This window comes from Elephas maximus, chromosome 10 (genome assembly GCF_024166365.1).
Source record: "Elephas maximus indicus isolate mEleMax1 chromosome 10, mEleMax1 primary haplotype, whole genome shotgun sequence".
NCBI classification, from domain to species: domain Eukaryota; kingdom Metazoa; phylum Chordata; class Mammalia; order Proboscidea; family Elephantidae; genus Elephas; species Elephas maximus.
The window spans coordinates 20,967,267-21,206,275 of record NC_064828.1 but is presented as its reverse complement, the minus strand read 5'-3'; the positions used below and the strand labels follow the sequence as shown (position 1 = coordinate 21,206,275).

General features: G+C 37.9%; 2 protein-coding genes across 4 annotated transcripts; both read right to left on the bottom strand.

The window, feature by feature from the left end:
- Positions 1-17,116: 17,116 nt before the first annotated feature.
- DPH6 (diphthamine biosynthesis 6) lies at positions 17,117-209,111 on the bottom strand. Of its 2 annotated transcripts, XM_049898980.1 has the most exons (9): positions 209,027-209,111; positions 198,625-198,719; positions 195,843-196,036; positions 110,028-110,101; positions 103,004-103,122; positions 52,916-52,977; positions 26,283-26,377; positions 20,958-21,045; positions 17,117-19,734 (listed from the first exon to the last, which is right to left on the bottom strand). In XM_049898980.1, exons 1-9 carry the CDS (start codon positions 209,047-209,049, stop codon positions 19,681-19,683), a joined length of 804 nt encoding a protein of 267 aa, XP_049754937.1. In that variant the 5' UTR covers positions 209,050-209,111; the 3' UTR covers positions 17,117-19,680. The 2 variants fall into 2 exon arrangements, with proteins under 2 accessions (XP_049754937.1, XP_049754938.1); XM_049898981.1 differs by lacking the exons at positions 17,117-19,734; positions 20,958-21,045; positions 26,283-26,377; ... (1 more) ...; positions 103,004-103,122; positions 110,028-110,101 and adding an exon at positions 180,766-181,420.
- On the bottom strand, positions 73,441-75,770 carry LOC126084397 (uncharacterized). Of its 2 annotated transcripts, none has more exons than XM_049898983.1 (2): positions 74,951-75,770; positions 73,441-74,794 (listed from the first exon to the last, which is right to left on the bottom strand). In XM_049898983.1, the coding sequence occupies exons 1-2, from the start codon at positions 75,229-75,231 to the stop codon at positions 74,473-74,475; spliced, it is 603 nt and encodes a 200-aa protein (XP_049754940.1). In that variant the 5' UTR covers positions 75,232-75,770; the 3' UTR covers positions 73,441-74,472. The 2 variants fall into 2 exon arrangements, with proteins under 2 accessions (XP_049754940.1, XP_049754939.1); XM_049898982.1 differs by having other exon boundaries at positions 73,441-75,145; positions 75,185-75,770.
- Positions 209,112-239,009: the final 29,898 nt, after the last annotated feature.

Sequence of the window (239,009 nt, the reverse complement as noted above, 5' to 3'; positions counted from 1 at the left end):
TAGTGACCATATGTACAACAGAAGGAAACACTGCCTGGTCCTGCAGTGTCCTCACAATCCTTGTTATGTTTAAGCCCACTCATTGAGGGTCTTCCTCTTTTTCACTGACCCTCTACTTTATCCATCATGATGTCCTTCTCCAGGGACTGGTCCCTCCTTATAACATGTCCGAAGTAAGTGAGATGAAGTCTCATTATTCTTGTTTCTAAGAAGCATTCTGACTGTACTTCTTCCAAGACAGGTATGTTTGTTCTTCTGGCAGTCCATGGTATATTCAATATTCTTCACCAACACCACAATTCAAATACATCAATTTTTCTTCATTCGTACTTATTCACTGTCCAGCTTTCATGCACATATGAGGCGATTGAAGATATACCATGGCTTGGGTCAGGTGCACTTTAGTTCTCAAAGTGACATCTTTGCTTTTTAACACTTTAAAGAGTTCTTTTACAGCAGCTCTGCCCAATGCAATACGTCCTTTGATTTTTTAACTGCTGCTTCCATGGGTGTTGATTGTGGATCCAAGTAAAACGAAATCCTTGACAACTTCAATCTTTGATCTGTTTATCATGATGTTGCTTATTGGTCCAGTTGTGAAGATTTTGGTTTTCTTTAGGTTGAGGTATAATCTATGCTGGGAGCCCTGGTGGTGCGGTGGTTAAGAGCTTGACTGCTACCCAAAAGGTCAGCAGTTCAAATCCACCAGCTACTCCTTGGAAAGTCTATGGGGTGATTCTCCTCTGTTTGCAGGGTCACTATGAGTCGGAATCAACTTGAAAGCAGTGGGTTTTTTTGTTGTTGTTATTGTTGTTAATCCATACTGAGGGCTGTAATATTTGATTTTTATCAGGAGGTGCTTCAAGTCCTCTTTGCTTTCAGCAAGCAAGGTTGTATCATCTGCATACCGCAGGTTCTTAATGAGATTTCCTCCAATCCTGATGCCACATTCTTCTTCATATAGTCCAGCTTCTTGGATTATTTGCTCAGCATACAGATTGAATATGTATGGTGAAAGGACACAACCCTGATACACACCTTTCCTGACTTTAAATCATGCAGTATCCCCTTGGTCTGTTCCAACAATTGCCTCTTGGTCTATGTACAGGTTCCTCATGAGCAAAATTAAGTGTTCTGGAACTCCCATTCTTTGCAATGGTATCCACAATTTGTTATGATCCACACAGTTGAATGCCTTTGCATAGTCAATAATACGGGTAAACAGTATATTAGTGTAAAACCAAAACCAAATCCACTGCCATCGAGTTGATTCCGGTTCACAGCGACCCTATACGACAGAGTAGAACTGCCCCCCATAGAGTTTCCAAGTAGTGCCTGGTGGATTCGAATTGTCGACCTTTTGGTTAGCAACCATAGCACTTAACCACTGTGTCACCAGGGCTTCTGTATATTATGGTAGTTAAATAAAATACATTTTTTCTTTAGATTTTCAAAGTGGAATTTGTGTTTTTTTCAACAGGGTTTTTATATCAAAACTTAGTGCTTCTTATATCTGGGGTCTTAAAAGCCTGTGAGTGGCCACCTGGGTTACTCCACTGGTCTCAAGCCTTTGGGAGCAAGGAAGAATGAAGAAAACTAAAGACATAAGGGAAAGATTCTTCCAAAGGACTAATGGATCACATCTACCACAGCCTCCACCATACTGAGTCCAGTACAACTAGATGGTTCCTGGCTACCACCACTGGCTGCTCTGATAGGGATGATAATAGAGGGTCCTGGACAGAGCTGGAGAAAAATGTAGAACAAAATTCTAACTCAAAAAGAAAGACTAGACTTGCTGGCCTGACAGAGACTGGAGAAACCCTGAGAGTATGGCCCCCGGACACTCTTTCAGCTCAGTAATGAGGCCACTCCTGAGGTTCGCTCTTTAGCCAAAGACTGAACTGGCCCACAGAACAAAACAAGACTAAAGGGGTGCACCAGCCCTGGGGCAGGGACTGGAAGGCAGGAGGGAACAGGAAAGCTGGTAATAGTGAACCCAGGGTTGAAAAGGGAGAGTGTTGACATGTTGGGGGGTTGTTAACCAATGTCATAGAACTATGTGTGTACTATTTGATGAGAAACTAGTTTGTTCTGTAAACCTTCATCTAAAGCTCAATTAAAAAAAAAACTTAGTGCTTCTTAAAATATTGGTTTTGAATGCTTTTCTGTACAAGTAACCAATGAATTAGAGATTTATAAAAAGTCAAAGATGATTAATTCATGCTGCCAGGTCTGTTTTAGTCAATAATCCTAAATGAAGGTTCAGTAATTTATGGCTTGTTGTTGTTTGTTAGTTAACATTGAATTGATTCTGACTCATGGCAATCCCACGTGTGCAGGGCAGAAATGCCGTGTAGTTTTCAAAGCTGTGGCCTTTTGGGAGCGGATCACCAGACCTGTGTTCTGTGGCGCTTCTGGGTGACTCAAACCAACCTTCCAACTAGTAATCGAGTGCTTAAACATTTGCGCCACCCAGGGACTCCATATAACATCTTTATCACATCTAAAAAGATAATTCCTTAATATCATCAACTATTTCGCCAATATTCACATTAAAATGTAATGAAAAACAAGAAAACGTAAGATACCATTCTGAGCAAATAGTTCAACAAATGGCCTAAGCAAAACCTGCACCTAATCTGTTTATGTGGCTTAATTTAAAAAATTAAGTAAATGTTATTTTCATCCGAATTACTATCAAATCAAAGCTCTTAAGTATCCACTGTTATTTAATTTAAAATCTCCATTAAACACGGAAGATGCAGTACCCACTAATGAGTAATGGGCAGTGTGTGCCCTTGGCGAGTTAGCCCCCTGGCTTTCGGTATTTACACGTGCACACAAGCTAAAAAGGGTGATATTACTTCTATGCACATCACATAGAAGCCCATGACGTCTTCCCGTTACACGGCTGCCTCATTATACACTGACTCATCTTCCAGTAACTGCTTTAGCTATCGAAAGAATGAACAGATAGGACTCTAGTCTATTGTAAAGATAACTTTTAAATATATCATTCCTTTTCTGAGAAATTTAAAGGGTGGGAGAATCAATTCAACTTCATTTTACTAATACTTATTGGACGCCTACTAAATGCTAGGCGCTGTGATGTTTTAACAGTCAAGAAGAGAGAAATGATCTCCCTTCTGATTGAGTTATAATCTAATCTGGTAGGAAAACTGTGAAAACGTGCGAAAGCAATGCCCAAATAAATCTAATTCTAAAATCAGGAAATGTTACATATAAAACAAAATTTGTCTAATATGTTTTACATGTGGAAAAATAGGACTTTACTAGGAGAAAAAATGAGGAGAGGATGGAAACTGCATAGAGGAGGCCACTCAACTAACGTTAGTGACACTAAACCGACCAAAGACATATGTAACTTTGCCCTGGATAAGGGGACTCTTCATGTTTCATAACAGCTAGCTGTGTTTAAGGCAGGTAAAACAACTTGTAATTAAAGATGAAGTAGTCAATTAAGATATGTTTGAAACATCAAGTCTATGTTTTACCATAAGATGGCTTTCTATTTCAGAAGTTTATGATTACCACTGATGATAAAGAGAAGGCAGACTGGAAAGAAAAAAGGACTGGAAGAACATATACTAAGTTCAAAGAGGAAATGTAAACTGCCGATCCTAAATCCATTGAAAAATGTTCTCTGCCTTTAGAAAAATGTTTGTTCCAAGCTGAAAGCTCCAATTTATGCAATGGAACTGACCCTTGGCTGATAATTAGGCTTCGGTCAAAAGTCTAAATCAGAAATTCAAAATATACAGAAAATACTTGACCTGAATAAGAAAAGAAAGTCTCCAGTTAAGTGAAAGCTAAATGTTTGAAGTTTCTCGGGAAAGACTCAATTACCATCCCCCCATTCTTTTAGGAAACATAATTCAGGAGAGAGTTAAAAGGAAGTTATAAAAATGCTAGATTCCTTTATATTATCTCATTAGACAGCTTTGTAGGCAAACAAAGGACCTAATGATAAATATCAAATTGAATCAACAAAAAGAATCAATTAGAAAGTATATAATACAATACACTGTATAACATTCCTATACATGTGGATCGGGGCCTAAATTACAAACAAAATAAAAAGCTGTTCTGAACTTGATTCAATTACAAGGAAGATGGAAAATTATTTATTTATACATGATGTCATAGTGCGGGAACGTGAAAAAATACAAGCAGATGAATTTCTCTAACCTATATTTTATTTCAAACTGAATCCGAACTATTTTTGGTCCTAATCCAGTTGAATTACTTTTAAAACAGCACCGTATCTTATTTCTAAAGTGATTTTTAACCTTTTGTCTTTATTAAAACTATTAGAAAAGAGTAATTTTTGAAAGGAAAATGTTTTTGTATGGTTGACTTGGTCAATGGCCCATTCACTTAAACACACACAAGCATCAATAGAGATTATCAAGTATGCTGCTGCAAAACATCGGATTAGAGCAGAATTTCCTCCCAAGGTAGAACCCTCGGTGTAACACAGTGTCCCACCTACTGCTAACACCCACTGTTAAAACATTATCCCTCCAATGACAATTCATAAAGGTTCTACGTTTAGCTAATTTCTAATTTTGAGACTCATTTTTTGCATTGTTTACATTAGTTAATTGCATTGTTTGCATTAATTTTTCTTCAGACTTTTACCCCCTTCTCTTCTGTCCACTACTTTACTGCTACTTCAACTCCTCATTCCACTATATTGAAAAGACCCTGCCTCATAATAAAAGCATTGCATTGAAAAACAAACATCCTTCTGCTTAATCACAAAACTCCTGTATTTGCCCTAGGAATATATCCTGGAGAAATAAGTGCTGTCACACGAGTAGACATATGCTCACCCATGTTCACTGCAGCATTATTAACAATGGCAAAAAGATGGAAACAATTGAAGTGTCCATCAACAGATGAATGGACAAATTACGGTACATACATAAAATGGACTCTCTGCAATGATAAAGAATGGTGATAAACCCACAAAACATCTCACAACATGGATGAATCCAGAGGGCATTCTGCTGAGTGAAATAAGTCAATCCCAAAAGGAAAAATATTATATGAGACCACTATTATAAAATTCAAAAAAAGGTTTATACACAGAAAAAAACAATTTTTGGTGGTTACAAGGACGGGGAGGGGTCGGGAGGTGAAAATACTAACTAGATAGTAGACAAGGTTAACTTTGGTGAAAGGAACGACAACACACGATATAGGGGAAGTCAGCACAACTTGACCAAGGCAAAGTCATAGAAGCTTCCTAGACACATTCAAACACCTTGAGGGACTGAGTTACTGGGTCTGAAGGCTGGGGACCACGGTCTTGGGGAACATCTAGGTCAACTGGCATAACAGCTCATAAAGAAAATGTTCTACATCCTAATTTGGGGTCTTAAAAGTTTGTGAGCGATCATCTAAAATACATCTACTGGTCCCATCACATTTGAAGGAAAGGAGAATGAAGAAAACCAAAGTAATAAGGAAAATATCAGTCTAAAGGGCTAATGGACCACAAGAACCACAGCCTCCATGAACCTGAGCCCAGAAGAATCATATGGTGCCCAGCTACCACTACTGACTGCTCTGACAAGGATCACAATAGAGGGTTCTGGACAGAGTGGGAGAAAAATATAGAGCAAAATTCAAATTCACACAAAAAAGACCAGATTTACTGGTGTGACAGAGACTGGAGGAACCCCAAGACTATGGCCCTGGACACCCTAACTCAGAACTGAAGCCACTCTCAAAGTCCACCGTTCAGTCCAAGATTAGACAGGCCTATAAAACAAATAATAACACAGGTCAGGAATGGGCTTCTGAGTTTAATCAAGTATACGAGACCAAATGGGCAACACCTGACCAAAAACAAAGATGAGAAGGCAGGAAGGGACAGGAAACCTGGAAGAATGGACACGGGGAACCCAGGCTACAAAGGGAAAGGGGGAGAGTGCTGACACATTGCAGAGTTTGCAACCAAGACCACAAAAGAATTTGTGTATAAATTTTTGAATGTGAAATGGATTTGCACTGTAAACCTGCACCTAAAACAGAATAAAATTAAAAAAAAGAAAAAACTAAGAATCTGTATTTGCAACAAATGAAATTATGCATATAATTTCTTTATATGCATATAAAGAAACTTTAGCATATAAGTACAGATTATAAATAACACATCTAGATAACGCTTACTTAATTTAACACATATAAAAGAATTTTTAGAAGCAAATCTAGAATTCCTTGTCAAGAAACCATCTTCTAAGTTTCTTCTTGTTCTTTTTCAGATGCATAAATCTTAGACATGTACAATCATAATATAGACAAAATCGTGCTTTTGTCATTCAAAGCTATGTTAAGCGCTTGGCTGCTAACCAAAAGGTTGGTGGTTCGAGTCCACACAGAGGCACCTGAAAGAAAATTCTGGTGACCTACTTCTGAAAAATCAGTCATTGAAAACCTTATGGAGCACAGTTCCACTCTGCTACACATGAGGTCACCATCAGTCAAAAGCACCTCGATGGGAGGCTGTGGATGGTGCAAATGGCTAAACATTTGACTACTAACTGAAAGGCTGTGGTTCAAATCCACCCAGAAGCACCTTAGAAGAAAGGCCTGGCTGGTGATCTACTTCTGAAAATGTACAGTCACTCAAAAGTCTGTGGAGCACAATGCCGCTCTGAAACATACTGGGGTCACCAAGAGTCAGAATGGATTCGATGGCGACTGGTGAATTAGTAATTATCTCAACAGCAGTGGGTTTTATTTTTGGTTTTATAAGTAATATTTTCAAGGGCTGCATAATATTTCACTGAGATGATACCCTGTAACTTAGCTATTGGCATTAAAAAGAAAAAGGCAATGGAATCCACTGGTAAACGCTTAGAGAAGTGTCTGGTATACAGTAAGCTGGTATACAAACATTAGCGCTGGCTCTCATTATCATCATCATTACTGTTATCGTTGCTTTATCACTGCAATTATAACTGTTCTTTAGGTACTAGAAAAGAATAAAACTTCAATGAAACTAGATGTATAAATATTCAAACTGAATTGCTGTATATATTCTTGTGAAATCCTAGAGAATCAACTAAAAAGGTAATAGAAATAACATTTTGTAAGGAAGTTTTATAAAATGAATTTATAAAAAATAAAAAACTTTATGGAGACACTGAATTCTTAGAAAACATAATAGAAGCAAGCCATAATTAAAGCCAGCATTTACTGAACATTTGGTAAGTGCCAGGCACTGTTGTAAGTACCTTAAGTTTATTTACGAGTTTAATTTTCAAAAGCACCTTATAAGGTATATGTTACCATGTTTCATGAAGTCTAAGACAACATAAGTTGTAACACATATCATAATTTCAAAGGTGTCAAAATATGAAAAAAAAAGTATGGCTTAGAATCAGTAAAATACAGTATTATTTTACAGATGAGGAAACTGAGGCAAGAGAGGTTAGGACACTCTCCTGAGCTCGCTCAACATTAAGTGAAAGGCAGCCTGGTTTGCTTTCGAAATACATCTTGGTATACATAAGTAAAACCATTTTTATCAATTAGCCTTGTATCCAGAGACCTTGCTAAATGCAGTATTAATTCCAAGAATGTATGTGTAAGTTTCGTTTTGTATTTTCTGTTTATACAGTCATCATCTGCAAATAATGATAGTTTGTGTTCTACCTTTCCCTAACTTAGTTATTTATTTTTCTTGACTTTCCCACTGTGCCACTAGTTATATAGAAGTGGTGATTTCAGGGACCCTTACCTTTTCCTTAAACTCAAGATACTATCAGATTGAATCTGGTGATAATTCATCTCGACCAAGTTGGGTTATTCCGTGTGTTGACACAGTGAACTCATTGATCGATTTTCAGATGCTAAAAACCAGACTTGCATCCATCGAATAACCCAATTTGGTCATAATTCAATTTGACGGAATTTGGTGAATGATTTTTAAATCTATGTTTACATGGAAGGTTGACTTACAATTTCCCTTTTTCTTACTATCATTATCGGGTTTAATTATCTCCAAGTATATATATATTTTTTCATTGCACCAATTTTCACAATAGCTGAAATGCAGAAACAACCTAAATGTCCATCAACAGATGAATAAACAAAATGTGGTGTAAATATATATAACAATGGAATATTGTTGTTGGCAGGTGTCATTGAGTTGGTTCCTACTCATAGTGACTCCATATATAGCAGAATGAAACACTGCCTGGTCCTGTGCCATCCTCACAATCGTTGTTATGCTTGAGCCCATTTTTGCAGCCACTGTGTCAATCCATCTCATTGAGGGCCTTCCTGAAGTATATTTTCTTAAAAGTTAGAAACATGAGTCCAATGTACAGATTGAACATGCATCAAATAGCAGTAAAGATTTAATTAATCCTTATTGGGTAAAGCTGGTTCCGAGAGAATCTGAGAAAAAATACATACATAATGAAAGAACGTCAGGGTAAGATCGATGGACAGATACGCAACTGGTAAATGTCCCACAGGGCAATAACATCATAACTTTGGGGGTTATTTCTTCTATCTATCTAACAAAATCATTCACATTCCTACCAAACAAAAATCTATTAGTAACTGACTTCATAGAGTCTGGGCCTTAATAAGTGAATAGTAAGTCAAAGAAACGGTTTCTCTGCTTGCCTGCTAACGGAAAGGTTGGAGGCTTGCGTTCACCCAGAGATGCCTTGGGAGAAATTCCTGGTGATCTTCTGAAAAGTCAGCCATTGAAAACCCTATGGGGCATGGAGTTGTCATGAGCCAGAATAGATTCGAGGGTCACCAGTTAGGTCAAACAAAGTTTCATTCTCCAGAGACTTAAATAATCTTAGGGAGCGCCTGTTCCACAATGCTCCAGAATAACACTCAAAGGACGCACAATCACCCTTTCCAAAACATTTTCAACAAAAATGTTGGTTATACTCACCAAAATCTAGGCTACGCAAGCCTCATGGCTTCCCTCTTGCCTTCTGGAAACGTTTTTATAAAATTGGCATTTTGCACCTTAAATCCTTGGTAAAATTTACACATGAAGACATCTAGGCCTGGAACTGTGTAAGGTTTTTAATAAAAGACTTAATTGCTTTAATAACTATGGATCTATTAAGATTTGCCATATTTTTTCTGGTGTCAAAGTTTTTTTTTTTTTTTTTTAAGGGATTTTTCCATTTCATCTAGGTTTTCAAGTTTATTGACTTAACGTGTGACTTAGTCATCTAGTGCTGCCATAACAGAAATACCATGAGTGGATGGCTTTAACAAAGAGAAATTTATTTCCTCACAGTCTAGTAGTCCAAATTCAGGGCGTCCGCTCCAGGGAAAGGCTTTCTCTCTCTGTTGGCTACGGAGGAAGGTCCTTGTCCTCAATCTTCCCCTGGTTGAGGAGCTTCTCAGGTGCACAAGGACCCTGTGTCCAAAGGACATGCTCTGCTCCTGGTGCTGCTTTCCTAGTGGCATGAGGTCCCCAACTCTCTCCTTGCTTCCCTTTCATCTGTGTGCAGGCCACACCCCAGGAAAACTCCCTTTACACTGGATCAGGGAGGTGACCTGAGTAATGGTGGTGTTACAATTCCACCCTAATCCTCTTAACATAAAATTACAATCACACAATGGAGGACAACCACACAATACAGGGAATCACGGCCTAACCAAGTTGACACATGAATTTTGGGGGGGGCACAATTCAATCCACAACAATGTGGTTATAGAGCAATATTCTTTTTTTTTTTTTTTTAACATCTGAAGGAGTCATGACCTCTGTTTTTAAATTTCTGGTATTGCATATTCGTGCCTTCTCTCTTTTTATCTTGGTCAGTGTTGTCAGGGATTGATAGATTTTAGTCATTTCCAAGAATCAATCCCTGGCTTTGGTGACCTCTCTATTATATGTTTACTATTTAATCAATTTCTTTTTATCCTTACATTTTCTTCTGGGTATCTTTTGGCAAAAATTGCTATTTTTTTTTTTTTAACTTTTAAAGATGATTGCTCATTGATTTTCAGCCTTTCTTCTTATGTAACGTATATATTTGAAGGTAAATTTCACTAGCAGTACTCCTTTAATGTTATTTCTTTTCTCATGTTTTGACATGTCAGATTTTTCAATATTATTTGGTTAAATTTTTTATTAGTTTCCTTTGGTATTTACTTATTGTATTGTAGATTATTTAAAAATTTATTGCTTAACTTCTACAGACTTGAAGAACGTTAACTATCTTTCTTGTGACTGATTGATAGCTTAATCTTATTGTGGTATGAAGGTATTTCCTGTTAATTTCAATTCTTTAAACTTTGTAGACTTGTTTTATGGCTCTGGATTAAAAAAAAAAAAACCCCAATGCCATCAAGTCAATTCCGACTCATAGTGACCCTGTAGGACAGAGTAGAACTGCCCAATAGCTTCCAAGGAGCATCTGGTGGATTCAAACTGCCAACCTTTTGGTTAGCAGCTATAGCACTTAACCACTACACCACCAGGGTTTCCTGGATAGGGTCATTTTTTAAAGTAACTTCTAGTTTGCTTGAAAAGAATATGTGTTCTGCAGTTGTTGGGTGTAGTGTTTCTCTATGCCCATTGGGTCAAGTTTGCTATTTGTGCTGTTTTAATGTATTCCTAAAGACTTTTTTTTGTTTTTGGCCTGTTTTTTCTATCAATACTTGAGAGAGGTACGTGAAAATCTCTCACAATGACTATAGAATTGTCAATTTCCTCCCTATTGCTCTGCCAATTTTTGTTACACATGTTTTGAGGCTATAGTATTAAAGCATACAAATTTAAAATTGTTACATTTTCCTGGTGAATTGTTTCTTATAACATTATGAAGTGCACTTTATAGTAATGCTTTTCATCTTAAAGCATGTTTTGTCTTTTATTAAAAGTTACATAAGTTCTTTTGCCTAGTGTTTGCATGGCACATGTTTTCCCATCCTTTTACTTTCAAACTTTCTATACCCTATTTTTAGCTGCACCTCTTCCAAAGTGTTTGATTTTTTTTATGCATGCTTATGTTCTTTGATATTCCTTGTCTTTTAACTGGAATGTTTAAAGCATTTATACTTAATGCAATTAGCAATATATGTGTTTAAATCTATAATCACACCATATGATTTCTGTTTGTGCTACCTGTTGTTTCTTTCACTCTTTTATCTTGCCTTTTTAAAAATTGTTTTCTATATTATTACATTTCCGCCTTCATTAGATTGCATGTTATACCCATTCATATTATTTTAGTGGATATCCTAGAGTTTATGTTTTCTTGATTTATAAAAGCTTATTATTAATCTAAGCATTTGGTTAGCAGTCAAGCTTTTAGACCCTGTGCCACCATGGTGCCTGCCTTCCTAGTAAGGAATACAAAGTCTTTAACCATTTAACTTCATTTCCCTATCCCCTGACTTACATGAAGTGTTATTTTATATGCTGTGTATACTTTAAACTTTAAGAGATATTACACTGTTGTTACGCAGACAATATTCATTTAGATTTTTCCATGTTTACCCATCTCATTGCTCTTAGATCCTTCCTGCATCTCTGACCTTCATCTGGGATTATTTTTCTCCCTTAACATTGCTTTGTATCTTTTGATGTGGGTCTGCTAGTATGAGTTTTCTGTTTTTGTTTGAAAATTTCTTAACTTCACTTTTATTTTTCCCAATATTTTATTAAGAAAAATTTTAAACATATAGAAAAGCTGAAACAATTTGACAATGACCACCAATATATCCACCACCTAAAGTCTACAATTATCATTTTGCTCTATTTGTTTTATCATGTAACTATCTACTCATACATTCACCATTGATACAGTTTATATTTTTGATGTATTTCAAACTAAGTTGCAAACAGTATGGTTTATTCCTAAATACTTCATTATGCATGTTATTAACTAGAGTCCATATTTTGTATATATCTTGAGGAAAAATTTACATACAGGAAAATGGATACACCATACTTGTACCATTCAGTGAGTTTTGACAAATGTATTATTATAATCCCTGAAAGTTCCCTCACTTTTATTCTTGAAGGATCTTCTTCTGGGTATAGAATTCTAGGATGGCAGGCATTTTCATTTAGCATTTAAAATATATGATTCCATTCTTTTTGCTCTAATTTTTCCACAGAAAAGCTAGGTTTCACTCTAGCCAACTTTGGCTGTTTACAATCTTCTTTTCTTTGTCCTTTATTTTCAACAATTTTACCATGATGTGCTCAGATATGGATCTCTTTTTTGTTTGAGATTCACAAAACTTCTTGACTCTGTAACTTGGTGTGTCTCATTGATTCTGGAAAGTTCTCAGTCATTATCTTTTTTTTTTTTCCATCTTATTTAAAAACAGATTTTATTTTTGTTGTTGTTGTTGATAATATACACAGAACACATACCAATTCAACAATTTATACATGCACAATTCAGTGACATTGATTACATTCTCTAAATTGTGCAACATTTTCACTCTCCTTTTCCAAATTGCTCCTCCCCCATTAATATAAACTCACTGCCCTCTAGGGTTCCTATCTAATGTTTTGAGTTCCTATTCTCAATTTGTGCCCATATAGATAGATCTTAAAAGAGCACAATGCACAAAGCAGACATTCTTTACTAGTTAAGCTAAACTATTGTTTGGTTTTAAGAAGACTTTAGAATTTGAGGTTTAAGGTTTAAAGGTCATTTTAGAGCAATAGTTTTGGGGGTTCACCCAGCCCATATGGCTCCAGAAAGTCTGGGTACATTTTAGTGAGAGATTCTATGGAAGAATCTGAATCAAAGGGCAGAAACTGCAGAACAGAATTTCAGCCATTGTATTTTTAAATATTGCATCTTTCCCATTATCCCTCTCTTCTCTTTCTGACACTAATTCCCTGTATTTTCAACCTTTTTACTGTTTCTATGTGTCCTATTTCTAATGTATATTTTTTATGTTTCTCTCCATGCTTCATTCTGAATATTTTCTTTTAGCCTATCTTCCAGTTCACTAAATCACTGGCTGGGTTTACACACTCCTGATGACTCTTAGCCCTTTCCCCTTCCCCAAACACTAATAGCTCAGTACTACCATCTGGCTTGAGTCCAAAAGGATTAATTTTTTTACTCTCAATCTGGGGTTAAATCTTTCACCACATGAATCACAGAATTCCCAGATCATACTTATCCCTTAAGATGCAATCCCCATGTCAGTGGGCAGTATGACAACTCTCCCAACATCCCTTCATCCTATATATTTTATTTATTTGTTTGTCTGTCTCACTCCATTGGAAGTAAGCTCGATGCAGGCAATATTTTTTGGCTGTTCAATTCACTGTATCTCCAGTGTCCAAACACCGCCAGTCTAATAGTAAACCAAAAACCAAACGCACTGGCATCGAGTCGATTCCGACTCACAGCGACTCTATAGGACAGAGTAAAACTAAACCCATAGAGTTTCCAAGGAGCACCTGGTGGATCTGAACTGCTGATCTTTTGGTTAGCAGCCGTAGCTCTTAACCACTATGCCACCACAGTTTCCAGGCTAATAGTAGTACACACTTAATAAATACCTGTTAAATGAATAAATAGTATGCAATGGAAACTTTATGAAAACACTAATCAGAAACTTTATTTCTTAAAACAATGACAGCATCAATAATAACAACAAAAGGTGCAAAGTATACTATAACAATTAAATGAGTTAAAAAATAGTCAATTAGAATTTGAAAGCAGAGAAGGAAATCAATTGATTGGTTATTTTTGTTATTACTCTCCCCTAAGGGATAAGTCTCCCACAGTTTAGGGTACGAGAACACTCCTCCTCTGCCCAGTTTGTTTCCTGACTTCTGGATACAGGTGTATGCTGTTACTACTACTGACGTCCATGCACTAGGGACAGAAATGAGTCAAGAAGCCTTCTAAATTTATACGTATTTGACTCTTGATTTAATAACCTGCCCCAGTGACCACTTGCAGCATCAGTGGTCAAGTGGTACCTAAGTCCCAAGAACAATCCTAGCCCAAGTCATATTATTTAGGTTTTATAACAATAGGTTTTAAACTCTAAGTGCCTTGCTCCTTCTTATCAAATCTGTTTTTCTGCTCTTTAGCCTGATGGCAAAGGTGGACAAAAAATAAGGTAGTGCTGAACCAAAAGTTGGTGAGTAAAAGTCATCATTTATCCCCTTCCTCTGCCCCATTTGGGGTCCTGGTGGTGCAGTGGTTAAGCGTTTGGCTGCTAACCAAAAGGTCGGCAGTTTGAATCCATCAGCTACTCCTCAGAAACCGAAACCCTATGGTGCAGTTCTACTCTGTCCTACAGGGTTGCTATGAACCAGAATCAACTTGATGGCAAAGGGTGTTGTCCCATTTGTTGGGGAATGTTTTTGAGGTGGCATAGAGATAGTGGAGCCCTGGTGGGGCAGTGGTTAAGAGCTTGGCTACTATCTGAAAAGGTCTGCGGTTCGAATTCAAAAGCCGCTCCTTGGAAAACCTATGGGGCAATACTACTCTGTCCTGTAGGGTTGCTATGAGTCAGAACTGACTCGACAGCAATGTCTTTTTTTTTGGTTGTAGAGATAGTAGGAGTCCTTGGGTGGCTCAAATGGTTAAATCAACTAATACCCGAAAGGGTGCCAGTTCAAACCCACCCACAGGCACCGAGGAAGAAAAGCCTGGTGCTCTGCTTCTGCAAGTTCACAGCCTTGATAACCCTGTGGAGCGCAGTTCTGTTCTGCACACATGGGGTTGCCATGAGAAGAAACTGACTCGACGGCACCTGGTTTGGCTTTGGTTAATAGAGACAGTGGCAGCCATATCTCCATGGAGGAGACTGCTGAATTTATGCAGGTAGCTCTGCGCAGTTAGAGCAAATTTCGGTGCAGGACATACTAAGGAGGCCAGCCATCACAGAACTTTTAGGCATCTTTGATTCATATACTATTCCTAGGAGTCTCTGTTAAGATTTTGTACTTTAGGGTTAACTAGATTTCAACTTTGACTTGTGGATACTGCTTTCATGTGAGTTCTATGGAAAGTTTTTAAGGGCCCTAATATGTCTCTTGTCACCTAGGCTGCTAAAACCTTCTAGAATAAAATTTATTTAGCACTAGAAACTCATTATCCTCTCTGTTAATTTTCTTTATCAAATATTTTTCAAATTAAAAAATGAGTTACAGATACGTAAAGAATTAAGCTTCCTGTGTTTTCCTCTTTCCAGTCTTCCCCCTCAAAGAAACCAATATTATCAGTCTTATGATTGTAAGAGCCCTGGTGGCACAGTGGTTAAGTGCTACAGCTGCTAACCAAAAGGCTGGCAGTTCAAATCTACTAGGCACTCCTTGGAAACCCTATGGGACCATTCTAGTCTGTCCTATAGGGTCACTATGAGTCAGAATTGACTCTATGGCAATGGGTTTTTGTGATTATATGCCCCATCTCTTACTATTCTCATTTAAACATGAATAAATATGTAAAGTCCCTGCTTCTATCACTAGTTTTTAGAAAAAGAGGAGCATAAAATATACATTAGGGTCATAACTTTAGTTCAGATTAGCCAAACGAGGGATAACTTTCACTGTAATTACTGATAATTACTTCAACTTAAAGTTGGAATTTTTCTGTAATTTGCCCATATTTATAGTGAACCCCATGTAGACCCACACAGTTCTTAAAACAAGGCAGATGCTTATAGGTATTTGTCAAATTGAACAGAAAAATAAAAGTACAAGGATAGTTTAATGTTATAAAGTTTCTCAAAATATTTGATATTTCTGAAATAAAGCAAAATAATCTGCAAGAGCAAAGAATGGACTCTGAGACCAATGGTATTGCTCAACATTTACAACTTTTAAGAATGTGAGCTTTTATAATTATATAAAAAATACACATAATTGTCCCATGAAATTATTTCCATAAAAAACAAAATTAAGGACTAAGTGATAATACCAACAGCAACAACAACAAAACCAAACCCGTTGCTGTCGATTTGATTCTGATTCATAGCAACCTTATCGGACAGAGTCGAACTGCCCCACAGGGTTCCAAGGCGCGCCTGGTGCATTCCAACTGCCAAACTTTTGGTTAGCAGCTATAGCTCTTAACCACTATGCCACCAGGGTTTCCAAGTGATAACAGGGTACATGAAAAAAAATAAAAAAAACCGACGGCCGTTGAGCCAATTCTGACTCATAGTGACTCTACAGGACAGAGCAGAACTGCCCCATAGGGTTTCCAAAGAGTGCCTGGTGGATTCAAACTGCTTACCTTTTGATTAGTAGCTGAACTCTTAACCACTATGCCACCAGGGCTCATAGGGTACGTTAGTACTCATGAAATTATATCAACAAAATTAAAAATTAAGCACTAAGTGATAGCAGGGTACATCAGTAAAACTGGGGCTAAGTTTCTGTGAACCCTGTCCCATTAAAAATACAATGGCTTTGTCAACAATCTGAAATATGATTTCCCATAAGCTGTTTGAAAATCAGCTACTTAAGGCAGAACAGCTTCTGAATAGTTAAAAGTAAAAATCTTGATTCCTCTGTAAAAGGTTATACATTTTAATATGATCTTTTGGTTGATTTATGTAAAGCTTTGTATTTTTCATTTTCTCAAGCTTGTCATTGTAGTGATATATGGTATATTTTAGCATCAATTTTGCCATAAGCAATGAAGTCAGGGCCCCTAAGAAATTTTAATATATTTCCCCATTTTTAACCCAGAGCTTTCCATTATTCAGCTATTTTGTTTGGGATTCCATGTTTAGTTGATATCAGTTTTATACTCAGAAATAAATTAAGATTTTACTTAAAGGTAAAATTCAAATAGATCAATTATTTAATAGAAAAGTTTAAGGGTTATCATATATAAAATGAAAAATCTCAGTGATAACTAAAAATTTATACTAACAACCTCTCTAAAAGCTGCATTTTATATTCTAGTTTGGTTGGTGCATTTTTCTCTAATGAGATAGAAAAATAAGCAAGTGACTGTCATTAAATGATATGCCAAATGAAATGGATGTACATGTCTATTAAAAGAGTCTGTAAAAAGAAAAAATAATGGACAGTAACAAATAATCAGTTAAATTCAAAAATTTTTATTTGAACTAACAGCTGTTACAAAGGGTATGAAGATGAAAAAGAAACAATCTCAGTCCTCAAGAAATTTACAACTTAGAAGAAATAATAAGACATGCCCTCAAACAACTCTAATATAAAGGTGAATAAATATAGTAGTCACAAGAAAGAGAGAAACAAAGGGCTAAGGCAATTCACCTGTATGTGGCTAAATGTATGAGAGTATTTGAGGTCAGTCTTGCATCATGGGCAGGATGCAAACAGTTAAAGGACGGGAAGAAAAAAGGAAGGCAGATAAAATACAACAAGCAAAGGCAAACAAATGTAGTAGCTGAGGGTATTAAAAAAATAAATTAAAACAAAAAACCAAACTCATTGCTGTTGAGTCGATTCCGACTCATACTGACTCTATAGGACAGAGTAGAACTGCCCCCAAAGGGTTTCCAAGGAGTGGCTGGTGGATTCGAACTGCTGACCTTCTGGTTAGCACTCAATCTCTTAACTACTGTGCCACCAGGGCCTAGTAAGAGGGTATTTAATGGTTCAGTATTACTGGAGCAAAGGATACATGCAGGGGAGTTACTGGAACAAGACTGAAAAAGGATGTTAAAGGAACATGTCAGGTGGCCTTCAAGCCACTGTTAAATATTTTTATTTTGAAGAAAATTTAGCAGTATTGTGGGGTTTTGTGCAGGAAGCTGAAAACCAGAAAGAAACTTAATATGTCAGTGGAATCGAACAGAGAGAGAATGAAAGTAAGGAGGCCACTTAAAGAAGCTGTATCTTGCCTAAACTCTTGGGCAAGATATAACTTTAGCGAGGGCATGAGGATGGAATGGTGTGAGAGCCATCTAGCACTAGAACATGAAGGATTAGGTAACCAATTGAATGTCGACGGTAATTGAGAGACAGCTGTCAGGGATGACGCCAATATTCTGTGCCTCAGTTACTCAGGGGGAAAACAGCTGGGTTAAATAACAAAAATGGGGAAAAGTACAACTGGAGGGGATAATGAGTTCAAGGTCTGTACATATTAAAACTGAGATGTACTGGCTAGTCAGAAATAAGCATGTAGAGCTAAGGAGAAAGAAGAGGGATTAGTAGATTGGCTGGAAACAGTGATTTGTGGATCATCTGCACAGAGGCAGTAACTAAAATTGTGGGAAAATTCCAGAAAGAAAAACATTGGGAAAAAAAAGGAACCATAAATAGAACTTGAGGCATATGTACATGTGGAAGGTAAGAAGAGAAGATACTGAACAAGAGAGAAGAAACCTTGAGAGAAGTAGAAAAAAGTCAGAATAGTACAGTGGTATGTAAGTATCACGGGGGAAAATTTCAAGAAGGAGATGGTGGCCAATATTATCAAAGAAAAAGATTATGAGGATGCAATATGACCAACAGAATTCCATCAATGTAAAGTGAGATCAAACTGGACTGAGAATATGTTATAGAGCAAATGGAAACTGAAGCAATTTGGGGAAGAGATACAGATTTCAGAGCAGTATTCAAGGTTGTTCAGTCTAGGCATCACTGTTATTTGGGGAGGACTCCTAATCTGTGTTTGAAATGGCAATGTAGTTTTGTGGGTTAGTGTTTGTTAGTTTTGTTCTTTAGCATCTATTCATTTTTCTTTTGGTAACCAAACTTTGTTTTTCCTCTGGAGAATCATTTTCTCTACTACCTGGGTAGGCTCAGGGTTATGGCTGGTGACTTGGCCAGCACTCTGCGGTGGACCCTGTGACTGACTTATGGAGGGACATGGTAATTAATCCAAAGTCACTGAGGTGCAATAGGATTTCTGGGAAAAAAAACTATTTCCCTCTGGATTCACACCAAGAGGGTATAAAACTTCTGGTTGCTGCAATAAGCTTGCTACCTTACAGCCTGTTATTTGCTACAAAAACAGTTCTGAGGTAACATTTACCATATTAAGTTATAACATTGAAGATAAAAGAAAGTTATTTTAACATCAGCACAATACTAAAAAATTGCATTTTGTTATCAACTATAAAACAATGAGTCGATATTTTTCCTGATTAACCGATAATGAATACATTCAAAACAAAAATGATACATCACTTTGGTGACACCCACTAGAAGAAGCTTGATTGGCTAAATGAAGTGATTGCCTTCTCGTCTTCATTTTCAAATGCCTCTGCATCATGATATTAGGGGCAGAGATGGGAAAAAGAAAGAGGGAAGGAGGAAAAGAAACCACTGTGACGAAAGTGAAAAAAGGCTGCAGAAATGAGTGTTGGATATGAGGTAAAAAAAAAAAAAAATGCATGTATCACATCGATCATAATTCATATATCACATAGTTTTTTTTATAGATGAGGAGGATGTATTAACAAAAGACAGAGAAAGAGTGAATTCTAGGAAGCCAGCAGTACTAATAATGAACAAGACACATTTCCCCAATGAACCCATGGTTCCATTAACTTCATCTGATGAAGGTATACATTTGTAAATAACCAAAAGCAAAAAAAAAAACAAAACAAAACAACTGTAGTAAGAAGAATCTGGCCAAAATAATTGAGAAAATGTCATGGGATGCTTTCAAATAGAAATGGTAGCTTAGTCAATCACGTGCAAAACGCTTTTCAAGAATTATGTACATAATTAGACGTTCTGTTGTTGTCAGGCGCCGGGAACACCTAAAAAAAAGAAAAAAGAAGGAAAATACACTCATATTTATTCAGTGTCAGTAAATATCTCACCTTCAGGAAGTAACACTGTTTTCTGCAATAGGTCAAATGGACTGTGAAGACCAATGAAATATCAAAACGACAAAGTGGATAGTGAGCTATTCAGGTAGAGCTGAACATAAACACGATGGCAGAAGCATCTAAACAAGAACTCAGTGGTTCTGATATTCTGTGAATGTACACAGGCAGCAAAAGTTGTAGAGACCTAGAAGTAAGGCATTCCTTTCAGTGGGTCTGAAAGACTTTTGGGCAACGTAACTTCATTCTCTTGAGGGTTACCAGCTCTTCAACAAAAGATTGCCAATACTCATTTTCCAGCCCAATTCAATGACCTATTTTCAATCTTGTCCATCCTAAATTTTATGGAGAATTGACACCAATAACTAGTCTCTATTTCTGAAAACTCTCCCATCCTGGCCTGAGATTTCTGGCCTTCTTACTCTTTTTGTACTTCACTGATCCTGTTGATTATTCAGATGACCTGCCACATAACTGTGGATGTGCCTCGAGATTTGGCGATATAATACAAAAGACGCACAGGGTTTACTGCAATCTTTTTTCTGTCACTACTCTCATTTCCTCCCATAACTTCAGCTAACATTTTCTATGGTGATAAATATAACGCAAATATGACAAGGAACCGATCTTTCAATCTAATCTAATCCACATCTTTACCTATTCCACAAGACATCTTTAAATCAACATTCTGCTGTACCTTGACGATTGGTGTATTTAAAATAAAGCTCTGCATGTTTCTTCCCCATCTTCCATCTTTCATTTCTGTTTTTTGAAAAGCTTTTATTTCTCCTCCCTTCTTAAACTTTGTACAATGAAGATCCAATTCATCCTCAAGTCTTTCTCCTAATGTTTATGTACAATAAGCCTTACCCTGAGTTTACTAGATGATTTAATACTTGTCTATATATTGTCCTGTCTTCTCATCGTTTGATTTCCATTTCCAACTGAACTGCAACATCTTCAGAACTGTGCTATCTTTTGTACTCAAAACTATTCAAGTATGTAAAATTCTTTTTTATTGACTGAGGATCTGGAAAAAAAAATTCGTAATAATTTTTTTACCCTTTGATCCGGTGCTAAAGAATTATATATAAGAGCCAACGCACACATCTCTATTTTCTCCTGAAATGACCGTGCATCTCAGGGCTACTTGCCTTGTCCTCCAAGTGCATTTCCAAAAAGCGCAGATAGGCTACGGGTGCAAACGCATCGGCTGAATGTGTGACTACTTCAGAGGAATCCCTGAAACACAAACGTTTTATAATGCGCTCATCTACTATCTTAATTGTGGCAAATCACTGCTGCTACCAACTGGAAGAGGCCAATGAATTCTCATTTTGTATCTATTTCCACTGATATACGATGTATAGAGATTAGTATCTATTTTTAAGAATCCAACACTTAAGAAAGGATTGAGAACACAAAGCTTTCAAGAAAAAAGTAACACGGCTTTCTCCCTTTACAAGGACACATAGTTCACTTTTGGGTTCACTCAAAGCTCTTCTAGCAATCTTGAGATTTAAACTTCTATTCAATTTCATTTTCACAAAGTTGCTTGGTATGGGATAGACATTAAACAATAGTGCTTTATCGTCATGACTGTTTTCATTTTCAAAAAAGTAATTCGCTCTGTGTTTCACACAAAGTCTCAATTAGCCCTCACAAAAGCAATACTGGTGATGGTTTTTAGCTCTAGATGAACTCTTGATAGTGCAGTTTCATTGCCATTAAGACTGATCGTCTGACACAGTAATTACTACAGTCAGGTAAAATGGTATGAACTGCTTGCTGGTACCATATGGATACATGTAGATTAACTTCTATCAAAGGTACCCTGTAAAGCACATATGAGTAACTAACATTATGTGTGAAGTTCTAATAACTAACTGCTTTTTACTGTTGTTTATTAAGAAAGTGATAATGTTTTGCATCTCAACTGAAGTTTTAAAAAAATAGAAGTCCCGCATATCTCTTTAATGCTTCAGGAATTTGTTACATTGTTTTTATGAATTTATTGTAAGCATTTTAACAGTAGTAATACAACAAATTAAAAAAAAATTGCATCAAGTTTGTAATGCAAAGTTAATTAGCGCCAATAGAAGGGACTTCAAAATACTTACCTCCAAAATGTTAAATTTTCATGGACAAAATCTTACTTTCCACTTGAAAGATTTCAGATAAAGTGTTTGATTAAAAAAAAATCATTCATGAATCTGTAGTATCAAATATGTGTCTCATTAATGCTCAGGACAAGTAACACGAAGAATGGCTTCTATGAGCTGAAATAGCAAAGCAACTGATGATAGAAAAAGAATCGTTAAAGAGGATCCTTATGGGAAGGTATAACCTGACTTCACAGGCTGCCTTTCAGCCACCGTGAGGCAGCAAAAAGATGCCACAGGTACAGTGAGGAGGAGGAAGAGGAAGGGAGAAGGAGGCCCTCCTACCTGCCCTTCTGGCCGCAGCCCCTCTGGTCTTCTTAGCCCTAGTTTTATTTCTCCATTTCCTTTAGAGTTATCAGCTCTGTTCCTATTTGATTTAGCAACCAGAATCAAACCTCAACTCCTGTTTACCATCTCACACTTACATCAAATTTCAATCACTCTGTTCCTGACCCTGCCTTAGAAACTGACCCTGTTCCTTAATTACACCTAAACTAAGGAGCTTGGTTTTGATATCCTTGACAATGGAGTGCACCTCAACTATAATTAACCCTAACCAACACTACCCTCAGTAGAAAGGGTTATAAGCCCTCTCTTCTCATGACAGTTATCCCCACTAGAAATAGAAGGCTGACAGCAAACAGCTCCCTTAATTGATGTAATCAGTGCAGTCTGAATTGATACTGTTATCCAGAGAAAATATACAGCAGTCTGAGCACCAAATGAAGAAGAATGTAATTTTTATGGATTTTATTAAATCCATAATGTCTAATGGACTATCGTCATTCCATTCACTTGTACAAAGCCAGAGTCAACTGGGAGAGACTAGATCTCAACTGAACAGCTTAGAGTCTCAGAATAATGCTACTACTGCTCTCCTTTTTGCTTCCATAAATTATCACCTGAAACAACTTTCCATGATCACTGGTCTCCATTTGCTTCATGGATCTCACTCTCCCTAAAATCTCGAGGTGGGGTCTACTGAAATATCCTTAGATTAACTCAGACAATTAAGGACAATTGTGCCCCAGGGAAAATGCTTTCCCATTGGCTGTCCTCCTCTCTTTCCCCATTAATGCAGTGATCAGTGCCATCACTAGCTCCCGAACGCCTGAGGCTTCTCCACAGCTAAGAACTTGCCCTGTTCCCTTCCATTGCTGCATTTGGCTCACTCCTACTTACAACTTCAAATGGGCAGTTGATCAAGTCCAAGCCTCTCCTACCCAATGCCAGACTCCTGAAGTGTCAGGTCAGGCCCTATCCCTCATTTCAAAAGAGAAAAACGGCATAATCTCTTCAGATCAGCCATGATCTTTGTTCCTACCTCTCCAATAAAAAGATAACTGTGCCAGTCTGGGGCTGAGGCACTGTTTACCTCTCTTGCTCAAACATATGATCCCGCATTCACCAAAATGTATACATACAATCACCATAGACTCACACTTATCCCCATTAAACACACACACACAAAACCAAAGCCATTGTCATCCAGTGGATTTTGACTCACAGTGACCCTAAAGGAGAGAGTAGAACAGCCCCATAGGGTTTCCAAGGCTGTAATCTTTACAGAAGCAGGTTACCACATCTTTCTCCCGTGGAGTGGTTGGTGGGTTCAAACTGCCGACCTTTCTGGGAGCAGCCGAGTGCTTTAACCACAGGGCCAAAAGGGATCCTTCTTATCCTCATAACCTCATAGGCATCCTAAATGTCCTTTCTGTGAAGCCTTCCCTGACATATTTAGACAGTGCTAGTTATCTCCTTTAGGTGCATTAGTAGGCGTTTATAGCCCTTTCATAACACATCCACTAGATCATGTGTGTGTGTGCCTGTCTTCCTTCTTAGACAGGCATACGAAGTTTGTTCAGCTTTGTCTGCCTGCGCCTGCTCACCGACCCCTCGTCCCAGTACATAGCGCACTGCCTGGTACTCATTAGATGTTGGCTGAATAAATAAGTGACCAGATAGTTAAACTTTGCTATGTAACCTCACATTTACACACATATGTAAAGTAGAACTATCACACATCCATACTGATTTTTCAATTACCTACCTTTACATGAATACATACTTTCTCATACGTGCACACTCCACATACAAGCACGTTAACATATGCACGCTTACTCATGCCAGTGACACCTACATCCATTTTCCATTGTCCTCACCTACTTGTATTTTCTACCTTTTAAGGCACAACAATACAGAGCACCACAACATGGCACTCAGCAGTGAGGAGGAAACAAGCAAGTACTTTACCTTACCTCCCTTCTAACAGCTGTCCTGTAAAAAAAAAAAAAAAAAAACAGCTGTCCTGTATCACCTGGGAATTCATTTCATCTCATTGACTATGTCCCTTGTATTTAAAAATTTGTACACAGTGACCTTCGTTTTTATTATGGTAGAGATGCAAGGGATATACTTAGCATCAGAATTAGATTGGTGGTTAACTAATAATGAATAAGGTGGGAATGAAAAGACAGGGCTTCCTCTGTGCTCTCCAGTACACACCCACATGTTATCACTTATCACAGACTGCTGATGTGCCTGTCAGTCTCTCCTGGACGTGGAAACTCCTACAGAGCAGGCAGCAGCTTGCAGAGTTCTACCCACATAACTGGCCTCAATAAATGATTACTCAGCTGGACTGAACTGAACAGCTCATTTTGGCACTGGAAGGTTTTAATACACCTTCCCTAGCACTCCTCTCTTAACAGCACGATGAGTTTCCTCGTGTCATTGTCCAGGTGTGGCCTCAGTTTCCTTGTCCGCAAAATGAAGAGGCTGAAAAAGATTCATTTTGCAGGTCTACAGTACTAGGCTAAACAGGCCTTTTGGTTATGGAGCATAATGCAGTGCATGTCTTAGAATACTGCGTTGTGAATTAAGACTCCGGATGTTCTAGTACCTCAAGTCTCCAGGCAAATGGGAAAATTACTATGCTTTGAAATTTTCTTTCTCTTATTGTTGTACTTTTTTCCCCGTAATTTGGTGAGTCCCATATTAACAAGCGAATATATTGCAAGTTTCCCGTTATACTATAATTTCACCCTAGCGTGCAAATTATTTATTGAACAGCCAAACAATATTACTTCATAGAAGTAATGGCTCATGCATACTTCATCATGAATCACTTTGGGATCATCTGGGCCAGAAGTAAAATTTCCCACCTAGAAACTTATTATTATGACTCTTTTTATTTACCACCTTGTACGGCAACAAACAACAGCAACATAACTATTGACAGATGTGTTTTCATCCCACCCCTTTGAAAGCTGGAACTATCTTTGACATTGGTGATGCCCAGTGGAATGCTCTGGGCATAATAGGTACTTGATAAATATTTGCCAAATATATCATTATTGTAAGATTATTATTAATGATAAGAAAGTTAGAGTGACATGAAGGAAACAAGACTGCGTGAACACTGTTAATATGGTAAGGAAAATGACTTGCTTATGTTTCACTGGATAAATGTATATTTTAGGAAATCCACTTAAGGTTGTCTTAATTTTCTTATACCACCCCTTCTCCCATTATTAATATGTACAAAGAAGTTGGCTCATAGTGTTGAAAATATAGGAGCTGCCCATTCAAGACAGATTTCAATCTCTCATCAGATAAGGTTTTTGAAATCAAGTATAATTCTGACGATCTTTTCCAAGAAGCAGAAAAGCTTAGGAAAAGCAGATAAAGTGCTCTCTTAGCATACAAGAAGAGCTACATAAATTAGAGCACGGGTAATAACGTAACGAACTGAAGAAAAGTTCCTGTTTTTCCCCACACTAATTTTAACAATTTATGGCAAAGAAATTACACCAGTCACCATAAACTGAATTCATTTGAAACTAAGTTTATATGTAAAAAATAACCCCAAATAATTGAAGAGAAATGTTGAGTGTTACCATTCTAAGGGGTTAAAGCCAAGGAAAAGGAAAAAGAGGACGGATGTAATGGAACCCACAGGCTACTGATGTGGCAGTTTATCAAATGTAGCTGTAATGAAAGATAAATAATACAGGCAATTCACACTTCATGAAAGGATAAAAGTGTCAGTGTGTAGGCACCAGTTTTACTGCAGGCCATAATCAGCAAGTAAACCAAAGTGCAATGTCTAAAAAGTTTACAGCCTTCTACGAAGGCCTCCTCTTGTCAGGTATTGATTTAGGTATTCGGACGACTTCACCAGTATTAAACAAATTGAGTGTTTGTGAACTGAGAGGACGTGTTCTATTTCTCCCAACAAAAGTTGCCTCAAGGTTAATGTTAAGTTGCTTCCATCACTTAAGTTTAAGGAACAGGAAGAATGAAACGGTATCTTACACAATTATTTTCTTCTTAAATAGAGGGCAATCCAAAGTGAACGTTTCATATTCTCCACCTTCTCCACAAACTTGGACTCCGTACTTCTCAGACAGCTGAAAAAAGGGGAAAAAAGGAACAGGGAACTTAGACACCAAGAATGCTCACTTAACTTGCATTAGTTTGTCCTGAAAAAAATATCCATTCAGGAAGTTTTAATTCCAAAACTGACTGCAAGCTATAGGAAAATCACTTTATCTATCCGTTTAAAAGATGTGTTCAAAGCCATTTCAAAAATGGTATCATAAGGCACAGGATTTTTAATAATCCCAAGACTCTTATAAAAAGCTGAAAGGGACCAACATTTTTGTATATAATGAGAAGGCTATGAATTACAGGAATAACACTAGCTTTAGATTCAGAGGCAGGCTAAAGAGGAAAGGAACTAAGTCATTACATAGTAAACGGGAATGTATGTAGCCAAATTATGTCCCTCCCCTTTTTGACCCATTTACGGGGGGGAAAAATATGTTTTGTTTAGGGAGTTTCTCAGCAACACAGAAAAAGCAACTCAAGGCCTTTCCCGTGAACAAAAAGAAGTCACAGAGTCACAGATATAGTTACTATGCACGAGGTCATTACTATTATGAGGCTTGCAAAAGTACTGAGAGCTAGTGAAGTTCCAATGCTGTAGACGAGCCTTCCCCATTTCCCATGGCCGTTGAGTCAATTCCCACTCATAGTGACACTATAGACAGGGCAGAACTGCCATGTAGGGTTTCCAAGGCTGTAAATCTTTATGGAAGTGGACTGCCACATCTTTCTCCTGTGGAGCAGCTGGTGGGTTTGAATCACCAACCTTTTGGTTTGCAGCCAAGCATTTAACCACTGCACCACCAGCGTCCCTCCAGACAAGCTATAAAAAAACCAAAAAAAACTAAACTCGTTGCCGTCAAGTCAATTCCTACTCACAGCAACTCGACAGGACAGAGCAGAACTGCCCCAAAGAGTTTCCAAGGAGCACCTGGTGGATTCGAACTGCTGACCTTTTTGATTAGAAGTCATAGTACTTAACCACTACGCCACCAGGGTTTCCAGACAAAAGGTCTAATTCCAGGCTTTCCAAAACCCAAAAACCAAGCCCATTGCCATTGAGTCGATTCCGACTCATAGCAACCCTATAGGACAGGGTAGAACTGCCCCATAGAGGTTTCAAGGAGCGCCTGGTGGATTCGAACTGGTGACCTTTTGGTTAGCAGCCGCAGTACTTAACCACTACACCACCAAGGTTTAATTCCAGGCTTTAGGAAGGTCTAATTCCAAGAAAGGTTGGGGTTGCCTTGTAAAGTTGTTTGATCAAAACTGAAATTAAAAAAAAACAAACAAAAGCAAGCAGTCAAAAACTCCCTTATTTGCATTTGATATAAGCTATATTATTCAAATAATCTAGATACTGAAAGTAAACAATCCATTTGATTCTTCCATGCCTGGAAATTTGTGCCAGGGGAGCATTTTCCCTGGGTGTGTCATAGATAAGACTCTTTCTGCTTCCCTGTTGACGCTTTATCTCTATGATTCCATCTCTTCAATTCCGAATTTCACAGCTCTTCCTGCTTTCAGCCTCTCCTAGCCCAAAGTCCTCCTAGCCCAAAGGAAGAGTGATTTCTTTGACGTTCTATTACTCTGTTATTGTCAGTCCTGGGACTATAGCCTAAGTCCTTTAGTTTACCTGCATGGTTATGTATTTACTTACGTGATTATTTTTGTAGTTGTGTTACCATTCAGAATCCAAGCATGCATCTATGAGAATTCTACGGCTCCCCACAAGAATCAGTAGTAAAGTGAATAGCACTATAAGTAAACCAAAAAAAAAAAAAAAAAAAACAAACCAAACCCAGTCCCGTTGAGTCGATTCTGACTCATAGCGGCCCTATAGGACAGAGTAGAACTGCCCCATAGAGTTTCCAAGGAGTGCCTGGCAGATTCGAACTGTCAACCTTTTGGTTAGCAGCTGTAGCACTTAACCACGATGCCACCAGGGCACTATAAGTAGATTCCATTAAAGCCAAACAGCAAGAAAAGTAAGGGAAAGAAAACTAGGTGGCATTTTCTATAGAAGCTCAGAAGAGCAAGGTAGGTAAATTTTCATACTGTTGGGTCATGAAGTAGAGAATCAGCAAAGCAGAATTATGGGAGTTGCTCCTTACAGGAGCAGAAAAAGAGAACAGATTACCATACTAAACCAGATTAAATTAATATCTGTTTTGCAATAAAAAATGTAGGGATATTAACAGGATACAGATTTCCAGGGTGTTTCCTTGTACTGCCAGCTAGCTAATGCCTGTCCCTTTCTGTTCTCTGCTGATCTCCTATTTTTTAGTCTTCTCATTTCAATAACTTTCCACCAAGTGAACTGTTATGGATTGAACTGTGCTCCCACAAAATACGTGTCAATTTAGCTAGGTCATGATTTCCAGTATTGTGTGTTTGTTTTCATTTTGTGATCTGATGTAATTATCCTCCACTTTGTGATTTGTTGTAGATCCTAACTTCTGCCTGTGGTTATATCTCATTTGTGAATAGGTTATTTTTTTTATATTAATGAGGCAGAATTATGGTATGTTAATAAGGATTAGGTTATGTTTGTTATGTTAATGAAGCAGGAGTAGAGCATATTTTGAGTCAACCTCTTTTGAGATATAAAGAGATTAAACATGCAAGTCAGCAAGCAGACAAGGGGGAAGGGAGATGCCAAGCCACATGAAGATCACCCAGGAGCAGACGCTCAGGAGAGACAACGAGCTTCCTCCAGAGCCACTAGACAGAGAAAGACTTCCCCTAGAAATGGTACCCTAAATTTGGATTCCTAGCCTCCTAAATGCTGAGAGAATAAACTTCTGTTTGTTAAAGCCACCCACTTGTGGTATAAATAACTAAGACATGAGCCTTCTAATTTCACTTTAATGGCCAGTTTCTTTTTATGGGGAGTATACCTTCTTTTTTTTATACCTTATCAAGGAGCTCTGGTGGTACAGCGGTTAAGAGCTATGGCTCTTAACCAAAAGGTCGGCAGTTCGAATCCACTAGCCACTCCTTGGAAAACCTATGGGGCAGTTTTACTTTGTCCCATTAGGTCACTGTGAGTTGGAATCTACTTGATGGCAATGGGTTTGGGTTTTGGTATACCTTATCAAAGGAGCCCTGGTAGCACGGTGGTTAAGCACTTGGCTGCTTAAACAAAAAGTCAGTTTGAGCTCACCGGCTGCTTGGAAACCCTATGGGGTAGCTCTACTCTCTCCTATAGGGTTGCTAAGAGTCAGAATCGACTCAATGGCAGCGGGTTTGATTTGGTTTGGGTATACTTTATCAATTATTAGCTTCCTTATATTACAAAATATTGTTTCATTGAAGCTTTATGTAATTTCTGCAATCCACCACCAAAGATTAATAATTTTTTTAAAAATTCAGATCGGCATGTTCTTATACTGAAATGGCTCTATCAGTCCCTAGTAAAAATAATGTAGGTTGTTATGTTAAACAAACATATTGCCATCATAAAAATAATAATATATTCAAGACAGAATTCACTAAATTCTTGATGTACAGTCCAGTGATATTTTCAATTCATATAAAACAGTCCCCCAACATACATTCAAACAGTTCTTCAACAAATATTTATTGAACAGTGATTATTAGCCAGACCTTGCTGGATGATGAAGATTTAACAATAAGATAATATCCCCAGTCTCTTGAAAAAAAAAAAAAACTAAAAAACAAACCCATTGGCATCGAGTTGATTCTGACTCATAGCCACCCTACAGGACAAAGTAGAACTGCCCCATAGGGTTTCCAAGGAGCAGGTGGTGGATTTGAACTGCTGACCTTTTGGCCTGTAGTCAAGCTCTCAAACAAGTGCCACCAGGGCTCCAAATTCACTCCATTTTACTTTCCAACACTACAAAATAATGATGAAATAATTACATTGCCTGAATAGATGATTATGCATGATCTCTTCTCTTTCCTCCTATTACTCGTTCGTTAGCATGAACACATAGATTCCAAGTCAAGAAGTTTGGATAAAAAGTCAGGGGGTTTCTATGGCTGAGAAACAAAGAAATCTGATTATGAATACTTAGGATGTTTTTTGCAGTCCCTCTAAACTCTACTATTCAAGCTGTAATGGACGTAAGCATTCAGAGAAAAATCCATCTTTACTGGCTGTGATGGAGTTCACTGTGTCCTCTACAAGTATGTATTGGAGTCCTGGCCCCTGTAACTGTGGATGTGATCCTATTTGGAAATAGGGGTTTCTTTTGTTATGTTAAGGAGGCCACACCAGAGTTGGGTAGGTCCTAAAACTAATCAGTTTTGAGATAAAAAAAGAGCAAAAGAGACACAGAAGCCCATACAGGAGGAGACAACAAACACTGTGTGAGGATCCATCTACAAGCAAGGGAATGACAAGGATTACTAGTGGACACCAGAAACCAGGAGAGGTGCCCACAGAAAGAAAAGAATGGCAGAGGACCTGATTTAGTCTTTGAGCCTCTAGAACTGTGAGAAAATAAATTTCTGTTCTTTAAAGCTGCCCATGTGTTGTTATTTCTATTATGGCAGCACTAGGAAACTACAACATGGCTGTTTGTTAGCTAATTCCAAGGCCTTTGGATGTCTTGAGAGACCCCTGTCAAGAAACAAAGCATACACTAGCCTTTTGCCAGACACTTCCTTGAATGAATATTCTGCTAAAACACAGCAAAATTTTTGTAGCACAAAAGCATGTGATAAAAAGGGCCAGTTAGGTAGGTGAAGAATTCAGATGTATACATTCTAGAGACATATTTTTTTTGTAGAACCTTCAATTTCCTTTTCTAAAACCTGTAGGTCAGTCTCAGTAATGTCTACACTGCTCACAGAAAAGCAGAAACTTTATTTCTAACATGTCTCAGGCCTGTCTCTGGATTTAACTCAAACCTGGCATTAATCATTCCAAATAGTTTCTATAGTAGGGTCACTATCAGTCAGAATCAACTTGATGGCAATGGGTTTGGTGTTTTTTTTTTTTTATTTTTCTTCAGTAAGTTCTTTTATCAGCATCATAGTCATTAAAAAATACTAAATAGCTCATATGTGGCTCTTATTTCGGAAGTCTATCAGTTTCTAAATTTCTTAGACTCTCTCAAAGTGTGTTCCTAGCAGCATCTAGCATACAGTACTCAAGGACTGACTGGCTATCCTCCCCATGGTCCAAAACCCTTGCATGCTCCCAGAAAAGGGCCCGACTGACATGCACTGACAGGCCTAATATGAACCAGGAACACGAGCCACTCCTGAACAGAATTAGCAAGTAAAAGGGAGGAGAAAGTACTGACTTCTTTTTAGAGAAATAGAATATAGGACAAAAACATGGGAGATGGTAGAGAGTAGGGAAAAATAAACAGAAACACCCTTCCCTACTACAAATCCTCTATTTTTGGAGATCCTAAAATGCTGAATAAAATTCACACCTGATAGTGTTTTTAGTATCTCATTAGCCACCAAACCAGTGATGTCACTAATGCTATTGTTTCACAACTATCTAAATTGTTCTATGTTCTCTTTTAGATAAAATTGTTAGAGAAGGTGAACACTGGTTTGCAGGTAACTATATACTGTTAAGATAAGCTTTGTAACAAATATTTTGAAGATGTGGCTGACTTAGGTCATTTCATAGCTTTATAAGAATGCCTTAGAGTCTGAGCATTTTAAAAGTAAATTTATAGAAAATGTAAGAAAATTACTCAAACAAGTCATTTTTATGGCATACTGATTTACATAAACACGTTGTTGTTAGATGCTATCGAGTTGGTTCAGACTCAGAGTGGCTTTACGTACAACAGAATGTAACACTGTCAGGTCCTGCACCATCCTCACAATTGTTATGCTTGAGCCCATTGTTGCAGCCACTGTGTCAATCATCTTGTTGAGGGTCTTCCTCTTTTTCAGTGATCCTCTACTTTACCAAGCATGGTGTCCTTCGCCAGGGACTGGTGTCTCCTGATAACATGTCCAAAGTACCTAAGACGAAGTCTTACCACCCTTGATTTCAAGAAGCATTCTGGCTGTACTTCTTCCAAGGCAGATTTTTTTTTTTTTTTTAAATTGTGCTTTAAGTGAAAGTTTACAAATCAAGTCAGTCTCTCTTACAAAATTATATATATTAAAAAAAAACCAAATCCATATACACCTTGCTAAAAAAAAATCCTAATTGCTCTTCCCCTAATGAGACAGCTCTCTCCTTTCCCCTATTCTCTCTTTTTGTGTCCATTCCACCAGCTTCTAACCCACCTACCCTCTCATCTCCCCTCCAGATAGGAGATGCCAACATAGTCTCAAGTGTCTACTTGATCCAAGAAGGTCATTCTTCACTAGCATCTTTTTCTATCCCATTGTCCAGTCCAATCTGGAGGTTCTCATCCTCCAGTAATTCCAGGAAGGCACTTTCATTTAGAAGATCCCTTGATTCTTTATTTTGAGAGCTTGTTGAGGTGATCATGGTCTGTTTCTTTATGTGACTTGATATTGACTGCTGTTTCTGAGCCATCTATAAGTTATTGTATTAGTTTATCTTATGTTTGCTTACTGTATCATAGGTCCTTGCTTTGTTTTGTTTTGATATGCCCAAATGGGTTGCTTGAGTGAGCTAGCTTGATTATTTTCACCTTTGGAGCTCTGACGTCCTGTCCCCAGATGCCTAGAGCTGTTATCAGGTATATCAGTCTAGGAGTCCATTCACTTTTCTTGTATGGTCTCAGCTCAGGTGTTCAGGTAGCTGACCATAAAGTGTATGGTATAGGCTCTGTCCTACAGTCTTAGAGGGGCAGGGGTGATTGGTGTAGGTACCGGTATCTGATTGCAGTAGGGGGTCACACTCTGACATCCCCCAAGTGTCTCTGAGGAAAGTGTGTCCCTGTTCCCTAGAGCGTATAGGTAGGCGGGTTCTGCAGATGGACCATGGGCACCCAATGTTTTTGGTTGTAAGGACTGGGAGGTACTGGTTATCCTAGGACCCTGGTTGCAGTGTCTGGGTAACCTGAGTGAAGCCACCAGTTCTTAGGCCCCTGATGTGGGTAGGTGAAGACCCTATTTAATAGGCAAAGCAGTGCCGAACATCAAACACCCACCTCTCTACTGCACAGCTGAAACAGTTGTAGTCTGCCAACAAGGGCCTATTCTCCTGAAATAGAACCACACAGGTCCATGCAGGGGGGAAAGGCGCTCAAAGTCCATAGATCATTTATGCCTGGACAGGAGCCGGTTCTGTCCTGAGCTCCCCTGGTTAGTGGAGCTGGCAAATTATCTTTTCCCCCAATTGCAGACTTATTTCTTCTCCAGGGCCTGGAGGATGGCTCCAGGTGCTCAACAGGGCCTATCTCAGGCCCAAGGAAATGAACAGCCACTGAAGCCTGAAGCTGGCTTGCGGGTGGGGGGTGTGGTAAAATGTACGCAAGTACTTAGCTTTTGCTGAATGCACCGCTCTTCTCTGGTTCCAGAGGTATGAGTAGGCCATGTGGCTGGCTGCTTCTCCCTGAGGAAACTGCAGCCGGGGGGTAGTACCATCCCACCGCAGCTGCTCCCGGGAATGGTGCCTGAGGGCTCCCTGTGATTCAGGTCCAGTAACTCCTCTCTGCTTCTGAACAGTTTCTTCCTCCCCCTGCCCCTCACTTCATTTTCTAACCTTCCCTTTGATGTCCAGGGATCCTATCTTGTCAAAATATACTTGTTTCACTTGTTTTTTTGGGTCTTTGTTGTAAGAGGGCTCATTGGAAGCGTCTGTCTATTCCATCATCTTGGCCTCGCCTGCTTCCAAGGCAGATTTGTTCGTTCTTCTGGCAGACTGTGGTATATTCAATGTTCTTCACCAAAACCATAATAAAGGCTTCAATTCTTCTTCAGTCTTCCTTATTCATTGTCCAGCTTTCACATGCATATGAGGCAACTGAAAACACCGTGGCTTGGGTCAGGCACACCTTAGTCCCCAAAGTGACATCTTTGCTTTTTAACACTTTAAAGAGGTCTTTTGCAGCATGTATGCCCAATACAATACATTGTCTGATTTCCTGACTGCTGCTTCCATGGGTGTTCATTGTGAATCCAAGTAAAACTAAATCCTTGACAACTTCAATCTTTTCTGTTTATCATGACGCTGCTTATCGGTCCAGTTGTGAAGATTTTTATTTTCTTTATGTTGAGGTGCAATCCATACTGAAGGCTGTAGTCTTTACTGATCTTCATCAGTAACTGCTTCAAGTCCTCTTCAATTTCAGCAAGCAAGGTTGTCTCATCCGCATATCGCAGGTTGTTAATATGTCTTCCTCCAATCCTGATGCCATGTTCTTTTTCATATGGTCCAGCTTCTCAGATTATTTGCTTAACACACAGATGAATAAGTATGGTGAAAGGATACAACCCTGACACACAGCGTTTCTGACTTTAAACCACTCAGTATCCCCTTGTTCTGTATGAACTACTGCCTCTTGGTGTATATACACGTTCCTCATGATTAATAATTAAGTGTTCTGGAATTCTTATTGTTCACAGTGACATTCATATTTATAATAATTCCATTTGAATGCTGATTATTGAATTGAAAAGGTTAGGGGCTTTATTATTTCCCTATTTAAATTTTTAGCCCTTTAAAAATTCAAAAAACTAAAGTTCTGAGAATTTCTTGTTAAATAAAGATTTTTCATCTTTTAAACCAGTCTCATTTATCTGTTATTAATCTTACAACTGAAAAACAACACAAAAACTATGGCCTAACCAAATTGATACATATTTTGGGGGGGCACAATACAATCCATGGCATTCTACTCTTTGGCTCCCCAAAATTAATGTCTTTGCCACATGCAAAACACATTCACCCCATCATATCATCCCAAAAGTAATCATCTAAATCAAATATATGTGAGACTAGGAATATTCCATCCTTGGGCAAAATTCGTATTCATCTGTGAATGTGTGAAATCTAGAATCGTGGTAGAACAGGCACAAGGCAGACAAATGGGAGAAACTGGAGAGAAAGAAGAGATGTCAGGCACCAGGAAGTCCAAAACCCAGCAGAACAACTGACATTATAGGCTCGAAAATAATCCTCTGTTATCTGACAGCATCTAGGCAGTAGCCTAGCACTCTAAACTCTGGGTGTTAGCCATGCTTTCCGGATTCTTAGTGGAGACCCCTTCGCCCTGGGTTTCAGCTCCAACTTTCAGGCCCACTGGAAAGGCAACTCTGATCCCGGAGACCACGAACCCACCCTTAGAAACTGTTGAGGCCTTGGCCCCACCCGCTGCGACAAAGGCAGCTCTGCTTCCCTTGTTCCTTCCAACAGTTCTGCTGATCTCTGATTTGCTCCAGGGATGACTTCTTTCTTTTCTTGAAGGACAACATATGTAGCTCCTTTGACCTGTTTCCAGTCTGTAGAATTCCAAGAGACAAACAGCTTTCTCTCCTTTCTTCCTTTCTCTGTTCCCTTCAGTCTAAGCTTATGGGTTTTCTGCTGTGGTAGTTGGTTAGGTCCATCAGTCACAGGCTTAATCTCTTTAACAAATGTTTGTGTAGCCACATCCTTGTGAAAATTCTAGATCATATGTCCTTAGTTTGTACAAGAGAATTTTCCAGATCTTTAAGTTTTGTTTTTATTGTGCGTGGTTCATTTTTAGGGCCACCTTTTTCCTCTCACATTTTACTATAAGCCAAAGGAAAAACCATGTGGCTCCTTTAAGGTCTTGCTTAGAAATCTCCTCAACTAAATATCGAAGTTCACCACTTACAAGATCTACTTTCCACCAAACATTTGAACAAAATTCAGACAAGTTCTTTGCCACTGCATTAAAAACATCGCCCTTCCTCTATTTTCCAATTACATGTTCATCATTTTATTTTAAAGCCTCACCAGACGCACATTTAAAGTCCACATTTCTAGCAACATTCTGTTGCAGGAGCCATATATATTCTCTAAGATGAAAGACTTTGTCTGTAGTTCACACTTCCATCCAAGCCCTCTCCAGAATTGCCTTTGATGTCCATAACCTACCAACAGTCTCTTCAAGGCAATCTAGGCTTTTACTATTAAAAAAAAAAAAAAACCCAGTGCGCTTTTACTATTAGGAACCTTAAAACTCTTCCAGCCTCTACCCATTACCCAGTTCCAAAACCAATTCCACATTTTAGGTATCTGTTAAAGCAGCGCCTCACCCCAACCACAAAATTTCATCTTAGTTATCTAGTGCTGCTGTAACAGAAATATGACAAGTAGGTGGCTCTAACAAGTAGGAATTTATTCTCTCACAGTTTAGGAGGCAAGAGGTCCAAATTCAGGGCATCAGCTCTAGGGAAATGCTTTCTCTCTGTCAGCTCTGGGGGAAGGCTCTTATCTCAACATCTGTGGGCCTGGCATTCCTTGGAGATCTCCATGGCGCTTGGTATCAATCTTCCCCTGGGTCTGGGAGATTCTCAGTGCAGGGACCCAGGATACAAAGCACATGCTCCATTCCCAGCTCTTCTTTCTTGGTGATGGTGAGGTCCCTCCTTCTCTCTGCTTGCTTCTCTTTTTTCCTCTTGTTAAAATAAAAGGTGCGATTCAAGCAAGGGTATGACTTGAGTAAGGCGGTGAGGGCATGACTTCAATAAGGCTGTGACCTGAGTCACGCCCTTTAGTAAGGGCGTGACTCAGGATACATCCAACCTTAATCCTGCCTCAATAACAGAGAGATTTAGGATTTACAACACATAAAATGGAGGATAATTATACAATATCAAAATGGAGGGCAATTACATTGGATCACAAAATGGAAGAGAATACTGGGAATCAGGGCCTAGCCAAGATGAAGCATATTTTGGGGGGACACAATTCAGCCCATGACAAAAATAAAAAAATAAATCAAAATACACTTTACTCTCCACCTCCATCCAGAGAAAACCATGGGTTTATGAAAACTACCAAGATTTCATTTTATAAATGGTATGTTTAACACGCAAAATAATTTTACGCTGCATATATCCATTCATGGAGCCCTGGTGGTGCAGTGGTTAAGAGCTCGGCTGCTAACCAAAAGGTTGGCAGTTTGAATCCACCAGTCACTCCTTACAAATCCTGCAGGGCAGGTCTACTCTGTCTTATAGGGCCGCTATGAGTTGGGTAAGTTTTAAGCAGAAAACTGAACTAATGGTATTTGCATTTTACAAGAATCCTTCTGGTTACAGACTGGAGACTGAGCTGGAGGGGAACAAGTCTAGAAGCAGAAAGAACTGAGAAGTTACTGGAAGAATCTAGGCAACAGGTTAAAGTTTTCAGAGCTGGTAAGATAACAGAGGGAAGATATTTTGAGAGAGATTTTGAGACTGAGTAAGTTGATTGACTAAATGAGGGAGTGAGGGAAATTAAAAAAATTAACAAAAATTCCCAGCTTTCTGCATTGGGAAAATGGATGATGGTATGTTGTTTACTGGTATAGAGATCTCAGCAAGATCAGCAGTTTGCTTGAAGAACCCAAGCCTTCTCCTTTTTAAACTTTATGTGGTATGTGACACCATTAATGCTTCAAATTTTTGTAATTATCTTCCTTAGCCTTCCATAATATCATATTTTCAAAGCTACCTCTGTGTTTCTCTGACTCCCTTCCCTCCTACTTCTCCTGAATTATAAATATCCCTTATGTTTCTCTACAACGGTTCTTCTCTCTCAATTTATTCCCACTGATAGCTCATGCACTCCATGGCTTCAAACATCACCTTTACACTATTCTGCTGCTGCTAATATTAATACTACTATTACTACTAATTAAAGACTAAATGCTTTATGCCTTAAGGATTGGGAAAACAATATAATTATTTCATTTAAGCCTCAAAACAACTTTTAAGAATAAAAAAAGCATACTTTCTGAAATCAGACTTAAGCTCAAATTCTAGTTCTGATATTTCCCAGCTGTGTGACTTTGGAAAAATCACCCTCTCAGTGATCCCTCATCTGTAAAATGTAAAATTCAATAGTCTCAACCTCATAGATTTGTTGGAGGATTAAATAAAACAATTCATGAAACGCACTTAGCACAGTATATTTACTGAGCACTTAATAAATACAGGCTTAACTGTAGATCAAGCCCGTATTGTCCCTGAGTGTTGCAAAAGGTTAATGTGCTTGGCTGCTAAACGAAAGGTTTGAGTTTACTCAGAGGTGCCTTGGAAGAAGCCTTGGCTATCTACTTCTGGAAATTAGCCACTGAAAACCCTGTGGAGCAGGGTTCTAGTCTGAACGTACATGGGGCCGCCATGAGTTGGGGTGGACTCCACGGCAGCTCATGAAAACAAACTAACAAAAACACACATATTATAGTGATGCATAGTGAAAGCAGCATTGCATAACTGGTAAAAGCACTGACTGGCTTTAGAGACAGTCTATGGTTCAAATCCTGGCTCTGTCACTTTCTAGTTGTGTGATCTTGGGGTACATATATTCATTGAGGCTCAGACTGCTGATCTGTAAAACAGAGATGACAACAGAACCTACTTCATAAGAGAGCTATTTCCAGGAATAAAACTGTACAAGAGGAATGCCTAATGTACTGTCCAGTACATGACATATACTCAATAAAATGCCTTTGCCATGAGATCAGAAGAATTGGGTGGTGCCTGGCCACCATTACTGAATATTTTACTCAAAGATTCTATAGATGAATCCTGATCAAAAGGGGGAAAATGCAGAACAGAATTTCAAATTCTCATGGACTCCAGACTTCCCAGAGCCATGAAGGTTGGATGAATCTCTGAAACTACCGCCCTGAGGTAATCTTTAAATCTTAATCCAAAAATATTCCCTGAAGTCTTCTTAAAATCAAACAATAGTTTAGCTTAACTGGTAAAAAATGTCTGCCTTGAGCATTATGCTCTTTTAAGAACTATCTATATTGGACTAAATTGATAATAGCAACTCAAAAGATTAGATAGGAATTTTAGGGGGCCATGAATTTATGTTAACGGAGAAAGAACAATTCAGAAAAGGAGGGTGAGAATGGTTACACAACTCGAAGAATGTAATCAGTGTCACTAAATGGTACACGTAGAAACTGCTGAATTGATGTATGTTTTCCTGTGTATATTTTCTCAACAACAAAATAAATAAAAAAATTTATTAATTTTATTTATTTCCCATTCCAGAGGTGAAAACTAAATTGATTTGCAAAGGTCACAAAGCTTAGAACTAAACGTAACCAGGATTTAAAGTCGAGAGTCCTAATTCTTTTACAACATGCTGATAGATAACAAACCTTGATCTTTATCTTGAACATCTCAATTGTGCTTCAATCTCATAGTTTAAAAACATATGCCTTTTGGTTTATGTGTTATAATCTAAAATTCAGTATCTTTCAGACTAAGCTCATCAAGTTCTTTCTCATCCCTGTTCTCCTCTGCAGAAATAGATGCTTTCAGTCTCTCCAACATTTATGTGTGGACTAATCTTTGATCTTTCCTTCTCTCAGCTTCTGGCAATTTGGTGGCAATTTCTTTTCCATTTGTCCATCAAAATCTTTTATTCAGTTTTGTCCTCTCTGTCCATTCCTACTATCAGCAGCTTCATACTCTGAGCTCTTGCAGCTGTTTCTTATAAACAGCATCTTAGACTTTTTCATTTCCAATTTCTTCTCCTCCCAGTTCATGAATACTTTTGCCAGACTAAATTTCCTGAAATATCTTTTAATAATATAAATCTCTTTTCAATATCTTGTTATTTCCTACTCCAACTCACCTGGCCTGTCTCTCAAGGCCCTTCATGACTGGGATGCACGTTCCCACCACACCTGTTTCTTACTAACCAAACGACACCAACTCTGAGTTTCATTTAGACTAAGGTCCTCACTGACCCTGCGGGTCTTCATGCCAAGAAATTTTCATCCATGTTGATTCACTTTATTGCCACCAGCCATGTAAATTTCACCCATTCTCCAATCAAGCTTAAATGCTAACCCTTGCATGATATTGTCCTTAGCTACTTTAGGGCATATAGCCTTCTGCCATCTTTTAGCTCCCAACTGCATTCAAAGTAAGTAGCAGTTGGCTTTATCTGATCCAATTATCAGGGTCCCCCTCCCACTTGCTAGACTCTAAAGTCCATCAAAAGCGCTAAGTCTCTGACTTATTTTGTACTCCTCATAGTAGCTGACACAGAACTAGGCACCTAAAAAGTCCTCACATATATTTATTATCCAATTCTATTAGTACCACATGGCAGTAAAACTAAGAGCTCATCTACAATACACACTCAGAGAGATGTGAAGGACTTGTTCAAAATCATATATTGGAATAGCCACTAACTATGGAGGACCTTTGCCACTTCCCTTTAAATATAACCACCAAGGGATAGTATTGCAGAGTCAAACTCCCTAAAGCACATCTTTAAGAATTTGACTTCTTCCCTCTTAAACCTTTAGTTACTCAATGTTTAGATCATTAAGTTTTTTTTATATCATTCAGAGCCTCTCACTATATTAGGGCTTCAAACTCCTTTTCAGCTTCATCTCATAGCACTCAAATTACACTCCAATCAAATGAGGGGAACCTCCAAAAATACCCCATGTTTTTCGTGCCTCAGGAATTAGTATAAACTATTCTCTTCCCCTGTTAACTGCCCAGCCAGTTAAAAATTCTATCTATCCTTCATGTCTATTATGGCCGCCAATTATCTCTGAGGTTATGCTGAACTCTCTCAACAACATGCATTTTTTTTCTTTGAAATTCCATGATACATATTTTGTACTTTATTAGAGGACACTGCAATGCACCATCGGACACTTTCACCAAAAATTCCACATATCTTTCTAACTCAGTATGTTCAAAGTTCAAAATCTCCCATCAAAGATGTTCTGCCTCCTCTTAGATTCCAAAGTCAAAGGTGTTTTCTTCCGTAAAGTTGGCCTCGCAGGCATCAAGCCTTACTAAATTCTTGTCTCTCACCCACAGATCAAATCAGTTTTGGTGAAATTCTCTTTCCCTTTTCTTTTTATTTAAGTGACAGGTAATTGGGATTTACAAATTGAGCTTGTGTCAAGCCCATAGGGAAGACAAGTTAACTTATAAAAGACTGGGCCTAAACTCTTATGAGGTAGGGAGTAATTAGAAAAGGAAGCCTGTATTTTTACACCCCTCTTGTGATACAAAGAGCCCTGGTGCGCAGTGGTTAAGAGCCACAGCAGCTAGCTAACCAAAAGGTCGGCAGTTTGAATCCACCAGCTGCTCCTTAGAAACCCTACAGGGCAGTTCTGCTCTGTTCTATATAGGGTCACTATGAGTTGGAATCAACTTGACGGGACCAGGTTTGTTTATATATGATTGAGACAAATGAAGAAAAGACAGGTAAATCTGCATATTCTAGAGCAGGAAGTCAATAAATAATGCTAAAGTTGGGGGGAAAAAATGAAGTAGTAATAGAAATGCGCTATTTAGAAACATGAAAATAAATATCAAAATAATCAGGTATAAGACATGGTGAAATGGGAGAAAGAAAAGACCGAGAAGTTGGTTTTGTACCAAGGTTTGCAGCACCAGTGAACAATCTGAACTTTCAAAACGTTTTGAAATATCACAAAAATTAGAATACTTTTTAAAAAATGGTTGCCATTTTAAATTTAATTATTAGAATACTGCTAATAAACATTTAAAGAACAGTCCTAGACCTTTAAAAATTTGATTCACTTTTTGTATTAAAATTTACCTCCTTTTTTTGAATAATGAGAAATGGTCCTGGGTTAAAAAAAAAAAAAAAGCACAAAAGATAAAATGGATTTAGAATCCACTGTTAACCTATCAGATGATAATTTTAGGAAGCTGCAGAAGTTTAAGAAGTAATGGTTAAAATTATTCCATAATTAATTTAGAATAATAAACATACACGCCTTAAAGCTGTTGTATTCTTTGACCCAGAAATTACATTCCTAGGAATTTAATCATAAAAAAAACCCAGAAATGTGCATGAAAATTTATTAGGATAATTATAACATTATTTATAATAATTTAGCCAATATTTTCAACAAAGGTAACTCATTTAAGAATTTAACAATGCATCCATATGTAGAATATGAATATGATAGACTATTTTTTTTTTATATAGCCATTAATTAATGTATTTTCAAGATACATTGTTATTATGTGAGAAAATGAACATGGCATAATGTTAGGAGAAAAAAGAAGACAAAACTGTGTGTATAGCTGAACCTAATTATGTAATAACATATATACAACTAAGTGAACTTGTGTATAAACACACTCCCCAGGACATAAACCAGCAGGGAATATACCACTATTTTACTGGTGTTCATTCTGGGGCACAACAGCTATGATGGAGCTCTGGTGACATAGTAGTTAAGATCTATGATGCTAACCAGAGGTCGGCAGTTCATATCCACTAGCTGATCCTTGGAAACCCCAAGGGGCAGTTCTAATCTACCCCACAGGGTCGCTGTGAGTTGGAATGGACTTGACAGCAACAGTATCTCCCAAATTTTTGGCAGTGGCCAGGTATTTTTATATCCTGTTTTTGTAATTAATCCTTAGCTGCCTTTTCCCCCACACACTTAGGCCACCATTCTAATGTGTTTAATTTGTATCTTTTGTTTATGGTCCTGCAAATGTATTGTTATTTTATGTGCCTGTTTTTTTTTTTTTTTAATTTATTTAGATGTTGTTGTTCCCCCCGACCCCCCGCACTGTTGCTGCTATTTGTATATCTAAAACAAGCATACTTCGTTTTATTGCACCTCACAGATACCATGTTTTTTATGAATTGAAAGTTTGTGGCAACCCGGAGTCGAGCAAGACTGTTGGTGCCATTTTTCGAACAGCTTGTACTCACCTGGTGTCTCTGTGTCCCATATTGGTAGTTCTTGCAATATTTCAAACTTTTTCAGTATTATTATATCTGTTATGGTGATCTGTGATCAGTGGCCTTTGATGCTATTACTGTAATTGTTTTGAGGCATCACATACCTTGCCCATATAAGACGGTGAACTTAATCATTAAATGTTGCGTATGTTCTGACTGCTCCACCGCTGACTGGCCGTTCCCCCATCTCTCTCCCTCTCCCCAGGATTCTCTATTTCATGAGACTCAACAATACTGAAATTAGGCCAATTAAGAACCCTACAATGTCCTCTAAGTGTTCAAGTGAAAGGAAGAGTCGCATATCTCTTGCTTTAAATCAAAAGCTAGAAATGATTAAGCTTAGTGAGGAAGTCATGTCGAAAGCACAGACAGGCTGAAAGCTAAGACTTTTGTGTCAAACAGTTAGTCAAGTTGTGAATGCAAAGGAAAAGTTCTTGAAGGAAATTAAAAGGGCTACTCCAGTGAACACCCCCGAATGATAAGAAAGCGAAACAGCCTGATTGCTGATATGAGACAGTTTTAGTGGTCTGGATAGAAGATCAAACCAGCCACGACATTCCCTTAAGCCAAAGCCTAATCCACAGCAAGGCCCTAACTCTCTTCAATTCTGTGACGGCTGAGAGAGGCGAGGAAGCTGCAGAAGGAAAGTCTGAAGGTAGCAGAGGTTGGTTCATGAGGTTTATGGAAAGAAGCCGTCTCTATAACATAAAAGTGCAAGATGAGGCAGCAAGTGCTGCCACAGAAGCTGCGGCCAGTAATCAGAAGATGTGGTTAACGTACCTGATCGAAGTGGCCACACTAAACGACAGGGCTTCAACACAGACAAGACCGCCCTAGGCTGGAAGGAGCTGCCGTCTGGGACTTCACAGCTAGGGAGGAGAAGTCAACGCCTGGCTTCGAAGCTTCAAAGGGCAGGCTGACTATCGTTAGCAGTTAATGCAGCCGGTGACTTTAAGTTGAAGCCAATGCTCATTTACCATTCTGAAAATCTTAGGACCCTTGAGAATTATGCTAAGTCTAGTCTGCCTGTGCAGGATACGGAACAACAAAGCCTGGATGACAGCACATCAGTTTACAACATGGTTTACTGAATATTTTAAGCCCACTGTTGAGACCTACTGTTCAGGAAATAAGATTGCTTTCAAAATATTCCTGCTCATTGACAATGCAGCTGGTCATCCAAGAGCTCTGATGGAGATGTTCAAGGAGATTAATGTTGTTTCATGCCTGATAACACAACATCCATTCTATAGCCCACAGATCAAGGAGTAATTTTGACTTGCAAGTCTTATTTCTTAAGAAACATTTTGTAAGGCTATAATGTTATGGCTGCCATAGACAGTGATTTCTCTGATATATCTGGGAAAAGTAAGTAGAAATCTTCTAGAAAGGATTCACCATTCTAGATGCCATTAAGAACATTCGTGATTCATGGAAGGAGGTCAAAATATCAACATTAACAGGAGCATGGAACAAGTTGATTTCAACTCTCCTGGATGATTGTGAGCGGTTCAAAGCTTCAGTGGAGGAAATAACTGCCATAAGTGGTGGAAATGGCAAGAGAACTAGAATTACAGGTGCAGCCTGAAGATGTGACTGAATTGCTGCCATCTCATGACAAAATTTTAATGGATGAGTTGTTGCTTCTTAGGGATGAACAGAGAAAGTGGTGTCTGAGATGGAATCTATTCCTGGGGAAGATGCTGTGAACGTTGTTGAAACGACAACAAAGGATTTAGAATATTACATAAACTTAGCTGATAAAGAAGGAGCAGGGTTTGAGAGGATTGACTCCAGTTTTGAAAGAAGTTCTACTGTGGGTAAAACGTTATGAAACAGCATCACATGCTACAGAGAAATCATTCGTGAAAGGAAGAGTCACTCAAAAAAGCAAAATTCACTGTTGTCTTATTTTAAGAAATTGCCACAAACACCACAGCCTTCAGTAACCACCACCCTGGTCACTCAGCAGCCATCAACATCGAGGCAAAACCCTCCATCAGCAAAAAGATATGACTCACTGAAGGCCAGATGATGGTCAGTATTTTTTTAGCAACAAAGTATTTTTTAATATGGTATGTACATGTTTTTTAGACGTGATGCTATTGCACACTTAACAGGCTACAGTATAAACATAACTTTCATATGTATTGGGAAACCAAAAAATTCATGTGACTCACTTTATTGCAATATCTGCTTTATTGGGATGGTCTGGAACTGAACCCACAATACCTCCGAGGTATGCCTATATGTTTTTCTAACTGCAGACTTACACTTCATGATTTGTACCTACCACATTTTAACTATTGCAGAGATAAACATCCATATTACCTCCAATAATCTCAATACCTGGGTAGTGCAAACAGTTAAGCACTCGACTACTAGTTGAAAGGTGGACAGTTCAAAACCACACAGGGGTGCCTGGGAAGACAGGCTTGGTGACCAGTTTTTAAAAGATCACAGCCTTGAAAACCCACACCTGTCAACAAATGGTGTTATCTAGCTTTCTATTTTTTTGCCAAATGAACTGACACAAAGCAACAGCTCACTGTTGATTCAATTTGTCCTTCTCTGATTACTAATCAGTTCAAGTATTTCCTTACATCCACGTAAGATGTTTTGAGGCATTCTGTACCGGTTAGTGGTTGTCCAAAGCCTTTGCCTAATTTTATGTAAGGATTATCATTTTACATGTTGGCAATGCCAGTTAATAATTTCTTGACAGTTTTGACATTATTCCCATTATAGTATCTGGTCAGTTGTCTATACATCTTTAAAGAAGAAAAGTTTCAGAATTTTTCAACAAATGTGGTGAACTTAAAACAGTAAGCATTACTAACATTTATTGAGCACATAAAATGTGCCAGATACAAAGCTAAGCACCTTATTATAACATTCAATTGTTATAATTTCCATTATATACATGCGGAACTAACTAGACCAAGGTCTCGGGTAAGCAGTAGAGCCAGGGTTCACACCTGGGCATCTGGGTACACCTCTACTGATCACTGTCCCACACTGCCCCTTATCCTGTATGATCTGAATAAACTACGAAGACTACTCTTGCTTGCCCAAAAGTATCACCTTTTCTCCACATCCCTGCCAATAACCTGTCTACAGTGCTCAGAAGTAAATATTAATTTCTGCAAAAATAAAATTGAAAAATTCACTTAGTTTAAAAAATTTAACTCTTGGATATAGTGGCATATTAAAGCATTAGTATATTAGCTAAATCTGTTTACTACTATTAACAAATCACGTCCAAATCCCTGAAGCACAGGGCCCCACGTTACACAAGGGGTGCATAAGGGCTCAACAAAATGGGTTCCTCTACTTAACCCTCCTTCTCCTACCCTCCCAGTTCAAGATTTACCTGTTTTCTCCCTTTCTTTTGTACTCCTTGACTATTCATGATAATTGTGTCAACAAGTTGAAAAATGGATATGTGATTGATCTTTCATCTCAGTTAATGAGGTTAATCACATTATTTATAAAAATTGTTAGCTGTAGGCATCCCCTTAATATCTGATTTGTCTTAGGCAATGATGAAGATGATAGGGCTCTAGGTAATTAAAAAGAAAATTCCTACCACCTAAATGCAGAAAGGAGATAAAAGTTTGACAGACGACGGGTGACTCATTCTGTATGTATACACAAACTCTCAGACAACTGTTTGAGGCTCTAAGTGCACGCACACACACACGCACGCACACACACACGCACTCACACACAAAGCAACAGAGGGGAAAAAAAATCTAGGTAGTATGAATTAAAACCCAGGTTGTGCTAGATAACTGTTATGAATGAGGTGAGAAACAAATTGCTAAATGCACAAAATTTCTCGAGCATTTCCTTTATGGAGAGCTCACGTACACATGGATTAGACTATGTAGAAGTTGGAGAAAAGATTAAAGGAAAAGACATTCTGACTATTTTGTATGATTAAAGGAAAAGACATTCTGACTATTTTGTATAATTTTCTGTAACTTTCAGGAAATAGAATTCCTATTCAAAATGTACAACTATCCACTAATATTCTTCCATCTCTTTTAGGGATTTTTTAAAATCATCCTGAGAATCTACTTGTCAAAACCAGCACAGACAACCAAAGTCAAGTCCTAGAGTAAAATCTCTTCAAGCACTGCTTTCCTCTACTCCTCTAATCCCAATTACATGTATGATAAACTTCCATCCTTTGCATTCTTATACTCCTTTCTTCATTTTTTCATCCTGTTCTCCATTCTGGATATTTAGTTTACTAACTGCCTATTCAGCTATGGAAACTCTGGTGGCGTAGTGGTTAAGAATTCGGCTGCTAACCAAAAGGTCAGCAGTTCGAATCCACCAGGCGCTCCTTGGAAACTCTATGGGGCAGTTCTACTCTGTCCTATAGGGTGGCTATGAGTTGGAATTGACTCAACGGCAATGGGTTTGGTTTTTGTTTTGGTATTTGGCTATATCTAAACTACTGGCAAACCCATTCATAGTGTCTTAATTTAAGATATTATATTTTTTCAGTTCTAGCATTTCCATTTAGTTCTTTTTATAGATTCCAATTCTTCCCAAAATATTCCATCTTCTCATCCAATTTATTGGACATATTATCCATAATTATTTTAAATTCTGTGTCTGATAATTTAACTATCTGGATATACTCTGGGACTGTTTCTATTGTCTGTTTTTCTCTTAGTTTTCAGTTATGTCACCCACTTTCCTGATATGCTTGGTAATTTTTGATTATTGAAAATGGTGTGAAAAATTGAAAAATGTTTTAGAGATAATGGAGGCTTCGGATTATTTTCTCTTTCTCTACGGGGGAATTCCTTTTGTTTGTTTCTCACAGATAGTAAGAGTAGGATGAAAAAAAAATTTAGGATGAGATCACCTTAATTCAGATGAGACTGAACTGATTCAAAGCTGCATATGAGTATTTGCAAGGGCTGGGCTATTTCTGATTTTCTTTTACTCCCAAGGTATAAGCCATTTAGGTGTCCCAGCTGAAAACTCGGAATGCTAACCAGGTCTTTGGTAGGTGCTCTTTGGTGGGCCAACTTTTGTTTTCTGAACCTTATGAAACTACTGAAAGCCCTGCTCAGCCTTTCAGCTGGAATTTTCTACTTCACTTCTTACCACATCTGTGTCATTTTTAAATCAGCAAATGCCTTGAAAGAAAAAGAGACAATGCCTTGGGGTTCTCTTCTCTCTGGAATTCTGGTCCCTCAATTTACTTCTGCTTTAGTAGTTCTTTAATGTTTTCAAGTAATTATTTTTGTTTTAATTTCAAACACTTTTTCTTATTGTTTGCATTGGGAAAGTTGGTCTGGTGCAACTTGTCTCACCATAGCTGAAAATGCAAGTCTTCAATATCCATTAAAATGTAAAACATATATGCCTTTGACCCAGCATTTCTACTTCTAGGATTTTATCCTACAGATAAACTCATACATAGCCCTAGAAATATATGTACAAAAATGTTCATTCCTGCATCATTTATAACACCAGAAAACGTTAACGAAATGTTTATCAATAAAGATGGGTTCAATATATTATAGCATATCTTTGTGTGAAACACAATGAAGTTATGGAAACAAATGACCTGGATTTATGTGTGCTAAAATGGGAGATGGAGAATAATGTGTACAGTATGCTTGAATTTAGGTAAAAATGGATCCAAAATTGCATGTTTGCATATGCGAAAAATGTTTCTGAAGAGATACACTACAACAGAAAGAAGTGGTTGCTCTGAGAAAGGCAGAAAAACCAGGAGTTAGAGTCAGTGGAAGATTTTTCATCATTGTATAGGGTTTTAACCTACTTTTTATATATTATATGCCTTAGTTTTATATAAACACTAAGAGAAAAATATAATAAAGCATAATAACTGCTACATACGTAGGACAGAGAGGAAAGTGGCAGCTCAAAGGAGGCTTATTTAGCAATTAGAGGTTACGTTAATGAGTCAGGATACAATCTACAGGATTAGGTTGCATATTGAGTCATCTCTCTTGAGATATAAAACAGAGAAGTAAGCAGAGAGACAGGGACCTCCTATTACCAAGAAAGAAGAGCCGGGAGCAGAGTGTGTGCTTTGGATCACTGCACTGAGAAGCTCCTAAACCAGGGGAAGACTGGTAACCAGGACCTTCCCTCAGAGCTAGCAGAGACAGAAAAGACCTCCCCTAGATCTGGCACCCTGAATTTGGACTTCCAGCCTCCTAAGCTATGAGAGAATAAATTTCTGTTTATTAAAGCCATCCACTTGTGGTATTTCTGTTATAGCAACACTACATAACTAAGACAGAGAAAGAGCCCCTGAAAAACTTATAAGGAGGGTGTAATGTGATCACATTTTCATTTCATATATACCATGATGGTGGTGCTATGGACAATGGATGGACAAGGGGCAAGACAGGGAGATGATAGGGACTTGAGCTAGAAGACAAGAAGCTAGAGAAGACAGGGATTTGAGGTAGAGCTACAATAACCCAGGATTTTATTCTAATTGCAATGAGAAGCTATTTAAATTTTAAGCAAAGGAATAATATGATTTGATTTACAATTAAAAAAAATATCACTTTGGCATCTGTGTAAGTGAGGAGGCCAGTTAGGAATTGATGTAATAGCCTAGTACAAGCGATGGTCTAGTGATAGCAGTGGAGACAGTGAGAAGTGCTTGGAATCGGAATATATTCTGGAGCAGGTAAGACTTGTTAAAGGGTTGCATACGGTGTGAGAGGGAAAGAGAAGTGTATAACAATTTTGGATTTTATCCTGTAGGCAATGGGGACTCATTTAAAGTCTTGAAGTAAGTGACACAATTAAAGTATAATATATATTAGACCAATTATCTTGAGGCAGTAAGCAAAATTGGTTCTTTAGGAAATAAAACAGAAGGTAGAGGCAAATCTGAAGGTGTCAGTAATACTCTAGGCTTGAAGTAACAGGTACCTGAATTAAGAAGATGGCAAAAGGCAATGGATATAAAAGCCACAATCCAGTTTGTAGAGGTTTAGTTTGTGGTGCTTTTGGGTACTGGAGCTTAGCAGAGAAATCAGGGCTAGAAAGATTTGGAAGTCATCAGAATTGAACCAGTAATTAAAACCATGGGAGTGACTGAGATCATGCACAATAAGTGTATAGAGTGAAAAGATAACCTAGACTAGGAACCGGCAAAAGAGACTAAGAAAGAGTGACAAGAACGAAAGAACTGCATATGAATGTCAATGTGGGCGTTTTAAGAAGGGAGGAGTATTTAAAACTCTGACAAATAGGGAGTAAAAGCTGTCTATTGGGGATGGTACAATGAAGACTCTGGGCGATCTTAGTCAGAGCTGAAGCCATTTGGAGGTGGAGGCAGAAGTCAGGCTCCAGGTACACGAAGGATCTGAGACATGAAGAAGCACAGATAAGGAATACAGGGAACTATTTAAACATTTTTCAGTTTCGAAGCGAAGAAGAAAGAGAGGCAGCTACGAAAAGAGCTAGAGTGGAGAGAGGGATTGTTTAGGTTGGGGAGGCTTGGACATGTTTCAACACTGATGTGAAACAGACAATAAAGAGAGAGGCTGAAGATACTGGAGGGGGTGGGATGATTAAAGTCCCTGAAAAGGCAGGTGGGGATGGGATCTAGAGCAAAGGAGGGGGATTATCCATAGACAAGAGAAAGGACACTTCTCCCATTGTTACAGAAAGAAAGATAGGTGTGGGCACATCTAAGGTTGTAGGTGTGGTGCTGGGGGAGGAAAGATTTATAGCATGATGCCTTCTATTTCTTTTTGTGAAGAAGAAAAGTCGTCCACTCCAAGTGAGGGGAAAGGTGAAGTGATTTGAGATTTGAGGGGAGCAGAGAAGTAATGAAATAGCCTTAACAGAGAACGCAGAAAGAGTTTTTCAAGGGAGATATATTGCCAGGCCATGTTGAGGAGCTAGCTGATGTTGAATCATATCATTTCTGCACTTTTGTGTTTAAATATTCTCATAACCAACATCCTGGCAATCCTCAAAGTCTTACTTGCTTTTCTTAAAAAGAATTTTTACACACATGATATTTGAACTCCTAATTCCAAATTTTAGAGGCAGCTTAGAAGAAGCTCTTTTGCCAAAATCAGTCTCTTGTTTCCGAAGTTCTTTCTTTTACTTCCCATAAATTTAATTTAACTACTTATCTACATTGTTTTGGCAGAAGTTAAATTTGGTCAATGAATAAGGAAGACCAAAAAAGAATTGATGGCTTTGAATTAACATGTTGGCAAAGAATATTGAATGAATGTATCACGGACTGCCAGAAGAATGAAGTCTCTCCTGGAAGAAATACAGCCAGAGTGCTCCCTTGGATGCGAGGATGGAGAGACTTGGACATGTGATCAGGAGGGAACAATCCCTGGACAAGGACATCATGCTCAGTAAAGCAGAGGGTCAATGAAAAAGAGGAAGACCCTCAACTAGGTGGACTGACACAGTGGCTGTAACGATGGTCTCAAACATAGCAATTATTGTGAGGATGGCACAGGCCTGGGCAGTGTTTTGTTCTGTGGTACATGGGGTCGCCATGAGTCAGAACTGAACTCATGGCACCTAACATCTAATAACAAATCTAGTTAGAGGGTAGTGACTAGATGTGAATGTAGATATAGTGGTGGCCGTGGAACAAAGAACTGGAGAGATAAGTCCTAACAGAGGGTAATGGAAAGCAGCTCTACCCTATAAAAAAAAAAAATGAGATCAAATTATCTAGAAACCAAATATAATCTGTCACAGTTACAAAATCATTTCATTTTTCTTTTTAATCTTATCTGCCTGGCACATTTAATAATGCTTAATGAAAGAAGGAATTAATATTTCAAGTGTTCCTAGGCATTTGGTATATATTGACAAATTATAATATAATCAATTAGACATAATCCTGAAAGAAAATGTGAAACCCATAAAGTTAGTGAGAACTGTAACTTTTAACAGTTTATATCATAGCGATGACATTAACAATGCCTGGAGACAATGTTGATGAATTAAGAGTATGGGACAGGGAAATGATGACTTAGAAGAATTCAGTTCTTTCATAGAAGTAGGCTGATTTTCTTTTTTCCATCATGACTGTGGAAATTAAACTTTAGTAATATACTATTCTAGTTTATGAGGCATTGCCATACTAATCATAGTATTTGCCTCCAAAATCTGACAATATACAATACAGTTATTAGAAAAGACCAAATGAAAATAACTGAATCTTTCTTTAAGGTTTAGAACACTTCAGGATTTGACAATGATAAGGGTTAAACATTGTAACCTGAATCCTTGGAACAGTCAGCGTCTTTACTATTCTGTAGATTAACTTCCTGATTGGTAAAAGAGAGGAGGTTAGATTAGATCATCTCTAAAAGAAGTTTCCACTCATGTTTCTGACAACAAAGCATCTGGTCAGAGACCAGCAGAGAACTCCAGCAGTATGGTACTTTTCCAATGGCACATAATGTCCGTTTGATTGAAAGTAAACTTTCTGACAGAACAATTTCCTTTTAGGTATAGCTTATTCACTCTCACATTCAAGTAACAAGGCTGGTAATAATCTTCATAACATAAAATGTATTCTCATATCCATTAGAACTTTAATTTTTTCCACAAAAATATATTATGACAGTAGCTGATTTTTTTCTAAAATAAAGTTCATTTTATTATCATCATGTCAAGGCACTATTTTTTTCCTCCTTTGGATGCCTATATTGTGAGAACTGGAGTAAATTCTTACCTCTAAGAGATAAGGCTCCATTTGATCCAGGGTTTTTCCAAGATGCTTATCTGGATCTAAACCTGTCAAGAAAGGTTAATTTTTTTTTTTTTAAAGATAAGTACCAGATTGGAAGTTTAAAGACACAGTCCCCTCCTCTTGCCCCCTCCTCACCGAAACCTGTCTGCGTGTATGTTTTAAATTGCTTTGATCCTAAAGTAAAATGTCCTTTACTAATTACCCTTGGGTGACTGATTTTCTTGCTTCTGAAAAATAAGATTCATTCCAACTATACTGTGTCAACTATCAGACACATTGTTTTGGTTCTTTTCTCCTTTTTGAGGAATTATGATTTAAAAAAAAGCAACAAAGATAAAAAATTTGAATTCTTGGCCTTAAAATTATTGTTGTTATTTTACTCATGGATAATGGTATAAATTTCCCAATTCATCCCTATGTTATCTGTACTTGACCTTTCTTACTTAGTGAGTAAGTGAAGGGAATACTAGAATGGCAGACTGTTATGCCTACATAATTAATTCATTGAACAGTAGCATATGGGAAACAAAGAACTGTATCGGCAAATTAAATGACACTTCATTTTGATGACCATTCATGCAACAATCTGTTTTCCAAGTAAAGACAGAAACAAACAGTCCTGAAAAATCATTGTTGTGTCAATAGCACAGGCGTGGCCTCTGATAGTTACACTCAATTGATATAAGAGTAGAATTTATGCAGATCATGGGGCGCAGGTACACAAATGTGTGGCAATAAAAACTCTTCCTGCACATTGAGACTCAGGGGACAAAAAAGTGCTGAAGTGGACAAAGAAATAAATGAGTTCATTTTAGGTATCTGCTTTCATATATATGAAATTGCCTTAGCCTCATAAACCAAAAAAAAAGAAAAACAACCCATTGCCATCGAGTCGATTCTGACTCATAGTGACCCTACAGGACAGAGTAGAACTGCCCCATATGGTTTCCAAGGAGCGCCTGGTGGATTCAAACTGCTGACATTTTGGTTAGCAGTTGAGGTCTTAACCACGATACCAGCACGGTTTCCTAGCCTCATATAAAGTTATTTTTATTTGTTACTGGTTTAAACCATTCAGTTTATAAATGACACAAACGAAATAATATTTTTCTGCTTCTAGTTGGCTGCCCTTTTTGGTAACATGATATTATAACAATGTATCTGAGTAATAAAAACAAAGTGAAGATTCAGGGTTCTTGTCAGTGAGTATTAAAGGAGATCGAACCCTAGGCAAAACAACTTAGACTAGTAGAGCTAGCTAGGTTAGATGAGTCAACTCCTCCTTTGGTGATCTTATTCTTTCTCATGTTATGTTCCCTAAAATTAAAGTTTCAACTGACAGAGTGAACATGTATGTGAACTGTTTGATTTTGTCCAGTTCCTCTATTCCTGTAAACAGCTTTGGAATTCAATCTTTAAAAATGAATACATTAATGAAATACTTCAAAACAAACACCCATTTAACACCACCCACATTTAACAAGCATTAACATCTTGTCATATTTCCTCCAAAACTCTTTCTATAAGAAATAAAATATCACAGACACAATAGAATCCACAGCGTATCTAACTCTAATCGATGTATCTCTCTCTCTCTACATATATATATCTAAACTTTATTAGATCTTGTCAAATTACTCTGCAAAAAAGTATTACCAACTTATAATGCCAACATCGGGGAATTAGAATTCCCATTTTACCTACGCTAAAAATAATTTGTTGCTGTTAGATTTTTTAATCTTTGTCAATCTGATAGATACGAAATTGTTCTGCATACTTGTTTTAATTTCCATTTCTCTGATTACAATAAGAATAAGCATTTTTCAGATTTTACTGCCATTCATTCAGGTTTGCACTTCTGGGAAATGCTTATTAATACCATTTGCCTAATTTTAATGTTGAATTTTGTCTCTCATTTCATGATTTTAGGTTCTTGATATATTCTGAGTAATAACCTTCATTGTCAGTATTGTGTCTTCCCTAATCAGTGGCTTGTCTTTATACTCTTTCTTGGGGGGTGACAAGGTACGGGTCTTTTGATAAATATGAGTTTTTAATTTTATACTAGTCAAAATTATTATTATTTTTCTTTGCTTCTTAATAAATCCTTTCTAGCCCCAAGGTCATAATGTTAGTCCCTACATTTTCTTTTCAAAGTTTTAAAATTTTGCTGTTCACATTTACATCTTTAATTCGCCTGGAATTTACTCTCAGTTATTATATATGGTAGTGTTGCAATTTTGTCTCTCATTTACGGATAACCAAGACTATTTATGAAATCCCTTCCCTACTGAGGTACCTGCCATGTCTGCCAAAAGCAAAGCTTCCATATGTGTATCAGTCTGTGTGATGCCACCTGCAATTTACTATAATAAACTTAAGTATTTGTTGTTGTTGTTAGCTGCCTTTGACGAGGCTCTGACTCATGGCGATCTTCCACAGAACAGAAGAAACGGTGCCCGGTCCTGTGCCACCCTGACGATCTTCCACAGAACAGAAGAAACGGTGCCCGGTCCTGTGCCACCCTGACGATCTTCCACAGAACAGAAGAAACGGTGCCCGGTCCTGTGCCACCCTGACGATCTTCCACAGAACAGAAGAAACGGTGCCCGGTCCTGTGCCACCCTGACGATCTTCCACAGAACAGAAGAAACGGTGCCCGGTCCTGTGCCACCCTGACGATCTTCCACAGAACAGAAGAAACGGTGCCCGGTCCTGTGCCACCCTGACGATCTTCCACAGAACAGAAGAAACGGTGCCCGGTCCTGTGCCACCCTGACGATCACTGGTATGCTTGAGTCCGTTGTGGTGGCTATCGTGTCACATCAATTCATCTCACTGAGGACGGCCCTTGTTTTTGCTGACTATCAACCATGATAAACCCGGGTGGTATAGTGGTTAAGAGTTCAGCTGCTAACCAAGAGGTTGGCTGATTGAATCCACCAGGTGCTCCCTGGAAACCCTATGAGGCAGTTCGACTCTGTCCTATGGGGTCTCTGTGAGTTTGAATCGACTCAATGGCAGTGGGTATTAATCTATACCCTAGAGGTGGTTAAAAAAAGTTGGCTACAAAAGGACTCTAATCAGAACTCATAACTCCAGGAGCTACAACTTCTGGTGCTACAATTGTCTTTATCTTTTTTTACTACTTAGATCATCAGTAGAAAGTTTGCTAATTAACATAGTGACTGTTACAACTAAATTTTCCTTGGGAAATTAATTCCAAAAAAAAAAAAAAAACCTTATGTAGTACTTACTATGTTCAAGGTGGAGCCCTGGTGGTGCAGTGGTTACAAGCTTGGCTGCTAACTAAAAGGTTGGCAGTTCAAATCCACCAGCTCTTCCTTGGCAACTCTATAGGGCAGTTCTACTTCGTCCTATAGGGTCACCGTGAGTCAAAATCGACTCGAGGGCAAAAGGTTTTATGTGCAAGGTACTGTTATTAAGTGCTTTACAAATATTCAGTAATTGAGCTCTCATAATAATCCACTGATACTATCAGTGTGGCAATTTAACAGATGGGCAAATGGAGGCACAGGGAGATTAACTGACTAGGTCATCCACTACCAAGAGCTAGAATCAGGACTCAAACTCAGGCAGCCTGGCTGTAGAGTCAATGCTTTAAATTACCATGCCATGTTGCATCTCTTTACTGGGTTAAGAAAGTTTCCCTCCATACCTCATTTGTTAAGATTTCCTGGTTCTTTTTTTTTTAAAGCATGAGCAGACATCGTTACATACACTTTGTCCAAATTTACTGAGATGTGTTTTCCAACATTTTCAGTGATTTTAGACATTAAATCCATTGCCATCAAGTCGAATCCCACTCAGAGTGACCCTAAAGGACGGAGCAGAACTGCCCCATAGGGTTTCCAAGGCTGTAATCTTCATGGAAGCAGACTGCCACATCTTTCTCCCATGGAGTCACTAGTGGTTTTTAAACTGCAGACCCTTCTGTTAGCATCTGAGCGCTTAACCACTGTGTACCAGGGCTCCTCCTTTTATCAAATTTTCCTAAATTTAAAACTTTTGCCATTCTGATAGAGAAAAAATGATATTTATCTCACTAGTAGTTTTATTTGCCTATCTTTAATTTTGTATGATTAAGGTTTACTCTCTTTTTCATCCAGAAATTTATGGCCAGGTTTTTAACTTTTTTCCTGTCAACTGCCTATTTGTATCCTTTAGCAATTTTTCTAAAAGATTAATTATTTCTTCTTATTAATATGGAAACATTTCTAAACCAAGGCCAAGGTCATTAGTTTTTGGTTTAGAAAATTATCATGTGTGCTTTTTCTAGAGTTTGCCATTTGTTTTACGAATTTGCTTTAGGACAGCATATTTTATTGGTGATTGTTCTATTTTTGGTAGATCTTGGAAGATATCTGGCAATTTTGGGAGTCTCATCAAAGTGTCCCCCACCCCCACCCCTTTCCAATGCCCTGAATTTTACTCTTCCCATGTCATTCCATCTTTCTTGGTATTTATTTAATATTTTATTTATTTCTAGCTTTTTGATTTGAATGTTTCATTTACATGTACATATATATTATAAGTAGAAGAATTTAAGTATCCTTTGAGGGACATCTCAGATTTTAAAGGTAGTACTTTCATTGTCTACCCCTTTTCTGTCAGTTTGTTGTACTGTGGTGGCTTGCATGTTGCTGTGATGCTGGAAGCTATGCTACTGGTATTTCAAAGAACAGCATGGTCATCCATGGTGGACAAGTTTCAGTGGGGTTTCCAGATTAAGACAGACTAGGAAGAAGGACCTGGTGATCTATTTCTAAAAAAATCGACCAAGGAAAATCTTATGAATAGCAACAGAACATTGTCTGATATAGTGCCGGAAGATGAGTCCCTCAGGTTGGAAGGCACTCCAAAGATGACTGGGGAAGAGAAGAGCTGCCTCCTCAAAGAAGAGTCGACCTTAATGATGCAGATGGAGTGAAGTTTTCAGGACCTTTATTTGTTGATGTGGCACGACTCGAAATGAAAAGAAACAGCTGTAAAAACCCATTAAAAATTAAAACATAGTATGTATGAAGTATGAATCTAAGAAAACTGGAAGTTGTCAAAAATGAAGTGGAATGGATAAAGATGGATATACTAGGCATTACTGAGCTCAGCTTTCAATCGACAATCATATTGTCTACTATGCCGAGAATGACAAAATGATGAGGAATGGCATCACATTCATCATCAAAAGGACCAGTTAATATGACTATAACTCAAATTAGGCCCCAACCACTAACAACAAAGATGAAGAAATAGAAGATTTTTACTGACATTTGTATGCTGAAATTGATCAAATATACAATCAAGATGTACTGATAATTACCAGTGATTAAAATTCAAAAATTAGAAACAAATAAGAAGGATCAGTAGTTGGAAAATACAGCCTTTGTGATAAAAAAGACGCTAGAGACCACATGCTAGAATTTTGCAGGACCATGACTTATTCATTTCAAATACCATTTTCAACAGCGTAAACGGTGATTATACAAGTGGACCTAGCTGGATGGAATACACAGGAATCAAATTGACTGCATCTGTAGAAAAGTAGAAAAAGAGGCTGGAGAAGCTGAATATCACTAGAACAAGGCCAGGGACTGACCGTGGAATAGACCATCAATTGCTAATATGCAAGTTCAAGTTGAAGCTGAGGAAAATTAAAACAAGTCCACAAGAGCCAAAGTACGGCCTTGGAGTATATCCCCCTTGAATTGAGGCCACCACAAGAACAGATCTGATGCATTGAATCCTAATGACTGAAGATCAGACGAGTTGTGGGATGACATCAAGAACATCATACATGAAGAATGCAAAAGGTCATTAAAAAGGCAGGAAAGAAAGAAAAGACCAAAATGGCTGCTAGAAGAGACTCTGAAACTTGCTCTTGAATGTGCAGTAGCTAAACCAAATGGAAGAAATGATGAAGCAAAATAGCTGAACAGAAGATTTCAAAAGGCAGCTCAAGAAGATAAAGTAAAGTATTATAATAAAATGTGCAAAGACTTGGAGTTAGAAAACCAAAAAGGGAAACACGCTTGGGATTTCTAAAGCTGAAAGAACTGAAGAAAAAATTCAAGTTTCGAGTTGCAATACTGAAGAATTCTATGGGGAAAATATTAAATGATGCAGGAACCATCAAAAGAAGGTAGAATGAATATACAGAGTCACCGTACCAAAAGGAACTGGTCGACATTCAACCATTTCAGGAGGTGGCATGTGATCAAGAACCAATGGTATTGAAAGAAGTACAAGATGCACTGAAGGCATTTGCCAAAAACAAGGTTTCGGGAATTGGCGGAATATCAACTGACATGTTTCAACCAACGGATACAGTGCTGGAAGTGCTCACTTGTATATGCTGAGAAATTTGGAAGACTGCTACCTGGCCAACTGCCTGGAAGAGATCCATATTTGTCCTTATTTCATTCCAAAGAAAGATGATCCAACAGAATACAGACATTATCAAACAATATCACTAATACCACACGTAAATAAAATTTTGCTGAAGATAATTAAAAAATAGTTGCAGCAGTACATCAACAAGGAACTGTCAGAAATACAAGCCAGGTTCAGAAGAGGACATGGAATGAAGGATATCATTGCTGATGTCTTATTGGATTCTGGATAAAAGCAGAGAATACCAGAAAGATGTTTACTAGTGTTTTATTGACTACGTAAAGGCATTCGTCTGTGTGGATCGTAACAAATTATGTATAACAATGTGAAGAATGGGAATTCCAGAACATTTACGTGTGCTCATAAAGAACCTGTACATAGATCAAGAGCCAGTCATTCAAACAGAACAAAGGGGATACTGCATAGTTTAAAATCAGGAAAGTTGTGCATCCGGGTTTTATCCTTTCACCATACTTATTAAATCTGTTTGCTGAGCAAATGATCCGAGAAGCTGGACTATATGAAGAACGGGGCATCGGGATTGGAGGAAGACTCATTAACAACCTGCATTATGCAGATAACACAACCTTGCTTGCTGACAGTGAAGACGACTTGAAACACTGATGAAGATCAAAGACTACAGCCTTCATTATGGGTTACACCTCAACATAAAGAAAACAAAAATCCTCACAATTGGACCAAAAAGCAACATCATGATAAAAGGAGAAAAGATTGAAGTTGTCAAGGATTTCATTTTTCTTGGATCCACAATCAACACCCATGGAAGCAACAGTCAAGAAATCAAATGACGCATTGCATTGGGCAAATCTGATGCTAAGGTTGTCTTTAACGTGTTAAAAACAAAGATGTTTCTTGGAGGACTAAGGTTTGCCTGACCCAAGCCATGATATTTTCAATCGCCTCGTATGCATGCAAAAGCTGGACAACAAATAAGGAAGACTGAAAATGAATGATGCCTTTGAATTATGCTGTTAGCAAGGAATACTGAATATACCATGGACTGCCAGAAGAACAAACAAATCTGTCTTGGAAGAAGTACAGCCAGAATGTTCATTAAAAGTATCGTTAGACTGTCTAACGTACTTTGGACATGTTATCAAGATGGACCAGGCCCTGGGGAAGGACATCATGCTTGTTAGAGGGTCAGCAAAAAAAGAGAAAGACCCTCAATGACATGGATTGACAAATGGCTGCAATAATGGACTCAAACATAGCTACGATTTTGAGAATGGTGCAGCACTGGGCAATATTTTGTTCTGTTGCACACAGGGTCACTATGAGTCAGAATTGACTTGACAGTTCCTAACAACTACTTTTATTGTCATAGAGTTTTCAGTATTTTTTCTTTTATTGAGTTATACAGGGTTGTACTTGTAAGTTTCAAAATACGCTTATTTAGTTTTACAACTTTTTTGCTGATTCCCAATTTATTTGATTCAAAGCTTCTACAGCCTTATTAGCATTTGGTCCTCATGACCCATCAGTTTCTAACTGAAGTGGTAAGATCTCCCATTATGATTATGGTTTTGATCATTTCTTCTCATGATTCTGTCAGTTTTACTTTATATATGTAAGAGTTATGTTGTTAAGTACATACAAATTCATAAGTTTAAAGCTTCTTGGTGGGATTTTTTTTTTTTTTTTTATTAAGACAAAGTGTCAGTTTCATCTCCATCGAGGATTTTTGTCGTAAACAATGCCAGTTTTCTTTTGTTTATATTTTTCTGGTATATATTTTCTCATCATTTATTCTCAAGTTTTTTGTGTACTTTTGTTTTGAATGCCCCTTGCAAATTGCATACATTGATTTGTTTGTTTTATCCCATCTTACAAATACATTTTAAATATACTTTTACATTTATTTTCATTACTTATCTGTATAAACCTGTTTCAATAATCTTAGTGTGGATTTTCTGTTACAACCTATTTCATATTTTTTTCTTTTCTGTTTTCTACATCATACTGGATTGAAAAAGATTACTGTTTGCTTGTTTCCTTCTGCTGATTTGAAGGTGTAAGTTGAATTTTTACTCTTTCAGTAATCACTTGTAATTTTTTAAAATACATTCAAAACCATAATTTCCAAGTCTAAAGTTATTAAGCATCTTTAGCCCCCTTCTGACCAAGAAAAAAGAGCATGTTTTAACTAGCCACTAAAGAAGCTCTCCCACATTGCTATTATTGTATAGAATTTTAATTCCATTATTTTCAGAAAATAAATAATAATTAAGATTACCAACATATTTTACAATTTCTATTCTCATCAATGTTTCTCATTTGTTTCTACTGGACACAATCTATTTCTTACTCAGTCCATGCTTTATTCTTTCACTGAAGATCTATGAGTGGTAAACTCTCCTAGTTTTTATATATCTGTAAAACTTCTATTTCACTCACACCATTACATAATTTAGTTGTAATATAGTATTTCTCCTGGCCTTTTTCATTCCTGATGAGAATTATGCTGTCAGTCTCACACCTGTTCCCATATAAGGAATCTTTATTTTCTCTATACTAGATTGCACACCCACCACCTGTCTGCTAGTGTGTAGTAATACAGTGGCTTGTGTGTTGCTGTAATACTGGAAACCGTGCCACCAGTATTTCAGATACCAGCATGGTCATCCATGGTTGACAAGTTTCTGCAGTTTCCAGACTAAGACAGATTAGGAAGAGAGGCCTGGTGATCTACTTCTGAAAATTAGCCAGTGAAAACTCTACGGACCACCACGGAACACTGTCAGATACAGCGCTGGAAGATGAGCCCCTAGGCTGGAAGGCAGTGAAAAGACAGCAGCCACAGCTCTGGCCTGAAGATAACCAACAATCGTGAAGAGGGTGGAGGACTGAGCAACGTCGCATTCTGTTGTCCATGAGGTAGTGACGAGTCAGAGCCGACTCAACGGCAAATCACAACGAAGGCTGTACAAATTTCAACTTACCTGAGATACACTGTAATTTTAATACGACATGCTTATTTGTATTTATTCTGTATAGGACCTACTATGCACTTTAAATCTAAAGGATCGAGCCTTTCTTTAAATCTAGAAAATGTTCAGCCATTATATGTGTGATTATTGTTTTTCTGCCTCTTCCTCTATTTTTTTTTCCTAGAACACATATGACACAAATACTACAATTTCTCAGTCTATCCTCCATATTTCCTAACTGCTCTTGCAATTTTTTTCCCCCTCTATTTCCTTGTTGCCTTTGGGTGAATTACTTTCTACTTCACTAGCTCTCTTTTGGATTTGGCTTATCTAGAATTTATTCTGCCAACTGTGTGTTTTTTTTTTTTTAATGTTTCATTTCCAAACTTCTATTCAGTTATTTTTCACATCATCCTGCTGTTTCAGTCTGACTGAATTTTTTTTTTCTTCTAATTTGGTTGCTTAAAAAAATTGGATGTTATGCTTTTCTTTATCTCTCTAAGGTTCTTCCTCATGTGGAATGCTTTTAGTCTGTTTCCTCAGAGGATACGATCTTTCAACTGCCTTTGCCTGTTCCTGTTTCCTGTATGACAGGCCCAAGCTCCAGTGCTGCCTACTACTTTATATGTCCTTTCATTTCTAGTTCACAGAGATGTTTACAATGTCTTCTGATGTCTTTCAAAATTTTTCCTTCATATATTCCTCTACCATTGCTATGGATTTGGGATGGAAATTTGGAACACTCAAAGCATGAATGTGTAAGTCTGTTTTTAGCCTCCCAGTTCCTTGATTCTCATATACACTGGTCACAGAACACATACTCAGCACTTGGTAACTAGGGTACACATTGTTAAAATCATTTTAAAAGTCTCTGAAGCCCGAATCTAAGAATTCATGTTTTACATTATAAATGAGGGTCTGGGAGTAAATACATGCCTGTATAAAAGGCATGAAAGAGAACTTAAGAGCATATGGTTTTGCAGAGTTAGGCAATAAAAGATCAAACTGGTGGTCCTTCTGCTTTTCTTGCAGTCTTTTTTATTCATTATAGATTCATCAGGCCCCAGTTCTAAACTGATAAATTATAGAAAACAGCTTTTATATCTTATTTCAGAGATGGCTGCATTTCTGTGGTGGATAAAATAATCTGACTTGTCTTTACACAGGAAAGTCAGCAAAATGTGTAAATCTAAGCCACATTGGGCACGACTTCTCCACATGAATCTCCAACCATCACACAGGTACACCTTGGCAAAAATAAGTTGTTTATTTCAAGATTTTTCTGTATTGATAAAATAAGTTTTCAATTTAGCTATTCCTGGCTTAAGCACTGAAAATTCTATGAAGCTGAAACAAGTATGTCAAAATTTAAAATATTAAGATTTTAAACTACTTTCCTGAAATGCACTATAGGCCATTTCGCTACTGTAGAAATTTATTTTAAAACTATAAAGTAACTAAAATAAAAGAGCCACATTTCTTTTCTCTCCCAGCTAATGATGAAATAAACTGCAGGTGTGGGGTTTTACAGGTTTTGTAATGGGGTCTGCGCCAAGTTTAGCGAGGGTGGTACAAGCTACTATGATTCATGGGTCTGATGCTTTCAACGTTTCACATAAAGCAGACCAATCAGTAATAACATTTCACATACACAAAACAACAGATGATTTCAGTGGACATATATAAGCAAGAGAAGGGCAGGACCTGAGAAATAAACAACTTTTTAACATTTTAAAATTAACGAAGGATGTATTTGGTAATTTAGGTAGACTTTTTGGCATGAATAATGACTTAGGAGTTATCTAATAATATAATATTATACATAATATAATTTAAACTGACTGTAATTCTTTTCCCAAAGAAGTCCAAGTTTGAATAATGAACCTGCTTGTCTAGAATCATTATTAACAGCCTACATGTTCTTCTGAATGTATCTTTCTGCTTTAAGTCAAATCAAAACCAAACCGAACTCAGTGCCATCGAGTCAATTCTGACTCACAGTGACCCTATAGGACAGAGTAGAACTGCCCCACAGAGTTTCCAAGGAGTGCCTGGCGGATTCAAACTGCCGACCCTTGGGTTAACAACACAACATAAAACACATATTCAAGTGAGGCTAAGATGTTCCTCTGTACTTGATTATAAAGACTATCTAGGTCTTTTTCTCCTGATGCCTTGCTAGTTACTCCATCCGAGTGCAGTCTGCCTTTGCTTCTATTTTTCTGTTCATTAGGAAGTGACAGGTCATTGGGGACCTCATGATCACTGGCCATATGAAATGCATTTCAGATTGTTTTTATAAAATATTTTCTTGGATAAGATCCAGAGATCCCTGCAATTCAAGCCACTGCCCTTGAGACAGCAACGGCCTAAAATGATCTTAATCTCTGAGATCTTTTCTAAATGGGCTGAGGCTATTATTATATGTGGGACGATATTGGTCAGGGATGTAGTGGGAAAAGGATTCATTCTACCCCAGAATATATTCGGATACAGAACTTTTCTTGACAATTTTTTTTAACGCTTTGAATATTGATTCCATAAATATTAAACTACTTGCAAATGAAAACTCCTTGTACTTTATTTTTATAAATATAATGAATGATTCAATACTTAATTTCTTATACCTCCATATATATATATATATATATATATATATATATATATATATATATATATATATATATATTTTTTTTATAAGTTTCCTCACTTAAAAACATCTTAGTATTGTATGGAGCCCTGAGGGTGTAGTGGTTAAGAGGTCAGGCTGCTGACCAAAAGGTTAGCACTTCAAACCCATCAGTTGCTTCTTGGAAACGCTATGGAGCAGTTCCACTCTGTCTACTCTGTCCCTGTGAGTCCAAATTGACATGATGGCAACAGGTTATGGGATAGTATTGTATGTACACACTTTATAACATTTGTTTTCATTTCTCTTAATGGAAAAAGACAATTAGTAAAATAAGTTTAAAAACAGAGCACTTTAACATGAAAAAAATCTAATCTATAATTATGAAGTTCTAATGTTTTAGTTTCGACCTCACATACTTTGGTTTTGGTACTTTCTAACTAGATGATGCACACTGAGAATTTTTCCATTCAAGATTCTTTTTATAATTGAGAATGGAAGGTCAGTGTCAGATTAACATGAATAATGTATTTACTGTTGAACTTACTTTTTTAATTTTTATGTTTTACGTGGTTCATAAAGAAACATTTAAAATAATAAGATATGCTTGAGTTAAAGCTTAGACAACATAAATAACCCTCAGTTTAATTTACTTGTGTTACCAAGAAGAATCCACTTATATTTCTGAGCACACTCAAGACTGATGCTAATATACATTTGCTCTCAAATGATTCTTTTACACAGAATCCTTTTAAAGTCTAAGAATATATAACAATGCCTCAGTAATTTTAAATCCATTTTATACATTCATTCTATTTTCAATTTTTTAAACAGTAGCCACTTAATGGGAAAATGCAGCCAGTCCAATATGCACCATTTTCTCTCTCTTTAAATAAACCCTAGTATCTAGATCCAATACAATTACAGTATAATGTGAAAATCTCCCTCCTAATCTTTGTAATGTCATCATTCCTATTTTACTTTATATAAAGCAGCATTGCTTCAAAGTCCTTCAAGGGGCTGTGAAAAGCCTATGAAAAAGCCACAATGGTTCATGGGCTTTTTGAACGCAATTCAACTTTATCTAAAAACTTTAATTTATCCTAGACCTTGAAAAAGATGTTTCTTTTTCAGTTTCATTCAATTTAGTTGTCTCTTTTCCAGTGAAGCCTGGGCCATGAATGGACATAAATTGTGCTATACCAGAACCCTAGCAGTCAGTTCAATTTACCTCCTGAACTAGTCAGCTGTGGCATGCGAATTTCAACGGTATCTATCTCCCTTACGAAAACCTTTATAATCACTGAGATGGTTACATTTATTAATGCTGATATAAATATCAATAACAAGAAATACCAATATTAATAACGAAGATGATTATAATCCATAGGACCCAGGATGATATTATATTTAGAGTACAGTCGACTCAAATACATGTATAAATCACCTTAAGTTACTAACAAGCTATTCTCCAAAGTGCAGAAAAAAATTTACTGTAAATCCTGACACCAAACCATTTAATTATGTTTTATAGACATTCCTTGATGGAAGCTGGGTGGATGAATAAACCCACAACAAGACCTAGGCACTGGATAACTCTATGCAGAATGAAGAAATTAATTAGGAGGAAGAATCATAATTTGCAGAGCTGACATCTATTTTACTTTACTTGCATGTATCAATGGGAAGCAATTACAATTCAATTAAAATATTCAATTTTATTACTTTACTGGCTGACCTTGAAGTTAATGCCTGTTTTATTTAATTGCATCATCTATGAATAAATGTTAACCCCACAATGTTATGCCCCATTATTTTCAAGGCATTTTTCAACTTCTCAACTGAATTATACCAGTCAATTTATTATCTACTGTCATGAAAGCAAGCGGAGGTTTATTTCTTCAAGACAGCCCAATATATGATGAGAGAAACATCACAAAATGTTTGATAATGCTATTTATAACAAAGTCAAGCAAAATGAATTGTGTTCTCATCTCAACTTTGGTAGCCTAGACTTTTACTGTAAAATCAGTAGGTGATATTAGAAAAGGTATAATCACTCTGAGAAGCAATTTCTAGTCTGCCTGTAAGTCTTGTTAAATCCATTTCAGATAGAAACTGATTACCCTAGGTATCTTCAAAAGTAAAAAAACAAACAAACAAAAAAACCTGATAATCTTTTTCTGTTACTAACAGGCTCACCGACCACCAGAACAAGTAGGTTCCATTTTCAAGACTTAAATGCTTTCATTGGTAAATATAACTTTTATTTGTTCCCAGACTCAAGCTGAGCCCACCATTATTCTATAATTGCGCATTTTGATAATAACATGATGAAATTTGTGTTAAAAAAGAAAAACAAATAAGGAAGGATCCTGGTTACGTAATCTCTAAAGAAAAAATAACCACACATATTTGAAAGTGACTGTCTGGGAACTTATTTCAAGTTTCAGATCTTCCATTTCTACAATTACAGCACTAAAACGCTTACTCATCTTAAAGGTTGCATTAGGACTTACCTCAGCATGTAGCTTCTTTCTAAAACCTTAAAATTGGTATTTTACTTTGAGTGTAAGTAATATTAAGTAGCCCCAGATACGTTATAAATTCACTTTTAAGATCTATAAACCTGTTGCCACTGAGTTGATTTCGACTCATAGTGATCCTAGAGGACAGAGTAGAACTGCCCCATAGGGTACCAAGGAACAGCTGGTGGATTTGAACTGCCAACCCTTTGGTTAGCAGTTGAGATCGTAACCACTGCACCACGAGGGCTCCTTTAAGATCTAAAGCATCCATGAAATGAATGACCAATAAATCATATTAAGTATAATTAAGCCGTTAAAGATAATCAATACCTGCTGGTGATAGCTCATGGTCTCTTTTCTACCTTTAAAAACACTACACAGTTTTTAAATATAGAGAATTAAAAAGTGAAAGATACGTGTAGAACAAAGAGAAAATTTTTTAAAAAAGGAGGATTTAAAGTATTTATTTTAGAAACATCTTCCTAATCTTTACTATCAGTTTTCAACATGATGGTAGTGGAAAGAAGCTCGACACAAGTATAGTGTGTTTGAAGAGGTGAAAGTTGAGGCTAAAAAATGGACAAAGGTAAGGTCCTATAGGGCTTTGTATTCTACTTTAAGGAGTTTCTACTTGAAAGTAAGGTCAGAAAGAAGACACAGAAATTCTAAGCAGAGGAATGACATAATCTAAGTTGTCTTTTAGAAAGACCAGTGTAGTTGTGGGCTAGCTCCTTGAAAGGGAACAAGGTTGGAGTATGAAGGTGAGTAAAGAGGTTCCTCCAGTAGTCGAGGTGAGAGGCGATGTATGAGACAAGGCATTGGGATGGAAGGAAGAGAACAGATTTGAAAACAGTATGTGGTAGAAAAGATATATAGGACTTGCTTATGAACTCGGTGTGGAGACTAGAGGAAAGGGAAAAGGCAAAATCATTTTCAGATTTTGAGCTCTGAGTAAATTTAAAGATGGTGACATCACTTACTTCATATTTAGAACACTTGAACAGAAGAGTTTGGGAAGAAAAGTAAAGGGTGAATTTAATTTTAGACATGTGTGAGTTTCCTGTGAATCACCTGGGAAGATATATCCAATTGGCTGTTAAGTATGTCAGGTTAGAGTCTAGGAAAGAGGTCTAGACTGCAGATACTAATACAGAAATAGATGCCCTGAGATGAAATCATCCAAGGAGAATATTTAAAGTGAGAAGAGAAAATACAAGAAAGTCTTAAGAAATACCAAACTTTAATGGACACTGTAGTCAGAATGAAATGCCCAAAATGCAAGTCTGATTGGATTTCCTTCTATTTTAAAATCCTTCAATTGTACTTCTTGGCGAGATAAGCACAGGCATCTAATTTTCTCTCTTTCTTCCCTGCCTATTCCAAGCTGCACTGAAAAGATTACTGAGCAAAGAAAGAAGAAAATATCAGGATTGAAAGTGGGAAAGAATACTATTCACATACCCAGAACCTCAATTAAATTCTGCTACAGTGAAGATGGAATCATATTCAAAGGACATGCTGTACTATGACTTTTCTCCCATGAAAGAATAACTTGCTATAAAAGGAAGTACGGGGGACTCTGAGAACCCTGATTACAACCCAAACCTCTGAGTTGAGAACGGAAGAGTGAGATGCAATTCCCCTAATGCCACAGGGAATTACTTGAGTCTTTTTGCACTGACTCTGGCTCCCTTTCTTCACTTACTTTTCTTCTTCCCCTACACTTCATTCCATTTCTGGCTCTCTCTTTCTCATTCTTGGAATCCTCTTCACACTTCTGTTTCCTTTTTTTTTTTTTTTTTTTGGTTGACTTATTTACATTATTTTGTTACAGCACTAGGACTTGCTCATACAGCGGTATTCATCTATTTTGGCATACCTCAACTTTCCTAGTCAGTTCTTGCGTCTGATTATCCAACAGCCTAGATTAGTTTGTTCGCAAGTTCAGCACACTTTGGATGACTTACTCTTTTGGTGGGTTCCAGGCTTCAAAACTTTCCAGCGTGGACTGTGGCTTCCTCAGCTTATTGGTCTTAGACCAAATCTCACAGTCTTTGTGGGTGAGACATGGCATTTGCCCTTCTGATCTTGTTGACCTTGCATTGGGAGATGCAATCCTTCACCTGGTTCTTATGTAAGTTTACACTGTCCTTGACCTATGTATATTTATGCAAATTTTACTTGTATTTTTAACACTAATATAACACGTAAATTTAATATGCATACTTTCTAAGCACCTCATTATTGAGATTTTTTTACATTTCTAAGAAGTTTTCTCCTTTCTACTTGAGTGAGGATTGCATGAAAGATCATATTTTCCCCTCTAGATTTATCCTATTTAGCAAAGGCTATCAGATAAACTTGTTGTAAGTTGCTGTCGAATTGATTCCGGCTTATGGCGACCACATACGTTATAGAGTAGAACTGCGCCATAGGGTTTTCTTGACTGTAATCTTAACAGAAAGGTGCCTTTGTGGTGCAACTGGCTAAGCACTTGGCTGCTAACCAAAAGGTTGGTGGTTTAAAACCACCCAGCTACTTCGTGGGAGAAAGACCTGGCTTTCGTAAAGATGATCATCAAGAAAATACTATAGTGCAATTTTACACTGTGACATAGGCCGTGATGAGTTGGAATCTACACGAGGACACCTAACAACAACAATAATCTTAATGGAAGCAGATCTTAAGGACTTTTCTTCCACGGTTCCGCTCTGTGGGTTTGAACCACCAACCTTTAGGTTACCAATAAAGTATAAACCATTTGCGTCACTCAGGGATCTTTAAGGAGACTTAACTCTATTTTTATTGAGGTGGCTTTCATAATACATGGACGCTGATCATTACCATCGTGAGGTTTATGTTACCTACCTGAAAGAGAATTTGTCAGAGGACAAGACCTACAACCTTTATAATATATCCTTGCTTCAAGCAGCTTTAATACATAAATGCTGAGCCCTCAGCTACGATAAGTCATTTTGCAGCCACGCCAAATATGGAATAATACTGGTACTGAGGTACTACACATAAATATCTTCTTGAATAGTATAGTCTTTGAATAGTCTGACTACTACATAGATAAACAGAAAAAAGATTCTGTGGACTTACCTTTTCCGAAGATGTTTTCAGTTAATTATATATTACCATCAAAGTTGTTTGAGTGCATGCCGCCTGACACGGCTGTAAATATTACTACAGAGGGCTATCTTTTATAATAGCATGGGTTTAAGAAAGATTCTATTTTATTTCTTTGTGAATATTGCATTCTATGTTTTTTGTTTTTACTTTTAAAGAGTAGTGGGAATTGGAGTTACTGGTTAAGATAAAGGGAGAAAGAAAGGTTTTAGAATTATAAAACCAAAAAACCTACTGCTGTCGAGTTGATTTTGCCTCATGGTGACTCTGCAGGACAGAGCAGAACTGCCCCACAGGGTTTCTAAGGAGCGGCTGGTGGATTTGAACTGCAGACCTTTTGGTTAGCAGCCAAGCTCTTAACCAATGTGCCACCAATATTTCTTGGAAGGTAATATAAGTATTTATCTACAAAATAGCTTTGGGATGGACTAGAACCTTAATTTCTTAAAAAATTCACAGAACATATCAATGCCAACATCAAATAGGTATAGCCCTAACTTATTTTAGAATATGCCCTACCACGTGAAAGAAAAGACTTGCCACCAATAAAATGAACTAAATCAGCACTGATTTACTCTGCTGTTATAATCTGTTACCCCCCTTACACACTACCCTACTCAGAGACAGCTGTGTGATCGGTAATATTTGAATTTAAAATTTAAGATTTTATCATATATATTCATAATTTAATATTTAAACCTCGATTTTTTCCTTAAATTGAAAATGGTAATTAGATAATTTACAACACATTTTAGAATTTTAAAAAGTCTTAACTTCTCATATTTCAATACTTGAGTTATAAGTTCAAAAATCTAAGCTGAAGTACTTTGTATAAAGGTAGAAATGTATTCTAATCACAAGTAACTATACTTGGAAGCACATTACAAAAAAAAGAAAAACCCGTTACCATCGAGTGGATTCTGACTCATAGTGACCCTATAGGACTCTATAGGGTTTCCAAGGGTTTCTTTATGGGGAGCCCTGGTTGCTAACCAAAAAGTCAGCAGTTTGAATCTACCAGCTGTTTCTTGGAAACCCTATGGGGTTGTTCTACTCTGTCCTGTAGGATCACTATTATTTGGAACCCAGTCAATGGCAACAGGTTCGGTTTCTTTTGGCTTTTAATCTTTATGGATGCAGCTGCCACATCTTTCTCCTGTGGAGCGCTGGTGGGTTCGAACTGCTGACCTTTGGTTAGCAGCCGAGTGCTTAGTCACTGCACCACCTGCGTTCCTTGAAAGCATATTAAGTAATCTTTTTTATTTTAACAAAATAATCATTTGAACAAAGTTCAGATGTAAAAAAAACGTTATGTTAACTATAGAGTATGAAAGAATAATGCAAATTGCTTTCAACTTTTACTGTTCAACATTCTTTTCTAGGAAGGCTATCACAATAAATGATTTTAATTATGTCCATTATTAGCCAAATGATTGACAGAAGAGCACAATGAGTAGAAGCAATAATTAATATGCCTTGTCTTGGCTTATTTGGGCAGCTATAAAAGAAGAAACAAATTACTGTAACATAGGGGGATTACCACAGGTGACTTTGCAGAGGAGTGGAACCTGGCAATGTGAAAGGCTGCACAATTAAAGCTCATGTTCTAATTAGTACGGGCATCTCTTGATATTAACTCAAAAAATGAGACTAAAAAGTATATGCTGAAAATACAAAAGAAAAAAAAAGTTTAGCAGCTCTCAGGCTCAAGTTAACAGTTTCAAAACCATTAAGGCTTCTTGGAAGACAGATAAGGCCACTGGCTATGAGAGATACATGCACTGTGTCATTACTTTACAGGTCAAAAAAAAAAAAAAAAAATCTGTGGGTGGTAAAAAAACAAAACAAAAACAAAAAACTGAAACAATTCTATAGAGATACCTATGAGCATGTTGAAAGTATCTAGAACATCTTTTAACAATTTATTTTTGCTGAATTAAATACCAAAAAGTATTGTCAGGGAAGGGGGAATGTGAAAAATGAAAAGACAAAAGGTAACACGAGGACTAGACAGCCGATTCAAGTGGTCTTACTAACTCTGAGCTTCCCCTCATCAGGCAATGAGAGCCCCAAGTAAGAGGATGAGAAGTAGCACTGAAGTTTTAGTTTTTTTTTTTTTTTTGCATCGACCTTTGCTGTACAGGCTAGCGGGGAAACGACTCTTCCAAGGGCACTTTCTGAGGGAATCAGTGGGGCAGTAGCAGAGAGCAATCTCCTAGGAAGCAATAAGAGAGCAACTTGAGAAATTCCACAGCAATAAATCACCATGCCCAGATGGTATTCATCTGAGAGTTTCTGAAGGAAATAAAGTGTGAAATGGCTGAGCTACAGACGAGGGCACGCAATGTATCTAGAAAACCAGCAACTCTTTCCAAATATTACGGTTTTGCTAATATGAAGCTTTTCTTTAGGAAAGGAAAAAAAGAAAAATCAAATTAAGATTTATAAAATCACAGAGCAGAGGTTCTCCCGGTGATAATGGGGAAACTGATAGAGTCTAATTAAGAATAGCTTCCTTCAACATCAGGATAAGGTTAACCTGTGAAGGTCAAATCACCCAGTGAGTCTATAAAGAGAACACTGTTTCTCTCCATCCTATTAAACTTATCTGGAAATGTCAATAAAATACTAGATAGAAGTAAACCAGTAAATGTAATTTATTTGGGAATTACATGAAGCTTTTAACAAGGTCACATGAGACTATCGGGGAAAATAAATAAGCGCAGTCTTTGGGAGGAGAGGCCACAAGAGAAACTTCTGTCATTAATTTTAAAAAACTTGCTAAGTAATGAAAACAGTTTCAGGGACAATTTCTCTTTTCTTCCCTAACACTGGATTACTTCTTCCAGTAAAACAAAAAAGGAATACCACTATGGATAAGATGCAGAATAACAGTAGAGAAAGGAGAAGCACTCCCAAATGTAGAAGGAAACAAGACACGAATAGGCAACAGCAAAGTTTAAGACTGTAACACATTTTTACCAATCAAATGGAACCTAAAAGCCACAACTGAGTTTAAGTTTCTTATCGCTGTGCTCTGTATATGCATCAGCATTTCATGAAATCACGTGAAAAAGTAGTGAGTTTGATTTCTGTGTATTTGAATAAGGGCTGTCTCCTTCAAAGTGGTCACCCGTGGATGCTACATACTTATTCTAATAGCGTATATTTGCCCTTGATCAAACCATTTCTAAAATTTTTTCTACAGAACTACCTTCAAAAGCAGTGGCATATTATCCAAATCTTTGAGGGTGAAGCCAGAGGCCATTAGAGAAGATGGACTGTTGCCCAAAAATGCACCCTTAGTAGAGAGACCAACTCTACGACCTCTACTGTGTCAGCACGAAAGAGCAGTATTGTGCAGGGGAAGAGAAAGACCATGCGGTATAGACATGAACAAACGTGGCCACGGGGAACACGCAAAGGCCTGGGGCAACCACCTATGCCACCATTTGAGAGCTCCAAACATTAGGAAGTGCCAGATCCAAGCCAAGACCGGTGTCACTGTATACCAACCACTTGCTCGTAAAATAGCCCTCTGATGTTATGCAAAATGCCAGCAGCCTTTCAAATCCTGTGGATTGCTATAAAAACCCCCGTTCTCCTCAGCCCGGTAACCTTCTACCTGCTCTGCAGGCTAAATAGCTCCTTTAAATAGTCTTTATGTGGCACTACCTCTTGTCCTTTCGCTGTTATGGTCACTCTCCACTCACTGCATTACAGTTGTTTATATGTCTCATTCTAATGCAATCTTTTCCCTCTGTTTATAAAAAACAATTTCTGCTCTTAGTAGGAAAAAAAAAAGAAAAAGAACATTTACATTGACCGTAACCCTGTCTGTAGCTCTCTGCTGCTAACACACTGGCGTCTCCATTCTCAGGGCTATTTCTATGGTATCTTTTCCACATACTTGAGATTTAATGGTTGGTTTTGCCTGTTTCCTGAATGACTGTAGCTGTAACCCTCATAAACGAAGGTGCCCATCACAATGTAGCTGTAACCCTCATAAACTAAGGTGTCCATAACACTGTAGCTGTAACCCTCATAAACTAAGGCGTCCATAACAATGTAGCTGTAACCCTCATAATCTAAGGCGTCCATAACAATGAAGCTGTAACCCTTATAAACTAAGGCGTCCATAACAATGTAGCTGTAACCCTCATAAACTAAGGTGTCCATAACAATGTAGCTGTAACCCTCATAATCTAAGGTGTCCATTACAATGTAGCTGTAACCCTCATAAACTAAGGCGTCCATAACACTGTAGCTGTAACCCTCATAATCTAAGGTGTCCATAACACTGTAGCTGTAACCCTCATAAACGAAGGCGTCCGTAACAATGTAGCTGTAACCCTCATAAATGAAGGTGTCCATCACAATGTAGCTGTAACCCTCATAAACGAAGGCGTCCATCACAATGTAGCTGTAACCCTCATAAACGAAGGTGTCCATAACAATGTAGCTGTAATCCTCATAAATTAAGGCATCCATAACAATGTAGCTGTAACCCTCATAAACGAACGTGTCCATAACAATGTAGCTGTAACCCTCATAAACGAAGGTGTCCATCACAATGTAGCTGTAACCCTCATAAACGAAGGTGCCCATCACAATGTAGCTGTAACCCTCATAAACGAAGGCGTCCATAACAAACACAATATTCCATGTTACCACTGAGTGCGACCTCCAATCTCATTGCTGCTTTGCTGGCCACAATGTGCCACTGGCAAATATTAATCTTAGTGCCACAGAACCTTTAAGACTTTTATCTTGAGCGCTATTGTTCAGTTATGTCTCTTCCATCTTATATTGTGAATCGGTTTTAGGGACTTTACACTTACCCCTATTATTTCTGACTTGGTCATATTTAGTCACTAGTTCAGATTGGTTACTGTGAATCAGAATTCTGACTCTATCCTTCAAAGTACTACTGATCCAACAACCACTTGAGTTAACTGCAAACGCAACCAGCACGGCATTCATGTGCTCATTCAAATGATTGTCTAAAAGAGTAAAAAGGGTAGGGTAAAGAAAGAAGGATGTGACATGTCAGTAGAGGCCTCCCTACATTTTGGTACAGATCTCTTATTACCTGTACAATAGGTTTACTTGTTTAACTAATTATGAATTAATTACCAAGTCATTGTTTTATCTTACATTCTTTATAAACCCCAGTTCCACCCAAAATCTGGTGTCTTTATACAAGAGATATGTTTCTGAGAAACTATAGGTAAATTAAATCACATTTTAAATTCAAACAGGATTCAATATTGAAAAGAATTCTGTAATAAAAAAATATCCCTAATATGAATAATATTTTGATAATTATGTATCCTAAAGTACAATGCTGTCAGTGATAATACCCATACTCCTACAAGGAAGAACAGTTAATACCACTATCATTCAACTTTATGCACCAACCACTAATACCAAAGATGAATAAATTGAAGATTTTTACCAACTTCTGCAGTCTGAAATCGATCAAACACGCAATCAAGATGCACTGATAATTACTGGTGATTGGAATGTGAAACTTGGACACAAAGAAGGATAAGTAGCTGGAAAATATGGCCTTGGTGACAGAAATAATGTCGGAGATCACATGATAGAATTTTCCAAGACCGATGGACTACTAACTGGGAATACCTTTTTTTTCAACAACATAAATGGTGACTATACAGGGGGACCTAGCCAGAAAGAATACACAGGAATCAAATCAACTGCATCTGTGGAAAGAGACGACAGAGCAGCTCAAAGCCATCTGTCGGAAAGAGGCCAGGGGCTGACTGCGGAACAAATAATCAACTGCTCATACGCAAGTTCAAGTTGAAGCTGGAGAAGATTAAAACAAGTCCACGAGAGCCAAGGTATGCCCTTGAGTATATCACACCTGAATTTAGAGACCATCTCAGGAATAGATTTGATGCACTGAACACTAATGACCAAAGACAGGATAAGTTGTGGGATGACATCAAGGACATAATACATGAAGAAAGCAAAAGATCATTAAAAAGACAGGAAGGAAAGAAAAGATTACAATGGATTCCAGAAGAGACTCTGAAACTTGTTCTTGAACACTGAGTAGCTAAAGTGAACAGAAAAAAATGATGACATAAAAGAGATGAAGAGAAGATTTCAAAGGGCAGCTCAAGAAGACAAAGTAAATAATGAAATGTGCAAAGACTTGGAGTTCAAAAACCGAAAGGGAAGAACATGCTCAGCATTTCTCAAGCTGAAAGCACTGAATAAAAAAATTCAAGCTTCAGGTTGTAATACTGAAGGATTCTACAGCCAAAATATTGAACGAAGTAGGAAACATCAAAAGAAGATGGATGGAATACACAGCGTCACTGTACCAAAAAGAACTGGATGATGTTCAACCATATCAGGAGGTAGCATATGATCAAAAACAGATTGTATTGAAAGAAGAAGTCCAAGGTGCACTGAAAGCATTTGCCAAAAACAAGGCCCCAGGAATTGACTGAATACCAACTGAGATGTTTCAACCAATGGATGCAATGCTGGAAGTGGTCACTTGTCTATGCTAAGAAATTTGGAAGATAGCTCTCTGGCCAACCGACTGGAAGAGATCCATACTTGTGCCCATTTCAAAAAAAGGTGATCCAACAGAACGTAGAAACTATCAAACAGTATCAATAATATCACATGTAAGTAAAATTTTGCTGAAGATAATTAAAAAACTGCTGCAGCAGTACAGTGGCAGTGAACTGCCAGAAGTTCAAGCTGGATTCAAAAGAGGATGTAGAACCAGGGATATCGTTGCTGATGTCAGCTGGATCTTGGCTGAAAGCAGAGAATACCAGAAAGATGTTTACCTGTGTTTTATTGACTATGTAAAGACATTCGACTGTGTGGATCATAACAAATTATGGATAACTCTGGAAGAATAGCAATGAATTCCAGCACACTTAACTGTGTTCATGCAGAACCTGTATGTAGACTGAGAGGCAGTCATTTCAAACAAAACAAGGGAATACTGCATCAGGGTTGTATGCTTTCACCATACTTATTTAATTTGTATACCGAGTAAATAATTCAAGAAGATGTATTAAATAAAGAAGAACAGGGCATCAGGACTGGAGGAAGACTCATTAACAACCTGTGATATGCAGACAACACAACCTTGCTTGCTGAAAGTGAAGAGGACTTGAAGCACTTACTGATGATGGTCAAAGTCTTCAGTATGCATTATACCTCAACATAAAGAAAACCAAAACCCTCACAACTTGACCAAGGAGCAACATCATGATAAACAGAGAAAATATTAAAATTGTCAAGGATTTCATTTTACTTGTATCCACAATCAAAGTCCATGGAAGCAGCAGTCAAGAAATCAAATGACATATTGTACTGGGCAAATCTGCTGGAAAAACCTCTTTAAAGAGTTAAAAAGGCAACATGTCACTTTAAGGACTAAGGTGTGCCTGACCCAAGCCAGGGTATTTTCAGTCGCTTTTTTTAATATGGATGCGAATGCTGGACAATGAATAAGGCAGACTGAGAGAAATGATGCCTCTGAATCATAGTGTTGGCGAAGAATATTGAATATACCATGAGCTACCAGAGGAAAGAACAAATTCATCTTGGAAGAAGTATAGTCAGGACGCTCTGTAGAAGGGAGGATGGTGAGACTTCCTCTCACATACTTTGGGCGTGTTATCAGGAGGGACCAGTCCCTGGAGAAGGGCATCATGCTTGGTAGAGTATAGGCTCAGAGAAAAAGAGGAAGACCCTTGGTGAGATGGACTGACATAGTGGCTGCAACAAGGTGAGGATGGCACAGGACCAGGCAGTGTTTCGTTCTGTCGTACACGGGTTGCTATGAGTCGGAACAGACTTGATGGCACCTAATAACCACCACGACAATGCTGTTTTATCTTAATTGCATATTGTTGTACAGTTTTTATGAGCTAGGAGTGCGAAAGTCAAAACAGTGACTGAATGGGAGCTCAACTGTAGGAGATCATACACAGGGGGCTAAACCTAATCTATTACACAAAAGAGTAAAAGATTAATTTCCTAACACAGATCTGGGTTGTGGAGAAAGGTTAACCTTCTTGATTTGTAAAAAAGTTATGTGCATTGAATTGACAGGGAAATTATTAAAAAAAAGATATTTAATTGTTCCAACATATATTGTTTAAGTGTATATTGAACCTTTTTACTGAGAGTAAACAGAACGAAGGGAGACTAAGGACAGGAGTAGTTCGAAGCCAAGCCAATGCTGATAAATTAGAGGCACAGATCTAATAACTGCATACCATCACCAGCATTCACTTTTCCTGACTGGAGTCTGTTTTTTTAATGCGTTCACTGACACAGGGTTTTAAAAGTACCTATGATTACTGACCTAAAAGATAAGTAGGTAACCTGTGCTGTAATTTTTTTGCCACTTGATATGTTAAGCAATCTTCATACTGAAAAAAAACTGCAATTACTGAAGCACAGTTGAATGGCCCCAGAACACACTGGCTCCATTAAATTTGTTTACATCTAATTACTCTTGCCAGAGCCAGGTGAGAAATTCATTGTGATAAGATCTTTCTTTACCCTGTAGCCAAAAAAAGAAAAGGGGGGGGGGGGAGAAATTAAATGAAATAAAATCAGTGATTTTCAATCTAATTACTATCTAAAACTATTCGGGGTATTTCCTCTTTAAGACCTTATAAAGCTGGCTTTGTGCACTAACCATTATATTTGTAATTTCAACTGCTTAAATTTTAATACAAATAGCTCATCCTTGAAAAATTAGTGTAAATCACCACCAATGTCAACTATGAATGTACTTCCTGTATCTTTCAAGTTAAACATTTTAAGATAAACTAGAATTATTGCTATTTAGAAACAGCGATTCAGCTCGTTTCCTAAAACATATGACTATATCTGATCTATAATATCTTTAAAGAAGTAAATAAAAATGTGAGAATTAACAAGTGCAGTACAGGAAACAAAAAGCCCCAGGCTGAACCACATTTTAGAAACCGATTCTGATGAACCTGTCCAAAAAAAAAAAATCCCTAGTTATAGTTCCTTTGAACACCATAAGCTTTAACTTTCTTCGCTATATTCCATCGGTTTCATAAGACACTCCCAGTGATTTTTAAAGGTGGAGAAAAGAAAGAGAGGTGTGCTGGATTTATGTGGCAACACAGTTACACAACACCTAAGATTCTCCTTATTCAAACAGGAAAATGAAACAACAAATGAAGGACATGTGAAAAGCTTAACCACTCAGTTTACTTGTTCACATACATTGCTATTGTTATTAGGTGCCATTGAGTCAATTTCCACTCCTAGCAACCACATGTGACAAAGCAGAAATGCCCCATAGGGTTTTTTTTTTTTTGACTTTTTAAAAATTTTATTGTTTTTTTTTTAGGTGAAAGTTTACAGAGCAAATTAGTTTCTCATTCAAAAATTTATACACAAATTGTTTTGTGACATTGCTTGCAATCCCCACAATGAGTCAGCACTCTCCCCTTTCCACCCCAGGTTCCCAGTGTTCATTCGTCTAGTTTTACTGTCGCTTCCTGCCTTCTGTTGCTTTGGACAGGAGTTGCCCATTTGGTCTCATACACTTGATTGATCTAAGAGGCACATTCCTCACATGTATTATACCATTTGTTTTACATGTTGTTGTTAGGTGCCATCTAGTTGGTTCCGACTCATAGTAACCCCGTGTACAACAGAATGAAACACTGCCCAGGCCTGTGCCATCTTCACAATCTTTGTTATGCTTGAGCCCATTGTTGCAGCCACTGTGTCAATCATTCTTGTTGAGGGTCTTCCTCTTTTTCCCTGACTCTCTACTTTACCAAGCATGATGTCCTTCTCCAGGGACTGATCCCTCCTGACAACATGTCCAAAGTATGTAAGGCCCATCATATGCATGTGAAAGCTGGACAATGAATAAGGAAGACTGGAGAAGAAATGACGCCTTTGAATTGTGGTGCTGACGAAGAATATTGAATATACCATGGACTGCCAAAAGAACGAACAAATCTGTCTTAGAAGAAGTAAAACCAGAATTCTCCTGAGAACCCATAGGGTTTTATAATTGGCTGTAATCTTTACAGGAGCAGATCGCCAGGTCTGTCTCCTGTGAAGCCACTGAATGCATTGGAACACCAGTTTTTCAGTTAACAGCGGAGTGCTTAACCACTGTGCCCACACAGAGACTCTAAAAATGGAAGCCCTAAGGTTAAATAAATTTTCTAGATTATAAGGCTAAGAAGTGGCAAAATCAGGCCTTGAAATGACATACTTTGGCTTTGAGTCTAACACTTTTGCCTGAAAGATCAAGTTAAACCACAATAAAATAAAGAACTACTCCTTATGCTAAGGTGCATAAATGCAGTGTGCCATAGGCAATAAAGGCCCAGATTAACACGGCCTACTTTCCTGGAAAAACAATTCTGTTAAAAGAATTAGTGAAAAAATAGACAAAATAATGGAATAAAACGGAGATGAGCAATTTAATATCAAGCAGACATGGAAAAAAATCTATGGAGTAATACACTAGATTACTGTAATAAGCAGAAAGTGGTCCTTAATCTTGGCTGCCTTTTAGAATCAGCTGGCAAGCTTTTAACAAATACCAATACCTATGCCCCACCCCAGAAAAATCAAATCAAATCAAAGTATCTGGGAGTGGGGCTTACATGAAAGTACTTTTGCAAAGGCTCCTTAGGGGATTCTAATATGCAGCCATGGTTGGGAACCAATTATACAGAGTAATGTCAACAGGTGGGCCAGCAAATATGGACAAGAGTCCTCTAGTGAAGCACAAAGTGTAGCAGTATAAGAAAATTACAGGATTGCAGGAGAAGGAAATAAACCAATAAAAAAACCCATAGGATGTTTGGAGGACTGGTGGTGCAGTGGTTAAGAGCTCGGCTGCTAACCAGAAGGTCGCCCCTTAGAAACCCTCTGGGGCAATTCTACTCTGTCTTACAGGGTTGCTATGAGTCGGAATTAACTTGATGGCAATGGGTTTGGTTTTGGTTTTGGTTTTATATGATGTTTCACCGAAGAGTACTCAACTGATTTACACTCCTTAAAGAGGTGCCAGGCTTCCGGACAGTGTTTGCTGCAATGGGATTTTCCGTCACCACTGACTATCCTCTTGGGTAGGAATCTGTAACAGAGCTGTTAGGCCACGCATAGGTACTACCAGAAATCAATCCAATGAATACAACAGGAAAAAGAAAAAGGAGCCTGATTTTAGCGGCGGGGATGGGGAAAGCTTGCTGAATTAAACTGAAAGCGTTTTCTGCATCCTGGGAAGGAGGGAAGAGATGCTTCCACAGAAAATGTTGACTTATTAGCACGCGCATGTGCGCACGCGCACAGACACACACAGACACACACACACAGACACACACACACAGACACACTCCAAGCAAGCAGGTAAAAAGTTATTTGTAGAAGGGGAAAACTCTATCTACCAGCATGTGTTAGCTTTCATGTGTTAAGGCAAAAGAAACATAATCTGGGCTTGGAAAAGAAAAAATATTTTGAAATACAATTCCTGAGCCAGGGACTTGGTATGTTCCATCTGAATGACTTATGAAGATAACAAAGGGGTCAAGAGCAGAGAAATTCTGACATAAACTAACTAGTGGTAAACATCAAAATCCAGTCAGATACTCAGTCATGTCAAAGAAGTTTTGCAAATTCAACTATTAAATGCAAGTGCCAGAATCCATTTTTGAAAGAGGAGGATACGTGGGGTCTCCACGAGTTGGAATCAACTTGACAGCAAGCGGTTTTATTCAGTCATGAATTAACTTCTAACGCTTTACTCTTATCCTAGGTTCCAAGTTTCTGTAAAATTTGCTCAGAAAGCCCTAATTGTATAAAACATAAAAATATTTTCTCTGCAGTACCACATATATAATGTGGTATAAAGTGAATGAGACAGTGAGATAACCCCAAAGATTGGATTTTCAATAATAATAACAGCGACAACAATATGGGTTCAAACTTCAGGGTCTTGAAAATGGGGAGGGGAAGGGATGGATTGGAAAAAAGTAAATGGTGATAGTGACTGACATAAACACCAATACGTACAGGCAAAGGATTCAAATTCCTTTAATCTAAGTTAGAAATAAGAACTGCACTGCGTGAAGACAACTTTTCAAAGGAGGAGGATCAGTGGAATTCTCCCAGGCAGAACGGCAAGCCTCCAGGCTTTAAAATCTCCTTGAAGACACCCAGCTAACAATGAAAGTGCCGAACTAGACTGAGAAACCCATTCAGGCACTCTAGACCAAGGCCGGTGAACATTTTCTATAAAGGACCAGACTAAATATTCTAGACATTGTAGGGCTGACTGTCTGGGTCATACTACTCATTTCTGCCATTTTAGCATGAAAGCAGCCAGACAATATGTAAACAAATGAGCACGGCTGTGCCCCAATACACCTTTATTTACATACATAGGTGGTGAGACAGATTTGGCCTGTGGGCAGTAGTTTATGACTTCTACTCCAGACTAGAAGTTCAGTACCTTAGCTTCACATTGGAATCACCTGAAATGATATAAAAGACCGCTGGGTGTCTGGGTCGCACCCCCAGGTATTCTGATTTAATTGGTCTGGGGTGCAGTTTGGGCACTGGGATTTTTAAAAGCTCCACAGGTGACTCTGACGTACAACAAAGGCTGAAAACCATTGTTCATTCTGGTAATGGTTAATATGCTGGGCCGCTACCTGAAAAACTGGAGGTTTGAGTCCACACAGAGCCACGTTGGAACAAAGGCCTGGTGATCTGCTTCTGAAAAATCAGCCATCGAAAACCCCATGGAAACCTGTACACCCATGTTCACTGCAGCACTTTTACCAATAACCGAAAGGGAGAAACAACTGAAAGGTCCATCAGCAGATAAATGGGTAAACAAAATGTGGTAACACATACGATGTAATATTACACAGCCATACAGAGCAATGAAGTTCCGATACATGTCATGACATGGATAAACCCTGAAAACACACTGAGTGAAAAAGGCAGTCACAAAGGTACAAATACTGTATGATCTTGCTTACATGAAATAAACAAATATATAGAAGCCAAATATTATTAATGGTTACCAGGGGTGGCATGGAGGGAGAAAAGGGGAGTTTCTGTCTGGAGGGCACTGAGTTTATGTTAATGGTGGTGGAATATTTTGGAAAAGGATAGCCATAATGGTGCCGCAACATGAGAAATGTAATCAATATCACTGGATTATAAATGTGGAACTTGTACTAGCAAAGGTTTTAGTGTGTATGTTTTCACCACATTAAAAAAAAAAAAAAAAAAATTAAAACCCTATGAGTACCATTCTACCCTGACACCCATAGGGTCTCCATGAGTTGGAATCAACTTGACGGCAAGTGGTTTTATTCAGTCATGAATTAACTTCTAATGCTTTATTTTTATCCTAGGTTCCAAGTTTCGGTAAAATTTGCTCAGAAAGCCCTAACTCTATAAAAACATAAAAATATTTTCTCTACAGTGCCACATATATAATGTGGTATAAAGTGAATGAGACAGTGAGATAACCCCAAAGACTGGATTTTCAAATCAGACAAATCGTAGACCTTACCCAGTATCAATCGTTACTGATAATTTCAAAAATAGAACAAAAAAGCACAGCAAATCAGGGAGAGGTCCAGGACCACCATAATAGCTCTCCAAGTCCTTCCTTTCCACACTGGATGTAGTTGGCCCAGATTAATATGTAAAGTTGGAATTACAGTACCATTCTCCATTTCTTCCCAACAAAAACTACTTTTCTAAGGAGGCTGGGTGGTGCAACAGTTAAGAACTTGGCAGCTAACCAAAAGGTTGGCAGTTTGAACCTACGCAGCGGCTCTGCAGGAGAAAGATCTGGCAACCTGCTCTCATAAAGATTACAGCCTAGAAAATCCTATGGGACAGTTCTACTCTGTCCTATTGGGTCACTGTGAATCAGAACTGACTCAAGGGCAACGGGTTTGGTGTTTTTTGGGAGATAGTGTCCAGAGAAGAAGAAAGGACACTACCTCCCCCAAAACACCAAACCCATTGCCCTTGAGTCAATTCTGATTCACAGAGTGGTGGGTTTTTTTAGTGTCCAGAGATTACTGCTCAGTAAATTGTGGATTTCATCTGGTTTCTGGACCTAACTATATCCCAGATATCACAATACAGGTTTTAACGGTCATTGGTTTCCAGGCACTATTATGCAACATGTTCATGTCAGGGGTTCCTTTATCTGTCCAAACCCTATCAGCTGTAACATGGGAAAGAGAAATCCCCTTTATCTGTGGTACTGGGTCATTAGAGAACAAATATAACAGCCACACTGTCTAATAATGCCTTATCACAATTTAGGGTCACCACAGTGTTCCCACAAGTGGGTAGACCTCTGAAAGTAGCAACTTCCATAGTGATTATAATATCCAGTAGACTTTCCTGGATAAGGGTAGAGGCCCTCTTCCCACAGTTTGTTGACTAGTATGCCATTCCATTAATTAATCAATTAGTCAATTTATTTAAAGCTTTGTTGTCCCTCCAGGGCCATTTCCGAATACATCACTCTTCTAGAAAGAGCACCGTCTACTGTCTGTATTTAGATTATCAAGCTCTTTCATCATGATGAGCTTTCAAGAACACCATTTTGGTCTGACACAGTACCAAGGACAGTACCTAAAATCCCTGCAGAACGTCTAGCACAGCAGGGACAGTCCCAGTAAAGCCACCATGTGTGTGGTTACCTTGGCACAGTAGTGAAATTTGTGCAACAGGAAAAAGGTTTGCACACAAAAATAACATGTCCCACGAGACTGTCAATTATTACCTTATGCCTCCTCAAATACAGGTCTGCCTGGGTGTGTCGAAGATCTCCCATAAATGCACTTTGCACATCTCCAGAGAGGAGTTATCAGTGGTATCAGTTCACTGCATCACACCCCAAATCCATCACCCTCAAAGGTGGTCTAGTTCTACTTCCAGTTTCCTTCAATGAATTCTATTCACCTTCACACATTCTGCATACACTACGCATAGATCAAGCTATAATAGCAAGCAGTAAAAATAACACTTTCCGTTATGTCTTAGCAACATATTGTTTTAATTTATGCCCACAAAGACTGCAAAAGATCTGCAGTTCAGAGTCCTCTATTCTATATAATTCATAGTCATCTAAAAATAAGCAGAATGGTAGATATAACCTATAAACCAAGAACTGAGTGATACCTGTAGTGAACTACCCCTACATTGAGGCATCAAGTGGTACTCTGTCATTCATCACTCCAAATTATCTACATGGAATCTTCAAGTAGTGCTGTTTTCCTTTTCTGGAGAAAACAGGTCCAGATTTTTCTTGTAACATCAGAAGTATTTTGCACTGGATCTGAGATACCGAAGTATTATTCTCTAGCTCTGAGGCTCTAGTATGGAAGTCACATGACTGGACTTCTCTACAGAATTGTAATCCACTTAGAAGTGCCTTTCCTTCTCCTATGATCCTCTTATTTCTATTAATTACTTGTTTTGAATCATACTCTTCCCCTATGGTTGAGCTTTCTGGACTGTGGAAAACCTAAAAGGCCAGTAAAATCAGCAGCTTTATTACCACTTCAGCTTGGACCCACACCCAGGCAGATGTTGCAGGATTTGACAGGCTATTTGGTAATGGGGCTACATTTACAGATAGGCCCTGTCATGAGCTGAATTACCCGTACCCATTGCTATCGAGTTGATTCTGACTCATAGTGACCCTACAGGACAAAGCAGAACTGCCCCGTAGAGTTTCCAAGGAGCGCCTGGCAGTTTTAAACTGCCAACCCTTTGGTCAACCACCACAGCATTTAGCCACTACGCCACCAGGATTTGAGTTTAATTGTGTCCCCCAAAAATATGTGTATCAATTTGGTGAGGCCATGATTCCCAGTATTGTGTGACTGTCCACCATTTTGTCATCTGGTGTGATTTTCCTATGTATCGTAAATCCTCTCTGTGATGTTAATGAGAAGGGATTAGTGGTAGTTATGTTAATGGGGTAGGACTCAATCTACAAGATTAGACTGTGTCTTAAACCAGTCTCTTTTGAAATATAAAAGAGAGAAACGAGCAGAGAGACATGGGGACCTCATACCACCAAGAAAGATGCACCAGGAGCACAGAACATCCTTTGGACCAGGGATCCCTGCTCTAAGAAGCTCTTCAGCCAAGAGAAGATTGATGACAAGGACCTTCCCCCAGAGCGAACAGAGAAAGAAAGTTTTCCCCTGGAGTTGGCATCCTCAGTTCAGACTTCCAGCCTACCAGACTGTGAGAGAATAAACTTCTGTTTGTTGAACCCACCCACTTGTGGTATTTCCATTACAGCAGTCCTAGATAACTAACAGACCCTAATTTGCCTACATGGGGTGAAATTACAATGAACCCTAAGAGCCTTAAATAACACACACTGTCAAATTTAATGGCACTGACACTGCATCTTGTGTACCGATATCTCTTTCCTTTGTACATATAAATTTAAACTCAAGCCTGGGACTACTTGGTCAGGCAAAACAAAAGACAAATTTTGTGAAAAGGGAGATTGTGTACTCGTATCCTCTCCCATCACCTCATTCCTACTTCCCCATCCTAGAAACCTCTCCAGTAGAGTTCCAGCATTACTTACCTGATCTAAAACTTTTCTTAACCCGGTGTTTTAATAAACTAGTTCTTTAATTGCTCATTCTAATTTTTGATGGCAGCACGCTCTGAGAGTAATAAAAAAATGTAGCATGTCCATGAAATATATTTCTGGTCCATTTTTTGGGCAATGTACACTGATCAGAAAATACCAAGCTTGGACAAAATGATACAGAATTGGCTGTTCAAATCATTAATTATACTTTCCAATGTTGCTTTTTTAACAGCGAAATAAGGCTTAGAGAAGGATAGACATAAATCTCAGTTAACACCCATTTGTAGTCTTCTGGAGCTACTGGAATAAGCCTAATATAATCCACTTGCCAGCTATGTGCCAGTGCTTACCCTTGGGGGAATCTTATCAATTGCTTTAGAATAAAATTCAATTTTAAATGTAAAATGTGTTAATTTTTGATAAATCTGCATAGGCATGTAACCACAACTATAACATATAAACACATTTCTACCACTCCAAAACCCCCATGTGTCTGTCAGTTTGTCGTACTGTGGGGGCTTGTGTGTTGCTGTGATGCTGGAAGCTATGCCACCAGTATTCAGATACCAGCAGGGTCGCCCATGGAGGACAGGTTTCAGCTGAGCTTCCAGACTCAGACAGACTAGGAAGGACCCGGCAGTCTACTTCTGAAAAGCATTAGCCAGTGAAATCCTTATGAATAGCAGCAGAACATTGTCTGATATAGTGCTGGAAGATGAGTCCCCCAGGTTGGAAGGCACTCAAAAGATGACTGGGGAAGAGCTGCCTCCTCAGAGTAGAGTTGACATTAATGAAGTGGATGGAGTAAAAAGCTTTTGGGGCCTTCATTTGCTGATGTGGCACGACTCAAAATGAGAAGAAACAGCTGCAAACATCCATTAATAACTGGAACCTGGAATGTACGAAGTATGAATCTAGGAAAATTAGAAATCATCAAAAATGAAATGGAACGCATAAACATCAATATCCTAGGCATTAGTGAGCTGAAATGGACTGGTATCGGCCATTTTGGAGCAGACAAGCATATAGTCTACTATGCTGGGAATGACAACTTGAAGAGGAATGGTGTTGAATTCATCGTTAAAAAGAACGTTTCAAGATCTATCCTGAAGTACAATGCTGTCAGTGACAGCATAATATCCATACTCCTACAGGGAAGACCAGTTAATGCAACTATTATTCAAATTTACACACCAACTGCTAGGGCCAAAGATGAAGAAATAGAAGATTTTTATCAGCTGCTGCAGTTTGAAATTGATCAAACATGCAACCAAGACGCATTGATAATTACTGGCGATTGGAATGCGAAAGTTGGAAACAAAGAAGAAGGATCAGTAGTTGGAAAATATGGCCTTGGTGACAGAAACAATGCCGGAGATCGAATGATAGAATTTTGCAACACCAACGACTTCTTCATTGCAAATACCTTCTTTCACCAACATAAATGGCGACTATACACAGGGACCTCGCCAGATGGAATGCACAGAAATCAAATTAACTATATCTGTGGAAAGAGATGATGGAAAAGCTCAATATCATCAGTCAGAACAAGACCAGGGGCTGACTGTGGAACAGACCATCAATTGCTCATATGCAAGTTCAAGCTGAAACTGAAGAAAATCAGAGCAAGTCCACGAGAGCCAAAATATGACCTTGAGTATATCCCACCTGAATTTAGAGACGATCTCAAGAATAGATTTGACGCATTGAACACTAGTGACCGAGGATCAGACAAGTTGTGGAATGACATCAAGGACATCATCCATGAAGAAAGCAAGAGGTCACTGAAAAGACAGGAAAGAAAGAAAAGACCAAGCTGGATATCAGAGGAGACTCTGAAACTTGCTCTTGAGCATCGAGCAGCTAAAGCAAAAGGAGGAATTGATGAAGTAAAAGAACTGAACAGAAGATTTCAAAGGGCCTCTCAAGAAGACAAAATAAAGTATTATGATGACATGTGCAAAGAGCTGGAGATGGAAAACTAAAAGGGAAGAACTCACTCGGCGTTTCTCAAGCTGAAAGAACTGAAGAAAAAATTCAAGCCTCGGGGTGCAATAGTGAAGGATTCTATGGGAAAAATAATAAATGATGCAGGAAGCATCAAAAGAAGATGGAAGGAATACACACAGTCATTATACCAAAATGAATTAGTCGATATTCAACCATTTCAAGAGGCGGCATATGATCGGGAACCGATGGTACGGAAGGAAGAAGTCCAAGCTGCTCTGAAGGCATTGGCGAAAAACAAGGCTCCAGGAATTGATGGAATAACAACTGAGATGTTTCAACAAACAGATGCAGCGCTGGAGGTGCTCACTCGTCTATGCCAAGAAATATGGAAGACAGCTTCCTGGCCAACTGACTGGAAGAGATCCATATTTATGCCTATTCCCAAGAAAGGTGATCCAACCAAACGTGGAAATCATAGAACAATATCATTAATATCACACGCAAGGAAAATTCTACTGAAGATCGTTAAAAATGGCTGCAGCAATGTATCAACAGAGAACTGCCAGAAATTCAGGCCGGTTTCAGAAGAGGACGTGGAACCAGGGATATCACTGCTGATGTCAGATGGATCCTGGCTGAAAGCAGAGAATACCAGAAGGGTGTTTACCTGTGTTTTATTGATTATGCAAAGGCATTCGACTGTGTGGATCATAAACTCTGGATAACACTGCAAAGAATGGGAATTCCCGAACACTTGATTGTGCTCACGAGGAAACTTTACATAGATCAAGAGGCAGTTGTTCGGACAGAACAAGGGGATACTGATTGGTTTAAAGTCAGGAAAGGTGTGCGTCAGGGTTGTATTCTTGTACCATACCTATTTAATCTGTATGCTGAACAAATAATCCGAGAACCTGGACTATATGAAGAAGAACGGGGCATCAAGATTGGAGGAAGACTCATTAATGAACTGCGTTATGCAGATGACACAACCTTGCTTGCTGAAAGTGAAGAGGACTTGAAGCACTTACTAATGAAGATCAAAGACCACAGCCTTCGGTATGGATTACACCTCAACATAAAGAAAACAAAAATCCTCACAACTGGAGCAATGAGCAACATCATGATAAACGGAGAAAAGATTGAAGTTGTCAAGGATTTCATTTTACCTGGATCCAAAATCAACAGCCATGGAAGCAGCAGTCAAGAAATCAAAAGACGCATTGCATTGGGCAAATCTGCTGCAAAGGACCTCTTCAAAGTGTTGAAGAACAAAGATGTCACCCTGAAGACTAAGGTGCGCCTGACCCAAGCCATGGTATTTTTAATCGTATCATATGCATGTGAAAGCTGGACAATGAATAAGGAAGACCGAAGAAGAGTTGACGCCTTTGAATTGTGGTGTTGGTGAAGAATATTGAATACACCATGGACTGCCAGAAGAATGAACAAATCTGTCTTGGAAGAAGTACAACCAGAATGCTCCTTAGAAGCAAGGATGGCGAGACTGCGTCTTACATACTCTGAACATGTTGTCAGGTGGGATCAATCCCTGGAGAAGGACATCATGCTTTTCAGGTGTACATGAACTGTTCACCCAAGTAGACCATATTCTGGACCATAAAACAAATCACATTATATATAATCATATTGAAATGATACAGGGTCAGTGGAAAAGAGGAAGACCCTGAACGAGGTGGATTGACACAGTGGCTGCAACAATGAGCTCAAGCATAACGATTTTAAGGATGGCGCAGGACTAGGCAGTGTTTCGTTCTGTTGTGTATAGGGTCGCTACGAGTCAGAACCGACTCGACAGCACCTAACAACAACAACAACAACACCCCAAAAATTGATGACAGAACTTGCAGTCTATCTCATTCCTGCTTTTCAATCTTTTCCTAATCCCCAGCTTCTGGCAACCACTAACCTACCTTCTCTCACTGTACTTTCCTCTTTTAAAAGTATCATAAATGTAATCATAAAACGTGTATCCCAATAGTTTTGATGTGTTGCAGTTTTATTTTCATCCAATTCAAATAGTTTCTAATTCCGTTGTAATTTCTTCTTAGACCAACATATTTTGAAGTGTATCAATTAACTCCGTAAAATGTGGGGGACTTTCCAGGTTTCTGTTACTGATTTTTACTTTAATTCTCCTGTGGCCAAAGAAAATACTTTGTATCATTTCAATATGATTATATATAATGTGATTTGTTTTATGGTCCAGAATATGGTCTACTTGGGTGAACAGTTCATGTACACCTGAAAAGAACGTGTATTTTGTTGTTGATAAGTGGAGTGTTTTACAAATGGCAAGTAGGACAAGTGGGTTGGTAGTAATGTTCAAACTTCCTATATCCTTAATAATCTTCTGTCTACTTGGTTTAGTCATCATTGACAAAGAAATATTGAAAGTTCAAAGTTCCAAGTATAACTGCTGCTTTGTCTATTTCTCCTTGTATCAGTTTTGCATTACATATTTTGAAGCTCTGTTACTGGTGCATAAACCTTTATATTGTTATATGCTCTTCATAATTTGATCCCTTTACCATTTTGAGATGTTCCTCTTTATCCCTGGTAATATTCCTTAGTAGGAATGTTAAAGAATAAATATGCTTTATCTGATGTTAATATACTGTATTTGTGCTCAAATAGCGTGCACCTTCTATGTTCTTCTGTCAAACATGCCCTGCCCCTCACGAGGTATTTTCATAAGCACTGCTATGCCAATTTTTTTTTCACATGTTGCTGTAAAAAATTAGCATAGTATGCTCATAAAAATAACTCACAGGGGAGAGGGACAGTTGGCAAACAAATGTAGAAGGTGTGCATTACTTGTGTAAAAATACAGTAACCATTTCACCTTTCTTTTAATTAGTGTTGTCATGGAATATATTTTTCAATCTCTTTCACCTTCAAACTATTTATATCTTTATAATTAAAGTGGGATTCTTGTAGACAATGGTACAATTGGGTCTTTTTTTTTTTTTTTTAATCCAATCTGAAAATTTCTTCAATTGGCGGTGTTTAGCCACATTTAACGTAATTATTGAAATTGTTAGCCATATATATTTAACATTACTGAAATTGATGTATTTAAATATACCACCTTGCATTTTGTTTTCTATTTGCCCCATCTGTTCTGTGTTCCTTTTTTATTCTTTTTTAATATCTGACTTACTCTCCACTAAGGACTTCTTTAAAGTGTTAAAAAGGAAAGATGTCAACTTGAAGAATACCCAAGCCACGGTATCTTCAATGGCATCATATGTGTGTGTAAGCTGGACAATGAATAAGGAAGACCGAAGAATTGGCACCTCTGAATTGTGGTGTGCGGCGAAGAATATTGACTATACCATGGACTGCCAACAGAACGAACAAATCTGTCTTGGAAGGAGTACTGCCAGAATGCTCCTTAGAAGCAAGGAGGGCGAGACTGCATCTTAAGTACCTTGGACATGTTGTCAGGTGGGATCAGTCCCTGGAGAAAGACATCATACTTGGTAAAGTACAGGGTCAGGGGAAAAGAGGAAGACCCTCAATAATAAGGTAGATTGACATAGTGGCTGCAACAATGGGCTCAAGCATAACAACGGTTGTAAGGATGGCGCAGGACCAAGCAGTGCTTCCTTCTGTTGCGCATACGGTCGCTATGAGTCGGAACTGACTCAACGGCACCTAACAACAACAACAGCAACACTGGCTTATTAATTATATTCCCATGTTTTACTTTCTGTTCTTGTTGTTAGCTGCTTGCAAAGTGGCTCTGACTCATGGTGAGCCTATGTGTAACAGAATGAAATGTTACCCAGTCCTGCACCATTTTCATGATCATTGGTAGGTTTGAGTCCATTGTTGTGGCCAATGTTTTAGTCCATCTCATTGAGGGTTTTCCTCACCTTCACAGGCCCTCCACTTTACCAAACATGATGTTCCTCCCCAAGTGATTGGTCACTCTTGATGACATGTCCAAAGTAACTGAGTCAAAGTCTTGGACAGTATGCTTTGATCCACAGGGTTTTTACTGTCTAATTTTCAGAAGCAGATCAACAGGCCTTTCCTCCTAGCTTCTCTTAATCTGGAAGCTCTGCTGAAACCTGTCCACCATGGGTGACCCTTGCCAGTATTAAAATTACCGGTTGCACAGCTTCCAGCATCATAGCTACACATTATGATCACGGTACAACAAACTGACAAAATGACTCACTTTTTAGTGTTTGTTTTATCGTTTACGTTATACTTAAGTTATCACAGTCTGCCTTTAAATAATATTGTAATACATCACGTATAATGTAAGAATCTTAATATTATATTTTCATTTCCCCTTTGGTCATTTCCTCTATTATAATTATATATATTACTTTCCATGTGTTTTAAACCCTGTAATACACTACTGTTTTTGCTTTAAATAATCTGATTTATATCTTACAGAGATTCAAAAATTGAGAAAAACATATTTTACCTTTATCATTTACCATTTACATTGTTCTTTATCCCTTTGTATAGATCCAAAAATCCATCAAACATATTTTCCTCTGACTGAACATCTTCCTTCAATATTACTTATAGTACAGGGCTGCAGATGATGAATTTGCTCAACTTTTGTACATCTGAAAGTATCTTTATTTGACCTTCATTTCTGAAAATTATTCTTACTGGGTATAGAATTCTTGGTTGACATTTATTGTCTTTCAGTACTTTAAAGATGTCACTTCACTGTCTTCTGGTTTGCATAGTTTCTGAAGAAAAATCTGTAGTTATTCTTATCTTGTGCCTCTACAAGGTGAATCCGTTTTGGCTGGCTGCTGTTAAGATTTTTTCTTTACCACCGGTTTTCAGCAATTTGATTATAATGGGCTTTATAGTTTTCTTCATGTTCTTCTTCTTGAGGTTCACTGAAATCTTGGATCTATAGATTTACTTGTCATTAAACTGGGGAAAATTTTCACCATGATTTTTTTCGAATATTCTCCCCCATCTCGTTCCTGGGACTCTAATTACACCTAGGTTAGGCTACTTGATATTGTCCCATAGCTCACTGATGTTGTGTTAAGTATTTTCAGTCTCCCCCCTCCGACCATGGCTCATTTTTGATAGCTTCTAAGTCTTCAAGTTCACTTGCCTGCTCTCCTGCAGTGCCTAATCGCCGTGTATTGTTCATTTTGGATATTTCATTTTTAGAGTTGCATTTGGGTCTTTTTTATATCTTTCATTTCTCTTTTTATCATAATCATATTTTCTGCTACTTTTCTTTAAGCAACTAAGCATATTTATGAGAGATGTTTTAACTTCCTTACCTCCTAATTTTAAATCTGGGTCTATTTCAATTGATTAATTTTCTCCTCATGTTCTTACTTCTTCGTGTGCCTAGTAATTTGGATGTAGGACATTGTGGATTTTTTTTTACTGTGTATTGGATTTATGGTTTTGGATTTTGCTTTGGGATGGGTAATTTGGAAACAGTTTGATTCTTCTAAGGCTTGCTTTTAAGATTCATTAGATCAGGTTCAGAGCAGCCTTTAGTATAGGACTCATTACTATTAAGGTGATACGTTTTTAAGAATTTTACCCATTACCTTATGTATTTTGAGATGTTTTCATTGGTGGAAACACAAACTATCTCAAGTCCTGCATAAACTTTGGAAATTGTTCGGTCTACTTCTTTGTGATGGCTCTTTACCCAACCTGAGGTAGTTTCCTCTCACGCATGTGCACATTAGTACTCAGCCAAAGATTGGAGGGAATCTTTCTGCAGGTCTCCAGAGACCTCCATGCAACTACTTTCTCTGTGGTATTCTGCCCCACAAACTCTAGGCCCTTGGCCTCTTAGATATGTAGGGGTGCTCTTACAGAAGTACAAGTGGATGGCTTTATCAAACAGAAATTTATTCTCTCACAGTTTAGAAGGCTAGAAGTCCAAATTCAGAGTGCCAGCTCCAGGGGAAGGCTTTCTCTCTCTGTCAGCTCTGGAGGAATGTTCTTGTCATCAATCTTCCCTTGGTCTGGGAGCTTCTCAACATAAGGACCCTGGGTCCAAAGGATGCTCTCTGCTCCTGGTGCTTCTTTTTTGGTGGTATGAGGTACCTCTCCTCTCTGCTGGCTTTTCTCTTTTGTATCTCAGAAAGAGACTGGCTCAAGACACAACCTAGCCCTGTAGGTTGAGTGCTGCCTTATTAATATAACTGCCTCGAATCCTGCCTCAGTAACATCATAGAGATAGGATTTACACATAGGAAAATCACATCACATGACAAAATGGTGGACAATCACACAATACTGGAAATTATGGCCTAATCAAGTTGATATTTTTTGAGGATACAATTCAATCCATGACAGCCCCCCTGAACTTTGATCTCTGTCCCCTATAATTTAATGAAATTACCTGGACTCTCAGTTCTCTCTCTCTCTCTGTGGAAATTACCTTCAGGCAGTTAGCCAGGGTAACAGTAGCACTCTCACTTGTTTCCCTTCTCTTAGGGAACTGCCTTTACCAAAACCCTCTTTTAATACTTGCTTCAGGTTTCCGCTCAAATTGAGATTTCTTTATGGAGACTTTATGAATAAGGGCCAACAGGATTCCTGCAAGAGGAATATGGCTTTGCTTAAATCCCAAAAGCCCTGTTTGTCTCTCAGCTTCTTGCTTACTGTTGGAGTACGTGAGTGCTATGAACTCAATCTTCACAGTTTAAGGACTGTCCCAGGTTGTTCCAGCCCATATAATTCTCAGGAATTCCTAAGACTGGGCTAGCCCTTGAATTTTGGTTGAATTCTTCAGCCAGTCTCTATCTTTTGTATGAGTAACTACAGTCCTTAACTCTTTCTGAGTTTCTTCCTCTGAAGAGGCAATTCTCATGAGTTCATTAATATAATGCACTACCTTGATCTTAATGTTTTCAAGCTCAAGTCTCACTTCACTGGATTACGATGATAAATTTAAATATCTCAGTTGGCATATGGTGCATGTATGTTGTATTCCATCCCATGAGAATACAAAGTGTACCTCGCTGGGCTCCAAAATTGAATTTGAGAAGAAGGCAGTAGCCAGGGCTATAATGGCATCTAGTTTCCCCTGTCCTTTTGCAGTTTCTGTGCAGTCTTTTCATATCAGGTACAGTTACAGCAATCAGACGAACCTCCTTGTATAATCCTTGACAGCGGATTGTTAAACCCCAGGAACTTATGTACTAGCCAGGCAGGACTGTTAAAACTGGACAGTGACCTATCGACCACTTGGAATTCTCTATTGCTTAATGTTTACTAGTAAAGAGGGCTTGGGAAATTCAAAGGTTCCCAATTAACATGGCCAAAACTAGATGTAGGGCCAGACTCAGTACGTATTCTTGGTGAAAAGAGTAAGAAGAACATACTTTATTCACACACAATATCCATGTCAATTATACATTATATGTACAATTATACATTCAGGTAGAGGTCAAATAACTACAGAATAATCAACCCACCCAGAGGCACCTTGGAAGACAGAGTTCTACTCTGCACACATGGGTTCTTCATGAGTCAGAACTGACTCGACAGCCACACACACACATACACACACAAATACAAACACACATGCACCCTGAGTCCTATTCTACTTTGGTTTTCTCCACCACATACTCTCCATATGCCACAAGTTTCAACTATCTCCCATAGGGATTGGTATTCATTGAACATAGTACCTGCCAATCCTAAGAAGTTCTGTATTCTATCCCCATTGTTGTATATGGCTTAAGAGTCCCTGCTGGGGGCTAGGCAAGTAGATCTGACTACTCAGTCTGTATTTTCCAGATTCTATGGCTGCACGGAGGGAATAAATTCAGTCCCCTCTTAAAGAATTTTCCATTTCAGATCATGATCCTCAAAATTGGATTTGAATTCCTCTGGAATAGAATAAATAGTGAATTTACTATGGCAACTTAAAAGGTGGTGCCAGGATGCCTCTCCCATTCTTTAAAGCTTAATAATGGTTTCTACATTCCTTAGTGGAAATTCCATCAATTTCCTATTTTTTCACTCTATTTTTCAAAAGTCATCTAAAAACTCTACTCAGTCCAGCCAGTTATCTGTCATCTTCCTGTCTTTTCATTTCTCACCTTTGGGACCCCTTTCTTTTGGGTGGCTTAGAACTTTATTCTGTTATGCAGCACTATGCATGGTAAGCCAACAGATCTGTTACTGCCCCTGAATATTCTCTTGACATCCCAAGAGTAAGGTTACATTTGGTGACCTACCCTCATCACATCATCATTTGTGCCAATGGCATTAAATTATGTGTCTCCTTCTGGTCATCATAAAGCTAGCCTACGGTTGCTTGTACTTGTACCATTCCTGTTCTTGCTTTGGGAGAAGTATTCCATTTGTGGTTTGGGAAGGAGGTGAGGCAGTTACCTCCTCAGTGTAAGATTGCCAAATTCCAGCCTTAACCTACTATTGGAGGCTAGTTGTCATACCATTCAGAAACATCCAAAAGGAACTATCGTATCATCTAGAAGTATTTGCTCAGTGTAAGTAATCCTTTCATTCAACCATGTCTAGAATAGAAAATAGAGATGTGGCTCCCTGACGTCAATTCTAAGAATCTGTATCAATAATTACACCTCAAGCTTCTTCTGGTATTTTCCTATAAAGTTCCCTAACTCTTACACAGAATATTCTTAGCAATCAGTAGTCACCAGACCTTGGTCTTCAACTATCTGTCTGGTTTTCCTAATGGCCAATAGTCTTAATTTTGTTACTTTGAAAGCAAATATATCTTTCAAGAAGCAGATTTTCCTGTGACGCATAAAACTGGTCTCACTGTTTTTTCTCCCACTACCATCTTTTTTATGAGTCAGAATCAACTCGATGGCACTGGGTGGTGGGTTACCATCTTTTTCATTTTTTTTTTAAGGGTCTTGCTTTTTCCAGGTGCTAACAGTAGTCAAGATCTCATCGTGTTTTTCCATCCCCTTCTTTTTCTTGTGTCAAAATGCATTATATCTTATATCTGTGGGTTGGAAAGACAATCCTTTTGACTAAGCCAATCTGCAATAACAAAGATTGGCTTGTCCATTCAGACTCATACAATCAGAGACTTTACTTACTATCGAGCTTTACTAATAATTTCAAAAGATTGAAACAATCAACAGAAACAAGGGAAGAAGAGAGATGCCCAGGATCATCAGGGCAGCTCTCCAGGGCCTTCTTTGCCATGCTGAACACGCTCTGTCTAATCCAGGTTATCATGTGAGGTCCCTCAACAATGCATGCAGTTCTCATTAGTTACACAGAAGATAGCTATCTCAGTGATGAGCCATCTCCATTTCATATTCAGATAGCCACATATCTTATGCGACCTGTTCCAGGGAACCATGTTCCCAAATCCAAAGATTCCAGGCTTGTTTGCTAAAAGCAATAGTAGCAACCAGATACATCCTACTAAAAGCAGTCCAAAGATAAGAACTGTCACCTCCTAATAAATACCATTAGTATTTTGTTTTGTTTGTTTTTGACAGGACGTCTGTCAATGTATTTGTAAGAAGATTATGTGAGTTCTTCCTTCTATTTAGATTGAGTGAAATTTGTCAAGTTGTATGCTTACTATTTGTGTACCTTTTTATATTTTGATAAAAAGTTACTTAAAAAGAAAACAAAACATGGGGCAAGTCTATATATCTATTGACAAGGCAAAAAAAATCTTCAAGATGTATTGTTGAGTGAAAAAAAGCAAGTTGTAGATCAATACACAGTGTAAGACACCATTCATGTAATAATTAAAAATCCACAAAACAATCATGGTATTTCTAATTGTACATATATAAATAAAAAAAAGTAATCCAGAAAGATGATCAGTGTACCTTTGGTGTGTATCTCCGGGAAGGCAGTGGCTGGGGAGGAGGGAGGACAGAAAACAAATGGAATCTTTCCCTTATCTATGAAGACTGAATGTTATATAACAATGCAACATGAACACAATTAAAAACAAACCTCTCTAAAAGATTTAACGCTTCTTAAAATACAATGAGCAAATAACTCTTTAAATAAGACTAAAATCCAGTAGAAATTCCTTTAAACATTAAGTCATTAATGTAAAGATTTCATGAGTTCATTGACGCCTGTAAAACACCAATGTTATGTAATATAATTATCAGAAATATATTTTTATGCAACCGTGTAGAACTAAACCTTTCCTATTCTAAGATCATTCTGTGGTCTAATCGGCCACAAAACTTAAAGAACCCCTTCCCCTCAAGGAAAGGTCCTACTGTCCTCTTTTTTACTTAAATCATTTTTTGAAAAATTTAAAAAGGGGGTGGTGGGGGGGGGTTGGAGACCTGCACTGCCTCATGTATAAGTAATGTGCCACTCAATAAACTTTTATTTAACACTGTTCTCGAAAATTACTTTCATCTTTGTGCACCTATACGTAATCAATAGAAATCATTCACTATAATTGTTAAAATCACATGTACACTTTTGTCATTGAGATACCAAGGACAAATTAGCTCAGTTTTATGTTGCTGTGTTGTTGTTAGATGCCAATTCATAGAAACCCTATGTACAGCAGAATGAAACACTGCCTGATCCTGCACCATCCTCCCAATCCTTGCTATGTTTGAGACCATTGTTGCAGCAACTCTGTCAATCCATCTTGTTGAGGGTCTTCCTCTTTTTCACTCACCCTCTACTTCCCTAGCATGGTATTCTTCTCCTGGGATTGGTTGCTCCTATTAACATATCCAAAGTATGTAAGACAAAGTCTCGCCATCCTCCCTTATAAGGGGAATTCTGGCTGTACTACTTCCAAGACAGATTTGTTCGTTCTTCTGGCACTCCACAGTATATTCACTATTCTTCACCAACGCCACAACTCAAACATATCAATTCTTCTTTGATCTTCCTTATGCACTCTCCAGCTTTTGCATGCATATGAGGCCACTGAAAATACCATGGCTTGGGTGAGGTGGCACCTTAGTCCTCAAAGTGACATCTTGGCTTTTTAACTCTTTAAAGAGGTCTCAGGCAGCAGATTTGCCCAATTCATCCTTTGATTTCTTGACTGCTGCTCCCATGGTTGTTTACTGTAGATCCAAGTAAAATGAAACCCTTGATAATGTCAATATTTTCTCTGTTTATCATGCTTATTGGTCCAGTTGTGAGGATTTTTGTTCTCTTTATGTGGAGGTGTAATCCTTACCGAAGGCTGTAATCTTTGATCTTCATGAATAAGTGCTTCAAATTCTCTTTGCTTTCAGCAAGCAAGGTTGTGTTATCTGCATATCACAGGTTGTTAATGAGTCTTCCTCCAGTCCTGATGCCACCTTCTTCTTCATATAGTCCAGCTTCTTGGATTATATACTCAGCATACAAATTGAATAAGTATGACGAAAGGATAGAATTCAGATGCACACCTTTCCTGATTTTAAACCACAAAATATCCCCTTGTTCTGTTCGAATGACTATCCCTTGGTCTATGCACAGGTTCCTCACGAGCATAATTAAGTGTCCTGGAATTCCCAGTCTTCGCAATGTTATCCATCATTTGGTATGATCCACACAGTTGAATGCTTTTGCATAATCAATAAAACACAGGTAAACATCTTTCTGGTATTTTCTGCTTTCAGCTGAGAGCCATCTGACATCGGCAATGGTATCTTTCATTAAGATTTATACTGTACAAAAAGTTTAATATGGCTAATCTTTTTTAAGTTTTTCTTTTAGTTTAAAAAGTTTTACTTAATTGCTTAAATAAAAAATAACATTAAAATAATTTCTACATATAGTTACAATGGATGGTACAGCTTGAAAAAAGTCTCTTGTAAAACATGATATACCCATAGTGTTCTAAGAACATGGAAAACCTTTTAAAGTCTTCTAATCATTAGTAAAATCAGAGGAACTAAAAGACCGCAGTATAAACATATTCACTTGAGTCAGCCACTTTTATGGAATGAATGCCTGTGAGAGCCTTGGCGTGAGTTGACCTGGTTCCGAGAGGAGATCTAGAAGTGGAGGTACTGCTTTCAGGATGAACAGACTGGGAACATTTTGCTGCAGTAGCTTGAGGAATGGTTTGCACTGTGACCAAATGATGCTTTTCCACACCACTGAGATCACGGCAGGAAAAACTCCCATTATAGTTAAACCACTACTATTTCTATTTTTTGAAGCAAAATCACATCTCCCTGTGATTCTCAGTGTAATTGTTCTTCCAGCTGTCTGTTGTACAGATGTCACAACTCTTGGCACATACACTTCTTCTTGTACAGCAGAAGAAATGATGTGAAGAAAATCTCTAACCCCCACAGAGGCACACACAAATAAAGGGGCGTGCAATATCGGTTACACATAATTATAAAGATGGCCAAAAACCAAAACCAAACCCACTGCCGTTGAGTTGATTCTGACTCATAGTGACACTACAGGACAGAGCAGAACTGCCCCGTAGGGTTTCCAAGGAGAGGCTGGTGGATTCAAACTGCCGACCTTTTGGTTAGCAGCCAATCTCTTAACCACTGCACCACCAGAGCTCCATAAAGGTAACAGTAAAGTTAAATTCTATGGCTCTGTCTTTCCAAAAAGGTAAATTGCCTCTCAGGTCCTATACCATCTCATTTTCTGACAGTAAAACGGATACCATATGTTGCTTCCATTAAGGTGTCACATACATTCATTACAGTACTATGCAATCTTAGAAAATCCAAAAGAGAGATTGAGAGTGACAGACACATAGGGAAAGCATACAGATTCACATAGAAATTCATATGACAAGTAATATGTTGTGAGAGCTTTAATCATGAGTTACTAAGTAACCTTTCCTCAAAAATGAGAACACAATTACACTTCAATCTTTCTAACAGCTAAGGAGAACAACTGCTGATCCTCTAAATACGGGTTTCTACTAAAGGCCATACCTCAACTTCAGCTGGTCTAGAAAAGAGGAGAAATATTATGGGATCTACACTGTTTGCCTTTCTTTTAATACTGCTTAAAGTGTGAACTTACCTATAAAGTCTTCCACAGCTTGAGACCTCATTTTGTCAGAGATCAGGGAGATAAACACTCTCAAATTAGTTACACGATTTAGATTTTGAGAAACCTGAGGACCCAGGGCATTTTCTGTAACAGGTTCATGAAATAAATGTATTGGGCTCAAATTCTGTGATTTCTTGAAAATGAATATAATCATAAAAATTCAAAACAAATTAAATTTGTCCATACGTAATATCCATATTTGAATCAGATTACCATTTGTCTGCTATGTCTGTGATAACAGACCAAATGACAATTTCTCAAACATGGTCTTCTCACCCTCCCCGCTTTGCTCTCTTTATTTCTGATTTTCTGATACCGTAAACAAAAGCAAGTTTTTTATTGAAGTACTATTCAAAATAGGTTAAAAAAAAATTGAGGAAAATATTATGCTTTGCCAATACAGATTTTAAAAAGCATCCAAAAAAAAAGTTAGTCTATATTTTCTGTTTCCTAGGCCTGAATTCCAAATCCTGTAAGAGAACTTCAAATGAAGGACCATAATACAATATCAGTTTTTGAGTCAGTTATATGTTAAAAAAAAAAAAAAAAAAGATAAATGGTTCACTATTAACCCTTTATAAATGGTCAAAGACCCATTTTAAACTCCCCTTTATACATGACGCTTACTCAGTTTCTTCAGCTTTTAACTCCACATAGATTTTCCATTTTTATATCCTAAATCATCCTTCCTTTTTTGTTGTAACTGCTTATTAGTGAACTGAGATTATCTGTGTGGTTAACAGAGAGTCCCTTGAAAGTCTGGCTACGTACCAAAAGCTGCTACTTTGATGATCACTGCTTGAATGTTAGACGATATCATCTCTCGAAGCAAATCTTCCTGGTTTCTCTGCCAAAGGTAAGCTAGAGGCTGGAGGTTAAGCCTTTTACACCTACAAAAAAAAAAAAAAAAAAAACAGATGATATCTTAATTTTCTATGCTTGAATCTACATCAATTACTTTTATTTTAAACATACTGCATCTCTCAAGGATCATAGCATTTAAAATACTTTAAAAAACATGTTTTGCATAATGAAGTTTATATATACAGCATAAACATATTTAATTTCCACATGCTATGCATAAACAGATAAAAATGAAATCTCCAGATTAAAAATACCATTTTTAGTAGGATTCTAAGTTTAGAAATCTATGCAAAAGAGCTTCCAAATACTAATGATTATTCTCATTTTTAGGACGTCGTTGGGTATCAAAATTGGGAAGCGAATGTAAAATAGGCAAATTCATTCTAATAAGATAAACATAACATTGGTTAAATTTATAATATTTATGGTTATCTGAACTATTCTTATCTACTAACAGTGAAATATTTTTCAGAATTTGGCTCTGAGCAAAGAGAACAAAATTAAAACAAAAAGTACAATTTATTGAGTACCTATTATGTTGCAGGGATTTTACTAGATACTTTATATTCCTGGCGCAATAGAAAGGACATGGATTTTTGAGTCAAGGCAAATCTGGGTTTGAAATCTGTTTCTGCTACTCACTAGCTGTAAAGCTTTGGCAAGTTAAATAAGTCCTTGTCTTTAGTTTTTTGGTCCAAAATAAAAATATTTCCTACCAAAGTTCTTGAGAAGATCAAAAGAAGAGTGAAGTCATCCTTTAACCCTCCTTTCCCCACATTCCACATCCAATTTGGCACAATACAGAATCCTATCACTCTTCAACAACACCACTGCTAACACTCTGACCTGAGCCACCATCATCTCTGGAGTCGATACCCCCCCTAACTTCTTTTCCTGCTCCCATCCCTGACGCTTTAAAACCCACTTTCAGTACAGAGCCAACATGATGCTTTTAAAACATAAAAGGGACCATGGGATCCCCTCTGCTCGAAATCCTCCAGTGGCTCCCCATCGCTCCAAGTTAAAGTCCTTGCCATGGATATTCATGAATCTTGCCCTGGTTACCTCTCAGACTTCAGACTTCATCGACCTCTCTCTCTCACTTCAATCTACCACCCCTGGTCTACTCACTCTTGCCTAATGTACTAGGCACGCTCCCTACCTTTCTCACTTGCTTCATGCCTTGTCTCAAATGTCAGTTTCTCAGGGAAGACTATTACTAATTAATCAAATAAAACTAAAATAGATAAAGAATGTACTAAAATGCCTGGATTAAATAGATATTCAATAAATGGCAGTCAAACTCAAGTGACTTGCCCTAGTCAAACAGGAAATGGCTAAGATCAGATTTCAAACCAAGAACTTGACTCTAAAAGCCATCATCCCTAGTAGATTGCCTGGCTGACCACTAAGGCCAACATTGATCTCACTCTCTCTCTCTCCTACAGAATCCCAATAATTACTAAATGTACCACATGTTTGGTCTTTTACACATTGTTTTTGTTAGGTGCAGTCCAGTCAGTTACAACTCATAGAAATCCTATGTACAAAAGACAAAATGCTGCCCAGTCCTGCACCATGCTCACAATCATTGCTATGCTTGAGCCCACTGTTGGAGCCACTGTGTCAATCCATCTTAAGGGTCTTCCTCTTTTTCACTGACCCTCTGCTTTAACAAGCATGATGTCCTTCTCCAGGGACTGGTCCTTCCTTATAACATGTCCAAAGTACATAAGATGAAGTACAGCATTCTTCGCCAACACCATAATTCAAAGTCATCAATTCTTCTTTGTTCTTATTCATTGTACAGCTTTCACATGCATATGAGGTGACTGAAAACACCATAGCTTGGGTCAGGCGCACCTTAGTCTTCAAAGTGATATCTTTGCTTTTTAATACTTTAAAGAGGTCTTTGTCAGCAGATTTGCTCAGTACATGGGTGTCAGTAAGTGCTTCAAGTTCTCTTCACTCCCAGCAACCAAGGTTGTGCCATCTGTATATCACAGGTTGTTAATGAGCCTTCCACCAATCCTAATGCTGCTTCTTTTTCATATAGTCCAGCTTCTCGGATAATTTTGTTCAGTACACAGATTGAAAAAGTGTGGTGAAAGGATACAACCTGGCACACACCTTTTCTGACTTTAAACCGTGCAGTATTCCTTTGTTCTGTTCACATGACTGCTTCTTGGTCTATGTACAGGATCTTCATGAGCACGACAAAGTGTTCTGGAATTTTCATTATTCTCAATGATACCTATAATTTGTTACGACCCACACGGTTTAATGGTTTACACAGTCAATAAAATACAGGTGAACATCTTTCTGGTATTCTCTGCTTTCAGCCAAAATCCATCTGACATCAGCAATGACAGTCTTCATCCCACACCCTCTTCCAGCTTGAATTTCTGGCCGATACTTGTTGATGCACTGCTGCAACCATTTTGAATTATGCCCGTCAAAATTTCACTGCATGCGATATAAATGATGTTGTTGATAATTTCCACTTTCCATTGGATCGCCTTTCTTTGGAATGGGCACAAATATGGATCTCCTCCAGTCAGTTGACCAGGTAGCTGTCTTCCAAATGTCTTGGTGTCGGTGAGTGAGCACTTGCAGCATTGCACTTGTTTGTTGAAACATCTCAATTGGTATTCCGTCAATTCCTGGTGCCTCGTTTTTTTGCCAATGTCTTCAGTGCAGCTTGGACTTCTTCCTCAGTACCATTGGTTCTTGATCATACATATGCCACCCCCTGAAATGGCTGATGCTGACCGATTCTTTTTGGTACAGCGACTCTGTATATTCCTCCCATCTTCTTTCAATGCTTCCTGTGTCCTTCAGTATTTTCCCCGTAGAGTCCTTCAATATAGAAACTTGAGGCTTGAATTATTTCTTCAGTTCTTTCAGCTTGAGAAATGCTGAGTGTGTTCTTCCCTTTTGGTTTTCTATCTCCAAGTCTTTGCACATGTTATTATAATACTTTACTTTTCTTCTTGAGCTGCCCTTTGAAATCTTTTCAGCTCTTTTATTTCATCATTTCTTCTGTTTGCTTTAACTGCACTAAGTTCAAGAGCAAGTTTCAAAGTCTCTTCTGACATCCATTTCGTTCTTTCTTTTCTGACTTTTTAATGACCTTTTACTTTCTTTATGTATGATGTCCTTGATGTTATCCCACAACTCCTCTAGTCCTTGGTTATTAGTGTTCAATGCATCAAATCTATTCTTGAGATGGTCTTGAAATTCAGGTGGGATAAACTCAGGTTTGTATCCTTGGCTCTTGTGGACTTGTTTTAATTTTCTTCAGCTTCAACTTGAACTTGCATATTAGCAATTGATGGTGTGTTCTGCAGTCAGCCCCTGGCCTTGTTCTGACTGATGATATTGAACTTCTCTGTGGTCGCTTTCCACAAATGTAGTCGATTTGATTCCTGTGTATTCCATCTAGTAAAGTCCATGTGTATAGTTGCCATTTATGTTGGCAAAAAAAATATTTTCAATGAATAAGTTGTTGGTCTTCCAGAATTCTATCATGCAATCTCTGGCATCATTTCTATTACCAAAGCCATGTTTTCCAACTACTGAATCTTCTTTGTTTTCAACTTTTACATTCCAATCGTCAGCAATTATCAATGCATCTTGATTGCATTTATGATCAATTTCAAACTACATAAGTTGGTAAAATTCTTCTATTTCTTCATTTTTGGCATAAGTGGTTTGTGCATAAATTTGAATAATAGTTGTGTTAACTGGTTTTCCTTGTAGGCATATAGATATTATCTTATCATTGACAGCGCTGTACCTCAGGATAGATCTTGAATTTTTTTTTTTTTTGCGCCAAGAATACGACGCAGCAATTTGTCAGCCCTGGCACATTAAATTATATGATTGTCTGATTCAAAATGTCCAATGCCAGCCCATTTCAGCTCACTAATGCCTAGGATATTGATCTTTCATTTCATTTTTAATAACTTCCAATTTTCCTTGCTTCATACTTCATACGTTCCTTCCACTTCCGATTACTAATGGATGTCTGCGGCTGTTTCTTCTCATTTTGAGCCATGCCACATCAACAAATGAAGTTTCTGAAATATAATTCCACCCACGTCTACTTTGAGAGGAGGCAGCACTTGCCTTCCAACCTGAGGGGCTCTTCTTCCAGCACTATATCAGATAATCTTCCATTGCTATCTAAAAGGTTCTCACTGGGTGATTTTTTTTTTTTGGAGCTAGATCATCAGGTCCTTTTTCCTAGTCTGTCTTAGTCTAAAAGCTCCACTGAAACCTGTCCACCATGGGTGACCCTGCTGGTATCTGAAATACTGGTGGTATAGCTTCTAGCATCAGAGCAACACAAAAGATACTAGAGCATGACCAACTGACAGAGAAGTGGTGGCCTTTACGCACACACGGTCTTAAAGATATCACTATTTGTTTTTACTGTACATATACACGGACTTCCAAAGAAGCTAAACCCTTCCTCACTACAGAGATTGTTTTATATAATTTTTCTATGCACATTCCAGATCACCTAAAGCAATGCTGAGACAGTTTATGAATACAAACACAATAAAACTTAAACTACCCATGTGACATGTACATTACAATTCTTGCTGTCCTCTCGCTACTGTTTAATGCCTACTAATTACACTAGCCTTGCTACCCTTTTGTTAGCTACTAAAATTTTTTAATTGAAAAAATAAAACTTTATTCCTGCTTGCGCCTACTGCAAAATCCTTAGTTCTTGCTTTGAGATACACTAATCATCATAATCTTTTGACTAATTAATTTAAACTCTAGTCAAAAATTTTTACCTATTTAAATTCCTCATACCATAGCTCAAAAACATTTCCTCTGTAAAGCAGTGCTGCATTTGATCTTGTGATGTCTATTAAACTCTTCATATTTTGAAAATATAATGATGATACACAAATCACAAATTGGGGTAGGCTAATTCAAAACTGAGTTTGGAGACTAACTGACTCCCAGTAACATGTCTTTTTAAAAATTTCAAGGATAGTATTATTGCAGATATGGTCTATGGTATAGAACTTGGGTATCTCAACCCTTAGACTGAGTTTTGAGGAAACCCTTGCCTACACACATGGCTTTGCCGTGGGCCTCCTTCATGCAGACATAAGACAACCTCCTAATCAGGAGCACATACCCATTTGTTTTTTTTTAACTTTCACAGATGTCAGTCCTATCTTCATTTTGGCTATCTATTAAACCACATGGGTTTGAATTTATTCCAAAATATAGATCTGTAAACTAAATAATTTTCAGAGAATACAACCTAAAATTCATTGGCATTCCAAACTTGATGAGAATAATATTATGTCTAATGTATAGCTTAAGGGGCATGGAGGCCATCCCAAGTGTAGATAAGTTGTGCTCAAATGGAAGCAGCACAAGGGAAGCAGAGGTTTTACAAAACACACATGCTTGATCTCCTGCCCCACTTCCAACTTCCATTCTCCAGAGATTCTGATATACCCCTAACTGTGAAACCATTATGCTTCCCTTCACTTGACTGTAATTTAATCTGCCTTCCCTTCAATTGGTTTTAATGTTCTGTATATTTTAACTGGAAACCCTGGTGGCGCAGCGGTTAAGTGCTACGGCTGCTAACCAAAGGGTCAGCAGTTCAAATCTGCCAGGCACTCCTTGGAAACTCTATGGCGCAGTTCTACTCTGTCCTATAGGATCGCTATGAGTCGGAATCAACTCAACAGCAACGGGTTTGGTTTTTTTGGTTTATATTTTAACTGCCTTAAGTCCATTCTGGAATGTATCAGAAAATAAATACAAATAACATAAAACATATTTTCAAGTTCATTAATACACGTTTTTAATGACACAGTCAATATAACACTTCTTTGCTAATAATATGAAACTACTACATAAATACGACCCTCACCTCAATTCCATTTATCTTCTGAATGGAAAATATAACTTATTTCCAAGTCAAGTTGTGCTCAAGATTAATTTTGGAGGCCACAGTTTTTTTTTTTTTTTTTGCTAATATAATTATGTGGAAAATCTCTAATGAATGTATTTTATTTGTCCCAATGATAAGCTAAAAATGAAAAATAAATTAATTCAGGTGGTGTTTTTCTAAGTCAACATTAAACAATCACTATTATCATTTGTTCTTATGATTTCAGAATGCGTCAACAGAATTTACCATTTTGGTATTTGTAGATACAGATTAATTTTTTTATTAGTGTTACATCCCACGGAGGGAAGATGGTGGAACAACAATTTAAAAATTCCTTGAAAGTTGAATGGCTATCTATAGAAGTATTTCAAACTAATGAATATTTTTGGCCAACATCTGAATTCTATGAACCAAACAGATTCATTCCTTCAATAAGCCTTTTTTATTTCCTTTAAAATATTAGTACTTTCCTTATCTGTAGTACAAATGATGATGAATTAAAAGAGATTAATAAGGTATATAAAATCAAATAAGAAAATACTTAAGATATTTTTTAGTTTTCAAATTTTATCTCAATTTTTTATTATAAATATATTTTTTCCTTACAGTAAGTTAGCAGCCCTGGTGGTACAGTGGTTAAGAAGAGCTCAGCTGCTAACCAAAAGGTCGGCAGTTCAAATCTGCCGGTCACTCCTTGGAAACCCTATGGGGCAGTTCTACTCTGTCCTGTACGGTCACCATGAGTTGGAATCGAGGCGATGGCAACGGGTTTTTTGGTTATATTAAGTTAAGGAACTCTCACGTATAATCTAAGGGCGGGAAAAAAGTAAATGTGAGGCTTTTGTTACTTTGGCAAATACATAAATTTGGTTCCATTGGGCATGCAGAATATCACATTTACTTATTGTTTGGATAAAATTACTCATTTTCCTTTGCGCATGTTCTTAAAATACATATATGTTCAAGATACAGAACAAATTAGTGTTCTCTTACACATTTTCTACTCGAACACGTTGATAGTCAGAAAGTATAGCACCTACTGATATTCCCTCTACTTCTTCTTTTTCCTGAAAATAAAGAAAAAATACACAACTTAAAAAAATAAACATACAGTATTGCATCATGCTTTGAAAACTATAAATGAACTGTGTCTCATTTAGGAAGTCTTCTTGAAGCAGAGTAATTTACTTAAAATACAATGAGTATTCAAGAAAAAAAGCGTGTGTTAAGTCATTCTCCTAGCTATGAGGAAAATAATTATTCATTAATCTTTTTACTTAAAAGCTCAAAGAAATAGAGGTCATTTTCCACAGAGAAAGCACTAACAAACTTACTGATGTCTGATAGAAATTTTCTGTGAAATTTCTATTTAAGAACAATATTTTTTCAGCTTACATTAGTCATTCAAACAGAACAAGGGGATACTGCATGGTTTAAAATCAGAAAAGGTGTGCGTCAGGGCTGTATCCTTTCACCATACTTATTCAATCTGTATGCTGAGCAAATAATCCAAGAAGCTGGACTATATGAAGAAGAATGCAGCATAAGGACCAGAGGAAGACTCATTAACAACCTGCATTATGCAGATGACACAACCTTGCTTGCTCAGAGTGAAGAGGACTTGAAGTACTTATTGATGAAGATCAAAGACTAGAGCCTTCAGTATGGATTACATCTCAACATAAAGAAAGCAAAAATCCTCACAACTAGACCAATAAGCAATGTCATGATAAACAGAGAAAAGATTGAAGTTGTCAAAGATTTCATTTTACTTAGATCTACAATAAACACCCATGGAAGCAGCAGTCAAGAAATGAAAGGGCAGCATTGCACTGGGCCAATCTACTACAAAAAGACCTTTTTAAAAAGTGTTAAAATGCCAAGGTGTCACTTTGAGGACTAAGGTACACCTGACCCAAGCCATGGTATTTTCAATTGCCTCGTATGCATAGGAAAGCTGGACAATGAATAAGGAAGACTGAAGAATTGATGCCTTTAAATTATGGTGTTGATGAAGAATATTGAATATACCATGGACTGCCAGAAGAACAAACAAATCTGTCTTGGAAGAAGTGCAGCCAGAATACTTCTTAGAAGCAAGGATGGCAAGACCTCATCTCAAAAATTTTGGACATGTTATCTGGAGAGACAAATCTCTGGAGAAGGACATCATGCTTGGCAAAGTCAAGGGTGAGCGGAAAAGAGGAACACCCTCAATGAGATAGATTAAATCAGTGGCTGCAACAATGTGCTCAAACACAGCAACAATTGTGAGGACGGTGCAGGACACCTCCTTGCTGTACGTGGGGTCTCTGAGTCAGACCCAACCTAACGGCACCTAACAACAATAACAACGAATAACTTTTTTTTTTCAATTAAACAATATGATGATTTTTATCTGAAATTTATTAAAAGATGAAAAAGAGATGGTAGAAGCATTGCCTAGAAAACAATATAGCACAGTGGATACAGAATTCTACAGTAGGAAAGAAGGCATACGTTATTATCAACAGTTACTAGTAAGAACATCCAGCAGTATACGCAGCAGAGTCCCATAGGGACGAGGACTTTTCTATCCAGCATACCTACTAATGACCTGGTAAAAAGAAAAAAAACCAAACCCACTGCTGTCAAGTAGATTCCAACTCATAGTGACCCTATAGGACAGAGTAGAACTGCCCCATAGAGTTTCCAAGGAGCACCTGGTGGATTCGAACTGCTGACCTTTTGGTTAGCAGCCGTAGCACTTAACCACTACACCACCAGGGTTTCCAATGACCTGGTAGAGAATGTAAATTCAGGTTTGGCTGAGTTTGTGGATGACACAAAGCCAGGATGGATTAAAGGAAAAGAAGATCAATCAAGTACATGGATGGATATGGACAACTTGGGGATTTGGAAGGAGAGGTCTAAGATGAGATTTAATGTAAAGAAGTGTAAGACAATACACCTAGGGCAGGGTAACACAGAATACAGGTATAAACAAGGGGACTGTTATCTCGGAAGCAGATATGAAGAAAGTGATTGGGGGGTCATTACTAATAAGAAACTGAATAGAAATTTCTCAAACAGGAATAAAAGAAAATCCATCTGAGCATGTGGAGGTACAGAAGAAACTGCTTTAGAGAAATGACTTCGTTATTAATACACTGGTCTTTCCAAACTTGGAAACCTCTCATCACTTTCATCATGCCTACAAAAGGAAACAATAGTGTTTCACATCAAACAAAAGCAATGCTTCAAGTAAAACTGAAATAACCCCATGTGTCCTAAAAGGATGCCATAATAAATAAGCAAAAATGCACAAGAATCACTCATGTCTTTGGAGATAAAGTCAATTTAAAATTTTCCCTCTAAAATCTGATCAAACCTCCCAAAAATAAAATGATTCTATCAGATAAGATTCCAGGAAAAGAGCTATTTCCTTTACTTTCTTATTTCAGCAACTTTGTGAGAACATTTTGGTTGTAACCTTTTTCTAACCTTCCTACCCATTTTCTTTTCATAAAAGTCACTGTACTCGTTAGAAAAAGTCAAGGCATAGTGTTAGTCTTTAAATGCCAATAGGGAAGAGACCACAGAATAGTCAAAAGACTTGTCAGAAGATCAAAATTTTAGTTATATTCCTATCCCATGTAATTGCTTATCTGAAGCTCTCACACAAGAAAATATGAAGTACTGTGTGTATGTGACCTGTGTATGTCTCTACAGATCATGAAAACAAAGAAAAGAACCACTGATGTTTTTCATTCTAAGCTAAGTCTAATCACTGTTAAAATAATAATTCGCATTTATTATCCATTTAATACATTGCTAATGTGCTATGATTCTCTTTAATGCTCACTATTCTTTATAACCCTGAGATAATTACTATTTAATTCTTTTTAGTCTACGTGCATTCTCTGAAATTCTCTTTACCTCCATGTTGTATTTTCTGTGTGATGCCACCTAGAGCATCAGCTCCGGGTTAGGTTAAAGCGTCAGCTCCGGGTTAGGTTAAAGCGTCAGCTCCGGGTTAGGTTAAAGCGTCAGCTCCGGGTTAGGTTAAAGCGTCAGCTCCGGAATCACAGACCTAGTTGCACTCTGACTGGCCTTCAGCACTAGGCCTATACCTTGACCATTAGCTTTATTTGCTCAACAAGCATGACTACAACCGCCAGTTAGCAATCCAGCCCTACCACCTACTATATCCCTGATTTTGAACAAGTCATTGAATTCCTCCAGGCCTGCTTCCCCATCTGTAGGGTGGTGATAATAATCACTCTTGTTTTAAGGTTACTGTGAGGATTGAGTAAAATAACTCAAGTAAATAACAGTGTCCAGGACTTCCTAAGAACTCAATAAATATTTTCTCCTTTCACTATCATACTTTTATTATTACCACTACTTTACTGTTACTACTATTTACTGCTACTCTTCCTCCTCCTCCTCCTGGATAAAGGCCTCATTACTTTGACAGACAAAGCCCTTCATTCCTGAACCATAACCTCTGGTCCATTATCTCTTCTCAATAGTAGCCTACTAACCCTTGGCAACTCTCACTCTAGTTACCACAAACTTCTCCAAAATAGCAAGTTCTGAATAATCAGAGATAGGTAAGACTTCTGTTGAATGCTTAATCATTCTGAACATAAATACTCATTGGAAGAAAGAAAAACAGACCTTTAAAATATAAAGATCTATCACATAGTCCATCTGCCCCTTCACACTTCAGACCCTGACCCATATCATTTTGGGGGAAGAAAAGTCAGTAAATTAACAATAGTGGCAAAATTACAGCAATGGTCAGCTGAGAAACCAAGAGAGAACAGCTACTAGATAAAAGATATCACACTGAGGCAGCATAAAGACATAAGCAAACAAATCACATTATGCCACAGTTGAAATAAAGATGGGTGTGCTGCAAAATATACTGAATATCTAACCAACTCCCTGTGCTCTAATTTTATGCCCACTAAGCAGCCTTCAGACTATAGTTTTGGTTGCCTTATTTTCCAACCCTGAAAGATTATGCAAATCCATCAAAACAAGCATTTTTATCTAGTTAACACAAGTGGTCTGCTTTATAAATTAATGAATTGGCATTCTGATTTAGACATTAGCCTAAATGAGTTTGGTTTGTATTAGTCTATACCAGAGAGACTGATAACTTCTTGGTACACAAACTGAAGTCTTTAGCATGGACAGCTACAACACAGTACCCACCAACGTAATATTAGCAAATATGAGCAGCCACATAACCAACCTCTCCCAATGACACTGCTAGTTGCTGTGTTATCATTCTTTAATTTTTACACTTAATATTAAAACAGACTACCAAAATGCTCTACATGCCTATACTATATACAAGTTTCATAAATAATATTAGCCCTACCCTTGAGAAGTTCAGGCATTAAAACTAAGTAATAAGGAAAGTGACATCAAACCAAAGAGTTGGAGAATGTTTCACAGAGTAGGTGACTGAAGGTCCTAATCTTTGAGGACATACCTGATTTGGCTTTGTTGAGAAAGGAAAGAAAGATGGGTGGGGGAACAACTCAGCAGGTGAAGAAATTAATCCAAGGCAACAAAATTAAGTGCTCAGTATATTAAGGGAATAGCTGGAATTGAGAGCACACATCAAGGAGTGGAAGCATTAAGAGACTGGAAAAGCAAACTGGGCCCAAACTGCGGAGGAATGTGGCTTGCATCCCAAAGGCAATGGAAAGCCCCTCCCTATAGGATTTTTTCTTTTTTTTTTTTTTTAAATCTAGTCTACTGAGGCACGGAAACCCTGGTGGCGTAGTGGTTAAGTGCTACGGCTGCTAAACAAAAGGCCAGCAGTTTGGACCCATCAGGTGCTCCTTGGAAACTCTGTGGGGCAGCTCTACTCTGTCCTATAGGGTCGCTATGAGTCGGAATCAACTCAACAGCAGTGGGTCTTATTGAGGTACAATCCATGTGCAAAAAACTTCATGCATTTCAAGTGTATATTTCAGGGGTTTGGACAACTTAGATTCCAGTAAAACCGCCACCACTATCAAGACACAGATTGTTTCCATCACGCCCGGAAGATCCTCTGCAGCCCGATCCTCCCTTTGTCCAGCATCAGGCAACTTCCAATCTGCTTTCCGTTACTATACTTTATATTTTCTAGAAGTTTATATAAATGGTATCATACAGTATCTATCTTTTTGTTTCTATCTTCTTTCGCTCACCATGTTGTACGTGCATTTATCCAGAGTTCGTTCCCGTATTCCTTTTTATCCATTGTATGGATTACCATATTTTGTTTATCCATTTACCTGTTGATAGATATTTGGGTTACTTCCAGTTTGAGATTTCGGTGAATAAAGTTGCTATAAACTTTCCTGTATGTCTTTTTTGTAGACATATGTTTTTATTTCTCTTGGTTCACTGCAGGATTTTAAGATGCGAGTATGACAATATATTTACATGTAGCAAGACAAACCTGGTGACAATGTGAAGGACAGATTAGAGAGTACAGAAAGAGAAGGAGCCTAGTCTGAAAGAACTGAAGAATAGGAGACCAAATTCGAGTAATAATTTAGCGACAAAATTAACAGAATAGTGGAGCCAACTGAACAGAGACAGGAAGCATATGTAAACAGTGGGACCTAAGATTCTAGTTTCCATGACTATTAACCGCAAATGGAAATACACATTTTAAAATACGGAGTTTATTTAGCTTAGTATATGTTGTGTTCAGTATGTTTACTAGATATTCAAAGACAATAAGGCTCTTAGGTACATTGAATACAACTTTAGAGCTCCAAAAAGTAGAGAGAAAGAAGTGGGTGTTATCAGCATATAGAACTTGAAGCACAGGAGTAAACAAGGTCCTCAAGAGACAGGACATAAAAGGAGAAGAGGGCTGAGTGTAAGATGACAGCATATATGAGCATGTAAGAAGAGGGAGAAGAATTCAGTGAAGACACTAGAAAAGAGTGCTCATACTGATAGGGGACACAACCGGGAGATAGTAATGGTGTTCGCACAAAGACAGAGAGAGTATTTTGGTATAAAGGGAAGCCTAAAGTAACAAATCATCGAGTATTCAGTATGTGGCAAGACTTGTGCTACGTACTTTATATATCTTATCTCAGTTAATCCTCATAACAACCCAGGATACTACTGAACTGATTTTATACGTGAGAAGAGAAGATTAACCACATTCAAGCTGACATAGATGATAAGTAGCATCATTAACCTTAAACTGATATCTGTCCACCAAGCACACTTGTGCTCTTTCTTATATACGTGGTACCACATACTGTAGAAAGTTCAACAAGACCATGATTTTATAATTACGAGGTTGGTGATGACCGCTGAGAGGGAAGTTACAGTCATTTTTGATGGAATCAAAACCAAAAAACATCTGAAGGGAAACAGCACAAATCATTGCCAAATTCTTCGAACAATAAACTTCAGACCCAGTGAAATAAATACAATTAATTAATCAATGAATATCTATTATCAAATTCAACAATATTCAGAGAATTTGACAAGCTGAATACACATCTTCCAATCTTCCAAACATCAAGGTGACCAAAAGCTAAACAATTAGTTAAGACCGAAGGGGGAAGAAAATTTTTAAAAATAATGTCAGTAAGACAGAACTTAGAGACAAAAAATGGACCCTAATGGCCTGGCGAATTGTTAAGCCACAAGGTCTCTCAGACACAAATGGAAACCATTCGGCTTAGGCCAGTATCACTATCAATGATGAATATGTAAGTTCAACCCAGGAAATAATAAAGTCAGCAACAGCATCATTGAGGTACTAGAAACAGCAGTGCCTAATGTCATTAAACATTTATACTAGTTACTGCTTTCAACAATGCTCTGAAGTAGGTTATCATTATCATCCTCGTTTCATAAATAAGGGACTCTAAGAGATTCTTACAAAGTCAGCTACTACCAGATTAAAAAGCAGACATCACAGGTCCATTTGTTGCTTACATCACTTTTCCCCCTCAGTCTTTGTCAATGTAAGACAAACTTGCAAGATTCCTGGGAAGCTTGTCTAGGCGGCTATCTGAACTACACTGCCAATCATAACAGCGGAGAAGGCCCTTGCAAAAGCAAACATACATACATAGTCACAAACTGGTACAGGCATAGCTTCATCAGTATTACTATTTCCACACTTACCTGTAGGAAAAAGGAGTTATACCAAGGATTTATTCAGGAAGAACCAATATGTCAACACACTGTTTAAGAAACTAAGGGCTGCATATAAGATACACAGCCATGCCTCTCAAAATACATTTTTAATTTCTAATGTGGAAGAAAAGCCACAGCAATTTCCAGGCTTCTCCACTGAGGGTGGAAGTAACTGTGTAGCAAACAGGTGATTTATGAAAACCTGTGTCTCTGTGCATGCATTCACATGCTGTACATGTATACATAAGTCCGGCCCTTAGTCTTCGAAAGAAAACGCTGGAAACTCTTAGTTGTGATGAGCATTTATTTTAAAGGAGAGAAAGACAAAATCTTAATGAATTCATGGCACATTGCCAACTGTGATGACTTATCCTGGAAAGTAGCACTGGGTGGTGAATGAAGGTCAGTGAAAAAGAGGGAGACCCTCAATGAGATGGACTGACACAGTGGCTGCTCAAATACAGGAACAATTGTGAGGATGGTACAGAACACAGGGTGGTGTTTTTTTCTGTCGTACATAAGGTCACTATAGGTCGAAATGGACTCAATGATACCTAACAACAATGTTTACTTGGACATGTTATCAGGACAGATGAATCCTTAGAGAAGGATATTCACGCTTGGTAAAGCAGAGGGTCAGTGAAAAAGAGGAAACCCTTAACGAGGTGGACTAACACAGCGGTTGCAACAATGGGCTCGACTGTAGCAATGACTGTGAGGATGGTGCAGGACTAAGCGGTGTTTGGTCTGTCGTACTTTGGTCACTATGAGTTGAGTCCGACGCGATGGCGTGTGTATGTGTGTATATTTACTTAAATTTGATAACATCCAAAGTTGATGAAGGTATGGGAAACTGTATTATACTGACGAGGCTGTGACGAGTGCAACAATTTTGAAAAGCAATTTCATATTTCACTTCTAGTAATTACTTTAGTTTATAAAAATAACCATAAATGTGCACAAAAGTTTTTATATAAGGGTATTTACCATGTTTACATTTTACATACATATGTAGTTTTTTATGTAAATACATACACACACAAATTGGAAAGTCCTAAAATACTAAACAATATAAGAACGCTTGAATAAACTGTGGTACTTTCAGAAGGGAGAAAACAAAGCAGCTATTAAAACCATATTTTCAGGGGATATTTAACATAAAGAAATACTTATGATATAAAGTTAAGTGGAATAAAAGCCCATAGAGTGTACGCTAAAATGGATATTTTTTTAAAAGAAAACCAAAAATAGAACAAATTGAAATAACGTTTATTTCTGAACGGCAGTATTTGATTTTGCTCTTTTATTTATGACTGTATACTTTTAAATACATGTATTGCTTTCTATTCAGGAAGAAAGTTATTAAAAATACATATATATTCATCTCTTATCGTATGTGCTGGTAAACTGACAAAATTATCTGTGCACTTCTTAAACAGTTATTTTAAAAGGTAGAGTCCCTGGAGGGTGCAAACAGTTAATTGTTCGGCTACTACCCGAAGGGTCGGCAGTTCGAATCCACCAAGGGTGCCTCAGAAGAGAGCCCTGGCAATCCTCATCCGAAAGGCCACAGCTGCTGAAGACACCAGGAAGCGCAGTTCTGCTCCGGAACACACGGGGCTCATCGTGAGTCAGAACTGACTCAACAGCATCTGGTTTGGTTTGTTTTTTTTTCTTTTTTACTGTGGAACAGATCCTAAACTAGAAAGGAGAAAACACGTACTTGAAAACAAAGCAGTCGCTGACATGAAGACATTAAAATCTACTGGTGAGGTGGGCAGGGTGATGGCCATGTAAAGAAATACGTAAAATATGTGACATACGTCTATGTGCAGTGTGCTGTCGACAGGTGCTGTCGAGCTGATTCTGGCTCACAGCAGCCCCATGTGACTCAGTAGAACTGCCCCACAGGTTTTTTTTTGGCTGTAATCTTCACAGAAGCAGATCACCAGGTCTTTCTCACACGGGCCAATGGGTAGGTTTTGGTTAGCTGCCAACCTTTTGGTTAGCAGACGAGGGCTTAACTGTTTATGCCACAGGGGCTCCTTATTTTGAGTATAATAGGCCACAAAGGAAGGGATTACTGCCTGGGAGATGACATCAGGAAATACTATTTTCTTTAAATTATACTCCAAACACTAAACAGTCAAAATGATGCTCCCTAGCCCTTGCTTGGAAACCCTGGCGGCATAGTGGTTAAAAGCTACAGCTGTTAACCAAGAGGTGGGCAGTTCAAATCCACCAAGTGCTCCTTGGAAACTGTATGGGCAGTTCTACTCTGTCCTATAGGGTTGCTATGAGTTGAAATCGACCGGACGGCAATGGGTTTAGCCCTTGCTGACTATAAGAAAATAGATGCATAATAAATAACAGCTCCTACTAGTGTCTTCCTATTTCCTCCTTAATATAGCATTTATGAACAAAATCCACCAAACGTTGTTGTTAATTTTTTTTCTTCAAAGAAACAAATGTGGCTCTAAGTATATATAACCAAAAAAAAAAAAAAAAAAAAAAAAAGCCCAAACCCACTACCGTCAAGTCGATTCCAACCCATAGAGACCCTAAAGGACAGAGTAGAACTGTCCCATACAGTTTCCAAGGAGTGCCTGGCGGATCTGAACTGCCGACTTCTTGGTTAGCAGCCGTAGCACTTAACCACTACCACCAGGGTTTCCAAATATATATATAATATCAGCTAACAAATCTACACAATCCCTAATGGTAGATCTCTATTTGGCAGCTGACTGTATGGTTGAATCTTCATTTTAAACAATCAGTAAGGGCCTAATATGTTCTAATCACCAAAAGAAGAATGTACATAGACCTGCCCATAAGAGTTTATAAGTCCTAAAGACTTATTAATGACTCCCCTTAAAACCAGTGCACGTATTAGATAGAATGGACTTCTATTACAAAACGTATCCAGAGCAGGAAGGCGTATTCCAATTCACACGCAAGGCTCAATCATACCCCCCACAGCCAAAAGGCACCCAACACAGACATCGGAGTGATGAGGGCATTCAGCTACCTGGTAATGGTGACAATTGAAAGTTTAGAAGATTAGAAAGGTAGAGATCCAGACCCAAATTAGACACCATTCACTCAATATTCGCTTGTCTTGGTACTGAAAAGTTGGTACACAAAGCCAACAAGATAAATTGAAAATAAGCTGCCCTTTTTTTACAATGAAAATTAGGGCTACTTATTCTAAAGATGAGAAGATGTGCAGCATGCATTTATCGGGGATATTATTTTCTTTGAAAAATGCCTCAGTTACCAGTATTATTCTGTTAATGAGTTTGTGCCTGTTGAGAAAAAAATGATCTGCTGAATTTAAAGTGTTTTTCATCTGAAAGGCATTCTAACATTTTTAATATGAACCATTCATTAAAGAAGCGCACTTGCATTATAGCTGAGTGGCAATATTTGGGCTTCTGGCAACATGACATTATTAAATAAGAAACATTTGTGAATGCCAATGATGTTCCAGGGCTTAGATAACCAAACATAAAATTTATATGGCTAGTAAAGCACAAGCTGCTTTTTCCTTAAACTTTTCAATTCTTCGCTTTGATAGAATCACACAAGTCCAAACCAGTAAAAATAACCACAGAAATGAAAACTATACGATATCATTTTGAAAGGAACGCAGAATTTCCAAGTGATATATTCAGTCATCTGAATAAAAATTTCGTTTGACTTCTTCTAAAAAAGCTTTTGTTTTTCTTAGCATCATCAACATAAAATATATATATATAATGAGAAATGATCACCATCTGGAGTCAGCCCATTAAACAGCAAGCTCATGACAGAGTATGAGGTCACTAATCTGTAGCATTATCATCACACTTTGTGGGCTGTTTTCTCAATTAAACAGGGAAAAAGTTGATAAGGTTAAAAATTAAATGGCAAAGACATCACAGAAGATCATAATCATTTGCCAGGACATTTAAAACTAACACTGTATTATTTTACTTCTGAGTCTCCATCTTAGTTGCAATGGTATGAAGTCCTCTCACACCAAGTGCAACCTACATATAAAGCTAAGAGGAGTCGGGAGCTGCAGTTGCTCTTTTCCTTGAGTCTGCCAAGAATGCTCTTCTTGCTAAAAAAGATAAGGTGACACTTTGAAAACTTACGTAAAACTCTTCAGCAAAAAAATAAAGATTAAATTGTTCAACCCCTGCTAGGAGAACAAAGTCGCACTTAAAAAGTCTTCGTTTCTAAGGATCTCAATCTGATATGCAATGTTTAATCTGTTCAGGAGCTGCTTTCTGAACTCATTTTCCAAACTGAGGGACATTTGCTTTTTGTTCGTTTAAAATAACTTTTAAAATGCAGCTTACATAAACCGGTTTATAATGATCTAAAATTTAGGTTCAGATCAGTACTATCAGAAAAAATAATTCATATAAAATTCCAATTGCAATGGGATCACATTAAAATGTCTATATATACACACACGTAAAATCATACACATTTGATAAAACTCGATTCCTTGAAGAATAACGTCATTGGATATGAATAATGCTATTACTGAAACTTTATCCTGTTTCAACATTCACTTGCTTAACCTGAATTTACCAGTGCAACTGGAAAGCACTGCGCTTATCATGTTACATGTATTATTTCATTTGATCGTCCTAACAATTTCAAGAAAGCTTTCATTATCCTCACTTTACAGATGAGTAAACTGAGGTGAAGAATGGCTATGTAACTTGCCTAAGGTCACTCAGTAATAAATGGGAGAGGTAAAATCTCTTAACTCTAATTGGCCTGACTATCCACCCTGAGTGAGCTATTGACTGTCCCAGCCCCTAACTCACAGTGCTTCCTCAATGCTCTTAGCTAAATGTTCCATCTGCTCAAAACCTTCCAATGATCACATTTCACTCAAAGTAAGACAGATCCTTCCATTATTTCTCTATCCTCATCCTGTACTGCTCTCTCTCCCCCTCTCACTGATTCCACTGTAGGAGCAAGGAAAGCCTCTGGAGTCCGGTGGGGGTGGGAGGCTAAAGCTTGAATAGTCATTAAGAGGACCAGACCCACCTTGAAGGACCAAACCTATTTTCTCAATGGGCAGGACTATCAGGAGTTGTGGGGTAAGTTACAGAAAAAGCAAAGGAGAAAAAAGAAAACTGGCAAAGCTGGTGGAAAGGGTAAAGCTAGTAGAAAGAGTGCAATTAGCAGAAGATCAGACATAAAAGCTGGACAGAAGCCACAACATGAATAGAGTCATATGCCATGCTTTTCAGGCCACAGCCAAGAGCTTAGATTATATTCTGTAAATGAAGGAAAAAAAAAGGGGAAAAAGGAAGGTTGGTTGACTGAAAGACTTCTAAGCATGATCAGGACATAGTTGGATTTATATTTTTGAAAGATTATATAGGATTATTGATCAGAAAAAACTAGAAGCAAAACTAGTTAAGAAAATCCTAAAGAAATCTAACTGAGAAATGGAAATGATGAAGGCCTAAACTAAGGCAGTGCTTATAATGATGACAAGGAAAAGGCAGATTCCTGTTAAGTTTAGAAGGAAAGAGCAACAGATTTTGGTGGAATGTAGCTGAGCAACTCAGAATGCCCTCAAGTATTTGGCTTGGTGAAGAGCAATGTCATTGATTTGGTAAGAAATACAGAGATGGAAGATGAGTACCATTCTGGGCATCACTGAGTCTTATGTAACTTTTGATCATTCAATGAGATGTCCAGTAGGCAATCAGGTATGGAGCTCAAAAAACAGGTATAAGGGAGTGATATAAAAGTGTATATCACTGGTAGCGAAGCCCTGAAAAGAGATGCAATCGAACAATGAGGAGATGAAGACTGTAAGAAAAGGGTGAAGAATGAAGCCCTGAGGAACTGCAACATGTAAAAAGTTAGCAGAGAAAGAAGAGTCTTGAAAGAAAACTAAAGACAAAGAGATAGAAAACTAGTAGGGAGGGACAGATTATCATAGAAGTCAAGGCTAAAGTTTTAAAAAGAATGGGGAGTCTACAGTGTGAAGTATTACAAAGAAGTAAAGAAAGAAAAAGAATGGGATTAAGAAATAATACTAAAAAAGAGTCCACTAGATTTAGTTTTGACTGACCTTGACAAAAGGAGTTTCAATAAACTGGTGGTTGACAGAAGCTGATCTAAACCAGGGTAAGAAGAGAATGGGAGCCCAGAAAGAAAATATACATAAATATTTCAAAAAGTTTTGTTGCAAAGAGAGATGGTACAATTTCTATAAAGGAATGTAGGGTCAAGGGAAGAAGTATCATGTCTAGTACTAAATAAAAAAACAAGTGATATGACTTGTACACGTTCACAAAACACGTGGGTGGCACTACTATGGGAAAAATCTGATATGCCATTTCCTAGTTCAGTCTCACTTTTACTAACATACAAAAACATTATCTAGTTCAAGAATAACACAGCATGAGAAAAGGAACCTAACTTCAAATTTTTTTTAAAGCATGGCATTTCACTAAAAACAGAACAACAACACCTTCTATCTTTACCTCAATTATGAACACTAACTATATTCTCTATGAGAAGAAAAACTTTTTTAAAGGTTTATAACTTTCCTTTAAAAACATGTCCAAAATCAATCTCATCCTAATTATTTACAGAACTGTAATTTATGGTCAAAAGAATACAAGATTTTAAATGTGGTCAAGAAGAAGCTAATAAAATGAATTATTAAAAAGAGAAAAACATAAAGCCAGAAGATTTGAGTTGAAAGGCTCAGCTTCACAGAAAACCAGTAATAAAAATCTTGTGCAAATCCCTTAACTCTCATAAACTCAGTTTCCTCATCTCTATAATATAGATCCTAATATCTAGTTCATAGGGTTATGTGAGGCAACTACCGTAACATACGGGAAGTGCTCCATTAATCATAAGGGCGATATAAATACTACTTATTCCCTCATTAATGTTCTTCATTTCCTCATTTCTCGATTATTGTCACTAACATCACACAGGCTCAAAATGTAGAAGTCATATCAAGCTGTCTCCAATCTCTGTGGTGATTACTATACCGATAAAAAAAAAAAAAAAATAAGCACTGGGAATACAAAGATTCTAAATATCCAGTCACCAAGGCCTGCAAAATTAAGTATTTCACAACAGTACTCCTAGTTCAGACCCTCTTATCTCTCCCTAGAATCATATTAATGGACCCACCATTACTTTCTCAGCTTCTAATTTCTTCTCCCTCCAATTGATCCAACTAAAAGATTTATCTTCCTCAAATGAAATCCCTCCGTACCTGCCAAATAAGTTTTTCTCTCAAAACCACATTTATTTTTCACAAATCTTTCTCATAATTATCTAATATTTAGGCTAAATACACTAACGTCCCATAACCATGTCTTTGGTCTTACTCTTCTCTTTGGAATTTTCTACCCATCTGTCCTCAATCTCTACCTAATGTAATCCTGCTCCCTCTTCACAAACCATGATATTATAGCCTGATGCCTCCAATCAGAAGTGATCTCTTCCTTCTGTAAACCTTTCATACCTCTTATTCTGTATTTACTCGGGCATTTTACATGTTATTTTATGTACGTGCTTGCTGTTTTATTAGATTCTGTTGGCATCCCGATAGCACCTAGCATGTTGTTGTTGCTGGGTGCTGTGGAGTCAATTTTGACTATTGCTATAATATGTGACAGAGCCAAACAGCCCTATAGGGTTTTCTTGGCTGCCATCTTTACAGAAGCGAATCTCCAGGTCTTTCTCTCACACAGCCACTGGGTGGGTTTGAACCACCAATCTTTCAATTAGCAGTTGAGTCCTTAACCATTGCACCAGCAGGGCTCCTACAACATCCAGGATAGTACATTCTATTTATTCATCAAAAGAATGCATGTAAGTAATTCAGTTAATTGCATGGATCCAATAATAATAAATGTAAAGGAATAGGCATTTATTTTTATTATTTAGTGTATTAAAGTTATATTTTATAAAATTAGAACTATGATGACTTAAGACCAGGAAAATGGAAACTACTCTTGAGTAAGGGAATTGGTTAAACTACTCTTGAGTAAGGGAATTGGTGACAGAATTGAGAAGCCAAACAGGGCACAGTGAGAGAACCTGCGGATACTCAATAGCAGAAAGCAATTACTATCCCTAGGCTGAAGGCACAAAGGCAGGATTTTACCCGAGCCCAGGGACCAAGTACCCTGGTGGAAGCTGGAATCTCAGCAGGGCTTCCAAGTAGAGCTCAAGCAAGAGAACAGCCAGCCACAGTTGAGTCTCAACTGAGGAAGGGCCAAGGTTTCTTCCTTCCTCTTGTCCTCTCATCTCCCCAGTGTTTCCCACTGTCCAAACCTAAGGAAAAGCTAGCTAATGGAATAATAGGAAAATAAGCCACAAAAATCAGGCCCCTTTGGGATACCAAGGAGTGCATGAAATAGGAAGAAATGGATATAAAGACAAAGAGGCCTAGGACCAACACAGTGACCTTAACCATATGTAATAAATTTAAGAAAATTTTTTCAAAAAAAAAGAAAAAACTATTAACCAAAGTAAAGTGTCTAAAAATCAGCAACAGAAAAGCCCAACAGATTATTTTTTTCATTCAACACATGAAATGCTGTCTTTCCACACAGAGCAGTCCACAGGCACTCATAGTACCTGCCTCCATGTAGCTTACTGTCTAGCAAGGGCTTCCTTGAGCACATCGACTTAACAAATAAGATGCAATAACGCATCAAAAATGGCTTACTGCACTGTCACATAACAGGTTAAAAAGTGAGAGATACTAGCTCTATTTGTAACTTTCTTTTCTTCTGATTCTCTTAGGTACAAATCTGGAAATTATCAACTTCACTGGCTATATCAAACATGGACATTTAGGTGGAGCAATCTTTAAGATGCTCAATTTCAAAGTACAGATCGCTTTGCTAGAAGCTGGGAGAAGCAAGAAAATCCACGTTTATATGCCTTAATTTATCAGCACCATGTAGATTACTGAACAACTGGGCTTCCTTTATTTTTATCATGAAGCCTGATAACATTGCTAGAAAACCAAAAATTCATAGTCCGGTTGGAGTCTCGCTACTCCTAGTTAGTTATGTGTTCTTCTCATTAAGGAAACGAAAATAAAAGCCCAGGTCAGAAATCACATAGTCATGTACAAACCTACCTAGTTTGATCTGCTTGTAAACATAAAAGTCTCTTTAAAAACTGGTGATTTGAAAACTAAAAATATCATTAAATCTTCATCAAAATCAGAGTGTCTCTTTCAAAGAACTTTAAAGGGGGTAGGAAAAAAGGAATATATATTGGTATACCTCTTTAGAATGCCTATACTGGGATTATGTCAATATCTATAAAGAATTACAGATACACACTCCCTTTGGACCCTTAGAAATTCCACCTAGAAAACTATCTTAAGTGCATAAAACAAAATATGTACCAGAATATTCATGATAATAGCAAAAAATCAGAAACAATCTAAATGTTCAAAAGTGGGATTAAAAAAAAAAAAAAAAAACCCACTGCCATCGATTTGATTCTGACTCATAGCATCCTGTAGGACAGAGCAGAACTGTCCCATAGGGTTTCCACGGCTGTAATCTTTACAGGACCAGACTGCCATATCTTTCCCCTGCAGAGCACTTGGTGGGTTTCAAACACATACCTTTCAGTTAGCAGCTGAGCGCTTAACCAGTGCACTGCTAGGGCTCCTTATAAATGGGGTAGTGGTTAAATAAATAATATATACAGATAATGGAATATTATACAACCATTATAATGAGAAAGCTCTTGATTTATTGAAATGAAATTATCTTCAGGATATATTATTAAATGGAAAAAGCTAGGGACAGTACACTGTGCAAGTGTGTGCGTCTGTGTGTTTGCTTACATACACGTGAAATACCTCACATGTAGAAGAATACATAAGAAACTGAGAACACTGGCTGGGTTGGACGAGAGAGGAAATTGAGTAAGTGCGGGTGAAGATATACCTTTGAACCTGTTGAATTTTGTACCAGGCAAGCGTATTGTCTATTCAATAAATAAATAAAATTAACAACAAGAAGAAAATCCTCTAAATCCTTGCCCTTAGCAAATCTGGCAGCAAACTGATTTCTAAACAAAGCTTTTTCTTTTTTTTCCTCTCCCTTTCTCTAAGAGAAAAATTCAAGGAAATTTTCCAATTAGCCCTGCTCTACATATTATTGCCTGAAGTGGTGTTACAATTATAGAGTCACTAGGTTTTTAAACTCCAGCAGAATGTTGCCACATAAACATATGGAACTGCACTAAGGAAAAGCAAATACTGAGGACCAGTTACATTCTTCACTCTTTTTTGCCCTTCATAAATACAAATTTAAAAGACCAACAGCCAGAACAGTAAAGTTTCAAAATAAATACCATGCTTCTCAGAATTCTTTTAAGGCTAACCTGCGTATGACCTGAATAAGATGTAAATGAATAGTTAATAGAGTCAAAACACAGTTCTATTTGCCAGTTTTTCTTGGTACACGATCTTTTAGTTATTCATTTTAGGATCCATGAGGAAAAAGAATACTGACCGCTAAGCAAATGATGTTTCTCTCAACCATATTTAAATACTACGTAAATGTAAAGAATACAAATAATTAAAAAACACTTATTACTCATCAATAAGCGTCATATGGTAATGAGCATCAGCTGCAAGAAGCAGCAGTAAACGCATGAAATGTTTTCAGTAACCAGTGTTCGTTCAGAAGAGCCTGGACACCAAGAGATGGAACATAAGGGCTTAGTGCGATGAAGGGAGCAGTTAGAATGCTGCCCCTCATGCATTAAGAAAAAGCTTAAACAATGATCACCATTCTTGATTTGGTCCCTCCTTCGAGCTTCACGCTTGCATCTGAGTAATGCAGCGCTGTACCAGCAGACCTAGTGAAGCATGTTTAATCTAAATATAATTATCCTGGTTCCAGCTGCCATCTATTAAATATTGACTAGAATAGAGGGACAGGAAGAAGAGTAAGAATTAAACAAAACATGGAGATGGTCTTTTATAGATCTTCTCTCCCTGTTAAGCTTCACACACACCCAAGAGATTGCTAGGGTGACTTTTTTAGTTTTAGGGTCACATGTCAGTCGTAGGGCAGAGCTAGAAATAAACCCAAAGATCAGAAATGGTTTCAGAAGCTAGAGACATGAATGTTTATTTAGCTTCTCTGAACTCTCTCTGCAATCAAAGGTGCTCAGAAACCAACACTGGAGAATCTAATCAGAGCTAGTACAATAAACTCGCCAAGGTCTTTGCAGACCCAGCATTCACTGAGGCGGCCAACCAATGGTAAACAGTAAAGAGACTGCAATCCTACTGTGCATAAATTGACTGAATTGAATTACGTATTTCTCAAGTCAAGCCTTTGATACTTTGTGGTCAGTTACAGAATAACAGACTTTTCTGATGCAGTTGCTCAAGAAACTAGGAGTTTTAATGCTGGCTTGAATCATTTTATATTCCTCCAGAGTAGTATTGCTACCATTTTAATATTATTAATTTCTGGACACAAAGCACAAGAGGAAGCTGAAAGCATGGTATAATGATTTGATAAAAAAGACAGTCAAGAAGAGGGGTAAACATGAAAGAGCAAATATAACAGTAATGGTCATAATGTAAACTGAAAGAAAAAAATTAAATGAGAAAAAAGGATACACGAATAGGTAATTAATAGTATGTTATGGATTGAATTGTGTCCCCCAAAATGTGTGTCAACTTGGCTAGGCCATGATTCCCAGTATTGTGTGGTTGTTCACCATTTTGGGATCTGATGTGATTATCTTATGTGTTGTAAATCCTAACCTTTGTGATGTTAATGAGGTACGATTAAAGGCAGTTATGTTAACGAGGAAGGACTCAATCTGTAGGATTAGGTTGTATTTTGAGTCAATCTCTTTTGAGACATGAAAGAGAGAATTGAGCAGAGTGGAGAGGGACCTCTGCCCACCAAGAAAGAAGAGCTGGGAGTGGAGTGTGTCTTTTGGCCCCGGGTTCCCTGTGCTGAGAAGCTCCTAGACCAGGGGAAGATTGATGACAAGGACCTTCCCCAAGAGCCGACAGAGACAGAAAGCCTTCCCCTGGAGCTAGCGCTCTGAATGCAGGCTTCTAGCCTCCTAAACTGTGAAAGAATACATTTTTTTTTTTTCTTAAAGCCATCCACTTGTGGTATTTCTCTTATAGCAGCACTAGATAACTAAGACATAGTACAAAATTTTACAGGAGAACAAAATATAAAGATATCACTGTGGAATGGCCACAAAGGGCCTAGAAGAAATGAAAAAGAAAGTTTTGGGACAAGAGAAGGCATACTACATTTTAATAAAAAGTTTTTGAAATGTGCAGAATTTTTAAATTATTAGATGTGATCTATAAAAATAAGAATCATTCCTAACTGACTGAGATACCATAATAGAAATAGAGTATTACTGAGTAGCATTTCTGATAATGACTAGACGTGGGTCTTTCAGCCAAGATTCTTAACTTTGCTGGGTCTCAGTTCCCTCACCAGTAAAATAAGAGGGTGCAGTAGACAAGCTCTCAGATTTATTCCCAAGTCTTTTATTCTGATACTGAGCTGGTGCGACTAATAAACGCGGTCGTGTCTAAAGTCGAGGTGACGGATTCACAGGCGATTTCAGAGGGCGGAGTTTGACTCAGTCCTGCTGCGTTAAACCAAGCAGATGAAGCGCGGCCTCACTTGACATAAAGCAGATCCTCAAAGACATAAAGGCAAAGAATGCTGTAGTTCTGAAACCTCAGAAAATTAGAAAACTATCATTTAAACGCAATCTGAAAATGTAATTTTTAAAAAGTCCACACAAAAGCACTGAGTCAGTGTTTTCTCTACTTGATGATTTTAGCTTATTGCTACTATACGCAATGTATGGACGAAAAAATAAATTACACTGAAATGAAAAACCAAACCCCTTGCCGTTGAGTCAATTCCAAAATTGCACTGAAACTTCACAATTACAAACTCACCAAGATCTTTGCTATGGGATTACTTAGGGGTGAAAGTTCCTTAAAATAAGTCCCTATGATTAATCAGGTCCAAGACTGACTTTAGATGGAATTCCACTTGAAAGTAACAATGAGTATTTTAGAGAAACTCCAATGTATTTAATCTTCAGAACATTCAAAATTCAAAGTTATAGAATGCTAATTGTTAAGAAAAATAATCTATGAAGAATACACAGCCAAAGATTATGCAGATTTTCAGCTAATAAAGGTTTTCATTTCATAACATTTTCTTTCCATGAAAACCACCGAACTTTTCTGTTCTAAAATTGAACACAACATAAGCCTTTCAAAAACAAAAATATCTGAAAATTGTGGCAAGAGGCATTTAGAGGTAACAATACTTTACTGTATCTACAAAGATAAGACTTCTTAATTACGGGTCTTATTTTTCATATAAGCTGAAATGGTTGTATTATTCTGGTTTTTATTATACCCCATGCATATCATTAATGAAAGTGGGGGGGGGGAAACCCTGGAGGCTTACTGCTAGATTAAAATGTACAATTATACAATAACCATATATCAAAGTATAACATTTATTGTCTGAATTACATAAAATTTTAAATAAACTCCTTTTTAATTTTTTTTGTTGTTATTTTTGTTAAAAGATCTTTAAGGGGTGTAGGTTTTCTCTTAAATATTGACTTGGAGCTACTGTGTTTTGTTATGCACATGAAATATTTTTTGAAGTAAAAAATGAATTATATCACAAAGCGTTAAGAGCTATATAACAAGCATAGTTACTGCAAAGGCCTTACAGCGTAAGGGTACTCCATCAACCCAGCATATTCATTCATTAGAGTGGTGCCATCATACACATGCATAGTAGTGATGCATTGGTTCCTGGTAGACATATTACTTCTACAAGTCAGAACAGTGCAATATTTTATAAGCATATGGTACGTAGTAATTTCATTCATTAAGAGTTTTCATTTCCTTGTCAAAGCCTAACATGAGAGCTTTTCTAAATGTTCATAGTGATTTCATTTTTAGCTCCAAAATGTTTTAACTAGCCAACAAACCAATTGTTTAAATTGGTGTGACTACATGGGTTTTCCTCAATTTCGTATTCTCACTTCTTATCCAGCCATCTTAGGGTTCAGCAAAAAGAAAATTAGTGATAATGCTTTCAATTTAATTAGTATATTACATGCACTGTAATTATTAGCGGGAAATGTTATATTAATGAATGTAAAAGTTAGCAGTAAATTACCTTGTAGCTATTATCAATTTCCCAAGCTACTGCTCCTTGAGATAACCCTCTCCCTATGGTCCTTCCGGTAATTTTTCTTTGCCTGATAAACATGATGATTAAATAGCACACAGAGCAAACCTTTGATACTTTTTAAATTAAATCCATGCCCAGCCTAAGGGCTGTGTCTGATTTCAACTAAATGTGTCAGTTAATCAGATAAAAAATTATCAGTAACTCAAAGAAACAGCAGCCTTAGGCTTCATCAGTGCCAGGGAAAGCTGAACAAAATAAGACATTCAGACAATATCACATTATGTGTAAAGGTTACTGATAAGCCTATAAACTAAACAGAACTGCTTTCCAATGTAACAATGTCCGTCTGGAGAGAAATGTTAGAGTCAACATTCAAATTACCTCTCAAATTTTTAAGAAAAAAAGAATTTAGAGGAAAGGCAGCGACAGTTTATATATATACACATACAAACACACATGCACACACCTATGTATACAGGCAAGTCTCTGGATTACGAATGAGTTCCTTTCCTAAATCTGTCTTTAAGTCGAATTTATACGTAAGTCAGAACAGTTAGGTACAGTTCATAGCTAACTTTGGTTAGTTCAATGTTTGTTTTCGTATTTAGTGTGCACTTCTATATATAAAAAACATTAAAGAAATACTTCCAGATACACTAAAACATCTTTAACATAATATAGTAATAATGTTTTGATACTCATTGAAAAGTACCAGCCATTTGTTATTACGAACCATTGTATATATCTTGAATTTTTAATGTAATAGGCTTTATGGAGGTGGGTTCAAAACTACGGGTTGTACCTAAGTCAGGTGTTCTGAACCCGGGCACCGCCTGCATAAACAAACCCACACAAAGATGATGAAAATATGCAGTGAATTGGAGAAGTGGGATTCTTAAAACTAACATTCTCAGAGAGGTTTTATTAAGAAAGAGCTTATTATCCCTCATGCTACTTCAAGAATTTTATAAAGTAAACCAAATATTTAATAGTTTATTAAAGGAAGGCATATGATTTCAAGATCATTTATCCAGAGTTCCATATAGTGCATAAAATGAAATCTATGCAATTTCTTAAAAAAAAAAAAAAAAATTTTAAATCTAAAAAAAAAAAAATTAAATCTAGGGTAGTCTAAAACTATAGTGAGGTCCTAAATTCCTTAAGACAGATCATTTTTAATCTATGACAATGAGCACCAACAGCCATTTACAACATTGTCAATTAGAATAGTATATATTATCAGGGACCTGATTATTTTAGTAAGAGGATTTAAAAGTTCCTACAATTATTCGATAGACAGGCTTGCAAACCCTTAAACTTCCAGAGCATATTATGATTTTCAAAGCATTCTCAGATTCCTAATGAAGATTGCTTTAACTATAAAAGAAGGCTATCTTATAAACTGATATATCAGTAACAACTACAAGAAACTAAATCTGAAAAGAATAAGAAATTATATCTGAAAGACAAAATAGGCAGCAGCTATGAAAAATCCATGGACAAAGCAGAATAGGAGCCCCAAACCCTCAAAGAAAATTTCAAATTAATGCCTCATCATCTTTATTCTTCTTGTCTGCTGTGATCAGATAATGTACTCAACTGCGAGAAGATTCTCATTCCTCTTTATCAAGTGCGACTTCTCAGTAAGCAGACCTATGACAGAAGAATTGGGCCAATTCTACACAAATATAAGCTGCTAAACCAGAGACCCATACAGATTAAAGTGATCCAGCAGAATAACACAGCTACTGCCTATAGATGGGTATGGGATCATTGTGGCTTAAAGTTCTGATTTTCAACACATTGAAGACCTTAATACAGACCCTCTGAAACCACTGCTTTATTCAAGAATTAGCCAAAGTACAGAGGAAGTGGTTTTGTTTTCCTAACTGCTATGCAGCAATTTATACCTTTCAGGAAAAGCCTTTGACGATGGAATTCCATTAAGAGCTAACACTGGTTAAAATTAGGTAACACTTCTCCAAGTCTTCTACACATTTCAGAGTTCACCAAAGAGCAACTGAAAAATTATCTGAGAGTTACAGGATGAAATCCAAACCGGTGGCCAAGAGGTGACTTAATCTAGCTGCCTCTAGCAGTCCCTGCAGCTTTCTGGTCTTTTCTCATATCATAGGGTTTAATTGTCAATGTCTGCTCCCTCTGACCTCACATGCCCACATTAATGGTCACAACACTGTCCCTTTTAGTGCTATATAACTTCAGATCTATGCAACAGTGGTAAGAGCTTATTTAAATAAAAAGCACAATGATTTGTAAGTATTAAAAGCTCTAGTCAAAAAGATAATTATCGAAAGCTTTTAGTTGAGACTGTATAATTCCAACACTAGGTCCATCCTCCAAAATTAACTGAAAGCAAAACAAGAAAAGTCATCTATTAAAATAATGTATTTACTATTGGATTATGAATACAAATCTATATATTTTCAAATTATTTTCCAGAATAGGGAGGACTCTAATGATAATTAATACTTATTTTGATATGCAATGACTGAAATAAATTAATATTAAACTTTGGGAAAAAAACAAAATAAAAAGTAATCAAACAATTTTCTGATTTTATACTATCAATCTAATTTTCCCTCTGGGGTTGGTTCAGAAGCCCTGGTGGTGTAGTGGTAAAGTGCTGCGGCTACTAACCAATAGGTCAGCAGTTGGAATCCACCAGGTGCTCCTTGGAAACTCTATGGGGCAGGTCTACCCTGTCCTACAGGGTCGCCATGTGCTGGAATCGACTCAACGGCAACGGGTTTGGTTTTTTGGTTTCGGGGGTTGGTTCAGTGCAATAGAAGAGTTTAGAACGTTAGCTAAATATCAGGTAGATGATTATTTGTAACCAAATAAATATGTATTATTTTGTGGCTTCTCATTCTAAAAGCTCAAATATTTACAGAACACTTGCCTAAAGACAATTTGGGAAATCCTGTGTAAGGATGACCTCCATCAGAGACTTAATCACAATTTATAGTTAAAATCAAATCTGGCATAAACAAGCTTTCCAAGATTTAATAAACTAACATTATTTTGCAGAGATGAGGTGTCAATGAACACGCCCAACAATTCAATCTTAAGGCTATATAGGTTCCCATGCCATACCAACTACGAAAAAAAAAAAAAACACCAAACCCGCTGCCGTCGAGTCGATTCCAACTCATAGCGGCTCTATAGGACACAGTAGAACTGCCCCGTAGAGCTTCCAAAGGGTGCCTGGTGGATTCAAACTGCCGACCTTTTGGTTAGCAGCTGTGGCACTTCACCACTAAGCCACCAGGGTTTCCCAAATACCAACTACATAAATAGCAAATATACTTGCGGAATTTTATGTAGGATGACTTTAAAACCTATAGTAGTTTAATATTTTTTATCCAAGAATTAAAGATTTAAAGTTTAAAACAAGAACTATAATATTTTACACATGTTGTTGCTCTGTGCCACTGAGACAATTCTGATTCATAGTGACTGTATAGGACAGGGGAGAACTGCCCAGTAGGGTTTCCTAGGCTGTAATCTTTGCAGAAGCAGACTGTCACATTTGATTTCCCTGGGGTCCAACCGCCAACCTTTCGGTTAGCAGCTGAGTGCTTAGCCAACAGCATACTAACATCAGTCTTAAATTAAGGATTCTACTAGAAGAACTTAAGAGAAATTAAATTACTGTATATTTAAACTTGGGTATAGTGTTTGGTGTTTCCACAAGTCGAAATCAACTCAACCACAACTAACGACAATGATAACACTTGAGTATTTTCAAGTAGGGAAAGAATTAAGAATTTATCCTATCTTTTCTATATCGTATTACTGGCTAACCACTAGGTAACCAAACAGTAGTGGAAGAAAAATTTCTTTTTATAGAATATTCCAGGTAATAAATGAAGTAGGAATGACAGGGTTTGGCTATTACCATATTGCTACCGTTAATGAAAGAATACACCTAAGCAATAATCATCAACAGTTGCTAACATCATACACAAAAAAAGAGAAACAATCAGATATTATGTACCTCCTAATGGAATAACAAACCAGCATTTGATGTATTCTTAAATAAACAAAAATAAAAAATCAACCTTGAATCTGATCAAACTCTCTGTAATAATAAAAATGTTCTATCTGCACACTATCCAACATGGTGAGCACTCGCCAAATGTGCGTACCATGCATCTGAAATGTGACTAGTCAGATTGAGAAACTAAATTTTTAATTTTCTTCAATTTTAATTAATTAAAATTTATATAGTGACATGTGGCTAGTGGCTACCATATTGGATAGCACAACTCTAGCTCCAACTACTAATTTACAGAAAATCATAGAGGACGAAGGAATACATTGTGGAAATTTTATCAGTCTGCTGGAAATTCTACTAGACAAGTGATCTAGTTTATTCACCAAATAAGTTAAAAGAGAGAAAGAGAGAGGGAAAAAAAATATATATATATTACAAGAGACTTAAAGGCATATCAACCAACTGCAATGAGAAAAACTTAGGTGGAAACTTATTTAAAAAACTATAGAAACAAAACAAAAACAATTTAAGACATTTATGAAACAATTGGAAATTTGAACACTTACTGAATTTTTGATGGATTAAATAATTAACATGAATTTTTTAAAGGTGTGATTATGGTATTACCATTGTGTTGGAAAAAAAATTAAAAACCTCATCTCTTGGAGACAAATTCTGAAATATTTATGAATGAAATATGATGTCTAAGATTTGATTCAACTAAATAATGGAGGGAGGCATGTAAGTGGATATATAGATGTGACGAGATGGGTTAGGATTTAATTGTTGAAACTGACTAGCAGGTACACAAGATCTCATTATGATACCTCACTTTCTTTATAAGTTTAAATTTTTTTGAAAATGAAAAATAATAAAGCATTGCAAAAGAGAAAAAACAAAAATGGGCAAGACTTCCAATATAGTAAGCTTATTATCAGCAAACCTGTCCCCAAAAAACAATGATAAAACTGTCAAAAACAATTACCTTAAGGCTCTAGAAACTGACCAAAGGTATACACTACATTGTGAAAGTAGCTATTCATGAAAAATGACTCAGCTTTAAGTAAGGAGAGTAGGAGTCTCTGGCATTTTTGCCTGAGGCTGTTCCCATACCAAGGCTGGGCAAACTGTGAAAGCCAGCAGTTTTCATTGCCAGAGGGAGTTGGCTTGATTTAGAGTGAGGCATGGAAAATTCCCAGGCCAGCAATGTTGTCAGTAATGACTGTGCAAATTAACAGACACCAGACCAATGACTCAGCTAGCCTGAAGTTGCAGTCCTAATAGGGGCAGGCAATGGACCTTCAGAGTAGCCAGAAATTTAACAGGGAGATCAAGGAAGTGAAACAGCCATAGAAGAAACTGACAAGGTCTACAGACACGTGGGTAGCAGAGACAAGAAAGGGCCCAAACTATTCACACATCACTGGCTGACCACTGGCTTGTGCAGAGAGGACAGAGGAAAGAATACAGTGGAAGACTTAACACTACCTGGTTTCTGAACATTCTGTGTTTACCTTAAAGCCACAGTAATCAAGATAATCGTACTGGAGTAAGAATAAGCACATAGGTCAAAGGAACAGAATCGAGAGTCTAAGAATAAGCCTTTACATTTATGGCCAATTGATTTTTGACAAAGGTTCCAAGGCAATTCAATAAGGCTAAGGATAGTTTTCCAATAAATGGTACTGGGATAATTGGATATCTTTATGCAAAATTATTAATTTGGACCTTTATTTCACATTACACACACTGAAGAAATAACTAAAAAATGAATCATAGGCTTTAAGGTAAGAAGTAAAACTGTAAAAATCACAGAGGAAAACACAGGAGACAATCTGAGTTACATTGTTTTAGAAATGTCACCAATAGCATGATCCATAATAGAAAAAAACTGACATGCTAGCTTTCAAAATTTAAAATTTCTGGAACTTAAAAAACACCATTAAGAAGATGAAAAGATAAGTCATAGACTGAAAGAAAATTATTTGCAAATCACATATCTGATAAAAGATTTGTATTCAGGATATATAAAAATTCTTACAACTCAACAATAAGCATACAAACAACAATTTAAAATGAGGGAAATAGTTCAATAGATAATTCACTAAAGAAGCCATATGAATGGTTAGAGTGCACACAAAAAAATGTTTAGCATCTTTAGTCACTGTTGTTGTTACTGTTAGGTGCCGTCCAGTCAGTTCTGACTCATAGTGACCCTGTAAGACAGAGTGGAACTGCCCCATAGGGTTTCCAAGGAGCGGCTGGCAAATTTCAACTTCCGACCTTTTGGTTGGCAGCCAAGCTCTTAACCACAGGGCTCCTCTTTAGTCACTAGGAAAATGAAAATTAAAACCATGATAAAATATCAATATACTCTCAGTAAAGTATCTATAATCAAAAAGTCAAACAGTAACAACTGGTACCAAGTATGTAGAGAAACTGAAACCCTCATCCATAGCCCGTGGGACTTTTAAAACCAATTTGGCGTTTCTTAAAAGGTTAAACACAAATTTACCATAAAGGCCAGCAATTCCATTCCTGGTATCTACTCATGTGAATTACAAACACATGTCCTGACAAAAATTGTATGTAAATGTTCATAGTAGCGCTTACATACTTGCCCCAAGACTGAACACAGTCCAATTTTCCATTAAATGGTGAATGGATAATCCAAATGTGGTATACCTGTACAGTGGAATACTATCCAGCTATAAAAAGCAATAAAGTACTGATACATGCACACCATGTATGAATCTCAAAAATACTATGGTATGTGAAAAAAATCCAGACACAAAAAAGTATATATTATTGTCTGGGGTTGAGGGATGGTAGTAGGGGTTCAAATGGGCATGGGAGTTCACTGGGGTGATGGAAATGTTCTACAGCTGTTGTGGTGATGACTGCACACTCTATAAATTTTACTAAAAATCACTGAATTGTATACTTACAATGGGTGAATTTTATAACATGCAATAAAGCTGTTAAAAAAATTAACCAGCAAGGGGTAGGGAGTGGGAAAGTATAGATAAAACAAGTTTGGCAATACATTGGTAATTGTTAAAGATGGGTGGGTTAATTACCTATTGTTGTAAAAGAAATTACTCCAACATTTATTGGTTTAAACCAACAAATATTTATTATTTCACGGTTTCTGTGTTTCAGGAATCTGGGCATTGCATAGCTGGGGCCTCTGGAAAAATGTCTTGCAAGAAGTTGTAGTCACGCTGTCATGCAGGGCTGTGATCTCATTTGAAGACTCAACCAGGGAAAGTTTCACTTCTAAGCTCATTCAGATGGTTGCTAGCAGAACTCAGCTCCTTGAGGGCTGTTAGACTGAGGGTGTCAGTTTCTCACTGGCTATAAGGCAGAGGCCTCCCTTAGTTCCTTGCTATGTGGGCCTCTCCATAGGGAAGCTTACAACGTGGCAGCTGCCTTCCCTCAGGGTGAGTAGTGAGATCACAAAAGAAAGCACACAAGTTAAAAACCATAATCTTTTTGTAACCCACTCTCAGTAGTGACGTCCCTTCACTTTTGCTATATTCTATTTACTAGAAGGGAGTCATTAGGTCCAGCCCACATGCAAGGGGAAGAGATTACAAGAGGCATAAATACCAGGAAGCAGGGACTTTTGGGGGGCTATCTTAAAGGTTGCCTACCACAACAGGTAAAAAATCCTCATAAGTGGATCAAGTAAGCAACATCACAATAAATGGAGAAAATACTGAAGTTGCTGAGGATTTCATTTTACTTGGATCCACAATCAAGACCCATGGAAGAAGCAGTCAAGAAATCAAACGACATATTGCACTGGGCAAATCTGCTGCAAAAGACCTCTTTAAAGTGTTGAAAAGCAAAGATGTTGCCTTGAGGACTAAGGTGTGCCTGACCCAAGCCATGGAGTTTTCAATCTCCTTATATGCATGCAAAAGCTAGAAAAGGAAGATGGAAGAAGAAGTGATGCCTCTGAATTATGGTGTTGGTGAAGAATATTGAATATAACTTGGATTGCCAGAAGAATGAACAGGCAGACAGTACAGCCAGAAAGCGCCTTAAAAGGGAGGATTGTGAGACTCCCCCTTAAATACTTTGGACATGTTATAAGGAGGGACCAGTCCCTGGAGAAGGACATCATGCTTGGAAAAGCAGAGGATCGGCAAAAAAGAGGAGGACCTTCAATGAGATGGGTTAACACAGTGGCTGCAAAAATGGGCTCAAACATAGCAACCATTTTAAGGATGGTACAGGACCGGGCAGTGTTTCATTCTGTTATACATAGGGTTGCTATGAGCCAGAACTGACTCAACAGCACCTAACAACAATGACAACAACCATAACAGGTGATGGGTAATGGGATTTGTTATACTGTATCTTCTACTTTTGTGTATATCCGAAATGTTCGTAATAAAAGGTTTAAAAAGAGGGAGAAAATACTATTTGCAGAAACTAAACACAAGCAACCATTTCTTATTTTTAATATAATTTTATTGTTCTTATTTGGGTTACCATGTGTTGTCTTATTAGTGTTTTAACTCATTACTACACAACTCCTGTGTTAGGAAATGTTATTACGTCACAATAACTAAACAGCCTTACTCCCCTTTGCCAACCCCACTACAAGATCAGATCGTTACAAAGGCAATTGCAAAAACCATAGAATACTATGGTTCAGCCTCTGCAGGAAAACATCAGCATGGATTATCTTCAGGTATGGGCAACCTTAAAAGTGAATCTAATTCTCTATACATATTATTAATATGGTCAACTATTCTTTTCAATTCTCCTTTATTCTTCTACCAAGTCACACACTGTTATCAGTCAGCAAGGCAAGACTTCCTTTTTCCCATGCTTCAATCTCCCTACGTCAAAGACAAATGTCTAATAATAACCTGTTTAGATATAATACTTTTGAGTTTACAAGGTACTTTAAATACATTATCTCAAATGATACTTTTCACAATATCCTGTGAGGTAAGCTTGGGATTTTTTACTACATTATTTTTATATTTGAATTATAGTGATATAATGAGTAGGTGGTGAAAGCCAAGTTTATACGCAGACCTCCTGCTTCTCAGCTCATGCCCTTCTCAGTACACCCCACTATCCTCCTCTAAATGGGTTCTGGAATTTGGAAGACTGGAAGTTACTAACCAGACTAAGTAACTGAATTTCAGTTTGAAAATCAAGAAAGGGAATAAATTGTACATTAGGTAAAATAAAGTTCTATGGGGCTATAAAGAGATAAAAAATGATCCCAGATGAAAGGGAAATTATAACCAGGAAAACAGAATTAAGTAATGTGGTTCGGGGCCATAGAATCTGTGATTCAGAAATAATGAGACTTGAATTTTACTAAATCCCCTAAAACTATAAGATTGATATGGAAACTTTGTACACAGCAAGCTATAAAGTCACCTAACAGCTTGTAATTTCAGTCAATGAATGTAGTAAATACATACTGAACTGTATGTCCATTTCCTCTTTTCTGTAAAGCACCTGCCTACCATTTATGAGGTAATCACTGCTGGCCCTGGAAGTCATTTTTTACAAGATTCTGTCCCCCTGGTGATATTAATTGGTTCAACACTTAGGCACTTACCCCGAGCTGGGCATAGTTTGTTTCTCAGAAATCTGAAACTGGACCTAAGAGATTTCAATCTCAGGCTAAGATGGACTGTTAAACAGAGAGTTATAAACTTTGAATCTATGCGGTAGCCATGATTTTACCATGTGATTTGAGGATCTGAGAAAACCAGTCTACTCAAAGAAAATGAAGCGGATAAGCAAAGAGAAGCAAAGAAGAGAATTAGGCTTCTGAAAGTGCTCCAATCTCTAGTCCCAGTACTATGAGATTGCCTTCCATTCTTAAAACTTTTTTATTTTAGCCTAAGGCAGCTTAACTTGGTTTCTGTCACTTGTAACAAGACCCAATTAATAAATTATTTCAAAGGAATACTACACATACTTTAACTAGAATTATGCCAAAATTCATTCTCTAAACTCTTGCAGTGAAGGGCCTATATGTTCCTTGTGTTTAAATTTCTTTAAATAGTCATCAAAAATACCGAGCCAAGAGCAAATATTTGACCTTCAACATAATATTAAGTGGAGAAAAAATAATGAGGTATAGAACAGTGTACAAAAAATGATTAAGATTCTTTTTGTCTATATAATAAAAGATTAAATAAAAAAAATTTTTTTTTCCAGAGCAATGTATAAAAACTGTAACATTTTACTTTGGGAGGATGGAGAATAAATTCTATGCTTTCCTGTGCAGTTTTATTTGTCTAATAATTAACTTTTTTTTAGAATGTCAACAAAGGTTATCTGGGTTATGGGATTACAAAATGTGTGTTAGTATTTTTTTCTGTATTAAAAAACCTAGTAGTGATTACTTTTTTTTTAATTGCAAAAGGAAATAAACTATTTTTGGCAAACAAATAAACAAAACTACGGAAAATGCTCAAGACCAGAAAGTACACCCTTCATGCAGAGAGGGCACCCTAACTTAAAGGAAGCATCCTGAGGCTAAAAGAACAGTATTTGAGTAATTTTTTCCTTACTTGGTATAAATGTATTCTAGGCTCAGTAGTCTTTTTGCCAACTGCACCTCAATTCTTGAGTTAATTTGCATTTCACTTAACAATAAAGTCTGAGATTTCTGTGGCTATCCCTTAAACACACACACACACACACACACACATACAGAGAGAGAAAAGACAAGCTGGATTTTCAGTCATGAAGAGAGGTCTGTAGTAGATGAAATGAATATGGGATACAGTTAATAACTGAACTATGCTCTATCACTGTAAAACAAACACCATCAGTCTATTTGACCAATAAAGAGAAAGTATGAGTTATTATATGTTTTTAAGCTATATGTGACCACATGGAGTCACATAACGACAGCAATCTGCTCTGTAAAAGTGTCATTTTCTTTAGGTCCAGGATTATACAAAAGAGTATTTTCTTGTAATAAATTCATGTGTGCCTCTTCATTCATGCTATTTTATTTAGAATTTCTCTTTTTCTGCGATAGCCTCCTGGGACATGCATCTCATTTTCATGAGGGTCCCTGAGAGACTTGAGCATACAGTATTTACTCCAGTACAATATCAACAACATATTGCAGAACATTTCATCTAAAATAATAATAGAAAATGTTGAGCCATCTTTCCATTTGGAAAAATATATCTGGAAGAATGTGATGTCTGACAAAGTCACATTGCTTAAAACACACTGTGCCATCTCGGCTTGCTTTGGGAATTTAAAGAGAATTATGTATGTATACAATGTTAAAGAACACGAGAAGGAAGACAGACGAAAGGCTGTTCAATACTAGCGAAGAGGAAGTTAATGGATATCTAGGAATACTGCCTGGCACAGGGTAAACGAAAGCACCATAATGTTTGCTGGTTACCTGGTTTGGCTGACAGTAGGATGACTGGATTGGATGATAAAAGGAAAATTTCCACAAAGTGCCCTAAACCAACAACTCCTTTCAAGTTTTTCTTGTAATCACTTCCTCAGTAGCATTGTTAATCACCTGACCTGCCATACTCAACAATTCGAAGTTGAATATTTCGGCCAGTTTTATATTGAAGATATCAATATTTTCCTAAAGGCCACGATATTTTCTTAAGAGTGCCCAACCATGAATACTGTCCCAGCTCTAGAGACACATGCAGCTTCAGGATTTAGGCCATATGGCTCAACTACTAAAGTTATGACACAATATCTTCTTGGTCTCTCCTATTCCTGCCTAGCCCATTTGCTGTAAATTAGGGAGTCAGACTTTCTCCCATAAGTCACATTGCCTTCAGACAGGAAAAGTAATGAATTCACTTACTATGTTATTCAAGTTCTTCATTACAGACGTGAGAATATCTGCCAGCCAACAGATGAAGACTGTATAACATGTAATTGCTAGGAGGTAATCAATAAAAGTTCCCTCCTTCTTTATCAGTAACAGTAATCTATGGGAATAAGATTTCCTAACATTCAGAATTTTTTTTTCCTCTCCTAAAGAATAATTTCCATGGATCAACACCGATTCAGATTTTCAGGTTTGAGGGCACTGCTAACAGCCATTGAGTTAATAAGTGCACGTTCTCTGTTAAGAGTTTCACGTACATTTTCTTACAATCCTCACTAGAACTTCATAAGGTATTTTCTTTTATTTTTGAGTTTACATATAAGAAAACCAAAACACAGAGGGATCAAGTATCTTGCTCAAGAACATACAGCTACTAAGTGTCACATGGCCCCAGGATCTGAACACTGATGGGCTGGCTCCAGAGCCTGGGTTCACAACCACTATACTAATACATTAGAGCAAAGGTATAGAAAGAAATAAAATGATGAATTCCACTATTCTTTTTACTTGACACAAGACAGAACTTAACAAGTACAGATCCAAAAGTGCAAATTACTTTGATCTGACTTTTAGTGCTATCTTTTACATTAAAAATTAAAACAAAAAAGGATAATTCTGTTAAGTTCCTAAAAAGGCTAATGATTTTAAGCTATTTATCTAAGAGTAGTGGATTCATGGTGACCCATCAAAACCCTCTCACTTGGTTGTTTTTTGCAGTCAATATAAAACATACCCACGGTGGTTCTCCTTGGTTAGAAATCGAATCTGTAGCTAAAGACAGAAAAAACCTAACCAGCTCACTCACTAGTCTAAATAATGCATTAAACTGCCACACATACTGAGTGTGCGTTGTGTGTAGGCAAATGTCAACCCACAAAAGAATTAGGTTCCACCTTACTATTTTAAATGATGCTTAGATTCTCAGGCTAACCTACTGAATTAATAATATATCCATATGTACCTATGTAACAGAAACCCTGGTGGCAAAGTGGTTAAGAGCTACAGTTGCTAATCAAAAGGTTGGCAGCTCGAATCCACCAGGCACTGCATGGACACTCTATGGGGCAGTTCTACTCTAACCTATAGGGTCACTAAGAGTCGCAATCAGCTCAACAGCAGCAGGGTTTTATTTATATTTTACCTATATAATCAAAAAGAGAAGAAAGCGGTAGTTAAAATATAAGTAATAACAACAGTAACAAAACAGAATTGGATTTAAAATACAAGAACAAAAGATTTTTTCTCAAATACACAATGCTTGAGGAACAACAGGTTTAATGAGAAAAATAGGAGGAAGTATTGTGGCACATTCCAGGATGTATAAAGGGTCGTTTCAGGCATTTTCAAGAGTCTTAAAGGTTACGTTCAGCAATCCCAGAATTTTAGATATTAAAAAAAAAGTTCCACTCGTTTTATTGCTATTGAAACTAAATTCTTCATTATTTCTAATTTCACTTCAGAACAGTTTTGTTGCTATCAAGGGCAAGTGAAGTGGTTGGGGGTGGAAAGGGGAGCAGTGGGGTGGCGGTTAGACTAAATGATTTGGGAATGAGGAGGCAGAGGGACCATGCACCTAACATGTAAGACAGGGACAAGGACAAATATGGGAGTCCTAAGGTAGAAAACTCTCTTGTATTTCACATGGGGGTATTTTATTAACCTTTCTGCTGTTCCTTCTGTATTTTTGAATCTGGGAATAAAATGTGCTATTACTTCTTCAGTTCTTTTAACAGTCTGTTGCATAATTAATGATTTCTGTACCAGCATAACACAGAGAAGGCTCCGAAGTGATAACTCCACCATTTATAAGCTATGTGACCTTGAGCAAGTTCCTTATCTTGTCTTACCCTCCATATCTGTAAAAACAGGGGGAATAAAATAGTATTCCATGAATTGGAATTGACTCCATGGCAACCAACAACAGCAAAAACATGAGTGTCAACGTAAGGGTTGTTAATACGTGTAAATCATCTAGAACAAAACCAAGATCGTTTTAATTGTTCAAAAGAACACTACCTTTAATTATTACTACTATAAATCTCCTTGTCACCCATCTATTTCCGAATGACCCAAAGTCAAGTCTTTTTAATGATTTCCAGACAGTTTCAAATGATAACAGTTTTTACAAGGTATACTTTAGCCTTTTGCACATACTCCCAGTGTCAATACCAAACTTCAAACTATCAAGGCAAAGTACCAGAGCAGTTATTTCTACTGTTAACTGAAAACAAACTGGATAACAACACTAGTCTACCTGTCTCAAACCCCCAAACCCATTGCTGTCGAGTTAATTCCAACTCATAGCAATCCTACAGGACAGGGCAGAACTGCCTAGTAGTGTTTTCAAGGCAGTGAATCTTTGCATAAGCAGACTGCCACATCTTTCCCCCACTGAGTGGCTGGTGGGTTCGAAATGCTGGCCTTTTGGTTAGCAGCCAAGGGCTTAAACCACTGACCAACCAGGCTTCCTGTCCACCTGTTTGGCAAACACTAAAGAAACAAAAATTATGTTAAAATCATTCAATTGTTGATGATTACAAACACCTAAAGTTTTAGAAATATTAGATGACCAAATTTTTAACTTTTTCAATGACACTCCATACTTGAAACTAGCTTTACCAGTTTCCTCTAAATCACTCCTTTCAAATTTCTCAGTTATTAAGTAACATCACAAAACTTCAATTTCCAGTGAACATTTTTTTCCGCCATTCTCCACATCACAATAAATCCCACCAATTTTTTCTTCATGATAGTAACTATTAGCATATAGTCTATGAGCTTCAAAATCCAGTCATAATAAAAACTCTCAAACGAGCAACTGAAAGAAAAAGAGAGCTACCTTAATCTCATTTATATATATATATAAAGTACCTAAAAAGGCCTACAGCAAGTATCGTTCTTAATGGTGAAATACTATAATCTTTCATCCTGAGATCAGGAATAAAACTGTCATTATTCAGAGATGATACGATTGTGTACTTAGAAAATCCAAAACAATAAAGAGTTAAATTACTAGAATTAATAGGTAAATTTAGCAAGGTTGCTATGTACAAAGTATTTATTTCAAAATTAAAACTGTATTTCTATATGTCAGCAACAAATAATCTGATACCACTGGAATGAAAAGAAACCTAGGAATAAAACTGAACAAATACGTGCGTGGCCTCCACCCAGAAATGTTCAAACCATTACGGAGAGGAATTAAAGAAGAACCAAATAGATGGAAGGATGTACTAATGTTTATAAATTGGAAGACCCAATATTGCAATAATACCAATTCCCTTCACATTAATCTACAGATTTAATGTAATCCCAATCAAAACCCCCAGCTGATTACTTTTGGAACTTAATTTTGTATCTTAGAATTTGATTGTAAAATAGTGAAAAATGGTCACGGCATTTTTCAAGAAAAACAAAGTTGGAAAACATACACCACCACATAGCAAGACTCATTACAAAGCTGCCATAATAAGCAAGTGCTCTAGTGGCACCAGAAGAAATAAATGAACCCATGAAAGAGAACTGAAAGTTCAGAAACAGATTTCCATATATTTAATCAATTAATTTATGACAATGGCAATGTAGTGAGGTCTTTTCAATATGCAACACTGGGACAAATGGATATCCACACGGTAGGAAAAAAAAAAAAAACTGACAATACCAAGTGCTAACAAGGAAGTGGAGTCACTAGAACTCTCATACATTGCTGGTGGGAGTGTAAACTGTAACAACCATTTTGAAAACTGTACAGCAGTACCTACTGAAGTTGAACAAATGTATACTCTATGACCTAGCAATTCTACTTCTATATACCTTCCTAACAAAAATAGCTACATATGTACAGCAAAAGTCATCCAAAAATATTCATAACAGCACTTTCTGTAACTGTCCCAAAATGAAAATAACCCAAATGGCCATCAATAATAGAAAGAACAAAATACAGTATATTAATAAATTGAACTGTTGTCATTAGGTGCCCTCAATTTGGTTCTGACTCATAGCGACCCTATGTATAACAAAATGAAACACTACCCGATACTGCGCCATCCTCACAATTATTGCAATGTTCGAGCTGACTGTAGCAGCCACTGGGTCAATCCCTCTCACCAAGGGTCTTCCTTTTTTTCGATGATCCTCTACTTTATGTAGCGTGATGTCATTCTCCAGGGACTGGTCCACAGTAACATGTCCAAAGTAATTGAAACGAAGTCTTGCCACTCTCCCTTCTAAGCATTCTGGCTGTACTTTTTCCAAGACAGATTTGTTCATTCTTCTGGCAGTTCATGATATATTCAATATTCTTCACCAACACTATAATTCAAAGGCATCAATTCTTCTTCAGTTTTTGCTATTCATTGTCCACGTTTCACATGCATATGAGGTGACTGAAAATACCATGAAGCTTGATTCAGAAACACCTCAGTGCTCAAAGTGACACCTTTACTTTCTAACACTTTAAAGAGGTCTTTTGCAGCAGATTTGCCCAATGCAGTGCATTGTTTGATTTCTTGACTACTGCTTCTGTGGGTGTTGATTGTGGATCCAACTGAAAAGAAATCCTTAACAACATCACTCATTTCTCCATTTATCAGGACGTTGTATATTGGTCCAGTTGTGAGGATTTTTGTTTTCTTTATGTTGGGTGTAATTCATACAGAAGGCTTTGATCTCCATCAACAAGTGATTCAAGTCCTCTTCACTTTCAGCAAGCAAGGTGTCCCATCTGCATGCTGCAGGTTGTTGATGACTGTTCCTTCAACCCTGAAGTGTTCTTCTTCATATAGTCCAGCTACTTGGATTACTTTGCTCAGCATACAGATTGAATAAGTATGGTGGAAGGATACAACTCTGATGCACGCCTTTACTGATTTTAAGTCACACAATACCTGTTTGTTCTGTTCAAATGACTGCCTCTTAGTCTATCTACAGGTTCTGCACGAGGACAATTACGTGTTCTGGAATTCTCATTCTTCGCAACGTTATCTATAATTTGTTACGATCCACACAGTCAAATACCTTTGCGTAGTCAATAAAACACAGGTAAACACCTTTCTGATATTCTCTGCTTTCAGCCATGATCCATCTGACATTAGCAATGATATCCCTTGTTCCATGTCCTCTTCTGAATCTGGCTTGAATTTCTGGCAGTTCTCTGTTGATGTACCGCTGTAACCATTTTTTGAATTATCTTCAGCAAAATTTTACTTGTGCGTAATGCTAACTGGTTCATTAATTTCCACATTTTGATGGATCATGTTTCTTTGGAATGGGCACAAATATGGATCTCTTCCAGTCGGTTGGCCAGGTAGCTGTCTTCCAAATTTATTGGCATAGATGAGTGAGCGTTCCAGTGTTACATCAGTTTGTTGAAACATCTCAATTAGTATTCAATGAATTTCTGGAACCTTGTTCTTCGCCAGTGTCTTCAGTGGCGCTGGGACTTCTTCCTTCAATACCATGGTTCTTGACTGATCATATGCTACCTCTTGTAATGGCTGTAACATCAACCAATTCTTTTTGGCACAGTGACTCTGTATATTCCTTCCATCTTCTTTTGATACTTCCTGCATCATTCAATATTTTGAATATTTTCCCCATAGAATCCTTCAGCCTTGAATTTTTTCTTCAGTTTTTTCAGCTTGAGAAATACCAAGCATGTTCTTTTGATTTTCTTACTCCAGGTTTTTGCACTTGCTGTTATAATACTTTGTCTTCTCAAGCTGCCCTTTCAAATCTTCTATTCAGTTCTTTACCTGTACCTTTTTTTTTTTTCATTTGCTTTAGCTACTCAATGCTCAAGAGCAAGTTTCAGAGTCTCTTCTGCATCCATTTTGGTCTTTTCTGTCTTTTTAATGACCTCTTGCTTTCTTCACGTATCACATCCTGATATTATCCCACAACCTGTCTGGTGTTCAGTCAGTGTTCAATATATCAAATCTATTCTTGAGGTGGTCTCTAAATTCAGGTGGGATATACTCAAGGTGGAAACCCTCGTGGCATAGTGGTTAAGAGCTATGGCTGCTAACCAAAAGGTCAGCAGTTCAAATTCACCAGGCGCTCCTTGGAAACTCTACAGGGCAGTTCTACTCTGTCCTTTAGGGTTGCTACGAGTTGGAATCGACTTGACAGCAACAGGTTTGGTATGGGTTTTTATACTCAAGGTGGTAATTTGGCTCTTGTGGACTTGTTTTAATTTTCTTCACCTTCAACTTGGAGCTTACATATGAGGAATTGATGGTCTGTTCCACAGTCAGCCCCTGGCCTTGTTTTGACTGATGATAATTGAGCTTCCTCATCGTCTCTTTCCACAGATGTAGTTGATCTGATTCCTATGTAGTTCAGCTGGCGAAGTCCACGTGTATAGCTGTCATTCATGTTGTTGAAAAAAAGATAATTCCAATTAATAGGTTGTTGCTCTTGCAAAATTCTATCATGCAATCTCAGGCATCATTTCTATCACCAAGGCCATATTTTTCAACTATTGATCCCTCTTCTTTGTTTCCAACTTTCGTATTCCAATCACCAGTAATTATCAATTCATCCTGATTGCTTCCTTGATCAATTTCAGACTGAAGAAGTTGGTAAAAATCTTCAATTTCTTCATTGAATACTATGGTGCAATAAAAGTTAACAAACAGAAGTAACTCGTATACATAAAATCGTGCAAAATAAGTCAGATACAAGCTCATAAATATTATGATTTCAATGACATGTAGTTTAAGAACAGGCAAAAATAACCTATAACCTATTGTGATTGAAGCCAGCATAGTGGTTACCTCTGATTAAAGGGGACTAGTGACTCGGAAGGGGTATAAGAGGATTTCCAGGGTGCTCTGTTGTATAAATCTTTGGAGACTTAAACCATTTACAGAAGAATATCCCAACAAATTTCAAGTAAACTTTTTACTGAAGTATAATATACATACAGAAAAGAGTACCTAAGTGGAAATCTTGATGAATATTTACAAATAAAACACACCTAATGGCTGCTGTGGAAACCCTGGTGGCATAGTGGTTACATGCTATGGCTGCTAACCAAGAGGTTGGTGGTTCGAATCCACCAGGTGCTCCTTGGAAACTCTATGGGGCAGTTCTACTCTGTCCTATAGGGTCGCTATGAGTCGGAATCAACTCGACGGCGGTGGGTTTTTTGTTTTTTTGGAATGACTGCTGCCAGATCTAGCTACTTCTCCTCCTCTTTGAACATACTCTGGGCCTTTGCTCTGGGCCCTGCAGCCACATGGCTTTCTTGTAGCCTCTACTACTCACCAGGCTATTCTCCTGCCCAGTGGTCTTTACTCTTGCCCATCTCTTTGGCTGAAACACTCCTGTTTCCTAGCATTTAATCAGCGGCTGCCTGATTGGGGAAACCTATTACACTCAAGCCTGACTTCTTTGAGTAAGTCTTTCCTAATCTCTGACCAGTTTAAACTCCCTCTCACGGCCTGCTGTACTTCTCTTTTGTAGTACTTGCCATAGTGGCACTTTTATGTTTTCAGATGATTTATTTGATTAATGGCTATAGACACTAATATCTAATTATGTAATTAATTACTAATTAACATAAGCATTAATTACTAGACTCCAAACAGATGCTCACAGAAAGTGAATCTTTTTGCTCACCATCATACTCCCAGCAACAAGCATAGTTGCTTGTCACACAATAGGTACTCCATAAAAATTTGCTAAATATATACATGAATGAAAGAAAATATGATAAAAGCAAACTATAAATATGTTGAAATCCAAAATAGACTTAGTGAAGCTTTCCTTTATACCGCAATTTTTATTTTTGTTATGACTTGAGAGTGAATTCCCAACTTTTTACACATTTTGAAAATCATCAATGACATCAAAATATAAAGTTACCCAGCAGAGTTGGAATCAATTCTACTCTCAATAATGGGTTCCTTTTTACGTAGCAAGTTTCCTTGACCTAGGGAGAGTGGCACAGTGGTTAAAGAGTTCAGCTGCTAAGCAAAAGGTTGGCAGTTTGAAGCCAACAGTCGCTCCGTGGGAGGAAGCCATGGCAGTCTGCTCCGTAAAAATTATAGCTTGGAAGCTCAGTGGGGCAGTTCTACTCTGTCCTATAGGGCTGCTATGAGTTGTAATCGACTCAACGGCAATGGGTTTTTGTTTCGTTTTTAGGGAGCATACTCATAAGTTTTTGATAGGCATATTCATAGTCGGAAGCTGAAAGTGCAGTTCCATAACATAGAGAACTCAGTGCTAGTAAAATACACACGCAGTTTATCAATCTCTAATATTCTGGGGGAGAGAAAGGAAAAGAAAAAAGACTACGAATGCTGTTGCTCTCTCAAAATTCCAATCAACTCTCAATAAAAAGGAGGCAAAAGGACGACCCAAAATTATATTTAAAAGTACTAAAACCAAGGCAATAAACTGATCTAATTCAAATCTATTTAGTTAACATTTATGTATGCAATGCCTTTCCAAAATCATTTATTATAAATACCCAGTATTCAAGACATAATGACTATTCTAATATTATCCACTAGTGTAATACGAGTACAACAGTTTAGAAATGTCAAACACCACACCAATTAACTGATAAAAGCAGACCAAGAGTGCCATCTGTGAAAAGAGCTTGTCATTGTTAACAGTGCTCTTCTTTTCTCACAACTAGAAGGAAGTCTATGCAACATCAGTCTATCACTGCACAAACCATCCTTTTCACTTTTCACAGGCTGAACAGACGTAAGACTACTAAGCACAGCATCAGGCAAGATCAAGTTTTAATGATTAGCACCTCCTACACTGAGTTAAGCAATGTTCCTTTTTTCAGAAGTTTAAAAGCCCTTAATACTATCTCTCTCAAATGTCTTTGTTGCCATAGCCCTATGTGTCTGTCAGCTCTCCAAGAGGCTTGCCCTGAATACATCTAGCATGATAAAATGTCTTTAAAATCTTTTGTTTTTTAGCAGTAAAGTCATGGGCTTGTATGAGTAATAATTTCTCGCTTCCCTATACCTCATTCTCTTCTTCCTCCCTACTCTCGGGTTTAGAAATGAAATCACTTCTTGGGATACAGAATTAGAAAGTCCTCTTATTCCTTGACTATCATAAAAAGGTTATAATATGCACAGGTTGTCAGGGATTGCCAAAGCATAAGGTTAAGACTCTATTCTTTCCTCTCATGAAACCCACACTCCCAGGAAGTACAGTTAAGAAACGGCTGCCAGTGGGGAGTACAGGTTTCATTGATGGGAATGGGCCATTCCACCATGGGAATAGACACAATATGATCCCTAATGATTCGTGTATCATTGCAAACAACCGACACTTCCTAATGCTGTAATATTTTTCACAATGTAAGTCCAGCATTACATTTTACCATTCCAATTTATGTACCCCATTATCCAGTTTTTGTTATATGCCCTTTATAGAGTTGTTTCTACATAGATATTGTCAAAATATATGTGTGGTCTGGATCTTGTTATATGCTACATTTGATGTACCAATATATAGACTTTAACAATTACGTTAAGGCTGCACAAAATTCCATTGAATGGGATAATTTATTTAGTATTCTCACAACGTTGCACATCTCAGAGTAGCGAGTTCTGGCAGTAGACTTTTCCTTGTGTAAGCCAGCCTATACTTTTCTGTTTTTCCTAAATGTGTCTCTTGCCAGTTCTATAATACCAAGTCTAGGATGAATTGCTTATTCTACTCATACTCCTTTCCAATTTCCTTTGCCCTTAACAAACTTTCTTTTGAGATACTATGAACAGAACCAAATAAAATAATCTAAGGGCAGGACCATCAGAGCTTGTACAATGCTAGTATAAATCCTTCCTTCATTCCTTTTTCCTTTTCTTCCTTCCTTACATTCTTCCCTCCCCCTTCTTTCCTCAGTTCTTGATGAATATGAGAGTTCCTTGATCTTTTTGGTTATAAATGCATGTTGATCTAATGTTTGTACCTCCTCTCTCACTCCACCAATGCTGGGTGAAGTGGAAATTTTATTAATGGCACAAAATACAGAAATATTTCTGCCCCCTACTTCACCTTCAAAGAAATGGAGGGAAAATTTTAAGTTAAATGAGAATTTTTCCCCCGTGTGTTTTGGGGAAGGGAGAAGATAAGGAGGGAAGAGCTGAGGGAGACAGTCCTCTGGCTACTGCTGTAAGGAAAGAGGCCCCAGACCGCTGATGTCAACAAGGTCACAGACTATAACCATGCAGATTTCCACAGTTCAAGGAAGTGGAGCAGTTAATGAGCTAAGAGATGTAGCTAATAATCTTAAGGGAGTTGTCCTTGTGTTCTAGATACACTCCTATCATGAACATGGGGAATATTTTGACACCATTGGTTAAGTAAGCCCTCCATTTTTCAGGGCAAGGAATACATCAGGGTATACCATCATATAATCAGAATCATAATGATTCCAGTACCATGCTGATGGAATCGTACTCCATGAAGATAGTGATGGGCTCTACCTTGATCAAATATTTCTTACTCTTAGTCTTGAACCTTAGACTTGCCATAAGTCAAATCATGCTGTTAAGGTCAATGAACGGGTCACTGATGGCTACACTTTCCAACCTGCAAATGTTTTCAGCAGCTTAATGAGGAACTCCACCATGCATCAGTCAGTTTGTCATACTGTGGTGGTATGCATTATTACTGTGACGCTGGAAGCTATGCCACCAGTATTTTAAATACCAGCAGGGCCACCAATGGTGGACAGGTTTCAGCACAGCTTCCACTGTGGAAGACTAACCCAGACTAGGAAGGACCTGGCAGTCTACTTCTGAAGAAATTGGCCAGTGAACAGCAGCAGAACATTGTCTGATATGGTACCAGAAGATGAGCCCCCTCAAGTTGGAAGACACTCAAAATAGACTGGGGAAGAGCTGCCTCCTCAAAATAGAGTCGACCTTAATGACGTGGATGGAGTAAAGCTTTTGGAACTTTCATTTGCTGATATGGTACGACTCAAAAGATAATGAAATCATAATGAAACACGCAAAGATCTGGAGTTAGAAAACAAAAAGGGAAAGGCATGCGTGGCATTTCTCGAGCTGAAAGAACTGAAGAAAAAATTTAAACCTCGAGTTGCAATTTTAAAGGATTCTAAGGGCAAAATATTGAATGGCCTAGGAAGCATCAAAAAAAGATGGAAGGAATACACAGAGTCACTGTATCAAAAAGAATTCGTCAACGGTCAACGACTTCAACAGAAAGCATATGATGAAGAACCAATGGTACTGAAGGAAGAGGTTCAAGCTGGACTGAACGTATTGGTGAAAAACAAGGGTTCAGGAACTGACAGAATACCAACTGCGATTTCTCAACAAATGTATGCAACACTAAAAGTGCTCACTTGTCTATGCCAAGAAATCTGAATGACAGTTACCTGGCCAACTGAATGGAAGAGATTCATAGCTGTGCCCATTCCAAAGAAAGGTGACCAAACAGAATGCTGAAATTATCGAACATTATCATTAATACCACATGCAAGTAAAATTTTGCTGAAGATAATTCAAAAACAGTTGTAGCAATACATCAACAATGAACTGCCAGAAATTCATGCCAGATTCAGAAGAGGACGTAGAATGAGGGATGTCATTGCTGATGTCAGACAGATCTTGGCTGAAACCAGAGAATACCAGAAAGACATCTACCTCTGTTTTATTGACAACCCAAAGGCATTCGACCGTGTGGATCATAACAACTTATGGATAACATTGCAAAGAATGGGAATTCCAGAACACTTAATTGTGCCCATGCTAAACCTTTACATAGACCAAGAGACAGTCATTCCAACAGAACAAGGGTATACTGCGTGGTTTAAAATCAATAAATGTGTGTGTCAGGGTTGTATCATTTCACCACACCTATTCAATCTGTATGCTGAGCAAATAATCCAAGAAGCTGGACTATATGAAGAAGAATGCGGCATCAGCATTGGTGGAATACTCATTAAAAACCTGTGATATGCAGATGACACAACTTTGCTTGTTAAAAGTGAAGAGGGTTTGAAGTACTTACTGATGAAGATCAAAGACTACAGCCTTCAGTATAGATTACACCTCAACATAAAGAAAACAAAAATCCTCACAACTGGACCAACACACAACATCATGATAAATGGAGAAAATACTGAAGTTGTCAAGGATTTAATTTTACTTGGATCCACAATCAACACCCATGGATGCAGCAGTCAAGAAATCAAGAGATGCATCACACTGGGCAAATCTGCTGCAAAGGACCTCTTTAAAGTGTTAAAAAGCAAAGATGTCACTTTAAGGATTCAGGTGCACCTGAATCAAGCCATGGTATTTTCAACCACATCATATGCATGCGAAAGCTGGACAATGAGTAAGGAAGACCAAAGAATTGATGCCTTTGAATTATGGTGTTGGAGAAGAATACTGAATATACAGTGGACTGCCAGAAGAAGGAACGAGTCTGTCTTGGAAGAAATACTGCCACAATGCCTCTTGGAAGTAAGGATGGCAAGATTTCATCTCACATAATTAGGACATGTTATCAGGAGGGATCAGTCTCTGGAGAAGGACTACATGCTTGGTAACGTAGAGAGTCAGTGAAAAAGAGGAAGACCCTCAATGAGCTGGACTGACCCAGTGACTGCAACAATGGGCTCAAACACAGCAACAATTGTAAGGATGGTGCAGGACCGCGCAGTGTTTCATTCTGTTGCACATAGGGTCACTGTGAGTCAGAACTTGACAGCACCTAACAACTAACAACAGGGTATCCAAATACGGGCAAGGCATCATACTCATGCAAACCTGTGATATCTTCCAGCATTTGTTTCTATTACAAGTCAGCAGGTAGATATATGTACTTTTTTTTAACATATTGACTAATTTTTTAACATAAAGAAAATGGGACTCCATTTGATTATCCATCATATGAATTTCTCCATTCAGAAACTGTCCACTTATTCCTTCTCTTTTTCCCCTCTCATTGCCCATTCTCCTTCCACAAGATAGTTCCCCCAATGCCATATGACAATTAAAAGTAATAATGATCTAAGATATTAGACCTTCCTTTCATATTTATGTCACTTTTTTACTGAAACTTAGCCTTTTATTTGTATCTAGTTTCTGTATCTTTTAGCAAAGTGATGCTCATGAATGCAAAAGTAGCCTTCCTGCTAGCTTATTTCTCAAAGATTCTATTAGTCCTCAAAACTGCTGATACGGGGTAAATTTCCGACAAGTATTACTTTTTCTGGGATTTTTCATCTTGTCTCACACAAAAAGATAAAGATCAAAGAAGACCTAGTTGCATATTACAACTTTTATTCAATTTTCTAGTAAAATACAAAAGCCTAGTCTCTGTTACCCACATACTTAAAGAAATATTAGAAACCACTGAGTTGATATGAGTATTGGAAAGTCGGTCCAGTCATTTAGGGTTTTTTTTTTGTTGTTGTTTATTTATTTATTAGTAAATAGAGCAAATACGTTTAACCATAAAGCAAAATACAAAATTCTAAACATATTTTTGTTCCCTCATTAAGAAACTTCAGAAACTCACATTACTAAATTGATGTTTTATTAGAGAAAAAGTAGGAAGTCATTCTAATTTTTTTTTTAGTTTTAAGGGTGGCAGTATTTTAAAATAATTGAGAATCTCAGTGTTCTCCTAAGCAGGAAATAAAGGACAACCAAATGGTTCAAAGATGCCCTCAACCCGGACCCTAACTTACCCAATTTACGTTTAGCACGTAACAATCCCAAGAGAAGTCCAATCCTCATTCAGCTAAGTGGCTGGTGTTCTTACCTGATTTTAATTTTTGGGATAAATTACCTAGAATTATGATGCTTTGATTTTCCTAACTAGAAAATAATGAAAGCAAGAGCTTAAAAATGCTCATTTAGGGTACTGGGGAGGAAAAAAAAGTTGCTCCTTCCAAGGTCTGTTTATACAAAATTATGCTTAATTTTTAAATGCTACTCTGGACTTTTCTATATTTATAATTAAGACATAACTAATTGTTATTTTGGAGTCAAGACAGCTGGACACCATGGTCTTGGGGAACATCTAGCACAACTGGCATAACACAGTTTATAAAGAAAATGTTCTACATCCTTCTTTGGTGAGTAGCATCTGGGGTCTTAAAAGCTCGTGAGCAGCCATCTAAGACACTCCACTGGTCTCACCCCATCTGGTGCAAGAGAAAGTGAAGAAAACCAAAGACGTGGGGGAAAGGTTAGTCCGAAGGACTAATGGACCACAAGTATCAAAGCTTCCACAAGACTGAGTCTAGCACACCTAGATGATGCCCGGGTACCACCACCTATGGCTCTCACAGGGATAACAATAGAGGGTCCAGGACAGAGCTGGAGAAAAATGCAGAACAAAATTCTAACACACACACACACACACAAAACGACCAGACATACTGGTCTGACAGAGACTGGAGAAACCCCAAGAATACGGCCCCTGGACTCACTTTTAACTTAATACTGAAGTTGCTCCTGAGGTTCACCCTTCAGCCAAAGACAGGCCCATAAAACGAAATGAGACTAAATGGGCATACCAGCCCAGGAGCGAGGATGAGAAGGCAGGAGGGGACAGAAAAGCTGGTAATAGGGAACCTGAGGTCGAGACAGGGAGAGTGTTGACAGGTCGTGGGGTTGGCATCCAAAGTCACAAAACAGTATGTGTATTAATTGTTTAATGAGAAACTAATTTGCTCTGTAAACCTTCATCTAAAATACAATAACACACACACACACACACACGACATCACAGGAATCTGTACATTTTAAATGAAGTACTCCATTATTTGTAAATTGCTGAAGTTGAGGGATGGATACATAGGGTTCATTACGCTATTCTTTCCACTTTTATATATATTTAAAACTTTCTTCAGTTAGAAAAAAAAAAGAATTTATTAAATGAGACCCTGAGTAGTTACTAGAAATGAGAGGAAATAAAACACTACTAAAATTTCTACATTACTATTTCCATCCACTGTTCCCCTATTGACAAGGAATCTCTCAGGGTTTTGTTTTGTAACCAATGAATCCAAACTATAAGCAGTCCATTTCTCAACAATAAAAGAACAGTAAGTAGCTGACATTGGGGTATTCATTAACCTTTGAAATACAAATTAATATACTAAACAACAATACTTTAAAGATTATTCTCAATTATTAAAAACGGGAAAACTGCTTTATAAATTAAATATAGGAAAACATTTAAAAAGTAATATTTGCAAAGTAAAAACGCTAATTGGTATAATTTTTTCCTTGAAGTAACTTAGGGATGACAAAGAAAAATTGCAACACTATGTCATTGTGCATTTATTTTGCTCATTTGTGGGTATGTCATTTTGTTTTTAATTGATCTAGGTAGACAGTATTCACACCTACTTCTGCTTAGCACCATTATTACCACTGGAGCGGGAGGAATATTCATTTGATTTTATGAATTGTTTCCTGGTGTGTTATTCTTTCATCACTGATATATTAAATGACCATCATAAAGTGACTGCACAGCTGTGGTTTCTTGCCCAGAAAGGTATTCCTTGTACAGTTGTATTCGTTTAAATTCATATTAATTTCGTATTCTCCAATCTGAAGTATGAAAGATTTATTCTCATAAAAAGTTTAGTTAGCAATTGTTTGCTATTTCTGGAATTTTTTAAATATATTCCATAATAAAATATATTTATTATTTATCTTCAAGATAAGTAAGTAACCTGCTTCCTAATAAGACATCTTACCTAACAAACATTCTAGTTTTCTTTTCAATTTAATTGAAGTTAAGTTTTAAAGACTGTTCCCTTTCCAAATTTCTGAATTCCAGCCACACCTGGGCTCTGGGCAGTTTGACAATCCTCAGCTTCCTTTTCCTTTCTCCTAAGAGATCATTCCAAATATTTAAAATTCTCCTCAAATCCCCTAATTATCCCATCACCTCCACTCACTTGAAGTAAATGGTCATGCCTCCAAGTTCACAGAAAAAAAGCTGTTAGGTGGATGGTCCTTTGTCATTCCATTTCTCACATCTGAACATATCCATCTTCTGCCCAGAGCTAGCCCACTCACCTATTCTCTTTGTCCCATCACTTCTAAATCTTCCTGGACCTTGCTCTATCAATTGTCTCTTTTCTAACCTGTACCTTCCAAACATTTCTTTATTGGCTGCTTTTTCCTGACTTATAAACACATCCAAATCTCTCTCATCTTACCAAATGCTTTACTAAAAATAATACTACTGATTAAACATATCTTCCTCCTTACTGAAAGACCACGGGGGAAAACGTTTTTCCCTTCTTACCCTCAGCTCTAAATAATAGCATCACAATAATAACACTAACACTGTATTAACTCATTCAATCCTCACAGCAACTCTATGAGACAGGGAATTTCTATTCCCATTTTATAGAACAGGAAGAAGCGCTGGTGGTACAGAGGTTAAGTGCTCAGCTGCTAACTGAAAGGTCAGCAGTGGGAATCCACCAGCCGCTCCATGGGAAGAAGTTGTGGCCGTCTGCTTCCAAAAAGACTTACAGCCTTGGAAACCCTATGGGGCAGTTCTGCCCTGTCCTGTAGTGTCTCTATGAGTCAGAACTGACTCGACAGCAGTGGATTCATAGAACAGGAAACTGAGGCATAGAGAGGTAAAGCAACATGCCCAGCGTAACACAGCTAGTAAGTGGCAGGTGGGCAGCCAGGCACCAAAGCCCTAGCTCTTCCCCACGGTGCTACACTTCATCCCCTGGGCGTGTGCATTTACTCATATGACTTTGATTATTAATTATATGCTGACGACCCCTATGATCAATTTATCTAGTCCTAATTTCTTCCTATTTAGTAGCATTACATCCTATTTTGAGATATCTTAATTAAAGTATATTTGAAACACCTAGCCCTCACCTCTATTCTCTCTAGGCCTCCTCCACACTGTCACAAAATACAAATCTATCCATTTTGCTTCTTAAGTTGGAAACCATCAATGACTCCTCATAACCTACAGAATGGAGAATCCAAACTCCTCAGCAGGGTACACAAAGCTCTTTACAATCTGCTTCCAGGTTACCTTCTCATTCCTACTTCCTGCCATTCAGGGGTGGATTAGCCAATAAACACGGTGTGTGCCGGCTTATGTTAAGCAAGGTACGCATGGGCTTAAACGTGCTTACTTGTTAATCTCTAGTGCACAATGAAAATCAGGTGAAATTGTGCACTACAGATTAGTAAGTAAGCACAATTAAGCCCATGTGCGCTTTGCTTATTGGGTAATCCATCCCTGCTGCCATTATGTATACATAAACACACCTGCTCTTCTAAGCATACCAATCTATGAGAGGTTCACCAAATACACCATGCTTTGTCATATCCCTGTGCTCACAGAGAATGTTCTCTCAGTTTGGAAAGTCATTCTTCATCTTTTTCCCTTAATGAATCATTACTCATGTATATTTTCTCAACTACGCATTCCACCCCTTTCCAGGTTTTAAAAATAACTAATCTCTCCAGCTTCTATATTCCCACATTTGTTTAAAAATATCTATCATAACAACATAATATTATATTGTAATTAACAATCCGGACAATAAGCTCTCAGAGAGCTGGGACATTATCTTAGTGATATTTGCATGCAGCACCCAGAACGGCACAGTCATTCAGAACACATTTGATGAAAGAATGGATGTAGCTCTTTTCTAATATTCAAAATCAATGTGCTCTGGACATAGCAAGATAAATTAATCCATCATAGAAGACATCATAATCTTAATTAATCATTGTCTAGGAAATGTCTAAAATCTTAGCAACATGCAAAGGGCACTTTTGTTTAAATGTTAATACCAGTATAGACCATCATTTCTGAAGTACCAGTAAGCAAAGAACTCTACCATCTACAAAGGCAATCCTTGAGTAAATTAGATACGTGAAGACATGATAGAAATGACAGGCTTGTATCCAAGCCACGAGACATAGGCATGAATAGCCATCAGATTAAAAATATTACAAAATATCCTCATGAACCAAACACTGAAGTATTAGTGTTAGTTTTCTCAGATCCACTAATTCCTGGATATATAAAGTATTTTGGCACTGGTATGACAGTCATGGCATTTATCAAGTGGTTTGTGAAATTACATTTACAAATCACAAAGGCATCAGCTTACATGTCCACCTGCACTTAAATATGAGGTGGACTGAATATCTTCTCATTCAGACTCAAGTGTGGGAACCACTGTATTACATAGTTTCATTTATAAGAGTAATAGAAAACTGCATTGGGTAGATCTTTAAAGAAAAATTCAACCAGAAATCCATTTGATTTCTACTATGTTTTAAATGGTTGTTTCCTGGCAGGCATTTCCCTTAATTCTACTGAGAGAAAAAAAAAAAAAAAAAAAAAGGTTACCAAATAAGGTGCTGAAAGGAAAGTTAAGTAACAGAGTAATGACGAAATACCCAGCAGTTTGGTTACTTAATCTACAATGAAGTCAATTAAATTTGTTTTATTTCTTTTCAAAACTGTTGAATAAAATATCTCATTGATTTTTTCCCCCCTAATTTATATTTAACTCCTAAAGTAAACATCCTCTGATTGCATTTAATGGTGTGAGTGGCCTTGACTAATTCCAGTCCTGAAGCCACTGGCTGCCTTGCTTATCTCTAAGGTTCACACATGGATTGGCCTATAAAGGTTCAGGGTTCAAAATAACTCAACTTTTAATATGTGTACTGAAAAATTATACCTAAGTCAATCACCAGAACACAAAAGCAACATTAATATTGTGGTTGTAGACTAAACAAAAGCAGGAGCCATCAGTCTTTACAACTGGGACTGTTTTTTTAGCCTCAAACAGGAAAGGCATTTTGGAAGTATAGAGCTCATTAAAGAGGCCCTTTAAACTGCTGTTGGAACTCAACATTTCTGCCTTATAGGTGGAACTCTAAGCAGAGATTCAATGACTTTCTTATTTACACTTGTCAGCATTTTTAAATTTTATTCTCTAAGGAGAACAGCTGACATCTGACAACACAGAGTTCATCATCAGAACCACAGTGGGTCAAATCCCTGGCAAGCTCAAGATGCCAAAAGAGAGAGAAAACTTCCCATTCGTTAAATGAAAAACTTATCATGTACAAATTCTTTTTTTCCTGTATTACTAAGTTTATTTTTATCTTACTTAAGACACGTGGCCTAAAGAGAATTAAAATTTATTAAAAATTAATTTAATAAAAATAGTAAATCACCAAAATACTAGAACAAAAACGAATCTGTAGGAATGTTTAAAAAAAAAAAAATTCTGGAGCTTGAAAAGGAGCTACTGACATGCTTTCTGGCATTAACAAGAGGGCAGGTAATAATGACGGCTTGTATGACAATATTGTCTTTGTTAGTTTAGGCCCAACAGAACTAAAGATTTCCTGATTACAACTTTGTAATCTAAGTCAACTGAAAAGATTTCTGGGGAAGGGAAACAAAGAGGAGTCTGAGTGGCAGCATTTAAGTGGAATAGTACCTAAGTTTAATCTTCGGTGTGGGACACGGCAAGTTAAGAGGCTCCTACTTCCACAGCCCATGCTGGGCCATGACCTGAGCTCACTGTATGGTGTCAAAGAGAAAGTTGTGTCGGAGTCTCAGGCTTGCATGCTTCTCTGCTTCACCTTCAGGATCTTGTAATTACATAGGGCCTTACAGTAAAGTGTTCACTCCGTACTGTATCTCATTGTCAGGATTTTTAAACAGTTGCTTTTTTATTGTAATGAGCCAATTATGAGCCAGTCACTCAAGCAGTCATTAACAATAGTTTTTTTTAATTGCATTTTTAATGAATTTTATTTTGGATAAAAGCCCTTACAAGTACCTATGGCAAAGGGTAATCATACATTGAATTAACAGCAAAATCTGTTTAATAATGACTTGTCTTTTATTTACTACAACAAAATAAATTCCAGTGAGAACACTAAAAAATTGACAGTGTCAGGGAAAAAAAGGTGGAGGTGGTAGGGTGTCGGATTCTACACTGCTAAAAAATAAAAATGAAAACATGTATTTTTTGCATTTAGTTATTTCCTTGTTCTTTCCTAATTTTAAAATACAAATAAAATATTAATTATGTGCACAGACTTTGATCTATATTTAGAAAATACTCATATTTATTAATATTTTACGTATAAGCGATTAATGATGCTTAATATAATTATAAAATAAGGCAAATTAAAAATAGGTAACAAGCAAATTTAATGTTCTCAATTATAAAGATGCATATACAGGTAAAATATATTAAAACTTTTTTTTTAACTCAGTGTTTGTTACAGTGTAGAAATCATCATTCATCCCAAAACATTTCCTAGGTATTTATGAATGGAAATGTCCTTGCTGAAGATAAAAATTAATCTTAATGAAAATCTGAGTGAACAAAGTTTGTAATCAGTCAGACACACAAAGTATTTTTAAAGTTAACTCTTGAAATGCATAAATTTATAGATATAACTTCATTTTGAATTTCAACAGGGTATCTGTTTCTAGGAACAATGAAATAAGGAGTAACATATTAAAATTATACCCAAGAAACAAAATAAGTTTTAATGGATTTTACAAAATAAAAAGTACTTATTTAAAAAATGAGGTACAATTCTGAGTTACTTAAGTTAATTTGCTGCTATTAATTCATAACTGGAAGCTCACTACCCAGGGTGATTTAATAAACCACTAATTAGGACTGTTTAAGGATGCACGCTGATATTAGAAAAACCCTCTTTTGGGTGCTATAAACGTCATGCTTTAGTTGGGTTTTAAAGTTTTTGATGCATTAAAATCACTCACCGATGCAAAAGAAAAAAATACGTGTAAGTGTGTGTGTGTGTGCACGCGCATGTAAAACGACTTCCAGAAAAGTGTCACTACACTGTGATTTTGTCAAGGAAAAAAAAAACTTTTTTGGATGTTCAAGGTTTTTAAAACCTTGTATCTTCTGCCTCAAGAACGGGCTGACTGAAAGCAGGAGGCTCCGCAGAGGACTGTGCAGCCTCTGGTTAATTAATCTGCCGGCTGAGTGACAGTGTGCCTAGGGGCATGGCGCTGGCATCCCACGCAAGGTCCCAACGTGCTCTAAGCCTGGGATAGCTACATTCTGCACGCCAAGACTTTGCCCAGCAAACAGCAGAGCAGCTTTCACAGCCTTCCTTCTTCTGCCTGAGACATTCTATTTAATTAATGTAATCCTTCTTTATCTAAAGTTTTAATAAATTTAGAGGCTGAAGCAAAATCAACACATCTGCACTACTGAATGCGGTAACCAGTTGCTGTAATGCTTTGCTTGTGTATCCGAAAGGCTTCTTCACAAAGCATAAAGAAAATGAAAGGCAAAAAAGTGTTGCAACATGTTCAGAAATTTTCAAACATGCTACTCGATGTATTAGAGAAAAAAAAAAAACATATTTGTACAACTCAATGTTTAGGAATTCAACTGAATGAATCGGACAATTTCCATTTCACTAAACTTAACGTTTTTTTATATTATAAGTATATAAAGCATACCTCACTCCAAAACACTTGGAAAATCACTAATACCTAATCTTGAGCAAGGTAAGGCTATTTTTTTAGCAACAGGATACAAAAGACATTCTCCTAATCCCTTTTACTGCCAGAACAAAACATCTTTCAAATCAAGGTAAAATCGCTACATCATGAATGTTAATATCTTTCTCAGAAAAATAATACCTTATGACTAGAGAAGACCATCCCTTTAGGGAGAAATGTTATGTTAAAGTGGATTATTCTTTTAGTAGTATAATAGAACGGCTCCTGTCTAGTCCCAGATGGAAAATCAAAATCTGCATTTAAATGGAAATATTTTATAATAAGGCTAAAACCATAAGGAATACCTACTTCTTCACATTTTGAAAATCCAAAATGCCGTATCAGAACTTTTTGGGAAGACCCTGACTTTAAGACTTTGTATATTTCCTTCATTTTCTGAAGAGCTTGCAGTCCAACATAATTTCACAGTTCTGTGATTAACACATACTAGCTACACCCGTTAGATCAAATTCACAAATCAGAACAAGAAATTGGGCTGCACACTTGGTACTATTACAGGAAACAGACCTATGGGTTAAGCTTATGCAGAATTAAGAATGGGTTCTCTATTTTCCTGCTGTTTTTATCCATGCCATTTTATATGTAATTCTTACAAGGCAATAGCAGTTTGTTGAAATCAAATAAAATCTGAATTTCTTCAGCATTGACTCAAATCACCACTATAGTTAGAGAAAAAAGAAAGCAAAATGCTAGGCAATATTATAACAACTGCTCTTTGAGACCTGAAAGATTATTTTCAGTTCTTCAATAGTTAGGGCAATTTTCTTAAATCCTGGAGGAGCCTGACAGCACCGCACATTTCTTAATGCTTGCATTTACTTTTACATTATAAAACAATAAAACAGCAGGATAATGTTCATGCAGTTTAGAGACTTATAACATTACCACAAATAATTCTACTGTATTATGGGAAAACAGAAGCTTTTTAAGTGTATGCTGACTAAAGAAGGGGCAATCTATATTCATTGAAAGTATGCAGACAAATCAGGTTGGAAATATAACCTGAATGTTGTACCCAGTCTAAAATAACGTTTGAAAAGATTTGAAAATGAAAGATCCATGCTGGATGACTTTTTTTTTTTTTACCATAAATTAAAATGCAATTAATTTTCAAGCATAGTGTTTACTGGCAAGGCTTTCCACCTTTCTTAGAGTTTATAAGAGAGGATTATGGCTTCTGCCACCTCAGAAACCAACCACATTAGGTAACTGGACCATTTTTTCTCAACAACGTTGCAAACCAAAATGCTTCAGACTTCACCAAAAGAGTAAAAAGAGAACCTACAGACTAAAAGAATTATGGCTATTACAAATTCAACAAAGGTCTCATGTCTAAAGTCTACAGGAAAATGCAATACCTCTACAACAAAAAGACAAATAATCTAATTAAAAAATGGGCAAAGGAAATGAACAGACACTTCACTAAAGATATTCAAGTGGTTAACAGGCACTTGAGGAAATGTTCAAGATCGCTACCCCTTAGAGAAATGCAAATCAAAACCACAATGAGATACCATCTCACCCAGGCATTACTGGCACAAATGAAAAAAACAGAAAATAACAAATGTTGGAGAGGCTGCGGGGAGACTGGAGCTCTTATGCACTGCTGGTGGGAATGAAAAATGGTGCGACCATTTTGGAAAACAATATGGCACTTCCTTAGAAAGCTAGAAATACTAGATGATCCAGCAATCCCACTCGTAGGAATATATCCTAGAGAAATAAGAGCCGTCACACAAATAGACATATGCACACCCATGTTCACTGCAGCACTGTTCACAATAGCAAAAAAATGGAAACAACCTAGATGCCCATCAACAGATGAACAGATAAACAAACTACGGTACATACACACCATGGAGGATTACACAACGATAAAGAGCAATGATGAATCTGCAAAGCATCTCAAAACCTGGATGAATCTGGAGGGCATTATGCTGAATGAAATAAGTCAATTACAAAAGGTCAAATACTGTATGAGACCACTACTATAAAAATTCATGAAAAGGTTTATACACAAAATTAAACAATCTTTGATGATTACCAGGGAGGGGAGAAGTGGGGATTGGAAAATACCAAATAGACAATAGATAAGTGGTAACTTCCATGAAGGGTAAAACGGTACATGATACCGGGGAAGCCAGCATAACTTGTCCAAGACAAGGTCATGGAAGCTTCATAGAAACATCCAGACTCCCTGAAGAACCAAATTGCTGGGCTGACGGCTATGGGGACCATAGTCTTGGGGAACATCTCGCTCAATTGGCATAATACAGTTTATAAAGAAAACGTCCTACCTACTACTTCAGTGAGTAGCATCTGGGGTCTTAAAAGCCTGTGAGTGGCCATCTAAGACACTCCACTTCACTCACCCCTTTGAGAGCAATGAAGAACGAAGAAAACTAACGATACAAGGGAAAGATTAGTCCAAAGGACTAATGGACCACATCTACCATGGCCTCCAAGAGACTGAGTCCAGTACAACTAGATGTGGCCTCCAAGAGGCTGAGTCCAGTACAACTAGACGGTGCCCAGCTACCACTACTGACTGCTCTGACAGGGATCACAATAGAGGGTTCTGGACAGAGCTGGAGAAAAATGTAAAACAAAATTCTAACTCACAAAAAAAGACCAGGCTTACTGGCCTGACAGAGACTGGTGAAATCCCAAGAGTATGGCCCCCGGACACCCTTTTAGCTCAGTAATGAAGTCACTCCTGAGGTTCACCCTTTAGCCAAAGATTGGACAGGCCCATAAAACAAAATGAGACTAAAGGGGCACCCCAGCCCAGGGACAAGGACTAGAAGGCAGAAGGGGACAGGAAACTGGTAATAGGGAACCCAAGGTTCAGAAGGGAGAGTGCTGACATGTCACAGGGTTGTTAACCAATGTCATAAAACAATCTGTGTACTGTTTAATGAGAAGCTAGTTTGTTCTGTAAACCTTCATCTAAAGTACAGTGAAAAAAAACTATAACTATCAGCATTAAAGATACAGCTGTTTTGACAGTGTCACGTTTGACTACTGGGCTGTAAGTAATGGCCCAACCTGCAGAACTTGTCCATGTCACCTCCCTTCGGAAACCAGCCCATTTTTCAATTACTATCAGGATGTTGACACATGTCCTTATTACTGGAAGCTCTACCCATTTTTGTAAAGGGAGCTGTGTGGTTCTTTTTATTTAAAAGACATCGTATTTAAAAGCAAAACGAGAACAACAACTCCTGCGTACATATTTGGTGATTTTCTCACTTTCAACAGGTAATTCATATCCATCCAGTTGTCCATGATTCTCTTAGAAAAATAATCATTGAGGTGACAAAGAATCAAAGCATCTGTCTGAGGTAAGCTAGTTCAGATTTACCCTAGGGTCTCCAACTCTGTTCCCAACCCCTTCTACCCCCACTCCTGCAACTACCAGCAGAAAAGTTTTTAAATCATTAGCGGGAATGAGATATCATAAAATTTAATCACCAAAAATACCCTTGATACATGCCATTATTAGTCTAGACTAAGTAGCAAACTACTTAAGAAAGCTCTGTGTGGAACCACCAGAAAAGATCTGGGACTCACGGATTTTTTAAATCACCAGGCTTTAAAACTGCTTAACTCAGAGAGCAACTAGGGAAACACATGACCACCTGGGTGTTTAAAAAAAAAAATAAAAAAGTACTCCAATCCTTGTAGATGTTAGATTCTCATAGCTAATACATGAAGAAACTGACTTTCGAACTCAAAATTTCCTTTTCTAAATAAATGATACTAAATTAGCAGCGAACAAGAGTCTAAAACCTCACTACTTAGAAGTGTGGTCACAAAACGGTAAGAAGTTTCCTGAACACAACCAAACACTTCGAGAAATAGAGTAGCAGGGGCAGGGGTCTGGTCAATTGGCACAACAAAGTTTATTAAGAAAATGTTTTGCATCCCACTCTAGTGAGTGGCATCTAGGGTTTTAAAAGCTAGCAAGCAGCAATCTAATATGCATCAATTGGTCCCAACCCACCTGCAGCAAAGGAGAATGAAGAACACCAAAGGCACAAGGAAAATATGAGCCCAAGAGGCAGAAAGGGCCACATAAACCAGAGACTCCACAGGGAACACAACAGAGAGTCCCTGATGGAGCAGGGGAAAAGTGGGGTAGAGAACTCAAATTCCCATAAAAAGACCAGAATTAATGGTCTGACAGAGACTGGAGGGACCCCAGAGGACACGGCCCCTGGACTCTCTGTTAGCCCAAAATTAAAACCATTCCCAAAGCTAACCCTTCAAACAAAGATTAGACTGGGCTATAAGGCATAAAATGATACTGGTGAGGAGTGTGCTTCTTACGCTTAAGTAGACACATGAGACTATGTGGGCAGCTCCTGTCCAGAGGTGAGAAGAAAAGGCAGAGGGGGACAGGGGCTGGTTGACTGGACACAGGGAATACAGGGTGGAGAGGAGGAGTGTGCTGTCACATTATAGGGAGAGCAACTAGGGTCACATAACAATGTCTGTATACGTTTTTGTATGAGAAATTGACTTCAATTGTAAACTTTCACTTAAAGCACAATTAAAAAAAAAAGTGTGGTCACAGTCTAGCACCATAGGCATCACCTGGGCACTTGTTAGAAAAATCTCAGGCTCCATCCAGGCCCAATGAATCAGGACTTTAATTTTTAATAAGATCCCCAGATGATTCATCTGTATACGAGAATTTGAGAAGCTCTTGTCTAAGAGTTTATCTGGTTCCACCATTTATTCATCATCAAGAGATGTAAAACAGTGAACAGCTGGTACTCATAAAAACACAGAAATACTATGATGACCAGAACTTAAATAATGAAAGAGAAAACGGGATAAAATCTGAGTAAAACTGAAGCTACTACATTAAATCTGGATTCTGTAGCCTTCACTTTTAACACTTGAAAATTCATTTACGTGTGTGTACGTACATGTATGCATGCACATGAGAGCTGAGAAAGAGGAGAAAAGATAGAACAAGAACGAGAGTAAGAAAGGGGGAAGCAGACTTGTGAAAACGTGCATGGTGTATATATGTAAACATGTTTGTAGATGAAAAGTTGAAAAAACAAACTAAGAGCCCAGCAGCTTGGAAAAGAGCAGCAACGGCCCCTCTCAGCAACACCCACACACTCACACATACATGTCCTAGTCAATGTGGTAGCAACGTTTTTCATAACACTAACAAGAAACTACCAAGACATAAGCATTTAAAAAAAAAAAAAAAAGTGTGTCACAGAAGCCAGTATTCTATAATTTGCATTAAAAGATACAAGTAAACATGGAAAGAGAGTTAATGGGATCAGCAACTAAAGGTAGTTACAATAATAAGGTGATGTGAAATTTTCTCCAAAGTCTAAGTAATCATTTAATAATAATCATAAAACAAGCATTAAGCATTATTTGTTTTATTCCTACAAACAAACATACTATAATAGTACTAGGTCCAGTAACTAAATTAAAAATAGTAGGCTATAATTTTGTTTTTAATGCTGTAACAGTAATCACCAACAAAGTTCTTGAGAAAGAAGGGAAGCATAAGAAATTTTCTAGAGGATATTTAGTGGACCTAAAGTAATGGTCTACGCCCACAGTAATAATTTGTGGAGTTTGAAATATATCTAAGATACTACATGTTTGATATAAAAAAACATATGCCCAAAATGATTAATCAACTATGATTAATTCAATATTTTTATCATCATTTTTTTTACTTAGCCAATATTAGAAATCATTTCTAAACACTGCTTAACTTAACAATGTCAATAGAAAATAAGTAAGCTGATACTCAGTAGCAGAATATCCTGTGGCTCGTTAGAAAACGGAACCTATTGAAAACAGATAAATCATAATTAACACTGTATCTCTAACTGTTGAAAGAGTAACACCTATGTGTCTATATCTGTGTCCGTGTCCATCCACAGTGTTTTTAGTACCAAAAAAAAAAAAAAAAATTTTTTTTTTTTTTTTTTAGTACACAGTATACTAAAATCGAGTTCACTTTGCAGCTGCTTATCTACCCAAAGTAGCCATATTAAGTCACTGGAAACCAGTTTCTCATGATCATAGGGAAAAATGACCCTATCTCTTACATTACCTGAGCTACCCTAAATCATGTCTCTTTCACTTTGCTCCAAAAATAAAATACAAAGATGGGCAGAATGCTACTTGTATTCACCAGCATATATTCACCAAATGTTATGAGTTATAAAAACAGAATTTCAAAGTTGAAGTTTCAGATATATTAAACAAAGATTTAGAATTTCAAAATAAAAATAATAAACACATTAACAGATATATTATTTATAGATATCGAAAAAGCAATATGTATCAATAGCTTTAATAGTAATTATATACTTTGATCCATTAATTCAATGCCTGAAAATCTACAGTAAGGAAATAATTTTTTAAAACGTAGACAATAATTTATGTACCCACATCAACATGCTATTATTTATAGTAAAAATTAGATTCAACCTAATTTACAAAATTAGGGAATCATTAAAGATATTATTATACAGCCACATGGTGGAATTTTAAGTAGCCATTAAATTATGTTCATGAAGAGGTTTTAATGGCAGAGAAAATGAGTATGTATGTGTGTGTGTGTGTACATACACACATGCGTATATGTAGTTGTGTGTGTCTTATGGGTATGTGTAGAAATACGTCAAAATGTTAACTCGAAATGTTAAACTTAAAATGAATTTTGAGTAAACTCATCATGCTTTTTAAACTTTTATGTACTTTCTTTAATTTAAAAAGCATAATTTTTTTTAAGTATCAAATGAAATTAAATGAGAATTCAGATGAAAAACAAAGCATGAAGCGCAGGGGTGAGGACCCTGCAAGGCTATAATTAAACCATTCTGCTGAGAAAGACACTGTGTGCTTCTGTAGGTGCACCAAAGACCGAGTCTCAGAGGAAACACACTCTTTCTTCAGACTGTCTGACAGGCAGAAGGCGGACAAAAAAAGCAGATAATTAAACATAAAAACAATATAGAATAAAATTTTAAAAAATGCAGTAAAGTCAGATCTAGAGATCTACTTTTTTTTTCTACTGAAAAAAAATTCTACTTAGAAAAGAATTTGACGAAGTCAAAGGGGAAACCATCTAACGCTGTTATTTAGCTACGAAAAGATATTAAAAAGTTGCAGTAAATAAATTAATAAAGTAAATGATAACAACATTTAGTTTTAGGAGGTTTATTCCAAGTCTCGGGCTGAACATCAGGAAAGAAGTTACTACTATCAAGTCATATCAAAACAAAACTTATAGATCTTAATTCTATTTTCTACAAAGTTGACAGCAACAAAGACTGCTCTTTTCTTTTGCCAAACAGTTAAAACACATCTTTGAATTGTCAAGATAATAAATATTATACATTTAAATAGGCGTATAATTCACAAGCTATGTCTTTTTATAATACAATATTGTCATTACTATTTAATTACTAAGTTGAAACTTACATTTTCCCTTAACTTCTTATAAAAATCTTTTTTTTTCTGCTACAAATGCTTCATAATCATTTTCACAACATGTATATTTCAAATTATTTGATTGATCTATTAATTTCAAGTCAATAAATAGATGAGGTAAAGAGTACAAATCTTTATAGTCGCACTAAATCCATTATATAAAAAAAAAAAAAAAACCCAGTGCCGAAACAGGAAATTCAGTAAACAGTCATGATTTTACACACAGTAGAGAGTCGGTAATTATCAGTTAACCATAAAGCAGACAGTATCAACATAAATTTGGCATTATATAACCATGTAAATTCCTCAGAGACTAGATTAGTTTTACTTATTACACAGCATTGTTCTGTCTACAATATACACAGTTAACAGTTTGAGAAGAAACCATATGCACAATTGTGTGAAGGAGAAGTCAAGTGCTCAAAGCCAAAGACAACTTATTTCTACATAAGTATTCTGGTAGTCATGATATTTCAGAAAGAAACATTTTCAGGTACTGTAAGAAATAAGGAGCCCTGACGGCACATTGGTTAAGAGCTGGGCTCCTAACCAAAAGGTTGGCAGTTCGAATCTACCAGCCACTCCTTAGAAAACCCACCAGGTAGTTCTACTCTGTCCTATAGGTCGCTATGAGTTGGAATCAACTCGACAGCAATGGATTTGTCTGTTTATTAATAATATGTGCTCTAGAACTCCATCTGAAAACAAGGTCCCTTGATAATAATCTAAAATCAATGTTTATAGAATTGTACCTAGTCTTTAACTGAATGTAGTCCATAATAGTCCTAAAGAGCATCTGGAATAACTGTGATGATGCTTCCATAAATAAGGGAGGTGTCTGGCTTTCCAAAGCAACTAATTCAAAATACGAAATAAATTCGTGTCCAAACCATGACTTCAGTATACGCTGAATTGGAAGTTTGATTTTATCTTAGTACTGAATCATACTTCACTTTGGCAAACACCTTTTCCAAGTACTGTGGTAGATGCAATGAAAAAACTATGTCAATATGTAATTAACTGTTCTCTGTTGGAGAAAACCAGGAGAGGGAAGCTTAACTAATCTCCAAGAAACCTAGAGATTTTAAGACTAAACTGATTAAGAAAAGACTTGATCAACTACTTCAAAGTATTAATCAAAAACCAAACCCACTGCCATCAAGTCCATTCCGACTCATAGCAACTCTATAGGATAGAGCAGAACCACCCTGTAGAGTTTCCGAGGAGCACCTGGTGGATTCAAAGTGCTGACCTCTTGGACAGTAGCTGCAGCTCTTAACCACTATGCCACCAGGGTTTCCAAAGTACAAGCTAAATCATGAATCATATGCATTAATTCCTAAAAGGGCACAGATTAAGCAATCCTGAATCTTCCTAGGAGAAATGCAGTCACACCGGCCAAGCAAAGAATAGACAACAAGTCATGGAGCAAAGAGGTAAACTATAAGGAATACGGAGCATTTTAAAAAGAGCAAAGAGTTAACCACAAGTATTAATTTTGATTAACATATAGCAGCAGCTTTCTCCCTTAAAACTTAAAACGCCAAGTCCTTGAGACAGGCACTGCGCCTTAATCATCTGCATCCCCAGCAGCTAGAAAAATGCCTAGGACGCAGCAAGAAAAAAAAAAAAAGATGCACGTTAACCTTCTATGACTCAATCAGCATGTGTAAGCATTATGAGTGATGGTTCTATATAGCACGTGACTTCTTATCTTTGTACCTCTTTCATTTATTATTTTATTGAAACTCAAAGTAAAAAGCTACATAGAATAAAATCGCCTTAAGAAGTTCTTCCTCATATTGTTCCCTCATAGAAGTTTTTCAAATCCTTGGTCATGTGCCCATTTTTTGCCTAAAAAGCTTTTCCAGGTAACAAGTTTTTAGTAGGTGATCATAGGAACAACCATTTAGGAAAACCGAACAATGGAAAATATTCAGTTAGTTCAAGCCTATACGAAGCTAAACCAAAGCCCCAGACAGACATATTGAAATGTGCAAACTTTCAGATCATTTTTACTGATGCCAAAGCAGCTGATATATGAAGCACAAAGAAGACGGACAGTCAAAGACAAAACAGGGAGCAGAGGCATTTCCACAACACGACACTGAAAACATGGAGGGGCAGGCCTAAATTCCCGAAGAATCGGATCTACGTGACAGAATCATGACAGAAAACAATCATCTTAAAAGTTAAATGCAAGCAAGTTCTGGGGTGGTGCAAATGGTTAAGGCCAGGCTGCTAACCCAATGGTTGGAGGTTTGAGTCTACCCAGAGGCACTTCAGAAGAAAGGCCTGGCAATTCCGAAAAATCTGTCATCAAAAACCCTGTGGAGTGCAGTTCTACCCTGACACATGTGGGATTGCCATGAAGCAGGGTCAACTAAACAGGAACCAGTTTGGTTTACTGCCCCAATGCAAGAGAAACTGTTGTACTTCGTGACAAATACTACTACTACTAACAACATAACAGTTAACATTTACTAACACTTCCCAAATGATCTATTTTACAACAGCCCGTTGATGAATTATCCCATTATAGCTCACAACAACCCTAGGTACTATTATTAACCCCACTTCACAAATATGAAATCCAAGGTGTAGAAAAGTCAACTAAACCAAGGTCATACAGCAAGCAAGTGATGGAGCCTAGAGTCCTAAGCCTAGAACACAGGCAAGTCTGATTCCAAAGTCCTCATTTACCCCTTAGAGGCAAAAAAAAAAAAAAAAGAAAAAAGAATTTCTTGGTACCTACAATTTTGGTTTTCTTAAAGATATTTAATAATGAAGATACCATCAGTTATTATCAAAGGAAAAAATTATATGCAGTGTAACAGGGGTTCTTAACCATTTTTTTTGTGTGTGTGTGTGTGCCTCCAGACATCATACGGGCAGTATAATATTCCTCATCATACATCCAGCGATGGGCTGAGGGGGTGATATCCCTCCAGCTAATTCTGATATATCCCACGAAGTGGCTGCCTCACCTGGAGAATTCCACAGTCGTCCCTGGGTGATGCAAATGGTTAACGCGCTCACCTGCTAACCCAAAGCCTGGCAGTTCGAGTCCACCCAGAAACACTTCGGAAGGAAGGCCCGGAGATCTACTTCCAAAAAATCTGCCATTGAAAACTCTACGGAGCACAGCTCTACTCTGACCCACATGGGGTCACCACGACTCAAGCTCAACATGATTGCAACTGGTACACTGGTACCCACGTACACCGTTATTTGTAAACGATATTACTTGCGGTGCCAACCGAGTCTTGCATGTGGCTCCAAAAGAATTGTAAATAAAATGTATAGTCAAAGATTTTGCCACATTTTTCTCATGCAAGGCTCACGTAAAGAAAAAAGAAAACATATTTACATACATATCATCACTTATTTCAGTATCTGCTCATAATAAAAAAAAGTAAAATAATAAAAAATAAAATGCTATTTTTCCTCAGTTTTAATCTGCTTCATTCAGCAACAGTAATGATCTTATTTCATATTCTATCACTATAGAAAAATCTAAAGAATTTTTTTTGAGGACTGCTATAAAATTATCATTGACATTTTAATTAAAAAAAGAAATGTATGTAGAATAAACAGGACATATCCTCTAACCGTCTGCAGCGGCTGCTCCGTGGCTTCTTTGTACAGTCTTGGTAAATTATGCAGGCTCTCACTAGACAGAGCAGCTGTAATTCACTGTCTTCAGTAATGCAATCTACATTTATCACTATTTTAATTAAGAGGATTCTTAATTTGCTACCTTCATTGCAAAGAAAAAAAATCTTATTCAACTTTTTTTTTCATAGACAGCGTCTTGTCAGTCTTGTAAGCCAGAGTTTAATTTTAAGCATGTTTCTTATTGCAATGGTCATTATTTTTAAAAAGAACCACCATATTTGGTTTATTAAAACCTTGTTCATTTTCTTTCTATTGGCTTTAAGTCTTGGTTTCTTCTTTGTAATGATTAAAAATTAAGACAATTTCACAGTTCCCAATTTTTAACCTAGTGATATACTGAAAAGAACAGGTGGTTTATTATAACACTAAATTCCAGGTTACTTGAAACCAATATGAAACACAAATAAATACAAAAAAAAAAAACAATGCTTCACTGAAACTTGAGACAATTCAATTCAAAGTTCCTTGTGCAAGATTATTCAAGATTGTTTTTATCATGGGGTCATTTGAAATGTCTAATTTTTAGCCAAATTCATCATTGTATAATACCTCAGCTTTTAAAGACAGTTCTTACAGACATGTTCTGAGTATTTTTTCATTCATTTCCTATTATTATTTGTAGCTGAAACAATTTCTGCTTGAGTTTTAAAAAGTAAATTGATAAATTCCATTGTAAGTATGCTTTATTTAAATGGCTCACTGGGAAAGAATTACAATAATATTACACTACCACATTAAAAAAAAAAAACATTAGGCATCTCAAATTCTATATATCAGTAAGAGGGGAAAGCATTCAGCACACACTAATTGAGCATTTTTTATGTGCTAGGTACAGACAGAACTAAAAAAAAAAACTAGTGCCAACGAGTCGTTTCTAGGTGCTATGAAATCAAATCAAAGTAAGACAAGGTCTCCGCAGTCAACAAAAGGCATGTATGTGTGTTTGTGTGCACTCACATATATACATACACAGTACAGCACTAAGTGGCTTTCAAACTTTTTTCCTTCAAAGCGGAAGGACTCTAGGCCATGGCCACTTTAGCTAGAAAAGCTCCCGTTTCATTTGTTTTACATGTCAGTCTTCTCTGTAGCTGGGTTGTGAGAGCAAAGCCACTAACCTAGAGAGTATGAATATGAGCTCTAGACTACAACTGGGAACACAGGTAAAGGGAACATTTTCCTAAGTATTCCCAGATACACTAATGGGGGGGGGAGGCTCTTTTTTTTTTTTTTAAGTTTACTATTACTTTTCACAAAGCCCTGACGGCTCAGTGGTTAAGAGCTTGGCTGCTAATCAAAAGGTTGGCAGTTCTAATCCACCAGCTGCTCCTTGGAAAACCTCTGCGGCCCTTTTACTCTGTTCTACAGGGTCATTAAAAGAGGGAATCGACTCGATGGCAACGGGTTTGGGTTTGGTTTATTAGTTTTTGCATGTTTCCAACTACTGGTCCAATCTATGGCCTACTAAAATAAAACTTATAAACATGGCCTATTTGAGAAGTTCGGGGATGAGGCTGGCAGGGAGTTGAAAGTTAATGTACCTCTCACCTTGTCAGTCCACATCACCAAAATGCACGCCAGCTTTCAGATTCATATACATCACCACAAGGTACAAGATAGGTTACTTTTTTTCTTTCTTATCTTATTAAAGCACATTAGATGTGTTCTAGGTATATACTACAAGTTTCCCAATATAAAACAAAGCCACTGACCTTTACGCTGTAATGTTTAGAATAACAGTTACCATTTGAGCACCTCAACTACATTATTTCTAATCCTCACCAAAACCTCAGAAGATAAGCCATTCTTACTCCCATTTTATAGATAAGAAAGTAGGATCAGAGGTTAAGAGATGCTTTCAATATTAGTTAATTTGAGTAAAAATAGCTAGGATTTGGCCATGTTCTTTTTACTCAAATACTTTTAGAAGCAAAATAAAAAATTTTAGAAGCGAAATAATTTTTCTCTTCCTCTCGTATCGAAATACAATGTCTGCTTTTATTATCATTTAATAATTTCACATAGAGTTGTATTTTACAGTGAAATACTGAGCTGTCAACGTATATACACAAATAGGTAACTCAAAATGGAAGGCAGGGGAATGTAAAATTTAAATCAATGCTAATGCATGACAAATACTTTAGTCATTGTGTAACTCCCTTGGTTTGAATTCAAATAATGTCATACATAAAGCCTGGGTTACTCAATTCAGGAAGAAGGAAAAGTTCAGTTCCAGGGAGCCCACTCAGACTCTAATTAGATACAAAAAACAAGTACAAAGGAACTAAATTATTTCTGAACATACACCTATTGGAGCTCAACTTCAAAAAGATATTTCATGAAGAGACAGTACAGCTTGTAAGACTCCTATCTCAGATTACTCAGATGAATGTCTGATAAAACTTGAGATTTGCCACCGGGTTTTTTTTAACAACAAGAGGTAACCAATAATCCTAAATGAAAATTCAGAATGGTCTTTTGTTCCCTTTGTTTAAAGTAACGCCACTAGTGAAAAACAAGAATGTCTACTTAGGAAAAAGGGTTCGCTTGTCTGAGCAAAAAATAAATTTAAGTATCTGCTTCATACCTGAATATTCCAAACCATCAACATTTATCTACTGTTCACGAAAAGACTATAGAGGGCACTGCTGCATCAGCTTTGAAGCTTTACAATAGAAGCCTAGAGAAAGAAAATTGTCTATAATGTCTAATTTCTTTAAGGGGTCAAAGGCTGGAAATCTACTAAGCCTAATATGAGAGGGGAGGGAAAAAAAAAAAAAAATGTATGTTTTTCTAAAATAGGCCAGACTTCAATGGGGCAAAAAAAAACTTGACAAAAACAACTGTCACTATGAGAGCACAGCACTGCACACATTTGGCATTTCCCTTTGTGGTGCTTTAATGAAAAAGGTAACTAATCAGAGCACCTCCTTATCCATTGGAAACAGCACCCCACTGCAGACTCCTGCTCACAATCAATGGGAAAATGAATGTGGCACCTCATGCAATCCTTCCATAATTCCATCGAGAGAAAGAATGCAGTCTGTTTGCATACTTTTGTCTAAAAGGCCAGTTCCATTTGTCCCCTCTTTGGGTAAAATGACAGCTGCAAATCAATCACTCTCACAAGAGAGTAAAAACACTGCAAAAAACACAGATCAAAATTGAAATCCTTCCCTTTTTTTTAAACACCGTTTTCTTTCACGTAAGAACTCAACGTCCAAGAAAAATAGGAAAAGCAAGTTTCTCCTCATAGATCTACATTTTATGCTATTGTGAAATAATTCCTCAACATAAAATAATCACATACGGTAATCCTCAAGAATTTCATGATTCCATATGGACAGCACTCAATGAAGCGTCCATATATTTTTCTATTTTCTTCCCATTATTCCTGTTATAATTCTTTGAAACCAAATTCAATTCACAACTACAGAAGCAGTTTTTTTTTCCTTTTAAATACACACGTTTGCAATGTTCCCGATAGATTGGTATTTAAAATATAAACCTTCTTATGACACTACCACTTAATTTTCCCACTTGTTTAGTCACCAAAAATGTCTAAGTTTTTCAGCACTACAAGTAATACAAAAGTCAAAAGGGAAATTTCATTACTTTACTTTTGGTAATTTAAAATAATGCCTTGAATTGCTGAACCTCTGAAGAAACACTGATATTAGCTAAGAGAATTATAACATCATTCCCCCGTCAACTAGAGATACTGTGTAAAATCAGAAAGGATATTCTATTAACTCACATCAAATCACAACACCACACCACACGTCAGCTAAATCAACATTAATACAGGTAACTAGCGTTAGACTAAGGCCTCTAATAAAAACCAAGCCCACTGCCGTCGAGTCAATTCTGACTCATAGCGAACCTGTAATGAGAACCCCCAAACTCCCTGGAGAAACGATATGCAACTCATTTGCCACTTTCAAACTTCTAGAGAGATTAGCGCCTTCTCTGAAATCAAAGCGCAGAACTGTGAAAGTGCTAAAAATTCTTCAATAATATGTCAACCTACTCATAAATCCAAAGAAGGGAAGGGGCTTTGGATGGTATGTAGATTTCGTTTTATTACTAAAGCACCCGTTTAACAAGTTATTTTCAGCCAATAAAAGTCAAAAATAAAGCACTGTTGAAGTGACTAGCCCTAACTCTAAGGCTTTAACTTATTAACTTAACCAAAATGCTACTTGAGTATTGCTCCCTTAAATTATTAATTTATGAGTTTTGCTGAGTCTCCTCCTGAGGCAAGGCAGTTTGTAGGTACGTTGAACGCATGTAAATAAGCAGAAAGCTTTTATAATGGTCTAATAACACACTAAACATAATAAAACGAGCCTTTTTAATGAACGTTGAACACATAGTCCTATGAACCAAGTTTATATAAATGGACTATATAATTTAAAGAATCTGTAAGACCCGCCAGGAAGCAAATGCACGAATTCAGAAAAATTAAACACAAGCCTATTGCTTTTCATTGATCTTACAAAATGTTTACAACAGAATCAAAGTACTGCTGTGACTATGAAGAGTATGTCACATGCAATTTTGAGGAAATCTAAGACAGAATGGTATGAACTGTGAGAAAATTTACTTGAAATATTGGTTTTCATCAGCCACGAGGATGACTGCCAAAAAAAAAAAAAAAAAAACCAGGTAATGTCTTAATAGTCAGGATATTTAACTCAATAAAAATATTTTAGTTTTATTATCATAGAAAGAAACATAGCATATTAAAATCAATTTTAGTTAACTCTAATTCATGCAAAGCTTGACTGTGAGCAATCGCTGCTAAGAGGAACGTAGGGTTGTTGATTCACATACCAGCATTTTATTTAAGTACATTGGATAATAGCAGTACTCCTGAAGGAGTGTAAAAAGCAAAGTGATTAGCAGTCATTACTGTTAATTAGTGCTCACATTACATTCCTTGGGATGAATCTCCTTTAAGCCGAATATGTGGAAAGTTTATTTTTGAAGGTTTGCCAAGCCTTGCCTAGGTAAGTATTGGAATAAGCCGTCACCTACCAGTAAGCAAAATAAAAAACAGGGACAAATCAGCATCCAATTAGTACGTCTAAGTTTTTAAACAGGAAAAGGGCTGAGGGGAATGAGCAAAACTGGAAACTCATACTTCACATTCTGCAATCTCACTGATAAAAGGAGGAAATGTGTGTTTATCAAACTTGCTGCGAGTGCACAGTTCATTGGGAGTCCTGTAAACAATTGCCTGGCTGCCCACTTCCAAACGCATGTGAAAATCTTGGAGATTCAGAGCATCGTATTCAGCAAGCAAGGTCACTCTAGTGATGCCCTGGAAACGGGAAATTAGGAAAACGTGGCAATCAGAGGTTTAGGCTGACCAGAAAAAGCCCTGAGGCCGGCTTACCATCTTTCACCACCAGCCAGGCTGTCTCTGCTTATTCAGTATTAACACAACAGGACTGAAAGCGAATGAAAATAACTCCACACACCTAACTAGGACATTGGCCTTCTTGTTTAGAAAATGATAGGCATTTGTCAGGGGGGAAAAAAAAACCCTCCCAAACACAGCTTTCAAGAACCAGCTCTGAAAGAAAAACAGGCCCCTCCTGAACCTTCAGAAAGGACCTGGGGAACGGCTGACATCCTGTTGATTATCAGGTTTCCTTTCCCCCTGTTCCATTCTGTGCATTTTTAAAAGGAGGCCAAAACTTCAACACATAAAATACAAAGAGCAGCAAACCGAAACTGCCTTTTGCCAAGTACCAAAAACTGAGCCTTTCTCCTCCTCATATAGGACTCAAACCCCACCTTCACCCTCCTCTCAAAAAAGCTTCAAATGCAGTACATGCTCATTATAAAAAAAATAAAACGTGCAAACATCATAAAACCCCCTTAATACTTCCCACATAAAGACTTAACATATATTCTTCAGATATTGTTCTATACACATATTTATACAGATACATTTTACCAAAAATGTACTAGTACAGACTATGGTATATTTCCTTCTCTTAATAATATATATATATATATATATATATATGTTTCTGCAGCTTCATTTCTGATGTCATACAGTATTTCACTGTCTGGACACACCATAATTTAGTCTGCAAATCAATTCTCAATCTCTGAGTACATCTTCAATTATTTCCTTAGGATAAATTCCCCAAAATGAAATCACTTAATAAAGAGTTCATATATTTTACCGTCTGATGAATACTACCAAATTATGCTCCAGAAAGGCTGAAGCAATTTACAAGGCTCCTGGCAGCTCATAAGGGTACCCGTTTCTCCAAAACCAAGCATTATTATTTCCTAGTGCTGCCAAAGTGAAAGCTGCATTTTCAGATTAGTGAAACCCAAAAAAACCTTTGCCATCGAGTGGATTCCGACTCAGAGCGACCCATTTTTTTTGGACATTGGAATTTCTCTGTGAAATGCCTGTTCATCTCCTTAACTCATTTCTCTATTTGAAGGCATACTTTCAAACATCCAGAAAATAGTAAGGGATTCCCTATTGAAAGCAGGAAACCCTGGTGGCGTAGTGGTTAAGCGCTATGGCTGCTAAAAAAGGGTAGGCAGTTCGAATCCACCAGGCGCTCCTTGGAAACTCTATGGGGCAGTTCTACTCTGTCCTATAGGGTCGCTATGAGTTGGAATCGACTTGACGGCACTGGGTTTGGTTTGGTTTGGTTTGGTTATTGAAAGCCACCTTAGGGGGACCACCAATTAGAGATTGTTTTAAAGAGGAAATTATAACTTTATGGACATCCAAAGACCCTTGTTAGGATTGGTAACTTTACATGAGCCTATTTTAGAACATATTATATTAGAGGACTCCCCACCCCCAACCCACCCAAAAAAGAAAATTAAAAACCTGAACTGGTATTGCAAATATTATCTCACCGAAGCTACCTTTGTTTTTTATAGACAGAAAACCTGTAATACTAAGCTGCCATCATCAGCAATGTTTTTTTGTTGTTGTTGTTGTTGTTGTTTATATTTTTCTGTTATTCCAGGGAACTATATCTAATTTGAACAGATTTTTTAAAAATTCAAATTGCTTTATAGCTATTTTGATAAATCAAGAAAGGGAACTGTAACTATGGATGATGGAAAAGTTTCTCCTGCTATCACTTTAGATCAAGGTCTTAATTAAAATGTGTTATTCTTGAGAAAAGTACTAAGTGTATGAAAAAATGAAAAATGCCTTCCCTCCAAAAAACCAATTCAATTTAGGGCCTCTTCTCAGGGAAGCTAGAAACTGACAAGATAGCCAAATGTACTCATTCACTTTCAGAAATAGGCTTATATTAGAATATAATGTCAAACTGCAGATTTTCTTTTCTTTTTCAAACAAACCATGGTTAAAATCTTACAAAATAACACAGTGCTTCGCAGTCTATGTTAAAGCCCGCTTTTGAAAATTTCCAAACCCTCAAAAGACCAAAACTTTTGTAAAATATAATAAAAACGAATTGCAGTAGAAGTGAAATTTTTAAAATACTAGAAAATACAAGGCCAAAATTCTATTATTAGATTCAACAGATGTAAAATTACTCTTTCAAATGACTACAAAAGGTTCGAAATGCTTATTTTTCATTTCTACATACGTGTGTGTGTATATCCATGTATGTATCTCACCTTGGATGAGTAACAAACACTTCATGGGCTAGCACCTGCCCCTAGACCACACTTTGAGTAGCAACGATCTAAAATTATTCTGGGGACTCTGAAACTAGCTGAGATCAAACACAGATCACTAATTCCTGACTCAATAACCCCACCTTCCCTTATTAAACAATATACCTGCCTCTCTGTCTCGCTGTCAGTTCACACGCCTTACTGATTTATATATGTACTACAGATACATTCTTATATTGCAATATCTGCAGTAATTAACACAAATGCAATGCTGGGAGGCAGTAAATGTTGTGATTAAAAGTACATGCTCTGGCACTTTCTAGCTGTTTAACTTTGGACATGCTACTTACCCTATCTGTATCTGTTTACTTATCTGCAAAATAGGGATAATAAGCCAGGGCTGATGTAAGGATAACTTAGAACATACACATAAAGAGCTCAGAACAGTGCCTGGCAGATACCAAAAAAAAAAAAAAAATCAAACCTATTGACACTGAGTTGATTCCAACTCGTGGCAGCCTTGTCGGATGGAGTAGAATTGACCCATAAGGTTTCCAAGGCTGTAAGTCTTTACCAAAACTGACTGCCATATTTTTCTCCCAGTGGTTTCAAACCACCGACTTTTCTGTTAGCAGCTGAGTGCTTAATCAATGTGCTACCATGGCTCCTACCAGGCAGATAAAAACAAAACAAAAAAAACCCAAAGCTGATGATGTTGAGTCAATTCCGACTCAGCGACTCTATAGGACAGAGTAGAACTGCCCCACAGGGTTTCTAAGGGGCAGCTCATAGATTCGAACTGCCGACCTTTTGGTTAGTGGCAGGAGCTCTTAACCACTGTGTCACCAGGGCACCAGATAGTGCTGCATAAATAATAGCAATTATAATTACAATAAGGCAAAAAAAATCAAAACTCTGAGTTTTCTAACAACTATTACAAAGAGGAAACTAAAATCAGTTGCATAATTTACAGTGCCCATACAATAAAAACTCGCCAATAGCTAAGGTAAGGCAAAACCATGACAAATACTGAGTCCTGAGAAAAATACCACCCTTGGATCCTCACAACTTGGACTGTGTGATATGGTAAGAATCCTCAGCAGCAACCCAACAGCCAATATGTAACACATCCATTTGGAGCACCTCTCACGGGTCAGGCTGGGGGCGAGCAAGAGTTAGCAGTGTGTCCATAGTGGAGAAACACACAGGGCCTGCCTTCAAGAGATTTATAAACTAAAAGAGAGGATATATTATATATGCCAATAATTACATAAAACAAGGCATAATAGAAAAAAAAAAATAGAATATAACTACCCAAAAAAGGTACCAAATGCAAAAGAAATTCAAAAAAGAACACTGGAAAAAAAAAAAAAGAACACTACACTTGAGGAAATCAGAAGGAATGCCTCTCACATCCCTATCCACTGCTCCTTCAACCAGTCAGAGCACGCACTGGTCCCCTAGCCTGTTGCCCCTTCGCTGGCTCTCATCACTTCTGACCTGAAATTTTAAGATGCCACCTTACACGCTACTCTTTGACATCTTGATTTCTCCCTTGAGATATGCACGGCATTCTCATCTGCTCGCAGGTAAAGCCTCCATGTGACTCTTCACTCTCTGGAAGCCCGAGAAGCCCCTCTCACTTCATAGCACATAACGTACCACCTATTCCAACTTCAGAGGACAACTGATTCTTCACTTGGGTAGCCATGAACACCCACACAGGCTACAAAGCTTTTTGAAACTGATCGTTAGAGCAGAAGTTCTACTGTGAAAATATACTAAAAATTTGGACCTCTCCAAAAAATTTACATACACAAAAATTTGCATAAAATTTCAATAGAGTTCCCACACTTCGCTCCAGGCTAAGAAGTCCTGTCTTAAAGAATTGCATGATCCTATGCTGTGAAGTCTCATTCTCATTAGCTTCCTATGGTCAAGTGCAAGCTATATGAGCACTCAAAATCTGTGACCAGAGCTTGGGTGACGGTTAAGAACACCACAAAAATGACTGTGACACCAACAGAAATGTTTAAAGGAGCTGAACTGTAGGAGGCACAAAAGGGAAGACTATGGGTTTTTATCAAACGATGATGCTCTCTCTCCACACCAGCTCCCTGCAAAATCACCACCTAAGAAAGAGTCCATGAGGGCCTTTCTCAAAATAGACCACAGGCCATTTCGACAGATCTAAAATCAGTCCTCTAGTAGGCAGCAAATAATTCCGCACAAGGAAGGGACTCCAATGTCTGATAAATAGTTCCTGCCTCTGGTGGTCTGTCAATGTACCATCATAGATATCTGCGTGGATCAATATTAGCTGAATTTTGTCAAGGTCAGATAGGTCTAACTTTGCTCAGTAAGTTTGATACAACAGCTGCTTGTTGAGCACCCACTGTGTACAAGTACACAAAGTGACCGCACAGCTCCGGCACTGTGAATGCTTTAATACATACGGTGTAACTGCTGGTATTGCCAGTTAATTGCTTTTACACACAGGAGCGTGCATACTTGCCCTGTCTACTGTCTCTGGACAGTCAAGGGGTTGTCTCTTTTTTTTTTTTTTAACTTTTAATTTTTTACATAGTCTTTGAAAAGTCTACATTCTCTCCACTCAATTCACCTAACTCTCAAATGGAAGACCTTGCTTGGAGACTTTTACAAATAAGTTAATAGAAAATACACTACTTAGATTTTAAAGATAAACATAGAGTTAAATCATAGGGAGAAAGCAAAAATAATCTTTAATGAAATGAAAACATCTATTAATCAGAATCTTTGTCATCTTTGGTTCTTTATTTTCTATTGAACTGTGCCTCAATTTACCCATGTAAAAAATTAGATTAAAAAAAAAATTAATTCCACATGCCATTTGGAAGAGTGAATTACCTGACTGAAAGAGTTTTAAAGTCTGGAGAAGGCCAAAAATTATAAGCAACAAATCTAGAAGGATAATTTCAGCCCAATATATAATATAAATTTGCCACCATTAAAACCTCTTTCACGATTTGAATGATTACCGTTTTTTCTCTTTTCTGCGTTAACTACTAATAAAGGCAAGAGGAATTACACTCATCTCAATGCCCACTAGCAGCTACTACTCAATATTAATATGATAATGGAAATTTATATGCAATGAAAAAAATGACATTAAATTTGCTGGATTATTTTGGAAGCTGAGGAATAGAGGAGGAGAAGACCTAAGAATCGCATAAGCATAACAGGCTAAGGAAAACTTTTTAAAAAACCTAATTTACAAAGCATCTTTCTTTCTAGAAACCAAAAGAAGCTCTTATGTATCTACTCATTCATTCTCAAAACAGATGAATAAGACAAAAGGGTAGATATATACACATTTTACAGATAGAATAACTGGGTTCTAGAGAAGTACAAAACAAGGACTGTTACATAAGGAAAAAAAAAGAATGAAAGACACTCCTTGCCCCTCAACATACTTATAATCTTTAAACAAAGAAAAGCATACAAGATTAACACAAAAGCACAGTAACTAAACATACTGTGGAAAGCCAAATGAATCAATGATAAGCTAAGAAGATTTTTGAAGGAGAGAGAAATGTGATTGATCTGTACCTTAGAGAGATTAACCTGTTAGGAATTTGAGGGATAAATCAGAGGGTGAGACACTGGAGGGAGACCATAAGGAGGACATAAGGGGTCAATTAATTTACAGGTCTAAAGCCAGGCTCAATCTGATGTCACGCCCAAAAGGCTACAGAACCTATTAAGACATCATACTTTGCTTGATTTACCAGTAAATAATTTTTCAGTATAATTATAATAATAATTCAAATTGCATCTTCATGCACTATCATGTTAAAACACATTAATATCATGTATTTTGCTTTCTATGAATCCATGCTATTTTTTATTTAGAGTCAAAAAACAAGGATAAAATATTTTAGTTGATGTGTATTCCATAAAACTTCATGAAGAAGATGCTAAATGTTCAACTGAAAGGGCCACCAGGACCAAAATTTGTAAGAGTTAATCTTGATTAAATGAAGCCAGATTGATACAATGCATCTTCTATAACACCTTATACCAGATTAAAGAGATGACAAAGATAACCAAAATTTGTAAGAGTTAATCTTGATTAAATGAAGCCAGATTGATAAGATGCATCTTCTATAACACCTTATACCAGATTAAAGAGATGACAAAGATAGGATGCTGTAAAATCGAGGATCATTATATCTGCAATATATATTTAACATAATTCACTTTGACTACCAATATTGCCCATGGAGAACTGAATAAATATTAGCCACGGAACCAACAGTTTTCAAGGCAACTTATATATACTCCCTGTCCCTGTTTATGTATATACTATCATCAAGCCCCAACAATCTACTTTTTCAATGTCCCTTCTTCACCTTCCCCACTGCTACTCCCTCAGTTTAGGTCCTCATGAACTTTCAGCTAGCCCAGTATCTTAGCTTTCAAATTGAACTCATCACCAGGGCAATACTTTTCCAATCCATTTCTTGCATTACCACTGGTTCAATCCGATGACCTTGAAGTTCCCTTCCAACTCTACAATTCCATCACTCCTGTTGTAAAATCCTTTAAGGCAGTGGCTTTCAAATTGGTTTGGCCACAGAACTTGCTTAAAAGTAAGAAATATATACATACACAGTATACACGTAACATATTGTGCGTGAAACACACATTTCATAATTACCCTTATTGTATACAATGCACTTTGCAAAATTTTCTTATTCTAGTCTTTCATTAAAAAAAAAAAAAAAAAAAAAAAAACTGGTTGTGACCCATTAAGCCGACATTGGAAGATTCCACTTTAGGGACTCTCCACCACGTAAAACTTAAAACACTCTCTTTTCTGGCATCAGTCAACCTTTCCAGATATATTTCCCACCACTATTTCTGAAACTCTAAGTTCTAGCCAAATTGAATTGCTGACAATTTCCCTAATGTATCTATGATTTCCGGTTTCCACGACTTTAGCTAGCTCTGCCTTTAATTGGCAATTCCTTAGCCATTCTACCTCTGTCAAAATCCAACCAACCTTAAAAAATGATATAAAATGTAATTTCCCCCATAAGGCCTCTCCTGATCCCCCAAAACAAGGGGACTCTTTCCTCCTGAATTCCCATAGCCCTTTAATTGTACGCTCTGATGGCAACTGTTCCTCTATACCTCAGTTTCTTCGTGTATGTGTCTCATCTCCTCAGGGTCCATAACAGCAGAGACTATGTTCTCATACTCCTTTTTACTCTCCAGTACTGGTATATTACAAGTGTTCCATAAGTGTTTGATAAATGAAAGAAAAAAGAAAAATCTCTAAAGGGCAGCAGGGTGGATTAAAGTTAATAGGAAAAGTCAAGGTCAACTAAGACATCTTTTTGATTCGCTCAATTTTTTCTCACTTCAGCACATCACAGAACAAACTCCTATCAAATCATCTCTTACCGATTAAAAAAATCCTCCAGATATGTACTGCTAGTATCATCACTTTTTGTGGATATCTTATGATTTAGGCATTACAAATCTACCAATTGATGATGTATCCAATTTAAAAGGGAAAGTCGATGCACAGAGAACATTTCAGTATCTATCATATATCAGCACCGTGCTGTGTGAGCAATTGCTGTATTTTGTGTGGGCACCCACAAAGTCCTGTACTCAAAAAATGAATAATTTTGTAAGACTGACAATAAAGGAATACATTAATTCATATTTGCCAGTCTTGGTGACATGCTCTCAGTCATGTAGTAGAAAATATAGCAAAGACAAGGTAAACTACAGGTCTAGAAATAAGGTAAAAAGCTGTAGGATAAAAACATATACCTGGCATCTTAAGCAATACAAGTCTAGAGAGAAGCATCTAAGAAAGGCTTCCTAGAAAATAATGGTAGCATAGTCAGAAAAAAACAAAAAAGTCACAAACACCAGGGGTTGAAAAGCATAAAGAAAAATAAAACATGAAATTTGAAAGAGAAGTCAAATTTATCTAACACACTTTGAAATATACAGACTAGATGATAAGAACCTATTGTGTGTAGAAAAAAGGAATACAAGGATATAAAAGTCAGTTGCTAAATCAATAGAGATGCACTGAATCAGGGAAAAGATAAACAGAAAAAAGTACATATGTGCATGTCTAACAAGCACACACAATCATTGATACCAAGTGGAGAAAGTTCAAGGTTGAGAAGAAAGAATGGCAGCTTTGCTACAACGAGGGAATCATGTTTTCTAGGGTTTGGGGGGGAATCTATAGATGATACTTTGGACATGTGATAAGCTTAGGAACTGCAATAATTGACAAGTATGGCCCAGCATTTTATTTCCGGACTGATCTTCCATCATGTGCTTCACCATACACGTCTGACTCAATCATCTGCAAGGGCCACAGTTGACAAAAAAAAAAAAAAAAAAAAAACAGCCTCAATAAACCACACCTGGGACCGAAAATGACACTTCTATGTTCCAATTCTAACTCTTCATGTTTGGAGTCCAGAATCAACACTAGAAAAGCATTGCTTATGCCAAGGGGCCAGGTTTAATGGCCAAAATCTCAGGAACTGACAAGGCTTGAGGCAAGCTGTGCGGTGCTGAACAGCCAGGAGCAATCTGTACAGGGCGATGCGCCTGTTTAATTAGCATTATGTCTGGGTCCTTCCTTCAAATCTTAAGACCATTATGAATGTTTCTCCCACTACAAACCCCCTGCATCTGCCTCAGAGTCCCCCAGCAATCTAGTCCTGAGGGTCCCACTATCCGAACCTGAAGTGAAAAGATATCCACAAGGTAATTTTTCACCACAATAAGCCAGTTTTCTAGAATGTGGATACCAAAAATTTGAAAAGTACCTGTTCAGCATTTTTATGAAACAATCAGCTGGAAATTGACCTTAGGACACTTTGCGGCCACACTGCCAAATATGATAAAACCCACTGCTGCCGAGTCAATTCCAACTTATAGTGACCCTACAGAACAGAGTAGAACTCCTTATGGAGTCTCCTAGGCTATAATCTTTATGGAAGCAGACTGCCGTATCTTTCTCCTGCAGAGTGGCTGGTGGGTTCAAACTGCTGACCTCTCAGTTAGCAGCTGAGTGCCTAACCACTGTACCACCAAATAGGATTTCTTATTTTGAAAAGTTTTACTATAATGCCCATTCCATTTAAGCTTCTAAATGGAAAAACAAAATTAATTTATCAATGGTTTTACAGCATATTTTATAATAATTTCTATGTGTGGTTCTAAATTGGACTAAGCTAATTTGTTCAACAAACTTTTAAGAGCCATCTATATACCATCTCTGCTAGGCACTAGGGACAAAAAATGATCAGCACTGAGCACATCTTTGAGGGCCTCACAGTTTAGCAAGAGAGACAACCATACAGAGGTCTAGACAAACCGCTAAGACAGACTTAGGAAAAACGTGAATTAGAATAGGTTTCACAGAAGGGTGTGAAGTGAGAAGAAGCTCTTCTAAAAAACAGAGAGATGACGCTATAGAAAAGCACAGACAAGACATGTGGAGCAATCTCCTAGAAACCTAATTAGTTGATTATAATTTGAACCCAGAGCTTTCTGTGGAAACGACGGCCTCAGGCTGGTAGAACTGCAAGGGCCTCATCTTAAAGCACCTTGCGTGCCGGGCTGAGGTGTGTGAACTTTATCGTAATAATAAATTCTGTGAGTATTCATACAGATTTGTGGACAATGTGACAGACACCGTGATGGTGCACAGGGCAATACTGAAAGTAAACTAATTAGGAGACTCCTACACAGTACAGATGACAAAACACTAACAGTGGGAATGAGGTCAGATGGTCAGATTTCGGAAGACATAGAAGTATTATCAGTAGGACCTAGAGATCTAATGGTGGTGGCTGGGGTGAGGAGGGGAGGGTTGATAAAAAAAAAGAAAGTCTAGCACTGAGACTCAGGTCTTGACGTAGGTGATAGGGTAAACGATGATGCTATAATCAAGAGAGAAATAGAGGAAATAGAACAAATTTGTGTAGAAAGACAGTGAATAAGTTTTGAACTTGTTGAGTTTACCATGCCTATAGGATTTTTTTTTTTTTAATAGGATAAACCCTGGTGGCACAGCAGTTTAGAGGTCAGCTGCTAACCAAAAGGTCGGCAGTTCGAAACTACCAGGTGCTCCTTGGAAACCCTATGGGGCAGTTCTGCTCTGTCCTATAGGGTTGATATGAGTTTGAATTGACTTGAAGGCAAAGGGTTTGGTTTTTTTTTTTTTTTTGGTTTGGTTTGGTTTGGTAGGCTATTAAGGTGAAGAAATAATAAGCAACTTAATATAAAGGGTACCATCATTGCTGTAGTCTCTATGGCCAACTATTTTTAAAAGAAAATAGGAGGAAAGTGAGGAAAGGATAGGAAGGAAGAGAGGAAAAGAAGGAGGAAAGAGTAGAAGGGTTGAAAAGGTTAGGTTAGGTTGGCTAGGTAGAGCTCAGAGGACAGGTTTAGTCTGGAGATTTAAATTTGGAGCACAACATCATGTAAGTAGAGATCCAGTGAGTATTATGACAATAACCCAAAGGTTGTACAGAATAAAACAACTAGTGAGAGTTCTAAGGTTCTCCGTCAGAGAGAGAGAAGATAAAACAATCATTTATATCCCCCTGTACAGAAAGAGTAAGAGTTTATTTTCTGCCAACCAGCCATCATCTTGGGCTTCATTCTATTTTGACCAGTTTAAGTTAACATAACCAACCCTCATCCAATCACCATGGCCAGGGGAATACCATTTTGTGACTGGCTTTCACCTGCATTACATGCTCATTCCTGAATCATCAATGAGGCAGAGAGGACAGGAATATGCCGCTACTTTAAAAAAAAAAAAAATTTTTTTTTTTTTTTCCTGTAGGGAGTTGTGGAAGGGATGCAGAGGAAGCAACTCGCGGTGTCCAGTGCAACACCCCTGTAACATTTCCGTACCCAAGAATAAGGGTATAATCAGAAAAATATGTAGAGAGGGAAAATCAGTCACTTTTTAAAAAAAGGACAAAACTTGCATTAGAATCAAACTTTTCATCAATAAAATGCAAGGAGCATAGAGTAATGCCTCCAAGGAGTTGAGGAAAAATGACTTTCGACCTAAAATTTTAAATCCAACCAATATATCAATCAAATGTGAGGGCAAAAGAGAAACATTTTCAAAATATAAGGTTTTGCAATTACCCTCTCTAAGGAAGTTTCTTAAAGATGGATTCCACTGAGATGGGTGAGTGAAGAAAGAGGAGGACTTCAGCTACAATAAGCAGTAGCTCCAACCCAGTGGAGAATGAAAGAATATGCGGATCCTGAAATATATTTTATATAGAGATATGGTGCTTTTATACATACTTCATTAAATATTTTATTACCTATGTGACTAAAAAAACATAAGCAGAATTCGAACGTTACTATACTTTCAGGAAATAATACAGGTTATATATTTGCCAAATTAATCCAGATGAGAACCAAAACGTTATTTTAAAGAAATTCCAAAGAAAAAAAGAAAGCTTAGCTATATGAACACTAGATATTTTGCAAACAGCTTGAGATGTTTTTCTAGTTTGCATAGTAACCAGTAATCTATGAGACATATAGAGTTATTATATTCCTATTAGTTTCTATGACTTCTACAAGACAACAGATTTGTAACTCTGTAAGTTCTTGCAAATTTTTCCTATTTTTTCACTAATTAGTAAATTATTTGCAAAAAGGAACATCTCTTAGTCAAAAATTAGCTCTAATATTTGAAGGAAAAAAAGAGCTACAAAAACAAAAGACTGACTGACGTGCAAAAGTCACAAAACTGCGACCTGCTATAAATAAATGTTTAAAAAGAAAATGAATCTAAATGCTTTCAGTGGTCCATTAATATTCAAAAGATTTTAAAAAATGCAGTTCTATCATTTTCTCAGAAAGAATGAGACAAACTTGAAGAATTATAGCTCTTCTAGATTCGTTTTTTCCCATAATTACTCAATTATTCATTAGAATATGTAAGTCCTCTATTGGACTCTCTGTACCAGTGTTTCATAAAGGAATTTAACTATAAAAGCCTGGTTATATAATCTCTTCCATAAAAGCAGTATATTTCCGATATTTATGTCTTTAAAATATCCTATAGTGAAATTAATATTTCTACACAGGAAAAGAAGGACCTATTTAGTCCCAGACAACTTGATAACATCTCTTTCAACTATAGTTATAATTATCATGTACGAACTTCCAAAGCAGAAGTTGTCAAGATTTAACATTAGCATTAATTTATGTCATAACTGACGGCTACTATAAAGATAATGGCGAAGCATCCATTTCTCCAAAGACAGCATGGATTGAAAGGGAAATTTCTTCTTAATTACTACTAATCTGACCATTTTTAATTAAATTGATTAGTAATTTATTATCTTTCCCTTTCTTGGAAGGCTGTTATTATCACAGAGCTTCTCCAAAGTTATGAAGTTTGAGATTTTTCAGCAACTCAATTACTTCTAGTGTAAATCCTACCAATTTTGTAATATGGTGTCTGTTAAAATCTTAATACCCAGTTTCTTTGTACTGTGAAAAAGAAAATTTGAAAACCCAGGCTTTGCACTCAATATTTCATCCATCAAAGTGAACACTATCAAGGTCTTAGCTACATCCTTCTGAAAAGAGTACTATTAACAAGCTGTACTCTTTCATGCCTTCCCCTTTGTTTGATAATCCAAAGAGTTGTTATTAGCATGTATCTTCCCAGGAGGAAGAAACCAGGCACTTATGATTTCCTTCAAAACCACCTACTTCTTATGCTATCCATAACTAAACAGTAAATTATAGAACTCAAGGTGTTTTCTGTCGGGGTGTTTTTTTTTTTTTTTAATTTTTATTGTGCTTTAAGTGAAAGTTTACAGATCAAGTAAGTCTCCCATACAAGAATTTATATATACCTTGCGATATACTCCTAGTTGCTCTCCCTCTAATGAGATAGCACACTCCTTCTCTCCACTACTATCAGTTTTTTTTTAAAGTACAAAGAAGAAATAAAACTGTTCTGACATACAAAATAAGAAATATTTTAATCAAGCAAATTTAAAAGAATTCAAATGCTTCATATGTTACTTGAATAAAAATCCTTAATTGATATTAAACTTTGATCAGCACTAAAGAGTAGCACTGAAGTAGCTATTTTGGGGACTAGCAAATTTTCATGATATGGGTTCATGATGTAACTTCTGAAAAGGCTCAAGTTCACTAAGAGTAAGAAAATGAAATGTAACATCACTTGGTAGAAGTAGAGGCAGAAATTTTCTTTCATGTATGAAACATGTTAAGACTCCTAGAAATATTGGTTTACATTCCCCGTTTTATCAGATAAAAATTCTTTTTTAAGAAGAGGAATACTTAACTGTATTCTAATAGTTGGTTATCAACGAGAATGAAAAGGTAGTTGCTTAATATAAATCATCTCTATTAATTAGCATTCACTGAGCATATTACCCATATAAAAGCTCCACACTTTCTCTCCTAAATTTTCTGTTGAGGGAAACTTGCAATGAGTGCACAATGGCTGCCAAACTCTAACACGTAAGTGATTTAAGCAAGGCACAGTCCTCTCATTCTTGACCACCACATACAGCACCACCCCGGCAGCCACCCCTGCCATCAAACAATCACCTTCACTCTGCTTTATTCTTCCTCATTAACAGTCTTCACCACCAAGCATGTCATCTGTTTTCTTACTGTTTGACTCCTGCCACTAGAAAGTAAGCTCCCTCCGAACTGTTCACTGCCCAATCTCCAGTGCCTAGCACTCTACGCCAACCACATAGTAGGTATTCAGAAAGTATTTGTTGGAACAGTGATTCAATGACCATCAGCTCCAATATCCTAAAGAAAACAAAAACTTAAATATTATATGAGAATACTGAAAGCCAAAAAACTGTACCAAAAGTCTTATTTTTACATACCATTTAATATAAAGGCATACTAACAGTCTTCTCTGTCTAAAAATAAACAAAATATCCTTTCAAAGAATAGTCAGACTACTAACAGAAATTATTTATTACTCTATGTTTCCCACATTAAATTCAGAAGATATAGTTAGTCACTCTGCATACCTTAACAAGTTTCAAAAGCTCATAGAGATCTTCAACCTCATCGCCTTCACATTTGGTGTACTCTCGTTCAGTATTCACACTCCTTCCTTTTATGGTTCGGCGATAGAGGGGAAGAGCCATGGCTTCTGCATACAAGTCAATGGCATGATGACCCACTGTCTGATACATGTAGCTATCCAGTTCATCTGACCCAACTGCAACAATTAAAACAGAAATAATCAGCAAAACAGAGTGAAAAAGACAGTGGATTTGAAAGCTGATCTAGGTTTTACTGCCTGGACGGCAGTCAGCACACAACTTAAAGCTTTTTATACTATGTCTTTCTGCATTTACGGAGTGAAATAAAATATAAGAGTTGCATATTTGTCCATAGTTACATGCAGTTCATATCAGCTCTACTTATCTCTACCACTAATTACGAATACAATTATAATTTTTTAAAAACTGTACACAATGGACTTTTAAAAAAGCAAAAGTATCCAATAAATTTTGATTCGTTTATTCAATTAAAGACTTTATCATTGTTGTTAGTTGTCATCAAGTTAATACCAACTCATGGCGACCCAGAGTGCAGAGTAGAATTGCCCCATAGAGTTTTCAAGGCTGTGACCTTTTGGAAACAGATCACCAGTCCTGTCTTTCGAGGTGCCTCTAGATGGGTTCAAACTGCTGACTTTTCAGCTGCTGGTTGAGCACTTTACTACACATAAATGTACTTTCAGATCATTCAAGGTTATTCATGAAGTCATCTACACTTGTAGAAAGAACATTTTTTAATTAAATATCTACTCATTTAATAAGTGACAAATACTTGTAGGAAGAAAATTTAGATGCTCTTAACATATTTTATATTCAGTACTTCAACAAAACCTTGTTGCTGGTGGCTACTGAGTCAATTCTGACTCATGGCGACCCCACGTATGTCAGATTAGACCTGCACCCCAAACGTTTTGGTCTGGTAATTCCACTTTTTAGAAATAAAAGCACGAATAAAGATTATTTACAAAGATATTCATCATAGCATTAGTTTAATAGCTTTAAAATTATAGTACAGTCACATTATAAAACACTATGAAGCCAATGATATAATTTTGAAGAGCATTTTCTAAAGTGCGTTCTAAAGAATATAAATCCCTTTAGATATTAATAGGTATGAGACGAAAAAAGGATTCTATGGGCAAATAGTTTTTTAACACATGGAGATAAACGATGTTAAATAGGTGTCTTTGCTACACGTCTCCCTATGGTAAGATTCTAAAGATGCTCCAACAAGGGGTAGAGTATGAACGCTCAAATTTACCTATCCACAGACCACTTTTTCTTCCTGCAGTACCTTTCCTAGGAATTGTGCTCCAAAGAAAGACATAAGAAATGCTACTGCAAAATAATACTTAATGACATGGAAAGATGCTCACATTATATTATTAAGTTAAAAAAGAAAAAAAGGGTTACAAAGCAATGTATTTGAAATATATGTATGTACGCATGCATATACACAAAACAGGTCTAGTCTTTCCAATAAATGTAAATATTCCTACCAAAAGGGATGATGGAATGATAGCCTAAGGGCCCCCTCAACAATCTAAACCACCACTGGCTACCTTCACATTCTCACACGCAAGGTTTTTGAACCTAACACATCAGACTAGCTTCCATGTACTCACATTATGTTCACATCAGACTAGCTTCCATGTACTCACATTATGTTCACAAATCTGTCTACCTCTGTTCCAGTGGGAAGTAGAGTCATTTCAATCAGCAATCAGTCACTTCTCACTAAGGTTCACTTTACCAATCAATCCATCATTAACAAAGACCAACTTCCTGCTGACTTTAAATCAAAATTAGCTAAATCCTCTCCATTTACCAATCCACAGCCATCTACACTCTTTTACTAGAACTATACTTTCAAAAGATTTTTTCCAGTTTTTTTCTTGATAATATTCTAATTCCATTTACTATTACATTTTTTCTCACTAACAGTACTCTAAATAAATGTCTCTGTTCCACTAGGAGGTATAATTTAAAGATATACTTTGCTTGTCATCTTATCCACCCTGCCAATGAGCCATGAGCACATGGGAGATTATACATTAATGCACATGGTAACCACAATAATTCACGTTATAAAAGCTGAAGACAAGATAGAAACTAAGAGGGGAAAGTATAATTATATGTGTGTTATATATTATAAAAACATCTGCTTTTTAAACACCAAGACGTCTCAAGGCAGAAGCCTTAAAAACACACTTGCCTGACTTGCCACAAGGAGTAAGGGAATGTCTTTCTTTTGCTCACAGAACATCAACCTGAAAGTGGATTCTGCTTTCTTCTTTTATAACAGTGAAAGTGCAAGTCTCAGCTCTGCAAGTTTGCTCTAGCTATTCTGCCTTGGACAAACTTATTAAACTCTGAGTCTCAGAATTCCTGTCCGTAAAAAGAAAGATTAGTGATGTTTCCTTCTAAGGGCTGTTATGAGGCCTAAAGGATACATAAATGAAAATACACCTAGAACTTAGCATCTATCCAGTGCCATCGATTCCGACTCACAGCAACCCTATAGGACAGACTAGAACTGCTTCACAGGGTCTCCTAGGAGTGGCTGGTGGATTCAAAGTGCCAACCTTTCGGTTTGCAGGCGAACATTTAACCATTGTGCTACCAGGGCCCCGCGAAATATATTAGTTCCTTTTTTTTTGCCTTCATATACAGCATACAATATGCAATTATCAAGCTGGAGATTAAGTCATTTAGAGAACTCCCCATTAACCCATGAGCTCACCGTGATTTTCAGCTGGTCTCAGGTTCGCTAAAGCAACAATTTGATGCCCAGCAGCAAGGCACTGCATCATATTATAACAGCTGTCCTTGCCACCACTAAGAAAGAAAGAAACAAGTAGCAGGTTACCGTTCTTCAACACAGGTTCCTGAGTGTAAACATAGAATAAATTATTTATTCAACTTCTCGAACTATTCGAGGGGCTGTTTTGTACTTAGAATGCAAAAAACACACATCATTTCCAAATTGTAAGCAAGCTGAGCAGATAAATCTGAATATCTAAGGTTGTTACTCACAAGAGCTTATGAAATTATATGCCATTATAGCAAAGAACATTCTAAACAGAACACGGTAACTTCTTGGTATGTAACAAGTGCCATTACTTAATGCACAATATGCAAACATACTTTAGTCAGCGCCTTTATTTAATATGCAATATACAAATATGTAATATGCAAATAAAAATGATTTAATTTTACATCCCAGCTAAACATTTATAATACATGCTCTTTAGGTGAAATTCACTATAATAAAGTAGGAAAAACATTTATTCTGTTCCACTCTTACAAATCCAACGACTGGCTGCCATCATCAAATAAGGGATCAAATGAAAGATCTGAGACCCAATCTAATGACAGTTTTAGGTATTTTGTGGATTCAACTTCCGCAGAGATAGAAAAAGAAATGTTGAATTACACCGATAAGGTTAATCATCACCTTAGATATATGAATACATAATGGCAGAAGTAGGCTTAAGCCATAAATCTAATAACAATTTGAAGGGAACTTATAAATTCTGGTTTTGAATCGACCTAACCCAAACCCACTGCCATCGACTCAATTCCAACTCATAGCGACCCCACAGGACAGAGTAGAACTGCCCCACAGAGTTTCCAAGGAGGACCTGGCAGATTTGAACTGCCAACCTCTTGGTTAGCAGCCGTAGGCACTTAACCACTACGCCACCAGGGTTTCCGAATCGGCCTAAGGCAGCAGCAAATCACATAGTCGAGACAAGTGGTAGCTCATCTATAACAAGGCTGAGGGGCAATCTCCGTGGTATTTTGGTTTGACACTCTACTACTTCCCACTATAAACGTTCCTTCCTTTTATCATTGCCCCTCTCCCTTTTATATTTGTTTTCCTCCTGTTTAGCTTCTTTCCAATCATTGCTTAAGGTCTGCAAACATACCCCTACCCATGCAATGTTTCAAGCTATTCAGAGCCCCAGAAACCAACGACCTAAGGAGCTAGGCTTTTTGCCTTTTATATTAGTTTTCAGTATTTGTCTGTCTCCACCAAGCCCATCAGTAACAACTCTCATTCCAGAACTTTTCGAGGGGAGAGCGCAAGCAGCAAAGTGAAGTCTGAAAAGGTCCACTCTCCCTCTCCTCAGATTCTGATATTCCCCTAAGAAAGTGCTCCCCAATTTCTTATTAAACCTCATTATTCTAGTTTCCCAGCACAAGAAGACTTTACTAATTCTTTACAGAATATAAAAGATTAAACAGTTTACATCAACAATCAGAACTTAGCCTTACGATTTATTTTAAAATATGCCAACATTTCAAATACAGTTTTAAAGTAGTATATTCTGATTGTTCTCTGTGAACACTTGTGCCCAACAAAACTTAAACAAGTACTCTAAGAAAAAAAGGTTTTCAAGATCAAATAAGCTTGGGAAATGCTGACTACCATACTCTCCTCCTAGAACTCCACAAAATAGCATATGTTAGGTACAGGTCCTACAGATCACAATTTTAGTTCCCAACTCTGGGATGCTAAGCTAAGTTACTCAATACACTTGAGTTTAAGTGCTTCATCGTAAAATCAGAGAATGGCTCACTCTTTCATTACAAAAATGATGCTCTTTGCAGTCTAGCTAATGATAAAAAAAATCCAAACCAGACCCACTGCAGTTAAGTCGATTCCAACTCATAACGACCCCAGAGTAGAACTGTCCCATAGAGTTTTCAAGGAGTGCCTGGTAGATCTGAACTGCTGACCAGTTAGCAGCTATAGCACTTAACCACTGTGCCAGCAGGGTTTCCTAGCTAATGACAGACCATAAGAATTTCAGTTTCACATATTCCCTAAAACACACACACACACACACCATTTCTCATTTTAATCTACACAAAGATGAACTGCAAAAAGACTCACTGTATCAAAGTTTAAGTGCATATATGTATATACCTGCTTATGCATTCATACACACTGCATATCTCTTAGCATTTACACAGGTCTTACAGTTTAACAAGAATTTTCAAATATATTTTCCTGTTTAATTATGACATTAACATTGTAAATAAGTAAAAACCAAAAACCTGTTGCCATTGAGTTGATTCCAACTCACAGCAACCCTAAAGGACAGAGTGGAACTGCCCCATAGGGTTTCCAAAGAGCACCAGGTAGATTCAAACTGCTGACTTTTTGGTTAGCAGCCGTTGCTCTTAACCACTATACCACCAGGGTGTAAGTAAGTAGGATTTATTATCTCTATTACACTCATGAGAAAAGTGAACCTCAAAAAGTTGTCAGTTGACCTAAGTCACAGAGCTAGAAGAAATTCGGCCTAAGAATTCAAACTCAGACATCCTGCCTTCAACTCCGTGACTCTTTCGATTGTACCATAGCCACGTTTACCAGTTATAAATTGTTGTCAGTTGCTGACTAGTTGGTTCCAACTAATGATGACTTTATATATAATAACATGAAATTTTGCATAGTCCTGTGCCATCTTCATGGTCACTGGTATGTTTGAGTCCATTGTTGTGGCTACTGTTTAGTGCCTTCCAGTCTAGGGGGTTCACCTTCCAGCACCATATTGGACAATATTCTGTTGGGTAATTTTCAAAAGCAGATCACCAGGCCTTCCTCCCTAGTTTTTCTGGAAGCTCTGCTGAAGCCTACCCACCATGAATGACTCTGTTGGTATTTGAAGTTCCTGTGGCATTGCTTCTATCCTCATATGTGCTGGAAGCTACAGTCACATACTTCTCAATCTTATAAAATGTATAGAATGCATCCATCATTACCTTTACTTTTTAATTGCTTTTTATTACAGAATTTACTACAGCTGTTTAGGAAATGGAAGAAATGGCTCACAATCCCACTCAGCGAGTATTATGCTGTTGTCCCTTTGCTATATTCCCTTCTATCCCATTGTTGTGGAGCTTTTCAAAAAACAATAGTAATTTTAACATGTACACAAAATTTATGTTATCCATCACCTGTTCACATCAGCTTAAAATTATCCCTAAGATCCTATATTGTCATTTATGCTTATTATTCAATTACCTATAAACACACTGCTAATGATCACACTCTAAGGTAAATTCTGGCTCAGTGTTATCTTGAAAAACAAAAACGTAAGTATATTCTTCGAGAAATGAAACTATAATACAAATGCACTATATAGACCATACACAGGATAAGCACTCATTACTATCAACCACTGCTGAGCCGACTCCAACTCACGGTGAGGCTACGTGTGTCAGAGTTGAACGAGGCTCCATGGCTGATTTTTCAGAACTGGATCACCAGGCCTTTCTTCCAAAGCACCTCTGGTGGACTCAAACCTCCAGCCTTTCAGTGAACAGCTGAGCATGTTAACCATTTGCACCACCCAGGGACTCTCATTTATTTCAAAGCACTATTCTTATTAACCGAAAAATCTTCCTTTAATATTAAAAATAATGATTTATGCAGACTCAAAGGTTGATAATTCTGTATGTAAAGTACTTTGAATACATACTGATAACAGAGTCCCTAGGTGGCACAAATGGTTAACATGCTCGCCTACTAACAGAAAGGTTGAAGGCTTGAGTCCACCCAAAAGTGCCAAGGAAGAGAGGCCTGTCAATCTACTTCTGAAAAATCAGCCATTGAAAATCCTAAGGAGCAGAGTAGGGTCACTGTGAGTTGGAGTCAACTCAACGACAACTGTTTTTTTTTATTTGTTTGTTTTTTAAATAAATGAAAAATTAGAACAGCCTAAGAGTATTCATTTTCTAAGTCTTCTAGGGCTAGGAACTCTAAACTGAGGTATCTGCAACAGTAATGAAATAGCTAAATATTTATGTCAGTATTTAAGTCATCTCCCTATAAAGAAGCTAGCAGCTAAAACACCTAGAAAAACTAAACTGTAGGCCTAGAAGGGACCCAACGCTTCTCAGGCTGAAGCACAAGAGTCACTGCAACACAGCCAGTATTCGAGGACATTTTATCTCAATGCTCTGAAATACTGTCTGCCCCTGTTTTTGCAGTTTGTTAAAAAGAATACAAAAATAAAGGCTAAAGGAAATACTGAGATTCCAAACAGGTGAAACATTACTGGACAATAGAACAAAGCACTTAGTTAATGCCAGGAAAACTTCAGCCGTATCACCATCTAGCCTGCCTGAACCGAAAAGCCTAGACAAACTGGTCAGATTCTTTTCACAGACTCAGAGTTAGCTGAGCATCTACTATGTGCTGCATATAATACTAAATGTGAAGACACAAACACGAGTCAGTATGGCCTACGGGGGCGATGCGAGTTGAGTGGTAGAAATCTTACCTATCACAAGGGAGACCTCGCTTCAATCCCCACTGAACACACCTCAAGTGCAGCCACCAGCCTCTCTCAGGGGAGGCTTGGGTGAGGCTACGATGCTGAACAGGTTTCGGTGGTGCTTCCCGACTGCGGCAGACAAGGAAGAAAGCCCTGGGAGTGGCCTGCTTCTGAAAATCAGCCAATGACAATTCTATGGATCACAACCATCCTATCCCCGACCGATTATGTGGATGGCGCAGGACCTGGCCGGGTTTTATTGTGTTGTGCACGGGGACACTATGAGTTGGGGGACGACTTGACAGCAGCAACAACAGGTTCACTGTAAGGGTGAAATAAGAATATATGTTTTCATCCATTCAATAGTCATTTACTGAGTAAGGTATAAATACTTTAACACTGGCGGGCATACAGCAAATGCTCAATAAATTTATGATGATATTTTATTATTTTTGCTCAATGATCTCGAAGTTTTCAGCCACATAGCAAGGTAGTTAACACTGTGAGCAGTTTGGCCAAATCCCATAATAAAAACCTTGACAAAAATATACAAAATCTGTATTTATAAATTACATAAATACGTACACAAAGTAGAGCGAAGGATATAACAAAACGTGAACAGCAGGATTTCTTTTGGTGGAATCTGGAATAATTTGCATTTTAAATGTAATGAGCCTGGGTGTCACAAACGGTTTGCAATTGGCTCCTAAGCCAAAAGTTGGCAGTTCAAATCCCATCCAGTGGCTCTGCAGACTGCTTCCGTAAAGATTACAGCCCAGAAAATCCTATGGAGCAGTTTTACTCAGTAACACATGGGGCTGCCGTGAGTCGGAGACGACTCAACGGCGGCTAATAACAACAACAACTGAAAATGTGCTGTGCATGTTTAGCCTTATTTCTGTCTCATCTTGGTCTTCACCAGCGTTTTGCTAGCCCCTTTCTGCAGGCCACCTTTCTTACATTTTGTGCACCCATTTACGGTAAGCAGTCCAAAACCCCTTCTAGAACAAGGCGGGGTATAAACAAATAAATCTTGCAGTAAAACATCAACACCAACAGGTTTGGGGGTGTTTTTTTTTTTGGGAATGAACATCCCAAAAATCAACTGGTTGAAGACTCTAGCCAGTAAAACCTCAATCACCTGAAAGAGATTATGGTCTATTCTCAATTTTCAGATATGCACAGATAAAGAGTTCACAGAGATTTTCTTGGTTCCTTGCCTATTCTTTACCATCTGAACTTTCTTATGATACCATTCAAGCCAAATATTCTGTATTTGTGCCTCTGTGGGAAATGAGCACTATACCTTATTCACACACCCGAGACAAATAAAATTCTTGGTCTCCACCAGCTGAACAACCTTGACTCTCAATGACTTCATACAAGATCCATTTTTGCTCTTTTTTTTTTTGAAGATAATCTGCAAAAATGCTTAGTGGTATTTAGTAACTTTTCAAAGAAGTATTACAAACTACGTTGTTTTTAGCCGCCGTGGAGTCAGCCCTGTCTCACGGTAACCCCATGTGCAATGGAAGGAAACGCTTCTAGGTCCTGTGCCATCCCCATGATCAGCTGAGATGGGACCTTTGTTGATCCATAGGGTTTTCAACGGCTGTTTTTCGGAAGCAGATAGCCAGGCCTTTCTTCCTAGCCCATCTTAGTCTAGAAGCCCTGTTGAAATCTGGTCAGCATTATAGTAACACGCAAGCTTCCACTGACAGGCCAATGGTGGCTGCACGTAAGATGCATTAATCAGGGATCGAACTCAAGTTTCCCACATGAAAGGCAGGAATTCTACCACTGAACCACCACTAAAAATTATAAATATATCAAGACCATAACGCTTAAGAAACGAACTCAATGTTCTACTGAAATCCTCCCTTTGACATAACTCTTTTGAGTCACAGATGGAAGCTACAGACCCTTTCACAGAAAAATGTACAAATGACCCACAAAATGCTTTTATGCAATTTAATAAATCCCCTCATCTAAAGCTGCCCTAGGCGTGCAATGATCCCAGTTAAGAAACTCCGCTTAATGGGCTACACCCATCTTCTTCTCTTCTCCTCCTCCAAGATTTTTTAGTCTTCAGTCTGTCTCTTACTTAAATAGTTAAATATTTGGCAAACTGCCCGTGGATGAATTACTGATTTCCTGGGCTACTTTTAATTTTTATCTATCTAGATCAAACGAAAACCACAAAGGTTAAAACTTAATCATTCACTTTACAGGGGAAATTTACTAAATAACAATAATTATTGTGATATTATAATGTAGCCTCCTAAATATGACACTGAAGTAGAAGTGGAATATTCCAATCACTATATAAGGAATTTAAATGTTTTATCAAGAGTCCTTAAAAGATCAGTAAGTCAGGACTGAGTTACCTAAAAACCCAGTGCCGTCGAGTCAATTCCAACTCTTAGCGACCCTATAGGACGGAGCAGAACTGCCCCAGAGTTTCCAAGGAGAGCCTGGTGGACTAGAACTGCTGACTCTTTGGTTAGCAGCCGTAGCACTTAACCACTACCCCACCAGGGTCTCCATGAGTTACCTAGAACACTGAACTAGGACACTTATAAAATATTAAGTGGGCTTACCGATATAAACACATCTAAACTCTTTTTTATGTGGTTATTAAATTTGGTTTCACTTTATATATGGAGAATTAAAGCATTGAAACTGGTCTACCTTTAGTTTTGGTTAAGGGTAACCTAAAGTAACCTAAAGGTTGGTAGTTACCAGTTTACCCAGAGGTACCCTGGAAGAAAGGGCTGGTGAAAACTCTACGGGACACAGTTCTACTCTGACACACGTGGGGTCAGAACTGAGTCTGTGACGACTGGTGTTGGGTGTTCTTTCAATCTTTAGTTTCAGCGGTAGCATCTTCACCTTCCCCGTGGGAGACCCTAGTTGAATTCATGGTCAACGCACCTCACGCATAGCCACCAATCATCTGTCAGTACAGATGAGTCAGAATCGACTCAGTGACAACAGGTTTGGTGTTTTGGTATGATGCTGAAGAGATTTCAGCAGAGGTTCCAGAATCAGATGGACTAGAAAAAAGGTCTGGTGATCTACTTCTGAAAATCAGCCAAATAAAATCCCGTGGACCACAACAATGATCCCATCTGCAACCAATCAGGGGTGGCAGATGATCAGGGAAGGTTTTGTTCTACTCTGCATTGTGTGGGTCACCATAAGTGGGGGCAACATGAGGGCAGCTGACAATAACACTCTTTAGCTTGTAAATCATAGGATTTACTTTAGCTACCAAATAACATGGGTTACTATAGGTTTCACACTTGTTTATCCCAGTACGTTGACATAAAAAAAAATAATCGGTCAGTGTTCAACCATTTCAGGAGGTAGCATATGATTAGGAACCAATGGCACTGAAGGAAGAAGTCCAAGCTGCACTGAAGGCACTGGGTGAAAAACAAGGCTTCAGGACTTGACAGAGTACCTACTGAGATGTTTCAACAAACAGATGCAGCACTGGAAGTGCTCACTCGGCTATGCCCAGAAATTTGGAAGACAGCTACCTGGCCAACCGACTGGAAGAGATCCATATTTACGCCTATTCCCAAGGAAGTTGACTCAACAGGCTGTGGAAATATCATTAATATTGCACGCAAATAAAGTTTTGCTGAAGATCATTCAAAAGTGGGTGCAGCAACATGTTGACAGGAAACTGCCAGAAATTCAAGCCAGATTCACAAGATGTGGAACCAGGGATATCATTGCTGATGTCAGATGGATCTTGGCTTAAAGCAGAGAACACCAGAAAGGCGTTTACTGGTGTTTTATTATGTAAAGGCATTCAACTGTGTGACTCATACCAAATTATAACAACACTGCAAAGAATAGGAATTCCAGAACACTTAATTGTGCTCATCAGGAACCTGTACATAGATCAAGAGGCAGTCGTTCGAACAGAACAAGGGGATACTGCGTGGTTTAAAGTCAGGGAAGGTGTGCGTCAAGGTTGTATCCTTTCAGGACACCTATTCAATCTATAACCCAGTGCCTTCTATATGCTGAGCAAATAATCTGAGAAGATGGACCGTATTAAGAACAGGGCATCGGGATTGGAGGAAGGCTCATTAACAATCTATGATATGTGGATGACACAACCTTGCTTGTTGAAAGCAAAGAGGACTTACTAATGAAGATCAAAGATCACAGCCTTCAGTATGGATTACACCTCAACATAAAGTTCTTACAACTGGACTGGACTAATAAGCAACATCATGATCAAGGGAGAAAAGACTGACGTTGTCAAGGATTCCATTTTACTTGGATTTACAATCAACACCCATGGGAGCAGCAGTCAAGGAATCAAAAGACACAATGCACTGGACAAATCTGCTGCAAAAGACCTCTTTAAAGTGTTGAAAAGCAATGATGTCACCTTGAAAACTAAGGTGTGGCTGACACATGCCATGGTATTTTCAGTTGCATCATATACATGCGAAAGCTGGATGAATAAGGAAGACCGAAGAAGAACTGACGCCTTTGAATTGTGGTGTTGGTGAAGAATATTGAATATACTGTGGACTGCCAAAAGGATAAACAAATCTCTTTGAAGAAGTACATCCAGGACTCTCCTTAGAAGTGAGGAGGGCGAGACTATGTCTCACATACTATGGACATGTTATCAGGAGGAACCAGTCCCTAGAGAAGGACATCATGTTTGGTAGAGGGTCAGAGAAAAAGAGGAAGACCCTTAATGAGATGGACTGACACAGTGGCTGCACCAATGGGCGCAACCACGGCAACCAATGTGAGGATGGCTCAGGACTGGAGAGTGTTTCCTTTTGCTGTACTCAGTGTCCCTAGAAGTCCGAATCCACTTGAGAGCACCTAAAAACAACAACAACAATAATAATAATAATAAAAACACTGTAGTCAACTGACTTCTGACTCATAGGACCCTACAGGACAGAGAACTGCCCTGTGGATTCCTTACGCTGTAACCGAAGCAGGCTGCCACATCTTTCTCCCTGAGTGGCTGGTGGGTTGGTGGGTTCCAAGCAGTAACCTTTTCTGTTATTAGCCAAGCTCTTTAACCACAGATCACTTAAAACAATGTGTAAGTGGCAATGGCAAAGGCAACTGGATCTGGATCTAGGATAAAACTGCTACAATTTCGTCTCCATCACGAGGGGAGTTATCATCTCTCTGTACTTATCTCCGAGGTAAAAAAAAAAAAAAAAAAAAAAATCCATGCCACAAGCAATGCACATCTCTCCCGCCTTCCAAGCCACACACGTGGCACAGAGGTGAAGGAGGGGTAGTGCTGTGTGGGAGGGAAACGGATAAGGAACAGTGAGGACGAGGAGGGGGAATCCAGGAGCGAAAGGCTTAGCAAGAAGTCAGAAGGGAACTACAGATAAGAAGCAAGAGAGTGAGGAGAAAAGGACAGGGATAGCTAAATAAGTCAAGTAGAGGCTCTTAAACTTCGCTGCCCCTTAAGAGTTTTTTTTTAAAAATCCGACGCCGAGCCGCACCCCGACTAATTATATCAGCATCTTGGGGGCTGGATCCAAACATCAGTGTTTTTAAAGCTCCCCAGGTGAATCCAATGTGCAACCAAGTTTAAGGACCAGGTGACCAGAGGGACGGCGACGGGCAGGAGGAGGAGCGCGAGTTTAGGGGACAGGAGAGGCCGGGCAACAGATCGAAAGCTCCGCCTTTTCCTGTGGACAAGAGAGCCAGCCGAGTCCCCCACACGCGGTTCCTGCAGACTCGCCCTCTCTTTCTGCGGCGGTGGCGGTTTCTGCCCATTGACTTGACCGCACGAGAGGCTGGCAGGAAAGGTGGAAGGCAGCCTGGGCGCCACGTTACCTGATCAGAGCCGCGACCCTCATGCTGGGCGCAGTGCGCGTGCGTGCGGCGGGCGCGGGCTGGAACCGGGACTGGCGTCGCCGCCGCCGTGACGCGCGCGGGGCCTCGGCCGGGTGTTCGCTCCGCCGCCTGTCCGCGCACCGGCGCTGAGGCCCTTGCGGCTACTACCTGCTGGGCACCTGGGCGCGGAGGATGCGCGGCATCGACGCCATGCCCCTGTGGCGGGGACATCCCGGCTTAGAACAGAATAGTGTTTAGGCACGACCTAGCCACCTAAGTGAGGGCACTGAAGCTGCCGGGGGAAGGGTAAAGAAGGCGTCGCGGGGCCCTAGCGCGGCGACGCTGGATTTTTGTAGTAGCAAAGTTAAGTTTACGTATGCTGCGGTTGGCAGGACTCTCTTCCCTGAGGAGTTCGGTTTCGCATTTGGATCCTCTCCACAGGTTTGAAGAAAAGTGGAGATAAAAGCTGAAAAGCTAAAGAGTGCAGTTAGTTTCTTGGGGGAGGGGGGGTAGTTGCCAAAGCAACTCATAGCTTCCCTATAGGACAGAGTAGAACTGCCCCATAGAGTTTCCAAGGAGCACGTGGCGGATTGATTGGAACTGCCGACCTTTTGGTTAGCAGCCGTAGCACTTAACCACTATGCCATCAGGGTTTCTGGGGGTAGCTTAGTGAAGGCAAAGTTCCTCTCCCCTTGCCTGACTACAGTTTCAGCTCTAGGAGTTTCGGACAGACCAGTGGGGGAGCCCTGAGTCAAAGTTGCCCATTAGAGGAATCGCAAATTGGGCAGGAATGGCCTGGTTCTAGTATCTCCACTGTGCTCGGCCATGGTCTGAGAGCTGGGAGGGGTGGGGGGAAGCTTGGCCTGCTGCAGACTCAGTGGTGGATCCAGAGTTCAGCAGCTGGAGACTATGAATGGGTTCTTGACAATGTTCATGTCTCAGCTCACCATGGTTTTTGTGAACCTCTCTTCCTACGGGTAAATTTCGAAAAGGGAGGGTAAGGGGACGAAGTATAAATCCTGTCATTGCAGTTGTTCTTGGGGCCTCAACTGGTACTCAAGCTCTCATCCTCTCTCCATTCTCTTATTCCCTTCTTGCTCAGATCTTGTTGGCTTACCTGGTGGTATGACCCAGACATTCATTCCTAAGCGATCTTAGTCCTTGTTTGTCATACCCTTCTTAGTCTGGAATTGCCACATGTGTCCTTTCTCAGATACAACTGGGCAAAGGAGTACCAAGAGGCACCCAAGTGGATCATACATCATCTAGATGTATTCCTCCTTGCCCCCAGTGTGTAAAAGCAGCCCACCTCCTGCTAATCAGAGTCAATTATTCCTGCCTGCTGGCCTCTGGGTGCAAAGAATCAAAAATGCCCTGGTGGTAGCTGTAGCTTGGAGTTCAGTGGAATCCCAGCAAGAAAGCAGACCTTTGGAAACCAAGACTTACAACTCTAAACAGCACAGAGTTCCCTGGTGGGTGGGAGGGATGGCCATTGGGCCGTTCTTGTTTTCACCTCTTGGTTCACAGATCCGTGTATTCTTTGTATCGGAGACGTAGTAGCAATAGGATGTCATCTCTGATTTAGCACCTGTACTATACCCTGAAGGACAGCACTCCATCTTTGCAAATTATTGCCTCTGAGCTGCTGCTTCAGCTGTGACTTTAGTAGTCTTTAAGTTTCTAGTACCTCCTGAGACTAACTTCATCTAGATGGTACACTTTGTGATAATGGCAATTAGATCCCGTAAGTATGGGCCACTCCCACACCTTCTCTGTACAGTGGGTTTCCTTATGGATGCCCTGCTGGGTGGGATTCCATGCCTATGGAGGTATTTTGTTAGTGGGGTCATGTGAGGCTGTGCAGGCAGGGAAAGCCAGGTGTTAGTACTCCTACTATGCTCGATCAAAGACTGGGAGTAGCCCTAGGAAAGGGTTACATGGAGTGAACAGTGAATCCAAAGTTACTGCAACTGGAGGCAATCAGTCACATGTTCTCCCCACAGCAGGTTCTTTTGAAAAAAGATCTGATCGGGGGGTTCCATGGCTGCCAGACTGAGATAGGATGACTCGCACAAAATCTCATAATGAGGGAAATGAACACTTACACTCGTTTCACATTGTTCCTGCTGGAGTAAGAAATGTAGAATGAAGAATTAATTCAAACCTAAGAACAGTATTTTAAGGAGAGCTAAGCTGAATTTATGAAAGTCTAAATGCTTTAAATAACTTCCAAACATATGAAATCTGTTCGATGTGAACTCATAATGACCCTATAGAACAGGAAAACTGCCCCATAAGTTTCCAAGGAGTGCCTGGTGGATTCAAACTGCTGACCTTTTGGTTAGCAGCCATACCTCTTAATCACTATGCCACCAGGGTTTCCCACACAAATATGCAAACATACTAACTTTGAATCCTGGCAAAGCATTTTTGAAAAGACTCAAATTAATAGGTAAAACTTATTTTTAACTAGTAATATGCATTTGCCTATAAGTTATTTCCTCATGCATCTGTCAGTTTGTTGTACTATAGTGGCTTGCATGTCGCTGGGATGCTGGAAATTACACCACCAGTATTTCAGATACCAGTAGGGTCCTCATGGTGGACAGGTTTCAACAGAGCTTCCAGGCTAAGATAGACTAGGGAGAAGGACCTGGCGGTCTATTCTGGAAAAAAATTGGCCAGTGAAAACTTTGCAAATAGCAGTGGAACATTGTCTAGTATACCGCCAGCAGAGAAGCCCCTCAGGTTGGAAAACGCTCAAAATACGAATAGTGAAGACCTGCCACCTCAAGGTAGAGTCGACCTTAACGACATGGATGGAGTAAAGTTTTTGGGACCTTCATCTGCTGAGGTGGCATGACTCAAAATGAGAAGAAACAGCTGTAAACATCCATTAATAACTGGACCGTGGAATGTGAGAACTATGAATCTAGGAATATTGGAAGCATCAAAAATGAAATGGAACACATAAAGACCTTGGGCATTAGTAAGACTGGTGTCGGGGGACAGCCCCAGCAAGGAAAGAACCTTGCTATGCATCCTGGCAGATAATCTGAAAAACTGCCACATAGCCCTTTCCAGATTCATGAGTTTATTCAGGGAAACTTACATGGGTAAGCAGCTGCTCTCCAGTGGCAGCCGGCCGGGGTATTTTCCACAACCACCTAGCAAGGGACCCAAGCTTATATACTATTCCAGCTGGAACCAAGGGCCATCGTTTTCTTCCACGTCCTTAGGCAGTCAGTGTTTCCAGAGACTTCACGTCCAGGCCCAGATGTTTTCCTTCTTTTTGCTAAGGCATTCTTCGATTTTGGCCGCTGGCCCAGTCATGCCACTCCTGGCCTTGTACTTTAGCCCGAGTCCATGGTGAATTCATCCCCACCATGCTTCAGGGAAGAGGAAAGCTGGTTCCATTAGGGAGGGGGTGCATGTAGCTGAATAGCATTACCGTACAGGTGGTATTGGCCATTTTGAATCCGACAATCAGGATCCACTATGCCGAGAAGGACAAACTGAAGAGGAATGGCGTCACATTCATCGTTAAAAAGAACATGACAAGATTTCTCCCTGAAGTACAATGCTGTCAGGGATAGTATAATATCCATGCACGTACAAAGCAGACCAGTTGATAAGTCTGTTACCCAAATTTATACACCAACCACTAATGCCAAAGATGAAGAAGCTGAAGATGTTTACCAACTTCTACAGCCTGAAATTGATCAAACATTCAATCTAGATGCATTGATAATTGTTGGCAATTAGAATGTGAAAGTTGGAAACAAAGAAGATTTGGTAGTGGGAAAACATAGCCTTGGTGATAGAAATGACACTGGAGTTTGCATGGTAGAATTTTGCATGACCAACTACTTCTTCATTGCAAATACCTTTTTTCAACAACATGAACGGTGACTATACTCATGGACCTCACCAAATGGAATACACAGGAATCAAATCTACTACATCTGTGGAAAGAGATAGTGGAAAAGCTCACTATCACTCAGATCAAGGCCAGCGGCAGACTGTGGAACAGACCATCATTTACTCATATGCAAGTTCAAATGGAAGCTGAAGAAAATTAGGGGAAGTCCATGAGAGCCAAAACATGACCTTAAGCATACTCAGCCTGAATTTAGAGACCATCTCAAGAATAGATTTGGTGTATTGAACACTAATGACCAAAGACGAGACAAAGTTGTGCAGTGACATCAAGGACATTGTATATGAAGAAAGCAAAAGGTCATTAAAAAGATGGGAAAGAAAGAAAAGACCAAAATGGATGTCAGAAGAGACTCTGAAACTTGCTCTTGAGTGTCGAGAAGCTAAAACAAAAGTAAGAAATGACGAAGTAAAAAACTTGAACAGAAGATTTCAAAGGGCGGCTTGAGAAGACAAAGTAAAGTATTATAACGACGTGCAAAGACCTGGAGTTAGAAAACAAAAAGAGAAGAACACACTCAGCATTTCTCAAGCTGAAAGAACTGAAGAAAAAATTCAAGCCCTGGGTTGCAATACTGGAGAATTCTATGGGGAAAGTATTGAATGATGGAGGAAGCATCAAATGAAGATGGAAGAAATACACAGAGTCACCATACCAAAAAGAATTGGTCAACATTCAACCATTTCAGGACATAGCAAATTATCAAGAAGTACTGTTACTGAAGGAAGAAGTTCAAGCTGCACTGAAGGGAATGGTGAAAAACAAGGCTACAGGAATTGACAGAATACCAAGTGAGATGTTTCAACAAAGAGATGCAGTGCTGGAGGTATTCACTTGTCTCTGTCAAGAAATTTGAAAGACAGCTCCCTGGCCAACCAAATGGAAGAAATCCATATTTGTGCCCATTCCAAAGAAAGGTGATCCAACAGGATGTGGGAATTATTGACCTTTTTTTTTTTTTTTTTACCATTAAAGTCACACACAAGTAAAATTTTGCTGAAGATCATTCAAAAGTGGTTGCAGCAGTACATCGAGAGGGAACTGCCAGAAGTTCAAGCTGGATCCAGAAGAGGATGTGGAATGAGGAATATCATTGCTAATGTCAGATGGATCTTGGCTGAAAACAGCAAATACCAGAAAGATGTTTATCTATGTTTTAATAACTATCCAAAGGCATTCAACTGTGTGCATCGTAATTATGGACAACAGTCACAAAGAATGGGAGTTCCAGAACACCTAATTGTGCTCCTGAGGAACCTGTACATAGACCAAGTGGCAGTTGTTCATACAGAACAAGGTGTTATTGGGTGGTATAAAGTCAGGAAAGGTGTGTGTCAGGGTTGTATCATTTCACCATACTTATTCAATCTGTATGCTCAGAAAATAATCCAAGAAACTAGACTGTATGAAGAACGTGGCATGCATCAGGATTGGAGGGAGATTCATTAACAACCTGTGATATACAGATGACACAACCTTGATTCAAGGACTTGACACACTGATGAAAATCAAAGACCATAGCCTTCGGTATGGATTACACTTCAACATAAAGAAAAATCCTCACAACCGCACTAATAAGCAACATCACAATAAATGGAGAAAAGATTGAAGTTTTCAAGAACTTCATTTTACTTGAATCCATAATCAACACCCATGGAAGAAGCAGTCAGGAAATCGAAAGGTGTATTACATTGGGCAAATCTGCAAAAGATCTCTTTAAAGTGCTAAAAAGCGAAGATGTCCCTTTGAGGACTAATGTGCACCTGACCCAAGCCATGGTGTTTTCATTCACCTCATATGCATGTGAAAGCTGGACAATGAATAAGGACGACTGAAGAAGAATTGACATCTTTGAGTTATGATGTTGGCGAAGAATGTACCACGGACTGCCAGAAGAATGAACAAATCTGTCTTGGAAAAAGTATAGCCAGAATGCTTCTTGGAATCAAGGATAGCAAAACTTCATCTCACGTACTTTGGACATGTTATCAGGAGGGACCAGTCCCTGGAGAAGGACATCATGCTTGGTGAAGTAGATGGTCAGTGAAAAAGAGTAAGACCGTCAATCAGATGGACTGACGCAGTGGCTGCAACAGTGGGCTCAAGCATAACAATGACTTGTGAGGATGATGCAGAACCAGGCAGTGTTTCCTTCTGTTGTACGTGATGTCCCTGTAAGTTGGATCTGACTTAATGACACCTAACAACAACATAAATAATTTGCCCAAATTTCAAGAACAGTTGATTTTGCAAGGCCCCTATATGCTTAGCGTTCTACATGGATAGTATAAAGGTAACTTCAGCCCAGTCAATGTCAACAAGTGAGAAGATTTTATGTCAGTAAAGTCTAGCCAAACCAAACCAAACCTGATGCTCTCGAGTCGATTCTGACTCATAGTGACCCTATCGTACAGCCTAAAGTAATTTTTTTTATAATATATTGAAATGAATTGCAGAAGACTCACCTTTCAAAGGCATCGTGAACTCACTTCCCACAGTCTCAAAGTATTACATGTAAATGATTATAGGTTGGTTTATAGAGCCAACAAAGTAGGTGAATGGAAAGTCAGCCTCAAGAAACCTCAATCCCTTGCCAGCTTACTTAAGGGAAACTCTCCATAGCCAAACAGTGTTGCTGGTAATAAAAGTTGCAAGCTGTCACTGAATGCTGCTTTGTTGGCAGCACATCTCAATGATGCACTGATTGATAAAGACTGAAATAATCAAATCAAGAAGCTACAGGTAGTTACTCCAGATACCTTTGAAGGATTTAAATCTCAAACCAGCACATTCTCCTTGCAGGCATGCCGTATAGGGAACCATCAGAAGGTCTCAAAGAGGAGTTAGGGAACAAGGAATTAAGTTATCATTTAGAGCATATGTTCAGGGCATCAGAATATGAGCATCTATTGCATCTATGTTAATAGTAATGGCAGGTAACTCTTGTAATGCTTGTTGTGGGCTAAGCAATCTTCTAAGTGTCTTATGTATAGTGAGTCATTTAATCAGGGGCAGAATGTCTAATAGACAAGGTAAACACGATGCTTACCTTGCTTACCAGATCATCTGTAGCAAGCAATTTCACATGGATTTCACCAGATCTTTGACGTGAAGCCCATGCGCAGTTTTTTACAACAGATGAGTAAGTAAGCACAGCTCATGCATTCCTAGTTTACTGGTTAATCTGCCCATCAGGGACTGTAAATTTGACAAGAGGCTTTGATTCTGTAGGAAGAGGGCTGTGGGGCTGGGAGAGAGACAGATGCCAGCCATACCTAGAAACAGAATCTTCGATGTGGTGGAAAAAATGAGAAATTGTTCACTGGAGATGATCTGGTAAGCCAGGTGTGCACCATGCTTACCTTGCCTGTTGGATAATCCACCCTTGCATTTAAATATCACAGCAAACCAATGCATTTGCAAATGAGGAAACTGAGCCCAAAGAAGTTAAATGACTTGCCTGAGATTCTGGAGCTATTACATAGCAGGACCAGGATTCAAACCCAGGCAGTCAAGCTCTGAACTATGCTCTTAACCACCTGCTGTATCTGCCATTGAAGTGTACAGCTAATTATCTGGCCAAAATATCCTATTCCCTAGATGTGTTTGGAAGGGCATTGCCGTCATTCACCTCCTGACTCTCCTTGTTTTTCTATGCTTCTAAGCTAACAAACCCTTTTCTGAAAGACACAAATAGTTTTATTATATGAATTGATATATTACATGAAGCTATTGTTAAACATTGTAGGCCTGAGAGTGGTTTTGTCTCTTTTAGGTTTCTTTTCTCTATAATAGAAGACAGCAAATTCAAAGGCTATAGGAACGAGACAAGTAACAAACGAGTGAAATGGCATAAGACAATTTGGAGTGCTGGGGACTGGCAAGCCACTGCTCCCTCATCACTCAGCTCTGGGTACCCCGTGCACATGTGAACACAATGACACCAGACCTTCGGTTTTTAGAGGTAACAGAAATTTTCATTTTCTTAAATGCTGTTAAAAATTTTGGGGTGGGGGGGAACTACTTTTTAAATTGTGAACACCACACACACAAAATAAAACATCTGCCCAGGTGTTCATTTTATAATTTAATTTTCACGAGTAATTTTTATTCCTTCACCCAGTATTTATTGATGGTCTATTCTGTGTTTATTTATCAAAAATTTTAAGTGCTTATGTCCTTTGATTTCACTTCTCCACTTTAGGTATCTATGCTACAGAAATATTTTACACTCACATATGTGCAAAAATGTGTAAGGATGTACCTTGCATTATTTGCAAAATGGAAACAATCTAGGCAGGAATTTTGTGTTCTTCATTTCTAGAACAGTCTTAGCATGCAGTAGGTACTTAATACATATTTGTTAGGAAAAAATATATATATAATTAATGAATCTAAATGTTCATTAACAGAACTGGTTAAATAAATTATGGTGCCTCCACGCAATGAAATATTGTGTAACAGATGAAGAAAAATTCTCCAAGATGTATTTTGAATAAGCTCCAGAAATGTTCTCATTCATATCAAGACAAAATAAAATTATATATGTTGTTGTTGTTAGGTGCCCTCGAGTTGGTTCCAACTCATAGCACAACAGAATGAAGCACTGCCCGGTCCTGTGCCATCCTTACAAGCATTGTTATGCTTGAGCTCATTGTTGCAGCCACTGTCAGTCCACCTCATTGAGGGTCTTCCTCTTTTCTGCTGATCCTGTATCTTTCCAAGCATGATGCCCTTCTCCAGGGACTGATACCTCCTGACAACGTGCCCAAAGTGTGTAAGACACAGTCTCACCATCCTTGCTTCTAAGGAGCATTCTGGTCATGCTTCTTCCAGGACAGATTTGTTCGTTCTTTTGGCAGTCCATGGTATATTCAATATTCTTCATCAACACCACAATTCTAAGGTGTCAGTTCTTCTTCGGTCTCCCTTATTCGTTGTCTAGCTTTCACATGCATATAATGCGACTGAAAATACCACACCTTGGGTCAGGTGCACCTTAGTCTTCAGGGTGACATCTTTGCTCTTCGACACTTTAAAGAGGTCCTTTGCAGCAGATTTACCCGATGTGATGTAACTCTTGATTTCTTGACTGCTGCTTTCATGGCTGTTGATTGTGGATCCAAGTAAGATGAAATCCTTGAGAGTTTCAATCTTTTCTGTTTATCATGATGTTACTCATTGGTCCAGCTGTGAGGATTTTTCTTTTCTTTATGTTGAGGTGCAATCCATACTGAAGGCTGTGGTCTTTGATCTTCATTAGTAAGTGCTTCAAGTCCTTTTCACTTTCAGCAAGCAAGGTCGTGTCATCTGCATAACGTAGGTTGTTAATGAGTCTTCCTCCAATCCTGATGCCCTGTTCTTCTTCATATAGTCCAGGTTCTCGGATTATTTGCTCAGCTTTTATACAGACTGAATAGGTATGGTGAAAGAATACAACCCTTACGCACACCTTTCCTGACTTTAAACCAATCAGTATCCCCTTGTTCTGTCCGAACAACTGCCTCTTGATCTATGTAAAGGTTCCTCGTGAGCACAATTAAGTGTTCTGGAATTCCCATTCTTTGCAATGTAAAATTATATGTAAGTTATATATAATTTTATAAATCATATATAATATAAAATTTATATGCATATGCAGAGTATGTAGATATTAAAAACTCTAGAAAGTTATATACTAAACTGTTATAATGTTTACTTCTGAAGAGAAGAATGGGAAGTGGGACTTCTACTTTTTAAACATATATGTCTGTATTGTTTGACTATTTTACAAGAATGTATGTACAAAAAAATTTTTTTATGTACAGTACTTATATATTTTTAACACTGTTCAAGATATTTAGCCCCACTAACAAATGTAAAGGCAAATAAAATAACCATGTGATATGATTTCTTAACTTTAAGGTTGGCAAAGATTAAAAAAATAAACCTGGTGAGAATAGAGACCAATGTTACAAGCCTATGGAAAAAGGAATAATCTTATGCTCAATTGGTCGATAACAACTTTTCTGGAGGGCATACAACTGTATGTATAACAAATAACTTTTCTGGAGGGCTATTTGGGCTATGTATTGAATCGTTGAAGAGCCCTGGCAGTTCAGTGTTTAAGCACTTGTCTGCTAACCGAAAGGTTGACAATTTGAATTCACCAGCTGCTTTATGGGAGAAAGATGTGGCAGTCTGCCTTCTATAAGGATTACAGCCTTGGAAACCCTATGGGGCAGTTCTTCTCTGTCCTATAGGGTTGCTATGAGTCAGAATCGACTAGATAGCAATGGGTTTGGGTTTTTTGGGTTATTAAATCTTTGAAGTACGTACACGTTGACTAAGCATTTCATTTCCTAGGGATTAATCTTAAGGAGATAATTGAACAATAGTACAGAGGTGTATATACTAGAATGTTTCTTGCAATGTTGTTTATAATTTTGGAAAATATAAAACAAGTTAAATGTCGGTCATTAAGGAATTGGTTAAATTGGTTAAATGATACATGTTGCATGCAAACAGTAAATGTAAATAATACAGCCATATAGTAAAAGATTACACAATAATTAAAACAATGATATTTATTTATTTCTATGTATTAACATGTTAGTATATCCATGAGATTTAATATGATTGCATTAACATACAAAGAATACACATACACACATATATACACACATATGTAAAAATGGTGTGGGAGCAGTGTCTGACCTCTAACTTCACAAGGGGAAAGAGGAATCGAGATAAAACTGCCCAAGGCTGATTCCTATGAGGCAGGGGTCAGATATGCCTCCTCTCTCCGCCATCTTTATCAATTCTGACGCCAACTGCCCCTTCCATGGCACTCTCTACTTCTCTCCTGGGTTCTATAATGCACTGCAATGGCCACACACAACTCCAGACAATACTCATGGTTATGGGGTTTATTAGGGAAGTAACAGTTACGATTCAGGTTCAGGGACACTCAGGATACAGTTCCTCCATCAGGACAGGCTCTTTCCAGCCAGTGCTCACAGGCATGCCTGTCCCTGGCCCTAGGCCCCTGCCCAAAGGTACCCAGCTTTCTCACTCCGTGGGCTAGGAAGCCCACTATGTCACCTCCTGCTGCCAGGTCTCCGCTGCTGTTAGTGTTAGAGCTCTCTCTCCCCGTCTCCTGGTTCCAGGAGCTTCTCAGCGCAGAGCTCCCAGGTCCAAAGAATGTGCTGACTCTCCTTCCTTGGTAGTGGTATCTTCTCCCTCCCGCCTCTGGGGTGGCTCACCTCAAGCCCAGCAAAACTGGCCAATCCTTTTGGTGGGCCATAATTACCCTATCTGCACAGTCCCACCCATACACCTGGGTGGGAGTTAAAGACCACGGCTAGAAAGGCCACACGAAAGTGATATCTGCCACAGCAAGAGGCGTACCTATGGGAGATAGTACAGAATTGTGGTTAAGCGCTTGTGCTCTAGAATCAGATTATCTCAATTTGAAGCTCAGTTTACTAAGCTTTGTAATTTAAATCTTTTTACTGAAAATGTATTTAGTTATCTGTAAAATGGAGTTAGAAATAGTATCGACGACACAAAACTGTTTTAAAGATTAAATGAGATAGTAAAAAAAAAATAACATAGTCTATTATTATTATTATTTTTCCTGGATAGAGGTCTGGAAAAAAATCATCAAAATTTTGGTGGTGATTGTCTCTGGGTGGTGAAATTGAATGGATATTTTTGCTTTCCAAAGTGTTTGAATTTTTGAAAATGAACACATTTTATCTTTGTAATTAGAGTAGATGGTAGTTGGAAGAATGTGTTATTGGAGGAATGGAAAGAAAGAGGGAAAGAAGGAAGAAAGACAGAAGGCCATCTGACTGCTTCAGGCTAGGTCTCACAGGTGGTGAATACTTTGATGAAATTACAGAGAATTATAGGGAAACCCTGGTGTTGTAGTGGTTAAGAGTTCAGCTGCTAACCAAAAGGCTGGCAGTTCAAATCTACCACGCGCTCCTTGGAAACACTGTGGGGCAGTTCTACTCTGTCCTATAGAGTTTCTATGTATCGGATTTGACTCCATGGCAGTGGGTGGTAGTAGTAGTGGTAGTCGTCCTCACTGCTATACATTCAAAAAACTCAACTTTACCACGTCAACAGTAGGGAACTGATGGAAGCTATGTGCATATTCACAAAGACTCATTAATAAACCAGAATGCCACACATTTTATATATGCACACACACAAATCAAGGAGAACGTTCCACAAGTGAACTCATTCTTTTGCCAACAAGAAAGCTCAAATTGGAAATAGAACTCATCAAAACATTGCTTGGTAGAGACTACATCAGCCTGAGAATGGAAGAACTAGATGGTATGCGGTTACCACCGATGACGGACCTGACAGGAAACACGAGAGAGAATCCCTGATGGAGCAGGAGAACAGTGGGATGCAGACCTCAAATTCTCGGAAAAAGACCAGACTTAATGGTTTGACTGAGACTAGAGGGACCCTAGAGGTGACAGTCCCTGGACCCTCTGTTAGCCCAAGACTGGAACCATCCCCAAAGCCAACCCTTCAGACAGTGATCGGACTGGACTATAGGACAGAAAATGACACTGGTGAGGCATGAGCCTCTTGGCTCAGGTAGATACATGAGACTATGTGGGCAGCTCCTGTCTGGAGGCGAGATAAGAAGGCACAGGGGGAGAGGAGCTGGTTGAATGGACATGGGGAATACAGGGTAGAGAGGAGGTGTGTGGTGTCACATTAGGGGGAAGGTAGCTAGGGTTACATAGCAAGGCGTGTATAAGTTTTTGTGTGAGAGACTGACTCAATTTGTAAACTTTCACTGAAAGCAAAATAAATAAAGCATTGCTTGGTAAATTACAACCGCATTAAGATACCACTACACACCCACTAGAATAGCTAAAATTAATAAAAGACTACCAATACCAAGTGTTGACAAGGATATGGAACAACTAGAACTTTCATAAATGGCTAGTGGGAATACAAAAATGGTACAGCCAATCTTTTATGGACTGTAATTTTATCAAAGGTTGAAAGGTTATTCTAGTATTTTCCAGTACTACAAAGTGTAATATGTTTTGGAGTCAGACAAACCGGTTTTTGAAGGTCCTGAAACAAATACTAAAAAAATACAAAACTAAGAATCATGGTTATTAAGCCAACAAAGGAGAAAATAGGAAAGAGTAAGAAAAAACAGATGAGACAGGAAACAATTATCAAGATAGTATATTTTAACCCAACAATATCAGTAATTATATTAAATGTAAAGGTCTAAGCATCTAAGAAGGCAGAGACTGTCATATTGGACAAAAAAAGCAAGACCCAACTATATCCTGTCTACAAGAAACTCACTTTAAATATGAAGACACAGACAGGTTAAAAGTAAAAGGATGGGGGAAAAAAAGATAAACGAACACTACTGAAAAGAAAGCTACAGTGGCTATATACATATCAGACAGTGTAGATTTCAGAGAAAGGAATAAAAAGTTTCCCTCCCTCCTTAGACCTCCAATCCCGCAGATCCCTACCTGTGAGGCAAAACATTACCCATTTTTGTGTGTCTTTCCAAAGGACTTTATGAACATTTAAGCCTATATCACTTTTATTTTTCACCAAAGGGAGCATATTATATTCACTAGTCTGTACTTGTTTTTTTCAAGTATATCTAGGACATTATTCTGTATCACCACATACAGATTTATCTGAAATTTTTGACTACTGTTTGGTAAAGAATGTGATTTGTAAAAAAGTCTTCATCAAAGACACCAAGTTCTCCAAATTCTAAAGTGGCTAGATGAAGCCCCATGAAAATATGAGTGGAATGTAACTACTCTAAAGAATTGTGACCACCTTCATCTCCAGCTTGGTCAAAGCTAAGGTCAATATGTTCACATGCCACACTCCTCTGTCCTTCGCCACAACTCACACACCTACCAACTTGCTTTTTAAAGGCATCACCAGCTTCCAACCAACCTGGTCTCTGGGGTAATTCTTCACTTCCCTTTCTCCTTTTTTCTTCCCCAATCAGCCACCAAGTCCTGTAGATTCTACTGTCAAGGTGTCTCAATAAGTTGGAGATCAATGATGAAAATCTTTTTGGAGTTCCTTGTCACATATTCAGTGTATTAAAAATAAGACTATATCTGCTGCAACCAATACCATCTCCACGGCCAGATGTTTCTTCTATAAAATTACATCATGGAAGAACTTAAGAATTTTTTTTAGTGATGTATTGATATTTTTAATATTCCCTTATTCAAAAATTGTCTTTCCAGATTCTTTCTTAATAATTTTATTCATTGTTTTTGTTTTATAGGAATATGTTTCAGGTTTAGTGGGATATATCCAAACCAGACCAAACCCATTGTCACAGAGTCGATTCTGACTGATAGTGACCCTATAGGACAGAATAGAACTGCCGCATAGGGTTTCCAAGGTTGTAGCGTTTACGGAAGTAGATTGCCACATCTCTCTCTCCTGGAGCATCTGGTGGGTTCAAACTGCCAACCTTTTGGTTAGCAGCCAAATGCTTAACCATTGAGCTACCAGGGCTCCTTTCAGTGCAATATATAAACCAAAAACCTTTTGCCATCAATTCCAACTCATAGAAACTGTATAAGACAGAGTAGAACTGCCCTATAGGGTTTCCAAGGAGCAGCTGCTGGTTTCTAAGGAGCCATCTTTTGGTTAGCAGCCATAGCGCTTAACCACTGCACCACCAGTGCTCTGTGCAATATATAGTGTTGTATAAATACAGCTTAGATTTATGGATCATCTTTCTTTTGACCAGCTCCAAGTACTTCGACAAATACTATTTCATTTATTCTAATAATATCCCTGTGGAATAGGTTGAAGAAAATACTTTCTTCCCAATTTTACAAATAAAGGAACAGAAATGCAGATATATCAGGTAATTAGTACTTGGCCACACAGTTTGTTAGTGGCAGAAGTGGAACTAGAGCTCAGATTTCCTGACTTACAAGCTAGGTTATAAGTTTCAGAATCATAAAACTGTCTACTCTGCAATTTTTCTTCAAAGAGTAATGGCGTATATTCTTACACATTCTGAATTTTTAGAGCTTTAATAATCTATTTAAAAAAAGAAAACATTTCTTCTTTAGAGAATCTCATTCGGGGGGAAAACTAGTTTGCAAGAAATGTAGAGGAGATATATTCAACCACTGATTCTCTTCACTGAGAACTTCTCTGTTAAATAAGCTTAGTATGTGATGACGTCAGACTCAACACTACACCTATTTTTATTCCTCTAAAACATTGTCCAAATATTTAAATACTTCTGGACTCTAAATTAGTCATTTGAAACTCGTCGACTACAGCTTGGAAAATATTGGAAGCATCGTCAGTGCCCATCTGTCATTTCTTTTTCATCATGGAACATATATAACCTGCCATCATTCGTAACAGTATCTCATGGCTCTGGAAAACGCTTACGAATAGCCCTCTCTCCCCAGCTGTGTATTTTTGAGTAATTAGGGGAATTCAAAATTCCAACAAACTAAATTCTAAATGGTAACTTAGTGGCAACAAGAAGAATTGAATAGATTCCTTCATTTAAGTGGAAAACCCGTATCTCTTTGAAGTAGAGCAATTTGAAGTAAGAATTGGAAAACTAGCTTATGAAAAAATAATTCAAATTCAGAAAAAATTTGTTGCAGTTATAGCAATACATTAGAATTTGATGATCAACATTTTAATTATGGCCTCTTTCTATTTGAGCTTTTACTTCATCAATGATAAAATTTCTGTGCATCGGCTTTGCTCTTTTTGTAAAACCCGATAAAAAAGACAAAAAAACCAAAACTGTTGCCTTTGAGTCAATGCCAACTCATAGTAACCTTATAGGGCAGAGTAGAACTGCCTCGTAGGCTTTCCAAGGAGCAGCTGGTGAATTTGAACTGCTGACCTTTTGGTTAGCAGCCTGAGCTCTTAACCACTGCACCACCAGGGCTCCAGAACCTGATAGATTAAAATTTTATTGTGTTAAAAAAAACCTGTTGTCATGGAGTCAATTCTGACTCATAGCAACCAGCAATTTTGCTTCAGATGTGTATATCTGAGCGTGTGTACATACACATAGAAAGAAATGGTACTTGAGAACTAGTGTGAAGACCAAAGAAGAACAGATGACTTTAAATTATGATGTTTGTGAAGAATATTGAATACACCATGGACTGCCAGAAGAACGAACAAATCTGTCTTGGAAGAAGTGTAGCTGTAGTGCTCCTTGGAAGCAAGGATGATGAGACTTTGTCTCATGTACTTTGGCCATGCTATCAGGAGGGAGGACCAGTCCCTGGAGAAGGATATAATGCTTGGGTCAGTGAAAAAGGGAGGACCCTCAATGAGATGGATTGACACAGTGGCTGCAACAGTGGGCTTAAACATAGCAACGATTGTGAGGATGGCACAGGACCGAGCAGTGTTTCATTATATTGTACATAGAGTCACTATGAGTCAGAACCAACTTGATGACACCTAACAGCAACAGGTATAAGGAAGGACAGCATATAGTTGGTATGAATTAATTTATCTAAAAGATATAATAGAATGCAACAGGTACGATTCTTAAGCAAGCAAAATTTACTATAAATGTATCCAAGAAATCAAAATAATGGAAGATACTTGATGATATAGTAATAGAAAACGAATATTTAAAATTATTTATTACAAAATTGATATTATAGACAATGTTAGGAGCCCTAATACATGGCATAAACAGTATACAAAACATTACTAACAATGCAGAAGAGAAACTAGATAACTGGGAGCTCCTAAAAATCAAACACCTATGCTCATTCAAAACCTTCACCAAAAGAGTAAAAAGATTACCTACAGACTGGGAAAAAGTTTTTAGCTATGACATTTCTGATCAGCTCCTGATCTCTAAAATCTACATGATACAGCAAACACTCAACTACAAAAAGAGAAATAACCCAATTAAAAAATGGGCAAAAGATATGAACAGACACTTCACTGAAGAAGATATTCAGGTAGCTAACAGATACATGAGGAAATGCTCACGATCATTAGCCATTAGAGAAATGCAAATCAAAACTACAATGAGATTCCGTCTCACTCTAACAAGGCTGCCATTAATCCAAAAAACACAAAATAATAAATGTTGGAGAGGTTGTGGAGAGACTGGAACACTTCTACACTGCTGGTGGGAATGTAAAATGGTACAACCACTTTGGAAATCGATTTGGGGCTTCCTTAAAAAGCTAGAAATAGAACTACCATACGACCCAGCAGTCCCACTCCTTGGAATATATCCTAGAGAAATAAGAGCCTTTACACAAACAGATATATGCACACCCGTGTTCATTGCAGCACTGTTTACAATAGCAAAAAGATGGAAGCAACCACGGTGCCCATCAATGGATGAATGGATAGATAAATTATGGTATATTCACACAGTGGAATATCACGCATCGATAAAGAACAGTGAGGAATCTGTGAAACATTTCATAACATGGAGGAATCTGGAAGGCATTATACTGAGTGAAATTACTCAGTTGCAAAAGGACAAATATTGTATAAGACCACTATTACGAGAAATAGTTTAAACAGAGCAGAAGATATTCTTTGATGGTTACGAGAGGGGGAGGGAGGAAGAGAGCGAGAGGAGTATTCACTAGATAGTAGATAAGAACTACTTTAGGTGAAGGGAAAGACAACACACAACACAGGAGAGGTCAGCACAACTGGACTAAGCCAAAAGCAAAGAAGTTTCCTGAATAAACTGAATGCTTCAAAGGCCAGCATAGGAGGGGCGGAGGTTTGGGGACCATGGTTTCAGGGGACATCTAAGTCAATTGGTATAATAAAATCTATTAAGAAAACATTCTGCATCACACTTTGGAGAGTGGCGTCTGGGGTCTTAAACGCTAGCAAGTGGCCATCTAAGATGCATCAATTGGTCTCAACCCACCTGGTGCAAAGGAGAATGAAGAACACCAAGGACACAAGGTAATTATGAGCCCAAGAGACAGAAAGGGCCACATAAACCAGAGACTACATCAGCCTGAGACCAGAAGAACTAGATGGTACCCAGCTACAGCTGATGACTGCCCTGACAAGGAACACAATGGAGAACCCCTGAGAGAGCAGGAGAGCAGTGGGATGCAGACCCCAAATTCTTGTAAAAAGACCAGACTTAGTGGTCTGACTGAGACTAGAAGGATCCTGGTGGTCATGGTCCCCAGACCTTCTGTTAGCCCAAGACAGGAACCATTCCCAAAGCGAACTCTTCAGACAGGGATTGGAGTGGACAATGGGTAGAAAAAGATGCTGGTGAAGAATGAGCATCTTGGATCAAGTAGACACATGAGACTATGTTGGCATCTCCTGTCTAGAGGGGAGATAAGAGGGCAGAGGGGTCAGAAGCTGCCAGAATGTACACAAAAAGAGAGAGTAGACGGAAGGAGCGGCAGTCTTATTAGGGGGAGAGCAATTAGGTGTATATAAATTTTTGTATGAGAGACTGACTTGATTTGTGAACTTTCACTTAAAGCACAATAAAAAAATAAATAAGAAATAAATTAACATATCTTTTAAAGAAATCTTCTGAAAAACAGAAAAAAAATTGATAATTCCAGAAGTTAAAAAAAGAACACTGTCCTATCTCCTCATAAGCATTTATTTATTTATTTGTACCTATGTTTTATTTATTTATTTTTTGTACCTATGCATACACATCATTTTAGCATAAATTTTATGTGGAGTGGTTGCAATTTTGCATTGAGAAATTTATTGCCTTTTACAGAAAAAAAATTGGGGGAAAATTTTAGTGGATATTTTTATTTGGTTAGGTATTTTTAAATAATGAGGAAGAATCCTTGTTAAACCCCTTCAAATCTTTTTTTTTTTTTTTTGCTTTTTTAAAGATTTTTTTTTTATAACTTTTATTAAACTTCAAGTGAACGTTTACAAATCCAATCAGTCTGTCACATATAAGTTTACATACATCTCACTCCCTACTCCCACTTACTCTCCCCCTCTTGAGTCAGCCCTTTCAGTCTCTCCTTTCTTGACAATTTTGCCTGCTTCCCTCTCTGTCTATCCTCCCATCCCCCCTCCAGACAAGAGTTGCCAACACAATCTCAAGTGTCCACCTGATATAATTAGCTTACTCTTCATCAGCATCTCTCCCACCCGCTGACCAGTCCCTTTCATGTCTGATGAGTTGTCTTCGGGGATGGTTCCTGTCCTGTGTCAACAGAAGGTCTGGGGAGCATGGTCGCCGGGCTTCCTCTAGTCTCAGTCAGACCATTAAGTTTGGTCTTTTTATGAGAATTTGGGGTCTGAATCCCACTGATCTCCTGCTCCCTCAGGGGTCCTCTGCTGTGCTCCCTGTCAGGGCAGTCATCGATTGTGGCCGGGCACCACCTAGTTCTTCTGGTCTCAGGATGATGTAGGTCTCTGGTTCATGTGGCCCTTTCTGTCTCTTGGGCTCTTAGTTGTCGTGTGACCTTGGTGTTCTTCATTTTCCTTTGCTCCAGGTGGGTTGAGACCAATTGCTGCATCTTAGATGGCCGCTTGTTAGCATTTAAGACCCCAGACACCACATTTCAAAATGGAATGCAGAATGATTTCATAATAGAATTATTTTGCCAATTGACTTAGAAGTCCCCGCAAAGCATGTTCCCCAGACCCCCGCGCTTGCTCCACTGACCTTTGAAGCATTCATTTTATCCCGGAAACTTCTTTGCTTTTGGTCCAGTCCAATTGAGCTGACCTTCCATGTATTGAGTGTTGTCTTTCCCTTCACCTAAAGCAGTTCTTATCTACTGATTAATCAATAAAAAACCCTCTCCCACCCTCCCTCCCTCCCTCCCTCGTAACCACAAAAGTATGTGTTCTTCTCAGGTTTACTATTTCTCAAGATCTTATAATAGTGGTCTTATACAATATTTGTCCTTTTGCCTCTGACTCATTTCGCTCAGCATAATGCCTTCCAGGTTCCTCCATGTTATGAAATGTTTCAGAGATTCGTCACTGTTCTTTATCGATGCGTAGTATTCCATTGTGTGAATATACCACAATTTATTTACCCATTCATCCGTTGATGGACACCTTGGTTGCTTCCAACTTTTTGCTATTGTAAACAGAGCTGCAATAAACATGGGTGTGCATATATCTGTTTGTATGAAGGCCCTTGTATCTCTAGGGTATATTCCGAGGAGTGGGATTTCTGGGTTGTATGGTAGTTCTATTTCTAACTGTTTAAGATAACGCCAGATAGATTTCCAAAGTGGTTGTACCATTTTACATTCCCACCAGCAGTGTATGCGAGTTCCAATCTCTCCGCAGCCTCTCCAACATTTATTATTTTGTGTTTTTTGGATTAATGCCAGCCTTGCTGGTGTGAGATGGAATCTCATCGTAGTTTTAATCTGCATTTCTCTAATGGCTAATGATCGACAGCATTTTCTCATGTTTCTGTTGGCTGCCTGAATATCTTCTTTAGTGAAATGTGTGTTCATATCCTTTGCCCACTTCTTGATTGGGTTGTTTGTCTTTTTGTGGTTGAGTTTTGACAGAATCATGTAGATTTTAGAGATCAGGCGCTGGTCGGAGATGTCATAGCTGAAAATTCTTTCCCAATCTGTAGGTGGTCTTTTTACTCTTTTGGTGAAGTCTTTAGATGAGCATAGGTGTTTGATTTTTAGGAGCTCCCAGTTATCTGGTTTCTCTTCATCATTTTTGGTAATGTTTTGTATTCTGTTTATACCTTGTATTAGGGCTCCTAGGGTTGTCCCAATTTTTTCTTCCATGATCTTTATCGTTTTAGTCTTTATGTTTAGGTCTTTGATCCACTTGGAGTTAGTTTTTGTGCATGGTGTGAGGTATGGGTCCTGTTTCATTTTTTTGCAAATGGATATCCAGTTATGCCAGCACCATTTGTTAAAAAGGCTATCTTTTCCCCAGTTAATTGACACTGGTCCTTTGTCAAATATCAGCTGCTCATACGTGGATGGATCTATGTCTGGGTTCTCAATTCTGTTCCATTGGTCTATGTGTCTGTTGTTGTACCAATACCAGGCTGTTTTGACTACTGTGGCTGTATAATAGGTTCTGAAGTCAGGTAAGGTGAGGCCTCCCACTTTCTTCTTCTTTTTCAGTAGTGCTTTGCTTATCCGGGACTTCTTTCCCTTCCATATGAAATTGGTGATTTGTTTCTCTATCCCCTTAAAATATGACATTGGAATTTGGATCGGAAGTGCGTTAAATGTATAGATGGCTTTTGGTAGAATAGACATTTTTACTATGTTAAGTCTTCCTATCCATGAGCAGGGTATGTTTTTCCACTTAAGTATGTCCTTTTGAATTTCTTGTAGTAGAGCTTTGTAGTTTTCTTTGTATAGGTCTTTTACATCTTTGGTAAGATTTATTCCTAAGTATCTTATCTTCTTGGGGGCTACTGTGAATGGTATTGATTTGGTTATTTCCTCTTCAGTGTTCTTTTTGTTGATGTAGAGGAATCCAAGTGATTTTTGTATGTTTATTTTATAACCTGAGACTCTGCCAAACTCTTCTATTAGTTTCAGTAGTTTTCTGGAGGATTCCTTAGGGTTTTCTGTGTATATAATCATGTCATCTGCAAATAGTGATAACTTTACTTCTTCCTTGCCAATCCGGATACCTTTTATTTCTTTGTCTAGCCTAATTGCCCTGGCTAAGACTTCCAACACGATGTTGAATAAGAGCGGTGATAAAGGGCATCCTTGTCTGGTTCCCGTTCTCAAGGGAAATGCTTTCAGGTTCTCTCCATTTAGAGTGATATTGGCTGTTGGCTTTGCATAGATGCCCTTTATTATGTTGAGGAATTTTCCTTCAATTTCTATTTTGGTAAGAGTTTTTATCATGAATGGGTGTTGGACTTTGTCAAATGCCTTTTCTGCATCAATTGATAAGATCATGTGGTTTTTGTCTTTTGTTTTATTTATGTGATGGATTACATTAATGGTTTTTCTGATATTAAACCAGCCTTGCATACCTGGTATAAATCCCACTTGATCAGGGTGAATTATTTTTTTGATGTGTTGTTGGATTCTATTGGCTAGAATTTTGTTGAGGATTTTTGCATCAATGTTCATGAGGGATATAGGTCTATAATTTTCTTTTTTTGTAATGTCTTTACCTGGTTTTGGTATCAGGGAGATGGTGGCTTCATAGAATGAGTTGGGTAGTATTCCGTCATTTTCTATGCTTTGGAATACCTTTAGTAGTAGTGGTGTTAACTCTTCTCTGAAAGTTTGGTAGAACTCTGCAGTGAAGCCGTCCGGGCCAGGGCTTTTTTTTGTTGGGAGTTTTTTGATTACCGTTTCAATCTCTTTTTTTGTTATGGGTCTATTTAGTTGTTCTACTTCTGAATGTGTTAGTTTAGGTAGGTAGTGTTTTTCCAGGAATTCATCCATTTCTTCTAGGTTTTCAAATTTGTTAGAGTACAATTTTTCATAATAATCTGAAATGATTCTTTTAATTTCATTTGGTTCTGTTGTGATGTGGTCCTTCTCATTTCTTATTCGGGTTATTTGTTTCCTTTCCTGTATTTCTTTAGTCAGTCTAGCCAATGGTTTATCAATTTTGTTAATTTTTTCAAAGAACCAGCTTTTGGCTTTGTTAATTCTTTCAATTGTTTTTCTGTTCTCTAATTCATTTAGTTCAGCTCTAATTTTTATTATTTGTTTTCTTCTGGTGCCTGATGGATTCTTTTGTTGCTCAGTTTCTATTTGTTCAAGTTGTCGGGACAGTTCTCTGATTTTGGCTCTTTCTTCTTTTTGTATGTGTGCATTTATTTATATAAATTGGCCTCTGAGCACTGCTTTTGCTGTGTCCCAGAGGTTTTGATAGGAAGTATTTTCATTCTCGTTGCTTTCTATGAATTTCCTTATTCCCTCCTTGATGTCTTCTATAACCCAGTCTTTTTTCAGGAGGGTATTGTTCATTTTCCAAGTATTTGATTTCTTTTCCCTAGTTTTTCTGTTATTGATCTCTAGTTTTATTGCCTTGTGGTCTGAGAAGATGCTTTGTAATATTTCGATGTTTTGGACTCTGCAAAGGTTTGTTTTATGACCTAATATGTGGTCTATTCTAGAGAATGTTCCATGTGCGCTAGAAAAAAAAGTATATTTTGCAGCAGTTGGGTGGAGAGTTCTGTATAAATCAATGAGATCAAGTTGGTTGATTGTTGTAATTAGATCTTCCGTGTCTCTGTTGAGCTTCTTACTGGATGTCCTGTCCTTCTCCGAAAGTGGTGTGTTGAAGTCTCCTACTATAATTGTGGAGGTATCTATCTCGCTTTTCAATTCTGTTAAAATTTGATTTATGTATCTTGCAGCCCTGTCATTGGGTGCGTAAATATTTAATATGGTTATGTCTTCCTGATCTATTGTCCCTTTTATCATTATATAGTGTCCTTCTTTATCCTTTGTGGTGGATTTAAGTCTGAAGTCTATTTTGTCAGAAATTAATATTGCTACTCCTCTTCTTTTTTGCTTATTGTTTGCTTGATATACTTTTTTCCATCCTTTGAGTTTTAGTTTGTTTGTGTCTCTAAGTCTAAGGTGTGTCTCTTGTAGGCAGCATATAGATGGATCGTGTTTCTTTATCCAGTCTGTGACTCTCTGTCTCTTTATTGGTGCATTTAGTCCATTTACATTCAGGGTAATTATAGATAAATAAGTTTTTAGTGCTGTCATTTTGATGTCTTTTTATGTGTGTTGTTGACAATTTCATTTTTCCACATACTTTTTTGCGCTGAGGCGTTTTTCTTAGTAAATTGTGAGATCCTCATTTTCATAGTGCTTGACTTTATGTTAGTTGAGTCATTACGTTTTTCTTGGTTTTTATCTTGAGTTATAGAGTTGTTATACCTTTTCGTGGTTACCTTATTATTTACCCCTATTTTTCTAAGTAAAAACCTAACTTGTATTGTTCTATATCGCCTTGTATCACTCTCCATATGGCAGTTCAATGTCTCCTGTATTTAGTCCCTCTTTTTGATTATTGTGATCTTTTACCTATTGACTTCCATGATTCCCTGTTATGTGTATTTTTATTTATTTTTTTTAATTAATCTTAATTTGTTTGTTTTTGTGATTTCCCTATTTGAGTTGATATCAGGACGTTCTGTTTTGTGACCTTGTGTTGTGCTGATATCTGATATTATTGGTTCTCTGACCAAACAATATCCTTTAGTATTTCTTGTAGCTTTGGTTTGGTTTTTGCAAATTCTCTAAACTTGTGTTTGTCTGTAAATATCTTAATTTCGCCTTCATATTTCAGAGAGAGTTTTGCTGGATATATGATCCTTGGCTGGCAGTTTTTCTCCTTCAGTGTTCTGTATATGTCGTCCCATTCCCTTCTTGCCTGCATGGTTTCTGCTGAGTAGTCAGAACATATTCTTATTGATTCTCCCTTGAAGGAAACCTTTCTTTTCTCCCTGGCTGCTTTTAAAATTTTCTGTTTATCTTTGGTTTTGGTGAGTTTGATGATAATATGTCTTGGTGTTTTTCTTTTTGGATCCATCTTAAATGGGGTTCGATGAGCATCTTGGATAGCTATCCTTTCGTCTTTCATGATGTCAGGGAAGTTTTGTGTCAGGAGTTCTTCAACTATTTTCTCTGTGTTTTCTGTCCCCCCTCCCTGTTCTGGGACTCCAATCACCCGCAGGTTATCCTTCTTGATAGAGTCCCACATGATTCTTAGGGTTTCTTCATTTTTTTAAATTCTTTTATCCGATTTTTTTTCAGCTATGTTGGTGTTGATTCCCTGGTCCTCCAGATGTCCCAGTCTGCATTCTAATTGCTCGAGTCTGCTCCTCTGACTTCGTAGTGCGTTGTCTAATTCTGTTATTTTATTGTTAATCTTTTGGATTTCTACATGTTGTCTCTCTATGGATTCTTGCAACTTATTAATTTTTCCAGTATGTTCTTGAATAATCTTTTTGAGTTCTTCAACAGTTTTATCAGTGTGTTCCTTGGCTTTTTCTGCAGTTATCCTAATTTCATTTGTGATATCATTAAGCATTCTGTAAATTAGTTTTTTATATTCTGTATCTGATAATTCCAAGATTGTATCTTCATTTGGGAAAGGTTTTGATTCTTTTGTTTGGGGGGTTGGAGAAGCTGTCACGGTCTGCTTCTTTAAGTGGTTTGATATGGATTGTTGTCTCCGAGCCATCACTGGGAAACTAGTTTTTCCAGAAAATCCGCTAAAAAAAAAATGCAGTCAGATCCCTATCAGAGTTCTCCCTCTGGCTCAGGCTATTCAGATGTTAATGAAGCCGCCTGGGGAGGGTGGGGGAGGGAACAGAGAGATAGGAGAGTAGCACCTCAGAATATAGCCAGAGTTGCTTGTCTTGCTTGGAATGACTATTATATCTGAGATTCCCGCGGGCGCGTCGCCTATGTGTGCTGGCTGTGTGGAGATTGCCCCCAGGGGGTCTGGCCCACTGGAGTCACGGTCAGATCCTCCGCTTCCAGCCCCACGCCCAGCGTCAAGGCTCCCCTACTGGGACGGTGCACTCTCGACTCCAAAATCAGTCGCTGCCTCCTGGGGACTTCTCGTCCCTCCAGCCGCGTGGCCGTGCCGCCCCGAGAACCCGTTGAGCCTCCTCCCGGGTTTAGTTCAGATGGGTGGAGCAGGTCCCCGTGCTTGTGCCGTGACCGAGTGTCCCGGCTGGGACGCTGTTCTCCCTGCTCCAATACCAGTCGCTGCCTCCCGGGGGCTTCTCCTACCGGCTGCGTCCCACGCCGCCCGTGCGACCCGGCTGGTCCCCTTCCCAGGGTTAGTTCAGGGGGGTGGAGCAACTCTCCGTGTTTATGGCGTACCTGCGTCCAGTCCAAATCCCTGCGGGACGGTTCTCCAGCTCGGATGCTGCTCTTTCTGCTCCAAGACCAGTCACTGCCTCCCGGGGACTTCTCCTACCGTCTGGTCCCCCTCCCGGGGTTAGTTCAGGAGGGTGGAGCAGGTCTCTGTGCTTGTGCTGTACCTGACTGGTACGCTGGCTCCAGGCTCTGGAAACAATCGCTGCTTCCCCGTATTAGTTCGTTCTCCGTCTCTAAATCTGTGTTTGTTGTTCAGGATTCGTAGATTGTTATGTATGTGATCGATTCACTTGTTTTTCCGAGTCTTTGTTGTAAGAGGGATCCGAGGTAGCGTCTGCCTAGTCCGCCATCTTGGCTCCGCCTCAAATCTTTTTTAAAATAAAAAGTGGTGACACAAATTAATAAAGAGCAAATAAATAAACTACCTGATTTGTTTATAGATTTTCTTTCTTCTTCACTTACTCCTTTTCCCTCTCAGGCAAAAGAAAATGTGTGTTATCCTTAACTCTGCTCACTTTTGAAATGCACAGTATTTGTTGACAGTAAAAATATTCAGATGCTATTAGCACAGAATACCAAAGTGTGAATGAATAGGAACATTTTGTCCATATCAGTTGCAGTTGCCATGGTGACCTGATTCTGACTAATGGTGACTCCCTGTGTGTCAGAGTAGAACTGTACTCCATAGGGTTTTCAATGCACGATTTTTTCAAAAGAGATAAGAAAGCCTTTCTACTGAGGTGCCTACTCTGGGCGGATTTGAACCTCCAACCTTTTGATTAGCAGCTGAGAGCATTAACAGTTTGCAACATCTGGGGACTCCTCCATATCAGTTAAACCTAGTTAAAAACCCAGCATTAATTTTGCATCTCGTGGAGAAGATCTTTGTTTCCTAAGACTTATCAAGACTTCTCAGGACTCCATTTCCATCCATCGGTAGGATCTCATCTGGTAGATGTAGTAGATTTTATTACTGTTCACCAAATTTTCTATTTTCCTTCCCTGTGGAGCCCCTTGTTGTGGGAGAATCATCCACCTCTACCCTGTCGTACTCAGGAGTGGCCATGTGATTTGCTTTGGCCAGTGAGATGTGCAGAAGTGATCGAAGCCACTTCTGGGAAGAACCTTCAAGTGCTAGCACATGGCTCACTGATTCCCTTTGCCCTCTGTAATGAGGTTGCTGTATCAACCTGAGTTCTGAAACAGAGCCCACAGATGTCCCATGATGGACATATAGCATGATTGAGAAGTGAATCTTTGGTTTTGTAAACCACTGACATTTTGGAGGTCACTAAGATTTGGAGGTCACTGAGTTATTTCAGGAAGGCAAACAATCTTGCCAAGTTGAATGGGCAGCAGCCTGAAAGCATATATAGGAATGACTTCTAAGGGTGTTGGGTCAGGGAGAACGAACTGGAAAATTGAATTAGGGGTGCTTTTGCATATTCTGGCAGATACCAAAATAACAAAGTTTTTTTCTTTAAAGTTCCTAAGATTCTCAAACAGTTTTAGTTCACAGACCCTTTTGACACAAAGACACATATATACTTAGAGGATCCTATTTGCTAAAACATATAAATACATAGGTACTTGCCTCTCTATTCTTGGCTGTAAAATCTTCAACATCTCACACAACAAACCTTCCTTTATATTGCAGCCTAGGAAAGAGACCTTCCATGTTGTCTCATAGTACCTTACACACTGTTGTCATGGTGATCAAGTGTCGTAGCCACATGATATTCTAATGCCTTGTCCCTCTTGACACTCCATACTCCCCCCCCCCACTGAGCCATCGAGTCGATTCCGACTCATAGCGACCCTATAGGACAGAGTAGAACTGCCCCATAGAGTTTCCAAGGAGCACCTGGCGGATTCGAACTGCCGACCCCTTGGCTAGCAGCTGTAGCACTTAACCACTATGCCACCAGGGTATTACTGCATATAATACCAGTGATAATTTGAGTAATTGTGTTTCAGTTGCATGCCTCTTTCTCTATCCATCCCAGTAGTTGTTCAGTGAACCCAAGTTCAAAATGGTCTTGGGGGGAGGCATGGAGACTATGCATGGACTCAAAAGCATGAACCTCATCAAGGCTGATCTGGCTATTGCCGTTGATGAATAGCCAATCTATCAAGAGTGTAAATCAATGCTGAGCTACCAATATGTTACCATTCCCCAGAGGGACCAATTAGATGCTTGACGACAGGTTTATTACATTGGATGATTTCACAGTGGAGACAGCAGTGATTTGGTCTCACAGGAATAGATATGTATTACAGATACAGATTTGTCTTCCTTGCCAGCAAAGCTTCTGCTAGCACCACCGTTTGTGGGCCTGTATAATGGAAACTCTGGTGCGTAGTGGTTCAGAACTACGGCTGCTAACCAAAAGGCTGGCAGTTCAAATCCACCAGGTGCTGCTTGGAAACCCTATGGGGCAGTTCTACTCTGTCCTGTAGGGTTGCTATGAGTCGGAATCAACTTGACGGCAACGGCTTTGGTTTGTTTTTGGTATAATGCTTTATCCTTCACCATGGTATCCCATATTTGCTTCTAGAACTAAATTTTATGACAAAAGAAGTGGCAGTGACCTCATGCCCATAAACTTTAGCAATCTTACTACATACATGTCCTAGAAGCAACTGGCTTTATACAGTGGAATGGCCTGGTGAGAACTCAGCTAAGGCACCAGCTTAGAAACAACAGCCTGTATTGTTAGCTTGCTTCCCTTCAGCATGTAATATATGCCCTCAATTAGTAGTAAATATGTATGCCATCTTCCTCATTGCCAGAAAACAGGCTCAGGATCCTAAAAACATGAAAGTGGGAGGCACCTCTCTTACTATTATACCTAGTAATTCATTTAAGGGTTCAGAAGGTTTTAAAGACCTAATTCCCAACCACTTCTGCCAGGACCCATTAAAATGGAAACAGAGACTGTCTCCTGGCTATTTTAGACTCCTCATGCTACTACTAGCCAAGGTAACTGTAGTCAGTTGCCATGGGAAATTAGGTTACTGTTACGTAACAGTGGAAAGGAGAACATGTGTGGAATTCAGGGCATTCACTGAGGCATCTCTTATTCCATAAGAATGGGCATTGGGAAACTGTGGCAATCAAATAAGTGAGGCTGGCAAGACTTTGCCTCACATACTTTGGACCTGTTATCAGAAGGGACCAGTCCCTGGAGAAGGGCATCATGCTTGGTAAAGTAGAAGGTTAATGAAAAAGAAGAAGACCCTTAGTGAAATGGATTGACACAGTGGCTGCAACAATGAGCTCAAGCGTAACAATGATTGTGAGGATGGCATGGGACCAGGCAGTGTTTTGTTCCATTGTATATAGAGCTGTTATGAGTTGGAACCAACTTGACGGCACCTAACAACAACAACAACATCTTACGTTAATTTGCATTTTCTTTTTTCCGTTTTCTCTGCTACAGAATATCAAGTGTTCTTGTGGATGATTAATGATACAATTTAAATTTGGGGAAAGAGAATGAATAAACTGAAATCACTCCACTGCTATGAGAGCTGATGGGACTTGGTGTCACTTCTGTGTGGGAGGCAAGAGTTTCCTTGTCAAATTGAAGGGCAGAAAGGAATGTTGTGAGGCAAAAAGGGTAAACTGTGCTTGTTATTCTCTGTCGTACCCATTCTCTTGTGTTAGTTATCTATTGCTGCATAATAAATTATCCCCAAATTTAGCAGTTTAAAACAATGATCATTTATTGTCTCACAGTTTCTGTGGGTCAGAAATCCAGACATTGCTTAGCTGTGTCCGCTGGTTCAGGGTCTCCCACAAAGTTGAAGCCTCATTCAACTGGTGAGAGATCCATTTCCTAGCTCACTCATATGGCTGGATTCAGTTCCTTACAGGGAAAGTATTAATGTTAAAGAAGTAATTGTCTTCCTCTGATAGAGAAGGGGGGAAAAAGAGAGAGAAAGATGTTTAAATCAAGACACCAAGTCTACGTTAGTGTAAACTAAAAAGAAACCAAAACCCGTTGCCGTCGAGTCGATTCTGACTCATAGTGACCCTATAGGACAGAGTAGAACTGCCCCACAGAGTTTCCAAGGAGTGCCTGGTGGATTCAGACTGCTGACCTGTTGGTTAGCAGCCATTGCTTTTAAACCACTATGCCACCGGGGTTTCCACATTAGTGTAAGGGGAGTTTTTTAGAGGATTACCAAGTTTATGGAG

Bases quoted from the DNA above. Each gene is read 5' to 3' on its own strand.
- LOC126084397 (XM_049898982.1), bottom strand. From the start codon at position 75,231: ATGGACGCCTTCGTTTATGAGGGTTACAGCTACATTGTGATGGGCAC. The intron at 75,146-75,184 runs CTTCGTTTATGA...TGTGATGGACAC, and splicing joins AGCTACATTGTGATGGGCAC to CTTCGTTTATGAGGGTTACA.
- DPH6 (XM_049898980.1), bottom strand. From the start codon at position 209,049: ATGAGGGTCGCGGCTCTGATCAG. The intron at 103,123-110,027 runs GTAAGAGAACAC...TTTTTTTTGTAG, and splicing joins CGTGTTCGAGTAGAAAATGT to GTGTAAAAGGCTTAACCTCC. The intron at 52,978-103,003 runs GTACGTAGCCAG...CTTTCTTGACAG, and splicing joins CATCAAAGTAGCAGCTTTTG to GTTTAGATCCAGATAAGCAT.